Source organism: Pan paniscus, chromosome 17 (assembly GCF_029289425.2).
Source record: "Pan paniscus chromosome 17, NHGRI_mPanPan1-v2.0_pri, whole genome shotgun sequence".
NCBI classification, from domain to species: Eukaryota; Metazoa; Chordata; class Mammalia; order Primates; family Hominidae; genus Pan; species Pan paniscus.
In genome coordinates, this window is record NC_073266.2 from 48,376,944 (window position 1) to 48,665,301 (window position 288,358).

Sequence of the window (288,358 nt, forward strand, 5' to 3'; positions counted from 1 at the left end):
TTTGTTAGGACCACTTTCTTTAGGAAATCTATTTGATTTTCATTTCCTTTATCCATCTTTTCAAAATTTACTGCATACATCTTAAGGGTAAATAATAATTAACCACTACTTCTAAGAGGTCTAATGTTAGACTGCCTTTGAACTGCCTACCCATACACATTCCCACCTGGCTGTTTACATGCAATTTAATTTATAAATGTTCTAATCATTTCAATTTGATGATAGTCATACTGCCTTTTACAAGAAATAATAGTTGTAATATCAGCTAATTGCGACTAACTAGAATTAAGCTGGTGGTCAGTTGCAAAAGTGATAAAATATTCCTACTTTAAGCCCTAAATATAGTTACTGTTTCATTAATTTAAAAAATACTTTTTTTTAAAGCTATTTGGTGTCCTGTATGCTAGTAAGTAGAAATAAATGATAAACAAGTTTCATTTAACTTCTGCTTCATGGGGCATCTATGGGAAAAAATAAATGGTAAACACATAATTATGTGCAGAAATACTTCACTGGAGTATGAGAATCATCTCTATTCATTCAGATACCACCCACCTTTAACATACTAGGGAAGAGAAGCTTTCACATGTCTACCCACTTCTGCACCAGCAGCTGCTTCTCCAAGTCTATTCCCTGCTGGTCACTGCATAAATCACCCACCACCACCCAATACGGTGTTGCTGCCCCACGAAGAACTCAGTAAATGTGGGAGAATGCACTTTACTGCCTTCCTCCTTTGTGTCTCAAGATTCCAAACCAAAAGACCACAAGGGCACGTAAGATAGTACTAAGTGTTTGGGGGATAAAGAAAAAGGAGTTACAACCTAGAGGAGAAAACTGTGTGTTAACCATGATCATTACCATAGTAATAAAAAAACGTTGCCAAGAGTTACATTCTTCAGAGCAGACACCTGTGGATGCACCTCAATTCCTAGCAGTTCCTCCCTGTCCTTGGATCCATGTTTCTCTAAGAAAACTCCTGACTTTTCAAATCTTCCCATAGCAGTCGAGACTGTCCCCCTGGGAGGTATTCAAAGATGCTTCCTTCTTCCTAGTTATTCATCCAGCTGGTAACTATTGAACCCAACAAGCAGGTGCATCACACATACATAAACCACACACACACACACACACACACACACATTATTTTCAAGGGCATAAAGCTTAAAGTGCCAATAAGAAAAAGACATATTTTCCTAAAACAACCCCTTCCATTGCTCATAGAGGCAGCATCCTTTGTCTCCCAAAGAATAGTGGTGGTTTCCGTTTGTTACTTTTCCTTTTTCTTTTTTTCTTTTCGAGACGAAGTCTTGCCCTGTCACCCAGGCTGGAGTGCAATGGCGCGATCTCGGCTCACTGCAACCTCCGCCTCCCAGGTTCAAACGATCTCCTGCCTCAGCCTCCTGAGTAGCTGAGATTACAGGTGCCTACCACCACACCCAGCTAATGTTTTGTATTTTTAGTAGAGATGGGGTTTCACCATGTTGGCCAGGGTGGTCTCGAACTCCTGACCTCGTGATCTGCCCACCTCAGCCTCCCAAAGTGCTGGGATTACAAGCATGAGCCACCGAGCCTGGCCTCTTTTTCTTTATTTTTTTAGACAGGGTCTTGCTCTGTGCCCAGGCTGGAATGCAGTGGCACGATCGTAGCTCACTGCAGCTTCTACCTTCTGGGGTCAAACAATCCTCCCACCTCAGCCTCCCGAGTAGCTGAAGTGCTCACAACCACGCCCAACTGGTTATTTATTTATTTGTAGAAACAGGGACCTGCTATGTTGCCAGGCTAGTCTCAAACCCTTGGCCTCAAGGGATTCTCCCGCCTCAGCCTCCCAAAATGTTGGGATTACAGGTGTGAGCCACCATGCCTGACCACCTTTTCTTTTTTATAAGCCTATGTTCCAAGGCTTCCTGATATATATAAAACAAATAATAAATTGGGTACATTACAGAGCCATACACCCTTTGACGACTCTCTTAGCTACATAAAGACACAGCAGACATTCTGAAATTAAAATTACTGGGAGGTCTTCCCTTTGCATATGAGGTTAGGTTTATGAACAAGGAATTTTTTATTTTTTTTTTCTTACATAAAAGGGAGTCAGAGTAAGTCTTTTATTCTTCCACTTATTCTTCTAACCAAGCAACACACCTGGAAGTGAGCGATGGGTAGTGATGGTGATGGTAATGAAGGAAACGGTGGTGAATTTTCTCCAGTTACACAGTTTGAGTAACTGCTCACAGGAAAATAAAACCCAGTATTAAAGGTTTGGAAGACAATAAAGTTAAGATTATTCTTCAACAATTGTTATAAATTAGCTTGAATAAAAGACTGTTAAAGAGAATGGGAAGAATTCCAAGTAGAAGAAAAACCGTACACAAAGGCGTCAGTGCAGAAAGGAGCTTGACCTCATAAGGCTAGGTTAGTGAAACACTGATATCATCATTCCTTAGCAGGCCATTGGGACTATTTCAATGAGAACACTTTGGGATATGTATTTCTTTCCAGTGAATTGTGTTAACTATGTTATATTTCATCATGGAATTCAGGCTTGGTTGTCTTCCAGTGGTATCTACTTTCCCTTTCCCCTAGGCTAAGGATGTTAAACTACCCAGTTCAACCCCAAAAGTACAGATGAGAGTCCATTTTCAATCACATACCCACTTCACCAGGAGTCCAGGAATCTTCTAAGAGATTCAGATGTTGCGACCATTATGGAGCAGAAATCTTCATAAGATAACAAAAAACTGTCATGAAAACTTAAGACATTTGTACCTCCCACTCACATGTTGGAACTGGAGTGCAGGTACTTTTGGGGCAAGCAGTGTGACATTTCCTCTTAAATGGGAACTAGACAGCAGACAGTTGGGGACTCTGGATATAATTACATGACCTCCCTATGCTGACACTATGCACAGCTGGTACCTGGAAGTCTCTCCTCAGAAACCCCAAACGCCTGAGGTCAGCTCTTGAGTCTGACAATGGTCCTGCTCAAAATGATGCTGGCCTACTACGGATGCTTTTATCCTGGCTTAGAGTGACTCTCCCTTCAAAGACTAAGATATCGTCTTTCCTTGCAGCCAGAAATGGGAGAAATGGGGACAGAGTGCAAGAGTCAGAGAGAGGGGGAGACAGAAAGTGGGGGGTGGGGTAGAAAAGTAGAGTTTTCATAGCTTGTTCACTTGGAAGGAAGTTCAAAAAGCAGCTGGGGAAATGTAAGCGTAGTTATCATGTGAAAGCAGAAAAGATGTTTCAGAAAATAATGATAAAAATAATGCTAACATACCATTGACAATTTTGAGATAGTTGGCCTGAGAGACCAGTGGAAATGAGAGAGAAAGAGAACGGTCTTTTTCAAAGTGAATATTCTTAACCAATCCTTAACCAATAGAGCTTCCAATTTTCAAATGCTTCGCTAAAATGACAGAAGTCTCTCCATCTTGTTTCAAATATTTTTAATCTTTGCAGTTCTAAACTAAGAGAGTTGGAAGCTATTATACTCCCTGCTTGCCAGCAGAGACATCAGGTGCTTTTTCAATGAACAAACTACCAATTTAGTACAGCTAAATAAAACTAAGCAACAAGTATCTATTACTGAGTAACAAATTATGGCAAAACTTAGTGGCTTAAAAGAAGACATATTTATTATCTCTCAGTTCCTTTCAGTTAGAAATCTGTTCTATTTCAGGGTCCCTCACAGGCTGTAATAATGGTGCCAGTGGCCTCTAATCATTGCAAGGCTCAACCAGGTAACGATCTGCTCCCAAGCTAGCATGGTTGTGGGTAGGACTCAGTTCTTCATGGGTTCTTGGGGTAGGGCCTCAGTTCCTCTCTAACTTGTTGGCTGGGGGAGGCCCTCAGATTTTTGCTGTATGGGCATCCTCAACATGAAAACTTGCTTCATCAAATAGTAGAAGCTGAAAAAGCAGTAGAGTCAACAAACAACATGGAAATTGCAATATTTTGTAACCAAATTACAGAAGTCACACCTCCTTAACTTTGTCATGCTCTGTTGGTTAGAACAGAGTCCCAATCTCTAGCCTGCGTTCAAAGAGAGATTACGTAAGAGTATGAATACTAGGATATTGGGATCACTGAGGACCATCTTAGAGGTCTTCCTGTCGCAAAAGGAATAGGTTTCTTGATGAGACTTGTAATCATCCTAAATGCCTGTTTTAACTGCCTACTGCATACATTCATACACACAAGAGAGCTTGCAATGTACCATTTGAACTGGAATGACAATTCAACCATGTCTTTGAAACCTGAGAAATTGTCCTATGTCTCAATCCAAAGCAATAGCTGGGAAATGGTTTAGCAATGGACACTTATTATCTCGCTGCCAGCTATGCATACTAGTAATACCTGCTAATGCACACATTTCAGCAGCCAGCTTTTCAGTGCGATGAATATTTTAGCCAATATTTAATACCATCAATATTTAACTGCACTGTTTGGATCAGTATTAGATATTTGGACTCACCAATGAATAGGAGACAGTATGGGTCAGGGTTCAAGGAAAACAGACTATACCTCAAGTAGTTTTAGCAAAAATATTAATTAAGAGTGTTAATTGTTTACAGACTTGTTGAGAAGCCTGAGAAAATACATTCTAAGTTGAATATGTAGGAAGTAACATTGAGCCACACTGCAGAACAATGTCACCATGGGAGCTAGTTCTACATCAACTGGCTCCAGGAGTAAACCACCACTACTACACTTACAAAACTACCCCCATCAGGACAAAGCCACAACCAAGAAACATCAATTAGCAGGAAGCAATTGCAGAAAAATAAGGCACCTCCAAAATAGTTCTTTCCAGAATCAAAGCATATGAGAAACACAAACCAGGCCTCTGCCTCACTTCTGCCTTCTAGGGTATGTACAAAAGCACCTGATGGATGGAATCAAAATTGTGGCCAAAATCCTAAATGCGAATGAGGCTGAGAAATTTAGCTATTACGTTTCTGGCTTATAAACTGCAGGAAGGTACATGAGAAGGAACAGGGAATTGATGTTTTCAGTGCTGGGTCAATTTGAGTAATAGTTTTTCAGGCCTTCGAATTTGACTCAAAGTAACTCTTGGCATGATCGGAAGAAGAACTGTGTGGGCACGTGTCCCTTCACTGTCACTGTACAAGTTTCTCACCTCCTTTTTCTAGTTGCATTCCTAGAGAAGATGCTGGATCATTAATTTCCATATAGCAAATAGCGAGACGGAGGAGTATAAAATGGGGCTGTGATGACACACAGAGATCCATTCCTGCTAACTTTAGGTTAAGAGTTTTTTTAAATGTCACATTTTGTTTAAATTACAGGTGGTTGAAATTGTTACTTTGGCCTTCAGCAAACTTACAAGAAGAAGAGAAAATCAGTATGACCTAGAGAAGAGGTAACTGGTCCAATATAGAAATACATATCTTGTCCTTCAGCAGCTGAGACACAAATTGAAGAAGAATTTGCAATCAGTATCACAGATAGGATGTGGCATCCTCATCTGATTTGTCAACTAGATTAATTTGCTTCCTTTTCTTATGCACACTGAATAAGGTCTTGCCACTGGATTCCATACTTTTTCCATACTTTGATTTTATGATAGCTGCACCTGTTCCTCCTCACCTTGTTTGCTGGTTCAAGTAGACAACCACATCAACACATGAGCACAACAATTATTGTTTCAAGTTTCCAGATAATCACCCTATTTTAAATTATAGTTGGTATTTACCTTTCATTTTCTCATATTTTTGTCTTTTTGCCTGTCTTGATAAAAAATTTTTCCGTGGTGTCTCAGTAAAACCTTCCTTTTCTCCAGTAAATTTCACCATGATCTAAAATAATCTAAATCCTTAGTTGAATGCTGTTCGCTTGAATGCTTTTGCTTCTAGAGCTCTGGTTTTTCTTTACTTTCTCCAAATTCTGACATAGACTTTTTTCTTTCTAGGTAGGAATTTTGCCTAGTTTATTTTGATTTCTATCTGTATTAGGTTATTTAATGAGTTTTGACTACAGTTTTGGTTTACAGAGTCATTTTTTAGGATCTTTGTCTACCATTTCCCTTGCCTTCAGGTATGGTGCTTTTTTTTTTTTCTGAAGATCTTGGCCACAACCTTGCATAAAAAAAAATCCAAATCATATTATGATTCACTACTCATTAATATGGAAAGAATGTCTAGACATCCTTTTCCTCTTCACTATTCTCACACAGAAATTAAAAATCCATACTTTCATAGAAAAGAAAACTGCCTTACACAAAAAAACTCTTAAGTACAGTTTTAAAATATTTACAATTATTTATATTAATGTTTTTAAAATATTTTCTTTGGTATTCTCTAATGGAAACAAATCCTGTCTAAATTTGCAATTAATTTTGGAAGAAAATATTTATTATATAGAAATGTTGTTGTAACATTAAGATTTTTGTCATTGTTCTTGGAACCAACCCAAATGTCTATCAATGATAGACTGGATTAAGAAAATGTGGCACATATACACCATGGAATACTATGCAACCATAAAAAAGGATGAGTTCATGTCGTTTGTAGGAACGTGGATGAAGCGGGAAACCATCATTCTCAGCAAACTATCGCAAGGACAAAAAACCAAACACCACATGTTCTCACTCATAGGTGGGAATTGAACAATGAGAACACTTGGACACAGGAAGGGGAACATCACACACTGGGGCCTGTTGTGGGGTTGGGGGAGTGGGGAGGGATAGCATTAGGAGATATACCTAATGTAAATGACGAATTAATGGGTGCAGCACACCAAAATGGCACATGTATACATATGTAACAAACCTGCACGTTGTGCACATGTACCCTAGAACTTAAAGTATAATAATTTTAAAAAGACAATAAAAAAAGATTTTTGTCATTATTTTCTCCAGCTAGAACATCTGTATATAAATTAAGGAGATAGTAAGCAAGAAGAAAAAGAAATAAAAAGACTAAGTAGGTGCTAAATAAGTATATAACTCATCCTTGATATATTTTAAAAATTGACTGGGGTAATATTTTTGAACACTACCATTGTTTTCATGAAATGAAGACAGATAATTCTTAATGTCTAGTATTGAAAACATATGGATTCTTGACATGATATCAATAAAATGTATGTGGTTAAGGTAAGAGGTAAGAGATTAGCTTTTACTTTTACCACCCAGATTTTTGATGTTGATACACAAAACTGGAGTATAACAGCCTAATATGTATGCATCTAGATAAATCTAAAATGGTTTTATCTCAAGCTGAATTCATCATAATGTAGAATAAAACCAGTTAAAATAAATTTACCAGTTGCAATAAAATAAGAAATGAAGCTTAGTCATATGCACCCCCCAAACTTCGAAAAGAAACAAACACCAAAATAAATAAACAAGTCTTGTGATTTTATATGTAGCACAGCTTCTGACCTCCATCCCACCTCAAAGAGAGAGTACTGAGAAAAGAATAGAAATTATTTTTTAAATCCTGAATATTCCTACCAACAGCCTTCAATTCTGAGATAAGCTGACAGCTGCTGTGAGGAAAATTACAAAGATAAAACCACCGAGACTAGGAAACTGCTGGGAGCAGAAGTTTTCAAGGTTCACCTTGAGACCACAGCTTAGGTAGGAAGATCACACACAGATTTTCGTCTTTCAGTGCACTAGGCTGAGTGGAGGATGAAACTTTGCTACCATAAGAACGAAAGGATCCCCAACTGGGATAGTTCAGATTGGTGGAACCTGGGGATGATATGTGTTTTGTTATTTATACTTGTTTTCAATGTTTATACTTTTAATAATAAGCATATATCATTTTTATTATAATAATATCTTTTTTATAAAACAGAAACATAATGATTATCTCATTATACCTTTTAAAAAACAGGAACATTATGATTATCTCGTTATACCTTTTTATGTTCCTGTTTTTTATAAAAGATACATGCAGAAAGATTTATCATGATATTAAGTGGTTATTGACTTGGTTGGGCATTGACATTCTAGCACACTCCTACGGGCAGTCAACACCACAGAGCAGCTCACCTCTCTCTGTTTACCCTTGTGTCATTATTAAAATAATCCTTTGAAAGTGCTTGGTTGACATTCTCCAAAATGACCCCTTTATTCTCAAAGGTCTTATTTGGACAAACTTTTATCCATAAAGCACTTCTTAGTTAACTTAAAATGTAATTGGAAGCAAAACCAACCTTAAAGCCTACTTGTGAGGATATTTCATAATTACAACATTAATTGGGTTGATTAAGTCAACATGATTTTGAAAATTACCTTCACAAAGACAGTTCCTATGTCCACACATTATAGTTTCTCAGAAAAAGAGTGTCATTTCTTCTAAAAGAAAAAAATACAAGAATTCCTTAAAAACATAAAAAAGGATTTTAAACATGAAGTCAACACTACTAGGTATTTTAAAACATATTTTTTAAAAAGTCAACAGATATATATATTTGTAAATGAAAGCAAATAATTTTATGACTTGAAATAAATATGTGATATTATATATAAAGTATTTGAAGTATATTTACCAACTCTACAGGGTAATCAAGCACAGTGATGTAAGCTGTTGTACATAAATATTACCAAAATCAGGAAGTATTTTATAAATAATTTCTACACACAAATGTTATCACTGAGCCTGAGTCATTATGATTTAACATTCTACTCATGGCTCATTGGGGAATAAAGCTAAACTTCTAGACAATAAACAATGCATTCTTTAATTATTTTATTCCCAGCAAATCTTTTTACACATAAAATACCAGAAGATGCATACAAACATGAAAACAAATGGAATTATTTGGAAAGTTAAGAATTCTGTAGAATCCAACGTCAGCAGAATGGCAGACTAAAAAGCTCCAAATGCTTTTCCTCCAAAGAAACATTAAAAAACAACAACAAAACACCCTGAAATGATCTAAACCAACTTTGAATGAGCTCTGAAAACAAAGGTTTGTAGCAACCAAGCAAACACCCAATCAAGAAGAAGACATCTCCAAAATGGCAGGAGACATTTTGTGGTGTTTTTACTTTCTCCACTCCATCCCTGGCCCAGTGGCAATCTTGGTATTGGAAAAAGCAACTCAGTTTCTAGTTCCCCTCATCCTCAAATTGAAGGGAGCAGAACATACCTTATTTGCAAATTACTGGGCATATCTGTTCTAACCTGGTTGGAGGTTATTTGAAGAACTGATGCGCTAGTCTCTGTCTGGCATAATTTGGAATACAGGCAAAGAAAGAGGTCCTCATAAAAGCTATAAGGAACTACAAGCCCACACATGCTTGGGATAGGAGATCACACATAATAGACCATCTAAGGCCCAGAGAGGAAGCTGGGGTAAGACTCTGGGAAATTAGGACATTGAATAGTAACTGCTTACATACACACGGGACTTTAGAGAGTCACAAGTGCATGTCCAGCCAAGACTCATGCTCAGAAATGTCCTGAGAAGACCTTAAGCTTTCACCTCAAGGTGAGACCTAGGATCAAAGCAAGCCTAGCTAACCGGTGAATGGCTACCCCTGCATGAAGTACATTTGTGTAGACCGGGAGAAGTAGTTGTTCTTTCTTTTCAGTCTTTTGTGTGTGTGTGGGGTGGGGGGGCAAGGGGGTGTTTTTGTTTATTTGTCTGTTTCAGCTCCTGGCATTCAAGGAAATCTCTTTCAAAGCATTTGCTGAACATGAGCTGAAGGAACAGAGGCTTCAATGAGTACATATAACAAGAATAATTGCTGCATAGTTTAAAAATGTCTCAAAACAGATGGATTACTGAAGCTTTTAACAATTAAAAAAATAGAAAGTCTTGAAGAATGGGGAAAATCTGATTTTCAGAGTTACCGCATTATAATAATGAAATGGCCAATTTGCAACAACAATAAAATAATCACTAGGTATATAAGGAAGAGGAAAACATGACTCATTCAAAGGAACAAAATGAATTGACATAAACTGGCTGGGAGGAAGCCTAGACATCACACTTATCAGACAAAAAAATTTAAAACAACTGTCTTAAATGTGCCCAAAGAGCTAAAGCAAAATTACAAATCTGTTTTAAAAAATTGAAGTGAAAAAGGGAAATAGGAGGAAAATAAAATATACATTCCAATTCCCTTATCTATAGTAGCTGAGACTCAAAATATTTAATATATCATATAAAGAGGGCAATTCAAGTAACAGAAGTCTCAGCATATTTAAAAGTACAGAGGTAAACACTATGAAAGACAATACTATTGACTAAAATTGTGTAGTGAGGAGATGTAAAAAAAAAAAAAGAGAGAAAGAGAAGAGGTAATAGGCTAATTTTACCACCACCTAACGTTACTTTAATATCCACAAGTGAAAAAAGCATTATAGTAAGTTTTGCGATCAGAAAGTGTGATCTTCCAACTTTGTTTTCTTTTTCGTTTGGTTTGGCTATTGGCCTTGAGTTTCCTTATCAGTTTTAGTATCAGTTTGTCAAATTCTGCAAAGAAACCAGTTATGATTCTGATAGGAATTGTGTTGAATCTGAAATCAATCTAGGGTTTATTGCCATTTTAACAATATTATGTATTTTTCAAAAAGCCACTTAGATCAGTCTCTATCCTGAAATCTTAACCTAATCAATTTTCCAGAATTTTTAACAGAATTTTAAAAAAATAGGCCATAATTCACGTAATGTTGACAAGGTATGGAAAATAAATAAATTTTATCATAGAAATTATATCAAGTACATTTATTGATTGATTGATTGATTGATTGATTGATTTAATATTTTTTTGAGACGGATTCTTGCTGTCGCCCAGGCTGGAGTGCAATGGCGCAATCTCGGCTCACTGCAACTTACACCTCCCAGGTTCAAGCCATTCTCCTGCCTCAGCCTCCCAGATAGCTGGGACTACAGGCATGCACCCCCAAGCCCAGCTAATTTTTTTGTATTTTTAGTAGAGATAGGGTTTCACCATGCTGTACAAGCTGGTCTCAAACTCCTGACCTCAAGTGATCCACCCACTTCTGCCTCCCAAAGTGCTGGGATAACAGACGTGAGCCACCACGCCCAGTCGAGTACATTTATTTGATTCTTGTCAAAGCAGCAGGAAGAAACACTTATAAATATCTACCCACCACACCTGAATTGCACTGAGTTTTATGGTGTGTTAAAATAAAGCATCTGGTTTTAAATAAAGAAGGGAAAAGCAAAGAAAATAAAACAATGTATTAACTATGAATTAAGGTACAGCTGAAGTAATTAACAATAGATTAAATGGATCAATAATTACCATATCATACATTAGTCATGTTTGACACCTTCCAAAAATTATCTAAAATATGTTACCTGGACACATACATAAACTCAGGGGTAGAATTAACTCCGTAGTAAAACAATTTGACAAGTGACCTTACCTCTATTTATAGAGAATGTCAGTAAACACAATTGATACGATTTTTATTATAAAAGTTACAGAAATTTCCAGATTTAATCACCTAGAAAACTTTGTTTTAATCTGCTTAATCATAAGGAGGATTGTTCCATGTATTTGTTTGACAGGCTCCTCGGAATCTAAATATTTATATATTTTGCCTTTCTTACCACCATGTAAATTGTAGAACTGTTGGTGTAAAGATCAAAAGAAAACCTAGACTGAGGGACCAAAAGATGGCATAAGGTTTGGAAGGATATGTGGGCTCTCTGTGAAGGGAATGTTTTCCAAGCATTGTAACAAGAGTGCATTGACTTGAGGTGGAGACAAAACATTAAAAGGTAACGTAAGCTGGCTGGAGGGAAAACATCAGATCTGAAAACAGATCAGGCTCATTGCTGTGAAGATATGTTAGAAGGCAAGTTCGAGTCCCATTGTTAGAAGAAGAACAAGATGCCAAATGTTGATCCTGGCAGCTTAAGTTCTCAAAAACATTTGCTGGTTCATGTCTTTTTATATATTCCCTGGATATTCCAGAGTCACTCACATAGGGCCTCCACTGTGATGTGCAAATAAGGCATCTGGCAAGTGGCAAAGCCAGGATGCAAACTCAGTTCTAACTGTGGGTTAGAACAAAGGAGCAGAAAAAATAACACAAAAGAAGGAGGAAGGAGGAGGTGGGGGAGGCAGATGACAGGGGGAAGAAAATAAAGAGTGTTGGCTTCTGCAACACATATACTAAAATTGTACATCAATGACACAGAGATTAGCATGACCCCTGCACAGGGATAACACGCAAACTTTATGAAACATTTCATATAAATTGAAGAATGGGATAGGCATGGTGGCTCACGTCTGTAATCCCAGCACTTTGGGAGGCTGAGGCGGGTGGATCACTTGAGGTTAGGAGTTTGAGACCAGCCTGGTCAACACGATGAAATCCCGTCTCTACTAAAAATACAAGCACAAAAATTAGCCGGGCGTGGTGGTGTGCGCCTGTAATCCCACCTGCTTGGGATGCTGAGGCAGGAGAATTGTGTGAACCTGGGAGAGGGAGGTTGCAGTGAGCCGAGATCACACCGCTTCACTCCAGTTTGGGCGACAGAATGAGACTCCATCTCAAAAAAAAAAAAAAGAAGAATGTTTTAAAAAAAGAAGAGAAGGCAAAGAAAGAAGATGAAAAGGAAGAGAAGGAAAAAAAGAAGAAAACATGTGCACAAACATTTAACCTATGGTGCAGACACTATTATAGCTCATGTCTCTGCTCTGCTCAAAACCATCCAATAGATCTTATTCAAAGTGAGATCCCATATCATTATTACTTTTTAAATTTTGCTTGTTTGTTTGTTTGCTTGTTTTGAGACAAGGTCTCACTCTGTCACCCCGGCTGGAGTGCAGTGACACAATCATAGCTCACTCAGCCTCCAACTGCTGGGCTCAAGTGATCCTCCTGCCTCAGCCTCCCAAGTAACTTGGCCTACAGGCATGTGCCACCACACTAGCTAATTTATTTAATTATTTGTAGAGATGAGGTCTCACTATGTTGCCCAGACTGGTCTTGAGCTCCAGATCTCAAGCAATCCTCTCGTCTCAGCCTTCCAAAGCACTAGGATTATAGATGTGAGCCACCATGCCTGGCCTCCCATCTGCTATCACAGTCAATGACCCTACAGACTCTGGCTTCCCACTGTTGCCTTTTCTTCATTTCCTGTTATTCAGTCAAGTTCAGCTGCATCCACTTTATTGAACATATCAAGCAAAATAGCACCTGAGGGCCCTTGAGTTAGCTGTTTCCTTTCCCCAGAAGTTCTCTGCCCATTTTTGCCGCATGCCCACTGGCTTGCCCCCTCACTTCCTTTCACTTTCTTCAGGTCTCTACTCAAATACTGCCTTTTCGTAAGGGCGTCCTTCGACCACTCTTAATAAAATAAAAACCTGCCATCGTTCTCTATGCCCCTCACTCTGCTTTATTTTTCTTCGTGTTATTTATTGCTGCATGATGTATTATACATGTATTTGTACATTTGTTTATTACCTGTCTTCCTTCTGTTTCTGGGATGCAATTGACAAGAGAACACAGATTTTGACTATTTTATTCACTGCTACATCTTTAGCCTCTAGAATTGTGTGTGCTTGGCATGTGGTAGTTCACCAAGAAATATTTGTGAAAGTTTGAATGACTGAATAACTGAACAATCAAATGAAGAGCCCTGTTTTAGAAAACGAACTGAAACACAGAGAAACTAAGTAGCTTGCCCAGGTCACTTGGAAAGTTAAACATTTTTCTCATGGTAAGCCAAACAATTATTATACCTGTTTGGAACATAACTTGCATTCAAACTTGAAGCTTATATTTTGTCTGTGTGTGTGCATGTGTCTGCATGTGTGCAAGTGTCTGCATGTGTGCGTGTGCCTGCTTGCATATGTGCATGTGTGCATGTGTCTGCGCGTGTGTGTGCCTGTGTGTGTGCGCATGTGGGCCTGTGCATGTCTGTGTGTGTGCGCGTGTGTGTGTGCATGTGTGAGTCTGTGTGTGCATGTGCATGTGTGTGGGGGTGTGCGTGTGTTTGCGCATCTGTGTGCACATGTGTGTCTGTGTGTGTGTATGTCTGTGTGTGCGTGGGTGTGCATGTATGCATGTCTGTGTGGGTGCGTATGTGTGCGTATGTGTGCGTGTGTGTGCGCACGTGTGTGCACGTGTGCGCACGTGTGCGCATGTGTGTTTATGTGTTGTCCTTATCTTTGGATCATTGTTCTTTTGTTGCCTTGTCCTCGTCTATCAAGACAATAATCTGATTCTGTTGTTAGTTTGGTATGCATGTTGATGTATAGATTGGAGATAGGAAATTATGATAGTAGCTGACATAATTTGTTTAATTGGATTACCAAGAAAATCGGGTGAGAAAGATTGGTTAGATTCAAAAATTACAACTTTTTGAAGTGCCAGTATAAAATAGTATTTTTAAAAATTTTTTGAGAAGTCCTCTTCTGAAGATCTTAAGAGCAGAAATCCTTCACTTTGATTTCCAATTAATTGAAGAGGCATATAATCCTTGAAATTCAGACACAATCTATGGATTAAAGAATGAGGAGAACCCTAATTTTAACCTAATTAAATTGTGTTTTTGTTTCACTCTTGCCACCTGCCTTAATGGGAAGGATGTCAAGATAAAGACAAAAGTTATGAAAAAATAAAGGCATATTTTCTACATCTGAATTTGTGATTGATTATATGATTTGTAGTCTAAGTTAATACATAAATAAAATGGAATTCCTTCTAAATGATATGTGATCTTTCTGGATCAAGAGGCTGAGGTGACTGGCTTTCTTTTGAAGAGTACATTTCAAGGTTTAGACTGAGAAAGGTATTCATGTTACACTACTCTGAGACATCGCTTTGTGGATCAGAGATATCCCACTTCACTAAGGTAGAACAACAGAAAAAAATGTGACTAAACCAATATGATTCTGAGAAAACTCATGTCACTTCTTTCTTCTCTACTTTTGTTTTCTCTTTCTATGCCTTATATGTTTAAGACCTTTTTTTATATTTCCCCAAATAAACTTACATAATAATACATATCTGCTTTAACGTGTCTGTAATGATTCATATTAAGAAAAAAAACAGAGATCTCAATGTATTAGAAATTTCTGTGAAATTCTTCTTTAGCTTGGAACACATCACATTATGTCATAGAAACTTGAAAAGTCTATGAGCCATAATTTTAATGTCACAGCACAATTCTGTAACTGGTAGTGCAATTTACGCAGAATCAGATTACATATGTACAGGGAGTGAATCTATTAAGGTTAAAACTAAAATCTATCTTTTAATAAAATAAATTACACATTTGTATTGCACAATGCTCATTTACCTTAAGGTATTTGGAAAATAAAACAATAAAATCAATATAAATTATGTGAGAATTCAGTAGCAAAATACTCAGACCCCTTGTGGAATCATATTGCATCTATTAGTTTGAGCCACACAATAGTGTTCATAGTGCATATATTCCTCCCACTATGGTTGCATTGTGCATGGGAGGCAGAGAAATATTCTTGAACGGGTAAGTAGCAGCTGTAGCTTTCTTCAGATTGGTTTCTGAAGATCCTTTTCTCTTTGAAGTTGTCTTTACTAACAGTCCTGGCACTGTCAATGAGTCTGTCCAGCCCCACGTGTCTATTCCTGTTTGTTCATGGGCGTGGGAGAGGTCTGAGTCACTGAAGGGTGTGTCCCCCACTTTCTTGTAGATACTTGAAAAGGAGCCATGCACACTGGTGCCCAGAGGCAAAGGCAGAACACCTGGAGGACTCACGTGGAACTTACGTAACCCACCCCCTCCAAAAAAAAAAACGAAAAGTGCAAACCAGTTTATCTCAAAAGGAAATGTTTCTTGCCTCTCTTTCATTAATTTCCAGTTGTTTTTTTGTTTGACTAGTGGCTAAGAATCTCAGTTCACTTCTCCTATGTTCCAGAAATTAACTTCTCTTATTTTTCTGTTGGTCAGTTTCTATTTAGAGTCCTAACTGAACCAAAGTAGTAGAGATAAATCTCAGTCTTTTGGGATTTTTTCACCCCAATGTTTCTGAGGCTGAGTGTAAATTTTGCCTACTCCTGTGGGGTAGTAAGAGTTCTGGGTAAATTTTGCCTACTCCTGTGGGGTAGTAAGAGTTCTGGGTAAATTTTGCCTACTCCTGTGGGGTAGTAAGAGTTCTGGGTAAATTTTGCCTACTCCTGTGGGGTAGTAAGAGTTCTGGGTATGACCATCTGGTGTTTGGTCATAAACTTACACAGGTGGTCACTGAGGCAGCTCTTACTCCAGTCATGGTCACCTGGGAGCTTCAGACCAGGAATTTCCATGTTAATTTTATGGTTTACTTACATAGTAGCTAAGAAGCACTGAGAGGCAAAGTTGCTTAAATGGGATGGGAGCTGGGCAATAAGAACAAATCAAACACCAGAAAAGAAAAAAAAGTGTTACAGAATTTTTGTGTGTATTACAATCTCATGCTTTTGGGGAGAAAAACTAATTTCTTCCCCATCTTCCCAGGTGCCCATACTAAATCCTGTGGTCTGTCTGTTCTCTGGAAGGTAAAATGTTGGGCAGCCAACAGACAGGGACAGAAGCTCCTGGGGAGGGTCTCTTGAAACTCAACAAAGCACAGTCTGGGAGAAAGAGCATCTTATATAGAGGCAAATGTGATCATTTTTAAGTAGATTTGATGCTGCTACTTTTTTGGTGAATTTATTTTAGAGCAGAGGCTAGTATTTTAGTGCAAGCCACTCTCAATCATGAATGTAAAAAGTCTAGGCAAGGACTCCCTAAAGATGTTCAGTGGTGTTACACAGAACGTGTTCTGGCACAGGAATGTAGCATGTTATTTTCAGCAGACATTACCCTCCAGAATGGATTCTATTTTAGACAGCATGCTGACTAATGCATAGAGCAGTTTGACAGAAACATGGATCCATTTAGACAGTTCAGATCTGAACAACAGCAGATTTTCAACTCATTTCAAATTTTTAGAAGGTTTTACCCTTTTGAGTATAGTAGAATTATGCTTGGATTTATAAATTTTTATCCAGAAGGTATTTTCCAGCTTAAATAAAATTAAACAATTTTAATTTTTCCAAAGCAAAGTTAAACTAATTTTTAAAATTATTTTAATAGGAATTACTTTCTGCTTATATTTTACAATAAAAATTGAATCATTTGATTAATTGGCCCCTTATATAAAATTAAACCATTTATAGTATTTGCATTGTCAGTTTTCTTTGTGACCATTTATGCTAGCCAATTTTTATAGCTGTAAATTTTTGCCAAGAAGATATGATGCTTCCACAGATAACAAGTATTTGTACATACTGTTATACTTATTATCAGATCTATTTTTGCTTTATCTCATTTGATGTTCCTTTTAAAAATACTCATTTTGAATTTGATAGAAGACTGATAATCATATTTGTTTCTGAGTAAAGCCTGAACAAGTCCTTTCAGATATTCTAGGATTTCATTCCCAAGTAAAGGGATGCATGAAAAGTCCTCATTTCAGTGAAAGAAGCCAGACACACAAGGCCACATATGTACGATTTCATTTATATGAATGTCCAGAGTAGGCAAATCCATACAGACAGAAAAGATATTAGTGGTTGCCAGGGGATAATGCAGGGAGGGGAAGAGGAGAATGACTGCTTAAAAGGCTTCCTCTTGGGGTGATGAAGATGTTCCAGAACTAGATAGTGGTAACAGTTGCACAACATTTTAAATGTACTAAAGTCACTGAATTATACACTTTAAAATGGTGAAAATGATGAATTTTAACCACTCATAACCATGTTTTATGAATTTTACCATTTTTTAAGTAAAGGGAAAAGAAGGTTCTGAGATTCAAACCTTTGCAATCAAAATAAACTGTCGAATACAGAAGGCCGTAAACATATTCTGAATACTATTTAATTTTTCTGCCCATGAAACCAAGCCTAATTCTAAATAATATAAGAACCAAAATAAACTGTCTAAGCTGGTATTAACCTTTTTCTTAAATTAAAAATGTTATCAGGTTGATAGGTGCAGCAAACCACCATGGGACACGTTTACCTATGTAACAAACCTGCACATCCTGCACATGTATCCTGGAACTTAAAATAAAATAAAATAAGTGTTATCAATGTTCATTGTGAAAAAATCAATACAGAAAGAATAAATTATCAATTCCATTGTCTGGAAATCATGTTTCGGGATTATATATATGCACAAACTTTATTTCCCTAAAAAGAGATTAGATATTGTTCGGTAGTATATCCAACTACATAATTTTACCAACTACCTCACACTTATAATTCTTTTACTATGTGTAGGCAGTGTTCTATGTACTTTAGGTATATTAACTAATTTAATCATTCAGCAACCCCATGAGGTTGGCATTGTTCATTGATTTTAATGAGAAAGCTAAGAGAGGAAATAAGTAGCCTTTCAAAGGTCACACAGAAGTAAGTGACAGATCCAGGATTCATATCCAAGCATTCTGGCTCTAGTGTCCATGCTTCTCAACCATTATGACCCAATATTCAACCAAATCAATACTGAAGGACACGTGAAATGTATCCGGTATTTTGCTATTACAAACAAAAATCCAATGAACATTCTTGAAGCCATACACAAAAATAATGGTTACAATAGAAGTTACTGGAATTGAAATTTTGGTTCAACCTATATTAAAATGTAAGGCTTTTGATATAGCTAATAGATTTTTGAAATGATCAGTCTTAACGTTTGTAGGGGAGCACACTCCTGCATGGGGAAAAGATTCACTGTGAAGCACAGAGCACCTTTATGGTTGGATCATCTTGTCATTAAAGTTCAGGCGTTATCTATCCTGTAAGTGGCAGAATCAAGACTGCAATATTGCCTGCTTTTCTTTTTAACTCATGTTTTCCCTTGACTACACTGGTCCTCAAAGTAAAACCCCTGTGTCAATGTACTATTCATGGAATACTCTGCAATTATAACCACCTTCTAATACTTTTAATACCCAATCAAAATTTATTATACATATGTATAATAGATACTCATCTGTAAAGCTGTGCTTCAAAACAGTGATCTCTTCCCAACATTACAATATATATTAATGATGTCGACAATTTGATAATGAAACATTGTCCAAAATATTCCCCATTAATACAACAAAGACATAATTGAGTATTTCTATTTCCATGCCAGCCAAAAGCATAATTTTGCAAAGTGATCATCTTAGAATTATTTAATCTCTAAATACAGCAAAAACAAGAAACCAAGTTAATATTGTTTTATTACATCTCCCCATATCTGTAAATATTACTTTACGCATCCAATTTTTGCTTATTTTAAGCAGCCAAGTTTCTTTAAGAGCAAAGTAACTTCTTTTAATAGCAATATTAAAGCTCTGTTTAAAACATTGCAAAACAAACCCCACTGCATTTTAGACAGCTGCTTCCTTATAAAAGTAAGAAAAAACATTCTGTACTTTTACATAAAAAATTCTAAATCATTCACTGGGGTAAAAATGAAACCTTTAAAAATATATTTTCTTGCACACTCAAATACCATAAATTTCACCTTACACATATAAGGAAATAATAATACTACATATGTGAAAATATAGAAATGAATCCCTAAAATTAAATTTTCATTTGAGAGAAAAGAATTACAAATTAGGGCATACATGCAGACCAGGTGGTTTTCAGCATGTTCAAAGAACAAAGAGATGGTTAGAGGTTTTATAAACAGGGAAGTGATACTGGTTGCTCTTTGAGAAAGTTTATCGGCACTAGTAAGGTCCTGGGGAGGTAGCAGGTTTTGATCGGTGAGTGAGGGAGTGCACAAAACACAGTGGGTGTTTCAGTAGCCATTAGATAAAACTGGCTTCTGGTTACAGCAGGAAATTTCAGCATCTAGGCTTGCAGAGAATTCCATTCTCAGACCAATATTTTGTGCCCTGAGTTCTTTCTCCCCCTGGCTTCTCGACTGTCTTTTGGTTGAGTATTTCAAGATTGATCCAATTCGTATGATCAACTTTCACACATGTTCAAAATGATTACATTAAAAGAAGAAGACTTTAAACGGAAAACAAGGCCGGGAGCGGTGGGTCATGCCTGTAATCCCAGCACTTTGGGAGGCCGAGGCAGGCGGATCACGAGGTCAGGAGATCGAGACCATCCTGGCTAACACAGTGAAATCCCGTCTCTACTAAAAATACAAAAAATTAGCCGGGCGTGGTGGCGGGTGCCTGTAGTCCCAGGTACTCAGGAGGCTGGGGCAGGAGGATGGCGTGAACCCGGGAGGCGGAGCTTTCAGTGAGCAGAGATTGGAGCCACTGCACTCCAGCCTGTGCGTCAGAGCGAGACTCCGTCCCCCCTCCCCAAAAAAAGGGGGGGGAATAAAAAGTCTAAGTCTAAAACACATAGATTTTAGGGTCAAATTAGAAAACAGAAAACGTAGGAATAAATCAGAATTTTAGATACACATTTAATTCATAGATCTTCTTAGTGCCCAGAGGGAGGGCTGCAGAAGGAATACAACAATTCCCATGAATGCCTTGTTTGTTCTGCACAACCAGTTCAGGCTCATCCTGCAAATGCCTTCAGACTCATCATGCAGTCAGCTCTGTCTCCTTGATTTCTTACTCCAAATAAGGTGAGCCATACCTCACCGGACTCAAATGGCAGTTGCCATTGGCCTGAGAAAGGAAAAGGCAGTGCCAAGCCTAGGAAAAAGTATGAAGCAGACGATGTTGCCTTTACTCCCACCCATATTCCTTGTGGCCTCTCCTTGCCCTTGAAGGCCTGCATCTTCCTGTTGCCCTCTGACTGTACAAATAACCTACTTGGGCTGCTTTCTCCCAAAGTTCCCTCTGTTCTAAAATGACAACTTGATCTTTTTCTTTTATACATTCAAAATGTCTATTTCTTCTATTATTTTAAAATTTCTCTGGAGAAAGCAAACTGATTAAAAATGAATTCATGCTGAAGGATGGTGGAAAACTTGGAGTCACTTAAGGGAATCTCTGCTGGAGGTGTTGCTTTAGCAGAAAGGCGAAAGAAGGGGGCCCACAAGGCCCGGCTTTCCTTGATTCACGCCAATGCCACTCAGAAGAAGGGCAGTGAGGAGAAAAATGAAATTTTGTAGCTCCTAGACCTGATCAGGTGTCAAGTTTGTGGGGCTTAGGTTTAAGGACAATCAATCTCCCCAGGGTGCTTTCAGTAAGATCCTCCCCTCAGCTCCCTCTAGCCTCTAAACTCTAGGAGGACATGGTTATTTGGATCTAAATTAAAAAGATGTTGGTCACTATGAGAGAGAATAGAAACAGCAATAGAGGATTTAACTTCAGTAAAGGTAAGTTTTAAAATGCTTTTTGTTATTAGCTCCCCAAAAAAAACATCTCATCTCTGGACCCTTGCTACCAAAAAGCAGGGAACCCTAGCTGCAGCGAGTATTCCCCAGTTTGCTACTAACTTGTGGATGCAGAAATCTTGAAACAGACTGCAAAGCAAAGCTACTGTTCCATTGGATTCCCTATTTCCTTCCCACAGAAACCAGAAAAGTTTAATTTATTTACAATTTTAAACAAATTACACAAATTGGACAGGAACTATTTCCTCATAGACTCAGTTATAATGCAACATTTAAGAGCCCAGGCCTAGGAAGCTCTCTCTTTTTTCTATTGTAGGACAAACTATACCCCAGCCTCATTTCAAGTTTTTACCATTTTCCTCTTTGTTCTCATTTCATTTTAAATATTGCGTTGATTAATAATAATATACACACACACATTTATTTCCAACTATATTCCTATAGAAAATTGCTACTTCATAGGGCACTTCAACACATTTTGCCTCCAAAGTCAAATGAATTTGGTAGTGCAGTAGGGGTGAGTCCCAGTTCTTTATGAGCTGCAACATTTTTAATTTAATTCAGTCTTCATTGTTTCTTTTCCAAAACTTTCTTCACATACTGATACTCAATATTTCTTGTTTATTTTTTAAACTATCACTTAAAGTGAATATATAATAATGTGACATTAGCATAACTTAGCTATTGTTGGACTAATATTTATCCAACATATTTATTACTAAAATATCCGTAAAAAAAAAAAAGAACAGATGCTTTAGAGACCTTAATTCCAGTGCTGGAGTTTGAGATTTACCAGTTGTCTGTTTTAACATTTTTCACTTTTTGGAAAAGATAAGCAACAACTTGCTTTAAAAATATAAATTGGTGAGTAGCATAATTCAAAATTGAGAAAAAAAATCATCATATACATACATGTTGAAATTGAACTTTACAATATTATTTTTGGAAACCTCCAGAATGTCTGACAAAGACCTAATTGTAGCACTGTGACATTATCTCTTTGTGCATGCTTCTGCTAATGTAATAAATTTGGGTTCCAAATTATTTAAAAAGTCAAGGCCATCTTCTTCCTGTTTTTCACTGCAGCAGCCCACAGAACCAGCTGGAGATCCTCTTCCCTCATAGTTATAAGTGAGGACATAATCTTGGGATGGCATGCGGTCTTCATTCTGATTACATCGATGCAATTTCTGTAAAATTTTTTAAAAAATGAATTGCATTATAGTTTTAAACAACTTAAATGTATGAACATAAAATTTATTTTTATTTACCTTTTATGTTTAATTTTTAACCAGTGTGTCCTCTAATGGATTCCTACACACAAAAAATGCAAATGATTGGTCTATATCACAACCATACCATAAAGTCAGCATAGTTTACATTTCTAGTGATCCATATAAATAAAAAATTATGTATACAAGTTTCATATTTAAGTACATTCAAGTTGTCATTAACTGCTTATCCCTAAATTTTATACACAGAGGTCAGCCTCGTCTAAAAAATAGAGACAATAGTCATACTGGTTAGGAGTTTGAGATAGGATTTCAAACAGCCTTGGCTGTGAGTCAAAGCTCTGGCTTAACCAACTAGCTATATGACTTTGGGCAAGTGACCAAATATCCTTTAGTCTCAGTGACCACCTAACAAGATTATTTTAGAAATTAATGACAAAATAATGACACATAATACACATATTATGCCCAGCACATATTAAAGGTACAATACATGTTAACTTGAATCACTATTATATGCAGTTATAAAGTAGGTAGGATTTACCACATTAACTTCAGAAGCAAGTTTCCAAGATACTCAAACATGGCAAAATATATACATTCATCGAAAAGTTCAATGAAATTAAAAAGAATGAACATGACCCATATTGCAAAAACTGGGCTTTTATAATGAAGACGCCATGCATTCAGCCACATCTACCCTCTCTGCCACTGGCCTGTCTGCCAACTCATCAACTGCCATGTCTCCTCCCTTTCCTCACCTGTGTGCCCACTCCTTGCCTATGTGGAGTTCATTGGCATGGCTTACGTTCTTTCTTCATGACATTGTTAGCCTTACCTCCCATTACCTGGTGTGCAACTGAGGAACCCTCCTAAGACTATGTCTTAAGCTTCACTCCATCTCAACCTGATATTACATAAATACTGACTGTCTAGAAGTAGAAAAAGAATTAACACTTGAATTTGACCCTCCAAAATGCTATGGATACATAACCTACAGCCCTATGCCAGAGTATCACCCATTTGCATTCCATTCAAGGATTAAAGGTCTACTGTTTGTCCTGCAATGGCACTGGTATCCTCTGATAAAAGAGGTAAAAATTTAGTCCAGAAGAGTGTCTAATCCAATGACTTTCTACCTAGCTGCACATTTGAATCATCTCAGAAATGTAAAACAAAAACAAAACAAACAAAAAACCCCAAATTCATTAAATTAGAATCTTTTAGAGTAGAACACAGCCATTAGTTATGTTTTAAAAGCTTCATAGAGGATTTTGCCAAGCCAAGTGGCTCATGCGTATAATCCCGGCACTTTGGGAGGCCAAGGTGGGTGGATCACTTGAGCCTGGGAATTGGAGACCAACCTGGACAACATGGCAAAACACCTTCTCCACAAAAAATACAAAATTTATCCAGGTGTGGTGGTGTATACCTGTAGTCCAAGCTACTCAGGGGGCTGACATAGAAGGATCACCTGAGCCCAGGAGGTCAAGGCTGCAGTGAGTGGAGATTGCACCACTGAACTCCAGCCTCAGCGACAGAGCAAGACCCTGTCTTAAAAAAAAAAAAAAAAAAAAAAAAAAAGAAAAGAAAGAAAAAAGCTTCTGCTTCATAGGCAATTTTGGTATGAACAGAGAATTCCTTATTTTAATTCCTTCTTTCTTTCATATTCTTGCTTTCCTTAAAATAAAAGCACTTTACATTTGCATGGTGCTTTGTATATTTAAAATATATCCTGCAATGGTGACTATAGTTAATAATAGTATATGTTATATTTCAAAATTGCAAAGAAAGTACATTTCAAATGTTCTCACCACAAAAAATAAGTATTTGAGGTGATGCATATGTTAAGTGTGATTTAATCATTCTACATTGCAGACATAAATCATAATATCACTTTGTGCCCCATAAACATATACAATTAAATTTTGTCAATTTGCAATAAGATAAAAATATATATAAATCATGCTATTTAATCTTTATCCTAAAACTGCATACAAATGTTGGTGTTTTCACAGAGAAATACAGATTTCATTTGAAAAGTTTGTAATTGTGAGGAACTAGAATTGCTTTCGCAATCTTCTATATCAAAAGGGTTCATGAGGTAAATACACAACTAAAAATGAGACATTAGTGAAGAATATTAAAAACCTCCTATATTTATGGGATTTTATAAATTAAATGAAATATGAAAAATGAAATAAAATCTCTTTTAAATTAAATAATGTAGCAAAATCAAAGAGCACGGGAAAATGTAAAGAGCAAGCAAGAGAGAGCCCACAGAAAAATATAGAAAATATATGTTAATTTGAATTGTCTATTTTTCTCCATTCGGAGGTTTAAATTTTAGACTCAAAACACCTAAGGAAACTCACTTCACCGAGACGGGGTTGAGTAAAACTGTGCCACTCCGAGTAAGTGTATCTGCAGTTGTCCACCTTCGTGTGTCCTCCCCTGCAGGAGTCCAGGGTGTGATGATGCCCAGCCCCCCGGCAGGATTCCAAGGTCTGGTTTCCGCCTTTCATCATTTCAATGGTTTCCTGCCCTCCATTTTTCATTCCTGATCCCATAGTACCACAAAAACCTTGGCTAGAGTTGTTGGCAGTTTGGGTCATAAATCCATTGGCAGAGCACTGAAATAATAAAATAAAATAATTCATGTTGAGAGGAAATGGATTCTAAGTTGTCATGAGAAGGCAAAGGAGAGAGAATATTTGTTCAACCTTTTATTCATTCATTCATTCATTCAACAGACATTTATCAGTTTCTAATTATGTGCCCAGATACCGTCTTCATTCATTTTGTGCTGCTATAACAGAATACCTGAGACTGGTTAATTTTTAAAGAACAGAGATTTATTTCTTACAGTTATGAAGTCTGGGAAGTCCAAGATCAAGGAGTTCACATTTGGCGAGGGCCCATCCCATGGCAGAAGGTGGAAGGGCAAAAGAGCATGAGTGAGAGGGAGAGGGAGAGAGGGAGAGAGGAGCAAAAGGGGACTGAACTTGCTTTTACAATAAGCTTTCATGATAATAAACCCATTCCCATGATAAGGACAGTAATCCATTCATGAGAGCAGAGCCCTCATGACCTAATCACCTACTGAAGGTCTCACCTCTCAACACTGTTGCATTGGGGATTAAGTTTCCAACATATCAGCTTTTAGGGACAAATTTCACCATAGCAAATGCAAAAGCCTAGGGATATAAAGATAGACATAGTCTCTCGATGGCTCCAAGAAGATCTTATTCCAGGGAGAGAGAAAAACAAATACTTTGAGAATGTGATTACTCTACTATGTGGGTGAACACAAAATGTTACAAGAGCACAGAAGTAGAGCATTAAAATTCAAATCCAAACAGGGTAAGTGGAATAGAACAGGTAACTGGAAAAACTCTGAGCTAAGAGACTAGGGACTAGTAGGAGTGGGACAAACAAGGCAACCACTGTAGAAGGGTCTGGAGGCAAAAGGCAAACAATGTCCTTCAGGGGTCCCCAACTTCAATCAGTTGAGAACAGCTACCACATAAGATTAGGGTTGGGGGGAGGCTAGAAAGGTTATAAAAGGCCGTAAAATATAAAGATCTATATGCTATGCTAAAAAAATAGACTTTATTATGAAGATTACAGGGACTGTGAAGAATTTTAACTCATTACAGAGAGAAACACATTTCAAAAATATCATTCTAGGCAATAATGTGGAAGACAAATAAGAAGACAAATTTAAGTTCATGGAGATCAGATGGGGGTCACTGCATCTGATCTGATCTGATATTCCAGGTAAAAATGATAAGGACCTAAGCCAAGGAGGAAGCAGTGATGACTGAAAGAAGTAGATGGACTCCACAGAGAGTCTACAAGTATCTAGATGGATGAGGCAATCAAGGACAGAGTCAGAAATTATTCTTTTGTGTTCCATGAAGGCAAACAGGTAGAAGGTACAACTCACTGAAACAGGGAGGAAAGATGTGCTTATGGGCAAGAGGAGAGTGAGCAACTAAAGTTTGAACATGGTAAACATTAGAAACGTGGGATATCCAAGATGAATATATGAATATGCAGATTTGGAACTCAGATGAGAGATTTGAGCTGGAGATATAATTCTGGGAGACACTCCCAAATAGGTGATAGTTGGGGCCATGGGAATAGAGGACCTATCCAGAGAAAATTGTCAACCAAAATAAAAAAGGGCTAAGGATAGAACCACAAGAAAAATCACATTTTAAGGGGAGGGTAAGAAAAACACAGCTGTGACAGGCCAGATCTGAATAGCCACTGAGATAACAGAGAAAACCAAAGTGGCAGGACCCTGAAGCCATGAAGAGAGAATATGGTAAGGAGTGGGAGCAGCCAATGATGTTAACAACAACAACAGAAAAATCACAGCAAGGTAAGAATGGGTTCAATTAAAGTATAAGCGCCCATTGGGTTTAAGTGAAAGAATAGCCATTGATGAGCTTTGCCAAAAGAATTTCCAGGGAGTGCTGGGTAAGCAGGAAGGAGTATTATAGAGAAATCAAATATAATTTTTTCTTTCCTAAAGTTCAGTTTGAAAGAAAAAGAGAGATGTGGAGGGAACTAGAGGATGACAAAGAGTCAAGGAAATGCTTTAAAATGAAAAAGTCTTCATTAAACATTAACTTAATACTGGAACTTCACTCCAACCCTCTGAGCCATAGGACAGAAGTTTAGTTACAGTGGTAACCTCGACATGTCAGTTTTCATTACAAACAGTTACATTACTTTCAGGACAAGAACCTCCATTACATTCAGGTTCCTTTGTGCCACCTTCCTATCAATTTAAATTTTTTTTTCTACTTAAAATGCAGTCTTTAACTAAATTGAAAGATTTTTCAAATACAGATGATTTATTGAACCTGAAATATATCTGCAAAAGTCATACTTACTATCTCATTGCCTTAGAAAAAAATACCAGAAAAAAAGAATTGAAAAGTAGCCATTTGGTGGCAGTGCTACCCTACATTTTTTTACTTAAGTTGCCGTTACAATAAAATTCAATTACAAAAAAGGAAAAAAAAACCCTCCTAATTATTAAATCTTCTTGATGGTATAATTTCGTTGTAATAAACACAAGTTCAAAGATCATATTTCTAAGTGAATAAAAGAGGAATTTAAAATAAACTAAAAGCAATGCTGAGCCTACAAGGCTAGCTTTCATACTTTTATTCTCTGCTCCTTTCTGCCCTCCTCCATCCGCATTTCCCAAAGTTCATTCTCACAGGGTATCAACAACTCTTTATCCATGTCAATAATTTCTAGGTTTACTTTTCCAGTCCTGATTATTCACCCAACTCCTAATCCCATGTGCATGCCTTCAAGTGAAATTCAGATCCAAAGCTAAAATGATCACTTTTACTCATTGTATTAAAGCAAGTTTATAGATTCAAGATGAAATTTTATGTTTTTATATAAATTAATAATTCCAAGCCCATTTTAGAAGTGTTCCTAACACAGAACAGGTACATATTGTGAAATGGCCACTCAATATCATCAGCTCTAGCATTAAATGGCAAAGAACAGATATTAAGTAAAAGTCATCCATGCTGGTCTTAAAAATAAAATAAGAACTTATTATGAGTCAAGGACTGTCAAGGGATTAAACCTGCTTTCTCGCTGGAGAGATCATCACAGGTTTCTACATGTAGGCACGTCAAGCATAGATGGGCTATGATTTTGCATGGTGGTGTGGAGGAGTTGAAGAGAGAAATAGTGAATAAGAAAGGCATCTTCACCCCGAGACATAGAAAAGACTGGATATGTAGTCGTTGTCCCTGGCTATAGCCTCTGCCACTTTGACTCTGCTTTTTACTTTGTTCCTTAAGTTCAGTCAGTCAACAAGCTTATCATTTATACCTTTGAAATATTTCTTATTCATCCCTATCTTAATATAACAATTACCGTCATCCTGGTAGAATTAACTCATGCTTAAACTAAGCTTTCATCTTCCCCAACCCTGATGTCTTCCTATTCTCACTGATCCCCCTACTGACTCAGCTTCACGCTGCTTGATTATACCTCTCTCCTGTAGAAAAGCCTTGGCTGGCTCTCCCTTACCATGAGAATAAATCCGAAATCCTTAGTGCAGCATTTAAAAGTCCTATCTCCCACTTGTTTCTTAATATTCTCTTCTCTAACACCGAACTTCTTTCAAGCCTCTTTTCCAACACATGATTTCTTCTATTCTAAATCAATTTATTTATTATTTGCTAAATAGCCCCTAAACTGTATCATCTCCAGTCTTGTAGGCTATGCTGTTTTCCTCTTCTTTAGCTATTCTCACCATCTCTTCACTTTCAAACCCTTCTTATTCTTTAAGTTACCAAGTAAGCTGTACCTCTTGTCACCAGCCTTTCTGGTTGATCCAAACTACATGAGTACATTTAGGTATCATAGGTATTTTTGAACTCTGACAGTGCTTTATCATATTGGTTTATTGTCATGTTCCTATTTTGCTTTTCCATAAAGTAGGATCTATTTCTCATAAATAAGTTGGCATCTTTTTGAGGTAAGAACATGCCTTGTAAGTACTTTCGTGTATATATATACTTTGTGTATATATATATATATATATATATACTTTGTGTGTATATATATATATATACTTTGTGTGTATATATATATATACTTTGTGTATATATATATACTTTGTGTATATATATATATATATACTTTGTGTATATATATATACTTTGTGTATATATATATACTTTGTGTATATATATATACTTTGTGTATATATATATACTTTGTGTGTATATATATATATACTTTGTGTATATATATATACTTTGTGTATATATATATACTTTGTGTGTGTTTATATATATATATACTTTGTGTATATGTGTGTGTATATATATACTTTGTGTATATATATACTTTGTGTGTGTGTGTGTATATGTATATATATATATATATATATATATATATATACTTTACACAAAACAAGAAGCATAAAAGCACCTCAGAAGTCCTAAGAAATATATAAGGAAAGAGAGTGGCAGTAATCTTCCAAACCCCTCTCCCTTTCTTTTAGATATATCTCATTGATATTTTCCTAGCTATCTTGAGAACTTTTAGCAAGCTTTTTTCCCCATTATAAATGGTCAACAAGTTACATAAACAAATTATATCTGGAAATATACATTGTAGAGTGCAGGCAAAAAAAACTATTGTTATAATAAATACTCAACATCAAAGAACAAGTTTAAACTATGACACTAGAGTGGAAAAAAGATAACTAAAAAAATACATCTGGATTAAGAAGTTTAATAAATTACCACTATATAAACATATGAATATTGACAGACAATATCTATGCCTATGAAATCTGATTCAATTAAAAATATAAATTAACTCCTAAATTTTGAAATGAGTTTATGAGGATGAATTAAATTATCAGAGATACAAATACATATTTATTTAAAAATTACTTACCACTCTATCGTCTCCAGGTGCTTCTGTGTTTGATATAATTAAGTTTTGCTGTGCTAAATCTTCAGGAAAACGTTTCCCTTTAGTTGCACCAAAAACTCCACATACTAAAGTTAGCAATACAGCTGAATTTAAAAATAAAAATAAAATAACTTACTTTAGCATACATAGAATAAAATAATCATCATTTATTTCTTACGACCTAAGGATCAAAGTGGAAAATAAATCCACTAAGCATGGTTTCCCATGAATTATCTTGGCTGTTCTAAGTTAACATGTCACCAGATAGCTTAGGTTTTAGAATCAGAAGCAATCATCTGTATTTTTTCATTATATCTCACTAATTGAATTCTGCCCATCAAAATAAAGTACTTAGAATTATGAGTTAAGCAGTACATAAAGAAAAAAAATCACTGACATTTAAGACAAAGACTTTGAAAAAATTTACTGATTCCCCTAAAAATAATTTTCCTACATGAAATGTAAAAAAAGAATTGTGTACATAAAAACATGAGAAAAACAGACTGCTTTCCTAGAAAAGATTTATCTTTATTGAAACTACTTTGTATCTTGCCTATTAAGAATTATTATTCTAAATCATAATTGTGGGAGATTGAAAATACATGATAATTAAACTAAGAATAACAACAACAATTCTTCCAGTCTAAAAGACCCTATAGTGCATTGGCAAAATCCCCAAACCCAGAGCACTACATATTTTTGTATGGCCTATGAGCTAAGACTTTGTATTTTAAAATGGTTGAAAAAATTCAGAAGAATAAGAGTTTATAATGTGAAAATTACAGCCGGGTGCGGTGGCTCACGCCTGTAATCCCAGCACTTTGGGAGGCTGAGGCGGGTGGATCACCTGAGATCAGGAGTTCAAGACAAGACTGACCAACATGGAGAAACCCCGTCTCTACTAAAAATACAAAATTAGCCGGGCACAGTGGCACATGCCTGTAATCCCAGCTACTCAGGAGGCTGAGGCAGGAGAATCACTTGAATCTGGGAGGCAGAGGTTGCAGTGAGCCAAGATCTTGCCATTGCCCTCCAGCCTGGGCAACAAGAGCAAAACTCTGCCTCAAAAAAAAAAGAAAGAAAGAAAGAAAGAAAAAAAAAAAGAAAATTACATGAAATTCAAATTTTACAGTCCATATATAATGTTCTATTGGAACACAGTAAAGCCCATAATTCACATATTTTTATAGCAGTGTTACTGTTTGAAGGACAGATTTGATTGGATACAATGGAAAACACATGGCCTGCAAAGCTTGACATATATACTATCTAATCCTTTACAGAAAAAGTGTGCCAACTCTTGCCTACCCTACATGGCCCCACACTACCTTTCTGGCTCCATTTCCTAATCCTCTTCCCCTTGTCCACTCTCACCACACTGGTTTCCCTGCCACTCCTTGGTTTCTCCAGACATAATCACAAATTAGGGCCATTCCATTGACTTCCCTCTCTGACTGAAAGTTCTTCCCCCAGGCGTTCCGCCTGGCTCTTTCACCTCTTCCAAAAATCATTAAAAATAATCTTCTCAGACCTAACTCTCTATTGAAAATTGCAATCACTGGCACCAATACCCTCCTCACCAACACACTCCACAGCACTATAGATCCTAATTATTTGCCTCTCTTTTTTTTCCTCCATAGCATTTAATTTATTCATTAACTGTCACAAGGCAGAATGATTGTTTTTGCTTGTTTGTTTGTTTGTCTTTCCCTATTTTTCCTAAGCACCTAGAACAGTTTCCTGCCTACAGTAGGTGTTTGATATATGTTTATTTTTTGACTTGATGAAAAATAATGAACACATTAGAAATTTACTACGTACTGTTCTAAGCACTTCACATGCATTACCTCATTTAATCCTCAGTGCTACACCATATGGTAGGCTACTACAGTTATTCCTTTTACAGATGAGGAAATGAAGCACAGTTAAGTAATTTGCCCCAGGTCACATGGCTTACAAGCGATGAAGTTGGGGTACAAACCCAGGCAGTCTGATTCCTGAGTTCTTTGCTCTTAACTTCTACTCTTATCACAAAACAAAGCTAATCTAGGCTGGAGGAGGTTAACAGAATTTAAAATTGGCAAGATATACCCAAGAAGAGACATTGCTGAGAACAGAACATCTCCCATAACTCTGTGGCTGGACGGTAAGACGATATGGAATGAAAGTGGCTTTTAGTGGAGTTTCCTAAGGCAGAAATTTTAGATTGTTCTATTTAGCCTTAAAAGGAATAGCACTGGAACCAAGAAATAAAGACTATTTGTTTGTCAGATTCTGGGAAATCTAAGGAATTTTCAACAATTCTGTCTAAGCATAAAGTCTTTTATCTCAAGAAGGATCATGTTCCCTTCACAGAAAATATTCAAACACAACTCAGGTAATAACACAAAAGGAACTTGGAAAGAGACTCACATCTGATGGATGCTTGGACAAGATTATTTTTTAAACATCTTTTCCCACACCTAGATTTTTTATTATATATTTTAACTTCAAGAAAGTGAAAATACTTACAAAAGGGCAGTGCTATACCCAGCAATATTGCAAGGATTGCCCATTTTCCAAGTATTACTCCTGCACTCCTTGAAGTCGCACGACACTGAGTTGGATGAGTACATTCACACAGATTAACTCTCAATAATTTTGTTGCAGCTTGGCCGGCCCTGTCTTTTACAGTAATAGGAATGGTATATTCTTGAAATCCAGCATTTTTCTGATATGAAAGACGGGCAGCTGTATCTGAAAGAAAATAAAAGAAGTTTATTTTTTAATGACCATTTATTCTTCCCTTAGCATTTGTTTCATCACGCTTGTTTTTGAAGGCATCATTCTCAAGGAACTGCCTGCCAGATGAAAATAAATAAAAATGGAGGACTATCTTCAACCCTTTCAAACTCTAATATTATCTTATATGTATTGTCCCTTGTAATTCCTTAGAAGGGAGCCCTAAAGAACTAATTTGGCATTGGAGTAGCCCAGTAGTATTCCAGTAATGTTTATCTATACAAACTAATAATGTTAGGTTGGCTGTTAACATACACTTCAAGCATTTTTCTTTAGTACCAATGTATCTACAGGTACACACAAATAGTTTCTGAAGTTTACGTTTTCTTATCCATTGACCTTCTAGTATTTGCGCATTATTCATATGGATAAGGTAATTTTTCAAAGCACAATAGATTGTTTACGATTAAAACCTTTGCACCTGGAAGTAATCTTAGTACCAGAAGCTAATTAATGTCACTCAGGCTACTTATAAGGCTTACACAAAACAGAAATATCTATATAACAATTCACTTTTATCAACTCTGATAGTCTTGGTCTCATATTGTCAACTAACCAAAAGCTCCACAGAATTTCAATGGCAGTTACAACCTCCCTGAGCTTTTATAATAGACTAAGTAAAATGAAAAAGTAGCATAATACACACCCTGGAAGTCATCTGGAATTCCTAAGCCTTGATTAAATGCTCTGCTGTAGCTGTAAGAATTTCAAAGATTTTGGCTGCACCTCATACCTGAAGGCTCCCTAGAGGAATATGAATTACCACTTGGGTTTACTTAGGACCCTTCAAGACCACACTGTGTCTAAGGTAAGATCCTTGAAATCTCTCCGCTCCCTCAAGACAACAAGTGGAGCCATAGTCATGTCTCAGTTATTCACAGTAGTGCATTGGCCTCTGATTTTCCTTCATTCAACTCTGCCCCCTTCATATTGTCCTCCTGTCATCAGTGTCACCTTTAAAAGATGTAAATCTTGGAATGGCATTGCCTTATTTGCACATTCCCAATGCATAATTGCTGTCGCCTACTGTACCAAGGTTAGTCCCCTCAGCCTGGCACACAAGGCCCTTCACCACCAGATGCTACCCTTCCTTCCACCCAACCTCTTGACATTCTTACTAAAACCTTCTAGACTCTAATGACATGGATATACTTATTCTCCTGGTATGTTTCTTCTTTTATGCACATTATTAATCAATTATTGAACAAGCAAACATTTATGAAGCAGTTAGTATCTACTAAGCATTAGGCTAGGTGCTGGAAGTACAAAGATGAATTGCAAACGTTCCAGGAAACTCATGTATTGGAAGGGAGAAGTAATCAGATGTTAATACAACAGGAAAGGCACTGCAATGCAGGTAGCGAAGGGTCATGGTGCCACTCCTTCCAATTCAAGACAAACTTCAGAGGTGGAGCATCTCAGCTGGGATTGTGTCTGTCTTGTTCATCTCTATATAAATCCTCAGGATCTGGACGAGTGCTTAATAGATAGTAGATGTTCATAAATATCATGAAAAAAATATCATGCTCATAAATATCAAGCTAAGAAACGGAAAAGGAGGTATTCTATGTAGATATGGTTATATACACAAAAGCCCAGTTGCATGAAAGAACATGGCAGTAACAACAGAATGAAGTATGGATGAAGTACAGAACATGACAGCCCCCAGAAACTGCTACAATAGGCAGCAGCCCCTCAATATTCCTTCCCATATCCCTTCCTATATCCCGCCAAGTTCACTTCCAGGATACCCTAGAGTGCTTGGTCTATACACCCGAGTTCCTCACTTCCAAAGTCAGCTTACAATACAATTTAAACTACACATCTTCTGCTCTCTCCTCACTTCGCTGGTATTATTATTATTATTATTATTATTATTATTATTATTATTTTGAGACGGAGTCTCCCTCTGTCCCCCAGGCTGGAGTGCAGTGGCACCATCTCTCAGCTCACTGCAACTTCCACCTACTGGTTTAAGTGATTCTGCTGCCTCAGCCTCCCCAGTAGCTTGGATTACAGGTGCCTGCCACCATGCCCAGCTAATTTATGTATTTTTAACAGAGATGGGGTTTCACCATGTTGGCCAGGCTGGTCTTGAACTCCTGACCTCAAGTGATCCACCCACCTAGGCCTCCCACAGTGCTGGGATTACAGGCATGAGTCACCATGCCCAGCCACTGGCATTATTTTTAAAAACATGCACACACACACACAAAGTTTGTCTTAATGATAAGCTGCCCAACATTTTAACAAAGCTTTCCTTTGTTGTAAATGTAAATGTTGCCTTCATAAAAATTACATCTTCCTTCATTTTATATATAACAGAGCCCCCATATAATATTTGTAAAAGGTTAGTTTATCCTTCTAAAATATATTAATGAGACTCAGTTTTACTTCATGCTTTGTGTAAGTAAGCAAGTCAATCTATCCTCCAGTTATTCTGTTATTTCAGAGTTTATAAATCATTATTTTTTATTAAATACCATTAACTTTGGTGAGGCTCCACAGTCTACTGATTTCTGGAGAAGTATTGGGCAAACTGAAATAAAATGGAGCTCCATGGACAGGTTCATCGGGATCAACAGCTAAAATGTCGGTATACCCCATTTTTGGTTTGCAAATGACTACATATTCTTGAAGTATTGCTGGTGGATTATCATTTACATCTTCAATGTTCACAGCAAGTGTTCCAGTACATGATCTACCATCTAAGGAGAGAGGAATAAGGTTTAGTGTTATTTTAAAATTCTTTCATAGTTTCTTAAAGAATAAAAAGTCAATTATATTCTATATATATGATCTGTTTTTAAATAAACTGATTATTAAAGGAAATGATAAATAAGAACATAGACGGATAAATAGAATCTGCAGCTAATCTGAAATGACTATTGCTACTGATAATATCAGATACAACTGTCAATAAATCTTTTACCAGAATTACTACCAAATAAAAATAAATGTCTGAATTTCAATCTCTATTTTTGGGGGTTCCAGGTGCCACATGTTAGTAAGCAGTAAAGTGGTTACAGATAAGATTTCTAATCCCAGTATATATTCAAACCACTAGGAAGATTTTTTTAAAATATAAGATTCCTAGGCTCCACAACCAGATATTCTGATTCAGTTAGTCTAACAAAGTATCTACAGATTAATATTTTTATTTTAATATGAAGACAAGGTTGAAAAACTCTAGGTTACTTTAAGGAACAGAATTCAAGAAAAGGATCATTTTGACCTAATATTCAGCTGAACTATATAAAAGCTCAATTTAAAGTGACACAAACGGATGTGGAAGAGTCTGATGAGACCATTTTATCTAGTTTTAGATTTCAGTTTTATTTTTGTCCTCTAGCATAGAAATACATAAGAATTTAAGGTCCTGCCCCATTGGGGATATAAAGATAAATAAAACATGGCTTCTTGTCACCAAACAGTTTCACCTTGTGAGATAATTAAGAGAGACAGAAAGAGTCTTTAAAGTAATTTCGAAGAATTCCATATACTTACCACCAAAATAAATCTGCATAAGAATAATTACATTTTATTCTCTAATTCCTTTATAGAATACCAGATTAAAACTTTTTTTTTTACCTTTGTCTATTGCCAGAACTGTAATATTATACAACTCATTTTTGGGAGTTTCGACCTCCCTATCCAGGATTTTGGAAGTTATGATTGACCCTGAAATTTCATCAATGGTGATCCAACCTTTAGGATCATGCAATTTTTTGTACCTGTTAATAAAAATAAATAGTCTTTAGCATCAGAAAATGTTTTCAAATAAGTTACTATCTCAATGATTACAAGTACATTATTAGTATGTGGTTATAGATTTATTTTTACCTTAAACCATTGCCATTTCTATTTTCGGGGTCATATGCCTTATAGCCGTTGATCTTTGACCCCACTGCTAAGTTTTCTTTAATCCGCACATATTGGGCTGCAGGAGTGCATTCAGGCCCCTCATCCAGATCCCTCACATGAACTGTAACCAAGGCTCTGTTCAAGGCTGTCACTCTGGGAATATCTCTAGCAAATGGCGCTTCATTGTTTACTCCAATTTCCAGGTTCACTTGACGGTTTTCTTCATAATTCAGTGGCTTTAAAATAAAGTCCATGTATATCAGTGTCAGTGTAAAATACATCTGGCATTTCAAATGGCAAGTGAACATTTGTCATTCTGACCCGTGCTGCATAAATTCTATGTTCACATTTTGTTAATACTGACTTTTATCCCTTGCTAAAAAGAGAGTGGATCCCGTGCTAAGCCTCTACCAAGAATGGTCCAACACCTTCTGCAGGTAGTTTCATAGAGTTGGACAAACGAAATTCCTGAAATATTTTTATATTTCACTCTTACTAAGGAAAATTACTCTGATTTAAAAAGTAATGCAAACAGATGACAGTATTCTTATGGTCCTGCTTGGAGCACTGTCTAACAGGCTGGGCTAAGGGTCATCTGAGTATGGGAAGGTGCCTTTATTTGGCTTATCAGTTACTACTGACTATGGCCCAGGCATTTTATAACTCTTGTAAAGTTTGATGTTGACTTTCACAAAACCAAAAGTTGCAATGATTTCATTTTCTGTCTCATAGAAAAGATATCCCCAATATTTTATTTTATTTTATTTTATTTTTGAGACAGAGTCTTGCCTCGTTCTGTCACCCAGGCTGGAGAGCAGTGGCGCAATCTTGGCTTACTGCAACCTCTGCCTCTTTGATTCAAGCGATTCTCCTGCCTCAGCCTCCCATGTAGCTGGGACTACAGGCACGTGCCACCGTACTCAGCTAATTTTTGTATTTTTTTCTTTAGTAAAGATGGGGTTCTGCCATCTTAGTCAGGCTGGTCTCGAACTCCTGAACTCAGGTGATCCACCTCCCTTGGCATCCCAAAATGCTGGGATTACAGGCGTGAACCACCATGCCCGGCCCCAAATGTGTGTTTTAATTGCCCTCTAAGGCATCTAACTGAGCCATCTAATTGCTGCTTTGCTTTTATCAAAATCCATCCAGAGTCTCATTTCTTCTTAGGAATCAACTTGTCTTTTTGCTGGTTCCTTCATGAATGAGTTAAAACCTTTATCCATCCATGCCCACTACCTATTTTTATGAAAATTACATTTCTGAAAACTTGAGAATTATACTTTGGCATTGTCTATAATTTATCCAATGAAACGTTCACAGTGGATACACAGAGGAGTAAGGGAAATACTATGTGACTGATTTTAATTATCATTGAATCTAAGGCACTACTCTAACAGTGAAAATAAACTCACTAAATCCTCATGACATTATGAAGTAAGTATTATTGACCTCATCCTCATTTTACAGAGCAGAAAACGGGAAAAGGAGATAAACTGATTTTTTTTAAGACCAAAAGATAATCATTTGAGCTTGAATTTGAAGCCAGGTAGTCTGACCTGAGTCCATTTCCTTAGCCTACACTATAATCCCTCTGCTATCGTGTGCTGCTTAATTGGCTCACTGATCTCTAAAAAATTTCCAAATCAATCTTTGACTAAAATTCAGTTTTAGATAACAAATCAAGTAAAACCCATAAAACATTATGTTACACTGTACTATAAAGTTGAAGCACTTTTTCTTCAATTTCTCTTTCTGCTTATCAAAACAATCACTGGCTACACATTGAACAAAATCAAAACTGGTGAATAAAATTATTTTAAATCTTTCTCCACACCTAGGTATTAACAGAGTAAGACACTAGTATCACGAGTCCACTAAAAAGTCAAGAAAGTTTCTGAATCTTAGAATCTACAAAATGTATGTAAAACCTTTTTTTATTTTGTATGTATATCCCAGAAACTGGAGAGTCAAGGAAAAAAATATTAATATCTGTTCCTTTGATGCTGATGAATACTGCTTCACACATTTCATGTGCTGGTGTGATCACACAGAGAGTAAGAGCAACTGCTGGCAATGAGAAATGGATGGAAATATAGAGAACAGCTGCTGCACTGGAGGAGGTGCAACTATTCAATCCAGAAACACTCGCTGAATCCTTGGAGTTTCTTTGTCCCATTTTTCGAGGCTTAAGATGGATATTGTCTTAGTAGCTTAAAACTTTCCAAAATTAAAAATCTGGTGAGATGAAATCCTAAAGATTAATGGGATTAGTTAATCTCGTTAATAGGAAAGCCTGTAAATTCTCTTCCACCTCAGGGTACGTTTTTGTTTCGCCACTTAAAAAAAGTGCTTAAAAATATCCACATCTGCACTGAGATGTTAACAACTCCCTAGAAAATGTAGAGTTGTGGAAATAGAGCTGAGGACTCTCCATGTTGAGAAGGACCAAGAATAATACTATCCTCACTCAAGCCCATATGCGTCACTGCTGCTGCTCCAATGGACAGAAGCCACTGAGATGGAATGAGTTTACCCAGAACTCAGCAAAAGGCTGTATCACTCATGCTTTGTGGTTACAGAAAAGTTATCTATTTTGCAACATTATAACACTAGTCTCAAGGACATAGCATAACTTTTTAAAATAAAATAATAATATCCCACAGTTTACCAAGTGCTGTTACTTTCAATATTATATTTGAAGAGCTATTAGGGAGGCAGAAAGAAGTATTGTTCCCATTTTACAGATAACACAGAGGCCAACTTTCCAAGATCACACAGCTGTGGAAAACAATTTAACATAGTGCTTGACAGCGTATAGTTAGAGTCAAAGAGCTAGGTTCAAATTCTGTCTACACTACATCCTAGCTGTGTGGCATTGGGAAAGTTATTTAGTCTCTTTAACTCTTCTCTTCTGTGAAATTGTTGTAAGAATGACATTTAACACTACAGCATAAAATAAGGCTTTACACTAAATTCTGAGTAATCTCTCAAGCTGTCACAGAGGCGAATGAAGGGAATAAATGCTGTATGTTTTTGTTAACAGCCAATATATTGCAATAAAAGGAGACGCTAACTAGTAAGACAATGTTTGCAAGCTTTATTCAGCTAAAAGTATACCAGAGCAATTCTTGGTTTGGCCTACTGATTACTTAACTCTTTGCGGTATAAAGGAATGAATAACGTGCACTCTTTCCCTGGATATAATTCTGACTACCAAGGAAGAACCAGGGCATTGGAAGAGGAGGATTCCTTTAGAGTTAACAACATAGTGATGTCATTCTTTAATCAGTACTCAAAAGGTTAGTCATCATTAGGTACATAGCCTACATGACAGAAACATGGATTTTGAACACCCTGATTATACAGTGTTTGATTTTCAAATAAAAGATGACTCACTGAGATTAAAAAGTACTTAAAGATGCCAGGCACGGTGGCTCACGTCTGTAATCCTAGCACTTTGGGAGGCCAAGGCGGGCGGATTGCCTGAGCTCAGGAGTTCGAGACCAGCCTGGGCAACACGGTGAAACCCCATCTCTACTAAAATACAAAAAATTAGCTGGGCATGGAGGCATGCGCCTGTAGTCCCAGCTGCTTGGGAGGCTGAGGCAGGAGAATTGCGACAGAATAAGACTCCATCTTCAAAAAAAAAAAAGTACTTAAAGACGTGATTTAACCACACAATCACAACTCTTTCCCAAGGAAAAGAATAAGATACTTTCAAAGACTAGCATGGCTATCAAAGGAGCCCTGTGATAATTCAGCTTTTCTAAGGGTTTGGATAAAATATGAAAAGGATAACACGACATGGCAAAAGCAAATTTTATTAATCAAAATGTTAGCAAACAGTATGAATGACTCAAAGGAAAAGAGAAGGTACGATTAGCAAACGAGCTAGTAATGTCAGAAGAAGAATATAATTTAAAAAGTAAACTCCCAAAAGTAGAAATGAATTAAGGTTCCAAGAAGAGAAGATCCTCTTGTGCAAATGAAGTAATGGCTTTATCAAGCTAAGTAACTCAAGTAATGGAAAAGAGGCGACATAAGGGAAGCAAGGACACCAAGCCAGAAGGAGAACAGCTCAGGGATTATGAATAAGAGCTCCCCACCAGAGAGATCTGGGTTTGTATCTTGGCTGTATGAACAGAGTTATCTCTCCTAGATAGTCTGGACATTCAACACCTGACTGTGGGGTACAAATCACCTATCCTAGCTGCATGGACTGCAGCATGTTATTTCTCGTTGATTCAGTCTACTCATCTGGAAATGAGAAGAATTAGAATAACAACCACATGGGCTTGTTTTGGAAAGATAAACAAATCTTTTAATTCAATGTTTTTTGGGAAGTTTTGTGGGATACTGTTTCAGAGATGGAAAAAAAGAAGGAAATAAATTATTTTTATGAAGCAAGCATAAAATTGATAGTAAAAACTTAATAGCAATTATAGAAAAGGAAAAACTATGGTAAATCCTTTTTGTGGATATGGATGTAAATCCTAGACAGAAATTAGACAAAACAGCTGAAAAAAATGAAATTACAATCTTGGCTATGACTTATGAGAAAAATGCTAATTCTCTCCTACTCTTTCTATGAAATTAATATAATTGTAAAAACATCAAAAGAGATATTTTTAAACTTAGGAGCTGATTTGAAAGTTCACATGGAAGAACAAACAAGGAAGATATTCATAAGAAAAAAATCCACAAAGGAAGATCACTAGGTAAGAGTGGCATGGAACACTGCAAATACTAAAATGCATATTATACATTTGATATTCTTAAATAGCTAGCAATAATACAGCAGCATATAGATGCTAATTAATAAACGATAAATTAACAGTACAAAAGAGAATGTCAATAACAAACTCAAATATACATGTATCTTATTTTATGACAAAGAAAATATGTCAAAATTTGAATTGTATTGGAACAGATACAAAAACTAAAATTCGATTCATATCACAATTGTTCTAGGATAAATTTCATACAGATCAAAAATTTAACTGGATAGATAATTAAACAATAATAATGTAGAAGAATTTCAGATAAAATGCTTTCATAATGTCAATACCATGATAATGACACAAATCTCACAACCACAGAAGCCTCTGATAAATTGTGACCAAGCAAGCCCTGCCAACAAAACAAATCCTGGAGGTCAAAAACCAACACAAGCAAACTTATAAAACAATAAAAATTGGTAAAAATATTTGCAAAAATATTTCCTTCCGTAAAACTCTTATAAATAAATAGTTAATAGATAAGAAGAGCAAAACATAGAAAGTGGCTAAAAGACAGGACTAGTGAGCTTGAAGATATAAAATATATTCAATGGCGTCTTCATATAAAAGGAATGCTCAGCTACACTGAAACACCATTTTTTTGCTATTCAACCGATAAATATCAAAACTTGATAATGTAATTGGCAATTATTTTACAACAGGCATGTGTGTACATTTCTGATGAGCATGTCAACATGCACCACCTTTCTGGAGGACAATCAGGCAATAAAGCAACCACAGAAAAAAATAGCCATGTCCTTGACTAAGCAATTCCATTTCTAGAAATTTATCCTACATTTACATTGTAGTATATTCATTGTAGTATATTTTGAAATAATAAAAAAATTAGAATTTCCATTGATATGGCCTAAATTTCCATTTATAATGAACTAGTTAAATAATAATTTACATTCATATGATGGATATTTTACTGTAATGTCTAAAATAGATAGCTGTAAAAAATGGCAAAACTGTTTACATACTGATATGTAATGACTTCAGGGAAAAGTTGTTGAATGAAGAAAAGTACAGAATAAGGAATACAGAATATTCATAGGTGTGGTCTAAACGTCCATAGATATGGAACTGGTTAAAAAAATATGGTATGTCCATACCATACCATGAAATATTTCCAATGTATATGTAATGAACTCAAGAGATATGTTAATTGAAGTAAAATATATTTGTTTTTAAAAAAGAAACATGATAAGATTACTTAAACATGTTTGTGTATATATAAAATACCTTTTGAATAATACACAGGAAACAGGTGGCATGTATTAATTCTTCCAAGCAGAGCGGAGTGGCTGACAGACCAAGTAAAAGTGAGACGTTTTACACCATGCTTTTTGTTTCTTTTGGACTTTGAATTTTTGTTTCTTTTGAACTTTGAACTAATGAACTGCTTACTGAAAATTTGAAAATTAGTGGCCTTATTATTAAATAAATGTAATAAAGAATCAATTGACATTTAAAGCAATTAAATGAGATACTACAGGTTAAGCACTTGGCAAAGTGTCTGGCATTTAGTAAATAATAAATGTTAGCCATTATTGTTAATTTGTGTTTAACATGAAGTATGAATTTGAGAATATAATTAGATTTCATGACAAGGGGCTGCAGATGTAATATATTCTGTGACATATTGAATACAAACTGCCTTGTGGGCTTAATGAGGTATGGCATGCAGTAATGGAAAGATAATTAATTTGGGAACAAAATAGACCAGGTTTGTGTTCCAGGGTGGATCGTTAATATATGCTTGACTTCGAGGAAGTTATTTACCTTCATCAGCCTTAGGTGGTTGTTGTGTTTTTGGGGTTTGCCTTTTTTTAAAAATCAATGTAAAATAGGGATAACAACACCTTGTCATATAGGGGATATGAAAACTATGTACAACTTATGTAAAGTGCCTAGCATTTTCTGTGACATAAAAGGAACTTGATTCATGGTAACTACTTTTAAAATTTTTAAAATATTAAAACTATTTCCTTCATGTAGAAACTAGGATGTAATATCAAATATAAGGGTAACTATCTTATGTTTTAAAATAATGGAAATAAATGTATGTAAATGTATTGGGGAAATTTTTGATACTCTCCAGATGTGAAATTAGGTTAATCTGAACCAAAAACAAAGCAGTAAAATATTATTATCTAACTGCTGCCCATTCTGAGTAGCACTCTGGAGAATCCTGGAGTGCTACTCAGAAATGAAACAAATGCATGTCAGTCACATGGAATGAGAAATATTCTATGATATAGGTTATAACTTCCAATCACCTTTGGAAATGTTTTTCTTAATACCTCTATGGTCCCAACTCCTTGGACAAAAAAACATACAAAAGAACATTGAGTACATATACTCATTGATTAGGCCTTTTTAAAAATTAGAGTATATTCTTTTGAAAAAGTTTGCTAGAGATCATTTTGTATTGGTCAAAAAAACTTACAAATAGAAATGTAATTCCTAGTGGTATTTAAATTTTATATCGTCTAAGCAAGACAAAACCTCTGATATTAAATAATAACAATAATGATAGAGTTTCTCCACATGGATCTTGAACAACGGCCTTGAGAGAGACTGGAGAAGCTGCCTTCTGACCAAGGAGCAGATAGACAGCACACCAAAAGGTCTGAGCTTGGGTCTCTGACAGAAGCTACTGTAGTTACATCATCTGCCCTTCCCAAATCTTAAACTATTCCTTTGACTTATTTGCAGGAGAAACCAAGGCTTGGTGGGGGTGAGGTAGGAGATCAGCAGGACTTGTTTTCTGAGCACCAGTCATGACCCTGCTGATTAAAACAGAATCTCATCGAAACAGTATGCAGTCAAGAAACCAGCCACAATCAGTTAAACCAAGAAGATGAGGACAGAGACCTCTAGTTGACCTCAATGCTCATTATATGCTAATTATAATGCATTAGCATGCTAAAAGACATTCCCACCAGCGCCATGATGGTTTACAAATGCCACGGTAATGCCCAGAAGTTACCTGGTATGATCTAAAAGGGGAGAAACCCTCAGTTCCAGGAACTCCTGCCAGTTTTCCAGAAAATTCATGAATAACCCACCCCTTATTTAGCATATAATTAAGGAGTAGTTATAAATACAGCTAGCCAGCAATCCACAATTGCTACTCTGCCTAGGGAGTAGCCCTGCTCTGTCTGTGAAGCCACCATTTTCCTTTGTCTGTTGCTCTAATAAGCTTGCTTTGCTTTCACTTTACTCTATTGTCTTGCTCTTGAATTCTTTTCCAGGTGAAGCCAGGAACCCTCTGGGCTGAGCCCCAATTTTGGGATTTGCCTGCATCAGGAGGAAGAGGGGAGAAGGGTGTCCAGGAGAACATTTAACAGAACATCTGTGGCAATCACATCAATTCGAAACATATGCCTGTACTACCTAAGTGTTCAGCCTTGGAAACTGTATGAGATATACAGTAGCCCTTTTCAGAACAATTATACACCACAGCCCCTCAGCCAGTTCCCATGTGTGCTGATAGATTCACATCTCAAGATTCAAAGATTTGGCTCTTCAGATTCAGGTTTCCCTCTAAAACCAGAGGGCTCCCTCAGCAGACAGCAGGCACAGCCCAATCCAGAAGTGTGGTGAATTTAAGGATCCCTGGGTGAAACCTTCAACCAGTGGGGCCTGGGTACTGAGAAGGGATGTGAGGGGTAAATACCCCAAGTATCCATTTTTGAGGGGATAATTATGAGGCAAGTTCTACATGGTTTCTTGTATGGATGAACACCAAAGATGACTAGCTCAATAATGCAGACTAGATTGGCTTTTCCTCCTTCCCTATCTTATTTCCCCATTTTAACATTGGCTTCCTGGGACACACTTCCTAAATACATTCCCATGTTCAGGTCTTTGTCTTGCATTCTACTTTCTGGAGAGTCCAAATAAAGACTAGATTGATTTGGACTAATAAAAAACAAAAGCAATCAGTGGTATTTTCTTATTTCCTTTCCTATTACTCTCAACTATAAAGCATAATGGTTTTTTTTAAGTACTTGGTTTTAGTATTCAATTTGAGCAGATCATATTATAGAAAAATAAAATAGGGAGGCTTGATGTCAAGAGTCTATATTTGACTCTTCACATCTGGACAGAACTTGCCAAGTCTTAGTATAGGAGCCTTGGAAATTTTTACAGAGGAAATAATTGCAAATAGAGGTGTTTGTGTACCAAAGATGCCACTTTACTATTTTTGGCAGATAAGCCTCTTTCACTCAATGAATGACCTCTATTCTTGTCCACAGGACAATATTAATTTTTGTTTTGTTCTGGGCTAGAAGTATAAAACCAATGATCCTTTTCAAACAGATCCCTTCCTACCCTCATAACCTGGATCCTAGAATGTACCAGCAACACCAAATATACAACATACTGAACAAAAAATAAGTTCATTCATTGCTGTTTGAGATAATACTAAATTTCATTGTGAATATCACCTTTAAAAGGATCAGATACAACCAGGCATATATTATAGAGAAAATGAGAAGAATATGGGTTTGTATGTCACATCATGTAAGAATTAAGAAATTGAGAATATTTATCTTACAGAAAGTAAGTCTCAAATGAACATAGCAGCCTTTTCAAAAGAATTATAGCTTTTCTGAATAGCATTAGAGGAAGAATCAGAACCAAACATATGAGTTATAGAAAAAATAACCTGGACACAGTAGAAGTAAGAACTTCTGAGAACCAAAGCATTTCAAATGTGGGATAAGTGGCCAATGGAGCTATGGAGATCCTTATAAATGAGAATGTTCAAGCAGAAGCTAGGTGACTAGCAATCAGCAATAAAATTACAGAAGACACACAGGCATGAGATTGGAATAGTGGTTTAAATAGATTTTAAATTCTCTTCCAACTTGCAGAGTCTATGGTCTGAAACTATTTAGTTGATTAAATTATTAGGTAACTAAAACCTGTTAATTTGCTAAGTTGTCAACTATACATTACTGTACCTTTACAACAGAAAGAACACCTTCATTAGTTTCTTTGTCTGTGCTGATTTTGAAATGTCCATTTTCATTTCCCTTTAAAATGGTAAAATTGACTCTCCAATTGGCAGTGTTAATTAAATCCTTATCTTCTATAGGTATTCGTAAGATTTCCACATTGAATGCATTTTCCTCTACAAATGCCTCATACTGAAACAGAAAGAAGTCATTGAAAATTGAAATTTTATTTTATAGACAACTTTAAAAAAAGTTTCTTCCATTCCAAAAATACTTACCATTATAATTTTATATAGATTATTTTAAAACTATGAATCGTAAACACTATTGTTTCATTAAGGGTTATCTTTTAAATAAAAGAAAAGTTTCATTACAAATGAAGACTCATGTTACTGGCCTTTGACAGAAGGGAGATAATAGAAACACTAATATGAATAAATAAAATAAATTTACATATCACTTGTTTAAACTTTAATTTTATTCATAAAATACATATACGTCAAAGTATGATACTTCCTGAAGTATTAATTTTATTAATTCAGTTTAAATAAAAAATGATAGCAGATAAGACAGAGGCAGATTTTGATGTTATATACTTACAGCATTTTGTCTGAAAGTGGGTGCATTATCATTTGAATCTGTTACTGTTATGATACAAGTTGATGTGCCTATCAATCCAAAAAACTGGCCATCCATGTCTTGTACTTTCATTATCAATGAGTACTTGTCTACAACCTGGAAACAAAGCAAATATTTAACTAGTCTTGAAAAATTTTTGGTAGATTTATAAATGAAACCTCAATTGCACACTCACTCACTCACATACACACACATCTGTGTGTTTCTGTGCTTTTACCTGATTTCCATATTTGCACAGACTCTAGGAATTTGATAGACAAGGATAAAGCTGAAGAGGCAGGCAGAGATTAAATTACAAAGACCTGTACTCAGAAATGATGCTTTAAGTAACAGGTAATAGTGAAAAGGTTTTTGGAAGTCATAGGGGCAGCACAAAATAAGAATATTTGAGTTTTGTTTTGTTTTGTTTTGAGACGGAGTCTCATACCGTCACCCAGGTTGGTGTGCAGTGGCACGATCTTGGCTCACTGCAACCTCCGCCTCCTGAGTTCAAATGATTCTCCTGCCTCAGCCTCCCTAGTAGCTGGGATTACAGGTGCCCACCACCATGCCCAGCTAATTTTTTGTATTTTTGTAGAGACGGGGTTTCACCATGTTGGCCAGACTGGTCTCAAACTCCCGATCTCGTGATTCACCCGCCTCGGGCTCCCAAAGTGCTAGGATTACAGGCATAAGGCAGCACACCCAGCCAGAACATTTGAGTTTTAAAAAAATATATCCTTAAGGAAGTTTTGGCATAATTTGGAGAAAGCCAAAAAATCAAAGCAGTTAGTTGAAACTCCCCTGCAGCAATCATCTAAAACAGGTGGCTTAGGCCAGCGCAGTGGCTCACACCTGTAAACCCAGCACTTTGGGAGGCCAACATAGAAGGATCGCTCAAGGCCAGGAGTTTGAGACAGACATGGGCAATATAGCAAGACCTCATCTCTACAAAAAAATAAAAATTTAGCTGGGCACGGTGGTATGTGTCCGTACTCCCAAGCTACTTGAGGTGCTGAGGCGGATGGACCCTTGAGTGGGAGTTTGAGGTAACAGTGAGTTATGATCACGCCACAGCACTGCAGCCTGAGCGACAGAGCTAGATCTCTTCTCTAAACAACAAACAAATAAATAAATAGGGCAAGTGTCCCAAATCTGAGGCAGTAGCAATGAGGACAAAGAGAAAGGATGGCAGGAAATTTACTTGGGAGTTAGAATGGAGTAGGACTTAACAGTAAATTCTATATGCAAGTTAAGAGAGAATGATTTTCAGGTGTCCCACTTGGAGAGATAGGAAAACAGGTGCATCATCAAACAATACAAGAAATGCAGGAGAACAATTCTCGGAGGAAGTAAACACTATTGAGGTTGGCAAAGGGGTAGAAATACTGAGTTTTGTTTTGCATATGTTGAATCTTATGTGCCTAAAGGAAATCTAAGGAGTAAAGTCCAAAAGGCACCTGGATATATGGCCTCATATGTACAGAAGAGATCATGACTAGAAATGTCTACCCAGAAGTCATCAGTATCTAGATGGTGGTTGAAATTATGGCAGGAATCAGATTATTCAATTCAGGAGAGGCTGCAGGATGAGAAGAGCCTCGGATGTAAGGACCTACAGTATTTCTAGCATGGAAGGAATAAGAAGACTATACAAAGGACACTAAAAAGGAAAGATCAGAGAAGCAGGAGGAAGACCAGAAATCTAAGGGAAGAGAGAGTTTTAACAAGTGTCAGCAATAGACAAGGACTTAAGGTTGCTGTTAGATTTGCAAAAAATGAAATTTTGCAGATGGTGTGGTGATGGTGAATTGAAGTCATTAATTTGTGGTACAATCATCTTTGTGGCCTTCCTCTTTTATTTTACTGTTCGTTAGTCATGCTTTCATTCTTTTATTTTTCTTCATTTTTTTGTTTCCCTCTATCTCTTCCCTCAGTCTTTATTTTACTTGATCTCCCTTCCATACTGAAAGTCAATATTCTAGTCTGGCGCCATGGCTCATGCCTGTAAATTCCAACACTTTGGGAGGCTGAGGCAGGCTTATTGCTTGAGTGCAGGAGTCGAGACCAGCCTAGGCAGCATGGCAAAATCCTGTCTCCACAAACAATAAAAAAATCAGCCAAGCATGGTGGTGTGTCCTATAATCCCAGCTACACAGGAGGCGGAGGTGGGAGGATTGTTTGAGCCCAGGAGGTACAGGTTGCAGTGCACCATGTCTGTGCCATTGCACTTTAGCCTGGGCAAGAGAGCGAGACCCTCTCTCAAAAAAAAGAAAAAAATACAAACAGAGAAAGTAAACCAATATTCCCACCTTAAAATGCTCTTCCCGTATGCTTTAAGAATCCCTGATATTCTTTTTATCTTCCTCTAAATTCACTGTTGTTTTTTTTTTTATCTCCCATGATTTTTACTTTTCATGTTGTTCCCCTCAACGCTCCATGGTTGTTGCCCACAAAATCTGGTAGATTTTTTTCTTCATCAGGAAAGTAGCAGACCTGGGTTTGATCCTAAAACTGTATCTTACAAGTTGTGGACCCCTAAATTTAATTTTTCTAAACCTCATTTTAAAAAATTTGATGACTAAAACCTGTTAACTTGCAAAGTTTCAATTACTCACTTGATTACTACATCATCCCTACAAACTCCACAGATACACAAGCACATTCAGACTTTCCCCTTAAAACTTTCCCACTTACTATTATCCTTATGTATTTTATCTATAACATAAAATGCTCTGGCCCCATAAAAAATAAAAATAACAACAATTAAAACGTTTGTACTACTTCTCAGTACTTTTTATAGATTCCCACCATCTCTCCCTGTTTCTTTGGCATCAAATCCCATTGATTTCTTCCTTATAATATATTTTCTAGTCATATTGACTCTTCTATATAAGGTATTCTAGTTGTAGTGGGAAACATTGAACTATTCCAATAAAGCTATTTTGTCCATATAAAATTGATTCATCTGCCTTAGTCAATAATGCATGATTGCTGACAAAATAGAACAATAAAAACTAAAGATAAGATTCAGTGCAGTAATTTGACTTGAGCAAGTCAATCAATGTTTCTGTCACATTTCTCCTTTATAGATTGGATATAACACGTGTCTAGTCAAACAAATATATTCTAAAGGGCAAATAAAATTATGCATTAAGAAGTTCAATATAAAGCACTAGATACATGACAATATGCTATTATTATCATCCAAAAAAGTGTTTCATATTTTTAATAATCCATCAATTTTATTTCAACTAATCCTTTCCCCACTAAAAGTATATATATCTATAATAATTAAAGTAGAAATCAGGGCATGATCTACACTCATAGAACAAGCAAAATTAATTGTCCTACATGAAAATTGAAACCTTTGCTGAACTGGAACCAACTAGCCACACATAAGAAAAAAAAATTTATAATGAAATTTTTTCTTTTCTCATCCCTTCTAAATGCCAGTTGATGTGCATTTCTAGTCCTTATGGCTACTCTAACATAAGGAAATAGAAATAATATAAAAAACAGAAAAAATTGTTAGGAATTCTTATTGTCTTATGCCTAAAATAAAATTAAACTATTAATCCACAGGATAGCAAGTTATAATAAATGGGGGAGGGAAGCTTAATCCTCAGCGAAATGAAATTCTATGGAGTGTGTGAGCTACCTCTCTGTCCAAATAATGAGAGACTGTGGTGATTACGCCTGTGCTGGGATGCACAGAAAAGAGCCCAGGCGATCTTGGTGTCTGCTGCAAAATGCTGTATTTCAGGCGCGTATGCATTGTGTCCGGTTCATCTCTGTCTGTGGCACAAACCACCCCCACTGTAGTACCTACACATTAAAAAATAAAACAGCCTTTAATTTACAGAATTGTTAAATATACTTTCAAAAGTATCTACAATCTTAAAATGTTAACAATGATGATAGAAACCTAATCTAAAATGTATTTATTACCAGAGTATTATTTCATCTTTAGATAGGACTGAAGAGGATAACTTCAAATTTCTCACACAAAACACTTTGATGCTGAAAATTAAGGTATACTTTTGCTCGTAGTTTAACACATTTGATCATAAATCACTAAATAAATTAGTTAAATGGCAATCAAAAATAATTGGAATACATATGTGCACATATTTCAATAACAAACCTAGATGGAGGAATAAACCATGTCTCCTTAATAATCAGATTTTTTAAAAATTGGACTTTGGATTAATAGCTAAATCAAGACTGATTAGGGGTATGCAGTAATAATATAGATGATCAAGTTGACCTTTAGTAGTCCAGCCTCTCCTTTCTATAATCTTTTTGCTACTTCCTGATTTGATTTGTTTTAATAAACCGGTTTAGTATCACAGCCTTAACTGGTCTGAACCTACTGATAAAATGTGCTTAAAGTACCTTGGGTTAAGCTGGGCATCGAAGTGTTTGTCCTTTTTTTTTTCTCTGTTACTATAAAAGAGAACAGACTCAAGAAAGCCTGAAACTAATTACCCCTTTTTGAAAAAGGGAAAGCATACCCCATTGCTAATTAATTAAAGGCAATATAATGTCAATGTAATGTCATAGAATTGTGAGGCTAAAAACATTGTAGGTCATGTAATGTAATGAACTCCTTTTACAAGTAAGAAAACTCAGAGGGACTTCCATGAGTTTCCACAGTGAGTTAGTAACACACCCTACATCAAAAACGATGTTTTCTATGCTTTAGTGGCCATTTTATTGTCTGTGTGTATTCCATAACATCATGTTGTAAACCTTCACTATACACAATAAAATTTATTTAAAAAGAAACAAAACTAGGTTTCCTAAACTCCAAACCAATAATTTTTTTAAATTTTTTAAATTGTACCACGTGAGTAATAAAGTATTAACATCTATGACATCAGATTAACAAAGGAAAACATAAAGGGAAAAAGCAGATATAATATTGCAGTGCAGATCTAAGCAACTGCTGGAAACTTTAAAAAGCAAATTAGGAAAGTCATCTTTTATGACTGAATCCTCCTTCTTTTAACTTTATTGTGAGTGGTTATTCTCCATATTACAAGTCTCAGAAGCCATCGTAAGTGCCACATTTTAAGGGCCAGGTAAACTAAAATACTTCAGTTTTCCACATGTAAGAGCAAGTGTTTAGAATAGAGAACATTTGATGTAAGTTTCTCTGAAGTTATTCCGGTATTCATTCTAAATTGGAAGTAGTGAGGTAGTAGTTTTAAAAGAAGATAATATAAATAGGAGCATAAAAAAATTGTACCCTGAGTGGAAGTCATTTAACACCTTCCTAAATAAAAGCTCAAAAAAAAAAAAAACTATACCGAGTTTAGTTTTATTGTTCATTCCACCCTGCATGTCCTCTCTTGGAGTTGAGAATAATGAAAAACCCACATGAGGAAATGAAATAAAATATATAAACTGAATATTACACAAAGCTTGAACAACCGTTAGCTGCCTTTACAGTTAATTAGTATCATACTGACAATGACAGAAACTTCTGTACTATCTGGGTAAGGCACATATTGATTGAAAGTGATGGGATTAAGTGTTTTCTGGTAAGTAGATTCTAGTTCAACGTTATCCCAGGCTGATCTGGCCTTGAGTATAAAAAGCTCTATGTCTTTTAAAATGTACACAGACATATTTAAAATGATTCTTTTTATTCTTAAAAGCAGACTTACCAGGTCTACTACTTTCCAAAACTTCAAAATTATAAATTGCTTCTGTGAAAACAGGGTGGTTGTCATTTTCATCCTCTACTCTGATGGGTAGTGGGAGGGGCAGATCTGCTGAATATCCATCTGCAGTTGACGCATAAGCAATCAACTGCAAAACAGCAAAAAGAAAGTTCCATTAATATCAGATTCTGGCAAGACAGAATAAGATGCTTTATCTACTATCTGCCTTGCAAATCTTTTCAATAATAAACTACATTGAAGTTTTTTTATTCACTGTGTTTTTAATTATCAATGCACCAAATGGAGAAACACTTTACTGCAAAGAGCATCCAGTATGTGGTGGAAATGGCTATCGCAAATAAAACCTAGGTCAGAGTACAGTGAAGTCGGGGCTGACTCTGTCCACTAGACTGAGGAATTAAATGTGAATATAAATTCTCTCTATAATCAGAAAATTATGCCAGAGAGAACAATTAAACTCACTGCAACAGGAAAAATTCCTACTACATTATCTAAATAAAGCAGCAATTCCCAATTTGTCACTATCAAACCCTGTTATTATTTTACCTAATAGACCACATATTTGTAAGAATTTTTCTGACAAAATACACGTACTAGTTTCCCCATTGCTGAGTAAAGGCAATGTAATGTCAAATAGAATATATTTTACCGAACATGTGATTACAACACTGAACTGAAAATTTTCTAAGCAAATGCAAAGCATGTCATATGGGGTACATCAGTTATGTTTGTTTACACAGCATCTCTTCCTTCTTTTTTGTAGGAACAGAATCTCTCTTTCCGATAATCATTCCATCAGAATCATGGGAATGACACATGACCTCACAGCATTTACCATATTACACTGAAAATTATCTGAGTTATTTGCTATTGACTATAAGCTCATCTATATCAGAATACTGGCTTATTAGCCCTTATTTGAGTTTGGTCTCCCACTTTCACTTTCTTATGTAGTTCTCAGATGTGATCAAATAATCATCTGTGTGGAAGGAAGACAAAAATGGAAGTAAGAACAGTATAGATAGAGGATTCTTCCAATCAACTGTAGACATGTCTTGAAGTGAGGAAAAGGTGCCAGCAACCAGTAAGAAAGAGAGAGAGATTATCTCATAAGCAAAACCAACTGTTAGGAAATTTACTGACATTTACATCGAAATACATTGAAATTTATGTTCAAATATTGAACCTCTTTGCTTCATTTCAGGCTTACCTAACAGCAGTTGAGACAAAGAGCTGACCAAGTATTCCAAAATGTTGCACATTCTATTTCCCATTGACTCTAAGATACCCTCTAAGAAGAGAGTGCAAGGAGAGAGGAAAGAGTAGCTGGAGTAAGCATCAGAAGAAACATAGTTTAATAATTTAAAGTCAGGCATATCAATAAAAGTCCTACATCAAAAACATCATAGCTGGAGTAAGCATCAGAAGAAACATAGTTTAATAATTTAAAGTCAGGCATATCAATAAAAGTCCTACATCAAAAACATCATATTCTTCACGATCCACAGGCTGAGTGCAAAATAGATTTCCAGTGTCTCTTTCTATATAAAACAAATTTAAAGGTTCTTGATCAACTCCACGTCCACTTATTGAGTAGAAGACAGTATAGTTCTGTGCTGCATCAGATTCAACCTAAAAGTAGAAAAAAATATGCAAAAAAATTAAAACTAAATTCAGTTACAATATTTTTTAAATGCAGCTGATGTATCTTTTTATTTTAAAGAGATAATTTCAATAGAAAAGGTAGAAAAGAACAATAATAACCATTGTTGGCAAGGGTAAGGCAAACAGGGATTCTCATAGGAAGAAGGGAATCCCAATTGGAATGTACCCTAGGAAGAAAACTGACAAAAATTAAATGAATAAGCTATGAGGATAAACAGGGAAGGATCTTTCTGGCAGAGAAAATAGGAAGTGCAAGGGAACAGGCTGGTGTTTTACCTAGCATGTTCAAGGAGTAGCAAGAAAGCCACTGTGATTGGAGTAGAAAAAGCATGGAAAAAAGAAGTAGGAGATGAAGAGGTAATGAGGTAATAGGGGCCACATCACATTGGAGAATTCGAGGATGCTGGCTTTTCCTTGGAGTCTAATGGAAAACCACTGGAGAATTTAGACAAGGGTAACATCATCTGATTTATATCCTTAAAGGTAATACTTGCTGTTTTGTCAAGCATGACTAGAGGTGGTTGGATGGGTAAGGAAAAAAGCAGGTAGTCACTGCAAAAACCCAGAGAAGAGACTGTAGTTAGTTAGGCTAACATGATAGCCATAGGGGTGGTGAGAAGTGGTTAGATTCTGGATATAATTTAAAGGTACAGCCATCAGAATTTGCTGATGAGTTGGATGTGTGGTATAAAGATGGAAGTCAAGGACACTATGTCAGAGGGTGCTAGTATCTCTTAATATCTATTCTGCCCATCTTCCTTAGTATTAGAATTTGTAGTGATCACAAGGTTGTCCAGAAGAAAGGATTTCTCAGTCACCCTTGCAATTAGTTAGAGCCACATGCAAAGGTCAGGTCAAGGGAATGTGAACAAAAATGATATGTGCAAAATCCAGTTGTGCTCTAGAAGGTGAGAGAGTGTCTTCTCCCTGTTGGACACAGAGGTGAGCCATCTGGAACCTGCAGAGACAGCCACGCTAAAAAATAAAGAAACCTGGGTCCTTGGTGTTTTTTCAAATTAGAACCTTTTTACCAGATCACACTTTTACAAGAAAGGAATAAACCTCTGTCTTGTTTAAGCCACTAGTAATTGGGATCTCAATAAAATGCACCTATTCCAATAATGTATAATAATACAGAAATCAAAAGTTTAACTATGAGAAGAATAGACATATAGGATAAATTGAAGCTCAATATCTGTTTCATTTTCCTTCTACAGTGTCCTCTCATAATGTAGATGCTAGAAATATTCAAACGAAAATAAACCAAAACCTCCAAATTTTGCAGAATCTCTTGAAACCAGAGTTCTGGATTTAAACATGGATGGTCAGACGTGCTTGAACAAGATTGGAATGCCAAAAGTGAGGTAGGCAGGTGTCTCATTTTTGCTGCTTCTGTTATTTTTGCTGGCATCACAGTTTATGTTTCTTTCTTTCTTTGAGGTAGGCAGGTGTCTCATTTTTGCTACTTCTGCTATTTTTTCTGACAGCTAAATTCAGATGCATTGGTTTCCTTCCTTCCTTCTTTCCTTCCTTTTCTGCAATAGCATATGTACTACTAGATATTCGCCAACTTTGTGTTACAAAATAAGATACAGATCAATCTTTTCTCTGATGCTGGTTGGCGCAGTTCAGAGACTGTTCTGAAGTTTCATAAGGAGGAACACGGCTATGGTGTTTTCCTGACTGTGCCAGTGGCACTTTGGTTCTCAGAATAATGTCTTCTCTATCATGGAGAAAGCAATATGTCCCTTGGTTGTAGATACTGTGGTATAGCTAGCTTGAGGATTTGTTTCTGAAAGTTCAACCTAAAATTTGTTTCTTCAGCCCTACGGACAATTCGGAAAACTCTTTAATAAATGGTAATAAATCCTTATCTGTTAAGAACTTAGAGAGAACTATGTTTTCTGCAGCTTAAACCTTATGAAACACACTCCAATGCCCAGAGAGTCAGAATGATTGAACTCTAATCCCTGCTAATTGAGATGGGAGGCTGTTTTTAGGAGAAATAACAAGCATTTTATTTCCATAAGTTTAGTTTGAAACCCTATTAAACTTCCAAGTGTTAATATCAATTAGATAGTTTGGGCTGGAAATACAAAGTTTTAAGTATTCATGAAAAAAATAGTATTTAGAGTTATGAGATCTGATGAGATCACTGAGAGAGTAAATATCAAGAAACAAGAGGTAAGATTCATTGACTGAGCCCTGGAGCTCTCCGAAGTTTAGAGACTGGGACAGGAGGCTAGGAGGATGGATGAGGAAGATCCAGCCAAACATACGAAGGAGTGATCAATGAAGTAAGTGGAAAACTAGACGAATGGTGTCCTAGGAGCCAAATGAACAAATACTTCAAAAAGGAGGGAAAGGTGAGCTATGTCAAATGTAAATATGTCAAGGAAATGAGGACTAAGATGGTGACTGGTTTTGCAAAGCAAAGGCTAAAACTAGCTATGATTGGTACAGCTTTGGAAATTAGAAATCATTTCTTAATATGCTTCATCAGTGTTCAAGTTATAATATTCATGGAGAATAAACAAATAAAGTTATAATATTCATGGAGAATAAACAAATGTCTAGCACTAGGGTAGAATAAAAAATAAATGTGAATGACTGTGGAAGGATAGTTAAAAACTGAAACAATTAGTACACAGGTTACACCATTAGTATTAAATATCAAGCCCACTATTAGAAATTTAAGGGGAAAAAGGCAAGCAGAAGGCCATAGCCCTACTTCAGTAATGGTTTCAATTGTGCGTGTTCCATTATCTTAATGAGAAAAGTAAACCTGATCATGTCAGTAATCTGCTTAAGAATTTCTCCTTATTATTAAGATAAAGTTAAACTTACTAGCAGAATGCACATAGTCCATAGTGGTTTGACCCCTACCTCCCTCTTCAGCCTCATCTCCCTGCTCCATTCCATCACACCTTGGAAGACTAAGCCACCCAGAGCTCCTCTAAGGAGCTCTCACTTCTGTACTTTCCTCTTCTTCTGCAATTATTTACCTGCAGAAAAATTTTCCATTCTTCAGGACTTTACTCAGATGTCTCCTTCTCTAAGCCTTCTCTTGCTTTTTACCACCTTACCTCAGGGTTTAATGTTCATCTCATTTGTTACCGAATCACCCAACATCTCTATACTAGAATCACAGCACTCATCACTGAAAATTGTAATTATTATCCTACTTCTGTCTCCTTCACAAGGCCAATAACCCACATGAGAGCAAGGGCCATGACTAAATTTACTTATATCTTTAGGACCTAGAGCGGTACCTCCCGCAGGATATAGTTAAGTGCTCAGTAACTCCCTGCTAAATAAATGAATAAACAAATAAAGATCATTCAATGGCTTTAGAGCCTTTCTCATATTATTAGGTTTTTAGTAATTTTCTTTCTCGTTTTACTTTTATTACACCTCATGAACATCTTTAATCAGATCTGTTTATTTTTATATGTTTAAAGAGGTATTAAATCTCAATGAAACAGACTCTTAGAATTAAAGCAACCCTGACCAGAAAAGGTGTAAACCTACTTGTTGAAGAAACAATGGGAAAGGGCCCAAGGAATTCTCTTGCATAGAGCAAGGAATAGGTGCCCATCTCCTCTTGGCACGCCTGAGAACAGTTTCTCTAGTGTGTCTTGTCTTCGATACCTGAATTTAGAGAAAAACAAATACATGAATAAACAAAAGCATCACAGTCTACTTTGTGTAAAATAGTGGACAGCTCATAAACCTAATCCTTCTTTGGAGTTTCAGTGTCAGGCATTTCCATGCTGGAGCTAAACCAGTTAATAAAGTCTTTCTGCATTAGAAGGGTAAGAAAGAATATATCCAGATTTTAAAGGTTTCAAGAAACAGAGAATTTCTTTTTGTATATCATTCTAACACTGACTATACTTTCATGTTAGGAAAATCACCACTATATTCTTAGTTCTTCTTGCTTTGTCCCAAATAGAGACATAGAACATATTCTGTCTACAACAATCTCCAGATAGCACTTACTTGTTCTTTTAGTTAAAAGCTCATGCCCTTAGGTCAGAGAAAGAAAATGTATGTCCTTCACTGCCATAGTGCTCTATTTACACAGTCTGATATGGTAGCCCTTGGCCACCATAAGTCATGTGATTATTTAAATTTAAATTAACTGACACTAAATAACATAAGAAGCTCTATCCTTTGGTTGCACTAGCCACATGCCAAGTGCAGAGTAGCCATTAATATTGAGCTATCATATCAAACAGTGCAGATAGTGCCATCTCTATCATGGGAAAAAGTTCTATTAGACTTTTTAGTGATGTCCATCTCATTTCATGATGCAGCAAGGGAGACATTTTATTTCATAAGAATTAATTAATAATTGCATTAAACATTTAGCAAAGTGCTAAGCTGTAACTTAAATTAGCTTTATTATTGATACAGTTAACACAGATTCGGTGTAATCCAGTCTAAACCTTTCATCATTTTGTGACTACTTTCATAATGGCATTCCTCACTGTAAAGGTTTTGCAGTAAAAAAAATTCTGAGTTCTATAATAGAGGGATAACCAAACTGACACCAGTGCACAAAAGACAATAGTTAGAATGTAGAGGTGGAAGAAGCCCTCACAGAGGAGAAATAATTCAGATTTAATAAAGTAAAACCAAAACCAGAGTTCAACAAGTGTTAAGAAAGAGAGAGAGGGAGAGACAAAAATAGAGTGAGAGGTAGAGAGAAGGATAGAAAAAGGGAGAGAGGGAAGGTGACAGGGAGGGAAGAAAAGGAAGGGGAAAAGGAAGGGGAAGGAAAGGAGAAGGAAAAGGGGAGGAATGAAAAGGACAGGGTAAGAAAATGGAGGGGAAGGAAAAGGGTAAGAAAATGGAAACGAAGTGAAAGGAAAGGAAACAAAATGAAAACAAAAGGGGAAAATACCCTATTTATCCTTGTTTCTCTTTGCAATTTTTAATGAGAGTATTTTAATGAAAAAATGACTGAAAATATTTAATGTACTTTAAATACCTTCTTCTGATGTTCTAGCAGCACAGTAACCTCTTTCTGTGTCTGTTTCCTTTTGTCAGAAAGCCATATGGTAAATGATCTTTTCTTATCAGACAGCGCAACAGCCCTGGCTGCGTACACTGACCCATCATTTAGAACTCTGAAATCAGGATCACTTGACCGGATGAGGTCTGCAGATCTGAAGCACTCTTCCAAATTAACTGCAAGTAAAAATTTCCAAGTTGTAAGGTAAAAACACATGAGAAAAAAAATGTGTTAAAATAATTTATATAATATTCTTAAAAACCATGAAGTGGGATGAAATAAGCCAATCACTTTGCATTTACCAGATATCTTAACCTGTTTTTTACATTACTTAAAAAAATGATCATTTTCTTTCAGTTAACAAATAATTATTGAGTGTATATTTCTATTAAATAAGGTGTTTTAAACCTTTATATGCTTCTAATAGACTTATGAAAATGACCTTCCAATTAAAGATGTGGGCATGTTATAATCATGACAAAACTGAGCAACATGCCCCCAACACACCTGAATAAACATATAGAAGAGTTTCCCTAACAATACAATCTGAGTGTTTAAGATACAACTATATTCAGTGAGAAGCCATGAGCCAAAGAGCAATGGAGTGTATGAGTTTGGTAAAGAGTCATGTTAGAAAAATCCAATCTCCGAAATTTTCTTCCCACTGGCACTTTTCTGTACACAATTTTCCCTGGAGGCCCACAATACTCTGTGTGTTCCAAGCTTTCCAAGCCGCACACTGAAACTCTACATGGAGTCTTTCTTCCCTGGGATTTCTGGCCTCTAGTAACAGGTAATAAAATGCATGTAAATATCAAAATGTACCTGTCATCCATGCCATTCTTCAACTATTTGTCTTAACATAAGGCAAATGGATAAATTACTACTCAGTTAAGAAACGACCTCTCAAAGGATTCATTTGCTGTCCATGAGTCGTGTTTTCACTTTAATTCAAATCTGTCCCAGGTGGAAATATTTAGCAAAAATAAATAAATAAATAAACATCTTCAGGGCTGATGACATATTTCTCTCTTCACATTTTTAACAGAATGATAACTTCTGGTTTACTCCCTGGAGGAACATCCCTTTTTAGTAGATTCAGGCTAACTCCAAAAGGCAAAGGTATTATATCATGCTCTTTCCAGCCTATGTAAACTACATTTCTGCTTTAAAAAGACTTTTAAAATTTCTCACCTCTGCCAATTATTTTGTCTGCCTCTAGTTTAGAAGGTACATTAAGTATCACCTTTTTGCAGGCTTCACCAGCACGACTGAAGATCTAGAATTTAAAAGGTCACATTAATACAGTAGAAAATAAAGATTTAAAAAATATAATCATATCAATAGATGTAAAACAAGCAACTGACAAAGTCCAGCACCCATTTATAATAAACCCCCAGCAAACTAGGAATAGAAAGGAATTTGCTCAATATGATAAAGTTCATTTATGAAAAACAACAACTAACTTCATATTTAAAGGAGAAAAACAGAATCATTTCTTCTAACATCAGGAACAAGACGATGATGTCTGCTCTGCTCTAACTGCTTCTGTGTGTGTGTGTGTGTGTGTGCGCGCGTGTGTGTGTGTGTGTGACTGAGTCTCACTCCATGGCCCAGGCTGGAGTGCAATGGCGTGATCTTGGCTCACTGCACCCTCCACCTCCCGGCTTCAAGCAATTCTCCTGCCTCAGCCTCCCAAGTAGCTGGGATTACAGGCGCCCGCCACCATGATCAGCTAATTTTTATATTTTTAGTAGGGATGGGGTTTCACCATGCTTCTATTTAACATTATAATGGAGCTTCTAGCCAGGAAAATTACACAAGAAAATAAAATCAAAGGCATCCAAATTGGAAAGGAAAAGGTAAAATTGTTTCTATACACAGATGACATAAATTTGTAGACAGAAAATCCTAGGAATCCACTAAAAAACTGTCTAAATAAATGAGTTCAGTAAGGCTACAGGATACAAAATGAACATGTGACTGCATTTCTGTACACTAGCATTGAAAAATTTGAAAACTAAGCAAAAAAATTGATTTGTAGCATATAAAGAAGAATAAAATACTTAGGAATAAATGTAATCAAATAAGTATAATATTATACACTGAAAACCATAAAACATTGCTGAAGGAAATTTTTAAAGACCTAGATAAATAGAGAGATAGCCCATCTTCATGGCTATTCCCCAAATTAATTTACAGATTCAATACAATCTCTATAAAAATCCCAGATAACTTTTTTTGAAGAAATTGAAAATTAATCTTTCTAGAAATACAAGTTACCCAAATAAAATTGAAAATGAAAAAAAAACTGAAAGACCTATTTACCAATTTCAAACCTTACTACAAAGCTACAATAATCAAAACAGAGTGGTGCTGGCAATAGAATAAATATATAGATGAATGGAGTAGAACTTAAGTCCCAGAAATAAGGCCTTACATTTATGGTTAGCTTCCAGACATTTCAAGAGAAATAAATAGTCTTTTCAACAAATGGTGTTGGGATAATTTGATATCTTCCTGAAAAAAAGTGAATTTGAACGCCTACCTCAAACCATATACAAAAATTAACTCAAAATGAACCACAGACATAAATGCAAGAAATAAATTATTTAGAGGTAAACTTGAGAGCAAATCTTTATGATGTTGGGTTAGGAAATGATTTATTATGTACAACACCAAAAACACAGTGATAAAGAAAAGTTCTTAAATAATGCTTATTCAAAGTAAAAACTTCTGCTCTCCACAAAAATGCCACTTTCTTTACAAAAGTGAAAAATACAACAACTCATAGAATAGTTCTGTTTTGTTTTGTTTTGTTTTGTTTTGTTTTGTTTTGAGACAGAGTCTCGCTCTGTCGCCCAGGCTGGAGTGCAGTGGCACGATCTAGGCTCACTGCAAGCTCCGCCTCCCAGGTTCACGCCATTCTCCTGCCTCAGCCTCCGGAGCAGCTGGGACTACAGGTGCCAGCTACCACGACCGGCTAATTTTTTTGTATTTTGTAGTGGAGACGGGGTTTCACCGTGTTCGCCAGGATTGTCTCGATCTCCTGACCTCGTGATCCGCCCGCCTCGGCCTCCCAAAGTGCTGGGATTACAGGCGTGAGCCACCGCACCCGGCCTGAAGAAAATTCAAACGAATAAAGGACTTGTATCGAAAATATTTAAAGAATTCCTGCAACTCAATAATAAAAAGATAAATAACACAGAAAAACGGGCAGAGGATCAGAATAGGTATTATCCCAAAAAAAGATATTAAAATGGCTAAAAAGTAGATGAAAAGATGCCCAACATCATTAGGTTTTAGGGAAATGGTAATCTAAACCACAATGCAATACCTATTTGCTAGGATAACTAAAATAAATGAGACAGAAAATAACAAGTATTGGTGAGGATGTCGAGAAACTGAAACCCCTACACTTTGCTGGAGGAAATGTAAAGTGGTGCAGACACTTTGGAAAACAGTTTGGCAGTTTCTCAAAAAGTTAAACGTAAACCTATATGATCCAGCAAGTCCACTCTTCCTAAAAGAAATAAAAACCTAAGTCCACACAAAAACTTGTCATGAATATTCACAGTACATACCATTATTCACAAGAGGCAAAAAGTGAAAACAATCCATACAACGAAATGTTATTCAGCTCTAAAAAGTACTTTATTAAGTTCTATGCATGCTACAACAAGGATAAACCTACAAAACATACTCGGTGAAAGAAACTAGATACAAAACAACACATACTGTACGATTTCGTTTACATAAAATGTCCACAATAGGTAAATATACAGGAACAAAGTAAATTTCCATGGGAAGTGGCTGTAAATGGGTATGAGGCTTATTTTTAAGGTGATGAAAAACTTCTAAAATTAGATTGTAGTAATTATTGCACATTCTTCAAATTTACTACAATTCACTGAATTGTGCACTTAACAAAGGTGAATTTTATGGAATGTAAATTATATCTCAATAATGCAGTTTAAAACAAAAAAGGACACTGTCATTGATCAAAAAAATGACTTTCCACAATCACGTCTAAAAATTGGCAGTGAAAGGCCTTGTCAAATTTATAAATTCACAGAAGTAATTTCAGCACAATAAAGTGGCATAATAATCACAAATAAGTATTTTATTTCTGATATAATCAAATATGAAACAGATTTCTGCACAAAATTAAAATATTTTAACTCATGGTAACATAACTGTAAATATATGTATATGCAAATATATACATTATCACAATTATTCTAATATGTGATCTAAAATTATTGTACTTCTCAAAGATCCACCTTACCCTCACTTAAATTAGTCAGAATAAACAAAAATATCACAAAAATATGGACAAATAGGGCCAACATGTAACAATGCTGTTTAATTTAGATATAATAAGGCAAGAAATCATTTTCAGAAAATAATAACCAGACTGCAAACTGGGACAATGAAGTAATAAGTCATTTGCCCTTTAAAAAAAAACCATATCATACATATGCTTAATTTAATATTTTCCTTAAGTACATAGTTGTCACCTTGGGATGAGAAATGGTTTCCTTCAACAAACCACCCATTGGTTGAAATATATCACAACTCTGTAGTTGTTATTTTTGAATCCCCCAAAAAAAGCTATGCCCAATATATATTTACTCACATCTCTTTTCAAAATATCTCAGTTAACTGTGAAATATTTAAATCAATTAAAACATAATAAATGCTCAGTGCCCATCTAGATCTTTAAAAAAAATGAACATTTTGCAATTTTTGTTCTATTTTTTAATTAAAATTTACACATGTAGCTAAAGTCTTATGATCTATTATATTTCCAACTCTTCTCCAGGGAATAGCGTTTTCAGAAGTTAGAATTTATACTTCCTCAGTAGGATTTTATACTTTTATTATACAGTATATGCTTGTGCCCATAAAATATAAGCTGGTTTTGGATAGTATGTGTTTATATGCATCCTTTTGCAGTTTGCTTTTTTCATCCAACAGTATGTTTGAGATTTTTCCATAAATGTACCACAGTTTATTTTTAGTCATTCTCCTATTGATGGTTATTTAGATTGCTTTTCATTTCTTCTATTACAAATGGCACTATGAACAGCTGTGCCTAAAGCGGAAATTACTGTGCCATACATGAACATCTTCAATTTTATTAGCTATTGCCAAGTTGCTCTACAAAGTACTAATATCAATTTCTATTAATGCCCCCAGCATATTAAATCTTATTTCCCATATCCTCCTTTACAAATAATTTTATGACTTTTTCCATGTTGCCAACCTAATGGCTGTTTTAATTTGCATTTTATTTATTTGTAGTGAGATTGACTGTATTTTCTTGTGTTTATTTGCCATTTATCTTCTGTAAATTGTCTATTCTTCTCCTTTAATCACTTATCTATTGTTTGTGCTTGTTAAATTTTTTTCTTGTAGGTTTACTTAGTTTGCCTTTTAACTTTTATTATGAAATCTTCTGATAAACAGAGTGCTTCAATTTTGTTTTTTTCATTTGACACATCTTTATTAAAATTTTATGTATACCAGACACTCAAAAACTTCAAAGTTCCCCATTGCTCAATCTTTTTTTTTAAAGTAGTATTTTTGCTCTTTTTAGACTTTGACTCTCAAAACAATTTTATGATCAGTTCCCCAAGTTCTGTAAAAATTTATTTTAGGATGTTGGTGAAATTCCATTTCCTTTAAATATTAATTTAAAGAGGATTTGACATTTAGGGCTCTTGAGCCTTTCCATCCATGAACATGATTCATTCTCACTTACTTATGAATTATATTTCCTTTTTGCTTTCTTTCTTTCTTTTTTTTTTTTTTTTGAGACGGAATCTTGCTCTGTGGCCCAGGCTGGAGTGCAGTGGTGCGACCTCGGCTCACTGAAACATCTGCCTCCTAGGTTCAAGCAATTCTCCTGCCTCAGCCTCCTGAGTAGCTGGGATTACAGGCGCCTGCCACCACGCCCAGCTAATTTTTGTATTTTTAGTAGAGATGGGGTTTCACCATGTTGGCCAGGCTGGTCTTGAACTCCTGACCTCGTGATCTGTCTGCCTCAGCCTCCCAAAGTGCTGGGATTACAGGCGTGAGCCACCGCACTCGGCCGAATTATGTTTGCTTTTCAATAAAGCTTTGCAATTTTTGCTAAAAAGGTCTTTCACATTTTTTGTTACATTTATCTTAGATACATTGATTTGTTGCTGTCATGAATGGGATTCTTCTTAACATATTTTTGAGTTGTCCCTTGATAATATATAGAAATCATTTAAAAATATTAAGCTTATATCCATGAAACTTGCTTACTTTTATTAGTTCCAGTATCTGTTAATAGATAGTGTTGGATTTTCTATGTAGTTAATCCTGTCCCTGGCAAAATGACAACTAGGTTTATTTTCTTTTAATCCTACAAGTCTTTCATTATTGCTAATTTTTATCTGATATGCTTGTTAGGACCTCTTCTGGAATGCTGAATAGAAACACCTGTACTGACCATTATGGATTTGTTTCTAACTTAAAGAGAATATTTTTACAATTTTGCCATTAATATGAGTCTTTTTCTTTTTTCCTTGTAACATTCATTCACTCATTCATTTTTGTTAGATATGTTTCATTACATTAAGAAAGTTCATTCTTGGCCAGGCGCGGTAGCTCATGCCTGTAATCCCAGCACTCTGGGAGGCCGAGGCAGGCGGATCATGAGGTCAGGAGTTCGAGACATGCCGGACCAACATGGTGAAACCTCGTCTCTACTAAAAATACAAAAGTTAGCCGTGTGTGGTGGCACGAGCCTGTAATCCCAGCTACTCAGGAAGCTGAGGCAGGAGAATCACTTGAATCTGGGAGGCAGAGGTTGCAGTGAGCCAACCTCCAGCCTGCACTCCAGCCTGGGCAACAGAGCAAAACTCCATCTCAAAAAAAAAAAAAAAGTTCATTCTCTACATTCTTAGTGTGCTATGAATTCTATGAATTCTTTTGAAATGAAATGTTTCCACTTTCTTGAAATAATCAGTTTTTCTCTGTTGATAACATTTTCTCTGTTGATACTATGTTAAAATACAATAATAGATGTTTTAATGTGAACACGTTTCCTTTCCTGATAAGCCTTACAAGAACATAATATATTTATATCTTACAAATATATTGGTTTGTTTTCAATTTATCTCATTTCACATATTTGTCTGTAAGTGAGATCAGGCTACTATTTTTCAATTTCATACGATCCTCACAAAATGAGTTAAGAAGAGTTCTGTATTTTTCTGTTCTTTGAAACAATTTACATAAAGTACACTGTTCCATATAATTTTGAAAGAAATAACTTATCACAAACCTGGGCCTGGTGGATCTAAAGAAGTGTGTGTGGAGCTCTCTAACTTCTAATTCAATTTATTTAATGGTTATAGGTCTATTTAGATTTTGTATACCTCCTCAAGTCAATGTTGGTTATGTGTATTTTGTAAGAAGTTGTCTGTTTTGTCTGTATTTTCAAATTAATTGGAATTATCTATTCATATTATTTTACTTTTTAACATCTGTTCTCTCCAAAACTATACTTCCTTTTCATTCCTAATATTGTTTTATCTATGCCTTTTCTATTTTTTACTTGCTCAATTAGAGTAGGGTTTGTCTATACTCAAGAGGTTTAGTTCAGTTGATACCTTCTATTGCTCATTTCTTTCCTTTTTAAAAAATGTTCTTCATAAAATATATTATAAATACCAAAGATTACATATGGCATGTGTGTGTTTTAATAAATAATAAAATGAACATTAGGGTATTCACGTTCAAGGTTAAGAAATGGAACATTACTAATATTTTCAAAGTTCCTAACTATATAGCAATAGTTCATTCGTTTTCATTGCTGCATAGGATATTATTAGAAAGAATGTACAGTTAATTCATTAATACAACTTTTGAAAGGGATAATATTCAATAGACTTCAGTTATAGTATGTTTCTTGAAACTATGAAGTCATTTGACACTATGTTTTTGTGAGGTTTGGATGCCTTATTGAAAATAACATAAAGTAAAAAATGTAAAGACACTAGTATATTAATGATGAACTAATGACCTTTAAAGATATTTTATAATAAAAATAACTTCTGTATACAAGAACGCCCATATTTTAAATTAAAATATAACAAACTTTAAAAATGATAATATAAAGTATTACCTACTGCAGCCTAAGCAAAATAGTTTTGTTGCATTTTATAGTACTAAGCAAATTGTATTAATTGCATGATAGAAACCTTATCAGACGAATCATTAAATCCTGATGGAAAAATTTAATGCCAAAGAGAGAACGAAAATTAAAGGTGTTATCTGCAGTTGTTTCACTTTCATGCTGTTGTTTAATTTTATAGTAAATACACGAAGTGGGCTTTCTAAAATGACACCCTACTTCAGTAGAGAAGAGAAAGAATGGAAATTTATGGAATGTCTTAAATGTGAAGAGGATCTTCAGGATTAAACACAATAATTACAGAATTCTAAACTCTTCATTTCTCCTGTGGCCATAAGTCTTCTGCAGAATGGAAATATTACCTTTCAAATTCTTACCACTTCAAAGGTAAATTGCAAGATTTACTGCTCTACATTCTCAGTACTTCAATGAGTCTAATAAATTTGTTTCTACCCAAACTCATTGTAAGATGGGAATTCCAGCTATCATACTTTCAGCGGAAAGTATGATTAACTACAGGTCACCACAGATACCATATATGGAACAGGACTGCCATGGGAATTACAACAGGATCCAAAAATGTGCATGAGCTTACATTTATTTATTCAGAACGTGCTTCCGTATCTAGCTGTATCTCAACAGGAACATCAACAGTCTCCTTTTAATAAGGTAGCTGATAATGCATCAATCTAAATATATGTATACTATAATTTTGACGTTTTTAAGCTTGCAGTTTTAAAACTAGTTTTCATCTACTTCCTTTATTTGCCTTAATCTTCTTGTCACAAATGTAAAAGCCTTTAGAAATTACTATACTCCCTTTTAATTTAAAATGATGAATATATCAAATATTACCAAGAGCAAAAACATCACAAGTTTTTCTGGTAAGGACTCACATTATTCACATTAACCCTATCAAATATAAAAATTTGGATGCCTATTTATCAACATAGGTTGCAGGCAGAGTTCATATACTCCAAAGAGGAAAAGTACAGATTTGAGGGGAGTTATTGCAAACGTTTCAACTATTTTAGTTCCTTTAGAAGAGGAGCCCTTTTAACAAAATGATGGATTAGCCGTGTCCAAGTATGTGCCATTTATAATGTATACTAGATAACATAATCTTAAAGTGGATTTGATAACAGTATTAACACATATTTTTAAAAGAATCTTATTATTTGTAACAAGCAGAAGACAACTGATCTCATGTAAATTAGTTTCCACCATCCCTAACAATTCTGGTTACATTAAGAGGAAAAAACACTTTCTGAGGCAATCAAAAACTTACAATAGTGAGTGAGATGCTCTGATATACTTCTTTTTTCAGTATCTCCCTGTCATTTTTTTCTTTGTGCGTGTGATTATTAGAAACTGTATTTACACTTCAGAGTGTGGTGGGGCACACGGTGGGAAGGAGATACAGGAAAAATGCAGAATGGGGAAATTCCCTCAACCTGTTGGGCTGCTTACTGGGAAGACTAAAATTTAACAAGTCTCAGATTCTTGTTAAAGACTTGCTTTGAAAAGCTGTCTCCTTAGAACAAGCAATGTTTTAAAGATAAGTAGTGGTTTAAAGATATCCATTAAAGTCTCTATAAAATGAAAAATGTTTCTAAAATGCCGTGTCATTAATATTATATTGAAAAGTTGAGAGTCGTATGAGTCAAAAGGAAGGAAATACATACATGAGATGGTCAAGAGAAGTGTTAATTTACCCATCTGGTCCGAAATTGCAAGTGTTTGTAAACTGACAATTGCAGATGAAATAAATTGTCATTTTCTGCGCACTTTCCGGTATTTAAGTCTCCAGATACAGCATTTAACCTAAACTCAACGGAATTATTAAAAAAAAAAAATCTTAAACGAGTATGTGCTAGATCAAAGCTGAAGCTTCCTCCGTTTAGATTTACGCGCACCTTCTTCCTTGCCACAGCCCGACACCCCCACCCATGCCTTGCCGGGAAAGCTCCTGGTCTTCCATGGCCTCTGGGAGCCTCGAGCGAATGCGAGAAATTCTGAGAGCAGCACCCGTAGTTTCGTTCCCCATCCTCAATCCCTTCGTAAAGGAAACACAAAACCCCAAATGCATGCTTGTAAACTGAAAAGCTGAAAACGCTTTTAAATATATTACAAAAGAACACATTCTGTAAGCCGTTTCCATTTGTAGTCATTTCATAAGCTCAGATACTTTGTTGGAACAGTTCCCGGGCAAATGGATGCGCTTATTTGTCCAATTCCTTCTCCATAAACATATCGTAGATCATAACTACCAATCCCATATTAATATCTCGCTGACCTAAAGGGAGGACAATCCTTGGACCCACTCCCACTTGCCAGGGTGGAGGGCCAGGAAGCAGTAAGAATCCGCGAGACCAGATTCGGCTCACTGCCGACGCGGGTATAGACCTCGCTCCCATCGGACCCCATGCGCATCCATGGATGCGGGTAAGTCGCGGGTCCGCGGCTCCTTTCTGGGCGTGCGGAATGAAACTCTGTTGAAGCCTGAAGCTTCGCGTGGAACCGCGCCGCCAGAGTTCCGAACACTTCAAGTCTCCCGTGTTCTCAGAGCATCGTCTCTAACTTCCTCTCCTAGAGGATTTCGTCCTGGGCGGCAGGTTTCCGTAGACTCGAAACCCCAGGCTGTGCTGCGGCCGCGCAGTCCTCCCCGGAGCCGGAGTAAGTACGACGCAACCCCACCGCATCCATCATCCCTCACCACTGTCACCCTCTACCCGCCTCCACACTTCGGCAGCATCCCCAAAACACAACACGACCCCAATCCCCATTCTGGCCGGGTCTTCCCACACCTTCGCGCCCCCGGCACATCCCGCCCCCGGCTGGGTGGCTGGCGGGGGTGGACCGCTTGGGTGAGCTTCTGAATACCCTTTAGGGGAGATACCGAGAAACCCACTTCTCAGGGGCAGCCCCACCAAGGGACCCAGGGACACAGCCCCGGCTCCACTCACTAACGAACCCATCCAGGTCAACTGGGACCCGGAGCGGGGGAGCGGGCAGCCCCTAAATCCCATTTCAAGTCTGTGCTTTGAGCTCTCAGGGATCCTCTCCACCCAAAGGCGCCCTCCAACCACCATCACCACCAGCTCCACCACCTGGGGAGAAGCGTGAATCCCAACCCCCTGCCCAACCCGCGACGGCGCCCGCCAGAGCGCAGCGAAGCCTGAGCGCGACTCAGAATTCCAACAATCGAACACGGTGTCTCAAAACAAAAAGCTCAGTCCAGAGTCGACCCGCAAGCACACGTTTTCTCTCCTCACTCCTGCAGGCCCGAACTTGGGGCTGCTACCAGACCCGCAGCATTGATCTGAGCCGCGGTTGTCACGTTTCGGCCCGCTTCGTCCCCAGCTCCGTGCAGCGTCCAGGGCGGATCCACCCCCGTCCCCACCCCAGCCCTATCCGGCGAGATCTGGCTTACCACGAAGGTCAGCAGCAGATGCAGGCAGACGGCTCCGCGCACAGAGCGCCGGGGCCCAGCGGCGGCCATCGGGATGCCGGGCAGGGCCAGGAGAACGCGGGCGCCGGGAGGGTGCCGAGAGCGAGACCTGCCGAGGTGCAGGGCGCGGGAGGTGCTTTTCTCGCCGCTGCTTGTTTTTAAGTGTATTTGGCCTCTCTCAGGCTTGCCTGCCCGGGAGCAACTTCACTTCTGAAACCGGATTGGACCCAGAGGACGCGGAGAGGCCACTCCTTGTTATTTCTCAAGTTTTATCATCGCCGGCGCGGCTGAGGAGCTGCCCGAGCCTGCCCCTCTGCTCCCCAGCAGCCACCCGGGCGTTCGCGCTCGGGAAAGCGGTCTCTGGCGCACCCTCTGCCAGTTCTCCCACGCCCCTCGTCTGCCCCGCGGCGCTGCCGCCCCGCCCGGCCCGCAGAGAGGCCCTGGCAGCCCAGATCGTCCCAGGGCGGCCCCGTCGCCGGCGCTGCGCGGTGCATCTCAATGCAGAACCCCAATCCGCCCGCAGGGATCCCTGCCTCGACACGGGCTCTGCTGGATGCCAGGAACACCCTTGTCATTGGATCAGCGGATCTCCCCTTCGACGTCTGAACAAATTCTGCCAATGTTTTCAGATTAAAGCAAAATACATGTACTGTATTCTCTCCGGATTTGACTAACATGACAAAATACACGACAGAAGGAATTTATCCCAAATGGCATGATAAACAGTTTTTGGCATGTCAGAAATTAAAACCAAATTTAAGAAATTCTAATCTAACCATTTTTACGCACCCAATATATGAGTGATTACACTCAGCGCTCTATTAACTGTCAGTTTGGGGGACTCATATGAACCTTCTAAAAACGACTTTGTTCTTAGATGTGAATTATTGGTTTACTACTTACTGGTACCAAAATGAAATTTTTCGGGTGGTCAAAGGAATATCTACCACACAAAACCTTCTAAAACGAGGCTTACAGATTCTACATCATGCAACGACTATTTATCAGGGCCCGAAGTCGGCCAAGCTTTGTGTGAGGGCATGGAAGAAAGGAAATGCAGAAAATCTAGTTCCTGTCGGAAATAATTCAAAGTCAGAAAGGGACGAAAGACAATCATTCCTAGCCCAGTAGGCTACACTTTTTAATAGAGATGTCGTTTGTAACACCAGGGGGACATTCTCTTATTTCTCCCTAAACTGAATTTTATGTTCCCCGAGTTCCCATCTACTGGATTCAGGAGGAAATCCCTCTCAGACATGAGATGCTACTCCTCGAAGTCCATTCAAAAGTTCCAAGGTCGGGAATTTCAGACAGCCAATTAATCATGAAAGGGTGTTATGACCTTCATTCATCTCACTCTGGCTCAAGTCTAATAGACTCCTTGTCGTCTAAGCCATGTATTCCCTGAAATCTGGGGCTTCCCTGAAACTCATGAGGCTCAGCTTTAAGGGCTCAGACACTCTAAATTGAGCTTCCCAGTGTGAATCTCCCAGGCACCCGTCAGTGGAGGTCTCTGTTTGTAAGAGCTCTTCCAGTCTCAGAGAAAGTTCTCCAAACTTCTCTCCACTCCAGTGTTTTCACCTCCCATCCTCCACGTGCCTCCAGCATGACATCAGAGAAAGCTTCTCAAAGTCACTTCCAGCCCCCCAGCCCTCAGAAACTCAAGTAGAATGGTTTTCTTGAACTTAGATGAGTAAAGGAGATGGCTAGCACCAATCTCCCTCCCTCACCACTTTGAATTCACTGTTAGAGTGAAGGGTTGAGGTGTTAAGGCATTTTAGAGGAGAGGATCTAACTTAGCTGAAGAAAGCTTTGAAGAAGCAAAATGTTGCGATAAGCCCAGCAAAGAAAAGGGAAAGGGTAGGAGAATGCTTCAAGATAACACAACATCAACAGGACATGAGAAGCTCTGGAGAGCCTTGTGAGAGTGCCCCAGGGTAAGAAAGCAGAAAGGGGTTGGTTCAGAATGGTTACATGCAATGACTGGGAATTCGGTTAGAAAGATGGTTCATGACAAACCATGCTGAGGAATTTAATTTCATCCTGACAGAAATGGAGAACCATCCATTCAATGTGTGAAAAGGGTTAGTAACTACTGTTACAAAATTGTCACTTTTGGTGAGTTTGCACATATGAACCCATTTGTGCTGTAATATGGCTTTCTTTAATACCTAGGGAATGAAAGACTTTGAAGTGTTTGTCTTTATTCTAACTATTCTTAGTTTTTCTATGATTTCAACTTTATCTTCAGATTTATGAGAGTCTGGCCTGGTTAGGACTGTCCTTTGAAAGACTAAAACTCTAAAATTGCTATCCCCTGATTGTTTTGACTGTGCTGTGTAATAGAGGATATTTATTGTTAAGCCTACTGACTAATATGACAATTGCTGTGAGCTTCCATTTTTAGCTTCCGCAAAATAAAAGTTGTAGGAATCTGCTTTAGAAAAACTCGAAGAAAACATATTATGGATATTTTTAACTTGTATTGCAAAATTCTAGGTGCAATACGAACATTAATAACTGAATGTAGTATTAGTAATGATTTTGGAATTTCCTGTTTGCCCACCATGAGTATATTAATCTAAGTCCTAATAAAAAGCAATGCATTTTTATCATGTAAAGAAGAATCTTTACAGATTACAACATAAATATGACTTAAGGATAAATTAAATTGCTTATATTTTTTGCTTATATTTTCCCATATAAATTATGATTTAAAATAGTTTGTTGATTTTTTTTTCAAATATGAGCTTCAGTTTAGATATAGTTAGAACTGGATGCTTTCTATTATAAAATTAATTTTAAATCATCATGAGGTATCATAAAGCATAAAGAGTTTTCTGAACTGTCTTTATCTTAATACCCTATCCCTCAAACTGCAAAGTCAGTTGGAAGTCACTGCTAAAAGGATAATGAGCCAAAATGGGAAAATAACTTATTATTTTCCCTTGTTATGTTCTTAGTTTGAAGGGTAAGAGCAGCAATAACAAAGGATCAAAAATGGGAATTGACTTTAGACTAAAGAACAAAACTTCAGAAATTCAGGTGAATTGCAACATTTTCAGCAGAAAGCAAACAAGATAATGAAGAAGAGTACTCTTACTCTGGACCTATGAGAAATCTCTGACTACGGAAGAGCTAACTAGTCTTAGGAGGTGGGACCTGATCTCTGGCCCACGAGCCAGGCTGCCTTGCACAACTCAGCACCAACAGGTGCTAGTCTAACTCACCTACTCATCTCGGTGGCTTACCTGGACGGTGACATGGCAACTGTAGGTTTCCTCAAACACTCCTACAAAATACCGCCAGGACAACTGTACAATGTTTGAGACAAACTTACGAGAAAGAGCAGAGGAATTTATGAAAAAAAAAGCTTGAATTAAAAACAAGTAAAAGATTTGTTTACACCTGTGGCACAAAAATGAGTTCCGCCATGGGACATGAACTCAGAAGCATGTTTGGAATATTATTTAGGATAAATAGCCGCAGTGTGACTAGAGGTTCTGCAGATTTCCCAGGGCGCTATTGAGAACAGCCACCACATTTTGGTCATTTCAAAAGACTGCTGGGGCCTTGAGGATAACAGAAGGTTTAAGTCAAAAGTCAATTATAAATATCGCATTGCTGCCCACTACCAGAGCCATCCCAGAATCCCTATGTGCCTCCTTCTCACCTATTTACCCATGACAAGCACCTAATTAGCACTTGGTGCTAATTTCAATCCAATGAGAATGCTACTCCACACAGCAATGAGGACCTCAACTCTAGATCCAAATGACCCTTGGCCTCCAAGGACATTTCCCCTTCCCCCATTCTGCTGTGGGTCTCCTCATGTCCTCACTTCTCATCCTAGGATTCATATCTCCCCAGAATGACTGACAGTAGGACTATCCCTTCCTCTCAGGAGAAAGCTCACGCCCATCCACAGAAATGTGACCTTTCACTATAACCTTGGCAACCATCATTCAAAAGTCGGACATTTGTACATTTCTCAAATTCAGCATTATCCAGTCTAAGTAACACTATTACAATAGTTTAATCCAAATAGGGCGTGCCAAGCTCAGAAAAATTCCCTTCCAGTATCTCCTTGTTAATTAATGAGTCAAGATCTCTTACAATGGGGTTACTCTTCCTCCACTAAAATCTTCAGACTCCTTTACAAATATCCTCTTCTTCAACCAGTCCTTTTAAGGAGGGAGGAGCAATCTTCCAGTAACTTCCCACTGGCTGGAAGGAATGGTAATTTCCACACAAAAGACAAAACCCTATTGTGTGAGTGATAACTTCTTATAGCAACTAAACTAAAGCCATGTAACAAAGCCCTGATACAGGGTGAATTTTTTGTCCACCTCATCTCAGAATCATCACATAATTCTTCACTTTGATTTCCTCTAGTGTGAAAAATCTCTTTCCACTGGATGAGACTGCAGTTTCTCCTGCATGTTCACATGTCTCCAGGAACTCACTCTATGCATCTGTCTGTTCAAAAGGCATTGCTCAAGAGTGAAGGTTACAGGTGTGAATGGGCTGACTGCCAGACCTCATGTGTCATTGATCCCAGAGTCATTCCCTGATTCATTGCCCCATCAGTCTTCTTTTTACTCAGAAGTTCAGGATGACCATTCCTTAACATCAGCCTGGAGAAGTGGTGTATCCCCCAGCTTAGATGCCTATTAACTAGCTCTGGAGCAGAGAGGCAGCTTTTGCCACCAGCTCCCCATAGGCTAGCAAATTGTTTAACTCAACAGTCATTTATTATTTTATTAGTTCATAATTACATATTAATTAATGCTATTTACCTCAAGATTTGTTCATCTTGATTTGTCTTTTCTTTTCAGCCTGCCCAGTTTCCCAAGCCTTTTGTCTCTAGATGAGGGGTAGCTTTCTACTAATTAGCTATTTAGTGTTCATTGAGTAGGCGCAATCCCACAACAATAACCAGTTCTTTTCTTGCATTGCTTTCAAGGCTCATATCTGCCTCTGTCTTTCAAATGTTATAAGCTACACCCCTCCCTAACTGATAAGCACTAGTCTTGACTTACACACATCTATGACGGGTTATACCAGATCTCTGTTTCTCTAAACAACTCTAATACAGAGGTCTTGCCTGAACATTTAAAAACTGAGTAGCTAGTAATAATCCTAGCAGGTGTGTAGGCATGTATCAAAAAGGTTGTTTTGTTCCCCCTCCTAGTAAGATTGCAGCGTTCTTGACAAGTTCAATAAAATTGGTTATTTCTCCCTGTTTCCAAGTTCTGTTTAGACAATGGCCAAGGAAAGCCATGAACTTACTATAATCCTTCACTTTTCAAATGAGACTCTCTGACAAAAATTGTCCTGCTGTGTCCCTGAAGTAATAATATTTTTTTAAGTTTCAGAATACATATATTGGAGAAAAGACATCTGCCAGAAGAACTGCTTTATTTCCTGCTCAAGACAATATTAAGTAGTGATAAGATTATTATCTGGGCCCTCTAATAATGAATTATGTGCTAAATTGCTGCACTGTCCCAAAGATCTAAGAAGAAATTAGAGACCTTGACCTGTCCCCCACTCCTCATATCCTAGGATGGGTGGAAAAAAAGAAGTTGCAAACAGACAAGCACCATGAATATGATCATGACATCTTTTCCCTGTTATGATGAACTGCCTTTCTGTGATAGTCCCAAGATAATTGACATCAATTTTGGCCAGTCTTAACGTCTCCTTTCTCACTTGCTACACTGAGAGTTGGGCTTTTACTCTTCAGAGAGATTGGAAAGTGATTAGCACACACATGTTCTTAAGATATAAGATAAAGAATATCTTATTTTCTACCACGTTCTTTATTACAACATATAAATTATTCTTACAATAAGGTGGTCTGAGCCTTGCTCTGCCAGGCTCTCCCAGTGGCAGTTTTCCAAACTCATCAATTCATAGAAATAAGTATTGTATTACGGCCATTGGCCAGAAGTAGGCCAGATTTTTTCTCCCAAGATTCTCTAAGGGCCTCTATCCTATTCCTCCCTTGGACTCTTTGTTTAAATTTTGAACAAATGAGGGAAATGATCTTTAATTCACAATAAATATTTGTATTGGGCTATTATCAAGGCAAAAAAAATGAAATTATTTCAGCAGCAACATAATACTATAAAAATGGCAAGATTTGTTCCAAGAATCACAAGGTTCCAAGGCGGCTCAACCTAGGGACTCTAACCCCTTCTGCTTAGAGACTAACTGAAGTTTTGAATTATTTGTCGACTTGTTTGATGTAGTCGCCTTGGGATAGGTCCATGTGTTTTTCAAATCTCTGGCCTCTTAATCTTGTAAAACTGGATAATTTTGAAAATTATTTTTCCTTTTCCATTTGATCCAATTATTGTGATCCATACACCTATTCCCAGCCAGTTGGCCAAAGAATAATATTCCTGACCTTTCTTTCTTTGGTAATAATTTATATATAGTAAAATTCATAGGCCATAAATGTACAGTTCAATGAGTTTTGACAAACATATATGCCTATGTTACCATCATTCGGTTAAAATATTTCCTTCACCCCAGTTCATACTCATCCCTACCCTGGGGCAACCAGTGTTCTGCTTTCTGTCACAAAAGAATAGTTTTGACTTCTCTAGAATTTCACATAAATGGAATCACACGTTGCATTAGTTATCTATTGCTGACTCAGTTTTTATCTACTAGACATCACTTGTGCATTACTCCAAAATTTAGTGGCTTAGAGGAGGGACTTATCTCACAGTTTCTGTGGAATCTAGGCATGGCTTAGCAAACCATATCTGGCTCAAAGGCTATCATACAGGCTGCAATCAAGATGGTTACCTGGGGTTGCACTCATCTCAAGGCTGGATGAGGGAGGATCTGTTTCTAAGCTCACTCATGTAGCAGTTGGCAGACGTCCAGTTCTTGATGATTGTTGACCAGAGACATCAGTTGCTTGTCACAAGGGCCTCTCTAGGGGATCAAACAACACGGGTACCTGGCTTCCCTCAAAACATGCGAGAAAAATAGAGTTCCAAAAATGGAAGTCACAGTCTTTTTTAACTCAGTATCAGAAGTGACACCCTTTCACCTCTGCTGAATTCTACTGGTAGAAGTAAATCACCAGGAACAGTCCACAGTTAAGGAAAGAGTATTACACAGGGAAGTGACATGCAGGAGGCAGAGATCATTGGACACCATCTTCAAGGCTGAATGCCACATGGTATCAATGCTTTTGTGTCTGGTTTCTTTCATTCAACATATTTTAAATTAATACAATGTGTTTGAATATATTAGCAAGATATCAGTTTTCATTTCTTTTGTATTTATATCTACTTGTAGAATTACCTGGTCATAGGATAGATGCTGTCCTCAACTTTATTAAAAACTACCAGACCAATTTCTTACTTCTTGCTTAGTAATATATGTGAATTTCAGTTGTTCTATAAACTTGCCAACACATTTTTGTCAGTCTTATAGTTTTAGCCATTGTGGGTATCTCATTATTTAAATTTGCATTTCCCTGGTGACATTATGTTTCATTGTGTTTGGAATTTTCTCTGATGGCTATTGATGTTGAGTAATTTTTCCTATGCTTATTTGCCATTTGTAAGTACAATTGGGTTGTTTGTTCTTTATTGTTTTGTAACAATAATATTTACTAAATGTTAATGAAAAGTTATTTATTATGTATAATATATACATTATTTAAATGTTTATTAAAAGAAATTTCAGCCTGGCCAAAATGGTGAAACCCCATCTCTACTAAAAGTACAAAAAATTAGCCATGCATGGTGGCGGGCACCTGTAATCCCAGCTACTTGGGAGGCTGAGGCAGGAGAATCACTTGAACCTAGGGGGCAGAGGTTGCAGTGAGCTGAGAATGCGCCATTGCACTCCAGCCTGGGCAACAAGAGTGAAACTCCATCTCAAACAAACAAACAAAAAAAATTAAATTTTGTGCACTTTGAATGGAATTACGTTTTATTTGTTAAAAACACAACTTGAATTTTCCTTTCTATTCCTCCTTTTCATAAGAACTGTGAAAGTCCTTGTTTCACAGGCTGAATTTATAGGTAGAAAGAAGAAGGCAAAATTATCTTCTCTAGAGCATTACTATCTAAACTTTTAAACCAAAGGACCCTTTAAAGTTTTGTTGTGGTTGCCAAGATAAAATTTATTATCATGAAAGACAAAGGCCCAGCTCTGCAAATGACTCAAAGGTGTGGGAAGTTTCAGCTGCACCTGGGCCAGAACTGACTAAGGCCTGTTACGTCCACAAGTGACGTTACACATTTAGGAGCATTGTCATCAAGAGGAATCGTTTTGAACTTTGGCTGCATGTTGGTGTCTCTTGGGGAGCTTTTAACAAACACCAACCACCAGGCCCCACCTCAGAATCCACCTCAAACCAATTACATCAGAATCTTTGGGGATGGGAGCTCTATATTGTATGCTTTATGTTATTTAAAAGCTTCCCTGGATACTCTAATGTGCAGGTCAGGGAGGCAATTCTTGTTCTAGATAAATTATTCTCAAAATGTGTTTCCATAACCATTAGCATGTGCACCACTGGGAACCTGAATGTTCTTTACTGACTAAAATATGATGACAGAGATATAAGACCCATGAAATGATGAGACCAATTTTGGAAGAATTCTGGTCTCTGGGTTTTTGTAAGAAGATGTTTCTTAAATAACCCTTTTTAAAGAATTGTTTTATTTTGATTTAGAAGCAACGTCTCCATTCACCATTTCTTAGCCTTCTTTGCAGCACTTATATAATCCGTCTAATCTGTGTTTTAACAAGAAAGGCTTGGATCTACTTTTGCATACTTAATGAGGTCCTTTCATGGTAGGCATCACAAAATGTACTGTAGTTCTACCCCTTGTATTGCTTGGACTGTTGTTATCTGTACTCGCAACATCTCTCCTTTGATTCAAACAAGTTTCAGTAGAAACCTACATCAAGAAAGTATTTATCCCACATACCCATTCATGTCCAGATCTTTCCTATCTTTAGTGAAATATTTATGGCTGGAAAGCATCTAATGGTTCTTTTTCCCATGTGAAGGAAAAGAGTATTTATTCTAACCCCTGGATGTTGATGTTTTATCTGTCTTCCACATAGACTATACTTGCCATTAAGATTTTCCTCTGCCTGCAATAGACAAAACTCTCACAATTTACTTTGATGTCCACAGTCATTAGCCGGAAAAAAAAGTCCCCACATTATTTTGGTATTCTTTTCGTACTTGGATAGCCAAAATAATTATCTAAGGCTTTAGTAAACGTGGAACAAAGAAGGTGTTTCGACTGTCTTCATACTAAATGGGGCGATACAATACCTTATTAGTCAAGGGTTTATGCCAGTCTTGAAATCAAACCCTACTTCTCTTTGAAATAGTTCTATTCATCTCTACTTAGAGGTTATGGATTTTGTTTTTGTTTTGATTTGCCCTAATTTCTTTCTTTAGCTCACACTTTGATTACTTTTTTGTCTTTCTAGCTCACACTCTCAACTGGAACATTAATAATGTTATCGGGCCACATGTAATTAACAATGATGACTGCATAATGCCTGAAACAACAATTTTCTGACACACCCCTTTTAGAAAGACCAAACAGCCCTGACAAATGAGCTAGTTTAAATAGCCTGAGAAATGGGTATTTTAGAGAGGTTTCCTGGGAAAGATTTGCTGAGATACCAACTTTGGTTGGAGACTTGAATGATAGAAGAGATTGATGATCTGGAGTAAAAGCATTCTAGCCTGAAAGAACTGCAAGTGTAAAAGCCCTGTCCAAATAGCTGGGTATGTTCAGAGAACATAGAGAAGCCCACAAGTGCTGGAGCAGAATGAAGTAATGAGGGGTACTAGAACAAGAAGTAGAAAAAAAAAAGATAAAAAACAACTCAATGGCCTAAAGAGGTTAGGTTTTGTTTTAATCTCATCTGTTCTTAAAAGCCACTGAAGGATTTAGAGGGTGGCATGATCTAATTTATACATTTTTAAAATCACTTATGGTTGTTGCAAGAACACAGGTTGCAGAGGGCAACAAATGGCAGATGAAGTAAAACTTGGATTTGTAATATAACGTGAAGTTAGACCTCACAGGACTGGGTTATAGGTTGGAGATGGATTGTGAGAAAAAGAAAAGACTAAAACTAAAGGGTGCCTTTCAAGGGTCTTGGACTAATTGTGTGAATAGAATGAATAAATGGGGAATATTGTGAGTGAAAATAATTTGGGCTAAGAATCAAGGGGTTTTATTTGAACACATGAAATTTGAGATGCTTATTATAGATCCCAGTTGGGATGTATTATTTAAAACTTTGGGAGTGGAAGAGAAAAGCTAGGGAATGAATACAGACAGAGGTCTTTGGTACTCCAACTCCTAGAGTCAGGAGGGCAAGAGGAACCAGCTTCCCCAGACTAAGAAGAGCAGCCAGTGATTGAGGAGGAGCATCCTATGAACATGGTGTCCCATAAGCCAGAGGACAGTTGGTCAACAAGAGGGAGTAATTAACTCTGGCACAGTCTTTTGAGGAGTCAAGTGAGATTAGAGCTAAACACTGTTCAATTTGACATGTATAAAGTCATTGGTGATAACAAGAAATTAAGTTTTACTGGAGTGGTGATGAGAAAAATATGATTGTGGAGAGCCAAAGATAGACTAGGTAAAAGAATGAAGAAAACAAGACAGAGGCAGATGTTTCTCAGATCTTTGTTCCCTCACGCCTGTCACATCTTGGTTCTCCTGAAAGCAGAACCTAAAACACAGATGTGAGTGATGCTAGTCTATTGGGATATAAACCCAGAGGCAGAGGCAGAGAATGGGAAAATATAACAATCAATAAGAAGTGTGTTACTGAGCTGATTTATGCCATGGGTATAATCCTGTGGGTAATATCCTCTAAGATATGATGTAGAATGCACCTCAGAGTTGTATTCTGAAAAAAAAATTTATTACTAAGTAACCCTAAGCTGCCCAAATCTTATATGTTTAAAACAGCACATATTTATTGTCCACAGTTTTTGTATATCAGAAGTCTAGGGATGACGGAGCTGGGTCTTCTGCTTGAGAATCTCACCAGGCATTGGCTGGGCTGTGTTTTCATCAGGAGGCTCAACTGGGAAAGGACTCACTTTCAAGCCCAGTCATGTTCTTGGCAGATTTCCTCTTGCTGTATAACCAAAGGCCTGCTTTCTGCTGGCTATTGGCTGGAGGCCACTGTTTAGCCCTACAGGCCACCTGGAGTTTCTAGAGGATTTTACCACTTGGACTTTCTTAACATGGCTGTTACTTCCAAGCTAGCAAGGAAAACTTTTTCTCCAGTCTTCTAAAATAGAGTCTTATATAACGTAGTCACAGGAATGATATCCTCTTACTTTGCCATGTTCTATTGACAAAAAGCGACTCATAAGTCCTACCAATGTTCCAGAGAAAGAAAATTACACAAAAGCATGGATACTAGAAAGCAGGAAACCACTGGAGGGGTCTGCTCAACAAACTGGAAACTAGGACACATATTCATTGACTCCTGTTCCCCTTTGTTTGAGAGTGGGCCCTGAGGAACAATAACTCTTCTGACCTCTGGAGCCGTACCCACACACAGACCAAGAGACACGTCACAGGTGCTGCAGGTGGGCACTGGCAGCATAAAAGGAGCCATCAGCCTCAGCTATGCCACCACCCGGTGAAGAGGGGTTGTGGTGTGCCACACAAAAGAGATTTGCTACAGTGTCATAAAGGGAACTGGAGAAAATAAAAAAATAGCTGAAGTGCAACTTAGTAAAGAAGTTTTATTCACATGAAAGAAGCAAATTGCATAGTGATTAAGAATTCAGACTCAGGAGCCAGACTGCCTAGTTCAAATATTGATTCTGTCACATTGTACTGTCACTCTGAGCTAGTTATCTAACCCTCTGTGCCTCAGTCCATAAAATAATAAGAAAAAGAATTCCTGATTTGGGTAAGAATAAATATAAGTAACAAATGTAAAATTTTACAACAGGATATGGCACATAATAACTACTAATGTACATGATACCTATTATTTTTATTAGACATTTCTGTTTATTAATAAGAATGAGCTAAGCAAAAGTGAATAATTAAATATGTAGGAGACAGAGGAAGCAAAAGTTCATAGGAACCAATGTAGTAATAGAGTGGCTGCCTTAAATAGGAAGAAAGTTTATCCAATGAGGATATAAGTCAGTGTATATGGTACAGATGTTGATAGTCTAGTATTGTTGGTGGTGGAAAGTTAAGGGAGTTTTCTTCTCCTATTTTGTATGTGAAATCAGGAGTAAAGTGAGGAAGGCAGGTTAGAGATTTGAGAAAAGGGTAGGTGTAAAATAGAAAATTGACTAGCTCAGTGTTTTGAATTGTTGACTCTAATCCACTATAAGAAATATTTCTAATATTTCTAATATTGTGAACTCTTCTGCAATTCATATATACAATCTGGACCAAATGTTTTGTGAACAATACTTACCATTCCTATGTCTAATATACTCTGACAATTTCTGTTCTCATCTTCTAATTCATTGATAATGCATGTTGTCACCTCTGACATTAATCTTATGTCCCTCCACTGGGTTGTGTCTCACTGTTTGCAAAATCCCTGAACTTGGGTAACAGGATACAATTGTGGGTCAAGAATGAGAGTTCCAGGGCCCCATGTTCCAGGGCTCAAGTAAAAATCACAAAGTAGGTAGAAAATGGTGTTTATCAAGTAATGGGGTCTTGCCAAGTGATTACAAAGGAGGGGAGAAAGCGGAGGGAATTGAGAGTTATGGGACAATGGATGAAAACAATGAATAAGTAAATTTAAGCTGAGAAAGGAAGAAAATGAGGTCAATGAGCCTATGAAGTGATAGAGCTTTCCAGTTTTGCTAAATATTTGGAATAGGAGTGCTAGAGTAAGAGAACTAGAAAGCTAACAGGAAGTTTTTATAGATTATGATGCTTGACATTTCAGTTTTGGATGTGGTACAGTTAGAGGCTATTGGAAATTCAAAAATACAGGCATGAGAATAGATAAATGAAGGGAGATGGTGCAAAAAGGTCTTGGAGCTGAGCTATCAGAGGATTTGGATGGTTACGTTTTGAAGAAAACAGAGCGGATTGGTGAATTACATAAAAAATAGTGCACTAGGTGCTGAAACATTTAATGAATGAGGAGGAGTATCTAAATGTCTATTAATTTCTAGACACCAATAGGTGTCTGCAAGAAGGTATGATGGGTGTTGTGGTCTAGTGGCACTCACGCCAAAGAATGTGAGACTTCTTTTTTGGAGAGGAGGGAGGAGTAATGGTCCTCATTGCCAGTGACAATGATAAGGGAGGAAGACATCTACCTGTCCCAGGAATGTGGGAAGGAAAAATTGGCCACCTCTTGATGGGTCTCTGGGGAAAGTGGGTGGCCTGAGGGGTTTTTTTTTCACTCAAGAATAAGAGTAACAAGGTGAAGAAAATGGTCAGAAAAGAGATTAAGGGTCTAGGGTGACTTTTTTGAATTCAGACTATGAATTTCAGAAGGCAGAAGGAAGCATATGAGGGCACAGAAATGGATGAAAGATTAGATCATAAATCTCAGTTTGTCCTGCACAGTCATGGCTTATTAATGTCATTCCAAGGTATCTGTTTCTTAATAGCACCTTGTTTCATTCTAAAAAGTGTTCTACCTTGGAAGTTAAATTATATAATCACCATACCCGAGAGAATAAGAATTTCAGAGACAATGGATAACCTGAGAAGTTTAGATTTTTGGTTGTACAAGTCATGACAGGAGTAATCCTGAAGAGCTCTTAGAAAGTTTGAGAGTAATGTGTTCTAATGCCAGCCCTTTTCCTGGGGTTGGTCCCCTAGGCAGCTGTGAAGTGGTGATGGGAGATATGTGCTCCCTGATCCTGGTCTTTGCTTGTTGACATTAACATAATAAAAGAGAGTAGACAAGCATTTTGTGTATTTAATCAATGTTTATCCGCTGCCTCCTTTCTTAAAAGAAGGTTTAGGAAATTTAAAAATGTAAAATAGATAAAAATAATAAGGTATCTGTAAGGCAACTGAGATACATTAATTGCTATCATTGAGTCTTGAATTTTACTTATGATTTCTTGGCTATTCAGCCAAAGTAACATAGTTTTAGAGCAACATCATTTTCGTTGCTCAATAAAAGAAAATATGAAAGTCCATCTATAGTGTTAAGCTTTATCTTAGCATTGTATTAGAATGCTAAGAGGACAATTAGGTGCAACATAATGAATCTAGTTTTCCAGTCTGCTTTTTCAAAAGCTTTAGAACATTATTTAAATGTGCTGTTCCAAGATGAAACATATTTTAATGCAGAGGGCACAAATGCCTAATCCTCAATCCCTTTCTCTTAAAGAAAATGTTTAGAAATGTTAATGTTTTAATTTAAAAAATGATTAAAACTGAAAGTGTTGCCTTTTTTTTTTCTTTTCTGCTTAAACCTAAAATGTATTGCAGGGTTAAAATTATTAACGTTATTCTTGGAAGAAATAGCATATCTAATTATAATTGTAGAAAATGAAGTTGTATCTGCGACTTAAATCCTGCTCTGGTCTCCAGGAAAGCATCCAAATTATTTCATCGTCCTAGACCTTATTGTTTACAGCCTCGTGAGACTATGAATCCATCAACCATATAGAGGGTTTCAGGATTATTTTTATTATGTAGAAGCGTTCTTATAATCGTATGTATCCTCATAAGGTTTCTATGTGTTAGGCAACAAAGAGGAATTTAAATTAACTGATGATTGTATAAAAATTTTGTGTGAGTTGCATTAACATAACTGAAAATGACTGGTATTTGGGATTTTCTTTCTTTTATTTTTGCAAAGAAACTTCAACCACTATAATGAGGACAACTAAAATAGGAGATTGTCTGTATTGCCCTCATTATAAGACAGTATCTATTGTTTTTGCTTCCTATTTCACTGCATGCCTATCGAATCTGTAAACTTCTGATATCCTTCCAATACATTTTCTCAAACTCCCGAGATAACCAAATTTGCCTTCTGTTGCCTTTGAGAAGCTTTGCTATGACATAAGTATGTTAACTTTGTGTTTGCTATGACATAAGTATGAAACACGTTATTAACTCTGTGTTTTTCTGCTAGTTTTCTTACTAGAAGACATGTAGTAACTGCATTATGTTTTTAAAACTTTTGGGTTTAGATTTGTATTTCTTTCAGGTATCATACCGCACTGAGATTGACCTTTAAACTGGAATAAGTAGGACTTCGAACACCACTAAACCTGTATCAGCTCTTCTAATAGGAAATTTATACAGAAAGGGAGAGTTATTGTGAAAAAAAACTTATTCTCTTCAAAATGTTAATTTCATCTGCTGCAGTATTACTAGTATGATAAAGATGGTTATTAATGACTAGAAGTATGGCCGGAGGTTCCTTTCCCAAGTGCTCACTTTTGTTAATCCTGTAATTCAGATTCAAATGAAATAGGCTGTGTCCCATTCCCTGTGTGGAGGGATATTAGAGTGCTCCTGGACTGTCTAGGTATTCTAGACAGCCTGTTGTAGTTTTCTGCCTACACACCGCTCTGATCTCTTCCTTCCTCTTGATTAACTCAATTTTCTGTTACATATTCCTAGAGAGCTCCACCCGATTCCACACTGCATCACCCCAGGTGTGAAATACAGCCTCCATTTCTTGTTTTCCACAGAAAGCCCCATGCACATAAGGCATCTCAGTGAGTAGCAAACTTATTGAAGTTTGAGGCAGTGGAAAGAAAAGATCTTCCTCTGAAAACTCTGGACATTTGGTGGAGTCACACCTCAGCAAAGGACTTAAGTTAGCCCTAAAGTCTCCACCAAACCTGCCCTAAGAAAACTTAAGAAGAAACCTCAAAAGGACTCAATTTATTTGTTTAATAAATAACTTAAACTGCCTGCCAGAACAAGGCTCAACAAGTAACGAAATTGATTTTGTTTATTATAATAAGGTAAAATTCCCAATGTCCAGCACTAACTTGTTTACAATTTTAAAACAAGCAAGCTTTTGACAGCTTTCTTCCCTGAATGATAAGAGAAACTCACAGTACACCTGGCTCCCCACAGGAGGACATTTGCCATTGATTCCAGAGGAATTCTGTAATGATGTAAATGTGAAGGGATTGGGACATCTCTTGCTAAAAAAGGTCACACACACACACACACACACGTGCACACTTAATATTTGTAAGAACATTCCATTACAGATTTTTGTGGCACTTTTTAATAGTACATCTCCGTGAACATATTATATCACTTCTGGGACTACATATTTTTGAGAGCAGAGGCCATATCTTACATACAGTAGATACCAAATAAATTTTAACACCGAACATTTACATAGAACTATGTTCTAGCAATTTTTTAAAGCAGATGAGGAAACTGAAGACTAGGGAGGTTCAGGTTACACAGATGGTTTGTGGTAGAGCCCAGATCTGAACCTTGCCTGTTGGGCCCCAAGGGACCCAAAGTTCAGGCTCTATCCCAGACCGCTCTGTTAGGTTGCATGGAGAATGCGATGCATTGTGCAAAGATTAACTGTGATTGTGTCTACTACAGGAGAAATAAGGAGCAGCTTAGCTTGCTAAAAAGTGAACACATTTAATTGGTTTAAACTTGCATTCATTATGCAAACTTTGCTTGAAATATTTCATTTGACAATTTTAGTAAATTAATACCTATTCTTAGTCTAGATAGTGCATAACAAATTACTGATGACAAATCCTAAGTGCGTTAAAGTAAAATTTTAAGACCAAAAGCACATGAACGCACTCAGTTATGATAATGTGAGATGATACAGTATTTTCTTTTTGCTTTCAATTTAATCATTTACTGTAAATATAATATGTTCAGTGAAAACTTTATTTATTAAAGCTAAGATGAAAAGGCTTTTCTTCACAGGCCTGTAAGCTCCCCAAATCCTAAAGCCTGTGAGTTTTTCTTGCTCTGTATTTCATTTACATGAACTTTTCCCTCGATGTTATAAATTACAAATGCTTGTGGTAAAATGAAAACATGGAAACACACAATGAATAAATATTTCATTTACTGAGGATTTATCACTCAATATCTTAGTGTATTACAGATAGTCTCATATTTATTTAAATGTGAGATTATAATAATTTGGAAACCTATCCTAGTTTTAAAATACTACTATAGTTTATGTCTTTTCCCATTTAATTAAAGTGTTCAGAATAAAATGATTGCATGATATTCCATCATCATATCACAATAGTGATAGCTGCTGGTTATTGATATACTGATGAGCCAAGCAGTAAGCTAGGATCTTTATGTGAATTATACAATTTATTCCTAATTTGTCCTTATTTGATATGCTAGAAATTTGAGGTTTCTGTGATTTCCCAAGGTAACACAGCAAGAACAAAGCTGAGATTTGGAACCACGTCTTTCTGACTACGAAGTCTGTGTGTGATCATTGTTTCCGTTGTCCTCAATTATGGTACACTGTATCACAGTAACGGATCATACATCATTTAATTACTTCCCTGTCATGGAACATTTAGTTTATTTTCAATTATTCATATATTTAATGCCACTGAGACAAACATCCTTGCATGTGAGTAGAATCTTTATACTATTCTCTCACTTCTTTTGGATAAATCCCTTTTACTTGATTTCACTGGTAATTCTGCATCACATCTGTGTATATTGACACCCTCTGCTCCTTTCACCTCTGGCTTTCTGAGCTTCTCATTCCCTATTGGTTAACTCATGTCCTTGGTGCCTGGGAGTTTTCCAATTGGCCCTGTTCCCAGGGGAACACTCCTTAAGCTGAAAAGTCTCGTCTCTACCCTCATCTCCCATCCCTGATTTACAGGCCCCTCTGAAGCTCCTGGCCGCCACAGTCAGTGAGCATTACCTGTTACCCCACCTGACACAGGTCCCACACAACAGCACAGTGATGCCAAACAGTTGCTGCCTTCTGGACAGTCACTTGTTCCACCTGCTGTTGACCTTTCTAGTTCTATTTATCTCTGGAGATTTGGCAATTCTGATTTTGAAAAATATATGCAACTTACTTTGCATACATCTTCTTGACTAGCAGCATTTATGTGGCAAAATTTGTTAATTTTTATTAAATGTTTTCTGTGTGGCTTGGTTCTGCATTCCTACCTTAAGACTATTTCTCTAGTTCACATCCATGTAGAAAGTAGAAACCACAGGGAACAATGTACATTCTGAAATGCTTAATTTGCAGACATTGTGAAATTTTACTCATCAATGTGTTTCAACTCTTTGGTACATTTCTAGCATTTTGCTTAATATGTTTTATACGAAAAGGCAAATTTTAAATACTTAAGTTTCATAAACCACCAAATAATCAATAAACCCAGTTACTAAAACCCTAACGATTGTCAAACTTTAGAGTAAGAAAAAATGACCTAGAAAATGTATTGAAAAGTGAAGCCTTCTATACTTTTCCCCTACTAGCCTGTTACTCCTGTGACTGATTCAGGAGGGATCTCTATTTTCAGCAACACCAGAGGTGATTCTGATGCTGATGGTCAGTGAAACACACTCTAAAAATTATACAAGCAAATATATCAGCAAGTTTGCCTTCATATTTGTTAACTGAAAAGCAGTGAGTGTTCTGCTCTGTCCTCTCCCTTGAATCCTAACAAAATAAGTAAACAGAAAAGAGGTGGCTAGCAGAAACTCCACAATTCTAACCTCTCAGCTATGCCCAGATTTTCTGTAGGGATACAAAGGTACAGTCACAAAGAGGATAGAGAATGAAACAAAACAGCCCTTGCCATTTCCCATGCACCAATTATCACTCCATATGGAGGCACATCGGTGAGTATCTCTTCTTCAATCTCACATATATCTAGAATTTAGGATATACCAAATGGCTTGAGAAGAATATGCTCCAAATCCATGACACAGTAAAATTCCTCTATAAAACAAGATTTAGGGTGTGTTTTTTTAAATAAGATAAAAGTGCTCTGTTTACCTGACTAGCTATTTCAAAGCTCTAGCTTCCTTTTTGTTGCCTGTTTTTTAGCATTATGCTCTTTTGTTTTACCTTAAGACTCTATATTGTATGTCTTATTTGAAATATCTAAAGTTTAAAGTGCAGCCTCATAATGTATCTATTTGCTTAATTTAAAACATTTAAGCAAAAGTAATAGGTTCTGCTTCTTAGCTATTGATGGGGTAAAGAACACAAGGACAGGTAGGGAGAGAAGAGCTTCTTGGAAGGAAGATCAGATCCTACTTCTGAAGATTTCAGTCCTCAAACCTAGAAAACCAGAACTGGTGAAGAGGAAATAATAAAGGGAGTCATACAACTGATCCCCTCTCCCCAGAAAGCAAAACACATAGGTCTGTCCTACATGTCCTACATGAGAAGAGCAGGGCTGGGAACTACCTCTTACGTGTTATCTTCCAAGTGACGTGACGTTATCAGTTCACAGCACAATATAGGCATTGCCTCTGAGGCTCATTGCTATGCGTTTCTTTCCCTATTCTCTACTTCTTGTGTGAAGATTTTCTTCTCTCAGGGCACACATGAGCACGGTGGTTTCCTGTTACAGAATGTTCTCCCAGCCTAACATGGAAAAAGCTCGTAGATGTATGCCACTTTCTTTGCTTTGTGGTTTCTCAAGATATTTTTTGAAGCAAGGCCTGACTTATAACATTTTATAAATAACTAATGGGAATTTTGGCAAACTCATAAGAATCATTTCTTGAATTTCTAAACATAAGTGGTTTTTAGTTGCTTTTCCTCAGGTGGTTAGAGAGTGGCCTTTTAGTTAAAAAAAAAAATCACTGCAGTGTTTGAACCTGGCAATGATGAAGTGACAGTCACAAATGTAATTTTCACATTGCCTAAAAATTTTCAAGTTGAGAAAAAGAATTCTTTAGGCAATATGCAGTCTGATCTTAGGTACCTAACACACATGTGCATTTATTCATTCATCCATTTATTCATCACACACCAAATATATTCAGTGTCTACTGCTCTACATGTTAGGCATACAGTGGTCAAGAAGACAGATGAGAACCCTTGGGGGTTACATTTCAATATGGGGCAATTATTGATGGCTACTAGTAGGTTCGTGCAATTATCTGTGGTAGGATTTGAGCTGGCCTGAACCACAATATTCAGACACTACCCCTTCTGTCTGCCCCTCTCACTATCCCAAGGGAGAAGGGATTCCAAAATCTCAACACTTCACTTTCCTGTATTAAGCTGTGAATGCAAACGATTGATGTTCTAGTCATTCAATGTCTTATGAGGAAAAACAATTCAGTGCAGAATCTAACATACATCATGTCTATAATGTAAAATTTATGCCACCGAAAATTAGTATGTGCTGAGAATAAAAAACCTAACTTTTATTCTTTCTCTTTTTTCCTTTATGACCTGGGCAATACAATTTGATGAATCAAAATTTGGCCAGGCACAGTGGCTTATGCCTGTAATCCCAGCACTTTGGGAGGCCAAGTGCCGACAGATCGCTTGAGGTCAGGAGTTCAAGACCAGCCTAGCCAACTGGTGAAACCCTTTCTCTGCTAAAAATACAAAAATTAACCAGGCGTGGTGGTAGGTGCCTGTAATCCCAGCTACTCAGGAGGCTGAGGCAGAAGAATTGCTTGAACCTGGGAGGCAGAGATTGCAGTGAGCCATGATCATGCCACTGCACTCCAGCCTAGGTGACAGAGTGAGATTCCGTCTCAAAAAAAAAAAAAAAAAATTAATGGCCAGAGTTGTATAGGCATGCAATTGTGAACACCTTTCTTGGTCCTTAGTGTCCTACATGAAAGAAAAAACACACACACACACAAACATATAGATGAAAACTTTACAGCAATGTGCTCTAGACACACAAATGTCTAGGCGGTAGTATTTGTACTAGATCCTCAAAAAGTAATATTTTTACAAAGAAAGAGACAATGAGTAAAGACATTGTAAAAAGAACTAATCATGAGCAAGGCACAAATTGAAAAATGAAGGATACAAGGAGATTGGGGAAATTAGTACAGAAGGTCCTCAACTTAAGATGGCTTGATCTGATATTTCAACTTTATGATGGTGTCAAAGAAATATGCATTCAGCATGCTCCTACGCTTATGAGACTACATCCCAATAAGCTTATTTTAAGTTGAAAATATGGTAAATGGAAAATGCTGTTTTGATTTGTAATATTTTCAATTTACCATGGGTTTATCAGGATGTAACCCCATCGTAAGTCAAGGAGCATCTGTATTTAAAAGTGATTTTGTGTTTAGAATTTATCCTCTAAAACCCTATAGAAAGCTCTTAGGCAGAATGGCATGATCATATCTGCTCTTTGATGGCCCTTGAAAAAAGAGAATAGGGAAGAAATTGGAAGCACAAACACCATTGGAGCTGAGTGATGCTGAAGATTTAATCTGGGGTACTGGCGGGGGGGAATATTGATCAGGAATGAAGTGAAGAGTGAGAACAGCTGACATAGGGTACACCTCAACCTCATGAATGCTTGGATTGGGAGTAGCAGAAGCAGAAGTTCACTCACTAGTGTCCTGAAGTTCTTTCACATCATCTGAAGCTTTTTAAAAACATGCATTATGCACTTACTATGTGCCGGGCATCGTGTGATGTGTTTTACAGGCATTAGCCCACTCCTTACATCCACCGTGTCTTGACTTGCATTCAAGTGTGTGGGTGGGGAGAGTGGTTGATTCATCTTGCACTTTCTCATAGAAGCACAGTCCTTCTAGTCTCTATTTTAAAAGGCTACATATGACTGCACTGGGAAGGCATCAAATGACTACAGTACAAACAAAGTATTTAATGAATGAAATTGTGTCTACAATTCTCAAAAGTTTGGCAGTTTTTGGCAAAAAATAGAGGATGCTATGGAAAGAAGAGAGAGGAATCAAGGATTCTCTGTTTCAAGCCTAAGTAAGTGGAAGAAGGGCACCATTGTGTAAGTAACTCAGGAGAACCTGATTTGATGTGGTAGTATGTGTTTGTCTTTTTGCATGAGTTTAAAGTGCTAGGTTAACAGGGGGCTTGCAGAGGAGCTGATATAAGAGCTGTAGGTTTATATGGATATCAGGTAACTTCTTAGGGCTTTGAATATTTAAGGAGGTGAAAAACAAGATGATTCTAGGCACAAAGAAGGGAAAGCATTTTCTTTTGGAGATGATACTAAAGGGGCTGATCAGAGCAAAGTCAGTCGTCAAGACTTCAATCTGGACTCCAGGAATGGAGATGGAGACAAAAGGGAAGCCTGTAGTCAAAGTCAGATTTGGCAAAACAGAATTGGGATCCAAGATAAAAACAGTCTTAAGATGGGAATAAAGAAAAAGTAATGATTGCCAGGAGCCCCCAGACACACACTGCATGGAACAGAAGATCTTGCTGCTTTTCATTTGCGGAAGAAGCACCAGCCATTTCTTCGGGAAACTCTTTATGATTTTGCCTCCTCGAGAATTTTACCTGCCTTTTCAGTTAAGCATCAAGATTTATCACACTGACTTCTGGCTAGGGATGAATAAGATGTAACTGGCTGAATACCGCAAATGAAAGACCTGGAAGCTACTATGAGCCATGAAATTCCCAAAGGCCATCACTGGTGAAATACTGGTCGGGCTTCTGGGAAAGGTGAATAAGAGCATCATGGCAAGATGTCAGCAGTAAAGCAGAGTGGAGACTGAAGCTAAATTATTCCCAACTCAGGCGTTGTCTGCTCATAGAACAATAGCAGTGGCTAAGGTACATGATTGAGTGCTAACTCTATGCCAACTCTTTTCATGAATTAACTCTGACAAAGCCCTGTCAAGTAGACTCCTCTACCCTCCTCAGTACAGGTCCTACAAGTAAGGAAACTAGCACAGAAAGGTTAAGTGACTTCTCAAATCCCACAGCTAGTAAGGATAGAGCCGGAATTTGCATCAAGACACTCTTACTTGGAAGTCTTAGCACTTGGGGTTACTATGACGACTGCCAAACAGCCATGACCTCCCAGGCAAGTGACTGCTAATGTCTAGCTGGACAGCTAGGGAAGAAGCCAAGGAAGGGATTGACAGGGAGAATCTAAAATACACATAATTTTCATAGGGTGTTAGAATTAGTGCCCATTTTAAGAAGCGGATGTTCTGCTTTTCATCCAATTTGAACCTAACAGTTTCACAGTGTTTCAAACCAGGCAATCCCATACGAATGCCTCAGCAATCTTTGCACTACGTATTCTGAAAAACTGAACATACAAGACCCAGTCATCAGGTGATCATTATGAAGAGACATGTTCTACAGTGAAAAGAAAAATCTTTTCAGTATCTTATTGTCTTAATTGACCTTTTGTTAACATGAAATGAATTGTACATGTGACTTGTTTAAAATCATTTATTATTATCAGGAGTGCCTTTTAGGTGGACCACTCTGTATGACTCTCATGCTTCAAAACTACTTTTTATTCAAGTGACTTACAATGGCCCTAGGAAACAAGTTCTGTTATTATCCCCCATTTTAAAATGATGAAAATGGACAAAGCAAAAGCAGGCAACTTAACCAATACCCCATGGCCTCACAGCCTTTAGAATAGTCATATTATATAAATATGGCAATAACAATGCACTGAAAATGTCTCCAAAACAAACTCTACATTTTAAAAAATGTATAACAGGAATCTAAGGAAGGGGTCTTACTTCTCTAATTCAGGAAGTGTGAAATCCCTTAAACTCATATCAGACCTGTGATGAACAAACTCACACTAAGTTTTAAAAACTGCTTAATTTACTTTATCATGACTAGTAATATATAAGAATTTTGTATATACTTTATTAAAAATAACTTTGGAAAACTATTTTTGCCTGATCAGCAATAAAACTACTGATAAGATAAGCTGGTTATCAAATAATTCCCCAATGTTAATCTGGCAAATAATTGTTATAACCCAATCTTGTGAATTGAAGACAGGCACATTATAGATAATCAAAAATATTAGAAACACATTTAAAATGTCCATATGTTTAGTATACATAGAAAATTCATTGACTAAAATAAGTCATGAAACATGGACTGGAATTTTGTGAGCTATTAAGTTTCATTTTGTTTTACTGTTTTAAAATTTAAATAGTTTGGCTCATTTCTATATTTGTTAAAATTGTAATCTTAAAATATTAAAAAAATAACTTTACAAACACACAGATATGACTAGCCATTTTATCTAAGTTATAAAATAGTTACCCCAGGGAGCCTTCAAGATCCCTGTATTTTAAAGCTTATTTCAAAAACCATCACTACTTCGCATTTTTAAACTGCATCCTTGCATTACAGAACTGTAAATGTGTAAATATCCACATTCCAATTCTAATTACACCATTCTTGTTGTTAACACAGAGCACTGCTTCTAATAAAAGCATGGCATAGTTCTACAGTTTCAATAGCAAAATTAAAGGTTTTTTTGTTGAAGAGATAATGAAGCAATCACCAAGATATTTGAAACAACAAAGTTAACATTACAATGATTTCAAGAAAAACTAAGAATATATACACTTACAGAAAACAAAAAAAGGAATAATTCACTTTATGAGAGAAGAAAAGAGAGACAGATTTTTTAAATATTTGGATTCTTTAGACCGTATGGAAATTAAAAAAAAAAAAAAGAAACAGGAGAGAGAAACAGAAAGGGAGAGAGAAACAGAAAGAGACAGAGAGAAAGAGAGAGATGCTACTTGACATTTTAAAGACCAAAAACTTGCAGTAGTAAAAATACATTCTGAAAGTATTTTAAAACTTAAATTTCACTGGCAAAAGTAGGTAACAGAGGAGACACAGATTCAGTGCAGGATTTTATATACAATAAAACCTAAAACTAAACTCCACCAAAATGAAATTGTAATAGTCAATGCCTGGCTAGAAATCTCCCTTTGCACAATGAAAAGGTCACATTACAAGAATAAAATAATAGCAAGAATGCAGTCTACACACTTTAGATGTTCAGGAAAACAACAGTTTCCAAGCACCACATGAACACTTAATTAACTGGAGATAATGTTAAAGCAAGGTCTCTACAATTTTCCATTAGGTTGTGCTTCAAATAGTCTATAATAAGGACTTGAATTAATTACATTTTATTGCACTATAAATTGGCTGTTGTCATTATACCCAAATGTAACAAATAAGTCAGACTTTAATTTCTCTGTAGACCTCCTTGGATAGAAGATAAGTAATTTAAAAATATGTAAAAACCAAAAAATTTGTGTACTTGTTTATAGTGTCTCTCTGTAAATGTGCATTTGACCAAAGAGATTCCATCCAAATAATGAGAGAAAAACCCCCACAAATAGCATCTTCTGCTTTAAAAACTTCTTGGTTTGTAATTTTTTTAAAAGTCATAAAGCCACTGGCTTTCAGAGACTTATTAGAACACACTCATCTCTTCATGCATGCTTCTGCTAGTGTCTTAAATTTGGGCTCCAAATTATCCAAAAATTCAAGCCCATCTTCTTCTTGTCGTTCACTGCAACAACCTACAGACCCAGCCACCGATCCTCTTCCTTCATAGTTATATGTCAGGACATAGTCTTGGGCATGCTTGTGATTTTCATCTTGATTACACAGATACACTTTCTGCCAAGGGGAAAAACACAACGTTTTTATTATTATTATTTTAAACACCAAAATTTACTAACATAAAAGTAATTGCTTTGATTTACCTTTCATTGTTTAATTTTTAATCAGAGTGTGTCCTCTAATGGATTCCTATACATAAAAAATGCACATGATTGGTCTGTTTCATACATGACACTATAAATTCAGTATAGCATGTTTCTAAAAGTCACGCATGTGGCAGCAAGTATACAGGTGTTCATTTTACATAGTCATTACTTTCCCTTTCAAAATTTTAGCTGAAAGTGACATGCATCCATTAAACTGAAGACAAATTGATGTGGGCTCAGTTCTTCCCAGATAGACATAGTGACAGTACATGCTGGTCTTGCTGGTACCACATTTTTGGTTTCTAAGGTACAAGTTGTCAGATGGGAAATATTAGCACAAAGCCATGAGACAGTAATTTAAATCTCATCACACATTATTTAGTAATTCTTTCAATTAAAAAAATAGGAGGGGAAGTAAATAACCACTTAAATCTGAACATAACTAAATTAAAATTGAGGAAAAATAATAGCTTTCAATTAGTAGCATTAGTAGATTCATAATTAATTGAAAATTATAGTCAGAATCCAGTTAGTTATTTATAAAGTTTAAAGGAAATTAAAATAGATTCGTAGGCCACTTAGGAAAACTCACTTCACCAAGACGGGGCTGAGTAAAACTGTGCCACTCCGAGTAAGTGTATCTGCAGTTGTCCACCTCCGTGTGTCCTCCCCTGCAGGAGTCCAGGGTGTGATGGTGGCCAGCCCCCCGGCAGGATTCCGAGGTCTGGTGTCCTCCTTTCACCATTTCGATGGTCTCCTGACCTCCGTTTTTGACTCCTGATCCCACGGCGCCACAAACTCCCTGAGCAGAAGCGCCCACAGTTTGGGTTGTGAAGCCATTCGCAGAATACTGAAATGAAAACAATTTGCATTAGGGATAATACAGAGAGGAACACAAAATTATGAAAAAGAACAACATCAAGCGGATAATGCCTTTTTTTGTGTGTGTGCTAGAAGGTAAGCTCTCTGAGAGCAGGAACTAAATCTATTTTGTCAATCCTGCATACCCAACTATGGAAACCCCATAATTTAACGTAGTAGCCACACAAGCAAACTGTCAAGTGGTTGGTACCTGGAGATAAATTAGGAAGCTTGAGGTATATTCCTTCTTTAAAAATCTCTTAGAATACCTGCCCATTGTGGTGGCTCATGTCTATAATCCCAGCACTTTGGGAGGCCGAGGCAAGCAGATCACTTGAAATGAGGAATTCAAGACCAGCCTCGCCAACATGGTGGAACTCCGTCTCTACTAAAAATACAAAAATCAGCTGGGCATGGTAGTAGGCACCTGTAATCCCAGCTACTCGGGAGGCTAAGGCACAGGAATCGCTTGAACCTGGAAGACGGAGCTTGCAGTGAGCTGTGATTGTGCCACTGCACTCCAGCTTTGGCAACAGAGCCAGATCTTGTCTCAAAAAAAAAAAAAAAAAAAGCCTCTTAGAATACTGTACAACTCTAATTCTTCAATCCTTCCTACATCTCACACCTCAAAATAAACACTGTTGTCTCACATATACTTACTCTGCTTAGTTTAAATTAATTCCCTTTTACCTAACTAAAGCAGAAACAGAAGTAATGATCAATATTTCCATTTAGTATCTAATTCAGTTATACTTCAACTAAATCAAAAAGAATAAAACTATAATTACCATAAAAATCTTAACTGCAACAATAAACCCTTGCCATCTAAATATATATGAATAAACTAGGCAGGGAAAATAACAAGAACACCAAAGCTTTGGCCACTAGTTATTTATGTTGCATTTTTGGAAACTCTAATATTATTTAAATTTTATTTTTTCATTACCTTCCTGGATACTGTCATGCTTTTGTTTTCTAAATCTTTCTTGCCCTAGTCATCAATTACACTTCTTATAGGGTATTTACTTGTTCCTCTTCCACATATTGAGCTAGAAAGCAAAGTTGGAGAAATGGCCACTTGCTAGCATTGCTAGTTCATATATTTGGCCTCAGGCTGTTTCCTAACCCATATTAGAGCCAGAAAGAATCTATTAAAGTTCTTCCCACGATGATCAAGGCTTGTAGTGATTTTATTGTTGCCAGAAAATGTAAAACCATGTTGGTAAACCGTGAATAATTAAAAGCAGCATTTTTACAGCACAAACAGCAGTTGAAATATATACAAAAGACAAGGCTTAAAGTTGAAACCATGAATCATCTGAAGTAAAAATAACAATGACATACTAAAGCATTTTTACTATTAAGTAACACACTACGGCCAAATTTAAATACCATATATCATCATGTAAATCAAAGTCATTTTATCTGTTTCAGGGGACCCATGACATTCTATGGTAAATTGCCTGATACCAAAAGAACTTTTCTGAGAAAAGATCATTTTAGAAGGAATATGCATTATAAGCGAACTCATCCTTTGTATTTATTTAAAAAGCCAGACTACTTACCACTTTGTCATCTCCAGGAGCTTCTGTGTTTGATACAATTAGGTTCTGCTGGGCTAAATCATCAGGAATTACTTTTGGTTGTTTAGATGTCCCAGAAGCCCCACAGACCAGCGTAAACAGGATGCCTGGAGGAAGAAAGAAATATACTTGAGTTTATCATAAAATAATATGAAGTTATAAATGTACAATGGTTAATACACAGATAAATCATAAACTTAAAAGTGTATATTAAAAGAAGACAGCTTTCCTGGATTGCTTGTGTCAAAGCAGTATACAATAGAAAAGTTTAAATAGCATATCTACTTAAACTTTTAAACAGATATGCTATAATTATGTTACAAGTTCTGTTTCTACATTGAATTTTATGTCTATAATAACTAAGACACTAGAACTATACATAAATGCACTTAAAATATGTAAATTAAATATATTTATATATTAAATAAAAATACAGCTACATGCAAATGATCAGCTATAGGAAATAGCACTGATTCTTAGAATGTGTCTTGAAAGTTGCCAGGTGTGTTGGCTCACGCCTGTAATCCCAGCACTTTGAGAGGCCGAGGTGGGGGGACCACTTGAGGCCAGGAGATAGAGACTGGCCTGGCCAACACAGTGAAATCCATTTCTACTAAAAGTAGAAAAAATTAGGTGGGCATTGTGGTGCACACCTGTAATCCCAGCTACTCGGGAGGCTGAGGCATAAGAATCACTGGAATCCAGAGGCAGAGGTTGCAGTGAGCGGAGATCACACTACTGCACTCCAGCCTGGGCTCTGTCTCAAAAAACAAAAAGTGTCTTGAAAGTTACTTTAAAGGGTATTATTTGAATTCAAGAAAGGACTTAAGACTTACAAAAGAGCAATGCTATGCCCAACAATATTGCAAGGATGGCCCACTTTCCAAGTTGTACTCCTCCACCGCCAATCCTTGGATCTACACGATGTGTGCAGTCATTTTCGGTAATGCAGTCACACAGTGTAACATCCAATGAAGTGACACTAGACATGCCAAGTCTATCTCTCACTGTTATAGGTACTACATATGAGCCAAATGGAGGATCATTCTGATAGGAAAGACGTGCTGCTGTATCTGAAAATATAAATAAATAAAACCAAGCATTATACGATGTCACTGATTTCTTCTGAACATAAATAACTCATTATCAGATAGCTATATTTTCCTAGAAACAGATATTCCTGATGGGATGGCATAGCTGCTAGAAGATTCTAAATGTGAATGGATAGAGTAGTTCTAATCTATACCCATTGCAAACATATTACATATAAAAGTTTGTCTATGCTGCCTCTTAAACAAAGTCTTTTGGCTCTTGTAATAATATATTTTATTCATGTGTAAACAAATCCTTCCTATCATAACTAATAGACTTGTTAATAGATTAGTTTTTACCATATCTTGAAAATATTTAATTAAACCAGTGAGTGTACATTTTCTTTTATACATGCTTCATCGAAGTAATAGTCTGAAATTCTGGATGTTTTCCTTTACTTCATTTTCAAAAATTGTGCCAAATAAACATAAATACTTGTGACTTACTGTCAGAGACTAATTCTGACAACTTAAAACACCCCTGACAGTGACTACATTAGCAGGTCATGAGTCACACAGCTGGAGCTACATCTCCTGGTCCTAAAGGACAAAGGGACCAACTGCACATGTCTTAGTTTTGATGTAGTTTTCTTAGATAAAGGCTAGAAAATATCTAGAACCGAAAGCCCATACAGATTCTTTTATGGCTTTTATGGTGCATAAGCATGATGATAGGGTTTTTATGCTCATGTGTGAGACGCACGTCTCTCAAACCTTATTACGACATCAGTACATTACCTGTATGACTTGAATTTAGAAGAAGAAAAAAACAATAAAAAACTAAAAAAAATTTAGAAGCCAATACAATCTTGGTTTTGGAGACTAGATATACTACTACTCTAAATGCAGATACCAGGTCCCATAGAATAATCCCTCTCCCACATAACTGCCCAGTATGACATTCGCATTTTCTGCACAGTATTTGAAGCTCTAAATACAAATTTGAATGCGTGGGTAAAAACACATTGAATTAAGTCCATCTTAAGAGAAGCCATGGTTAACCTGTTAAGTCTATTTTGTAAAAAATTATAATGAGACTAGGAAAACCAAAACTTATAATTCCTAATGTGTCATGGTGTATTACATGCATTATCTCATTTACTCCCCCAAAAATCCCATTTTAGTAAATTGATGCTCAAAGACAATAAATAGCATGGTCAGATTGACTTAACTAACAAACAGGGAAGAACCAGCGTTTGACACTAAGCTTAACTGACTTCAAAGCCTCTTTAGGGTATATTCTTCTTAAAACTTGGGTGTTTCCCAAGCTTATAAGTGATTACCCAGACAAGTACATCTTTAAAATAACAAAGATGTTGACAAACATACAGCTGCCAAAGTTTTATTTTGCTAAGTAAGACTATTGGGGAAAAAAATGTCCACCTTCTATCAACACTATTTAAAAATTAATATCATGACACCAAATAAGTAGAAAAGAAAAAAATCTAAGAATAAAGTTAATTCTTCCTCCCCACCCCAAAATAAACTGATAACTCCCCGATACACACACACACACACACACACACACACGCACACACAACAGAATATTGTTTAGAAAGCTGAAAATCTTGTTAGTTCACAGAGCAGGATCCAAGACATAGTAGTTTAGCTTATTTCTATAAGTCTTCATTTTTCTTTTCCCCATCCTGTTCTCCCTTTACGTTCCCTCATAACCTTTCTTTTCTAATTTGTCATAACAGGAAATTGAGGGATATTCACTGAAAGCATGGGGCTGAAAAACATTCAAGGGCATTTAAAAAGCAAGCCTCATTCAGTGGTTCTAGAGTCACGAAAGCTGGTAGATCATGACACCATGGTCCATAGGCAGTGTGAGCAGGAGATGGGGAACACGCTGAAGAGTTACGGGCCAACTAGGGAATGAGGCAGTGGTGATAATGTAGACAGGTTGCCTTCATTTTTGCCATACTTATCACTGTAGATCCTTCTGGGCTAAAGACAAAAGTACAGATGGGGAACCAAGTTAGGGGAGAATCCCAAGGAGAATACAATAGACATGAAATAGTCAGAAGTCAATAGAGTGGCAGAGAGGAGAGATAACGTGGTGGACACTGTGGTGTATATCGGATCCCTTTTCAAAGAAGGACTTGCATCCCAGCTGCTTGGGAGGCCATCAGCACCTTCCGGGATTGTGCCTTTTTGCCATGGGCAGCCCACATACACTGATGGAACAATAAGAGAGAATAGGGGATCGATTCAGGACCACTCTGAAGGCCCATTTAGCTCAGACTCCCCCTGGGGTTCACTGAGGTTGTCATTTGGCTTGTGCTGCAGCTTGACTTCTCTTTTTGCCCAATCCTACTTCTCCTCCTTTCAAAGCTACTGATCCCAAGCAAATTCCTTAGTCATCATTCTGCTTGAGATGCCCTGCCTCAGGGTCTGCTTTCTGGAGAGCCAACCAGTAACAAATGAGGACTCCCTTATGACCCAGGAAACTATAAAGAAATCTATGCCAGTGAGAGGTACACAAGTTAGGAAATGACTGCATTAGACCAAGTCTAAGAGAGAGAAAGAGAGAAAGAGAAAAAAAGAGAGAGAGAGTGTGTGTGTGTGTGTGTGTGTGTGTGTGTGTTTGGAGTAGGAGTGAGAATTCACAACACACCTAAGGGAATCTCGGCATAGGATTAGAGACACACTAGAGAGACCTACTCCCAACACACAAAAACTGAGAAACTTTCATTGGTGGTTCCCACATGGTGAATTTTCTCCTATTTCATACAAAAAAAAAAAAAGTATCGCAGACATCCTGATGTTGAAAAGGACAAAGCAATTTTCAAAAATATATACCATTAATTGCTTTCAGTCTCCACATTCTCTGTACTTCTGAAGTAGAACTCTCCAGACTAAAGTCAAAGGGTGGGCCATGGATAGGCTCATCAGGATCAACCGCAACAATCTCCGCAGATGACATGGTGGGTTTGCAGATGATCACTGTCTTTTTAGGTATGAATGGGCCGTTATCATTCACGTCTTGAAGTATAATGCCCAGTGTCCCCGTACATGTTCTCCCTCCTAGAAAAATGAAAATAAAAATAGTTTTTCTATGTTTTGAGTTTTCACCACAAAAGTATGCACTGAACACATTGAAAAATATTTATTAAGCACCTATAATGTAGAAGTTACAATGACAAGCAGTCACAAGCTATGTCCTCAGGGAATGTTACAAGAAAAATGGTATTACTTTCATATGGGTTGTACAAACAATGACTGCTAATAAGATGTGTTTATTCATTCGCTAAATTATTACTGCATTTTATTAGAGGCAAGTTTTGGCTGATTTGTGAGAAGAGGAAGGAAGAGAGTATGAATGAGGACACTTCTGGTATATTTAAAAGCACAAGGAAATTCAAGGAGATGGAAACGCACGTTATACACACCCGTGATCTGGAGACAATGACTGGGAAGGTAGATAGGTAGAAACTGACACGGAAGCAGGAGCTAAGGGTCTTTGAAAGCCAGACTAGGGAGCTTAGAGTCTGTTGGATAAATAGGTAGCACTTAAGTTTTGGAGCAAAGAAATTGAAGTTACATATTTGAAAGATTGTAACAAAAATAGTACATGGGAATATTCAAAGGGCAGAAGACTCCAGGAGTAGCAAATTACTTGAAAACTGAAATAATCACTGTGGGTTGTAGCCTAAGTAATTCATCTATCTGTATATTCAATAGAAACTTACAGGATAGACGGGGCACAGTGGCTCACGCCTGTAATCCCAGCACTTTGGGAAGCCGAGGTGGGCAGATCACCTGAGGTCAGGAGTTTGAGACCAGCCTGACCAACATGGAGAAAGCCCATCTCTACTAAAAATATAAAATTGGCCAGGCATGGTGGCACATGCCTATAATATCAGCTACTCGGGAGGTTGAGGCAGGAGAATCGCTTGAACCCGGGAGGCGGAGGTTGCAGTGAGCGGAGATCACACCACTGCACTCCAGCCTGGGCAACAAAAGTGAAACTCCGTCTCAAAACGAAGAAAAGAAAGAAAAGAAAAGAAAGAAAGAAACTTATAGGATAACGACTTTATATAAAGCACTGCATTGGAAAATCTGGGGGATTCAAAGATGAAACAGCCATGGACCCACGCCACAGATTAGTAATGCAGTTGTGAAGTCTGAAACTGAACACAAACCCAGGAGTTCTGTTTCTAAATCATTCATTCTTTCTGTTTAAAAAGAAGGCTTTTGACATTACAGGTGGAAAACAGAATTAAAAAACCCTGTGCCACCCACTGCCTGGGGCTGTGTCTTATATGAAGCTGCCAAGCTCGGGAAGCTCTCCGAGCACAGTCCTGAAGTCACAACCTCAGCCAGAGCACCTGCAGCACAGCAACTAGACTCGTGATAGAGCCAGCGTCATCATGGGTCAGGAGCACTAGGCCACCAAGTTAAGAACTTGTTCTAAACCATGGGCCACAGAGAAAGAGCAGGTGAAGGCAACTACAAGACTAGTAGTTAATATGGGCAAAGTGGGAGAGAGGGAAAAAACAAAAACAGAAAGCAAAGCAAACCCCTCTCATTTAATATAAGCCTGCAAACTAAAATTCCCAAATAATCAAGATTAACACCAAGAAGGAAAACCAACAAAAGCACCAGTCAAAAGATTTATTCATTCTATCCAAGACGTCTCTGAAACAGGTATGTTTAGAATCTTCAAAGACATAAAGAGGGGTAACCAATTAAACAAGAATGAAATTACAGCTCAAATTCCAGTAGAAAATAAACAGCAACATTTACCTACCAGGGATTCTAAAAAAGAGAATAGACAGAATGGCAGAGAAGCAATAGTTAAAGAGATTAATGGCTGAGAATACTCCAGAATTAAAGAAAAACATGGCTTTTCAGATTGAAAGTATTTTCTGACTGCAGAACTAGACAAATATAAAAAAAATCCACGGCATACACATTGTACTAACACTGTAGAACTCAATTTAGGGTACTATAAAAGCTACCTAAATATATTACCTACAAAAGGACAATCGTTAATTGACAGAACAAGAAGCATCAGCAAGAAGAGATACCAGAAGATAATGGGTTAATAGCTGCACAGTGCCATGGGAAAGAAGCTGTTGACTCAGAATTTTAAACCAAGTCAAAGTGTCACCTAAGTATGAGGCCAATATTAAAATATTTTTCAGAACAACAAAACTGAGAGAGTTTAAAATTCACATTCCACAATTGAAAAAAATATAGTAAAGGATGTACTTCAGCAAGAAGAAAAAAGAACTAGGAGAGAAAACAATGAGAAGCAGGAAACAACGCAACTACCTTCCATTTTTGGACAACTTCGAAAAAGAGTATTTACATTAGAAAAAGGAAGCAGGTAGATAATATATATTTCATGTATCCGGCATATGTTTCTATTCATTAGAGCAGAATAATTTCTGTCCCTCAACTTGTCCTGTTCTCATGCTATGTGGTGTTACCTTGCTCTCTCTGAAAATTGGGACTGCTGGTTGTCTTGAACATTTGTTTCCCTTTGAGTCCACACACACAATTGAGAGCACATGCCTTACATATTGAATCTGGTTAATTGTGCTATCTTTAAAAACTGAACTCTATAGTGCTTGCTCTTCTACAACTGGGATAAATGCTTCAATTTCCTTCCAGTAGATGTTTACAGTTGCTCACTGATTAAACTCCAATCTTTTTTTGCACATTGTGATTAATACTGACATAGAAGAACATTTAAGACCTCAGATATCTAATCCACTGTGTTTCATAACTGTTTTTCATCTGCTGATGAGTTATACGTACTGTTTTATTCATTGGAATGTCAGCATAAAATGCTCATCTTCTAGTAATAATATAATTCTACATGGACAAAGGCTAATTCCAAATATGAAGTCACATGAGGTGCACTATCCATGGTTTCACGCTTTATGTGCATGACGCTCTTCAGTCAAATGTTTTAAAATAGTTGCAAGTAACCCCATTCTAACAGCTGGAATAATACAATAGAAACATTAATCTCAAGCTCAACTAGATAGAGGTGATTTCTGGGTAAAGCTGCCAACACAATTTAGATTAAGAAGTTAAGAAGAAAAGATAAATTGAATTTAAAGCTTAAGAAATATATATGTTTAGGAGAGGGGAAGGCAGTTAAGACCAGAAAGCATGCAGGAATGTGTGGGCAAGTTTAGACATAGAAGCCTTGAGAGAGAGTTTTAAAAAGAGGAAGCAATTGCTGCGGAGATGTAGGAAGGCAGGAAGTGAGCACCAGCCCAAGACAGCAGTATCCATGAGGAGAGGTTTCCATTAGGGAGTGGCAGGGAGAACCCAAATGAAATTAGCCAGTATAGATTTTAGAAAAAGGTTTTTCAAAAAATGACACACTTTTGTATGATCTCATTTCATTCAATTCACAAAGTAAATGCAAGTGGAATTACTGATTCACAGTTCTCTCACACAGAGTAACACAATGACTCCCACCCTCTTCAAAAGAAATGAATGGGAACAGCCTCATTACACATTTATTCTATATCACAATGATGATAAGCAGTGCCCCATCTCAATTCCATAACAAATATTTGATCTCTCAATCACTTAAACTCCTCTGCAACAGACGAGAATGTAGAATAAAATTATAGGAAAAATTTCTAATTTCAGACAGCAATTTTTATCTCAACTGTCAATAAACTATTTCCAAGTGCCGTTGAGTTTCATGTTTTTTTTTTTTCTTTTCATTTGCCTTTGACCAACAAGTATTTCTTGGCAAAAAGACATGAGAATCTGAGGCCTTAAAGGACAGTCTTTAATTAGTTAAAGACAAATCAATAATGATTACAACTTTAGCAATTTAACAAACTGAGTCATTTCTCATTAATTTACAGAGAACTGGAATACATAAATCATCTTCCAAAATCACTTCTAAATTCTAATTTTGCAAGTTATAGTATAATAATTTGTTTGTTATATTTAGCATATTTATTTTACAAAGACACAAGTTCAAATTCATGTTATAGAAATTATATTTTATGCACCAAACGCGTCTCATAAATAATCATCATACTCATATTTCTCTCAATTTTATAGAATGCACAGAACATAATTTTACATTTTATATGATTATATGAATTCATAGTGGTTGTCTCTCTAATTTTATAATATACTATTTATTTACCATGATCATAAATATACCATGATTTATTTTTATATAATGTCTTTAATCAGAATTCTAACCCCCAAGTATATTGTTAGCTTCCTGTAAAAAGTTAGAGCTGTTTTCCAGGACTGCACTGTGTAAGTATGTTTTCCAGGACTGCACTATGTAAGTATGTTCTCACTTTCCTACAAAGTGAACACTTTAAGCGAAATAAGTAGATAAATTGAAACAAGTTTTGTTTTTGTTTTGTTTTTGTTTTTGTTTTTGTTTTGAGACAGAGTCTTACTCTGTCGCCCAGGCTAGAGTGCAGTGGCGCGATCTTGGCTCACTGCAACCTCCACCTCCTGGGTTCAAGCAATTCTCCTGCCTCAGCCTCCCGAGTAGCTGGGATTACAGGTGCATGCCACTACACCCAGCTAATTTTTAATATTTTTGGTAGAGACGGGATTTCACCATGTTGGCCAGGCTGGTCTCGAACTCATGACCTCAAGTGATCCTCCAGCCTTAGCCTCCCAAAGTGCTGGGATTACAGGCATGAGCCACCACACCCAGCTGAAACAAGTTTTACTAAAATAATTTTCTCAATTTTTAATAATTTTAACTTTAATAAATTATGGTCTCAAGTGTTTCTAAGAGTACATTATTTTATAATTACATCTAAAACTGAGAAGGCTATTAGAAAGCAGACATGAGTTAATAAATTACAGTAAACCTCTTACTTTATATTATCATTGAGAGATATGAAAACAGAGTGCATGTACCCAGCTTTAAAATGTATACTGTTGGCTTAAACACTGAAGATGTATGTAGCCAAGGAAGTATGTAGCTGGCTTAAAGACAAATTCTTACCTTGGTCTGATGCAAGGACTGTAATATTATATATGCCATTTTTGATGGTCTCTGCCTCTCTATCCAGGCTTCTGAAAACTTTGATTGATCCTGTATTTTCATCAACGGTGACCCACCCTGTTGGATCAGTTAATTTCTTATACCTGTTGGTAATGATGAATTAAAATAATAAAATTTATCATATGCTAAATTATAATAACATAACAAAATAAGCTATATATTTTAAAACTAAAATAGAATGGTAAGTACCTTATGCCACTGCTACTTCTTGTTTCTGGGTCATATGCTTTATATCCATTGCTTGTTGTTCCCACTTCTGCATTTTCTTTCATGCGAACAGTCTGTATTGGAGGGTTACACTCAGGGCCCTCATCCTGATCTTCTACATTAACAGTAACTGTTGCTGTGCTCATGGCTGATCTTGAACTAGCCTCTCTGGAAAATGGAGCTTCATTAACTACACCAATTTGCAGGATCACCTGTTGCTTTTCTTCATAATTCAAAGGCTACCAAAGCAAATGTGTTGAAAAATCAGATGAACTCATTTAATATCTCGCAATGCTAACGAGTATATATAATGTTAGATTTGGAAATATGTTAAGTGTCATGTTGGGAATAACCACGAGAATATGAAACATATATCCAGTGATATGGTTTGGCTCTGTGTCCCCACCCACATCTCATGTCGAATTGTAATTCCCAATGTTGGGGGAGGGACCTGATGGAAGGTGATTGGATCATGGGGGCGGATTTCCCCACTGCTCATGATAGTGAGTGAGTTCTCACAAGATCTGGTTGTTCAAAAGTGTGTAGCACATCCCCCTTTGCTCTGTCTCTCCTGTTGCCATGTGAAGATGTGCTTGCTTCCCCTTTGCCTTCCGCCATGATTATAAGTTTCCTGAGGCCTACCTAGTCATGCCTCCTACACAGCCTGTGGAACTGGGAGTCAGTTAAACCTCTTTTGTTTATAAACTATCCAGTCTCAGGTAGTTCTTTATAACAATGTGAGAACAGACTAATACACCCAGAAACCCAGTGGTGGTGGAGACAGAGGAGTTCTCCCACTGATTCAGTACTTGGGTAACGTTGGAAAAAAAAAAGGACAGAAAATTGTTCTTCAACTGCAAATTTAAGATAAGTAGTATAACAGGTATTGATGAAGATTTCAGAGAGTATTTAATGAGGGTTCTTGGATATTAATACATGAGATACTCCTTTAGGGGATTCACACTATAAACAATAGTTATTTACTACACCATAAATTTTAGGACAGCTTGTCTTACCCTCCTAAGATGAATAAAATTATTTGTACCTGGTATGAGGAAGAGAAAAAAATGGGTAAATTTTTTTAAAATGCTTTTAAGAGGAGCAGGACAAGAAAATACAAAGCTTATGGGCATCATATTTTCTTTTTTTATGTGTGCCTTCCATTCCAGTTCCTGTCTTAAAGACGGGAACACATTCAATAAAAGGTTTTATTTTATCTTGCCTGATATGTAGTTGTAATGAGAATTAGTGAAACCATGTCCTAGAAGACAGAAATTTTTTCAGGTCTTGGACTTCACACAGATAAATTTCCTTCTGAGAATACCAAGGATTAGGGGAGGGGTTAGGTGAAGAAAGAGACAAGATTTAAAGGAAATTTCTCTGCTATTTTAAAATAGAGAAAATAATATAAAAACAGCGGCTGATTTTCATCATTGTAAGGAAAATGGATTCATCATTTCTTAATCCATGCTCCTTGTGAATATATACAAAAAGAAAACGGCATAGACCCACTGTAAAACCACGTTCTGGTTAAAGATGCAGCAGAAATAAGTCTATAAATTTGTCCAAGGCTAAAGGAGCTCAGATTGCTTTATGCACTAACTCTGGCTGCTGAAATAGTATTAGAAAGAAGTTTTAGAAGTGTTTGCATCATTGAATAATTGAGGATTTTCATTCTGAACCTGGATGCTAAGGATGTAATATATACTGAATATGATGAACAAACCTACGAATAACCTCTCCATGGGGCTGACCAAGAGTAACTCTTGATTTGGGAAATTCAGTAAGTAAATAAAGGCTCCTTGACCCAAACACAGAAAAACTGGGCTAGGAAAAGTCCGGCACTGTTCCAGGGGCATCAAAGCTGTGCTAGTTTTTGAACCATTTAAAGATATTGGTTACAAAATAGATATTGTATTATATGGACTTTTAAAAAAAAAAATACCTAAACAAAAGATTATCAAAAACTAATATATTCTTTCCATTGTATATGAAGAACAGAGCATTTGCATTTACTTATATACCTATTTTATTCCTACATTTATCAGAATTCCTTTCTTTCCATTAAATTCTAGCATACTATTCTATGATATTATAAACTACAAATAATGTTCTAATTTATTCTTACCTTAACTACACAAAGAACTCCTTCATTGGTTTTGGCATCTGTTACAATTTTAAAATTGCCATTTTCATTGCCCTTTAAAATGGTATAATTAGCTCTCCAGTTAGCAGTATTCACTAAGTCCTTATCCTCAACAGTAACTCGTAAGATTTCCACATCAACTGTATTTTCTTCCACTGATGTCACATACTAAAATAATAAAAGCGAACAAAAAATTTCATTAGTAACTCTCACAAAAATTGAACAACATGTGAAGTAAATCCTACTCTTCTAATTTCCAAAGTACTATGTTTACATGATTTTAAACCCTAGCACTATACAACTTTTAATGTCACTGGGGCACTTCATTTGAAATCATGAGGGGTGGATGGGGATGTGCATCTTTTTCTTTTCCTTTTTTTTGAGACGGAGCCTCACTGTGTCGCCCAGGCTGAAGTGCAATGGCCCAATCTTGGCTCACTGCAACCTCTGCCTTCCAGGTTCAGGCGATTCTCCTGCCTCAGCTTCCCGAGTAGCTGGGATTACAGGTACCTGTCACCATGCCCGGCTAATTTTTGTATTTTCTGTAGAGACGGGATTTCACCATGTTGGCCAGGCTGTTCTCAAACTCCTGACCTCAGGTGATCCGCCTGCCTCGGCCTCCCAAAGTGCTGAGATTACAGGCGTGAGCCACTGCGCCAGGCCAGAGATGAGCATATTAAACGATTAAAACTGGTCTATACATTTTTCTTTAATTAATATCATACACTTACAGAAGTACGAGTAAATGTTGGCAAGTGGTCATTTACATCATCAATGTTAATGATACAAGTTGAAGTTGTCTGTAGACCAAAATACTGACCATCCATGTCTTGTACTTTTATTTTCAACTGGTACTTGTCAATTAACTGAAAACAAAAAAAGAATTTAATTATTGGGGGAAAGCACCAACATTATAATTGAAATCTTACTTTACACTCCATAATTTTTTTGCACTAAGAATTTAAGAAGTGCATTATTACATTTCATAGCATTCATGTATTAGAAGAATTTTCTCTCACTAGTAATTTTTCTTTTCTTTTCTTTTTTTTTTCTGAGACGAAGTCTCGCTCTGTTGCCCAGACTGGAGTGCAGTGGTGTGATCTTGGCTTACTGCAACCTCTGCCTCTCCGGTTCAAGAGAGGCAGGAGAATCACACTAGGAATTTTTAATCAATTTATGAAAATTGAATAGTTTCTCAAATTTATAGTGCTATTAACTTACAGAATATAGAATCAATTGGTTTTGTCTTTATTCAACAGAAAAAGAAGAGCTATTTGCCACAAGTGCATTTAAAATTGCCTGGTAATTAATCAAAACCTTTATCTCCTAGCCAAAGTACATTCTTATGTTCAAAAAAATAGACAGCAATGACTCTTACAATAGTCTTTTAACAAAACAATAAAATGAAATTTCTTCCTGCAAAAAATATAGATTTTAAGGGTTTATGTTACATTTAAGAGATCATCTAAACTGACATGAAGATAAAGGTCTGGGGCTATGTAGGTTTTTTTCTTTCTGTGGAAAATAGAATCTGGCTCTTAAGACTTTCAGTTTATCAGATATTGTTGAAAACTCATCACTACCTTAAAAAATATTTTTAAACATCTGAAGCATTTAAATATTTTAAAGTGTTTCTCCTTATAACTTTCATTTATCGTAAGTGATTGAGATATGGGAGAATTAAAAACAATACAGTAATAATGCTTTCCGGACTGAGCATTAGGAGACTTGGGTTCTATTTCCAACTCCAAAAATAAGAGACACAATCTTGGGCAATTGGAAAATTCCCTTTGTCTAGGTTTCTTCTTCTATAAGATGGTGATGCTTACCTTTCCTACCTAATTTATCTCTTTTCATAAGACAAAATAGCATGTTAAAATCTATCCTCATCTTCTACCTAGAATGTTCACCCTTCTCTTACAAAGATTCTCCCCTTAATTCCATCATCTCTGAAACTTTCTTTTCCTTAGGCATTATCTAAAATAAAACTAAAGTTTCTCTTGATCTTCCTGCTTTTAACACACATAATTTTCCAGATTTACTCCTCCCTCATAACCAATCACATGTGTAGACTTGAAAAATAATGGCCTTATTTCAACTGAAAAATTTTAAAACATCATGCTACTGTACTTTCAAGAAGGAATACATATTTTGTTCGTAGTGAACTAAAATTTATTGGAAATAATTAACTGGCTAATGAAACAAGGAAATGAAGTTTGATACCGTAAGTATTAACTTATGCTATCTTCAGATGGAAGAGAAATTCTGATGTTTAAAGGGACTAAAAGGTTGTAGGCAACTGAAGAAAACCGGAATCCTGAGGTCAAAAAGTTACTAGAGAGCACCACTGGGTAAACTCCTTCACTGGACAAGTGTTTTCAACTGATTATTTCAGAAGAATCTATTCAAAGAAAAGCACTTCTGTGATTGTTTGATTTAGGAGCTGAACAAGCTGTTGAGTTTTTGCTTTTTTTTTTTTTTTCCATAGAACGCTATTTTCACATAGACATCTATGGCTATGCAGACTATAGTTTTATGAAAGTATTTTGTAAAACATAAAGTTAATCTGTCACTTCAGGGAAAACAACTATTTGTTGCCAATGATAAATTGGAGATTTCAAACAAAAATGAGAAGCTTGGAAAACCTTTATCAACCAATGTGATATCAATGGAAGTAAAGAGGTGATCTTTTTGATATTATTTAATGCAATGTGTCAATATTTGGAAGCTCTGCATTACTTGGTGAACCAATATTTTCCAAATGACCAATGCACAATATAGAATGATGTATTGGTAAAATGGTCACTCACAGTGTAAGATAGAGCAATGGATTTTAACGTAATAAAGTACAAAAGGTCATTGTTGAGGATTCAGAGTCCACATTACCAAAAACATTTAGGAAACTAACTACTCCTTATCAAGTTTTCATGTAGTATCAAGGAATAATATCCACAGTGATCTGTAATTATCATCAAAATACTACTCTCTTTTCTAATTTTATATAATGTCAGATTGCCTTTATATATGCTTCAGCTAAAACTACATATTGTAACAGACTAAATGCAGAAGGAGATATGAGAATCCACCTGTCTTAAGCAAAATACTAAAAACATTTGGAAAAATGCGTAACAATGTCATTCTTCCCACTAAATTGTACTGTTTTGGAAAATGTACTTATGTTGTAAGTACAAAAAGAAGAAAAAGTGTAACAATTTTTACTGTTATTTTATAAGAATTTTAACTGTTAACATGTAATTAATTTATTATTTTTAATATTTAAATTAATATATAATTTAAACTTTCCTTAGTTTTAAACATTAACAAGTAACATAGATAAATATAACCTAGATAAATAAAAGATCTTTGGGATTTTCAACAATATTTAACACTGTTAACAATATTCAACAATATTTAACAATATGTAATAATGTCAAGCATTGGTCTTGAGACCAAAGCTTTTGAGAACCACTACCCTAATCCATGAGGGATAGAGGAAGGAAGAGAAAATTAATCTGAAGATTTAAGACTTAAGAATCAAATAAAATACCTGATAAACATCTATTACTATATTTTAAGATTAAGGATTATAAATATAGTAAATAAGGACACAGAAACTGCTATAAGAATTTAGATGAATAATGCTTCAGGGAGGAGGTAATAGTTGAATAACTAAGTGAATGAATTACTAAGCTAGGGTATTGCAGTAGAAAGAGACAGAATATAGATTTAAAACAATCTTGGAGGTAAAAACATGCTTTAGGAAGTGATGTGATTCAGGGGGGCCAAGAGACATCAAATACAATTTGGAGACCATGACTCCAAGGTGACAATAGAAAATGATTAATAGAGAAAGAATATATAAATATCTTTTTAACTAGAAAACATAGAATGGAAAATATGTTTAGAAGAAAAGAAGACAAGTTAAATTTTAGATTTATTACATCTTAAGTACCTGTCAGACATCCAAATCAAGATTTCTAGCAGTTGATTGAAAATGGGAAACCAGCGATTAGAGAGACATAAACTGTCTTTTCATCTATGTAAGAGGTAGAATGTAGATGAGATTGTTGAAAAGATGATAACAAATTTCTGCATATATTTAAAAGGTTCACTTTTCATATTTGACATTTTGTTTTAATACTGTAAATATGCTTATATCAGGAAATCTGATTGTATGAAACATACAATTCAGAAAAGAATGAATTAGCAGTTCAAAACCAGCATACTCCAAGGTTATTTAGTGATCTCTATTAACATACATAAAATAATAATGTTTCTAAAATGAGATTCACAACATACTTTTCAAAAACACATCTACAGGAGTTATACAGGTACTATTGAATAGCCCCGTTACAATCAGGTTTTATTAATGTTTATGTTACCTCTCTGTCTAGCTGAGATGATGTTGTGGTGATCACACCTGTAGTTGGATGCATAGAAAATAGGGTGGGTGATGGTGGCACCTGCCCAATGATGGAGTACTTCAGGCGTGTGTGCATCGTGTCAGGCTCATCTTTGTCAGTAGCACACACTTGTCCCACAGTAGTGCCTAGAGAAGAAAAGTCCTTTTTAATCTCCAAAACATTCACATGTTCTATATTCCCTTTATTTCATTCCTTTTCACCCACCTCAAAAAAGTTCTGGACCACATTATTACATAGCACAGTCGTGGCTTTTATAAATTTGCAGACCTCTCCATACAGTATCACTTCCTTTCAAATATTCTGGCATATTAGCATTTTCGAATTGGGTGATCATATTCATATTTACTGTATTTAATGTATGATTTTATAAATGTTGATACTATCCCTCCATGTATTTTCAGACTAAACAATTCTGATTATTCTATAACTTTTCTGTTTGTAAGCTTGTGCTTAGATTGATCATAGGAGTCAGTTTTCTCTAAAACTGCATGGTTCACTTAGACCTTTCTAGACAAGGTCTCCAAAACTGCATTCTGACTTTTAGTTAAAACAGACCATTTTCACAGGGCTGAGAAAATGTTTGTATTATTCTCAGTGACTTTCATAATCGTGCCCAGAATACTGGCGATCACATTTAATCCTAGCGAACATCCATACATATCTTTAAGACTACATCTCCAATTAGTGAAAGACTTACTCTTTTTGGGCTATGTTCTCTTACATCCACCCATCCATAGGATGACAGCATAACATTTATTAACTCCTATTTGTCGGGCACTGTGCTTGGCATTCGCTGTGTATTGAGCTTCACTTAATCTTCATAACAATCTGGCATACTGATAACCCATTTTACAGATGAAGAAATTAGGCTTGCCAAGATTAGGAAATTTGCCAAGCGTCACACAGCTAGTGAAACACAGAGTAAAATTCCACCCAGAGTCCCTTATTCTTGCTGCTGGGATATGCTGCTTCCCAACGGACATAGTGCAACTAAATGTATGAATTGAAACACAGTTAATTTGCCATATATTGTTTAAGGAGGTACTCACCCACTCTGCAATTTTCAAAAATTGTAAAAGTATAAGTTTCTTCTGTAAAAATTGGGTAGTTATCATTTTCATCCTCTATTTTGATTATTAGGGGCAGTGGAAGTTCTGGAGTATACCCATCTGGAGTTGTTGCAAAGGCAATTATCTGTGAAGAGAGTAAGATAAGGAGAAAAGTGAAAATAATCTTTTAAAATGAGGTATGCTTCAAATTCATTTTGGCTTTAACTTGGAGATTGTTGAGAACTACAGTATGAGTCTCACCATTTGTTATTGTTCTGGGATATGGATATAATTTTAATGCCAAAGAGGTGCCTAATTTCATGATTCAATATAGCATTGCATGTTTAAATTTATCTCTTTAAATTTATGAAAGATAATTTTAGTTTCTTCATTATTGCTATACTGTTATTCATGAGTGTAACAATTTTTACTGTTATTTTCCCAAACAGCCTTGAAGACTTCTTTATTTTGCTTTGTTTGAAAGGTTCAGGTGCATGGATTTTAAATACAACTTTCTGGATCTTTCTGAACTTGGGATCCTGTAGGATTACCCAGGTACAGTTAACTGGGATATTATCCTATTTTCTACTAATGAGGGCTTTAGGCATATCCATGGTTACATTTGCGTAAGTCTTTTCAAAGAATTTTTAATTTAAAAAGGGTGAATCAGAAATGAAACGAATGGTGGTAAACTGTGGTGGAATACAGTTTAATTTTTTTGTTTTTATAATATGAATTTCAATACCAATTTTCTCATAACAGCTATCATAGAAAGGCCAGAACATCCTAGGTACTCAGAAGGCCAGGCCATGGCAATTCTAAACCTAAATACTTTATTCAAAGCTTGCCTGTCTTATTTGATTAATTTGGTCTTCTAATGAATAATTAATTCATCCAAAATAGACATAAAATAATTAAAACTGACTTAAGCAAAATGACCAAGTCCTGTTGGGAAATCAAACCAGCATTAGGTTAAATTCTTTCATATTAACTCACTTTCCAGCATAGGAAATTAACCAAATGATTAAAGGACTGAGTAAGCTTAGGTAAGCACTGTCACACCCCCTATCTGCTCCCCATAAACTAATGCTCTCCCATTGCCAAAGTACTGAGGTTTACTTAATGACTGAACTTCATTTACCTCCTATGATATCTCCATACTATAAAGAGGTTCACAGATCTTTTTGTGCCAACTAAGTAACTGTTCTTGGCCGGGCACGGTGGCTCAGTCCTGTAATCCCAGCACTTTGGGAGGCCGACATGGGCAGATCACCTGAGGTTAAGAGCTTGAGACCAGCCTGGCCAACATGGTGAAACCCCATCTCTACTAAAAATACAAAAAATTAGCTGGGTATCATGGTGCGTGCCTGTGATCCCAGCTACTCAGGAGGCTAAGGTGGGAGGATCACTTGAACCCGGGAGCCAGAGATTGCAGTGAGCCGAGATTACGCCACTGCACTTCAGCCTGGGTGACAAAGCGAGACGCTGTCTCAAAAAAAAACAAACAAACAAACAAAAAACACTGTTCTTCAAAGTGGTACTGTTGTGGGGAAAAAAAAAATAGTAAAACCATAATACCAGGAACAATCTAATGGAATTCAATATTATTTATTCTATGAAAATATTTTTTGTTTCAAGTCAATTATGTGCTATTAGGGAGTAGCCAGAGCATTGGTGACAAACTCAGAAAACAGAAAAGGTTAAGTGAATTGCAAATGAGAGACAAAATGGCCAAGCATCATCATTGCTAATACAGTACACACATTTTAGACTTTACCTCAAAAGATTCATACTGCTCACGATCTACAGAACGAGTACAATACAAGTTTCCGGTGTCTCTCTCCACATAAAATAAATTCCGAGGTTCTTGGTCAACTCCAGGACCTCTTATGGAATAGTATATGGTATAGTTTTGGGCCGTGTCAGATTGAACCTAGAAAGCAGATATTATATACATGAGACAAATCTTTATTTCAGCAGAACTTTCATCTATATATTTATGAAATCTCATTGCCATTTTATTAGTTTAAATAATTTCCCTTATTAATTTATTATTATATATAAATTAAAACAGCAATAGAATAAGAAAGTCCAATTGAGAAATTTCAAGAGCAAGGCATGAGTAAAATAATGTAGTGCATCTTAGTTCTCCAGAATAACTAAAGGAATATTTGACAGGCTAGATGGTGTCTATACATGGAAAAAACACTTAAGACTTCCTGTCTTAGAAAACAAAGTATTCTGAGCATGGAAAATTATTCTGTTGTCAATGTTTTAAAAAACTGAGTTTTTATTATATGTAACATAACATTTAAGAACCGAGTTTAAAGTGTACTGTCTGCAGGGCAAAAATGTGGACAATAATTTCCTTAATGAGTTTTTTGTTCTTTGCCAACATCTTCCTTACAGGAACTGAGTAAAAAAAAAATATGAGTGAGAATAGAAATGGAATAATATTTTGGAATGTGTAATATTCTGATCCTTGATTCGAAAAGCAAATTTCCTCCAAGCTGTGTTCATCCTCTCAGTAACATCCTGACTATCTTTATATCAGGATAACTGACACAACTGTTTTCTAACAATTTCTCAACTTTAATATGCTCTTCTCTCAGCTGTATTAAATTTGTTGGTGGGGTATAAAAAGGATTCTCCCTTGCTATGTCAAGAACTGAGGGAAAATAAACCAAAGTCATAGACTGAATGTAGTAGCCACCAGTAATGGAAGAAGGCAAGAAGGCTTGCTGGGGTTTCTACTGAAACTTAAAACAAGACAGAGAAAAAGAGTCAGGTATGCTTGGCTCATGCCTGTAATCCCAGCATTTTGGGAGGTTGAGATGGGAGATCATTTCAGCCTAGGAGTTCAAAACCAGCCTAAGCAACATAGTGAGATCTCATCGCCACAAAAAAAAGAAAAAAAAAGAGACAGAGACAGAGAGAGAGAGAGAGAAAGAAATGTGGATCCAGTGTGATTTCAGATGTAGATTCAAGAACAAGAAATAGAAAGATAGAAGGGCCTATGTGTCTTCCTCCTTTGTGGCATTTGGTCTTTCATCCAATTTTCTCCTTTATTATGCAAGAGAGTTTTGGGTTTTCTAGGCTATTCTTAGGCTTGGCGATACCCTTGCTGATGTGACAATTCATTAAGGAACCATGTGTTTGAGTGCCACAGTTTTATGATTGGCCTTTGCAAGCTGAACAAAAGTGTATGCAAGTATAAAGAGATATATTTATACCCTTATATGGAAACATATTATACACATACTCATTCACTCACATATTTATACACAACTATTATAAATAACTTCATACTCAGTGTTATAATGGTAAGAGATGGAAACTATAGACTCCCACAGCAGAAAGAAAGAAAACGGTACCTGTTGAAGGAAAAGTGGAAAAGGACCCAAGGAGTTTTCTAGCATCGAACAAGGAATTGGAGCCCATCTTCTCTTGGCGCGCCTTAGAACTTTTTCTTTAGTATGTCTTTTCTTTAGGACCTCAATTCATAAGACAGGAAAAAATAATAAAGTCAATGACTACTTTATTCTCAAACATTAAACAATGACACATCTTTCTCCTCTCATGAGGATTAGCTGGGGAGGGGTGAGACCATGGGAGTGCTTGAAAACCAAACTAATCATCAACACTGCAAAAAGATAATGAAGAAGTAACTGTCCTAACTGTTATCACAACAATCCTCTTGGGAAAATGATTTGGTGGAAATATGGAAGAGAGATGGAACTGGAAGCCTAGAAGCAAAACTGAAAAAAAAATTACTGTTGCCCCATTGCCATGCAAAAACATGGGAGAGAGATATGCAAAGAAAATAAGTGTGTATGTGCCCTTCTAAATTTAGCACAAGCAACTTCCACTCACCAGCAACTAGGCAGAGCCAGGGAACCAACAGAGAGATCTGTGTCAGAATGAGGAGAGAAACACGGTGACAACTCTCAAACTGCTGCAGTGAGGAATGGCTAATGGTTGAATACAAGTTATTTTGATCTTGGGTGTCACAACACAATAGCATGCATGTGGTCCAAACCTCCTCCTAAAATAGTTATCTATGTTTTAAGACCACAGATTATGCTAAAATGAATGCGAGAAAAAAGCTTTCCTTTCTTTATACAGAGTTTCAAAACTTGTTGTTAGAAATCCATTCTACGGTAAAGCTCAAAAAAAAAAATGCTGCTTTGTGTCTAATCTCACGTTCCCATGCTGTACCTTATCCCAATTTCTCCTTTTACGTCCCAAATGAAAAGGAATGACAACCCGAATGAACCATGTTGCACAGCCCTTTTCCTTCTAAACACTGTGAAGTTGCCTCATGGTTTTCATTCGTCTTTAAGCCAAACTATACCATATCCTTTCTGATTTCATATCTTCCCTGGTAATGTTGATTATGTCTGAAGAAAAGACATCATTTCTTCATTTATGTAGCCTTGTATACCTTTGTTTGATGCTCCAAAAAGACAAATATTTTCTTCTTTTCTTGGTTCTCAGTGTTGGAAAGTAATATGGTAAAACTTCTCTTCTCCGAGGACAATAGAATAGTATTTGTTGTATAGACTGAACCATCTTCCAAAATTTGGAAGTCAGGATCACTTGAATGAATTAGATTTGCAGCTGTAAAGCACTCTTTCAGGTTAACTGTAGAAAATATGCACAGCAATCATTTTTAAAGTAAAACATAGGATATAGTTTTAACAGTAATGTATGCACGTGGGGAGAGCCAAAAACTTAAAATTCATTATACTGACACTTGTAAATTTTTGAAAGGACACATAAAACTATATGGTGAATTAAGTTGTGCTTAAATACTTATATCACTTCTAATACCTACTTAACATTCCTTAAAGAAGAGACATTTGCTCTGAAGTAAACATATGTGAACTCCAGTGTTTGAATATTTAAACCAAAACCAAAAAGTTTTTTCTTTATCAACAGAAATAAGCTATAGAGTAACACCTAAATACACCTGAAGTTATACAGAATCTAGCAGATGAAAATTGGCATTTACTAAACGAAAATATTACTAAATTCTTTACATCTATTGCTAAACAGTGATCACATTTTATGCTATCATTGGTTTGATCTTTTCTTACAGAATTATGTGAAATAATTTAATTGATTAAAAAATACAATACAGAGTGAAATATTTAAGAATAAAAATCCAAAAACAGTACCTTTAAACTAAAAAAAAACAGTTTCAGTACTATTTCTCAATTTTTTAGAGGCATGTTAAATGTCTTTATCTTTTCTCTAAAGTAAATGTTAATAATTATTACTCAAGTGAAATATTTTTATCAACTTCATATAATCATGTTTTCCAAAAATAACAATATTCCTTTCATTAGAATGACACCACAAATATTACAAATGATAATATACTACATTAGTTTTATCTACTGGTCCCAACAGAGTTATCATTCTAAAAATTACACTAATTTTAAAATACCACAGCAAATCAGGATTTATTTTGTATGTGTGTTTTTATTTTAAGTTTCAGGGTACATGTGCAGGATGTGCAGGTTTGTTACATAGGTAAACACATGCCATGTTGGTTTGCTGCACCTATCAACCCATCACCTAGGTATTAAACTCAGCATGCATTAGCTATTTTTTCTGATGCTCTCACCCTCCCCGAACCCCCAACAAGCCCCACTTGTGTTGTTCCCCACTCTGTGCCTACATGTTCACATTGCTCAGCTCCCACTTATAAGTGAGAACATGCAGTGTTTGATTTTCTATTCCTGTGTTAGTTTGCTGAGAATAATTGCTTCGAGCTCCATCCACATCCCTTCCAAGGGACAAGATCTCGTTCCTTTTTATGGCTGTGTAGTATTCCATGGCGTATATGTACCACAGCAAAACAGGATTTATTACAAATTTTAGGGCTTCCTTACCTCTACCAACAAGTTTCTCGGCATCTAGTTTGGAGGGAACATGTAATGTCACATTTTTGCAGGCATCACTGGCAAATATTAAGATCTAAAAAATGAAAAAAATCAAATAAATATTATGCATAAAAAGAAAACTTTAATGTGTATATTATTTATATAAATTATAAATTTATAATGATATACACATAAAAAGGCATATAATACTTATATAAATGTTAATTATATTACATATTGACTACACTAAATATTAATTTTAAAATATTTAATTAAATATAAATACATGAATTTATATTTATAATTATATGTGATTTATGTTATTATAAATAAAACATAAATAAAATATTGGAGATAAAATAAAAACATATTGGAGAAAGAAATCAGGACAAAAATATATCAAGGAGAAGAATAAAACAATATACCGAGTTCTAGCTTCCTCCTGCAAAAAGCTTGTAAACTCAAAGAGTTACGTATGCTCTTCAGCTTTGTTTACTATATTGTAAAACGTATGTAATAACCTCACTGATTAACTCAGTGGGTACAGTGACGATCCAACAACAGCCTATGTGGGAGAGTGCTGAAAACTATCAGGAAGGCAGCACAGGTATATACATAGGAAAGAGAAAACCAAATTTACTGAGGCAGCAAACTGTTTCAGTACATTTTTAATTCCTTATGAGATATGATATCAAATCAATAATATCCTAAACAAAAAGTAAATGCTTTTAAAGACAAACATTAACTTATTGCCATGAAGTGATTTGGAGAATATTTATGTGTTACTCCACACAATAGGCACATAACTTTGAAATATAAAATTATTTTGAAGGTGTATCTTCTCATAAATAAAAGTTAAGTTCATTTTAGAAAATAATTTACTTAAAATTTTTCAATGGTTTAGTGATTCATGGTGAACCAAGTCCAATGCAACATATACGTAAACACACTGAAATTTAATTTTGTTCTGTCTGAAACTTTACAATGGATGTTTCTCAAAGATTCACATTCTTTTTTTCTAGTTTTACAAACATCTTTGACCAAAAGCAAGACAGTTAACTAGCATTTACACTGTTACTTACAAAGTTTATAAATATAAACTAAAATCATCAAAATTTGGATGGAAATGTTTATTTTTAATATATATTAAAGACTCTTTAATTATCCAGTTTTAATTACATTTGAAGGATCAAATAAGGCAGAGGTTGTGTTTCATTTGGAATGTTGGGATAGACACAATGAAGACATTAGTTTTGAACTGGAAATTAAATGATATGAAGAATTTTCACTGGCTGCATAGCCAAGAGAGTACAGGAGTAGAATCAGATGATTCTGAAGATTCCAGCTCAAGGTGATTGGAAGAATACATTCACTTATTCATTCAACCAACATTTACTGGTTGCTTACTAGGTGCTAAACGGATTCAATGGCTAGAGCAGTGAACAAAGCCAAGTCCTTGCCTCACGAAGATTACATGATAATAAGAAGCAAAAGAAATACACAAATGCACAAATGTCACATAATGCCAAGGCAGCGAGAGATAAATGTCATGACAAAAATAAAGCAGGGAGAGAGGGTGACAACGAGAATACCTGAGCGTAAATGAAGTGAGGAAGTAAACCAGTTTTCTAACCAGGGAAGAGTCTTCCAGGTAGGGCAAGAACCAGAGTAAAGACCCTGGAAGGAGACTTGTGTATTGCAGAAACAAGGTGGTCATAGCAGCAGAGCACAGTGAGGGAAGAGTGATAGGAGAAGAAAACAAAAGGACAGTCAAGGGCAAATGATGTAGGGTCTAAAAGGTCATGGTAAGGAGTGCAGATTTTGTTCTGAGTGCAAAGAGAAGCAACAGCATGATGAAGAAGCTGTGGAGTGGTGTAAACTGATATTTATACAGAATCACTCTACTAGTTATGTGGAAAATAGGTTATAGAAGAGCAAGAGTGGAAACCAAGAGACTGATTGGGAGACTACAGCAGGAATCTAAGAGTGGGGTAATGGTTACTTGGGCTAAGGTAATAATGGTGGAGAAGATGAAAAATGGTTGGATTAAGACAATTCTTTGAATAACAGTATCTTGGACATCCATCCATTCATGCATGAATTCAACAAATATTTACTGAATGTGTATTATGTACCACACACAGAGCAGTAAACATGATCCTCATGAAACATTCAATCTAAGGTAAGACATATTTGTAATTTCAACAAAGTAAGACAAATGTAATGATAGGGAAGTACAGGGAGCTATGGGAGAGCAGAGGTAATAGTGATATCTAAAAGCCAGGTGAGGTCACCTGAAGAGCGGCTACAAGTGAGACAGGCTAAGAGGAGGCAGAGCTTCAATGCTGCAAACAGAAGAATGGCATATGTGAAGGCCCAGAGATGGCACAGACCTGAAGAAGAAATCTGGAATGGTTGATGTGTGTACCAGAGCGGGGGCAGAGGTTTAACATGGGCTCAAAGAAGTGGGTGTGGGCCAGATTTTGAACGGCATTAGCAAAGCACATGGATCTTTTTTCCTAACGAGAATGAGAAACCAAAGATTTACTTGGAGCAAATAAATTAAATAAGCAGCTTTATATTTGAATGTGATAGATCTGTCCAATGTGGAGAATGGAAATAACTGTCATTTTCAATAATAACAAGCTAGGTAATTAAGAAAAACCTATGCCAAAACTAATTAAAAATCAGGGATAACATTTTTCAAACATCCTAAAGCATCAAAGAGCTAACAAAATAGCAAGCAATTGCTAGGCCAAAACTGAAGATAAAGCTGGAACACACAGTGATAAGAGGAACTCAGGAACAACTTCTGATCTGCAAAGATTTGACTCTGCTTTGCTGGCCTCTGGAGAGAAGGAGAATGAAATCAAAGCACAGGGCCCACCTAAGATCTAAGAGGATCCGCTCCACATTAATCTGGGACCCAAATGCTAAATCTTCATTACAAATTTGAGCCACAAGTAAACTGGCCCTGGCGTGGATCTGTGATCCACACTCACATCTTTTGCTTGGTCCAGAAACTTCAAGCCATGAATTTAACGAAGGCTTGACATGTGATCACCATCATAGATGCTGACAGGCACTTGACCAAATTCAATAACCATTCTTATTTTTTTTAGTCTCAAAAAATAAGAATTGATAAGTACTTTTGCAATGTGACCTTTATAAATTATAACACAACACAAATGGGAAAGCACTAGAAGCAATCCAATTAAACTCAGAAACAAGACAGGCTTTCCAAGGTCACTATATGTAGTTTACATTATATTGAAGGTATATTTGCAAGAGAAGGATATTAGATAGGAAGATGTAAAAAAAAAATCTCTGCATTTGATATGACTGCTTACCTGGAAAACCCAAGCAAATCAACCAATACATTACTATAAAACAAGAAGAGACTTAAGTAAGGAAGCAGAAATAACCATGAAAATATGGTTAGTCTTCATACCCATAAACAAAACCAGTCAGATAATACAAGAAATTTCCACTTTGGGAGGCCGAGGTGGGCAGATCACGAGGTCAGGAGATAGAGACCATCCTGGCTAACACGGTGAAACCCTGTCTCTACTAAAAATACAAAAAAAAAAAAAAAAAAAAAATTAGCCAGGCGTGGTGGCGGGCACCGGTAGTCCCGGCTACTCGGGAGGCTGAGGGAGGAGAATGGTGTGAACCCGAGAGGCAGAGCTTGCAGTGAGCAGAGATCACGCTACTGCACTCCAGCCTGGGCGACAGAGCGAGACTCAGTCTCAAAAAAAAAAAAAAAAAAAAGAAATCATTTTCAAAAGCAATTAAAATTGAAATGCCAAGGAGTAAATTTAACAAGAAACATGTAAAACCTATTTGAAGGAAACCTGAAAACATTTCTGTAGGGCAGAAAAGTACACTTGCAAAAAAAGAAAGACAAAAATCAACAACGTATCTATATCGATTCTTACTAAGTTAAATTACAAATTTTTTGATACCAATAAAAACCTCCATAAAATTTTCTCTGGAACTAAACAAGCTGATTTAAAAGGCTGTAAGGAAAAAATAAAAAATTAAGATAGGAAAATTATTTTTAAAAAGCAATGAAAGGCTATCAACCCTAGCAGATATTACAAATCATATAAAATCTCAACAATTAAATCAATATGGTACTGGCATATGAATAGAATGATATTTGACCCACAGGAATTGGAAAAGAAGAGGTAAAACAATTTGTATTTGCATTAGATATGACTGCGTAAAGTCCCTAAAAGTTGTAACTTTTTATTATACCCACCAATAATTTATGAGTCAACCACATTCTTGCCTACATCGCATGTTGTTGAACTTTTGGGTGTCTGCCAAGTGTGAAATGGCATTTTAATGTAATTTTTTATTCATATTTTATTATGAGTGAGGCTGACATATTTTTATAACTTAAGAGCCATTTTACTACTTTATGGATACTGTTACATCCATGTTGCACTTTTTCTTCTTGACTTACAAGAGCTCTTTATGTATTAGATTAGCCTTTTAAATATGACCTATGAATATTTTTTCCAGTTTATCAATCACCTTTTGACTTTGCTTGTTGTGTTTTTGGTTGGTTAGAGGTGTTTTTTCACCATGAAGAAGTATGTATATATGTACTCTTATATAATTGATTTTCTCAATTGTAATAAATTGGCTTTCGAAATCTAAGTCATAACTAGGCCTCGTGGGCTCCAAATTTATATAACAATTTATTACGTTTTCTTCTATTATCTGTAGGGAAACATATTTTACATTTAAATCTTTCATCTCTGGAATTTTCTGTGGTGTTCTGAATGAAGCATAGATTCAATTTATCTTTACACCAATATATATATCCTCGATCATGTGATATCTATCATAAAATAGCTTTCTGTCTAGCCATATACAATGTTTATGGAGGGAAGAACAAAATCTAACAAAATTAGACACTTTTTTTTTTCTAACAGAGTCTTGCTCTGTTGTCCAGGCCGGAGTGCAGTGGTGCGATCTCGGTTCACTGAAACCTCCACCTCCCGGGTTCAAGAGATCCTCCCACCTCAGCCTCCCAAGTAGATGGGATTATAGGTATGCACCACCATGCCTGGCTAATTTTTGTATTTTTTGTAGAGAAGGGGTTTTGCCATGTTCCCCAGTCTGGTCTTGAACTCCTGAGCTCAAGTGATCCTCCCACCACAGGCTCCCAAAGTGCTGGGATTTACAGGCATGAGCCACTGCACCTGGCCTAATTTACACTTTTATTTGTCAATCCCATTATTGGTAATCTGTCCTACTGATACACCTGCCCATATATGAAATGACATACATTCAAATTCATTGTGACATTATTTGTAATAGCAGAAGTGACAGGTACAAGTGAATAGACCCATGAGCTGTCTTTGAATGTAGAGTTAATGGAGCTTCATGGATTAAGGAAGGGGAGCAGTGAGAAAGAAAAAACAAACAGCTTTCAGACTTCCTACTTGAGGAACAGGCATATGGTACTGACATATATTGAAATACAGGACACTAAAAGAAAAACAACATTGTTTGGGAAGATAATAAATGCTGTGTCACACATCACAGTCAGTAGAGTGATACAAAGGACTATTGTTCAATGAAGACATCTGAACTAGTAATATTAATTTAGTATATGTTGGCAACTGTGTGATATTTTAAGCTATAAAAGTGGATAAAATGCCCTAGGGAAAGAGTGTAGATTCCAAAGGACAAGACCTAGAACAGAAAACCAAGAGACACCAGCATTTAAGAGTGCAGGAAAAAGTAGTCAAACTCATAGAAGCAGAAAATAGAATGGTGGTTGCCAGGTGACGGAGGGTAGGGGAAACAGGGATTTGCTGTTTAATGGATATAAAAGTTTGGTTATGGAAATTGAAAGTTCTAGAGATCTGCTATATGACATTGTGCTTATAATTAACAATACAATACACTTAGAAATGTGTTAGGAGGGTAGATCTCACGTTATGTCATTTTTACCAAACCAAAAAAAGACAACAGAAAAAGAAGAAAAAGACAAGACGCTAGGTAGGGAGTCAGACCCTGAGTGGTCAGAAAGATTAAAAAAAAAGGGAGGGGGGAGTGAATGTCAAGAATAAGGGCAAAAGCTACAAGGTGGAACCATATAAAGAATGAGTCATTTGGAGTTAGCACAGGAGAGCCAGTGATCTTAGAAGGTTTATTAGTGGTTAGCAGAAGACAGAGTTCAAGTGGCTAAGCCAGGTGTGGTTTGAAGAAACATTAAGAAGTGAGGAAAAGCTGATTTGTGGAATGGTGAAGGATTACTTGGGTATATGGGAAGGAAGGAAGGTAAAGGATCCTACCCTCCTACCAAAGATATTTCTCCCCCCTCTTTGAGACAGGATTTCGCTCTGTCACCAAGGCTGGGATGCAGTGGCATGACCAGGGCTCACTGCAGCCTGGACCTCCCAAGCTCAAGCGATCCTCCCACCTTAGCCTCTCTCCAGTGACTTGGACCACAGGCGCGCACTCCATGCCCAGCTACAATCATTCTTACTTAATAATTTCTGACACTTAGTATTTACGCATTTCTCACACTTGAGACTCACAACCACAACAGCCACGTGAGGTTGGCAGGGCTTTGCACAGATGTGCACAGAGCAAAAACCAGCAGAATGAGAGTGTAGGCAGGACCAGCATACTTCCTACCCCCACTCCCCGCCTATCAAACTCCGAAGCTAAGGAAGAACAAGGAATGGAAATTTAATTTCAGTGTATTCAGTGATACCCCACCTCCTCCTAAACAGAATCTGAGATAACACACAGAAAGCTCTGTCTGCAGGTATATGCAGAGCAATGCCACGCATTGCCAGCGTCTATGCATGCCTTTTCCTTTAAAGAATGGCCGGTGGTTTTAAAAGAAATTGCAATTTTATTAGGAGTCTAATGAAAATTTATTTCTTACTCATCAACATATGTTCTGACCGTTATTTATTCCATTCTTGGTTTCCTCATCTGTAAAATGTTAACTGCTGTGTACTTGGCCCTTTCTATGTTATTAATATGCCCTGAGAATTCAGTTAAGGGTTTGAAGTCCATTGAGCTCCTCGAGAAAGACATTCTAATAACAGTAACAATTACCAATTCATGATTTTAAAATGTGGAACTCTACTGCGAAGTGAGAGCGGAAGAGAAGGGGAAATTATACGAATATTTCAGCCCCCAGTTCACTTCTCCCAGAAGGAATTAGCCTTCCGGGTTCCTCCCTTTGTCCTTCAAGGTTGATTGGCGCCCAACGCCTTCTGCTCAAGGCAAGGAGCACTTTTCCACACCTGTCGAATTTTTTCCTCTTCCAGGGAGCCAGGAAAAGTCCAATCGGACTTTTTATATCCCAAATTCCCCAGACGCTGCTCCCGGCATTGGCTTTTTGCGTCTTCAGGCTCCCCAACGAGATCCCATCGGTTAAGCCTGGGAAAGGGGCTGTCCCGCCCCAAATAAGGCCAACCACTTAGGCTCCCAGCTCTGGGAAGGGGTAGGGTCATTGCTGTAGTGCTCTTTAAAGAAAGAAAGAACCTGGGGAAGGGGCGGTGGCGCGGGGGGCGGGTGGTGAGCAGAAAAATCGAGTCGCCTCTGGGGACAAGAAATCAGAAAGACCCTTCCTTTCTCCGAAGATTTAGGGAACTGAAGCCTCGCACGTTAAGAAACCACTGAAACTGTACAAATGCTCACCTAGGGCCCGCCGGTCGACAGTCTTCAGGAGCAAAGGGTCAAGATCCCCTCCCCCACCCGCCACTTCCCCCCGCCCTTCTCCCAGAGTAAACAATTCCCAAAAAGGCGAGCAGTTCCCTTTTTCACCCAAGGACACTCGCTCTCCGTCCCGGCCGCCCAGCGGTTCCCCTTTCCGTGGCCTGGGCCGGCGCTGAGGCACAGGGAGCCGCACGTTCCCGGGGAAGGTGCCAGAGGCGCAGCCGGACGGCCCCGGCGCACTCCGGCCCCGGCGCACTCCGGCCCCGGCGCACTCCGGCCCCGGCGCACTCCGGCCCCGGCGCACTCCGACCCCGGCGCACTCCCGCCCCGGCGCACCCTGCTCCCCGGCGCGTACCCAGGGGCCACGATTTTGGCTGGGCGAAAGCGGCCGGCTCCCGCCTTTCTGAGTGCGCTGATTACATCTACCGGAGACACCTTCCCTCCCCTTGGGGATCCCAACTCTCAGGTCGCGATCCTCTTCCTATCTGCCCTCCCCCACCCCGGCCAACTCCATTTTCTAGCCACCCAGAGGCCCCTTCACCCCAGCTTTTCCCGCCACCCCCACCTATCCCCGTTCCCCTAGTTTTCCTCCGCACCCTAGGCGATCGCCCCCTTCCCCGGAGCGGTGGCCGCGGCTACACTCACCGCGAGGGTCAGCAGGAGCAGCCGGCAGAGGGCTCCGCTCCAGGAGCCGGAGGGGCGGGCTGCCTCCATGGAGAGGGCTCGGGGCAGGTCGCGGGCCGAGCGTCGGGCCGGGGTAGGAGGGCTCCGCGGGGCGAGGGCCGCGGCCCGAGCGCAGGCTGGGCCCGCTGCTCAGGAGGAGCGCGAGGCGGAGGAGGTGGCGCGCGCGGAGAGGTGCTTTTCTTTAGCTTCTCTGAAGCGCCTGCCTCTCATCCAAGGGGCTTTTCCTTTGGCGGAGGGAGGGGCTCCAGACGCGTCCAAAAGACACCAATCGGCCCCTCCTTGTTGTCTATTTAAGACTTAAGACTTCATTTCTGTAAGAAGGCCACGGGTGGGAACTCCCTCTCGCCGCCACCCTTTTACCTGCGCAAGGTGTTTCTCACCAGCAGACGCCACCTATAAGGCCCATCTCCCCCCCCCACGCCCCGGTGTCCGCTCCGCCAGGCGAGATTAACAGCCGGCCCTGCCCAGCAGAAGCCCTGACTGCACAAAGACTCACTCCTGAGTGCGCGGTCGGCCCCGGCTCCGCCCTGCCCGCTGCCCTCGGCGCCCGCCGTGGTCCCTGCCCTGGGGTCAATTACAGAGCGAGGTCTGAGCCGCAGAGGCTGGGTTTTAGGTCACAGCTGCCTGAGGCCCACCTGACAGAAAGCTGACTCCAGGGAGACTGTTACACACTCTACTGGACTGAATTTCCTACACACACCCACAAGCAGTTCAGACATCATAGTCATCTGAGGCACCATTCTTTGGAGTCTTGTGTTTTTAGGAATTTACTGGCATGACAATGATACAAGACAATCGCCATAATTTTGAGACAAAAATACATATATACATACATACATACGTAAAGTTAGGGAATCAAGGCGACTGCAAAATAATAAAATCGAGGGTGAGTTACTATAAGAAATGCATCCATTGAGGTCCTAGTCGTGGGCTACATGTGGTTACTGATTTTCTCCAAGAACATCCCTGGTCACAAATAGAGTTATAACTTATTTCCTATACCGGACTCCTGAACATCCAGTGGAGAGTTCTTACCTTCTTTACTACCATCAAAACCAGAGTTCATGGTGAGAAATGAATAAGAATGGGATAATTTAGATTTTTATTTGAAGTGCACTTAAACTAAATGAATTATTGCAGCACACAATCTGGAAGATTAAGATATAAATGCTGTTTCTTTTAGCTCTTCAGAAAGCAATGACAAGGCGTCTGACTCATCCTCCTGCACCTCTTTTCAATTACTGACTTAAACCAGGTAAGCCTGACCACAAAAGAGAAACTTGTCTGTTCCCTTTTATTTGGTTTAAGTTTCCTCAGGGATGTCCTGAGAATCCTATGTGAAAAGCCAACCGTGACACTCACACCATTTCGATTCTTGAAAATGTTCACCATCTTAATACCATTATATGCCGAGCCAGAATTACTGCAATACTGAGCGTATATTTAAATTAAAAATTAATGTCAAACAGCACATGCCTTACATTCTCTGTGTCTGTCCTATGCTCATGCCCTATTTTATTAACGAATGCCACTAATGAGCTGTTCTGTCTCCATATCCATAAAATTATCATTGACCCTTTGCTAGTAAAATAAGCCTGAGTCATCAGCATGAGACTATAGTTGACATCCTCCCATTTCCATATTTTTTAACACTCATAGTTTTCCATCAATGATACCATAAGCACACCTCATCCTATTAAAGATGACATCATGATCTCTAGCATGAAGCTTTTCAGAGGACAAAAAGAAAGCTATAAGCGTTTCAGGTTCTGGAGATCTACTCAGACTATCATCATAGGCTTTGACTATAGGACATTTCCAAACTCTTGCCTACTCTTTACCCTCTGATGCCTTAAGGGCAGCTCATGTTTTTCCTCATTCCAGGAAAGGGCGGAAGAGCAATTTGACTAGAATTCATCTTAGATATTTATTTTCCTCTTTCACATTAATTGATAGAGGCTATTAAAATGGTGATTTGTTTGTTTTATTACAAAAAAAAACTTTCAACAAAAGAATGGAATATAAAGTACTTTCTCTGAACAAGTACCCAATTTATTTAATGTATTTAGGTTAGGCTACATGGTCACTGAAATAGATCCCTCTAAAACATAGGTTTGAAACAAAGAGCATATATTTTTTAAAAAATGGAATGTGAGTAGATGTGATCTTTTTTTAAAAGAATGACTTTTGCTTATGAATATGATTCTGCTGCATGAACTAGTTTCCCAATAAAAATATACTTTTTATAGTAAAAAGTACACCAGACCGAAAGTAAGAAGCAACTTCTTTTGTGTTGCTTAAGTAATCTCTCAGGTCTCAACACTCCCATTTGTCCATCTGTTAAGTAAGATAATCAATAATAATAAGGTAATACTGGAGGCTATCTATGGTACTTTCTACATCTAAAATTAAACTATTTAGACTGCTTATGACAGATTTTTGAGAAGCTTGGCTGGAAATGGATGTTCATTTCAGAGATAACATAGAAAGTCAGGGCCAGAGCAATCCTTAAAGAAGTGAACAATTTGCAATCCAAAGCCCACAGGCCAAATCTATCCAGCCTAGCTTCACAATTTTCTAATATCAGAGGCCAGAAACTATTAAGGGCAGCAACAACCAAAAAAATCCCACTTACTCACTGATGAGCAAAGAGAGACAGCTCTGCATGAGCTTTGTGAATCCTGCCAGTTCCTCCCCTGCCAGCACCAGAGTATGAGTGATCCACAGGGACAGAGGTCATCTTCAGGGCGAAACCATCTCGGCATGGCATATGACATAGAATGGAATTCAAAAGCAAGGGAAACACAAACCTAACAGGCAAAAAGCAAGATTAAAGGACATTGTCTAGTTGCTTCATAGGTTGGAGCAGAAAGGGAAACATCTGCTAATCACCATAAAATAAGCACAATTTTTTAACCTCTCAGAGCTGTTGCAAGAATTAAGTGATATCAAGGCAGTCAGAAGAAAGCCTGGCACATTCTAAGTGCTCCCTCAGTGTCAGTTATTATGGACATCCATCTTCCTCGCCATTGTACGACCACATCTCTCTGATCCATTCACTTCCTCCTCATGACAGCTCCCTATTTCCTGTCCTTCCAGTACCTCTCCTCAGAGAGTTCTCTGTCCTGGTCTAGGGCTGAACCCTAGTGCTAATTCATTCACCTTCAACCCCCTCTCTTCAACACTAACCCCAGATCTTGTCTGGCATAAATGAGTTAACAGTGCAATACTAAAATGAGCTGTGCAGTTTGAGTCAGTTGTGTAGTTCCTGAAAATTTGAAACAATTATTTAAAAAGAATCCTTCTCAATTTAACAAAAAGTTTTAAAATTCTGTGTTTTCCAACAAATGCTATCTTTACTTTTTAATTCTATGTATATTTCTTTGAATTTCACTTTTAAAAATTGATCTCCATGAAACATAGTATGCTAATCAAGTTCAATTTCTATTACATTTCAAAGTTTGTTTTTTTTTTTTTTTTGAGACGGAGTCTCGCTCTGTCGCCCAGGCTAGTGTGCAGTGGGCGATCTCCACTCACTGCAAGCTCCGCCTCCTGGGTTCACGCCATTCTCCTGCCTCAGCTTCCCGAGTAGCTGGGACTACAGGCACCCGCCACTATGCCCGGCTAATTTTTTGTATTTTTAGTAGAAACAGGGTTTCACCGTGTTAGCCAGGATGGTCTCGATCTCCTCACCTCGTGATCCGCCCGCCTCGGCCTCCCAAAGTGCTGGGATTACAGGCATGAGCCACTGCGCCTGGCCTCAAAGTATTTTTTAAGAATTCAAGGTGGAGTATGAAATAAATTATAAATCAGTTCTTATGACAATAGTTTTCATTTAGCAGGCACTCAATTAAAACAAGCAAATGAATGAATTCTGAGGCAATTGTGTTGAACGTGACTGGAGACAGTTCACAATGTCTGGTCTGCCTTTAATAGATGCAGTTGACATGAGCTCCCCCTCCCCCCCAGTGGTGCAATGAAATAATGTATCCTTAAAACTACAAAACTTTCATTTGTATGCTTTACCAATTAACTAACTCAGCAAGTATTTATTGAGCATCTACTATGTCTAAGGCATTGTTCTGTGCATGGGAAATGCAGTGGTGAACAAGACAGAAAGGACACTTCCTCAAGGGAAACACCTACAGAATTATAAGATAGCTAGGTTGGATAAGAAATACTCTCCACTTGAGATTTATATCATGTTGACTTCTTTGGGGAAAAAAGTGAAGATTAATCTCGAATTAATTGCAAAATAAAATATAGAGTGTTGTATAAGGATAAAAAAATTACCAAGATAAAACTTGTTAATACCTTTTCATGGATTATGAAATGTTACTCTAGATAACCTAATCTAGAACATATATCCTCTTGGCTTGCTGGATTGCAATAACTCTTGGTTTTTTTCTTCCCTTGCTGGCTGTATTTATGCATTCTCCTTGGCTGGTTCCTTCTGCTCTGACCTCTAAATATTATCGTGCCTGTAAATATTTTTTTCTTTTTTTTTTTTTTTGTGAGATGGAGTTTTGCTCTGTCACCCAGGCTGGAGTGCAGTGGCACGATCTCGGCTCACTGCAACCTCTGCCTCCTGGGTTCAAGTAATCACTTTTCTGCCTCAACCTCCTGAGTAACTAGGACTACAGGTGCCCGCCACCATGCCCAGCTAATTTTTTTTTGTATTTTTAGTAGAGATGGGGTTTCACCATGTTGGCCAGGCTGATCTCAAACTTCTGACCTCAGGTGATCTGTCTCTCTCGGCTCCCAAACTGCTGGGATTGCAGGTGTGAGCCACCGCACCCAGCCTGCCTCTAAATATTGCTATATACAAATACATCTGCATTGTTTCAAACCCTTGCACTCGCAAGGCTCCTTCTACTGTAAGTACTTTGTACATGCCCTTTCCTCTTTCCCAGAATCTTTTTCTATCTCTCTGGCCTGGTTAACTCCCATTCACCCTACAAATCTCAACTTTTATTTTCTTCCCCACCTGGTCAAATCTTCCACATTAAACTGCTGCCTCTCATTTAGAGCACTTGTCACAATTGCAATGTTAAATTTGTTCAAATAATTATTTGATTAATACTTGTTTCTCACCAAAACTACATTTCCATGATTGTAGTAACCCTTTTTTTGTTCATACTTGTATTCCCAGCATTACTATGACTCCTGATTCTTAGTAGACACTTAATAAACATTTGCTGAATGAGTGAGCAAATGAATAAATAAATGACTAATGAGCATTTCTGACAAGCAATTCTTTGTTTTCCTTTTTCTATTCTAGTGTTTATCGGCATATTAAAGTGATGTCTTGGGCCACATTTGATGGGGTGGGAGTTCCTAGTCTAATCTCAAATATGCTGGACATGTATTACAGTAGCATATTAATAAAATATGAGATGGGCCTACCAAACATTTCTAGTATGGCTTTTGCACAAGAACAGACAAATATACTTATGAATTTTAACTTAGAACTCCAAAGAGACCAGTGTATAAATGGATACTTAATATCTGATAAAAGTGGCAGCAGACACAATGAAGAAAATAAGGAATTATTTAGTGGTGGCATTGGGAAAACAGACTCACTATTGGAGAAAAATAAAATTGGTCCCCTACACAACCAATTTTGTATTTATACGTATACTGTGGTGGAAGACACATAAAGTTAATGAAAAATAATACGGGAGAACATCAGTGTTATACAGAGGTAGGAAAAGATTTTTGAAATAAAACCTAAAAAGCATATACCATATAGGAATAAAAAAAAACAGATACACTTGATTACATTAAAATGCAGGCTATTTGACAGGTGACACCATAAATAAAGTTGATAAACAGAAAATAGCTTGGGAGAAGACATTTGTCATGACTAAAACAGATGAGAGAATAATATCTAGAAAATACAAGGAACTCCTACATGTCAACCAGAATGTGGCAGAACCACAACAGAAAAAGATGGACAAAGAGTATTACTAGGCATACTCTTACAACAGAGGAATCTGAAGCCTACCAAGTATATTTTAAGAAATCAGAGAAAGGCACATCAAAGTCATAAAATATCCTTCTATACCTATTTGGCAAAAATTAGGAAGCTAATAGCAAATGTTGATAGGCATGTGGATGTTTGGGAACCCTGGTGCATTGTTGGTAGAATTAGAAATTTGATCAAATATTCAGGACAGTAGCCTAACAATGATTGCTCAAGGTAATAAATGAATACCCTAAAGCCCAGCAGTTTATCTCTTGGCTAATAACCCAGAGAAATTCTCACTGAAGTCTATGAAGGGATGGTTTGTTTAGAGGGAGTTGGGAGCAATCTGGGTTACCATCCTTGGAGAGAAGATAAATTGTGGTGGCAGATCCACCCCATGGATCACTGTGCAAAGTTAGAACCAATAGGCTAATGGCAATATGAATGGATCTTAAAAACATAGAACCCAGTGAAATAACTAAAAATAGAATATTTCTACATCCAATATAAATTTAAAAAGACAAAAAATCATTACACTGAACAGCAGCATTTTAATAAAAATTATATAAACAAAAACACACATTCTAAACACATTCAACTAATTTTTGTGGTGGTAGAAAGGAATGAGTTTGAGAAGCAAAGCTTGTGAAGGGTTAATAAGGAGAAAATAATTGATATATCACAATATGTTTAAATCTCATTTATTTTAGTAAGTGGAAGAGGAAAAAATTTAATAGTATATTATTTTTTCCTATTAATTATATGTCTGTTTATATAGCATTGGTATATGTAATACTTTTTTCTACCTTATAATCAGGAAGCAGTAATGCAAGGAATTATTATTAAACCAAATGGGTAGAGAAATTAACATTGTTCCAAAAACAGGAAGGACTATAAAACCTGGTGATCACATATAACCAGATAATAACCAGTAGTAAACATGTATTGCTGTTATTCAGTTTGTCACACACAATCACCAAATAAAAGGAGGATTTGGAGTGTATTCCAAGATGATAAATGAACCAAATATTCTCTGGAGGAGTGTTAACTACACAGATTCAATCCCTCATCATCTATTAACAGGAGATGAATATTTTAGGTAGCCTATGATTGTAACAGAAACTAGTGAGAAAGCAAGTTTTAAGTTATGTTACCAACCAAATCAATAGATTTATAATGATAAGTTAATGGGTTTTGTCACACATCTATGTGAGGTAGGCAAAGAACAATATTTGGGGGAAGACATCTGGTTGCAAATAATAAATACTATGTAACAAGAGTGAACATAAAACATTTTATCTACTAAGCAAATGTATTTTAATTATAGAAGGAAACTAATTCTGCTGATCAGTGCCTGAAGTGTTTATCACCTTGAGGAAAGCAACTAAATCTTGTGCTCCAATCAAAAATCAATTGACCCACATTCTGTAACCTCTGAAAGTCAGAGATGCTGTTTCTCTTCTTTTGGACCTCCTAAGAGTATTGTCAGTCCCAAAGTATTCAAAATAATATGAAATTCTAAGAAGATTATAAAATAAATATATCTCTAATCCCAGAAAAGTTTAAAGAAATGCAGAACTGGTGAAGAAATAAATTAACCCCTGTTGATATTCTAGAAAAGCATGATAATGCATTTTGAAATAATTTTATTTATGTCTCTCTCTCATGTTTAAGATATTGAAATACTCAAAATAACCAGCAGTCTTATTGCAGTGTATATTGTTTAAATTATCTTAATTAGTCAACTTTAGAAATAATTTTCAAATGCTGAAGGAAAATTTTTCTTTGAAATTTTGTGAATAAAATGTAGTATACATAGCTGTGACATTCGAAAGGAAAGTGTAATAACTGTCCACAGCGGTTGGGCTTTAGGACAGTTTGATGGGGCATATGAGAGACGGAAGAGAGAGAGTTTTGAGGAGCAGCTGCTTTTATGCCTAGAAGATATTTAGAATCAAAAATGGGGAGAAACGGGAGGTAAATTGTTAACTGTTTAACTGTACATTTAACATTTACTCTTCCTTTTGAAGTTTCTCAAGTTGTGAATAAAGATTTGAAATTATATCAAGTATATTTTTGTGTAGGACTTTTTTGGGAGAGCTTTGTATATGATTTTTTTTTAATATAGTTCTGTATTCAACATTGATCATATGACTGCTTGGTTTTATATAGTTTATATAAGCTATAGTTACTGCTTTTCTTAGTCATTTTCTTGGTCTTCCTCACTGTCATTTGAATACATAACGTCTGCCTCCAAGATTTAAACTGGAAAAAAAAATTGATATGAGTAGCCCCTAGCCTTCTTTCTAGGAGCTTTCAGGCATTCATCTAACTACACTTTCCTAAAGGAAGTGGACATTTTCCTTCCCTTATTGCCTGATTGGCCTTTGAAAGTAAAGGCAATATCTAGAGCATGTGTGGCTCTAACACCCTTTTGGTCCCTTCTACAGTAATTTGTGTGGAGATCACACTTCCTAGATCACAATGTGCAATGGCTGAGTCTACTTCCTATTATGGAGTTAGCAGTCATTAAAGACTTGTAGGAGGATAAAGGCTATTAAGATTGGGTCAGAGGAAATGAGACTTTTGCTGTCTCAAAAGAATATCTGATCAATATTGTCCTCAATGGTTTATATGAAGGAACCATTTCTTCTTCTCTAAAATTGAAATAACAATGATATACTTCAAAAAATTTTAGTGAGATCAAATATATATATATAATATGTAGCATTTATATTTACTTACATATATTTATGTATTTATGACAGTGCCTAGAACATAGTAAGCATTCAGTAATAATTAGCTAATCTATATTAGTATGTACAGAACCTATAATTATTTCTAATGTGTATCAGGCAGTCATCTTACCAAGTTTAATGTATCTCTACTGTCCTTCATCATCAGGGTTCAAGTGGGAACCCCATAGATTGAGAAAAGCAGCCACTTGGCATGTTCCATATCTCCAAAAGAGAGCCTCAGAAATTTCTGAACCCTTGACAAGACCTTTCTTCTCTCATCCAGCCCAGCCCTCATTGTGTCTCACTATTATACATTTAAAGGTTATAGGACTAATCTCGTAGGATATTTATCCTATTTATCTCAGCCCCCAGAAGAAGTGCTGGTTCCCCAGGCATCCCTCTTCCCCTGGAATCTAATCCCCTTAAGGCTCCAGACATACCCTTTGCTGACCCCACCCCAAATCTCTAAACCCTATTGACTCTTGAAGTCAGCAGCATCTGTTATATCTTCAACCTCTTCTCACAGTTCTTTCTCTAATGGACATGAGCCCCTTCACATGGAGGCCTTTTTCATACAATACCTCTAAGACTACTGGGGCTGGAAGTTCAGTAGGTATTCTCTTTGCTTTTTCTTTCCATTTTCAGCTAATTCTCCCTCTTGCAAACCTGAATAGCACCTCTCCTAGCACTGAATCTCAAGATAGCAGGCTATTGCTCCCACTCTACCCCTCCTTCTTGTCATCTACAGATTTCTCCAAAGCACATTTTTTTTATTCTAGGGTAATGCCCCTGGCTCCCTGTCATACTGTTTAAAACTCCACTCCTCTCATAACTCCTGAGGATTTCAATATGTACGCCGCAGTAGGCAGAATAATGGCCTCAAAAAATGCCCATTTCCTAATCCTCAGACTCTGTGAATATGTAGCATTATATGACAGAAGTAGCAGATGGAATTAAGGTTGCTTATCTGCTGACCTTAAAAAAGGGAGATTATTCTGTTTCATCTGGGTGGCTCAATATAATCACAATAGTCCTTCAATGTAGAGGAGGGAGGCAGACGGGTGACAGCCAGAGATGTGATGATGGAAGCAGTGTCTGTGATAGGACTTAAGAAAGATGTGGGCCGGGCTCAGTGGCTCACGCCTGTAATCCCAGCACTTTGGGAGGCTGAGGTGGGCGGATCACGAGGTCAGGAGATGGAGACCATCCTGGCTAACACGGTGAAACCCCATCTCTACTAAAAATACAAAAAATTAGCCGGGCGTGGTGGCAGGCGCCTGTACTCCCAGCTACTCAGGAGGCTGAGGCAGGAGAATGGCGTGAACCCGGGAGGCGGAGCTTGCAGTGAGCCGGGATCACACCACTGCACTCCAGCCTGGGCGGCAGAGCGAGACTCCATCTCAAAAAAAAGAAAGAAAGAAAGAGACAGAGAGAGGAAGGAAGGAAGGAAGGAAGGGAGGGAGGGAGGGAGGGAGGGAGGGAAGGAAGGAGTGACCTGCTGTGCTGGCTTGAAGATGGAGAGAGGAGCCATGAGCCACAGAATATAAGCACCATCTAGAAGCTGGTAAAGGAAAGAAAAAGAAGGTTCTCCCGTAGAGCCTTCAGAAAGGAACAGAGTCCTGCTAACACTTTGCTTTTAGCCCAGTGAGACCCTGGACAGACTTCTGACCAACAAAACTACATGATAGTACATTTGTGTTGTTTTAAGCCACTGAGTGTATCATAATTTGTTACGGTAACAATAGAAAGCTCACACACTCTAGTTCCTCAGTTCCTTAAGTTCCTCCCATTCAATGCCATCCTCCACCACTGCCTTAGCTATCCACTGGATGATCCTACTCTAGATCTTACTATGCCTAAGCACCGTGACTACTCTGCAAATCTCAATTTCAAGCATTCCACCCCATGACCACCATCTTTTACCTTCACAGCTCCCTCCCTCTATTCTCTCAATTTTAACGAATCTTAGACTGCTCTAGTAACTAAATTCATAGATTCTACCAGTTTTACTTTCTCTCACCCCCTTTGTGGCCCCATTTTGCTCCTCATCCAGCTTAACTTTCCTGATAACCATTCTAGTCTGTCTAGTAATCACTCTTTGCATATACCTCTTCTCTATTACTGTCCTTTATAGCTTCATTTTTCTCCCTTTTCAGAGTCACTCCCTGATCAGTCTAACTCTCCACTTAGCTAGCTGCTACACACAGTTGAATGTGGCTAGAGATAAACTCATATTCAGGCTGAGGAATTTCACCTTAAGCTCATCATTAGTACCTCAGATAGGCCTTCATCCTGCCCTGGAATCTTACTCTATTTGTCTAGCCCATTCACTTCCCCTTTATCCTTGGCAGTATTTTCATACTACCTTCTCTCTACTCAAACTGCCTATTTATCCTCTTCTGTCCTCACTTTCCATTACTGACTTTGCTTCCTGTTTCACAGAGAAAATGGAAATGATCAAGGATAACTTCTGTAAGCTTCTCCACATCTACCCACTTGCCTGCATCTGTGCTACGTGGCTTTTTCCTGTGTATTATGGAAGAACTGCCCCTGTTCATAGCTAAGGTCAACTGCTTCATTTGTGCATTAAGTCTCACCTGCTCCCACCTGCTTAAGAACATTGCTTGGCAATTCTGCTCCTGCTCTCCTAAATCATCAGTTGAATCCATCTCTATCTATCCAACAGCATGTGAACCAAGCCAACATAAATACCTGCCTCTCTATATCCCATTTCTTCCTCTAGCTAACACACCCCATTCCTCTACCCTCTTTTACAGAAAAAAATATTCTGGGGAAAGGTGTTTTATATGTACTGTCTTCAGTTTTTTTCCTCTCATTATCTTCTGAACCACTTCTAATCAGGTTTTCACCCCTACCTCTTTACCAAAAGTGTTCTTACAAAGGTGACAGACAGTTTCATATTGTTAAATCTAATGGTCATTTTTCAGCTTTATGTTAACTAACTGTGGAAAGTTGGTACACCTGTCATTAAAACTCACTCTTCACTTGGCTTCTGTTTTTCCTTCTCTACCTTATTTATTCTTTTTTCTCTCCATAATCTCTTAATATTGCAGTTCCCCAGGACTCCACAGTTGGACATTTATTATGATTTTATCTACATTCACTTTTTGTGGATCTCATTCAGTCTTCTGACTTTAAAAACTGTCTCTAAGCTGATGGTCAGAAATTCTAAAATGCTCTCTCAGATTTCTCCCTTGAAATTCCTAACCCCCATAAAAATTTTTAACTTACAGGCCTCATAGGAATTGCAAAATTATGTTTCCAATTCTGAGCTCCTGATCTTCTCCATCTCAGAATCTTTTTCCCTTTCAATTAATGGCAACTCCATTCTTCATGTTGTTTAGGACAACATCTCTTCAGATTTCTTTGTCCCCTCATATTCTAAATCCAGTCTGTCTGTAAATCTTAGCAAATGTACCTTTAAGATATATCTGGAATCCACCCAATTCTCACCATCTCCATCAGTATTATCCTGGTCCAAACCACTGTTGTCTCTCACCTGGATTATTCCAAAAATCCCCTCATCGGTCTTTCTGCTGCCAATACTCTTCACTTGGGTCTATTTTCAAACTGGCAGCCAGATTGTCCCTGTTAATAAATAAATAAGTTGGATGGAGCCATCTCTCTACTCAAGCTCTTCGGGAATTGCTCCAAAATAAAAATATTTTTAAACATTCGCCTAGAGGCTTCTCATCTCCTTTAGATGAAATCCAAAGTATTTCCAGTGGTCTACAGGACCAGACAATCCATCATGGATCTCTTCTACTCTCCCATCATCCACCATGCTCCAGTCACCTTGGGCTCTTTGCTGGTTGGTGAAGACACTGTCACGCTCCTGCTTGGGCCTTTTATTTCCACGTGGGATGATCTTCAGAGAGCCACACTGCTTGTTCCCTCACCTCCTTCAGGTTTTGACCCTTATGTCTCCTCAGTGAGATCTTCTCTGAACACTCTAATTGAAATTTCAAACCTCTGATTGCTTTCCAGAGCTTTTAAGCAAGAGCCTGGTGACTTTACTGTGGCCCCTTCCCCTAGCAGGTCTTTATTTCCTTCACAGACTGGAAACTCCTTTCTGCTTATCACAGTGGTTTGGTTTAGTTTGTCAGCTTCCTACTTCATAAAACTTTAGAATACAGCACATGCTTTGAAGGGAAAACCAGAAGTTCATGAAATCCCTCCAGTCTCTGATTTTGTCACTCCAGCCCCACACAATTGCTAAAAACTCTGCTACTTTCTTTCTTCCCAAGCAGTGGCCTTCTGCTTTGGCTGAGCCTGGATTCTCAGCTTCCAGCCTGTGTCCAGTAGCTTCAAATGCTCCCTGAGAAAAATGCGGCTAGAGCTGGTGTTCTCCTCTTTAGATTTTAATCTATTTCTTCTTTATTCTGAAACTCTCTGAGAGCTCTAAACAGATAGATTTTGTATTTTATCCAGAGCTTCTTATTGGCCTTGGTGAGAACACTGGTCTAGCATAAACCACTCCATCCTACCATCCTTCTCTCATATTTTATTACTTTTTTTCTTCCTTGGTCTCTGTGTTAGAATGTAATTTTCACAAGGTCTTATATTCATCTCCATTTTTAGTTTTTACAGCTGTCTGTTACAGTGTGGGCTTTTGGTAAATATTTGTTGAATAACTATATGTGTGCACATATAGTTTATGCTGTCTAACTACTTGTAATCCACAGACTAATTATTAACAAATTATGATGTTACTTTGAGATAATAATATGTAAAATACTGGCTATAAACCTGAAATTTACACTGGATCATCTGAGAAGGGATCCCATATAAAGGTTATTATCTTTCAGGATAACTGGGAAATTAAGCATGAGAATTCATATAATTTCCAGTTGCAGGAAGTATATGAAAAAAATTAATAAAATAGTGGTCATAAACATGAGACTCAAACTAAAAATAACAAATCCTGTTATTCTTAATTGCAAACATTGATATGTCAATTAATCTGTATTTTATGCAAAAGCTACAGTTCTATGTAGCTTGTTCCTGAGAAAGTAATAGCAGCAATTGATTTATTTAACTATGGTTAATATTTGACTAATCAGTTTTGGGAAAGCCAGCTAATAAATATGTGTAGCTATGGAGTTGGATGGATAGATATGTAGATACATACATACACAAAGAGATAGATAGATAGATAGATAGATAGATAGATAGATAGATAGATAGATAGATAGATGTACAGATACAGATAGATATCCTGATGGTGATTAAAATATGATCTTTTATTTTATTTAACCAGAAAGATGCTGGGAAGTCATTTTACAAAAGGCATGGATTTGCACAGACAGAAAGAGACAGATGTTCTAGATCAGCAAGGGATGATCTTTCATGGTATCGTTGGGAGTGGATTATTTTTTAGAATGGCTGCTAAGAAACTTGAGGAATTTTTAGAATGGCTGCTAAGAAACTTGAGGAATTTGAGCACTGCAAGTTGCCACCGTGGGGTCATGAGCTGAAGATACTTATCCTCAAATGGAGAAAGAGGAGATTTAGGTGGAAAGATCAAGAGCATCGTTTCGGACATGTTAAGTTTAAGGTGTCTAATGACATGACGAGTAGGCAGTTGTGTAAGTGAATTGAAGGGAAATCTGAGCCTGAGACATAATTTTTTAGTTCACTCCAGATTTTGCCACCAATGAATTTCTGTGCAGGTCTGCTTTTCTTGCCAAATAAGTTACAGAGTTGGGGGAAAAAACCCAGCTTTGGTTTCTAGAGTTCTATTGTTTTTATAAATTTGCACTCAGGGCCGGGCGCAGTGGCTCACGCCGGTAATCCCAGCAATTTGGGAGGCCAAGGTGGGCAGATCATCTGAGGTCAGGAGTTAGAGACCAGCCTAGCCGACTTGGTGGAACCCCATCTCTACTAAAAATACAAAAAAATAGCCAGGCATGTTGGTGTACACCTGTAATCCCAGCTACTTAGGAGGCAGAGACAGGAGAATCACCTGAACCCAGGAGGCAGAGGTTGCAGTGAGTCAAGATGGTACCATTGCACTCCAGCCTGGGCAACAGAGCAAGACTCTATCTAAAAAAAAGGAAGGAAGGAAGGAAGAAAGAAAGGAAGGAAGGAAGGAAGGAAGGAAGGAAGGAAGGAAGGAAGGAAGGAAGGAAGGAAGGGAAAGAAAGAAAGAAAGAAAGAAAGGAAGAGAGAAAAAGAAAGAAAGAGAAAGAAAGAAAGAAAGAAAGAAAGGAAGAGAGAAAAAGAAAGAAAGAAAGGAAGAAAAGAAAGAGAAGGAAGGAAAGGAATTTGCACTCAGAATGGTGAATTTATTACTCAATATAGGGGAGGAGATAGTCATACTTATAATGCATATTTTCCTTTCTAAAGCAAGAAATAACTTATCTGTTCAATGAGGAAGGCGTGTGGGGTTGGGTGAGGCAGGCTTAAAATGGGTGACAAAAATTTAGAATAGCTTTGAATCAGTTACAGACCTAGCCAAAAGTTCTTGAACAGATTGCTAAGAAGTGTTGAGGGCACAGATGATGTTTTACATCATTTTTATTAATTTGTAGTGGCTTAAATATGAGTGATGTTACACAGATTCACTTTTGCCCACCTATAGGAAATGTATCTCCTTTAATACCGAAACTTCTGAGATAAAGATTGGCTCTGTCCAAATTAAATAGACTTGAACTCTTACTTTTTCCTCTCCTTTCATTTTTTTCCTTTTCTTTACGTTTTCTCTTGCTTTCTTTCTCTTTATTTCTTTCCATTTTTGTTTCTTTTTCTTTTCTTCCTTTCCTATTTTCTTACCTTTCTCCTCCCTTCCTCTCTTTGTTCTGTTTTCCTTCCTTCCTTCCCTCCTTCTTCCCTCCCTCCCTCCTTTCCTTCCTTCCTTTCTTTCTTCCTTCCTATGTGCCAGAAAATCACAAGTTCAAATGCCTTTAGGAGCCAGTCACCTCACTCACTGTCCATGTGACTGAGCTGATTACATATAATAAAGTTTAGCAGGGACACATGTACCACCTAAGAGTAATCACATTAGAAAGAAAATTGTAAACACATAAAAACTGCCTGTAGGCTGGATTAACCAAAAGATTACCAGTTTTAACCATGGCCATATGTATACATGAAGAACCACTGAAAGATTTTAAACATTGGCATGATGGGGGTCAAACTTGGAACACTTCTTCCAAGTGGAGAGGTGCTGGAGGACAGGACATCAGTTAGGAAACAACAGCAGATGTTTAGCCAAGAATCCTGGGGCCTAGAACAAGCCTGTGAGTAGGTTTAGGTGCGAGAAATGGAGTCAGTGGTATTTAATGAACAAAATCAATAGGGCCTGGAGATTCATCACATCCAATCACTTCTGAAACATTTACTGAGCCACATACTTGTTTGTATTGCTAGCCTCCCCCTACCCCGAGCCCAGTATCAGCAGATGTGCTTTCTCCAAAACAAAGTCAGTTAAACAAAACCTGTTCAAGTGCATCAAGTCTTTTGTAGCCCCTCAGGGGCATTCTTAATACACAGCAACACAATAATCTTTTTTAAACAATTTTTATTATTTTATTTTGTTTTTCCACAAGTTATTGGGGTACAGGTGGTATTTGGTTACATGAGTAAGTTCTTTAGTGGTGATTTGTGAGATTTTGGTGCATCCATCACCCAAGCAGTATACATTGTACCATATTTGTAGTCTTTTATCCTTTTATCCCTTACCCCCCTCCCACTCTTCCCCCCAAGTCCCCAAAGTTCACTGAATCATTCTTTTTTTTTTTTTTTTTTTTTTTTGAGACGGAGTCTCACTCTGTCACTCAGGCTGGAGTGCCATGGCACGATCTTGGTTCAATGCAACCTCTGCCTCCCAGGTTCAAGCAATTCTTGTGCCTCAGCCTCCCGAGTAGCTGGGATTACAGGCACCTGCCACCACGCCCAGCTAATTTTTGTATTTTTAGTAGAGACAGAGTTTCGCCATGTTGGCCAGGATGGTCTCCAAGTCCCGACCACAGGTGATCCTCCCACCTCAGCCTCCCAAAGTGCTGGGGTTACGTGCATTGAGCCACCACACCTGGCCTATTGTGTCATCCTTTGCCTTAACGCAACCGTCTTTGAAAGCCTTTCTTCAGTGGCTAACCTCCTCAATATCCTTTACACAGTGTTTTGCTGCTTCCTGAAAATTTAAATGTACCTCTTTCTGACTTCTCACTCTCTACTCCTCAATGGCCACCACCACCACGACATAAAATAAAATAAACTACCCCTTCATTCTCAAGGCTCTTTGCTTTTTTTCCTCACTTCTTTTTCTTTTTAAGACCAACTTTATGGAGATATAATTCATATGCCTTTTTCTTATATTCGTTTTATTTCACTCAAAGGTCATCCTCACTAGCATATTACTGGTTAGCTTGATTTTCATAACAAAACCCTAGAGCCGAAAGTCCTCATGAGGAGGGGGGCAGTGAGGTGGGCATGAGGGAAGGAAGGGGTAGGAGGGGGGATGCTTAGCACACCCTTATTGAGCAGAAGAAAGGAAGGATGCTTGAAATATTTATAGAAAAGGAAGGATTCACACCCCTGGTCACTTAGATAAAAAGGTAAATAAGAAGCAGTCCCTGCCCTAAAGGAGCTTTTAGCATTTGTGGATGGATTACATGGATGTTAGGTAATTACAAGGTGGGCTGCATTTGATATGTCCCTTATTTTCAACTTAGAGACAGGAAGTACCTGCCTGAAACTCTCACAAATACTTCAAGGTCAAAATATCCCAAACTGGAGCCATTCTTTTTCTGTAATAAAAACTGCATTGTAGTTAATGGTTTCATGATTCTCCCATTTATTCAGGAAGGGAACTAGGGAGTCATCATAGACACTCTCTCTGCCTCCACCTCACAACCGTCAGTCTCCAGGTTACTGCTTTCTGCAATCCCTCATCTCTCATCTGGACCATCTTAATTGATCTCCCTGCTCTACAACTCCTCCAAGGCAACTTCCAAAATACTGATTTTCCACCTGTAGTTTTTGGACTCTCATGGTTCTGGTATGTTGGCTCGTTTGTTTTGCTTTTGGTTATTTTTTGTTTTTGTTTGGTTCGAGAGTCCTTTCCTCTACTTCAACTCAATGCCCCCTCCTACCTTGCTCAGGGAGCTGTCCCCGACTTTCCCATGTGGGAAAAAGCACTTGAATCTTCCATGTGCACACAGTCTTTGATATGTGCCTCTGTTATGGAAACTGACCAAAGTGTTGTCATTATTTAGTTGGTAAAGCTGTCTCTTCTAGAGTGCATTAATTTCTTATTCTTCATATGTGCAGATAATTGCAGAATTCTGGAATGGATACATGGTTGGAGATTTCATGGATGATATTGTTAGTAACAAAGATAGGGATAACAGGAAAGTGCCAGTTTGTGAGGGAGTTAAATAAATTGATTTTGAAAATACTGAGTTTGAGATTTCTGTGGGCAATCCAACTGGAAATAATTAGTAACATGGGCATGGAATTCGAAAGAGGCATTGGTCTGCACAAACAAACTCGGTTATTATTAGTATGTGGATAGTCAGAGCAACCCCAAATGAAAGCAATCCTTCTGTTTAACCCATTGATACTTTAAAAAAACTTTTATTTTATTTTTAATTGGCAATAATGACTGTATATATTTATGAGGTGCAATGTGATGCTATGATACATGTATGCATTGTGGAGTGATCAAACCAGACTAACACATCCATCATCTCAGATACTTATAATTTATTTGTTGTGTTAATCTATTAATTATTTTGATTCCTTTTTTGGTTTATTTTATGTAATTAAGGTATACAACATGATGCTTTGATATGCATAGAGAAATTATTACTACAGTCAAGTAAATTAACTTATTCATCACTTTCCATAGTTGCCGTGTGTGTGTGTGTGTGTGTGTATGAGTGTGTGTGTGGTAGGAGAACCTAAAACCTACTGTCTTTGCAAGTTTTTAGTGTACAATACTATAGTATTAACTAAAATCCGTTTGCTGCACACCAGATCTCTAGACTTCTAAATCCCACCTAGCTGCAAATCTGTACCGTTTAGTCTACTTCTTCCCATTTCCTCCTCCCCCCCAACCCTGAAACCACTGTTCTACTCTCTGTTTCTATGTGTTTCACTTTTGTTTTAGATTCCATATGTAAGTGAGCTTATACACTATTTTGCTGTCTGTGTCTGGCTTATTTCACTTAGCATAATGTACTCCAGGTCCATTCATGTTGTGGCTAATGTCAGTATTTCCTTCTTTTTAAAGGCTGAGTGCTATTCCACTCTGAGTGTATATATACACAATGATTGGTTTATCCATTCATCCATCAATAGCCACTAAGCTTGCTTTCATATCTTGGCTATTGTGAATCATGCTTCAATGAACATGGGAGTGCAGATCGCTCTACAAGGTGCTGATTTAATTTCTTTTGTGTATATATCTAGCATAGGAATTGCTGAGTTGCATGGTAGTTCTATTTATAATTTTTGGAGAAACATCACACTGTATTCTACAATAGCTGTACCAATTTACATTCTTAGAGAGAGTTTTGAGATTCGGTGGAAGACTGCTGTGTTTTCCTTTCACAGAAATTTTATCAGCTGATGATCAAAATGCATATTTTAGAAGAATGTGAATATGTGAAATATTTAGCACAAATTTATAGGAAGCATTTTTTAATGATTAAACAGCTATAAACATCTTCTTTTATTGTGTGTGGAAATGAGAAAGTCTGATCTTGTTTAAGTGTGTCTTGGCCTTAGTTTTCTTATTGTTAAATAGGAATAATAATAGCTAACCTTGGAAGTATGTTATTAATTTTTTTTTTTTTTTGAGACGGAGTCTCACTCTGTCACCCAGGCTGGAGTGCAATGGAGTGATCTCGGCTCACTGCAACTTCTACCTCCTGGGTTTAAGTGATTCTCCTGCCACAGCCTCCCAAGTAGCTGAGATTACAGGCAACTGCCACCACGCTCGGCTAAATTTTTTTTTTTTTTTGTATTTTTGGTAGAGATGAGGTTTCACAATGTTGGCCAAGCTGGTCTCAAACACTTTATCTCAAGTGATCCACCTGCCTCGGCCTCCCAAAGTGCTGGGATTACAGGTACGAGCCACTGCACCTGGCCTGTTATTAGTATTTTAAAAGGGATAACATTTGTGAAAGCATTCCACACTTCTTGCACATAGTAGATGCTCAATAAATTTTATTAACAAGCATTCATTGAGTTCCCTCCATGTGGCAGGTACAGTTCTAGGCACAAAGATCCCTACTCATATGGAGCTAATACTCTGATGCAGGGAGGGGGGTGAAAGCCATAAAAAATTAACATGAAAGAAGCAAATTATATCCCAAATGATAGCATAATTCATTTTACATTGAAAATTCACATAGTTCAAGTAGTCACAAACTTCAATGCCTTCAGGGGCCAGAAAAGTAATCCAAATATATGTCAGGTTGATCAAAAAGAGCACCCCTTTTTTATTATTCTACTTTTGAGAAAAGATAATAGTACTGAAAATATGTCTTTTTTCCTTCTTAAATCTACCTTCAGAAAACCAACCTACAAGTGTCATGATAAAATGGCAATTGACAGCATTTCTGTCTGTGAATGAATGGCAAGCTGCAGAGGGCACTGTCTAAGGGAAAGCCTTGTGTTACCTCTAGCCAACTGGTGACCTTCAGGAATATGGATTCTGTGTCACCAGACTTTCCAATTTTTCAAGAGGAGTCACAAATTTGCATTTGGGATGAAATGTCCTGATTTTTAATGTAGCAATGTATTCATAAATTCTTTCAATTGTAAAAGCCGTCACCTTCCCCATATCATTCCTGCTCCTCACCACCACAAATTTGGAATATATCTGGCCTGGTAATCAGGTTTTAATCTCTGAAAAAAACTGAGGTTTAATATATGTGACTTTCTTTTTCTTCTTCTTCTTTTTTCTTTTTTTTTTTTTTTTAGACAGAGGCTTGCTCTATAACCCAGGCTTGAGTGCAGTGGTGCAATCTTGGCTCACTGCAACCTCTGCCTCCTGGGTTCAAGTGATTCTCCTGCCTCAGCCTCCTAAGTAGCTGGGATTACAAGCACCTGCCACAACACCCAGCTAATTTTTATATTTTTAGTAGAGATGGGATTTCAACTTATTGGTTAGGCTGGTCTCGAACTCCTGACCTCAAGTGATTCACCTGCCTCGGCCTCCCAGAGTGCTGGGATTACAGGCATGAGTCACCTCACTTGACCTATGTGACTTTTTAAATAAGATTTTGTTCTACTGTATTTAATAAAATTTGACAGTTGAAAAATGTGTTTCTCCACTCTAAGCATACAGTCCTTAACTATTATATAAGGAATAAATATTTGGCTACAAATAACATTGACCTGGGGCAGGGTTACACTGGTTAAGAATATTTACAGAATTTCCCCTAGATTACCTGACATCATTATTACATAGCTTCCATCGTTACACCTTGATTTTGTTCAGCAGGTGTACTCAGCTGTAAAACTGCATTCCTCACTCTCCCTTGCAGATAGGGACGGACGTGTTACTCAGCTCTCCCAAAGGTATATAGTAGGCAGAAGTTGTTGCTAGGAGTTTCTGGAAGAGTGCTCTAAAAACAAGGGTTCCCCCTTTCTCTCTCTTTCTGATTTTATTTATTTATTTATTTATTTATTTATTTATTTATTTGAGATGGAGTTTCGCTCTTGTTGCCCTGACTGTAGTGCAATGGCAGGATCTTGGCTCACTGCAACCTCTGCCTCCTGGGTTCAAGCAATTCTCCTGCCTTAGCCTCCTGGGTAGCTGGGATTACAGGTGCCCACCACCACGCCCAGCTAATTTTTTGTATTTTTATTAGAGATGGGGTTTCACCATGTTGGCCATGCTGGTCTAGAACTCCTGACCTCAAGTGATCCACCCACCTCGGCCTCCCAAATTGCTGACATTACAGGTGTGAGCCACCACACCCAGCTTCTTTCTGTTTTAGATACAGATATGATGGCTGGAGTTGCATTAGCCATCTTGTGGCTATGAAACAATTTGTACAAAAGATAATTGGGCAGAAAAAGAGAAGCCTCCTGAGACATTGTTGCCGTGAATAATCCTTAATACAAATCGAAGACTCCGAACTTGTTTAACATTAAATAAAAATGAACTTTTGGCCGGGCATGGTGGCTCATGCCTGTAATCCCAGCATTTTGGGAGGCTGAGGCAGGCGGATCATGAGATCAAGAGATGGCGACCATCCTGGCCAACATGGTGAAACCCTACTCTACAAAAAAAAAAAATCACAAAAATTAGCTGGGCATGGTGGCACGTGCTTGTAGTTCCAACTGCTCGGGAGACTGAGGCAGGAGAATCACTTGAACCCAGGAGACGGAGGTTGCAGTGAGCTGAGATTGCACCACTGTACTCCAGCCTGGGTGACAGAGCGAGACTGTGTCTCTAATAATAATAATAATAATAATAATAATAATAAAATAAAATTTAAAAATGAACTTTACCTTGTTTAAACCACTCTTATTTCTATTATCAGCAGATTAATGCAAGTCCTGGCTGATTCACTGAGATCATTAAGAAAAAATAAATAAAAAACCAACTTTTTATATAGCCTACAAGGTGGAACAGCAGAATTTCACCTCAGTCAATTCAAATATGGAATCACCATTTGTCATATACAGCAAAACCATAAAATTATCTTTGTTCATGCTGAACGCTCCATGATTTTCTGTTTAAACTCATCTTTACTCATTCTGAAGTCTATTCAAGCAGGCATTAAGACAGTTGTGAATTGTGATGAACATTCATTGAATTAATTCATGGGAAAAAAGTTTTATTTATTTTTATTTGCCTTTATTTTCATTAGCTGAAAAATGAGAACATACCTCAGGATACTAGAATGCAACAAAATATTAACTCTCTCAGACTTAAGGAATCACGTCTATTAGATCATTTTTGTGTAGGAATACAAAACAGAAGTGATAAAAATGGTGTGCTTAATTTAAAAATGTGTATATTTAGGGAAGGTATTTTTATTTAAAATTTTAATTAGTGCAGCAATTAAATATTAAATCCCATGACAAACAAAACACCTGTCAAGCCCAGTTAGAAGGGAGAATACAATGATGAATACAATATCATCTCTACCTTAAAGAACATCATAGTTTTGTTTATAAAATCAATAAACAAAATTCTTTTTAGAGTTGAAAAATTGAGGTAAATGAGGTTCAATGACTTCATACAGATTATACAGCAAGTTAATAGAAGAATCCCAGTCTCCTCACTCCTAAATCAATGGCTTTCTACAAAGTCAGGCCTCTGACTTTAATTTTTTAAATTTTTAGTTGAGATAGGGTCTCACTCTGTCACCCAGGCTGGAGTGCAGTAGTACAATCATAGCTCACTGTAACCTTAAATTCCTCAAGGGATTGTCCCTGTTCAGTCCCCTGAATAGCAAAGACTACAGGCACGGTGCAGCTAACATTTTTAAAGATTTTTTGTAAAGATGAGGTTTCACTATATTGCCCAGGCTGGTCTCAAACTCCTGGCCGCAAGCAATCTTCCCACTTTGGCCTCCCAAAGTGCTGGGACTGCAAATGTGAGCCACTGAAGGCTTTTGACTTTAGAGAGGATGGAAGATAGTATCTTCAAATGACACATTATTGTACTTTTTTTTTTTTTGAGACGTATTGTACCTTTTTTTTTATTTCCATGAAGTAATACTCCCTTTTCTTCTGAGGCTTTTCAGAGAACACTGGAGTATCTTCAAGTCTCAACATATTTGAACTATTTATTTATTTATTTATTTATCTATTTTGAGACGGAGTCTCGCTCTGTTGCCAGGCTGCTAGAGTGCAGTGGTGCGATCTTGGCTCACTGCAACCTCCACCTCCAGAGTTCAAACGATTCTCTTGCCTCAGCCTCCCAAGTAGCTGGGACTACAGGTGCACGTCACCACGCCCAGCTAATTTTTGTATTTTTAGTAGAGATGGGGTTTCACCATGTTGGCCAGGATGGTCTCAATCTCTTGACCTCGTGGTCTCCCTGCCTCAGCCTCCCAAAGTGCTGGGATTACAAGTGTGAGCCCCTACTCCTGGCCCATATTTGAACTCTTAACCAAAAGAAAGTGAGTTTTCAAAGTACAGAAGTTAACCTGCTACCTTCACTGATTCATGACTTGGGTAAAACAATTTTTTACATCCAGTCTTTTTTCTTTCCCCATATCAGATTACATTCAGCTACATATAACAGAAAACCTAAAGTTGTATGGCTTAAACACAAAAAGGTTTATTCACACACATGACCAAGTTTAGAGGCAGGAAGTCTGAGGCAGATTGGAGGCTCTACAATTTGTCAGAGATTCAACCTCTGTTAATCTTTTTGCTCCACTATTCTGAAGCTCACAAAATGGCTGCCTGAGCACCAGGCATCACATCCATGTTCTAGATGTTATCTAAATAATATCTAATTATCTAGACATTAACTAATATCATGGACCTGCTGCCTGAGGCTACCTGTATTGCTTACTCCACTAAACTAATCATGTTTTTCACCTATTCATTTTTGCTGTCTTTCCCCTCACCTAATCACTTATGTAGTGCTTATCCAAGTTTTATGTGCTTACAGATCTCCTAGAGATCTCATCAAAATGCAGACTCTGATTCAATAGGTCTGAGGTGGGGGCTAAGTATCTATTTGTCTAAGAAGCTCTCAGGAGATGCCAATGCTGCTGGTCCACAGACCACACTGAGTATCAGAGAGGTAGCGCTGAGGTGAGGAATAGAACGACAGACATTCTCAACCTTGACAGTACATCAGAAAGTCCTGGGGAGTCTGTTAACCTACTCTATAGCTGGGTCCCATTCTCAGTGTTTCCTATTCAGTAGATCTGGGCTAAGGACCAAAGTATTTGCATTTCTAATAAGTTTCCAGATGATGCTGAGCCTGCTAATCCAGGAATTACACTTCAAGAACCAGTGACCTTGAATTTTAGTATGGATCTCAAAGAGGTGGGAAATACGGTGAGTGTAGGACAGTAGCACATCCCTCTTGCAGGATACCTACTATGGATGGAAGATCTTTAGAAACCTGGATTTTAAGAGAGATTTTGAACTATGTAAATGTCATCCACCACTCAGTACCAAATATTCTATATCTTTTAGGGGAGGCAAAGCCAAGTAAGGAAATCCTTTCATTTCCACTTTTGATTAGAGGGTTTCTTTTAGTTTTTCTTGAACTTTACCTGGTAGAAAATAACATTAATTTTAGGCAAATTAAAACTTCAGATATCTTAAATGAAGCCTTGAGTTTTCTTAGTATTAATAATTCCACAGTATATCATTTAGAAGTCTCTAAACATAGACAAATAGAATTCCACAGTTACACGTATCAAATTGTTGCACACTGACAACCAAATTTTTTAAATGTTGAAATCCTACATATTCTCAGGCAAATGTAGACCACAGGAAAACCACACTTGTCTTTCATTGGTTTTTTTTTTTCTCTAAAGTTAGGGAATAAACAACTGCTAACTCTGTAGATTGATTTATGAAAGGATATTTTATTCGGTCAATCAAAAAACTTACTTTAAGAAGTGAATATCTTAAAATAATAAAAGACTTAACTTCATAAAATATATATTATAAATGCACTTCACACATTTGTTTTTATTATCCTTCTAATACACTTAAATTAGTCTATTTAAAATAACTATTTTAAAAAAGTTATTTTGGTTTTGGTAGTAAGGATTTGAGGTAATATATATGTGATTTTTATTTTTTATGTAAACTTTTTTTGAAGAGTTTTGAAAAATTACGCTAACTTAATTTTATTGGGCCCTATAAAATATGCAAGAATCTATCCATTCTTAATAACGTTTTCTTCTGCTATACTTCTTTATTTTCTTCTTTTCTACAAAAGCAGAAAGACAAATGCAGTGTCTAGTCAAATGCAACACTCCTTCAGATTTATTAGAAAAGCAGATAAAAGAGAGTAGAAAAATGCAGCAATATACATTGTTTGTTTCATTACCCTAATTTCATTTAGGTTTTTCAACTAGTACAGAACTTTCATAACTACCATGCAATAAAAAGAGGGCTTTTCTGTGATAATAAAAATCTTTGACTCTAAAACATCTATTTTGAGCATTTTCTAAATAACACAGCATATGACTTTTCTGAAGGTAAATATATGCATAGATGTCAAGTTGTATGAAATACTTTTAATAAACACAGGAGTAAGCAGAAGTTCAGTAAAATTAGGACATGTCTAATGAAGCTCACTTATAAAATTACATTGATTTTCATCTACCTTGGTGTTCTCATGAAATTTTTTCACATGAAATATTTGAGATCTGAAATAAGATAAGAAAATTTAACTGTATATCTTCCTCAATACTGATTTAATTCTAGAAAAACCAGTCATAACTATTAACTTATTAACTGACAATTAAGTTTTATGAAATAAATCCATGAAATGCAATCTTTTATTAACAAATGAAATTTGTAAGCAGTCTGATAGAGTGTCACACATTTTATCAAACATACAATTAACATTTAATTTTGGGAGTAAGCAGAGAATGATTTTGAATTGCCTAAGTAAACCAAAAGACAGTCAAAGTTTCTCTGAGATAAACTCTAATGATATTTTGAAAATATTTTAAATGGCCAAAACTGTTTAATACAAATTTATTTCTCACACTTTCTAATAATTTTTTTAATGCTTTTGGAGTATCTTCTCTTGCTGACTGAGCTATCTACCTCTGGATATTAATTATTACATTTTGAATGTAGGTAGAAATTTTTCTTGGAGTAACTAAAAATCATTAGCTGAAATTTAACTTACATATGTTCGTTTGTCTTCATATTTCTTTTCACTTGCTTAATTATGGGAAAGAAAATGTATATCTGAACATAAAAGTACAATTAAAGTTAAGGTTCAGTTAATGATTTTTAATTACTCCAAGAACATTTTGTACCTACATTCAAGAATGTAACTTTTTATGATAAATGTCCAAATTTATATTATATTTTAAAATTTTAGAACTGATATTATCTGAGCAACCTGTACATCAGAGAACAAAAATTGCATGACCACAAAAATATTTTATAATGGTTATAAAAATTATAGGTTATGGATACCTTATAAAATCTGATTTATTAAAATCACTTTTTTCTTCTGATCCAATATCCAATTTCATATCAAGAAGTGCCTTTAATTTGGAACTGAGAATTAGAAGACTAGTCACAACATTTTTTTTAAAAGCCACTCATTTTTAAAAATAGTTAACTAGTTAGAAAATATCTAGTTAATAGATTTTTTTAAGTCTTTGTTTTTTCTGGATGAGAAATTTCCATACTGTTATTGTTTATAGATTATAAATCTATAGAGTTTGCCACAAATGACTACGAAAATGCTATTTAAATATATAGTTTCTTTTTAGATTAATAAAATATACTATCCTATTAAAATGTTATACATTCAAAATTATTTCTGAATGTGTGCGTTCATTTATTCATTATTCCACAAATGTTTGGTAAGTGTTGCTGTAATTGATTTCAATTTTTTTTTTTTTTTTTTTTTGAGACGGAGTTTCGCTCTTGTTGCCCAGGCTGGAGTGCAGTGGCAATCTCGGCTCACTGCAACCTCCGCCTCCTGGGTTCAAGCGATTCTCCTGCCTCAGCCTCCTGAGTCGCTGGGATTACAGTCATTCGCCACCATGTCCGGCTAATTTCTTATATTTTTAGTAGAGTGGGGGTTTCTCATATACATTCTAGTCCCTAATTCTGACTGCCCATTTTCTTAAAGTAACTGTAAATTTAGGCTGAGTCTTAAGTTTTAATACAGATGGTAATTCAATTTTTGGCATATTCAAGGTGCTAGTCTCTGTATATCAGAGTTGCAGCCTAATGCCATCAGGGCTAGTTGTCCAAATGCTTGGAGATGGCAGGTGGCAACCACAGATAAGGCGGGCCTATGTCAAACTCAAGAGTGAATGTTTTTGCTAAAGTATTTATATTTTTAAAATGTTAGTAGTAAACCATGTTGAGCAAATGAAACATATTTGTGAGCATAAGTCAACCCATGGACCTCAGGGCTGCAATTCTTTCATGGAAATCTTCTCATGTAATCTTCATAAAATCTCTGCCCCTCAATTTGCTATGAGCTTGTTCTGGTCCTTATCTTTCCAAGAACCCTAGAAGTTGGAGTGACCTAACAACAAATCCACATGGGCAGAGGTCCAGGGACTGAGCTCTGAAGGATCCTGAAAGAAAACAATGCTGGGAGCACTGCTCTGAGGAGTACAAAAGTGTAAAAGAGAAATGAACTTAATCACAAAACTGAAGATTGCACTGAAGAATACTTAAAAGTCCTTTTTAAACCACTCAGGTGGAGAGAATGCAATTATCTGGCACCAAAGAAAATATTTCTAAGAACATAATTCTCCCCAAGATTTTGAAGAAAATATTTAATTCGTACATCTACAACGCAAATTCATCTTTCATTGGCCTCTATAATACCCAGCTTTCCCAAATGCTCTTCCACGCACAAAAAGTAACATCAGTTTTCAAATAAAAGGTGAAAGAAAGTGTACAGTACAGTCGTGAAAAGGGCAATATATACATGCATATAAAAGAGAATTAACAAACAAAACCTTGATTTCTAGAGAACATGGAAGTTATACCAGACAAGGAGAATGTAGGGGAATCTCATATTTATAGTACCCTTACCTATACATGACAAAGTTTACCTCCATAAACAAAAACATTAGCAGATGCTGCTAACATTCTGCAAGTAATAAACTCCTACTTATGCATCTGTGGATATTACACTATTAAAAGGCACATTTATTTCTTGACGCATGTCTTTGCTAATGTCCTAAATTTGGGTTCCAGGTGATCTAGAAACTCCAGTCCCTCTTCTTCCTGCCGATCGCTGCAGCAACCTACTGAGCCGGCCAGAGAACCTTTGCCTTCATAGTTATACGAACGAACGTAGTCTTCACAATGTTTATGCTCCTCATCTTGTCCACACAAATACACCTTCTGTATCAAAAAAGAGCACATTTTATTATTTTTTAAAAAACACCTAAACATATTAGCAGAAAAATGATGTCTTTGATTTACCTTTTACTGTTTAATTTTTAATCAGAGTGTGTCCTCTAATGGATTCCTATATATAAAAAATGCACAGGATTGGTCTGTATTATAGTCACTCTTAAAATATAGCAAATAAATAAATGCTTCTAGTGAGCACATTTAAAAAATTAAGACTACGCATATATCACACAACACATTTATAATTTCCCATTTGAACACAAAACATGTGTATTTGAAATTTACCTTTGTAGCTTCTTCACGTATTTGAGGAAAACCGACATAGGCTATGATTCCTATGTTTATACACTACTATATAACTGTGATAGTGTAATATATTAAACTGGCTAATATCAAACCTATACTGATTAATCTGAACATAAAACAAAACAAGGAACTAAAACTCAAAATAAAAGCTCAACAATTTATCTGGTTGATTTTGATAGCCAGGACTTCATAACCACACAAAGAACTCAAGCACACTGAGAAATGTTTATAATTTATGATCCATTCATTCCTGTATAATAAATATTTCACTCCAGGTGGTTTTCCTGTTAATTTCTAGGGAAGAGGCTATCAACCTTTTATCCTTTGTAAACACATCTACATATGGCACTCCTAGATAAAGTTTTGTAAACTGTATTTTCAAAGGTGAATTTTCAAAGATCATTTTTCTCTTTGGGTTTAAACCAGACATCCACATCTATGATAATCCAACATTTAAAAGATGTTGAATTCCAGGTATATGAGGAGTAAAACTTTTGGGAAATTCTGATTTATAACTAGCATTTAACTTCCATGTAATATGACCTCAAAGACGGTGGAACTTACTTCGCCAAGCCGAGGTTGGGTGAAACTCTGCCAGTCCGTGTACGCGTATCTGCCAGTATCTCCCTGCCCCACTCCCTTGACGGACTCCAAGGTCTGATGTCCACCTCCTTTGTTGGAATCCAAAGTGTAGCCTCCTTTGACCATCTCAAAACTTTGCTGCGTTTTGATTCCCTGGCCACCAACAGTACCAACAGACATGCTTGTGTCACAAATGTTGGATGTCTGCATGGGGAGTCTAATATTTGCTTCCTAAAAGTAAAGTGAGAGTGATAAAGTGAATTTGAAAAATGGAAACTAACAATTCATTTTCATTTTTTTTCACCGTAGGCAAATCACTTGCCTGCTGTGCCTCTCTGTTCCTCATACATAAAATCAGAATAATAGTATCATAGGTGTGATGGGTTGAATTGAGTCCCCTAAAAATTCATATGCCCTAACCCTCAGTAACTCAGAATGTGAACTTATTTGGAAATAGGGTCATTGTAGATGTAATTAGCTAAGATGAGGTTATATGGGATTAGAGTGGGTCCCTAAGCGAATATAATCAGTATCCTTATAAAAAGGGGAAATTTGGACACAGACATGCACACACGGAGAACGCCATATGAAGATTTGATTTCCACTGCCATAAGCCAGGGAATTGGCAGAAGCTAGGAGAGAGTCCCGGGACAGATCCCTCCCCAGTTCCTTCAGAGGGAGCACGGACCTACCAACACCTTGATCTCTGATTTCTAGTCTCCAGATCTGTGAAACAATACTTGTCTGTTGTTTAAGTCACTCAGTTTGTTGTGACAGCCCTAGCCCTGTAGAATTGGGAGGTTTAAATGATTTAAAACATTGAGGGCACTTGAAACTCTGCTTAGCATAGTAAGTGCTCAATAAACATTAGTGATATTATCATTGACATTGCTGAGTAATAATCTGTCATCATTTGTTCACCGTACAATTCAAAGGGATGTGAAATCTGATTTACCGTTACTTCTTCTCCAGGTCCTTCAGTATTTGATACAATTAAATTTTGCTGGGCTATGTCTTCTGGAAAACATTTCTTGACTGTTCTCTTAGTAGTGACACAGAAACATGTAAACAGAATACCTAAAAAGCAAAAAAGATCAAAGTAAAACGCAGACATTTGATTACATGATTTTTTAAAGTCTTCTTGCATATGTCTCAAAAAATTCATTCCACAAATTGAGCTCTTTGGGTCACAAGATTTAAAAACAGAATATTTTAAAAATGTATTTATACTATTTGTAGCTTAGAGAGATTAATAATAGCTCTCTTCCCAGGTCCAGAATTAACTTATATGTGTCTTTTATTTCTTCTACATTGAAATGGTAACTTCATCTAACTGATATTTAAGATAGCATCATTAGTAGTTAAAATCATACAGAACACACTTAAAGGGCTTAGAATAACAAGACTAAGAACATTAGGCATAAATACAAACAAGAAAGGCAATTACATAAAATTGGTGTCCGGTTTCAAAAGTGTACATCAACTAATAAAGTGCTAAGAGGAATATCCAATTTAATCTGAAACTCAAATCAATGAATTAGGATACAGTAAAGATTATAGGAAAAGTTTGTAAATGCAAATGGGTTCTTTGGGGTCAGAGGGAGAGAGAAAGAAAAAGAAAAGGAAAAGAAGAGAGAAACAGAAAGAAAGAGAGAGAAAAAGGCAGGCTTAATTAAGCGTGGGCAATATTTCTATTACTTTTGTACCTCCAAATAACAGTTTGCACAATGCAAAATCTTAGCATCCTTTGCCTGTATTGCTTTTCCTCAGTGGCTCATATGACCATTTTTCACTCATGGAAGTCTTACGATGATGCTAAATCACTTCATTAATAATATGGAACATAAATATCTGAGTAAATTTTGGAATAGCTCTGTTTTCACAAATTCTTTTTGTATGTATGTATTCCCTACATAAACATGGCTGGTTGAAAGACTATATTATTTTATATGGAGGGAATCTTAATAGTTTTACCCAGCCTCTTCATTTTACACATGGAAAAATGAGTTCAAAAAAGAGGAAATAATTTACCCAATGTCTCACAGATAATTATTGAAGAACTAAGGCTACCACCTCTGAAACTTACTTTAAATTTAATCTGCTGTTACTGATACATTTATCACTCAGAGCCCCAAGACATAAAATAGATACAATATTTTTAAAAGAACACACTTCCCAAAGGCTATAAATATAAAAAACTTCCATGTTTTAAACATACTAGATAAAATTTTAGCTAACACATTCTAGATAATGATACTTAATATACTTACATAATAACAATACAGAACCCAACACCATAGCAAGAATAGCCCATCTTCCAAGTATTACATTTGGTCTAACGTCTCTTGTACTTTTATCCTTCATTCTACACTCAGATGGAGTTGAACAGTCACATACTCTCACTGTTAACACATGTGTTGCAACTAAACCATGCCTGTCTTTTATTTGAATAGGCACAGAATAATAGTTATAATCAAGATTTTGTCGTTGACGAAGAATGGCAGTTTTACCTAGGGAAAAAAAAAGACAGAATATATACGGATTGGCTGTTTAGATGACAATATTATTCCTACTCAATATTCTCAGTGGATGGGAATCAATTTAGAATAAAAACTCGAATTTTTCTTTTTTTTTTTGAATTTGTGATTTCCCAGAAGAGCCAGAAAAGTAATTGATGTTGCTTTATGCTGATATTAAACTAATCTGTACTTAACATGTTGCTCAAATGTTAATTAAAAAGGGACTTATATGTTTTCTTAAAAGATATTCAGAACAAGAGTCTAAGCTCACCATAATGGCACTAATTTTTTTTAAAAATAAGGTATTGTTGTTTTTAGGGTTAATAAAATAATTTCCTAAAATAAATGTGCGTTTATTATGATAAACTAAGGTGAAAGAACCATCACCAATCTGAAGTCCCTATTGACTATAAAATTTAGCATAATTACATACCATCCTTTTCTTCTATGTTCCAGTTTTTACTGGCAGAATTATCCACAAAGAATTGAAAAGGTGGTCCATTTTCAGGTCCATCTGGATCTACAGGTTTCAGAACAGCAAAATCCTCATTATTCTGACAAATGGTCACTTCTTTGTCAATTTGAGGTGCGTGATCGTTGTAATCATCCAAATGAACTACTAATGTTCCAGTGCAAGATCGGCCAACTAAGATTAATTAAAAATAGGTTATTTCTTCACATGAAAATGCATTTATTTTCAACAATTTATAAAATACACAGTTGACATCTGCTTTCTACTAGCTGTCTGAGCTTGAGTTTGCATAAATGCTTCCCGGATTTCAGACACCAAGACTACAAAATAGGGACACGTCACTTTTCTTTGAAGACTAGGGCTGGATCAGATAATTTCTTCAGATGCTTTTCAAAACTAAAAGGTATGAGATTATGAGGAAGGTCACTACAGAATGACCTGTTGAAAATAAAACGGATGTCTTACATCCTTCTTTATGAAGCGCATATATTCATCCTTAGAATACAAACACTTTACATTTGGTTATCAGTCACTTTCTCAGCTTCTCCATTGCATCATATACTTTTTTCCCAAACCTTGAAAACTTCTCTAGAAATGCACTAAGTGTTCCCCTTCCTGTCTGCTTTGTAGCATTCGGTTGCCACTCCTAGGAATACTTTTCTCCTCTTCTTTGCCAGGTAGCACACTATTATCTTCAAGAATCTACTTAAATGTCACGTCCTCATGAAACTCGTGACTTCCACAGACAATGGTAGCCATATTCCAGTGCTTTCTCAGAACTCTTTGCTAATACTTTGGCTCACACACTGAACTGCAAAAGTAGCATAGTAAGTTGTATTCACCTTGAGAGCCTAGTGATTTGCCCAGTATTTCCCAGCTAACTATAACTTAATACTGACACATTGAACATAATGCAGTTCCTATTTTTATACTTGAAAACATTTAATTGAATAAGCCAGAAAAATAAGTTTTCATCTCTACCCTAATGCAATTCATATGTTCTTGACAATAGGCTGTCTCGTACTCATCTGTTGATTGCCACTATTATTGGCCTAAGACTTCACACATAGTATTTTTAGTTAAAATAGTGCCCATTATTTGTGTTTAAGAGATAATGAAGTTCAGAAACATGTCAAATCCCACCATTTGTAAAAGGATAATAAACTACAATAAATGATAAGATATCAAAATTGAAATAAACAGAAAGGTAATTGATGGAATTTTTCATGTTTTTGCTTTAAATACTGGTCCACATTTTGAAACATGTATGTTGAATTTATCATAAAGACTACTATAACTCCCATGCAAATATAATTTATTTTTCTTTTTAATTTGAAATAACCCTAAGTCATATCATGTAGTGTATTTCAAAAAAAAATTTTCTGTTGAATAACTACAAAATTAATTTATTCAGTGACTTTTAAACTAATTGTTTATATAAAGTAACTACTATTTATGCTTATTTTAAAACTACCTGAACAAATTTAAAAATATCCAGAAATACAAGAGAGATATAGCTATTTGTAGAAGAAATTTGCAATAGCATATAAATACTTTGAGACTGCCAGAAAATAGCAAATAAAGTTGAATATAAGTAATAACTTTAAAATCAGCAAACTAACTGAGAAATGAATAATATGAAAAAGAGGCCTTTATAAAGTAAAAAATTTAGTTGCATACACTACACATGAGTTGATATATATACTATAATTTCACCTTTTAAAATTTAAGCGGAAAGCCTTTCTGTTTATAGAAAAATGGTAAGAAAACACACTTTAAAAATCCAAAAAAAGTGGTAATTATAGGAATGCAAATCAAGATTTATTTAATCACATATTCAACCAACATTTATCCCATAACTTACTATTTTCTATTACAGTCTCTGCTTTAAGCATGTTGATAAAAACAGATGAAAGATGCTTGAAATGATTTAAATGGAAGGCAATCAAAGACAAAGCTGAGAAGGTCTTAGAACAGGGGTGTCCAATCTTTTGGCTTCCCTGGGCCACACTGAAAACAGAAGAATTGTCTTGGGCCACACATAAAATACACTAACACCAATGATAGCTGATGAGCTAAAAAATATATGTTGCAAACAAATCTTACAATGTTTCAAGAAAGTTTATGAATTTTTGTTGGGCCACATTCAAAGCCGCGCTGGGCTGCATGCTGCCTGCAGGCCACAGGTTGGACAAGCTTGTCTTAGAAGATATCAAAAATTACAAGAGGTTGATGGTAAGTTTTTATTTTACCCCTGGGAAGAGGTAAACAGCCAAAAATAAGTAATTACTGATAATAGCTGAGCATGGTGAAAGGTCATTGGTGTGTTTATTTACTTCTAAAATTTACTTTAAATTAAGCACATAAGCAAACATCAAGTATAAATGAGTAAGAAACACCAATCACAGAGCTAGAAAGTACATCTTGGGTTAACTAAAAATCTTCATAATACTTCAACAGCAATTCTGGAAAGCAGTCGTTTTTTATTGCTACTCAAATGTTTCAGTAACTACAATCACTGTATTATAAATCAGCCTACTCTATAAATTTTAAAATTAATTGTTAAAAGATTTAAATTTTTAATTATTAAGCTACAATATGCCTCCTAATGATTTCCTGTAATTTGTTCATGTTCTTTTTGGACTATACATGCAAAATGTTTGCCACTTGTACATGACAACCCTTAAATATTTGCTCTCTTAAGAAAATCCTTCTTACAGAAGGGAAAAATAAAGAAGCACTTAATAAATGTTTAATCTCAATTTTCTACATTAAAATCAGTTTTCCCAAGTGCTAATTATGTCCCTAGAATTGTAAAGCTTTTTGCAGTGAAATGTATAACGTGGAGATTCATAGGACTCTCAAACAACAAAGGAATGACAAATATCAGCACCTGCACTGTGCATATGTATACCACATTTTCTGCCAGATACTTGGAAAGGGACGATTTACAAAGAAAAAGGGTCTTTATACAAAATTGAACTCATAATTAAGCTTGTTAGGAGAACAGAATATACATGAGAAACAATGAAAGCAGCCTTTTCTACAGAAGCCACACCATATATGATAATTGTTATCCCCAGTTCAAAAGGTATTTAGAGAAGAACTGAATCCAGACTAATGGAAACAATCACAAACCTTGTCATTGCCATTTATTCGAAGAAGTTAAGGGGCCTGAATTTCAGACAGGAGGAACAATGCTACTCTAGGTGGAAGGTATGTAAAACAATGCTTTCTCGACTGACAGCAGGGACATCAGCCAGACTGACAGAGGATTGACACAAGAAAGAAAGTTGGATTCTAAGACAGGTAGAATACCTAGATCATCATCCAGGAACATTCATGAGCATCAGAGCAAAATGTGTGTGTGTGTGTGTGTGTGTGGATTAAAGTTCAAAGAAACAAAATCCATCATATCACTATATGGTTTTTCACTAAAATGTGTAACATCCTTATCTTTACTTTTTTATTAAACACACCCAGGTTATCTACGGCCCTGGAATGTAGATTTGTTAAAGTTTGCTTTTTATTTTCTACACTACATCCACTGTGCTTACAGACTTTGTCTTTTAGCACCAAAAAACAAAGTTACTTTTTAAATACTTTGTTCTCCATAATTTTCTCCTCTCCAGATAGCATTTTATTTTTAAAAAATTAGGCCTCTGCATTTCTGTAATCTCTTCTCTTTCATCCTTAATCTGAGCAGGTCTTAACTGATCTCCACTTCTGATAATATTCATACATTCTTTTTGAGGAAAGTTCTCACATCATAGAATCTCTTGTGAAACTATAATAATTCTATATTTGATATCGTGTAAGAATTTGGCCTTATCTTAACATTCTTAATTTCCGTGTCAGCTTGTCTAATACTTAGAACTTAATAGACAAACCAACAGTTGGGGAATAAATGAGTAAACATAAAGTCTTCTTTGCCATCATAGAAAAAAGTAGGGGTATAATATCTGAGAACACATTGTTTGCATTTTGTTATTAAAAAAAATCAAAGGGACAAATAAATAAGCATGAACATTTTCACTACTACCAACTTATATTAATTACCATGGAATTTCATATGTATTTATTAATACATTCAACCATTCCTTCTAAAGAAATGCAATAGACACAGGAAAAAAAAAACCCATAGCATTGTATCAGCTAGTTTGTTTTGAACATCCAGCATATGCATGTAAAAAGAGTGGAAACTTTCTTGGATTAGGCAGGTAGTCAAAAGAATAGGCTATGTTATAAAAGCCCAAGTTCATTTATCTTTATTATTTATGGCAATTTGCCAAAATTTATGGTAAATTTGTCATCAATATGATAAAATGGAAGAGTGTAGCTTCTATTTATATTTTTATCATCCTCTTTTAATATGTTTTGTATATTTTTATGATGTATACATTAGTATAATAGTACATGTATATAAAAATACATATGATAGCAAATATTTAAAAGCATATTTATAAATATATATTTAAACATACTAACAAGTGGTTTACTGATAGAAATTTGTATGTTCAAAAGAATTTCCAGATCACTACTTTACTATATTTGGAGGACATTCTTTACAGAATTGATTCTAAAATTGACCTTGGTAAAAGATTGCAAATCACCACAAAAGACTTAAGTCATTGTTTGACCATTGCTTTATAAAATAGGATAAATGATTTGTTCTCCATTAAGAGAAGCTCAGAACAAACTTACTTTGAACCCAACTGTTTTAGGTGTGTTGAACCCTTTCAGCAAGCTCAAATCATAATGTATCTAAACCTGTACTTCTGAAAAAAAACGGTGATCCTTGAGTATGCCACCATTTCCTCAGCAGAAATTAATAATATATAGATCATCTTTGAAACCTTAGACCTTAATTTTAATTGTGATGTAATTACATTTAAATTTATTGTGATATAATTAAGCCTTAAGCTTTGGCCATTCACTACCTCATAGCTTTGCATTATAGATGCACTGAAGCCTAAATTGGGTGATATCCAATAACATGAACAATAAAAATGCAAACATTGCTTGAATTATGTTTTGTCTAGAAATAAACAGATTTCACCACAAGGTTTCCTTAAAAACATGTCGTATATTTATATTTTATCTGTAGAAAATGGCACTCACCTGCATCCACTGCAACAACTGAAATATTGTATTGATTGTTTTTTACAAATTTGGATTCTCTATCTAGTACTTTTAGAGTTCTCAAGTCGCCAGTGTGTTGATTAATTTCAAACCAGTTATCTTCATCCCCTAACTTCTGATACCTAATTTTTAGAAATCAAATATGAACGGTCAAATCAAAGAAGGGACATGATCTTAAAATCTGTCATTTTGAAAAATACATGAAACATTCATAACTTTAAAAACAATTTACATCACAATTAAAATTAAGGAGCTTTTTGAAAAGTACATCACCTTAAGCCTTCACCACTGGATATTTCTGGGTCCAGTGCTTTGTATCCAAGGAGTTCTTGGCCAGCTGGGAAGCCATCTTGACTCTGAATAACTTTCACTGGAGGGTGGCATTCAGGGCCCTCATCACTGTCTATAATTTTAACGGTGACAGTTGTAGTGCACATTGTAGGAGTTTGTGAGCTCGCTGCTTTAGAGAATTGTGCCTCGTTAACTACACCAACTTGCAAAATAACTTGGCGATTGACTTCATAGTTCAATGGCTGTTAAATAAGCATACTTTAATAAGTCAATATATAACATATATAAGACTTCTAATTTCAAATTTTCCTACAAAGGAATATCATTTTTACATTTAAAATGTAACCTAAAGTTAGGTCTAATACAGTTAAAGACCAACAATTAGCTTCCTAAAGTGACAAACATTGCCAAATGCAAAATTGTTGATTCTCAGATTCAACCCATTTTTCTTCTCATTTTTCTTTTGGAAGATCTTGCCTTCGGCCTTTTTCATTATAAGTTTAAATATTAATAGAAATGCAAGATAAGTGTATGAAAAAATTCAAATTATTTTACTGCTTATTATATGGGATAACAGTGACAACTAAATTGCCTCCAAACTAAGTATATACAATACTTAGATAGAAATTTAGCTATAATACAGCAGTTACTCTATGCCTGACTCAAAAGATAGAATGATATTTAACAGCACCTTTTCAAAGCACATTATATTTCAGGCTGTTTAGTTCCTGATGAAAGAGCTTGGTCCTTGATATGGTTGGCTATGTCCCACCCACATCTCAACTTGATTTGTATCTCCCAGAATTCCCACCTGTTGTGGGAGGGACCCAGGGCAAGGTAATTGAATCTTGGGGGCCAGTCTTTCCTGTGCTATTCTCGTGATAGTGAATAAGTCTCGCAGGAGCTGATAGCTTTATCAGGGGTTTCTGCTTTTGCTTCTGCCTCATTCTTCTCTTGCTGCCACCATGTGAGAAGTGCCTTTTGCCTCCCTCCATGATTCTGAGGCCTCCCCAGCCATGTGAAACTGTAAGTCCAATTAAACCTCTTTTTGTTCCCAGTTTCGAATATGTCTTTATCAGCCATGTGAAAACAAACTAATACAGTCCTAAAATGAATAGTTAGAAAGAATCCTAAAACAACATTTAAATGGTGAAAAAAATATCAAGGGGAAAAAAACCTAGGAACCAGAAAAGAAAAAGAAATAAAGAAAGAAAAAGTAGACAGTACAATAATTAAAGAATATTTTCTAAAAATCTTATCAGGAGAACACAATGTCTGCCTGAACCTTCTGAGGACTTAAACTGTCTCTAAGAAATTAATGAATGAAGCTATGCAAGAAGTCAATGAGAGCTATGGATAGATGGACTAAAAAAGAATTAGGTCCAGTTAAAGTAATCATCCTAGAAACCAGTAATTGCAATTAAATTTAAAAAATCCAAAGCAATGGCTACCTGGAATATAGGGGGATTAATGGGAAAAGTTGCTGAATATTTAGTTCGATAGTCTCTCTTACAGAATACATCATAGAGAGGTAAAAATAAAATATAATATGAACATGAAAGGAGTTGAAAAGTTGAGGCTTGATTTCAAATAGTGATTCTTCCATTTTCTTCTTTTGTGTGTTCTTATAAAAAAGAAATTTGGACAAGTAAGTGTCTAAGACCCCTTCTAAAGCAAATATCTGGTTCAGTATTCAATATTTCTCTGTCTTGGTTTTCTTCATATAGAGAACAATGAGTTTTGTACCTGACATGACTTTCTTCTAAGAGAGAAAATTAGGGTAAGAGAATAAGAAACAACAAAGTTTATATAAACCAATATAAATCATTTGGCCTTGCACTGCAGTAGTCTAGTCATATACATATAAGAATTATTTCTTAAAATCAGTGCGTGAGTTAGGATATTTTAAAACATAGCCTGATTATTTTATTTGTTTACCTTGACAACACACAGCACTCCTTCATTTGTATTTGGATCTGTGCTAATTATGAAGTTTCCATTTTCATTTCCTTGTAGGATTTTGTATACAGCCTTTGAGTGAGGAGTGTTTGGCAAATCCTGATCCTGTACCTTCATTCGTAAAATCTCCACGTCAATTCTGTTTTCTTCTACTTCTGTAACATACTGAAAGAATTGCCCCTTATTATTATCAATTTACAACTTTGACAATGTAGCTTTATATTCTAAAACACGTATTTAAAGAAAAAATAAATAAAGTGATGTGAAAAGCTGCCATCACTATATGGGGAAACATTTTACAAATTTAATGCGTAGCTTAGTTCTTTCCTCCTGAATTGCCTTTTCATATCTTTTCCATTCTTCAAAGGCTACCCCAAGTCTTATCTTCTGAACTTCTCTGAGATAATTTTCCTAATCATTCTAGACCTCAGATTTATCTCTTCTCTGCACCTCTACAATATTTACAGTCTATCATCTCCCATTTTTACACAGTAAACACTTAATAAATGCCTTATGTTAATATATTAAACACTCAGTACTTGTAGGTAATTATAAACATATGTTGGCTTCTTATTTCTGGAGAATTGTTTTCACACCAGTGTTTCCAAATGTACTTTTGATTCACTTGCAAACCTTTAGCAGAAAAGTTTTCCCTTTTTTTTTGAGACATTAAACAATAGCCCTCCACAAAAATATTATTACAAAAGCATAAGATATTAAAGACTAAAAGAAGTAGTAAATTGAATCTGTTAGAGATAGAAGGTGAATTCATATAGGAGGATGATAGACACTGGAGCATAATAGACCTAGATTTGAATCCTGGTTATTCCTTGTATATGGTTTATTAGTATGAGATCTTGACTTAACAGACTTTCTATTTCCTCATATGAAATATAAGGTAAAATATATCCTCATATATTGTAGGGATTCATGTAAGAAATTACATGAACATGTCTATCACTGTACTTGCAGGTTTTTCCTTCTTTGACTTGTGCTCTGGAATAAGTTAATGAAAAAATGAAAGGTTATTTATCAAAAGTTCAGGAAAGGAGAACCATTTCCTGAAACTATTGTCATAAAAATATAAATATATATATGTGTACACACACACACACATCACACATATATATATTTATATATATATATAATATTTATATATATATCTTATTGTTTACCGCCTAAGGAAAAGTTTACTCATGGTACAGGAAGAGCTTGTTTGGAGTTGTGAGCCAGCCTGTACTACTGTCTCCGTAGGCTAGTTCCTTACTCATCTTAAGAAGTTGAAATGTAAAGGACACCAGAGAGAGAGCCTCTCCTCCTTCACCCTACATAAAGATTTAATGCCAAGGAATCTGGTAGCAGAGCTTAACACCAAAAAAAAAAAAAAAAAAAAAAAAAAAGTTTAACACAGGAGCTACGTCTAGGGCTAAGAAGCTCTTCGGTAGCCAAGAGCATGGTTATTTCCCTAGCATCCAGAAATAACTAGTACTTCAATTATTTGTACAGAAATCATATTTTTATCCCTATGTTATTTGTAAGTAGTAGTTATTTAAATCAAACTGTCAAACTTTGTGATCTCACAGAGCTACCAAATTCTAGACATGTTTTTTGAAAAAGTAGATAAATCTAGATGAATGAATAGAGAGGTATACTCACAGAAGTTTCTGTGAAAGATGGTGGATTGTCATTTTCATCCTCAAGTGAAATAGTAATTGTTCCTGTATTAAATAAACCGAAAGGCTGACCACCCATGTCTCGCACTTCCATTATTAACTGGTAAGTATCACATTTCTGAAAAAAAGGAAAAAATTACATTAATGAACACTTTTATTTCCTATAACTTGCAATTCTCACAACCACTTATTTAGGCATGATTATTGTACAAATATTCTTTTTTATTTTTTCTTTTATATATTTATTTATTTGAGATGGGGTCTCACTGTCACCCAGGCTGGAGTGCAGTGGCATGATCTTGGCTCACAGCAACCTCTGCCTCCCAGGTTCAAGCAATTCTCCTACCTCAGCTTCCAGAGTAGCTGGGAGTGCAGGCGCCCACCACCACACCCAGCTAATCTTTGTATTTTTAGTAGAGACAGGGTTTTACTGTGTTGCCCAGGCTGGTCACGAACTCCTGAGCTTAGGCAATCTGCCTGCCTCGGCCTCCCAAAGTGGTGGGATTACAGGTGTGAGCCACTGTGCCTGGCGCAAATATTCCTTTTACGTATAATTTTGTTAAAAAAAAAATAAAGTACAGAACAAGATATTGGCTGATTGGTACAATGGAAAGGTGATGTGTCTAATATAACATTTTAAAATTTAAAGCTGCTTTATTTATAATTGCCAAAACTTGAAAGCAACCAAGATGTCCTTCAGTAGGTAAATAAACTGGTACATCCAGACAATGAAATATTATTCAGTGCTAAAAAGAAAAGAGCTATCAAGACTTAAAAAGACATGAAAGAAATTTAAAAGCATATTACTAAATGAAAGAAGCCAATCTTAAAAGCCTACATACTATATGATTTCAACTATATGACATTCTAAAAAAGGGCAAAATATAGAGACAGTAAAAATATCAGTGGTTGCCAGGAATTAAGAGAGAAGAAGGTATCAATAGGAGAAGCACTACAGAAGCAAAATAATCCTCAGTAGGAGGATTTTTAGGGCAGTGAAACCACTCTGGATGATACTATAATGATGAATGCGTGTCTTTACACATTCGTTCAAACTCATAGAATATATAGCACCAAGAGTGAACCACAATGTGAGAACTATGGACTTTAGGTAATAATGATGTGTAATAATGATGTGTCAACATAAATGTATCAGTTGTATCAAATATAACACTGTGGGGCAGGATGTTGATAGCAGGGAAGGCTATGTGTGTTGGGAGGGATAGGGAGTATATGGGAACCTCTGTCGCTCCAGACTGGAGTGCAGTGGTGCGATCTCGGCCCACTGCAAGCTCCGCTTCCCGGGTTCACGCCATTCTCCTGCCTCAGCCTCCTGAGTAGCTGGGACTACAGGCGCCCGCCACCAAGCCCGGCTAATTTCTTTGGATTTTTTTGGTAGAGACGGCGTTTCATGGTGTTAGTCAGGATGGTCTCCATCTCCTAACCTCATGATCCGCCCACCTCAGCCTCCCAAAGTGCTGGGATTACAGGCGTGAGCCACCGCGCCTGGCCCCCGTCTGTACTTTCCACTAAATTGTGCTGTGAACCCAAAGTTGCTACAACAAAGTTTATGAATTTAAAAAGTTAAGCATATTGGAGCCAGATAAAAGTATTTTTCAAAACAAAAATAAAATAAATGTAAAGCAATTTTATCATCAACAAATCAAATCAGGTTAGTGATTTCAAGTGAGGCCCTGTCTAATATATGGTACTTTCCCAACATCTCTAAGGACCGAGGACGTCTCCAGAGAAGCCCTAACCGCAGCCTACAGAAGCATGCTGAGAAAGGAGGCCAGACTGGCCATATTGCAACTTCTCTCGGGAGTTCATTCTCAGTTTAAATGTAGTTCAATGACTAGATAGTTAATTAATCATCATTACTTCTCTATCCAGAAAAGGTGTAGTTGTGGTGATGACACCGGTATCTGGGTGTATGGAGAAATGCTTTGGATGATCTGGGATTTGTTGCAAGATTTTATATTTCAGACGAGTATGGAGAGTGTCAGGTTCGTCAAGGTCTGTGGCGGTCACTTTTCCCACTGAAGTTCCTGTTTAGATAAATCCAAAAGTGTCAAAAATTTCTACTCATATAATTGAATTATAAACAAAATAAAATCAAGGCATTGCTGTAGCAAATTCTCCCCCAAACCACAAGTAGATTAGTTCTACTGTTAAGTTGACGAATGTGAAACTGTTCTAAATGTCTCCAAGCCTCCCTTACTCGGGAACTTCAGTTAGGTGGCCCCTGTGAATAACATGATTCATATTCTACATAGATGAGAACAGTTCCCACACTACCCTTAGAAAGAGTAGTTCTGAAATTCTTTCTCTCTAAGTTCATGGGCTATTTTTAAATTTAACTTAATTTAATTTTAGATTTGGGGGTACACATGCGGGTTTGTTACAGGGGTATATTGTGCGATACCGAGGTTTGGGCTTCTAATGATCCTACCACCCCCGTAGTGAATGTGGTACCGAATACGTAGTTTTTCAGCCCCTTCCCTCCTCCTTCCCTCCCACCTTTTGGAATCCCCATTGTTTATTGTTCTCATTTTTGTGTCTATGTGTACCCAATGTCCAGCTCTCACTTATAAGTGATAACATGTGGTATTTAGCTTTCTGTTTGTGTGTTAATTTGCTTAGGATAATGACCTCCGGCTGCATCTATGTTGCTGCAAAAGACGTCATTTTATTCTTTTTTACGGCTGCATAGTATTCTATGGCATTTGTATACTACATTTTCTTTATCCAATCCACCATTGAAGGGCACGTGGATTCATTTCATGTCTTTGCTATTGTGAATGGTGCGGCAACAAACATACAAGTGCAAGTGTCTTTTGGTAGAATGATTTGTTTTCCCTTGGGTATATACCTAGTAATGGCATTGCTGGCTCAAATAGTAGCTCTGTTTTTAGTTCTTTGAGTAATCTCCAAACTGCTTTCCACAGGGGCTGAGCTAATTTACATTCTCACCAATGGCATATAAGTGTTCATGGACCATTTTTGAATGGGACCTTCTCTGCATACCTTGTCTCTTTTATAACCCAACTTGATAAAGTTAATCAGAGGAATACCACATCTTTTCATGTAATAACAAATATTTTATGCTTTTGTACTTTAATAAATGTGATAAATTATTAATGTATACAAATAACTATTAATATATGCAAGACAAAATCATAGGGAGCAGTCTGTGTATCATTTAGACAAGCTTCATAGTCCAGACATGAGAGTATTAGACACATTGCATTAGTATTGTGAAAGAGCAATATTATTCACACATACATACATGGAAACAGAATGGAGGAGGCCACAGGAAATAACAACTGTTCTTGCAACATTTTAAAACAAACTAGTCAGTCTTGTTACACCCCTTAGTAGTCCTGGGTCACAGTCTTGGCTGCACATAGCATCAAATCAATTTAATTTTTTTTTTCATTTTGTTTGGAAGATATGCCAAAAAAGGCAATGTATATGTTTTATTTATCAGATCGATATTTCCATGCCATAATATATTTCTGGTTCCTTGAAAATGTATTGAAACTTTATAAAGATTCAAATTATGTACTGTTTCATAAACGCACCTGTGACACATATGTACATGGTAAAAATATAAAATATCTTTATATTTAATATGAATGGCATTTGTCTGTTGCACATTCAGATCTGTTGTGTACTAATCTAACCAGTTAGTAACTTTATGTATCAATTAGCTGCCTTCTATATGTGGGTAGCAAGATGAGCACAGAAAGGTTTTCCTTTGAGAAGTATATAATCTCATAAAACTAGAACGTTTTATGTAGTATATCCTTGAAAGTCAAGCATTTAAAAATGTTCTACATAATTGTGTTTAAAATATTAATAAGGAATTCAATGGAAGCAAAAATCTAGTGTTTTCCTAAAATTGCCATCATCCTAAACGCTGGTTACAAAGCTAGGCTAAAATGAAAGCTAATACCCAACAGTCATTTAATAAAGAGAATTCAGGAAAACAACACTGATATTATAAGATTTTAATATAAACTGGTACTACACATACATAGCGTACAAAAGTCAAATCCTTTGAATTTCAAATGTCTGTTAAAAAAAATTCCTTGGCACCATAAAATAGACATTCCTGTATGTTTGATTACATCACTTTTTTTGGAGTATTTTTCTTGCTTTGAAGGAAAAGTTGAATTTTTCCTACATTTAGGCTTCTATATATCCTTAAATGACACTTTTTAAAAAACCACTGAATGAATGAATGAATGAATGAATGAAAAAATAACATCTTACTTTGTTGGAAGAAAAAATGATCCCTGGCCCACGTGTAAATCCCCTGTAATATTCTCTATGGATTTCTGGGTATAGTCCCTTTTATACTGAACAACAACTTTTCCTAACGGCAAAATTGAGCAACATTTCCTTCACTCCAGACTTTCTAAGCATGCATTGGTAAACCAAACACCAACTTCAGCAACAACCCCACCCTGGAGAGAATTTAGTCAAATAAATGCTGCCAGAATTATAAAATCATGATATAAAAGGGAAAAATGTATAATATTTTATCATATGAATATGCTTAAATTTAAGAAAGTTTGCTCAGAGTCATTTACCACCCTTAATAGCAATGTCATATAACATCAATTCCTAATGGGAAAAAAAGTGTGTGTAATCAGAAATACCAGAAAATGCATAAAATGCAATGATAAAACATAAACATCTTTAATTATAATACTTATGAAATGTCAAATAGTCTTCTTGTCATGCTACAATAAAATGTGAACTTACCGGATCGGCAATTTTCAGGCACAGTAAAGATAGTCACTCTGTGTTCAAAATATGGGGCGTTATCATTATCATCTTCAATTTTGATGATCAAAGGGAGTGGATATTCTGGTGCATAGCCATCTGCAGTTGTTGCATAGCCATATAACTGAAAGAAGAGAAAATACCATCAATGTATTCTCAGACCACAAATTATGCACAAAAGTAAGCCTAGCAGTGGGGGAAAATGTAACATTAAAAAAAAAAAATCATTCCCAAAGACCCGTAACTAAGAAATGATGCAATAGAGAGATAACCTACAGATGCAGTCTCTGCCTGCCATGTGATTTCAATCCCCTCTCAGCGTTATTGCTCATTATTCTCCCACTCTAAGCACCATGCACTCCAGTTGTTCTCTGAATTAACTGTATGCTGTTTTACTTGTTAGAATGCATGTAGATTTTCCCCAACTATGTTATTAACACGTGTTTTTAAAGTTTATAAAAATACAATTCTATTTATGTACAGATGTATATATACATACAAATAAATGGACATCACAACTATTTCAGGAACTCAATTATATGTTTTTTACCTATATTTTCTCATTTTTCTATGGTAAGCATGTATTTCTTTGCAATAAAAATGTTAATAAAAGCATATACATATCAGAAATTCCATTTCAAAATGAATGCCTTGTCCCCAACAGCCAGTATGTATTTAATGTCCTTTCCCTTTAAACTCCAAATTATTCCTACACCCTCCTTACGTGGTTTGTGCATAGTAAGTGTTCAGCAAATAGTTGTTGAATGGATTTTCATCCCTCATGGGAACAACTAAACCTACCCAAAGTGAATTCTGCATTAACTCAGCTTTTTACCACAACTAGCTCTTCTAATTTTCCCTACTGTAACCACTTCTAAGTGAACTAGGATTAAAATTCCAGGCATTAAACTCCTCCCTCTCTCTCATAAGCCTTAGTAGTCAGTTGCCAAGTTCTAGAGATTTTGGCATTTTTGTGTCTGTCATGCATGTTCTCTTTTCTATTCCCACTGCCATCATTTTCAGGTGACTCCAAATGCATTCTATATGTTGACTCACTAACTTTGCTGCAGTTGTTCTGACATTCCCTGTTCTAATCGACGTGGCCTCAGAAGCCAGATTTTATTGTGCTTTACAATTTTAACCACGATACTCACTAATCAGACTCGTCAGTGATTTACCCACTAACTGCTAAATTAACCACAAAATCCTCATTATTGTGTTAAAAGACAACGTTTCATGTTCACTGTTCGTGCTAACCTGGAAAGGAAAGAATTTACACTCCAAACTCTGGAATGGAATGTATTAAAATAACCATTCATGTTCTCTCTGCCTTCCTACTCATTTTTCTCCAAGTAACTTCCAGGTGGTATTTTTCAGTAACAAAACTTACATTATGGCTTCCATCAGTCTGATCTCTATATCTTATTTATCAATAAATTCTAAATTCAGGAGCGGAATACAGCAGTGTATCATTACCACTTCACCATACCACCACCACCATCATCATCACCACTTACCATCATCATCACCACCACCACCACCACCATCATCACCACCACCATCAGCAGCAGCTCCATCATCATCATGACACTACCATCACCACCATCTCCACCATTATCACCATTATCACAATCACCACCACCACCATCACCACCACTACCATCACCACCATCATCATCACCACCACCACCACCACCATCACCACCACTACCACCATCTTCACCACCACTACCACCACCACCATCATCATCATCACCACCACTACCATCACCACCACCACCACCACTACCATCACCACCACCACCACTACCATCATCACCACCACTACTACCATCACCACCGCCACCACCATCATCACCACCACCATCAGCAGCAGCACCATCATCATCACCACACTACCATCACCACCATCACCACTACCACTATTACCATCACCACTACCATCACCACCACCACCACCACCATCATCAGCAGCAGCAGCATCATCATCAGCACCATCATCATCACCACACTATCACCACAATCACCACCATTATCATCACCACTACCACTATTACCATCACCACTACCACCATCACCACCACCACCATCACCACCACCATCAGCAGCAGCACTATCATCATCACCACACTATCATCACCACCATCACCACCATTATCATCACTATCACCACCACCACCATCATCACCACTACCACTATTACCATCACCACTACTACCACCACCACCACCATCATCACCACCACCATCAGCAGCACCATCATCATCACCACACTATCATCACCACCTTCACCACTGTTATCATCACCATCACCACCACCACATCATCACCGCTACCACTATTACCATCACCACCACTACCACCACCACCATCATCATCACCAGCATCATCATCAGCACCATCATCACCACACTACCATCATCACCATTATCATTATCATCACCACTACCACTACCACCACCAACACCACCACCACCGCCATCATCATCGCCACCGTCACCACCACCACTATCATCAGCACCACTACCACTGTCACATCATCATTATCATCATCACTACCAGCACATCCAGGTATCAACATTAGTCACCCTTCCTAACAATCCTCCCCTTTCTCTTCGTATAGATGATGTGGATTTTTATTCCTTAAAATGCTGTCATTTTGATATTTTAGCTGGATAAAACTATAAAATGGTTTTATATCTCTATTAGATTACAGTTGCTGTCAGGCTTGAAGACTGAGACTTACTGATATGTGTATCCTAGAAGTACCTGACACAGTAACACAGTGCTTTACCTTGGGTAAGTCTTCAATAAATAGCTTTTTGCATTCATTTCTACTCATCTTTCCTTTTAGGAAGACAAACTACGCCTTAAGTTATCCTTCTGTAAAAATTGTCATAAAGATTCTATTGCATCTCTTGTAATGAATTTTTCTACCTCATTAAAATGGTATTAACAAGTCTCCTTATCCAACCTACTAAGTCCACACTGCTATAATTTAGACTAATTTGTCTTAGTTTTTCTCTTCAATGGAAATGAAGATCATCTGCTTCCCACCATATGCTCATTTGTAATTTGAAATAATATTTTTGTTATTTGACTACAAGTAAATATTATTTCACATTCCGTTGACTCAGAGTTGGTGATTTTATTTCAGGTAGTATCCTGGTTTTGTTTTATTGTGCTAATAATGAACCAAGTATCTCCAAAATAAATCAAAATTGGAATCATCATTAAAACAGAGCCTAACTCTCTAGGAGAATTGACTTATGTTCATATGATAGAGTAACTCATTATAAATATGTTATTTAGTCAACAAAGCAACAATTTCAAAAAACTCAATAGAGGTAATGGTTTTATTACTATATCCATCATTCTGTATTAAAAGCAATAATAATATACTTAAGTGTTGTTACAATAAAAAATAATTTAGAATATTATTAGTTGTATTTTTAGCTAGGTTATAATGGGTTATTTAGTGTCATGTGCGTGTTATTGCGATATAGTTTCCTCTGAATTATTCTATAGCTTGAAGAATCTCATCTCTTTTAGCCCTTTCACACTATATATTGCTGAAATTGCTGTCATCTTTGGAAAAATGCAAACAGCTACTGACAGAAATAGGGACTTGAGTTTGGCCTTACAGTGGCAGGCATTCAGTAGATGGGGCAGAGAAAGGAGAGAGCAGTAACACCAAAGCTGAGTGGGTACAGAATGTGAATTAACAGCACATATATGAAGAGAATGAATCGACTTGTGTGCCCAGAAGAGAAAATAAACATTACAAGAGGCCGGGCACAGTGGCTCACACCTGTAATCCCAGTACTTTGGGAGGCCGAGGTGGGTGAATCACCTGAGGCCAGGAGTTTGAGACCAGCCTGGCGAACATGGTAGAACCCTGTCTCTATGAAAAATACAAAGATTAGCTGGGCGTGGTGGTGGGCGCCTGTAATCCCAGCTACTCGGGAGGTTGAGGCAGGAGAATTGCTTGAACTCAGAAGGCAGAGGTTGCAGTGAGCCGAGATCGCATAACTGCACTCCAGCCTGGGAGACAGAGTGACACCCTATATCAAAAAAAAAAACAAAAAACAAAAAACAAGATAATAAAAGATAGTAAGGTTCTGGTTGAATAGGAATAGGTAAGAAAGGAGCAGATTGAAGCTAACTTTTCCAAAGGTACAGATTATCCCCAACACTCAGAGAGAAAGGAAGTTTGCAGCTGCTTTCACAGCATCACTTGGAATTGTTGAAGAAAGTTCCCTTCTTATATAACTCTTCTTTGAATATGTATTGAATTAGACCTATGGCTACTACTCCCAAATCTATGAAATCAAATTATTTCAAATAAAAATAATCTATTATTAATACTTAACATGAATATGGCTTATATAAAACCAAAGAATTAGGAAATTCCATGAAAATTCCCAGGTTTAAGGACAAAATTCTAGAACATGTGTATTGTTGAATCTACCATTAGAATATCTTCAACAACTTTTACAGTTTACATAGTGGTATCACTGGCATTACGGCATTTAATGATCAGAACACTACTGAGGTTGGGAACACAGCTACTAGCAGCCCATAAACAAAGAAGAAAGCAAACTCTAGGAGGTTGTGATTTGTTTGAGGCTACAAGGAAAGGAACAGATACTTAGGATCTACCAATTCCCAGAAACATACATTATTCAATATTTTAAACTATTATTAAAGTATATTACGTTAAAAACATATTATCTTATTTTAACCTCTGTATTGACAGGGAAGTCTTCTATTCTATCCTGCTTCAAGTGATTTTATAATTGCATCAGGTTTACATCTTGTTGCTATACCTCACTTAATGAATTTTACTAATTTGCAAGTGGTGTTTCTTAATGCCAATTCAAACTTAACTGTGTTAATGGGACCTACAGAAACATGGATAATTCTGAGGCGAAATTATTTAAAAGTTTAACTTTGAGGATAAATTTCAACCTATTTTATTCATTTACATTTTTTTAAATGTTAAAAATAGCAAAGTAACTTATTTTTAATTATAACTGTTCTCTCCTTTTCCCTCTGGCAATGATCACAGTAAGAAGCAAAGATAGAAAGCAGGTTGGCAAACAGAACCCTATCAAACAATTCCTCAGCAAAATTGAAAATGAAGTGAATATTGCAACATACAGAGTAGGAGCTTTTTATATCTCCTCAAGAGTGACTTCTAGTGTTAGATCTTTTCTCTAGTAAAGAAACTGTAAAAGCAGCAGAGAACTTACTATCAATTATTTATTTGTTTATGAGTAGAAAGATCAAAGTGATTGCAATGGTGCTTAGCTTACTTCTCCTGTAAGAACTTGGATACACTATTTTTTAAAGTAAAAGTGTGTTATATTACTAGAAGTAAAATATGTTTATTCTAGAGAATTTGGAAGGGAACATAAAATTATAAAGAAAATATGCCACTACAATCCCACCATGAATTTTATATTTAATTATGAAACATCTAAAGTGGAAAATTTATACAGTTTCAAATTTTTCACTACCTTATAGACTGCTTTGGAGGATATCCTTAGGATAGAATCTAATCTCCTTAGGATGAATTATAAGGTCTTTCCCTCTCTATTTTGTACTTACTAGCTTCATATTTCACACTCTTCCTTAGCTTCAAATTACACTTCAGCCAGGGTTTGTTGTTGTTGTTGATTTCTTTTTAACAAGTAAATATTTCCATTTCTGATGCATCTTCCTGGAATACTTGTCTACCACTTCCCCTCCCCACAACTGTTAACTTCTTTCATAACTGCCTTGAGGTGGCCACCAACTACTACTCATTCTCCAGATGTCTGCTAAGATATTACTCTCTGAACTGCCCAAGTATGAGATAAGTTTCATTTTTATATTCTCCTTTAGCAAAGAACTTTATTATACTCTTATATCATTCAAGACAATAAATGCTTAATCAGTTTTATTCACCACCAGTCCAAAAACCTACTATGAATATCTCATTTCATCAGATGAGACATCAGTCCACCAAAGAGTTATATAAAATTAACAGAAACAAAAGGATTTAATTATCAGAAGAGTTAGAATTGTCTTGTCTTTGGGTAGGATAAGATAGAATCAAATGAATTGATAAACTTGTTCTGGGTTACTAAGGAAGTAAAATGGTACTAAGGGATCTCATTGCTGAAGAATAGTGAGAGAAAGGGATGCAAAAAAAAAAAAAAAGCTATGTAAGGGGCTAAGGCAGTGGATCCAACACTTACACATTTAGAATCACGTTGGATGACTGGATCTCATCCCAGAACAATTAAATCAGAATACCTGGGCATGGGCCCAAGCATCAGTATTTTTTTTTGAGTTCTCACATGACTTATAATGTGCAGCCATGGTTGAGAATAATTGAGTCATTTTATTACAGATAATTTTAAATTCAGTAAAACTCTTTGTTATTTCTCCAGGATTACAGACCAAAATATATCCTTTAAAATTCCATCGTTATATTTTCTTTACCTCCCCTCTCACTTCCCTTATTATATCCACTGTTTTTCTCATCAATAGTGAATAGAAATTTAAAGTTTATATTGTATATTAATATCTTGAATATTAAATCAAATAATTGATTCTTATAATATGTAAACAAGCATAGTTGAAAATATTAGTGAGCCAGTAATAAAGATATAATTACGAATAAATATTTCAATAATCCTACCGCAAACTGTTCATATTTCTCACGGTCAATGCTCCTTGTACAAAAGATATCCCCAGTGTCTTTCTCTATGTAAAACAAATTGAAGGGTTCTTTGTCCACGCCTGGTCCACTTATGGAATAAAAGATGGTGTAATTCTGTGCAGCATCAGATTGGATCTGCAGTAATAATTTAGGAATAGAACAAATATGTCATGATGAATATTTTCAACCTAACCTCTTGTGATGGTTTATTTTTTTACCACTACCCCTCTTTCCTACTCTCCTATTCTTTCTTTCTTCTGCTTAGGTGCCCATTATCTGCCATGTTTTCCGAATTTTTATTTGCATTTTGCATTGTGCAAAGCCACAAATTCTGTCGCTTATTTGATCTCAACTTTTTTGCCATTTGTATATCTATAAAACATGTAGAGTAATACACTTTTCAAGTTTTATCTACTTATTCTTATCTTCATATAAATAATAGTAACAGTTTCCGTGATTTTGAATTCTTTGGAATTGAAAATTATGTGATAATAAAACTAGAAGTAAAGCAACTTTTCTTCCACAATTAATTCCTCAAAAATTAGAAAATTTTGGCCGGGCGCAGTGGCTCACACCTGTAATCCCAGCACTTTGGGAGGCCTAGGCAGGTGAATCACCTGAGATCAGGAGTTCAAGACCAAACTGGTCAACATGGCGAAACCTTGTCTCTACTAAAAATACAAAAATTAGCTGGGCGTGGTGGTGGGTGTCCGTAATCCCAGCAACTCGGGAGGTTGAGGCAGGAGAATCGCTTGAACCCAGGAGGCAGAGGTTGCAGTGAGCTGAGCTGATGCCACTATACTCCAAAATTTCAAACTGTTCTATGTTTGCAATCCAGCTATGTGGCAGTGAGGCAATCTTACTTGCTAAGCAGAAATACAGGTCATTTTTATAAAAGATGAGTGTTAGTTTAAGCAAGAGTTGAACTATGCAAAACATGTAGGTGTGCCTTCTGTACATTAGTGTTAACAAGTCTGGCATAGTATTTGGGTGAATTTAGACATAGACCTAAGAGCACCAGAAACTCCAAATATAAAACTTGTTTCTAAATTTCTAAATATGATATCTGTAAGAAATTAATAAGATATACTGGGTCACTTCTATGGGACCCTAGTTCTGGTGAATAGATGATCATTATTTGTACCATTAGTTTAAACCTCTGATTCAATATGCTGTGCAATTCAAATGAAAAGTTTAAGAACAAAAAAAATTTGGACACATATAAAATCAAATAAGTGAAATGCACCTGCTGAACGTGTTGTGGAAATGGACCCAACGAGTTCTCCATCAATGAAGCTGGAATAGGAGCCCATCGTCTCTTGCTGCGCTTGAGGGCTGTGTCTTTGGTATGTCTCTTCTTAGGAGACTACATTTGACAAGAAACAAAGAAATGTAGCATTGCTTATCATTTTTTGGAACTGTGATTATTTTACACATACATCAACAAGCAGATGTAAGGGTTACACATTACAATATCATGGCTAGTCAGCAAAGCATTTCTATTGATAAAACACACACACACACCCCTCAGACTACATTATGTTCCCCCGTTCTACCTATTTCTCTATTTACTCAGTTAACCACCAGGAAATGTATAGGGCATTTGGAAAGATGCCACTTTGAGAAAGTATAAACTCCCCCTAAAATAGATAATTCATTAATAAATATTTAAGGATCAACTTTATTCCACTAGGACTGGTACAACCAAAATCTGTTAAAACCCTCACTCCACAATACAATCATTTATACATCTATGTAGACACAGGTCAGCATTTGCTCAAGTATACTTGATTTTATATAATGTGGGGATCTTACAATGTGGATATAAAATAACATTTTTAAAGTCTTAAGCATATTAAGAGGAGTTCATACAATCAAAAAGAATTTAGTTGGGAAATCCTCTCCTAAATAGAATCATTTATTAAGAAATGGTTTTATAAGACGAAATTCATTGTGGTGAATTTGCTGAAAATGAGATGTGAATTCCAGCAACTTTTTCCTCCCTGCTTTCTGAACTGATCTCTACCACTCAGTGCAAGAAAATGAGCCTAGAGTTAAACATTCAAATCAATTCTGTGGATTGGCCACACCTCCACTCTCTGAAGAGAGGGGCTGCCCTATAGAATATTCTAGTAAGATGGGAGTAAGCTTTAAACAGTCTCTTCTCCTCTTTAAAGAGAGACTCAAACCCGCAATCAGTGGGAAGAGAGCCGCACAGGGTGGAGCCCACATCTCCAGCCTGAATCACATTTCGCTGAGTTTTAGACCCGCCCCTGTCTTGTCCTTGCTCCTCAGGTTGGTTTGTTCTTATTCCCAAACTTGAAATCACTATTAGAAAACTTTGATATTCTTACTTTGCTCCCGGTCTACAGAGTCATTCATCTTTATAAAAGTTTGTAAATAGCTCTGCCACTCCTTAAAAGTCTAGTCTTTATTTACACTAATTGTAAGTGGAAAAGACAAATTTGTCATTCAATAGCATAGATTTTAACATGAAACACGTTAAAACACATGAAACACGAAGGACTCCCGTAAGCATATTACTGTGCTAGGCTGCTTAAGCCCTTGCCTTATACCTTGTTTTTTCTTGCTGACAGTACAACTTTTATCTCTTGTTGTTCCCGTCTCTGACCATCTGAAAGGAAAATGGAAAAACTTTTCCTTTCAGAAGACAAAATGAGGTCATGTGTTGTGTAAATTGAGCCATCTTCTAGAATTCTGAAGGCAGGGTCACTGGACCGGATTAGGCTGGCCGACTTGAGACACTCCTCCAGATTCACTGCAGGGAAGAAATATCACAGCAGTTTGTCAGATGAAACAGGAGTGGAACAAGTTTTACAGGAATGACAGCCGTGAGTTAATGCATGAGAAGCAGAAGAAGGGAGGTTACATTTGGAATGTGCTCAGCACCTGCTATTCTAAAACTTGGGGGCCATGAAAATTAAATAATTATATTAATGGAGTCACATTTTCCACTACCTTCGTCATACATTAATTTAAGAAATAAAATATTTTCCTAGTGTCACTGATTTTATTCTCTTTTCTTTGAACTCTTAATTATTGTGTGTATCAATTTATATATGTGTATACAAACTTGATTTTTTATGTCATAAGTGGTATAACTGTATGATGTCAGTAGGTTTTGAACTTTTTGCAATAGTTTGATACTTAAAACTATCTTGCCAAAAATAAGAAAACTAAGTGGCTCACACCTGTAATCCCAGCAGTTTGGGAGGCCGAGGTGGGAGGATCACGAGGTCGGGAGTTCTAGATCAGCCTGGCCAATATGGTGAAACTCCGTCTCTACTAAAAATACAAAAATTAGCCAAGCATGGTGGCGTGCACCTGTAATTCCAGCTACTCAGGAGGCTTAGTCAGGAGAATTGCTTGAACCTGGGAGGTGAAGGTTGCAGTGAGCAGAGATAGCGCCACTGCACTTCAGCCTGGGCAACAGAGCACGACTTTGTCTCTAAATAAATAAATAAGAAAACCAGTCTATTCTTAAGTAATATTTCCCAGTAATATTGCAAATAATCTTTCTGTAATATCTTTCAAGGTTTAGTAAACCCAATGTGCTGTGGTTATTATCAAATTACCTCCTTTACAGATTCATATTTAACACATTTAGTGTATTTACTATGTGTCTTTAGAGTGTGGACTGTTTATTAATTTCAAACCTTAAAGCACTGGGCAAAACAACATCTGGCTTGGAAAGGATACCATTTCTGTATTCAGTTTGTAATTTTTTACATGTGAATGCAAAGCCAGTGAAAAACCTTGATGAAAAAAATTTTACGTTTGGGCTCAGAACAACCAACTTATACTTCAGAGATGGCTGTGGTACTAAGACCCACCAAAACTTTATTTGATTTTCACAAGCTATTCTGTGAAATATGTCACATTTATTCTTGGTGGATACTTGTTCGTTGTAATCAACCTCAAGTACAAATTTTATTGGGGGCATTTAGATTTTGAGACATCCATTTCACGTCTAATCAATTGAAGAATCTTGGCTTTGAAATTTTGGCAGCAGATTAGTTTATACAAATTAGAATATGCTCCTGGTTTTGGTGCCTTGCTTTGTTTGACGTAATCAAAGATAATTCAGCCTTCTGATGTTTGCTAATTTTTTTGGCAAGAGAAGTGTACAACTAACTTTGGTATTTTAATTATTTCTAACCACTACCAAAAAACAAGTAGCCTGTCTTTTATTGTACATCCGATTTTAACTTCAAGTAGCTACTATGTGGTTTTTATTCCAAACTTTACAAGAGCAGCCTGCAGCTAAATGTGACAAGTTACAACTATGAAACTGTTAATAGTGTTTCTCACCTTTGCCTACAAGTGTTTCAGCCTGAAGATGAGAAGGAACTCGAAGATAAACTTTCTGACAAGCATCGCAAAGTAATGTTAAAACCTCAAAAAAAAAAAAAAGAAAAAATATCAGGAATTAAATTTGATCACAAATTTTCACATTGTAGCTTTTTCTTATTGATAAAAATATTGCCAATTTTGGAAACAAATTAATCATTTAATTCTTTACATTTTTAATACTCACTTTAAAAGGAACCAGCAAAGAGAATAGCTTTAGGAATAGCACTGTCATTTATTTGTCAATGAAAAAAATTAAGTGAATAGTAGTTCTTAGAACCTAAATCATACTGTGTCAGTGCAAGAAAATATTTCACAAACCATTGACTTTATATAGAAGTTATACATCTCTAAGACCATTCATAAATGCCATTCCGATTTTTAGCATGAAGAAAATACTTAACTTTGAAATGCATAATTACATATATGTCCTAATTCTCTAATCATCATTTTACTATTTGAAGTTGTAGTTGATGAAGTCTAGAAAATAGTTAAGGGCTTTTTTAACCTCACAGAAAAATAATGCCCCAAAAAAATCATTGTTCTCAAATCAATTTTCAGGCTGACTTGGCCAAAACTTCAAAATCTAAATGATCTCAAATCACATGACTAATCTAAAAAGAAATATATGTCAAAATATGGAGAGTATCCTTCAAATGGGTGAAGATTTTTAATTAAATTCAAGGCCCAGCTATTGTTTTTAAAACCTAGGTAGTTCAAAGACATAGACACTATCTGAAAAAAACAAAAGAAAAGCTATCATTTCAAAAATGTCTATAGGTTCAAAATATATTTTACTTTTTTTTCTTGGCATTTTCTGTTTGTTCCTCTTTATCAAAATAACTGATTTTTTATTATTTAAATATAAGATAGAGTAGAGCTAGGTTTTCCAGAAACATGTAGGTCAATTTTATGATCAGCTTTCAGCTTTTCTCTGAATTCTAGAGTTACGGGACCCATTTACTTGCGAGGAGGAAAGAGAATGGATTAACATCCATATTAAGGATGTGCACTTCTTTTCCAGCTCAACTCAAGTCTACCAGATGTACTGTAGCAGTCTAATTAAATAGTTTGTAATTTTACAAAAATCTATGTTAGGCAGAAATCTGGAATTAAAAGGCCACATTTTTATTTAGTCCTAATTTAAAAACCACTTTTTAAAACATGAGACATTCGTATTTATTTAACTTTTTAAATATGTTCATCCCTAATGCCAAGGAACATACTAAATTATACTTAAAGAACTTTCTAAGCATAGACCACACTGTTAATAGTTGTCTAAGTATACAATGTGGAAACAGCATTTTGTAATTAGGCTATGCATACACACATATGTATACATATGTACACATACATATGCATATACCTGTACATATACCTATACCTATATATGTATGTGTATGTGTGTATATATATACACACAGTCATATATTGCTTACATTCTAAGAAATGCAACGTTAGGTGATTTCATCCTTGTGCAGACATCATAGAGTGTACTTACATACACTTAGAGGATATAGTCTACTACACACCTGGGTTATACCTACATGGTATACACCATGATTTATATATGTATGCCCCATGGTATGCACCATGGTACAGCCTAAGTGTATAGTATATAGTATAGCTTATTGTAAGCTACAAACGTGTACAGCATGTTCCTCTACTGAATACTGGAGGCAATTGTAAGTATTTGCGTAACTAAACATTTTTAGATATAGAAAAAGTACATTAAAATACAATATAAAAGATAAAAAATGGTTCACCTATACAGATCAGCTCCATTGTAATCTATGGGACCACTCATATATGTAGTCCATCATTGACTGAGGCATTGTTTTGCAGAGCATGACTGTATATGTGCGTGTGTGTATATATATATAAATGTACATATATATATATAAATATATGAGACATTCTTATAGTTATATCCACACTTCCACTCCCACCCCCATCTTCTTTCCTTCTTGTCCTAGGATTCCATGTTGATGGTCCTCCCTCTGCAGGCAGAGCCACTGAAGCTTTCCATTCATTAAATACTATTCCCGTCTTCAGGTTAAATCACTGACTAAGTGGCTTAGTGACACCCTTTCAGTCAGTTTCAGAGTCAGAAATAAATGAACAGGAGATGAATTGTCCAAGAGATATTAGACAGTACAGGGATCAGAAGCAAAAGAAATGTGGGTAGAATCCTTTGGAACATTTTTACCACATTTTACCAAACTTGTACTAACTTAAGATGGTATCTGAGTTATCGTCTCCCTAAGCAGTTACAGGATGAGAAGGTGACCATCAACCCTGCATTGTATATTATTTACATGGAGAAAATGTTTGTCCTCATACCTGCCATTTCTAAAAATATATTTTGAAACTCAAATATTTTGCTAAAATGAAAAAAAAGGAAATTCACACCTCAGAAATGATGGATGGATGTGTGAAATAACCCCCCTCTCTTCCCTCACCACCAAAGAAAAAATAGCACCTTACACAGTTACAAAGCTATTAAAAACCCAAGTGGAAGCCAAGTTGAGGATATTTTCAATGACAGTCACATTTTTGTTATTTTTCTTAAACTATTCTTTGCTTAAACTGCTTCGTGGGTAAAATTCAAAAAGTCCTGGATAATTTGCATGTTCACCCAGAATCCTTTCTCTTTTTTTGCAGCTTAGTAGAACTCAGCATGTTAAATAACATGAGTTTATGTAATCACTGGTAGCAGAAGTAAACCTCAGAAACTTCTGGGCCAAATGCCTAAAGAATGAATTCATTTCTCTACTCTTAGAAAAACACCACAGCAGGATGGAAGAGGGATTCCCTTGAAAAATTTTAACACTCTGGCAGTGGGTGCTTGAGAAGTAAGCTGAACACTTTCCATCCTGAATCCCAAGCCTCTCAACTCTTCCCTGAATCTTCCTCAGATCTGCTTTTGTTTTCCCCAATCTCTCTTCTCTGCCTCCCATCCTCACTCCTAGTCTCTTTCAAGCCCAAACTGCAGAGAGGAAGCAGGTAGTAACATGCTTGAATTCCCTAATCCTTTGGTTGTTACTCACCAGGAGAGAGAAAAGGAGCTGCTTACAGAAGATGCTCCCTGGGGCAGCAGAGGCCAGAGCCATCAGAAGCAGTCCCAATGGCCAGGGACGGTGGCCAGATAACAGGGCAGCCTGGGATGCACAGAGCGGCTAAGAAGACGCTGGCACTTGCACAGGGTATTCTGCTGCCACCTTGATGCAGCTGAGCTTGGTTTGGAAGACAGTCCGGAGGCAAGTGATAAACAGTAGGAGGAGCAACGGGAGAATTTCTTTCCCCCTATTCCCTGGCCAGTCTCCTTCCTTCCAGTTCAATTACGTCTAAATGCAAAGAGGCTTTCCTACAAGTGAGGAGGGTGGGGTACAAAACACCCCAAAACCCAGTCAGTAGCTCCTCCTCACAGCAGCTTTCAAAATTTATCTTGCCACTTAACACATAGGCAGAAGGAGGAGGGAACACCCTTCATCCTCAGCCCTCCTCCCTTTCCCCCAGGTTGATGCTGTGAAGTCCTCCCCAGTTATTACCCACTCCCACAGCCTCCCCTCCTTCTTGGCCTTATTAACCTGTCTTGCCCCCGGGTACAAACATAAATTGTGCACAAACGCCATGCAAGGAAGTGATGCCTCCTCAACTGCCATTGGCAAATCAGAGGACCTAAGCGTGTATAATCACACTCATCAGAAGTTATCTCCCATCTAAGCATTTAGGTGTCATCGGTCCTGTAGAACACTGTAGTTCTGCTAGAGAGCTGGCATTCCAGTTTAAAGCAGCAACATCATAAAGGCATTGTATCTACTTCCTATTATTGACTATTCACTGTGGTTGGTTCTCTAGATGTCACAGGGAACTTATCAGAATGTAAAGACTTCATAAAAGAAAGAGAATAAAGAAATAGCTAGCATATAATCTTTGTTGTGGCTTTCCTTTTGTTGTACAAGATGCCACTGCTTTTTACCCTTATATTTTTTCAAGAACAACTACAATCTTTGAGAGCAAGTCTCTCTAAAATCACTCCATTCACCCTAATTACTTGTACATTACACATAGGATATCCTAGCTTAATGGTACAATAAGGCCATCAAGTGTAGATTTTTTTAAACCCTAATGATTCCTCTAATAAGAGCTTTAGCATCATTATTCCTGTCCCAAATTAGTGAGCTCAGTGATACCAATTGCACTCAATGGCAGTGATGGAAGTTAGGACAGGAGGATAAATATTTTCAAATGTTAAGGTAGAGCCTAACACCCATGCTGCTGAGAAGGGAGGAAAGAAAGGTTTTCTTCAGCTTATTTGACAATGGGAACGATTTCTCCTTGTATGTAGAGACAGAAATAAATGTAACTGCTTCATTAGAATTAGAAGCTACGAAGATTTGGAAAATGAATGACCCAGGAGAAAAAAAACTAAAAGATATCTTGTAGTATTTTATTGCTAGTGGTATACCCCCTAATAAACATATTTTGTGACTGCATTGGAATTTGATTTCTCAATCAGAAAATACAGTCACTTTAATGGAATATTTTTATATCTGGCGTTTTGGGAGAAAAGAATGGGAATATAGAAATAGAAAAATTACTTAGATGTATATGTGTATAGCCAAGTGTAATTCTGTGCATGTTTAAGCATCATCTAAGTATATATTTAGATAGATAGATAGACAAATAAATAGATAGTCATATAGCTTAAATAATTCAAAGACAAATTCTCCAACCCTAGAAAATAGAAACACATTTTTTTCAGCTAATGAAGTTATCATTACCTTTTTCTATAACATGATATTCTCCACTGAACTAGGAAGATATAGAAGAGCAAAATTAAATTGGTGTTACTGAAAAAATGGCATATATTGGTTGGATGAAGAGATTCCAGGCACTGCTCAATTCAAATGAATCCAGAATACTCTCTACAGTTCTGGGAAATTGATGTTCTGATCCTACTTCTTTTGGCCTACTTTCTGCTTGCTCTCTTTTCCCATTATCTATCTTTCTCAAAGGTATGAGAAAAACTTGTGTAAAAGCTAACCCCAAATTATTGGTTTGCAAATCTGTTACATTACTATTTCTCCCATATTTTGTATTTGCACACAAAGGTTTCCTAAAAATAAAATATAGGCACTTTATAGGAAAAAATAATTTATTATTACAAATTATTGACTCTTCCTTAAACGTGAATCTACCTTAAAATGAAATGAAAACATGACATATTTCTTCCAGTTTTCTGCCATTAGATTATTCAGTAAGAGCTCTGTCTTAGTCTGTTTTCTGTTGCTATAAAGAAATACCATAGACTGGGTAATTTATTAAAAAACAAAACAAAACAAAAACAGAAGTTTGTTTGGTTCATGGTTCAGGAGCCTGGAAAGTCCAAGAGCATGGCATGGGCATCTGATGAGGGTCATCCCATGATGGAAGGCAGAAGACAGAAGCCAGTGCCCAAGACAGACAGGGAAGTGGCCTAACTTATCCAGTTATCAGAAGTCCACTCTCATGATAACTAACCCACTCCCGAGGGTGGAGACTTCATGGCATAATCAACTTTTAAAGGTCCCACCTCCTAACACCATTACAACGGCAACAAAATTTCAACATGACTTTTGGCAGGGACATTCAAACCACTGCAAGCTCTATTTTATTTTTATTTCTATCTCTATGTTTGTTTGTTTTAATCTATGTCTAAATTAATAAGCTTAAGCAAAAGATTGATAGTGGTTAACAACTTGGACTTAGAAGCTAGACTGCCTGGGTGCAAATCCTCTCTTTACTACTTATTTGCAATATAACCCCTAGGCAAGTTAGTTAACTCTTCTGTGCCTTGGTCTCTTTATAACATGGGGACAATAATAGTGGCTAATTCATAGGTTGTTATGAAGATTAAATGTGATATTATAAAGAAAATACTTCCAACAGTGTCTGGCTCAGAGCAAGCACTAATATTTTACACCATATAATTGCCTAGGCTTGCAATAAAAAGTTGAAGAGACTGAACTTCAAATGAAACAAACACGAAGTTATTGCAAATCCAAGGTCTGTTATGTAGAGGCTACCTAAAGATACATGAATAGGTTTATTCATTGAACAAGTAGTTAAGGGGTTACATACTGGGCTCTGGCCTTTGCTAGGAGAAAAGCATCAAATAGGGTGAAAAAAAGAAGACAGAAATCTTATGACGTTAAAATAAAGGCACACTTTATGGTGAAGAACATGCAGTTATCTTTCTGGTTCAAAAGATAAGATAAAAAGAGGCACTGTAGCAAATATTAAATATATTAGCCATTTAAAGAGAAATTAAGAACAATGATTAAATGTTGAGAAACCCCTATAGAAGAAAATATTTTATTTTAAATACATAAGTATTGCATAATCTGTTTTCTACCACACATTTATGGTCATACAGAGAAAGATTTAAATGTAAAGATCCACATGACTTTTGTATTTCTTTAGTTTTTTTTTTTTTAACCTTAAGGCACATCAAGGAAAAACACCTTTTTATAAATTTAAATAATATATTTTATGGAAATACAGTGACAAATTTCATTAGAGATGTTTTTTTTGTGACCAACTTACAGAAAGGGCTCATTATGAATAAATTCAGGGCCTCAAAAAAGCCATTTACAGATGGAACCATTATCTCTGTAAGATGACCTAATTTATTCTAAAAGACTCCTAGACTGGTAGGAATGCTGTACACATTGATGAAGCCATTACAAGGCACTTTGGGTTAAATATGAATGACTAAATATACCAGAAACTACAGGTGTAAAAAAAGGGTTTGTGAGTTTAGTACGGGTGAAGTGTATGAACAAAGAAAAAGAACTGTTAGCTATTAAAAAAAAAAAAAAAAAAAAAAGCTTGGCTCCCATGAGTTCAATGTACTGCAGTGGAAACTCCTTCAATCTCACTAGACTCACAGTCTTTTGCCTGGGTAAAGGGCTATTAAAAATTAGAAGTAACTCATGTGCACTAATAAGTACTAACAATGATTTCCTAAGGCTGTTTGCGTAGAATAGTGATTAATTTTATAAAAAATAATCACTCCCCATTATTATCAAAACTGTTGACAAACCTATGAAAAGAAATGTTAGCACACATCTCTGGGTAGTTCAGAACTCTTTCTATTCAGCCCACATACCTAACTCAAACTGGCTTAAGAGAAAACAAAACAAAATTGTTGAGGACAAAAGGATTTGCTAGGTCATGTAACTGGAAGGCTGGGGGTAGCCTAACTAAGATTTAAGCATAAATTCTCTCCATCTCTTAGCTCTGCCTTTTTTTGTGTTGGTTTCATTATTTCAGTTTTGCCCAGTGTGGAGGCAAAGATCACCACCAGAACCTCCAGGATTTCAACAATGAATGGTTTAGCAAGTCATTGTTGAAAGAATATGTCTTGTTCCCAATAGTTTGAGCAAAACACAATCCTTCTGGCCTGAATCTTTTACATAAACCTAAAGTCAAGTGGTGGACCTGACCACATGGGCAAAAAGTGGTGAAGAAGTGACTGCCCAAAGATAACACTAGGCTAGACAGAAAAAAAGGATAAAAAGTAACTAGACAAGCAAATCAACAGATGTCCACTAAACTTACTGTTTCAAATTGTTATTTCAATAATACTAGTTAGTTATTCATCACTTATGTATTAGCACCTCCTGTATGCTGAGTATTACCAGTGGTGCTGATTATACAGAGTTGAAGAAGACATGATATCTCCCTTCATGGAGCTTACACTTTACTGTACGTTTTGAAAATTAGTTTAAGTAGTTTCTATGATGTTCAGGATTAAAATCCTGGTGAAATGAATATAACAAATACTTTACATTTTTTTTTATTTATTGCTATTTTCTCCAATTATTATTTCCTTTGGTGGTCTTCAAAGTTACACGTTTGAAAAGTATTTTTTAATGTGGATGGAATCTTACTATCAATTACTTATACATTAAGAATCACATTATTAAATGTTGATTTTAAGCATGGTAATATATACTCACTAAAGATAATCTTTTTAATATACATGTTTCCAGTCCGGTTTCTGTGTATAGAATTTTTAACATTATTATACTTGCACTATGAATGTAATTTTGTAGCATGCTTTCTCGTAGTTATAAAATCTGTCCTATGTCATGACAACTCTATATAGCTACCATGTTAATGACTGTAATCAGTTCCTTCAAATAACTATATCACAACTGATTTAACCAGTTCCTAACATTGAACATTTAAGTTGTTTTCAATTTTTCATTATTATAAAGACCACCCTAATACATAAATCTTTTTTCTGAACTCAGGATTATTTCTTGAGATGTAGACCCACAAACAGAAGTTCTAGGTCAAAATATAAGAAACATAATGGTTTTTGGTATATAAAGCTAACCTGCATCTCCAAAGCAGAATACCAATATACCTTCTTACTGTCAATATAACAGTAAATATCCTAGTAAGAATTGAATATAGTCATTTCATTTTTTAAAATCTTGCTGTGTTGATGAGAAAGAAATTATAGACATGATTTGAATTTGAATTATTTGCCTATTCATGATGTTGAGTACTTTTTCATGACTTCCAAGCAGTTGCATTTTCTCTTATGATGCATATGCACTTTTTTTATTTTTTGAGAGACAGAGTTTCACTCTTTGGCCCAGGCTGGAGCGAAGTGGCGGGATCTTGGCTCACTGTAACTTCTGACCCCACCCCCACCCGAGTTCAAGCGATTCTCCTGCCTCAGCCTCCCCAGTAGCTGGGATTACAGGCGTCCACCACCACGCCCAGCTAATTTTTGTATTTTTAGTAGAGATGGAGTTTCACCATGTTGGCCAGGCTGGTCTCAAGCTCTTGACCTCAGGTGTTCCAGGCTTCAGCCTCCCAAAGTGCTGGGATTACAGGTGTGAGCCACAGCACCTGGCATTTATGCACTTTTAATACCTCAGCAGGTATTTGGAACTATGAGAAAATTATAACATTTAAAATAAACCAAAGAAGTTAACAAGTAAATCTCTCTCTTAAATGGGGCTTCCTTTGAGATCAGAAAGTTGTTACTCCTTTTAATACCTAGCCTTTTATTATATGTTTGTGATTGAATCCAATGACAGTGAAATCGAATTTTTGTTTTATAAGTTGGTTGAAAACCTAATCTTCCCTGAGAAACTATTGGCATTTTTGGAACTAACAACCACAAAACTCACCCAGAGCATTATAAATTGATTTGTTGGCTAGATTGAAATGCAGGTGTTGTTACTTGTATAGCAAATGTGATGCATACTCAAAGAAACCATTTCTATTTCTTTGCTATTGAACTAAATATAAAACCAAATCCTCAAGGTTTCTGCACCTTGTTTTGGACGTAACAAAAATGAATCTCTATTGATTGGTTTCTGAATAGTGTTTCATAAAATGCCCTTAAGAATTTATCTTACCTAAGGTTAATCGAACAAACAAACCATAAACTCAATGGCTCAGATGCTGCTTTGTGGGTCTAAGGGCGAAGATGAAGGATTAAATTGATGATCTTTCCAATGATCACTATAAACTGCTGCTATTTCTATGTACTGAAAAATTAGAAAGATGAAAATGGAAGACTGAAACTATTTTACGTGATCAAATAAAACACTTTCTCCTGTAGGGATGTGGATAGAGAAGATAACAGATTGTGCTGTCTTTTGGTAAAAGTTTCCTTTTCCCCAGAGAAATTTAAACTAGAATATTTCTGAGAATTATTTCCTGTACCTTGGAGATGTTTGTGAGTGCCTGCAAGCTTGTCTTTCACCTAAGACAAATCAAAGGTCTCAGGTACAATGAAAAACTGAGCTTTACCTCAGTTTAACGTAAGCTACTATGTTGAATCTCTTTCTATTTTGCTACTATTCTGAAAGGTATGTTATAGTACGTTTCATCAAAGCTCTGGTGGTGTTATCTTAGATGAAATAATTTAATTTTTAAGGAATGTATTTCTTTACCACTATATCCTATAGATTTTTCTAGTGGAAGGGAAGGAGGGTGGAGATTAGGTTGTTGTCATTACTTGTAATTAGGATATAAAGTTTTCCTAGTGAGGGAGAAGCATGTACAGATTCACACCATGAACAACTTAAGACAGGATATTGGCCAAAGCTAGAAAGTAAGCTGGGCGTGGTAGCTCACACCTGTAATCCCAACACTTTGGGAGGCCAGGGTGGGCGGATCACTAGAGCTCAGGAGTTTGACACTAGTCTGGACAACATAGGGAAACCCTGTCTCACCAAAAAAATATAAATGTTAGCCGGGCATGGTGGTGCACGCCTGTAATCCCAGCTACCCAGGAGGCTGAGATAAGAGGATCGACTGGGAGCTGCGGTGGCTCTGGCCGGTTGCCCTGGCGTGCAAGGAGGAGAGGCTATGCGTTCGAGGCCAACCTGGGCAAAACTGAATAAATAAATAATTGCCAGGCTCAGTGGCTCACGCCTGTAATCCCAGCACTTTGGGAGGCAGAGGCGGGCAGATCACGAGGTCAGGAGATCGAGACCATCCTGGCTAATACTGTGAAACCCCATCTCTACTAAAACAAAAAATTAGCCGGGCATGGTGACGGGCGCCTGTAGTCCCAGCTACTCGGGAGGCTGAGGCAGGAGAATGGCGTGAACCGGGGAGGCAGAGGTTGCAGTGAGCGGAGATGGCACCACTGCACTCCAGCCTGGGCGACAGAGTGAGACTCCGTCTCAAAAAGAAAAGAAAAGGATCAATTGAACCCAGGGGGTCAAGGCTGCAGTGAGCAGTGATTATGCCCTACACTCCAGCCTGGGCAAAAGAACGAGACCCTGTGTTAAAAGAAAAAAGAAAGTAGAAAGGATCTATAAGGTGTTTCTTATGACGTTTTATTTTCTTTTATTTTATTGTGCTTGGACTTGAGAGTAATTTTCATGTAAATTTCAGTATTTGTTTTGTTTTTATTTTTCCCTATGTTGCAAAAAAATGTGTTTGTATGTGTGTGTGTACACAGAGAGAAAGAGAGAGAGAGAGAGAGAGAGGAAGGAGACCGCCAACCCAAGGCTAGTGAGAGAATCACAGGGGGAAGGAACCAAGTCACAGAAATGAGGCGTCTACAACTTACGTTGGTTCTTGAGTAGGCTAGAAAATACTCTGTTTACTAGGGTGTACTAGAAAATGGAGATATCTGATATAGTTTGAAGAATAGTTGGCTTGTACCACTAAAAACAAACAAAATGTAAAGCATTTTATAGTTCTATTTTTTAAGATAAATAGTTGTACACATGTCACTGAACAAATAGAACAGTTAAAATCACAACACTGAAGATTTTTTAATGTTGTGACACAAAATTAGAGAATGTAGTGATAATAAGCTAGTTAATGGAAAACACCCGAGGTTATACATTTTAAATAATATGCTTGATTAAAATATAACAAATGAATAAAAGAGAAGAAAAAGAGAGAGAAGGCATGAAAAAAATGGAGAAGATGAAGGAGGATGGAAGAATGAATTAATTCAACTGGTTTTATTGAGTGGCTATTATGTGTTATGCATTGCATCAGGATATGCTCAAATAAACGTGAAAAGTGACATTATCACAGTAAGTTCAGGGTATGAGGGCAGCAAATTGGAGTGACAATTAGACAACTCAGAGGAGACAGGGCAGGGAGATCTTTTCAGAAATTTGACATATGAAGTGATGTGCAGGAATTTGTCAAGCAAGAAGGAAGGAGAAAAAGGCATCCCATGTTGGCAGAGCAACAAACACTGCACAAAGAAGGCAGAGAGCAAGATTTACATGATTAAAGCAGCTCTGTGTGGCTAGAAAAAGGAAAACACAATGAAAATGATGTTAGTTTTAGAGCTGATTAAGAAAAACACCATAAATCAACTTCAAATCATCTGTCTGAGCCATGAAACTTAACAGGTGTCTTGCCCTACATGAGAAAGCCTAAACAAACACAACATTTCCTTCAATTAGAAGTACCAGAAACTGTTAAATTGATTTTCTAGGTCCCTGAAGCAAAAGACCCTAAAGAGTGGTGTTTCTAAGGTTATTAGTTATTCCAGTTTTACTCCTTTTTTTTCAAGTTTTAAAATTTGAAATAAATTTGATCTTAAAAATAATAAAATAATGTACTATAGTTTCATATATATATCTCATTTAATCCTCCATCTTCCAAATGAGAAAACTCAGAAACAAAAAGGATTTGCCCCAGGTCACACCATTAATCTTGCATAGAGCCTGGATTTAGGTCTTTGATGGCAAGTCTGTGGATCTGGGTTACTGGTTTGAGTAGATAATTGGAGAAAAATAAAAAATCAAAGCTATAAGATAAGAGTTAGAATTGGATGCTGGGGCATCTGTGAATTTTAGTTAAAAGAAATAGCAAACACTGGGAAAATCTTTAATACTGTCAGTTATGCCATACAACAAATAGACAAAACACACATTAAAAAGAAATATTTTCTCAGGTATCTATATTTCTATTTCATTAATAAAGTATATAAGAACTTTTAATTTTCAGTTATAGTGTATAATGGACACAAAGGATACAGGATGGAAAAAGAAAGAGAAGATAGTAGCCCATGAATATTTTTAGATTAAACTACATTAAACTACTTATCCACTTTACATTTGTGTGAACTGTGGTTTTGTTTATGTAAATGGATTAGGAGCAATTAACATTAAACAAAAGAAACTACACCCTTTAAAGCATACTCCCTTTATGAAATGGCCTCATTTAGCCACTGGGCTCAAATTATCATTGCGTTATAGTGCTTCTGCAATCAACTAGTAACAGACAATACCCCTACAGTGGGATAATTCAAAGAAAATGAGTCTAGAAAATGCTGAGTTTAGGAAATTCCTAATTTCACCCTTAGAGTCTGGATTCAGATTGAGATGGGCCCAATATTTTGCCAGACCTCCAGATAGTGCTAGTCCAGAAGAAGTTCACTATTTATTAATAAGTACCTTTTATGTGTCTAGTACACTGCTGGCAGTATGAGAAAAATAAAATGAATAGGGGAGAACAATTGTGCCCTAAAAATGCATCACATCAAATCAAGGGTACATGCTCTCAAGGGTACATTAAACTTGTTTTGAAACATGTTAAGAAGAAGAAAACCATTCAAAGGAAGATAACTAGAGAGAAATATTTAAATGCATTATTAAGAAAGAGTCAGGATTAGAGGGATGAAATTACTTGGCTGACTTCACACGGCTTATAAGTAGACAGGCCAAGACTCAAACCCAATTGTTCTGAATTCAAATTTATTATTTCTTTTTCCACTTCATTGGGTTATAATGGATATTAAATGAGGTACTATCTTAATGGTCCCACCAGTGGAGTGCTGAAACTTCTTGTCCTCATTCACTAGAGCTGACTGTGTATGTCTTTCAAAATCTGTAGCTTGAAATCAGCTATGGTGGGAGTATTTATATCACAAAAATCATCAAATGTCATAAGTTAGTGTTTTCTCTAATTTTTTTTTCTGGAAAAATGCTGGTTGTTAAACATTGACCAAAATAACATTGGTTGTCTGTTCTATTTGTTTTGTTTTGTTTTAGACCTGAATAATTTTATTCTATCTCCTATGTGAACTTAAATACACACACACACCCCCACACGTTGTGTGTCTGTGTGTGTGTGTGTGTATATATATATATATAATATATAATGTTTCATGTTCTTGTAGAAGAATTAAAATGAAGTAAACTTGTTAAGCCTAAGAAGTAAAAACTATCTGAAGAAGGTTTGGCGATCTGAGTAAAAACTACCTATAGTAAAAATGGAAGAATATAGTGAAGAAGGAAAATAAGGAACAAGAACCCCATGAGTTATTGTCACAAAATATGTTATTTTGTTGTTGTTATTGTTGTTGATGATGCTGATGATGTTTTATTCATTTTCGTTTGTTTTGTTTGCTTGTTAAATGTGAAAAGTCTACTATGTCTGGAGCAGCAACTAGATATTTACCTTCTTAATATAGGTTGCAAAAAGAAATGTGCATTTCTAGAACCTCATGCCAATTTGTGAAGTACAAATGTAACAGCTACTGTAAATTAGAATGCTACATGTAATCTTTATTGTGTGGTGTTTTTTTTTTACTTTTTATTTTTTTAAACATGGAGTCTTGCTCTGCTGCCCAGGCTGGAGTACAGTGGTGCAATCTAGTTCACTGCAGCCTCAAACTCCTGGGATTAAGCAATCCTTCCACTTTAGCTTCCCAAGTAGCTGAAGTTCCAAGTAGGGACTACAGGCATGCACCACCAGCCCAGGTAGGTTTTTTCAAATTTATTTATTGTAGACATGGGGTTACATGTAATACTTAAACTATGAAAATATAGAAGGAGTTCCTTCCTCCCTATCCCACCCATTATTTAGAGTTAGGGTTGGGGTATGAAAGGGAGGAAGGAACTCTGTCTATATTTTGATCCCTGTTTGGACAATACCTGTGTCAAAAGAAGCAGTTTTGTGTGGAGTCTTATTGGGTGACCTCACTTGAAAAGCTCAAGCAAAATGGAACACTCTTTCCACCCTAATTAACTCCCACATGAGGATGAGGATGAGGTGTTCTAGCAGCAAAGACTTGAAGGAAACAAGAAAATGTGCTTGATTATCTGGCATTCTGTACCCAGTAGTGTCAGACTCTAAGAATGTCCATTATGAATCCCAAATTCATTTGAATAGAAGATGGTAATTTCAAATTTAGTGAGGAAAGAAGCATCTAATTATAAAGAAAGAGCTGCTTCCCTAAAGAAAAATATCATTTGAAAAGGACTTTTTAGTGTTTACAGTGATTAAATATACACAGGTATTTTACCACTATTTAGTTTATTGTTTTAATATTTTGTGTATGTATTTTACACACACATACACACACACACGTATACACATGTATGTGTATATATAAAAGTATACATATAATCTCAAATTGGTTCCTAAATGCTGGGAAAGGGGTTAATGGAAAAACCAAATACATAAACAATATAAACAATCACAGACAGGAAAAGTAAATGTTACCTTTTTTACAGTAAAAGTAAATGTTAAAAGGAAACTTTTTTTTCAACAACAGATAGCACTAAGGTGAGTTTGAGGAAATTTTGTCAAGAAGCACAAAACAGACCGGTCTAGCTTGTCTTGCATTTTTAGTAGATGTCCTGAACTAGTGTTTCCTAACCTTGGCTAATTATCAGAATACTGCCTAGGTCAGGGGTTCTCAATATTGGCTGCACATTTTAATTGGTTGTAGATTTTTTTTTTTTTAATATTCATGTCTGGGCCCCACCCTAGACCAATTAAGTCAGAAGCTTTGGGATTGGAGCTCAGGCACATGTGTTTAAAAAATGATTACAGGTGATTTTAATGTGCTACCAAGAATGAGATCTACTGGTTTAGATAAAAAATGTGCTATAAGAATACCACTCCAAAACAAGAACCAATAAAATCATAATGAGTGCATCTTCAATTTGTTAATCACTATAGAAATTTAGAAGAAAAAGTAGAGAATTAGAGACATTTCTAGATGTTTTCATGACTACAAATGGGTATATCTATTCCTTCTGCTTGTCATTTCATGTATTTATTTTGGAATAGGTAGAGAAGTAAAACGAACGGAAGAAACAAAGTGGAAGAAGTCCCAAGCATATTCTGAGTATTTAAAATCTCCAAAGGCATTTCACCCATTCCCCTAACAATTAAACTTGAGCTTATTCTATGTGTATAAATATATATTTGTTATTTAAGACTTTCCTTTAAAACTTTTCATTGATACATAATTGTATATGTTTATGAAGTATATGTGATATTTTGATACCTGCATACAAGGTTTAATGACCAAATCAGAGTATCCATTACCTCAAACATTTATTATTTCCTTGTGTTGAGAATATTCCAAATATTCTCTTTAACAACTTCCTTATTTTCATTATCCAGTCTTTGTAGAGAAAATGTATTTCTTACATTTGAATAAATTAAAAGTGATAGATAAATAAAAGATGACTAGGATTATGATTGTCTGAAAAATATTATGTTTTAAATGTTATATTTTGTTTTCAGTTTAGATTAAGTGTAAATACCATTATTATTTATTCAAAAAATATAGAATTAATGTAACTGTCAGGTACAATTTACAAAGTTAGCATATTTATCTGTATTTTTTTTTCTTTTTTTGAACAGACAGGTGAAATGCTTTACTTTGCACTCACTGAATTAGAAAGATTTATTATGCTTTCACACACTCTGTGGTATATTCTAATTTACAGGCCCCAAGAAAGAAAGTGTATCCATTTTGTTTCAGTTTTTTTGTTTGTTTTTAGGATGCATTGCAAAGTTATAGGCAAATTGTGTATTTTCATTTCATTTAATACGTATTATAGGTATTTCCGAGTCTATGTTTGTATCCTTTTGCTAGGTCTCCCATATAAAATACCAAAAACTGGGTCACTTAAACAACAAAAATTTATTGTCTCACAAATCTGGAGACCAGAAGTCTAAAATCAGGGTGTTGATAGGCTTCATCTACAAGTCAAAGCCCTTCAAAGCCCTTCTAAGGGCTATGAGGGAATGATCTGTTCCAGGCACCTCTCTTTGACTTGTAGATGGCCATCTTCTCACTATGTCTCATCATATCTTCTTCACTCTGTGTGTCTCTATCTCTGTATCCAAATTTCCCCTTTATATAAGGACATTAGTCCTGTGAGATTGGGGCTCACCCTTAAAGACTCCATCTTAACTAATTACTTCTACAATGACCTTGTTTCCAAAAGAGGTCATATTTTGAGATCTTAAGGGTTAGGGCTTCAACATACAAACTTGGCGGGGCATGCGATTCAACCCATATCACTGTTGAAGTCATCTACTCAACTCTTTCTATCCAACTCAAGAAGACAATAATAAGCCCCTGTATTTTCTTGCTGGGTGGGTTACATCTACTTAGGCACTGTCTGTTTAAGTAAACCTTTCCTGATTCTGTCACTCCCACCCAAATTGGGATTAGGTGCTCTTCTTACATAAAGTCTCTCTACTCCGATTGGTTATCTCCAGTTGACTTGCAAGTTTTCTTTCCTAGACCATAAGCTCTTTGTGTTCGAAGAGTGTATTTCCTAGTGACTGGAATTATGCCTCCCACACACAAGAAACCAAATAAATATTTAAAAATAAAAAATAATAGGATTAGTTATTGCGAGGTATTTGTCCAGACCAGACTAGACATTTTGATAGTCATTCTTGCCTACCAAAGAATGACTGGGCCACTTTGAGTCTCTCTGTCTGGAATGCTCTCCCCCAGCTAGCATGTGATGAGCTCATTCTCATCTATCATGAATCAGCCTCAACCTTGTCTCTTCAAAGAGGTTCTCCTGGCCACCCAATTTAAAGTAGTCCCCATGGTTCCCATCATTTTTTCTGCCAGTCCCTTTTTTTTCTTCTTAAAAGTTATTAGAAGCTAATACTTTATTTTTGGTTTTTGTCTCTTTGTCTGTCTTCCCCATTGGAATGGACCCTTCATTAGGACAGTGCCATATCCATTTTAACACATTGTATCTCCATCCAGCAGCACTCAGCAGACAGATTTTGTTTCTTTTGTTGCTGTTGTGGTTTCACTGCAAAATAATAATAATAATAATAACAGATTATTTCTCTTCTTTTCTTTTTAGGAAAGATTAATAAACTTTTGTATTCTGAGTTTGGAAATTCTTGCCCAAGAATAGTTACAGAATTTTTTTTCAGAACAAAGAGAAATAAACATCAAGAGAGGAAAAAGGAGGAAAAGGGGACATTGCCAAGCTCCTGGAATAATGCTCCCACCTGGCATAATGACTAAAGTCAAACACACCTGAGTTTAAATGCTGAGTCTGCCTGATATGGTTTGGCTGTGTCCCCACCCAAATCACATCTTGAATTGTAACTCCCACAATTCTCACGTGTTGTGGAAGGAACCTGGTGGGAGACGATTGAATTATGGGGGCAGGTCTTTTCTGCACTCTTCTCGTGATAGTGAATGAATCTCACAAGATCTGATGGTTTTAAAAAAATGGGAGTTTCCCTGCACAAGCTCTCTCTTTGCCTTCCGCCATCCATGTAAGGCTTGACTTGCTCCTCCTTGCCTCCACCATGATTGTGAGGCCTCCCCAGCCCTGTGGAACTGTAAGTCCATTAAACCTCTTTTTCTTCCCAGTCTCAAGTATGTCTTTATCAGCAATGTGAAAACGGGCTAATACACTTCCTCTTACCATTATGTACTTTGAGTATATTTTTAAAATTTTTCAGGCCCAGCAGAGTGGCTCAGCCCTACAATCCCAGTACTTTGGGAGGCTGAGGCATAGCTGAAGCCTGGGAATTTGAGACTAGCTTGGGCAACAAAGTGAGACCCTGGTGTGCACCTGTAGTCCCAACCACTTGGGAGGCAGAGGCAGGAGGATCGTTTGAACCCAGGAGTTGGAAGCTGCAGCGAGCTGGGAATACACCACTGCACTCCAGCCTGGGTGACAGGGCAAGACTCCACTTCTAAAAAAAAAAACTTATCTGTCTTCTCTGCAAATCAGTTATGTAATCTATGAAATTTGGCTGTCAATTCTGTTAAATACAAAAATACTTTTTTTGTTTCAAAGTAGGTACATGGATAATATTTTGTAAACTTTAAAATATTTGAAATTGAATTTCTATTGACTTCATACAAGGTAGACAATTTTTAGGGTATAATAGGCTTGGAACGTAGCTCTTATTGATTTTTTTCCTCAAAATCATTTTGTTTTAGTTTGTTTTATTATTTATTTTTTTCCCGAACTCTTTTAAGATTTTTTTCATCCTGGAGTAGAAAAATTTTGCCAGTATATCTCTACATGTATTTATTTTGTATTTATTTTGCTTGGAAGAGAGGCAGCTTCATCGAACTTTATCTATTGTAACTTTTGCAGCTGTGTTCTTTATCCCTTTTTAAATTTAATTTTTACCTATGTAAAAGTAGTGTGTAAATATCAAATACACTGATTTAAAAAAATATATCAGTGTATTGTCTCTGCTCCCAAATCCCAATTCTCTTTTACCTTAGAAGCAACTACATTCAACTCCTTTAACTATTTCTTCTGCTATTTGCCACCATATTACTAAATAATGTGTTGTAAATAAGTTGTTATTTTCTAAATTTGAACAATTACTTATTGACTTTGGACTATAGAAAATATCTAGGTCTCTTACAACTCCTCCCCCACCCCAATCAATAGTTATCTCTCACCCAACTTTCTTCACAAATTTTTGATCAAATCAACATTTGCTTTCTCCATTATCATGGCTATCAGCGAGGTCAGATGTATCAAGTAATTGCTCAATTCCATTTATATATTGCAGACACTTATTTATTTATTTATTTATTTATTTACTGAGATGGAGTTTCGCTCTTGTCACCCAGGCTGGAGTACAATGGTGCAATCTCGGCTCTCTGCAGCCTCTACCTCCCGAGTTAAAGCAATTCTCCTGCCGCAGCCTCTCGAGTAGCTAGGATTACAGGTGCCCGCCACCACACCCAGCTAATTTGTGTGTGTGTGTGTGTGTATTTTTTGTAGAGACAGGGTGTCACCATGTTGGCCAGGCTGGTCTCGAACTCCTGACCTCAAGTGATCCACCTGCCTCATCTTCCCACAGCAGGCATTCTTTCTGAGTATCTCCTTCCTCCTCACCAAGCTGGACTTGTGGAGCTCTAGACCTTCAGCACAGCTGATATCCTGAGACTTCTCTTTAACCTTATCTTGGGAATTTCCTTTGTCACTTTTGTTTGTCTCTCTTTTTGTTTTGCTTTATTCTTTCTGTAACCTCTGATGCCCTGGTAGTAATGACCATATCTAGAACCCAGGTCTTCTTTTCTAAATAAAATTCTTCATAAAAGATTCCAAAAATCCTTGGGAAATGATTTATTATATGTCTGGTACAGGAAAAAATACATGATAAGCCTAAATCATGTCATCATATCAAAAATAAGGAAATGCTTATTTCCTTATTTCTTTTCCTTATCCTTATTCTGCTATGTATTTTCCTTATTCTTGTCCTGTCACTTGTCTCCTCCACACCATAGCAGTTTCTTAGTCTTTCTTTATCATGGCTTTGACACTTTGAAAATGAAAGGAAAGGAAGAACAGGGAAAAAGGAAAGAAATAGCAGCATACCAAAGGTCACAAGAATCAACTGGAAAGAGCTCCTAATGGCCACAGCTAGAACTTGAGCAGCAAAATAATTACATGTTCTTGGACTATAACATAAAGAACAAAATAAGCATTAAAGACCCATGCTTATATCAACAACCAGATAAATACATGAGAGTAAGTAGGAAATTCCTCTTTACAGGTGGACTTCAATTAAATAAATGTAAAGGAATTAGGAAAATAGGCAATAACCTTTAGAATGCCAAAATAGTAATTGCCCCAGACAAGACCCACCGATGGATGATAAAATGTGTGAACAATAGCTTAAGCATAAATAATATATTTGAATTGCCTCAAAGCATCTCCTCCAAAATATTATTAATAATTATAAGAGGAAGAAACATGACCTTATAGTGGAGAATTCTTTCAGAGACCACCTTAATCACATAATCAAGGTGACCAATAAGAATCACATGATCAATAATGCACACCAACATCTTGTACCCTTCGATGTGGTATACTGAGAAGGAAATATCACTGCTGTGATATCTTCCCCAAATGCAGAAGCTAAATCTAATCATAAAAAACATCAGACAAACCCAAATTGAGAAGCATTCTACAAAATAATTGGGCAGCACTCTTTCTTTTTAAATTTTTAGTTAGAGGGATTACATGTGCAGATTTTTTTACATAGATATATTGTGTAATGCTGGGATTTAGGCTTCTATTAAACCCATCACCCAAATAGTGAACCTAACAACCAGTAGTCTTCAAAATGTCAAATCCATGAAAAAGAAAGACTAAGAAACTGCTATGGTGTGGAGGAGACAAGTAGACAGGAAAATTAAATGCAACAGAGTGTCTTGGATTGGAAACTGGAAGAAGAAAATTGGTGGAAAAATTGGTGAATACCCCCCCACCAATTCTATAGTTTAGTTAATATTATCATACCAAGATAAATTTCTTAAATATATTATAGGTCTATAGTTATACAGTTATTAATGTTAGGGGAAGTTGGATGCAAGGTGTATGGGAACTCTACTCTGCACAATTCTTCTGTAAGTCTAAATTTATCTCACAATAAAAAATTTCAAAAATCAAAGATAAAGCTTACAAATATAGATACTATTGTCTTGTAGTTTTTGAATTGTTAGTACACAAGCCAAATAGTCGAGAAATGTTGATGTCTTCAGCAAATATTCATAGATGATCCTTAAATAGTAAGTACACTTCACAACAAATGCCTTCCTGATGTAAGTTTAGAAGGGTTTGTTTCATTTCTGCCTCTTCCTTTGTGGGAGAGAGAATATTTTATTAAAAATCATTTGCCTTCCTTTCATTTTATTGAGGGTATTAAATGTAAACTCTAGCTTTAACTTGATGAGCTAGTAAAATCATCAATAGAGTTAAACAATATTCTTGGGATGCTTATTTATGTTACATAATCAATTCAATAAAGTACCCTCTGGGTTTGTTGGGAGAATTTTCTTTTAAAATATGCTTCTTACTCTTATAAGCTAGAAGTCTATTAAAGATGAAATAAATAGTATAAGCTATAAATCTCCAATTATTCTCCAATGCACAATATGATGTTCTTATTTAGGTTCTCTTTATAATTGATGCAGGAATATTTAAAATACTGTAATATCAAAATTGCATTTTATGAATAATCATTTAATGAGAACCTATTGTCACTTCAATCCTGTGTGGTTACTGGTGTATGAAAAGAAAATGGCAAAATGCCCTCTGTGTGAGCAGGAGGCAAGATGCACTCTTGATACCTCTGTGAAGTCTGTCAGGAACCATGAAGATCTGGGAGAGAGGTGGGAGAAGGCAAGGTTGAGAGACCTGAAATCTCTTAAGAACATAAGCCATGTCTGATGCATTGTGATTTTCTTTCCCAGAAGACTTTGAGCTCTCTAAGAGTAAGAAATCATGTGTGTATATATATGTATGTTCACAATTCTAGCACTTCATAATTCATAGTAAGACTTCAAAAAGATCCTTCAGTTAACTGGTTTTGAACTGAAATAATTTGACAAGAATTACTTTGTGTGATATGAAGGAAATATAGAACCATCCAAAACTGCTAAGCAGGGAATCAATATCAGATTTGCATGTTCAAAAGTTTAGAAGGCCTTGCAGTAGTTCAGTTTAGAAGTTTAGTAGGTCTTGCAGTTGTTCAGCCTAAAGAAGAGGGATCATAAATAAAGCAGTATCAACAGGAGAAGGGAACAGGAGGAAAGGAAGAGTCAAGGATGACTCTTGCGTAATTTTGGCTTAACTATTACTTCCGGAGACAGTACAGTGACATGAGAGCGTTCAGTTATGGAAGATGACATGGTCAGTTCACCCAAGTCACATAATACATAAGAAGTCAAAACTGCATCTGGAATTTAGGACTGAAGGCTTACATAGAAATATAGATGTGGGAACCACTTACATTAAAGTTGAAGTGGTTGAAGACAGTTACACAGATGAACTCAATCACAGAGACTGTTTAGAATGAGAGAAAAGTACCACAAGGGAACAGAAAAAGAATATAGAGGTTAAAGAGTTTGACGGAGAGAGCAGAGACATATGAATCTGAGAAGCATTTGGGTAGGAGTAAAGGAATAATGTCTCCCAAAGGGAGAACGAGCTTCAAGAAGCAGTAGTGGCCACTATAGTCATTAGGATTCCTGGATCAGACAAGAGGAATGGACATCAGCTCATATGACAGAAAAGAAACTTACTGAAATAATCCTAGGTACATCACAGAATCAACAGAAAGCTGATGAACCAAGCACAGAACACTGAGAGGAGCCAGGGAGACATCGTAATAAGAAAGCACAGTGAAGAATCTGTCACAGGGTCCCTCTATCTAGGATGCAACCATTGGCCACACCACTACAGATGCTTGGCATCACCTCTTGTAGGTCCTCGAAACCCAGGCCTGGTACAGCCTTGAACATCATCTCATCTGACCCTCAGCCTTTGTTTCCCCTGTTCAAGTGATATGGTTTGGATGTTTTGTCCCCTCTAAATCTCATGTTGAGATGTGATTTCCAATGTTGGAGGTGGACCTAGTGCAAGGTGTTTGGGTCATGGGAGTGTGGATTCCCCATGGATGCCTTGGTGTCCTCGTGGTAATAAGTGAGTTCTCATTCTATGAGTTCACATGAGATCTAGTTGTTTAAAAGAGTGTAACCCCCACCCGCTATCTTCCCCTCTTGCTCCCTCTCTCTTAATTCCTCTTTCACTATGAGGTACACTAGCTCCCTGCTTTTGCCTTCTGCCTTGATTAGGAGTTTCCTGGTACCTGCGGATGTTGGTACCATGCTTTTCATACAGCCTGCAGAGCTGTGAGCCTAAATGAACCTCTTTCCTTTATAAATTACCCAGACTCAGGCATTCCTTTATAGCAATGCAAATGAACTAATACATCAAGTATCAAATCTAACAGAAATTACACAGTTTAACACAGTGATGCAAATTAATGGTGACCATGTACAAAAAGAAAAGACTTTTTAAATTTTTCTAATTTTGGCTATAGTTTTTAGTTTTATTTATTTATATATTTTAACTTTTCTTTTAGATTCAAGAGGTACATGTGCATGTTTGTTACCTGGGTATATTGCATGATGCTGAGGTTTGAGGTACAAATATTCCCATCTCCCAGATACTGAGTATAGCACCCAATGGTTAGTTTTTCAACCCTTGCCCCTCTTCCTTCCTACCCCTCTACTAGTTCTCGGTTTCTGTTGTTGCCATCTTTATGTCCATGAGTACCCAAAGTTTAGCTCCCACTTATATGTGGGAACATGTGGTATTTGGTGTGTTTGGTTTTCTGTTCCTGCATTCATTCACTTAGGATAATGGCTTCCAGCTGCATCCTTGTTGCTCCAAAGAACACGATTCCATTCTTTTTTATGGCTGTATAGTATTCCATGGTGTATATGTACCATATTTGCTTTATCTAATCCACTTTTGATGGGCACCTAGGTTAATTCCATATATTTGCTATTATGAATAGTGCTGCAGTGAACATGTGAGTACATATGTCTTTTTGGTAGAATTTTTTTTTCCTTTGGATATATACCCAGTAATGTGATTTTTGGGACAAATGGTAGTTGTGGAGCTCTCGCTTTTGCTCAGCTTCCCACTACGCACCTTCATGGATATGTTTTCTACATTAAGAATAATAATAGCAGCAATTTCTTACAGAATCATGATTATATTCTAGGCCCTATTCTAAACACTTTAGAGATATTAATTTATTTAATTATCACATACACTCTATGTGATAAGAATATATGTGATACCACATATACTCTATGTGGGTAAGAATTATTATTTTCCATTTGAATAGAGGTTATGCTGAGAGAAGATATGTGATACCACATATACTCTATGTGGGTAAGAATTATTATTTTCCATTTGAATAGAGGTTATGCTGAGAGATGGAGGAGCTAATCTTGCCAAATTGTCACACTGCTAAAAAGTAGCAAAGGAAAGATTCATACCCTGGTGGCCAGGTTTCAGAGTTCTTCTAAATCGGGGTCATGATGACTAGCCCATCTAGGTAACAATAGGTATGTTGATCTGATGAAGCAAGGTGAAGAGAGGCGAGGGTGGGGGGCAGATACTAAAGGGGCCTCCAGAACACATGCTAAATTCCTAGACTAGGATAACAGTACAAAGTATGTTCTGAGATACAGGAAAGAAGCCGAGGATGAATGGAGATGCCAAAGTAGGTGTAGATAAGCAATAAAAGGAGAGTGGCTTTGAGATAGTCCAGTTCTTGATTTCAATTTTTGCTCAGAATAAGCAAGAACAGCAAATCAAAGAAGGAAGATAAGACCAGAGGCCAGCAGCAAACGATGTCTTTGCAATAAACACAGTTTGGAAAACAGCAGAGTTACTTTAGCTAAAGCTAGGTCCTATGAATGGACATAAGCCCTAATCTTCTCTTTTATGGTAATTATGTCCAATTTCCATCCAACTGAAGGGATGAGATAATAAATTCTGTTTTGAAGTTTACTAGTCAGGTTCAATACAAACCCAAGGGTCAAAAGGTAAGAGAGTAGATGATGTTATGGACTGTAGCCCTAGATCTGACAAATACCATCATCATTATTATAATCGCTATTGTAATTGTAATAGCAATCATTTATTGACTTGTTTCTATGCATCACATCCACTGTTAAATGTTTTACATGCATTATCTCAAATCATGCTCATAACAACCCCATAAAGTTGCTGATGTTATTATCCCATTTTATAGACAAGAAAACAGACCTAGAGAGTTAAACTTCCCCAAGGTCAGAGAGTCAGGAAGGGGTAAGATAGGATTTGAACCTGCTTGATGCCAGCCAGGATAGGATAGGATAAACTGAATAGGATAAAACGTAGGAATAAAAGATTAAGAGTTAGAAAGCAATTAAAGTAAAAGAGCAAGATGACTGAATTACACAAGATTAGCCATGGTCAGAGAACAGAACATTTGAGTTTACTATCTATTACGCTTCAAATAGTTTTCGGTAACAAGTGTCAACGTTCATCATGTGAGCAGTAAGTCCATTTGGAGCCCATATACGTGCAACACAGAGCACAATTTTGAATATGGATATATGATTCTTCTTTTTATCTTCTGGCCAGAGAGATCTGGGAGACATTTCCTAAGACTCCTCAGAAGTTCACGTGGAGTTAAGCATCAGTCACTGTAGTGGTGACCAACTCAGCAACACAGCTGTGTGTTGTCTTTTCCTTCTCACATGTTTCTCTCCTCTGCCCTTTCCTCCTGCTTTCTGGGACTGCTTCCCAAATAAACCTACATGCAAGGCTCTACCTTGTCTCAAGCTCTGCTTGTGGGAGAACCTAGACTAAGAAAATGGGAAATACCCTGGAAAACAGACTTTCATGATGAAATGCTTCTTTCTGGAAATAAGCAGCTGAAAGAGAGAGAGAGAGAGACCAAGGAATTGGCTCCTTCATTTGTGCGAACTGGTGAGGCTGAAAATTCAATAAGAGTTGATGTTATAGCCTTGTAGTTGTTGTTGTACTGTTGAATCTGAATTCCCCAGGGCAGCGTGCCAGAAACTCAGGCAGAATTTATATGAGAATTCCTTCTATTTACTAAGGGAAGTGCAGTCTTTGTCCTTAAGGCCTTGAACTCATCGGATGAGGCCCACTCACATTATGGCGAGTAATTTCTTTACTCAAAGTTTACTGACTAATATCATCTAAAAAATACCTTTAGAGTAACATCTAGACTGGTGTTTGACCTGTCACCACAGCTGACACCATAGCCTAGCCAAGTTAACACATCAGATTAACCCCCACAGGTCTCAAGCCAGACTGGTGGAGAAATGCAATCCCTGTACTGGAGAGAACTAGCTTAAACACAAAGAGATTACAAGTGTTAGTCCATTTGTACTGGCAGGAATTATTGGATCACATGTGGGAATTGGCGTTGGACTAGCAAGCGTAGAATATAAAACTGGGTAAGGGAGAATTTCTTTTTATGAGCTCACTCTAGTGTAACTCAAAATTGAATGTCTCAGCAAGAACACTTGGAGCCAGTCCTAATACACTGATGAGAGTGTTTCTCAAAATTTAGACATGGAAATTGTCTACAGTAAGTGAGTTGGAGACGTTGGGGGATCTGAGATGTTCCAAGAAGGTTTGGGAAGTGGGAATATTTAAATGATTTATTATGTGACATGGTAGAACCCATGATCTGATTATGTTCCTTGAGAGGGCCTAGAGAGCACTATTTAAACTGAGGAAATGAAGAGTGCCCTGGTGCAGGGACACTGCATCTTTGAGGAGACTGAGTGGTTGTCATCTATAGGCTGGAGAGGACAGTGCCACTCTCTCTACTGACAATGGGGATAATGAGATTCTAGAATGGCAAAGGCCATACATGTTTGGCATAGTCGTTATAATGAGTATCAAGGCTACAGTAGTCATTAAGGTGTCTGGACCTATCTGTATCTGTGGTGATGGTTAACAAATTACGGTGTTCTGAGGGTTGAGATGGATGATCACCCATCAGAGTATGACTTTATCAAGAAGTGGTGAGCAGAGGGCTTATAGTCATCACAGTTCTTCATCCAGTTCCCAGATGTCAGGTTGCTTACAGACCCAGAGGCCATCGATTGAAGGGTAAATTGGGTCTCCTTGAGGAAACACCCTGTAATGTAACTCAGACCTTCCATCTTGATTTGGCCTCATAAAATCCACCAGGACAAAGGGCCAAGTGGAACAAGAAAAATTTATTAGATGATAGAAACTCTACATATGGGATTAAGCCCAAGAAGTTCCACAAGGTTATCTGGTCAGATAACCCAGACACCCATGACACTTATTTCTTTTGTATTCACGTCTCTTCTTTAACTAACATATATAACCTCATAGGGATTAATTCTGATCAACTGATCAACAAGTAGGGGGAAAAACACCTTCCCACGGCTCATTAATGAGTTGGTTCACTATGTTGAGGTAGCTGTAAATGGACTGCTGCCATATTCTTGCCCCACTTAAGGGCAGCCCTTGATATAGTGGAAAAGGGAAATTCTCCCAATGGGTAATGCCAAGAGCAGTACACTGGTTTGCCACTTTGTATGGTGGAAGAAGTGGGCCGAATTACAGATATTTATGAACTCCTGGATAGTGATGAATGGCTAGGCTGGTTGGTCAGGGTCCTGAAAGAAACAAGATTAGAAGATTTGGGAAATCAGAGATGAAGAGTGGTGGTGGTGGTAATAGCAGTGGTGAAAACAAACAATGACATTTAAACCCATCTGCTAATATTAGTTCCATCACATCATCTAAACAGTGATAAACAGTCAGCCTTTCACCTTTCTTCCCCCTTTCCTTATTGTCTATAAGCTTTCTCCATCTGGAAAGCAGTATTGCTTATACAACCTTAAAGAGTCAAAGAGGACATATAATTCTGTAGGGTTGTGTTGTAGTCAATAAAGGGTCAATAAATGAGTTTTCTGATCTAAGAAGCACACTTTGAATCCCTCCATCCTCTGCTGCAGAACACAGTAGTTTACTTGGTAGTTTCTAAGTCTGTTAATATTTGCATGAATAGTTGGTGGGTTTAAAATATTTAATTATCCAATTCAGGCACAAGCTATGACATTCAATTTATTATTTTGTATTTATCAGAAAATGTTTGCAATTTTCTTCATATAGATTCTGCAAGGATTTTATTTGGGTTATTCCTAATTTTATCGTATATTATTGTTGTTGTTGCCAATAAGATCTCTTTCAGCAAGTTTACTACATTTATTTATTTGGATTGTGCCCTGAATAAGGAAGGTACATGGGGAGTGGTGAGTAAGAGATGAAATCCGGCTATGGTCCTCTCACACCGAGCTGTGTGTCCTAACATGAAGCTGTGTCTACAGATGAAAGTGCTTCTCTTTCTATTTCCCACAGAGGCACTTCCTGGATACAGTGTTCTCTGTGTGTGTGTGGGCAGGGGTCTTGGTGGTGTTTTAATCTGGTAATGTTTATATTTTAAAATATGTTGATTTATATGTATTTCTCTTCCTTTTCATCTATTTTAACAGTATTTTAAATTATTCTTTCTCCACTAAAACCTAGCACACTTGCTTGGGACAAAGGTCCACTTGGAGACCGAAATATTTGCTAGTGCTGCTTAGTTTCTAAGTATCAACATTTTGATCCATCCAGACCTTGTACTTATGCTTAACAATATCTTAAGGGTTATATGCAAAACCTTATAAAGAAGGCAAAAGGATTTATTAGGAATGACTAAACTTGCATCCTGTAATTGGAACTGTAGTCATGAAGGGTGGTGGTGGTGGTAATAGCAGTGGTAAATACAAACAAAAATATTTTATATAAATATTTCTATGAAATAAATTATAAAGCTTTTTCACAAAGGTTTCTGGGAAACACTGATAAACAGCCCTCTAATTGTCTATTAATTGTCTAATTGTCTATGAATTTCATGCCCTGTAGTGTGTTGATTAAAATGTTGTGTGCAGACAACAACAATTTTTCTCTACTCCTTTTCCAATCCTTTTATATTGTCTATCTCTTTTTCTGTTTTAGGTCTTACTTCACTTGTCAGAATAATGTTAAGTAACAGTGAGATTAAGCGTTTTTCTTTCCTTTCTGATTTTCCCCAGAACATTCATGTTTCACCTGTAAGTACTTTCTGCTCTACTCTGGCATGCTGTACCTGGAACTGGTCTTCACACACATCATTGCCCCAGTAAGCAGCAAAATCCCAGAAATGAGCAAAGGTTCTGTCTCTGGCCTTGCCAGGGACTGATGTCTCTGCCATTTACCATCATCACTGGCTCTATGTGCCCAGCTCAGGACTCCTATTGTACCTCTATCATTTAGGTTACAACTCTCAAGCCATCCCCTGAACTCTTGACTTTACTGCTGTCATGCATCACAGAAGCTGTCATCCTCCTCCCATCTCTGAGGTCAACCAAGGCCTGAGAGTGGTTAAGAGTGCTGCACTGTGCTCTAGATCTGGTGGTCTTTCTTCGCATCCTGGTTCTGCCATCATGGTTCTACTTAACTGTGTAAATTTAGGCAAGTAAATCAAGAAGACTGGGCCTCGGTTTTCTTGTCTATATAAGGACATAATAATAGTCCCTACCTAATAGATTCTTGTGAGGCTTAAATAATAATAGGTAAATAATTATGCAAAAGACCGTACACAGTTAGTGTGTGACATGTAGCATATTCCCAATATATATTATTTACCAAACTGGAACAAGAGAAAGTGGTCCTGTCCATTCCAAAATTATTACAACCTGTAGCTGGCTTTCCATGAGGTTGATAGTTTTGCCAGAACCTGTCACAGGGTTTCCTGAAACTCACCACCTGGAATTCCTGGGCCTTTCTTTCCCTGTGTGTCCGTGTGCAGTCTTTTACAGTCCTAACAATTTATTGATCAAAATACCACCTTACAGAAATATATAGGCCTATCAGGCCTCACTGGACTTTTAAAGAGGTGAGAGTGGATGGTAGGAACTAGAAAGCAAAAACAGCAAAACAAAGCCTTATAATATTAAAAATACTTCTTAAAATCTCAGAATTTGCCCAACCACATGCCAGGGATTTCCTAGTGACTTTTGTTGTTCTCAGGCTCTGGCCCATGCACTCAATTTTGAATTTTTTCTCTTTTTTTGTTCTTTTCTGTTTAGGCTCTGCCCTTTTGTCTATTCTCCTCTAAATTCCGTGGGTATTTCTAATATAGAGTGGTTAGTGGTTTGCTTTCTTATCTCCCTACAGGCCTTGCTTCTTAAGTCTTTACCTGATGTCACAGGCTTAGCAAGGTATTTTCCTAGGAAATGGCATTTCCCTACTAATGCAAATCTCTGGTGCTGAATGCAAAGAAAACCTCACTACGGCTGTCAATCAACTGTAGGGTCCCTGATCAGAAAATCATACAAGGATGAGGTTGTCTGTCAGGCTGGGAAAACTTTGTTAGTGTTAAGATAATGTACTCTCTTCCTAGATGTAAAAAATAACAATAATTTTATTAGGAATAGCTGCTAAATTGTGTTAAATGAATATCTTCTGAAATCATATTTTTATATGATTGTATAATATAAATCATAAATTTTATGTTTTAGACATTTTACACGTCTAAAAGAGATTCAGCTTTTTTTTTTTTTTTTACAAAAATCCAACTTCTTGTTTTCACAGTTCTCTCATGCCTTCTTTCAGTTGATTACTATGCCTATGTGTCTTTTTATTTATGTTTGGGTAGAAAAGCCAACGGTTCCTGAAGCTTAGTGAAAATAATATTCTTTATTGCCCTAAGTCCATGACAAAAAAACGTACTCAAGTGTCACACCAAGTTTTTAGGTAGGTACACATAACTGGTCCATTGGCTTAAACACAACAAATAATAAGTAACATTTATACAACTTTAACGTGTTCTTCGTACTGTTCCAAGTGTTTCACGTATGTTAATTATTTGCTTCTCACAACAATCCTATGACATAGATGCTATTATTATTCTTTTTTAAAGATAACAAACCTAAGGCATAAAGTGACTGTCTAAAGGTGTGTAGCTAATAAATGATAGAGGCAGAATTTGAATCCGGGTAGTCTGTCTTTAATCACTGAACTAAACTTCTTCTCTATCAAAAAGAGGAGCAGTTGATGGAGAACATATTTCTAGAGCACTCTTAAAGTTAAAATACCCCTGGCAGAGGGACTTACTGTAAAGTGATATAGTTATCCTCTAGAAGGATGAGAATAAATAGGGTCTAACCTGAAGGGCATATTGGGTGGAGAGTGAGTCCGGGGGAGGAGCTGATAAGAAAAGAAGTGAAATGGCAAGAAAATAAAGAGTTTAATGTTTTGGTTCTACCCATATATTTCTACCACCCTTGACAAGTTACAATAAACATTCTATTTCTGCCTTTACTACATTTGTCTTACATTTTCCTTTTTCTACTCCCTGATAATTTGGACAAGCGTTTCTCAGAACAGCAAGTGGTTACAAGCATTGGGAAACATGAGGTACTTGATAAACCTGAAATTCCTGATCTCATTCCAGACCAGAAGAATCTGTCCTGGGATATGGGGGAAGGGGAGAGATGAAGGAAACTGCATGTTTAGCAAACACCACAGGTAACATTTATGCTCACTAAAGTTTGCAAACTTTTCTGCCAAGTGAATCTTTACAACTTTTCTGCAAGTGAATCTTCTGATAGTGGTTTATAGTCATGAAATAATTGCAAAGTGCTTCTCTTTACCTAGATTCTAAAGGCCTGGGTACCAAGACACAAACATAAATAATGAGCTTGTTTACCTTAGAGCTCCATTTTTCCTTTGATGGGACAAACAAGTAGGTTGGAAAACAAAAATCAGTCTCTTTTCCTGCTAAGGAAAACCAAAGTTATACCTCAAACAGATTGGTATAACGAACTCAGTGCTAATAAATCTATATGCAGAGAACTTTACAAAATAAAAAATCCATTAAGCCACTCTCGTAATATATTTTGCTAGTATTTCTAGGTGCGCTAAAGTATCTTTCTTTATTTATATAAGAAATATTCTTGTAAGCATGTCACTATTCACCCTTATAATCAAGTATTTTGTTTTTGAAGTAGGCATTATGGGTTAAAATACATTTTAATGCCACATGATGAAAATGTTCATTGCATAATATCAGTTGTTAGGTTAAGTGATATGTTAGAACTTTATTGCTTATCATAGCAACAGGAAACCTCAGATCATTCAAAATATAATGGAGCCAGAAAAATGATGCCCTAATTCTGTAAGTTGATGGGAATTAAGGAAGAGAGACAAATTGAATAGTGAAAGTATTTTTTTCACAATGAATTTTATAATTTTATACCTTTTTATTGTATAAAATGTTATTTATTTTGTAAAGTAAACTTCAACTTCCCTGTTCTTTAGTTTAACATAAAAAGATAACTAGAATTCCTTTTAAGCTTTGCAAGTTTTAAGATGATAAAGTAAAACTAGACAAGATTCTATTTATTTGGCATTATCAAATCTGGAATCATTTTGGATAAATTTGCTGACAAATTTAGAGTCTTCTTCTGTTTGGTAGTTGGCTCTTAGAAGGCATATAATTGAACAAGCTTCTACCTGTATTATTAGTGCTTATCCCAACTCAGAATATGATTCAGTCTATCTGTGCATGTAGAACAAGTTTTAGTTCCTTGTTAAGTAATCATCACACAGAGTGGTTCTCACTATGGATTGACAAAACATTTGCTGATCCACAATAATGAAAGTCATTAGAAGATACCAGGCAGTGGATGTTTCAAGCCCATCTCCTCATATGGTGTTGAGAGCATTGTTTAGGACCCCAAGGACACAATCCCACAGTCTGTTCTGTACAATAATAATTTATGCCATCAAATCATCTTTCATCAGAGATCTCAAAGGGATTCTGCAAACACTAATTTCACCTTTTCCTGAGGTATGTAGAAATAGTAATTCCAGAGGACCAGGCAAAGGGCTAGAGAATAGTCTTGACTTGTTCAACTCCTGAGTGAACGGGAGGCTGAAAGTGAACCAGCCTTAGGAATGGCAGGCATGACACTGTCCAGGACTGAACTTCATCTCCACTATTGTCCTGAGAGAGTTACAGAAAGCCTCTTTTGTTTGGAATTTTCTCAGGAACCCAAGTGAATTTGGGTGGAAATGTGTCCCTTATGAAAAGGAGAACATTTCTTGGAGTGGAAGTTGATATAAGATGATACTTTCTCATACTATACATAGAGACAGGGGCCATGAGAGTTACAAAACAAAAGATGAAGTGACTTGATCATGTCCTTAAGTTACAGTGCTCCTAGCTAGAACCACCCAGGGGCCTTTAGTTATGATGACAAGAGGTCCAAGTATTCCCAGTCTCAGGTTACACCTTTTGTTGGAACAAAATTACAACATTGGTCTCTGTCACTCTCAAAAGTGTTCTGGACTGGGTGAGAATAGATAAGATCACCTTAACTGAAGTGCATAGTTCTACACTTAGAGACTTCTTTAAAAGGAAGAAAATAACCACAGTGGGTGAAGAGGAAATGCTCCACTTATCCTCAGGTTTCTCATAACGAATACAGACAATGACATTCACCTCGCAGTGTTGTTATGAGGATTAGATGCAGTGATGTGTGGAGTGTCTCCAACTCCCACTCCTCAAAAAGTGCCTGGAATGTGGCAAACTCTCAAGAAGTTCAAATCTCCATTCATTTTCCCTCTCCCTTTATCACAGTGAAAGAAAATTCTAACATGAGTTGCACCAAAGAAATATAAGAGAGTTAAAGATTCTTCTTAAACCTAGCATCATCAGTGACACAGCGATTTTCAAGAAATTCCAGGAAGCCTCAAGGACACTAGAATTCCTTTTTTGGAAGGATATAAGATCAGAAGATGGAAGCTTGGCTCTTCCTGACAAGATGTCAGGTTGCATGACCATCCTATGGTTTGCAGGTGGTGGAAGCCCAGCTACCAGATGGGGCTAAAACTTTTGGTTCAGATTAATCTCAATTAAACACAAAAAGAACCTTCTGATTAAACTACCTAAGAGAGCATGAGGGGCCTCACCAGGTACTAAGTTTCTTGCCATTGGTCAGGTCAAATATGAATGAGTTAATCCCTGGTTATAGGAAGTTTCCATTTCGGATGGATGGTTAGTCTAGTACCAGGCCTTTTTTCTGCCTAGATATGTCCCTCATTCTGGTATTGTAGAGTTCTGGTATTTTTCAGGAAAACAGACCTAGCTTATTTTTTTCCTTTTCTGGACTTCTAATGAAAACAAATAAAAGGTATACTTTAGTTTTTATGTTTTCTGATGGTGTTATGTATGTTTATTCAAAAGGACCATGCCCTATACTCATTTTGACTATTCCACAATTCTTATTCAAATGCTGAGCATACAGTGGGTGCCTAATAAGTACTTAGTAACTAGAAATGCAGACATGTTCCTATAGATTTTCCCATGCCTATCATTAATACAAACTTGGCACTATAGTCAGCATCACCTGTGGCCATACAATGTATATTATTCATGTCGTCACATGATGCCAAAAACATGACATTCAGCAAACACTAAAATACATAAGTTCTCAGATTGTGACTCAAACTTTTGACTACAGAGACTAAAATTACAAAAGTCTACGTCAACTTGACTGGTATTAATAAAAAAAAATATACTTAAAAATTACAGTAAATAATGCAAATGAAGCCTGATCAACCACTAAAACATACAGATACATTAAAAACCACTATGTTCAGAACATAAGACATCCTGCGGTATTCTTGGTGTCTGAATGTTTGAAAATGTTTAACATGGTTAGATCAAATATAAGCCAAAATTAAGACCATAGATAACATGGAATGAAAGTGACAGAATCTGGCAAGAAGATTGTTCATTTTAAATCAGCTGGAAGTACTTGTTAAAATACTGTAATTAACCATTATGATAAAAATCTTTTTAAATTGAAGAAAAACTTATCTAACGTACTATTAGAACTTAGAAATATATGAATAGATTATTTAGGAAGATTTTTCCAGAATTATTGGTATTTTGAACTTAAAATACAGTATTTAGTCCATAAGAAATTGAAGTATGCAAGTATCTATATTTGTACAAAACCACAAATGCAAAATATAGTAATAACTATTGAGATTTACTCTCTTCCCTATTGCCCTTCTCTTGGCTTAATCCTACATTTTCTAAAAGGTATTTGTTGTTGTTGTCTTCACTTCTTATTTATCCAGAGAACAGCCCGATAAAATTGCTTCTGCCACCCTCCTCTTCCTAACAAGTCCACTATGTAAGAAAGGCAAATAATGTCGATTTTCAATAAACAGTATGTGAAACCACAGCATCTTGAATCTTTGTTGATTTAAAACTTTTGGTTCCGAGTTACAGAAACTCAGTCTAAACTAACTGCAACCAAAAAGAAAAACTTACTGATTTACAGAAACAAAGAATTGCAGAGAGGGGACAGGAGGCTCAATGGACGCTGTGGAAGGGACACCAACACTGCCAGGGACTTATCTGGCCCTCTTTCTGTCCCTCTATTCACCTTCACTATCTTCTACAGCAGATTAAGTTGTGCCTTCATCAGCAGAGAAGTGAAGCTTTTTTCTTTTTAACGGCCATCTTAATTAATCTCAAGAAAACTTTGTGCAGCCATTCTTGAGTCACGTGTTTACCCCTGTGGCTCGATGAGATTATGATGATTAAGATCTCCCTCTAAAAATATGAGGTTAAAAGGAAACGAGGATGGATTCTTAGAGGAAGGTCTGTGCTGCCTCCAGAACAGAAGAGCATTAAGGAGAGAACACTCTAGTTGTCCACTATGACTAATAAATGTCCTTGGGGACCAAGGTTTTGGGCTCTGGCCTAATAGGGATATAAAAAAGTAACATGATCAGAAATATCTTTTCTTGGTCTTTTAATTATGTTGCACAATGAAGTGATGAGCAGGGACACAATTAGGAGGAGAAAGGAAAGAGTCTTGGGATACTGGTGTTTATAAAATCCTACGTGAAATGTACCCCCTATACATCAAACTTAGCCTGTGATTTTGTGTTATACCCATGAGGCAACAGTTGCCATTTGATCAATAACATGGCCCAGGAAAAGATGCTGTGGTCTCTGTCTTATTATGTTATTCATGGACACCAAGCAACTACAGAGATCTTCATCCTATTACTTTTAAAAAATGTAGCTTCCATTAATTCTTATTGGGCATTTATTCAGGCTTTAATCAAAACACGAAGTTCTTATTTTCAAATATTTCAACAGTTATTTTGGTCAAAGAGTCAGCTGTATATTCCTACATGAAAAGTAAATGAGTGGCTGGGCGTGGTGGCTCACACCTAAAATTTCAGCATTTCGGAGGCTAAAGTGGGTGGATTGCATGAGCTCAGGAGTTCAGGACCAGCCTGAGCAACACGGCGAAACCTCATCTCTACAAAAAAAATACAAAAATTAGCCACGTATGGTGGCACACTCCTGTGGTCCCAGCTACTCGGGAGGCTGAGGTGGAAAGATCACTTGAGCTGGAGAGGTGGAGGTTGCAGTGAGCCGAGATAGCGCCACTGCACTCCAGTCTGGGTGACAGAGTGAAACCCTGTCTCAAAAAGGAAGAAAAGGCTGGGCGCGGTGGCTCACGCCTGTAATCCCAGCACTTTAGGAGGCCGAGGTGGGCGGATCACGAAGTCAGGAGATCAAGACCACGGTGAAACCCCGTCTCTACTAAAAATACAAAAAATTAGCCGGGCGGGGTGGCGGGCACCTGTAGTCCCAGCTACTCCGGAGGCTGAGGCAGGAGAATGGTGTGAACCCAGGAGGCGGAGCTTGCAGTGAGCTGAGATGGCACCACTGCACTCCAGCCTGGGCGACGAGCGAGAGTCCGTCTCAAAAAAAAAAAAAAAAAAGCAAATGAGCAGGACTTTTCATATCAGAAATTCAGAGGCTCTCTTATATATGCCATAAATAAAATAGTGACAACAGAGAGCCTGTAGAGACACAGCTTGAATGGAAAATTATTGAAGTTTCTCCAAGCTAAAATTTATATTTGCATACTTTATGTAGCTACATACTTTAGCTAGACACTTTAGCCTACTTTCTATCCAGCCATCGTGGAAAGTAAACATGTGCCTGTTTAACACCCAGTGTTTCTCAAACATTGATGCATACTTACTATGTCAGAAATACCTGAAGAGTTATTTTGTTTTGTTTTGTTTTGTTTTTGTTTTTTTTTTGAGATGGAGTTTTGCTCTCGTTGCCCAGGCTGGAGTGCAATGGTGCAATCTCAGCTCACTGCAACCCCCGCCTCCCGGGTTCAAGCAATTCTCCTGCCTTAGCCTCCCGAGTAGCTGGGATTACAAACGCCCACCACCACACCCAGCTGATTTTTGTATTTTTAGTAGAGATGGTGTTTCACCATGTTGGCCAGGCTGCCCTCGAACTCCTGATCTGAGATGATCCACCCAACTCGGCCCTCAAAATGTTGGGATTAGAGGCGTAAGCCACAGCGCCCAGCTGAGTTTTTTAAGTATATTAATTATTGGGTCCAACCTTAACAGATTCTGAGTCAGGTAAGTCTGTGTTGGATCCTTTAACTGTTGTATTTTGTTAATTTTTTTTTAATTTCCTAGGTGATTGAGATACACAGCCATGTTAGGAAACCGTGACTTTAAACCCAAATGTTTAATCTTTTTTGCAGATTTCATTAGCAATAATTCACAAAGCATATTCATCTTCTACAGCTCATGAAATAACTCTGTTCTTGAAAATCAGAGTACATGTAGAGGAGAAGGGGTTTTTGTTCTGACAATATAATACTGTCCAATGCTACGTGATTGGTAGATAAGGCCTCCAAATCCCTCATAAATTGTGGGATTTAGATGAGATGATTTTAAAGTTCACTGAAGCCATAAAGTTATTTAACCTATGTAATCTACAGAATTAGATGTGAAATAGAAATGTTGATTATGATTTTCATCAAAAGCATATGGGCTATATAAATTGCTAGGAAAACGTGAAACAAATTAAAAAGCCATAAATAAAAGAGCTTAATCCTTGAATTAAAACAAACAAACAAAAAAGCAACCACATTCATAGCTGAATCTATCTGAAAGGCCAGGATTAGTCGTATAATGATTTAACCCCTGCTTTGGTCAGCATTTTTCTATAATTTCCTTGCCAACCCAGAATGAGAATGGTGACAGGTCTGGAAAGTAGTCTTCAGTGTGCTGAGCTTGAACAAAGAACAGTTTCCAGGGTGGGTGGGGTGAACCTTATTTTTCAGTGAGATGTCACTCCTGTCTGATTAGGACGCTGTGAATCACTGTATATTTGGCACACTGCCAACTGAAACGTACCTTTGCTTTTCTCCCTTTGGTCTCTCCCTCACTTATTATCATGGGAAAAGATAAAATTCACAAGCTCTAGATCAAGAGTTTACTTCTCAAAAGAAATATCTCATTTTAGAAGCACATTCTAACATCCCAGAATCACACGTCGATTAGATTGTCTTCAATCTAAACTATTATTTGTGATAAAAGCTCTAAATTACTGTATTCCTTTCTAATTTTATTATCCTTAAACTGTACCTTAACTATGTTCACTTTTTGTACAATTGGAAAATGGTTGTATATTAAGTATTCATCGGTCATTACTGAATTTCAGGGGGCAAAATTACAAATCATTTGTTAAACTTTCAAAATTATCTTTGTCTGTAATCTCTCTTGTACCCTGAAAGACCACAGTAATACCATACTTTCTTTCCTCTCCTACTTAATGTTATTATACAGCTATTGAAACCACAATGGAGAATAAAAGAAGAGAAATAGCCATGTGTTTCATTTAAGATGAATAATTTCATCTAAGTAATTTCTACAAGACATTGCTTTGTTGTCTTTAAATTTCATTTACTTGAATGGGAATCAAAGGCATCTCCTTGTGAGTTATTCAGCACAAATCAGATTCCTTATTGGAAATTAAGCTTTGGACCTTGGCAATAGAACTACCTTCAATAAGACAGTAACATTGAAAATGTTTTTTCCCACCCATTGATTCTGCTTTACAGATCTAACATTTCCTCTCCCGATGTCGGAATAGCTCTGATATCACCCCCTCCTCCTTTCCTGTCTTGAGTCTTTGCTCTTCAAGTCCAGTGTCAATGATCTTCAAGTCCAGTGTCAATGATCATTTTATCAATGATCAGCTTCATTTCAAAGCTTGCAATGAGGTGACAATGCCAGGGCTTCCACGCCAGAGAAATAGGCCACCTTTGTCACCGGGCAAAAAACATTCTATTGGCACCTTCAAACCCATCTTTAGATATCAAGCTAGTAGTTTGGTGAAAATAAAAGTGCACCTTTACTAAATGTACCTCGAATGGCAAGGCCCTTCCAAAACCAAAACATTTAGACCAGGGGAGAGCTAAAATGTCTGACAGTTGTGTAAAGTGCAAGATTTAGGTGTGTGATGAATAATGATGTGAAAGGATGCATGTTGCATTTCTAGCCTGCAAACAATGACCATTTTTTGAAGAGTCAAGCAGCAAGCAGGGTGTCACCACAGCCTCCAGGTCTCTCCCAAGTGTCCTGCTGGTGATGGTTTCTGTGCGCCTGTCTGTAAAATTCTCCACCCTCGTACCCAAGCCCATAGCTCCTCCTTGTTGAGACTTGTCCCATTAGTCTTCTGAGGCTAGAACAAACCCAGGCGAAAGTCTTGATTGCTGGCTGAGATAATCAGGAATAAGTTGATTCTATTTAGCAACTTCTCAGCTGGGCGGTGGAGGTGGTTTCAACATTATAATTGAGGAAGTCCATAATGCCTTCCTAGAGATTGGTATCCAAATCAAAAACCTTCATGTTTACCTTGGTGCTACTAGCTTTGTCTTGAAAGTTTAAACCCTGCCAACTTAAGGAAATCTCTTATCATGTAAGTTTGACAGGTCTGTTTACTTTAGCCCTGACCTATAGTTTAATAGTGAAAAGTTTGGAGGAAACAAACCTCATAGGAGAATGCTTGACATTATTAAAATGCAAAGTACACAAAAGAGAAGCTACTGTGAAAGCTGTCTCCATTTGTGACTCACTCCTTGAAGAAATTTCTGGCCTTTATGCCATGTGTGCTCTGTGTGTTAGAAGTAAGCATCCTGTTAAAGGAGTACACAATAGATCCCTTCTTTTTTTTTAAGCTGAAGATGAAAATTTAAAAGAAAATGAAGTCTTTGTATCACTTCAACTTCAGTGAGTTTTGTTGTTGTTTTTTATTTTAAATTTGCAGAGTCGCTCTAGCTTATAAATATCATGGTAATTAATTTTACTTTACCTGAGCTGTCTTCATTCAGGTAGTTACTATAACATATTTTGAAAACTTAAATGAAGAAAGATTTGCAGCCCTGGGACAGGGGAAACAGAAAGCAATGGCTCAGCTTCTCCCGGGTGGAAAGGCAAAGTCAATGGAACCAGGAGTCAATACACATTCTCTTGTTTTTTTTTTTTTCTTTTTGAAGACAATTGAGGAAATTTACTTATTTATTTTTAATTGATGAATAAAAATCATATAGTGTACAACATGAGGTTTTGATATAGAAATACATAGTGGAATGACTAAATCAAGCTATTTAACTTCACATACTTATTTTTGTGATGAGAGAATTAAAATCTATTCTCTTAGCAATTTTCTTTTCTTTTTTTCTTTTTCTTTTTTCTTTTTTTTTTTTTTTTTTTTTGAGATGAATTCTCATTCTGTCACCCAGGCTGGAGTGCAGTGGTGCAATCTCGGCTCACCACAACCCCCGCCTCCCAGGTTTAAGCGATTCTCCTGCCTCAGCCTCCCAAGTAACTGAAATTACAGGCATCCGCCACCATGCTGGGCTAATTTTTGTATTTTTAGTAGAGACGGGGTTTCACCATGTTAACCAGGCTGGCCTTGAACTCCTGACCTCAGTCAATCCGCCCGCCTCAGCCTCTCAAAGTGCTGGGATTACAGGTGTGAGCCACTGCACTCGGCCACAATTTTCAAGTATATACAATATATTGTTACTAACTGTAATCGTCATGATGCATAACAGGTCTCTTGAACTTGTTCCTTCTAACTGAAATTTTGTATCCTTGACTAAAATCTGTCCAATCTCTGCATCTCCTGTAACCACCATTCTATTCTCTACTTCAATGAGTTCAACTTTTTTACACTCCACATATTAGTGAGATCAGTATTTGTCTTTCTATGCATGGCTTATTTCACTTAACTTAATGCCTGCCAGGTTCATCCACATTGTCATAAAAAACAAGACTTTTTTCCTTTTTAAGGCTGAATAGTATTCATTGTGTATATATAGCACATTTTCTTTATTCATTCATCCACTCATGGATATTTAGGCTAATTCCATATCTAGGCTATTGAACATGGGAGTACAGATGCTCTTCAACATATGCATTTCATTTCCTTTGGATATATACCCAATAGTAAGATTGCTTGATCAAACGGTAGTTCTATTTTTAATCGTTTGAAGAAACTTCATACTGTTTTCCATAATGGCTGTACTAATTTATCATTCCATCAACAGTCTGCAAGGTTTTTCTTTTCTCTACATCTTCACCAACACTTACCTTTTGTCTTTTTTATAATATCTATTCTAACATGTATGAGGTGATATCTCATTGTAGTTTTAATTTGCATTTCCCTAATGATTGGTGATGTTGAACATTTTCTTCACATACCTGTTAGCCATTTGTACATCTTCTTTTGAGGAATGTCTATTTTGCTCACTTTTAATTGGATTATTTATTTTTTTAACATTGAATTTTTTGAGTTTGGCTATTAATCCCTTATCAGATGTATAGTTTTCAAATACATTCTCCAATTCCCAGGCTTTCCTTCATTTTGTTGTTTCCCAGGCTGTGTAGAAGCTTTTGTTTGATGTAATCCCATTTGTTTATTTTTGCTTTTGTTGCCTATGCTTTTAGGGTCATATCCAATAAAATATTTTTCTAAATCAACGTCGTGGAGCTCTTCCCCTACATTTTTTCCTAGTAGTTCTACAGTTTCTGGTTTTACATTTAAGTCTTTAATTCATTTTAAGTTGATATTTGTATATGGTGCGAGATGAGGGTCTAATTTCATTCTTCTGCATACGAATATTCAGTTTCCCCGGCACAGTTAACTGAAGAGGCTGTTCTTTCTCATTGTGTGTTCTTGGCATATTTGTTGGAAGTCAATTGAGAGTAAATGCATGGATTTCTTTCTGGTATTTCTGTCTTGTTCCATTGGTCTAAGTGTCACTCATTCTTTTACTAGCATAAGATGCAAACCATTTTGGAATCTGAAAATATGGTTTAGAAAGGCGTGGCATAATTTAGTTTGAAAATGAATAGCAAACTTGCCCAGTCTTTTCATCTTATTCACGGCAACAGTAAACATTGGACTACAAAATATTACCTTCCTTAAAAATGGAATTAGACTACACTTATTTATAATTTTCAACTTTGCACATTCCAGAATAAACTGAGTTTTGTTAATGCCACAGGACAGAGGGGAAGTGTCGTCTTTGTGCTTGTGTGCCTTAATTATGTGTTCAAACATAAAATAAAATTTCTTTCAATAGATCTAATAAACTCAAATGAGATTATATATAAAGTTCAGTTGAGAGGGATGGAAAGATAGGCGTACTTTTACCTTTAAATTCCCTAAAGAGCATCAAAACATAGCAAAAGATTCTTGATAGCCATGTAATCTTGAATTAATAGCTATACATCTTAGTCATAGAATTAAGATTGTCAGAGCATGAACAATTAAAAGAAAGGCCAGATAGTTTAAGTAAGGTTAGATAAAATTTATTTTTGCTTGATTTTAGTTTTTCAAAAAGTAATCAAAAGTGAAAGAAAACAAAAAGATAATACAAAATACTACAGTTGTACACATTGTATTAACCTTTCTACTCCAAGTGAAAATGTGCATAGAAACTATAAAGATAGCAAACATGTTTACGTATATTTTACAGATTCTAAAGTGCTGATAACCAGCTAATGATTCTGAATCACGGGCTCAGATGTTTTAGAGTTACATGTCATGTAGTTTAGTTTATTGCACATGTAAATGTACATTATTTCTTTATTTCTTCAATAAAATATTGTTTTAATGCAATTATATTAAATCATTAATAATGGATAGATAAAATCTTGATCAAGCTTTATATTAAAAATGTCTGATTTGGGGGGTGCATTTACTATGTGCTCAATACTCAGTTAAGAAATTTACATACATTATGATATTTCATCCTCAGAAGAATCCAATGAGTTAGTTAATACCTATTTAATATAATGAGGACCATGAAATAAAAAGGTTGGTGAAGAAACTGGCTCATGAGATCATGCCATTGCACTCCAGCCTGGGCAACAAGAGCAAAACAACTCTATCTCAAAAAAAAAAAAAAAAAAAAAAGAAGCTGGCTCAATTTACACAGTTAGTAGAACATGGAGCTAGAATTCAAACTCATATATTTTGCTCCCAGAAATACTCTGTTCTGATTAATGTTGCTTATATTGCTAAAAGTTATTTGAATGGGGCAGACATAGTCTGTTGTGTGGAATCGTCAGCTGAGGCTCAAGAGCCTGGGCTCAGTTGATACGAAGGCAATTTCTGTACCATATCCTCAGTGTGTTACAAAGAGCATGAGTGCTTAGGCCATTGGTGAAACGGTCTAGGGTCAATGAAGCAGTCTTATTGTCTGAGGTGTTATCTGAGCTCTTGGTCTCACAACCAAGGAAATTAAAAAGCAAGGACACCAAGGATGAGGTTGGAGCAAAAGTTTAATAAGCAACAGAAGAAAGCTCTCCACAGCAGAGAGGGGTCCCAAGAGGGTTTCCATTTTTACAGTTGAATGCAAAAGTTTGTATAAGAAACTTTCTTTATCTGTATAGCTGTGTAACTTCCCTTGTCTATATAGCTGCTTGTGTAACTGCCCTTTTCTGTGCAGCTGCGGGCGTGTCTTACGCAAGCACACGGAGTAACTTCTCTTGTCTGAGCAACTGTAGGCATGTTTTAGGCAAGCCCCCCGCCCCATGTAAGTTCCCACGGAGCCCACCATGTACATGTCCATGAAAGGAAAAGAAACTTTTTCCTAGGCGCCCGCTGATTACACAAAGAATAAAGGTGTTTCTATGTTGAGCTTTGCTCCCTTATCTGTGCAGCTGCAGCTTGATTTTCCAGGCTGTTTCTCTGTTTAAATCCTCTGCTGAGGACTTGCCTTAACTGTTTTCTTTTTCTTCCTTTCTCTTCTTTCATAAGGATGGCCTCAAACTCACTCTGTGGTCTTCAGCAAGCTGCTTACCTGCTCTGCATTTTGGTGTTTTTTTCTATAACGCGGAAAATAAGCAGAGCACCCTGTGCGGGGTTACTGAAAGGATAAAATGAGTATGCAAACACCTTGGACAGAATCACTCTATCAAACATGCTTATATTCCTCCTTTCTGATGCACTGAACACCTCTGGTTGCTGAGTTGTAAGATAGAAATGAGACTAAATACCTGCTTAACTTAACTAAATACCTGCTTAACTAAATACCTGCTTAACAAACCTCAGATATTGCAAGAACTTAATATTTCAGAAACATTCACTTAGAAATATGCTTTTATGAAGTAAAATTATTTACAAATAACTAAAATTATGAGTACCTTGGGAAAAAGTGTATTTCATAACCAGAAAAATCACTTCCCCTAAGTTTATCTGCCTCATATTTTACCAGTTTCATGATGTCGTAAAAATTATTTCTACATGTAAGCATACATAGATTAAATATGATATTCTATTTATTATATTTAGAAAATGATCGTATTCTCTTTCTCTTTGTTAAAGGCCAACTCATTCCCTTCACTTCCCACTTTTTTTTTAAACAGAAGTTTCCAATCAAGCCATTTATTTCTAGAATGTTACCGGCATCACCTATAAACAGGAGCCATCTACTGTCATGTTTAATATTGCTTGTGTTTCATAAATTGCTTGTATTTCATTACTGCTTGTATTTCATAAATTGGTGCAAATACTCAGAACTTGCAAAAATAATTACCATTCAAAATCAAGAAATAAAGAAATAATGATATGCTTGTTTGTAGTATTATGACTAAATACAAATTTACTGGAAAGCTCTGCTCATAAACTCCGTTTTCTTTCTGAGAAGCTGGTGTCACAAATTGGAAAATAATACTTTTTTGCATATATTTTCTCATTCAACAAATATTTGTAGAAAGCCTGCCCTGCTGTGTGCCAGGCACTGTGTTAGGCCTGATACAATGATGAACAGGAGAGGGGATACAATAACGAATAGGAGAGTTGTGACCTCTGCCCTCAGGAACAGGGCACTTGTGGTGCAGACAGATAAGTAAACACACTGCTGTGTGTGAGGAGCGCCAGGGCAGGGAGAGGGGAATGTGCCCTGGGAGCACACACCAGGAACCCCAGACCCACACTTCATGGTTGCAGGTAGGGAAGGTTCGCTGGTGGGAATGACCTTTAAGCTACTCTCTGAAGGATAAGGATTACCAAGTAAAGGGGGAGATTGGAGTGGCGGAAAGGATAGAGAGTGTTTCCAAAAGAGGAAACAGCATCCATGAAGGTATACAGGAGAGAGACAATGGTATATTCAAGAAACTGAGAGAAGGTTCATTTGGCATGAAGCCAGCATGGAGTTCAAGGTGGAGAGTACCAAGAGATAAGAATAAAGAACTAAAGAAGATCCAGCTTGTACAGAGTTTTGCTAGTAGTACTTAAAAATTGGGCTTTTATCTAAGGACAATGAGTTCCAACAAGAATAGTAACATGACAGGTTAGGGAGGTTCATTTAGAAACCACTGACATCCACTAGAATATGCAGAGGCTTCCTAACACTGTCTGGCATTCTTCTCTGCTGGAACTCTTTGTTAGAATACATGGACAAGGTCACTGCATCCATGTAACAGGTTAAAATGAAAAGCACCTTTGTCGACGTCTCTTTTTCCAAACAAATATTGACTTCAGCAAAAGAGGTTTCATCACCTTCTGCCCACCTGTGTCTTCTCCCACTATTGCACATCTTTGGCCACATCTATTATCTACCTGTCTCCGGAGACACTCTCCTCTCTGCAAGGGAAGCAGGGGAATTGTCCTGGAAGGTCAGTGCTATAGGGTTGAGAGGAACTATAAAACATGTCTCACCAGGTACAATGGCACGTGCCTGTAATCACAGCTGCTCAGAAGTCTGAGGCTGGAGAATGGCTCGAGCCCAGGAGTTCAAGACCAGCCTAGGCAACATAGTGACACCCTATCTAAAAACAAACAAATAAATAAATATTAAAATACATTTAAAAAAATTACTCTAATATTCAAAAAAGTTTCTCAAGCCAAAAGGAAAGCCTTCAATCCAGCCTCCATCACACCATTTCATAAAGGTAGAATACGTGGTGCTTTTTACACATTGCTTTATAAAATAAAGCACTAGACTGAAGAAATGCTGAATGGTGGCCTTGATTACTACCTCATTGTGCCTTTGCACAAGTGGAAAGGTTGGGCTTGGAAGTCAAAAGACTTTAATGTTAGTTCTGCTAGCTATAAACTGTATGATCCCAGCAAATAACATAACCACTGTTGCCTCATTTCCTCTGTCTGTGAAACTGGAATTATACTTCCGCCTCTATGACTTTGAAAAGATATGGGAGGTAACTGCATAAGAGAAAGCACTTCACGTAAAACCTAAAAAGCAATAACAGCTGTCCTGTAGGAAGCATCTACTGTGTGCTGGCTACGTTACTTATTTCGTTTAATCCTTATAACGCCCCCTTTGATAGGTATTACTTTTCACTTCCTACAGGTGAGGAAAATAAGGCCTAAATAGGTTAAGTAACTTCCCTGAAGCCCCACAGCTTTGCCACTTAGCCAAGATTTGAACCCAGTTCTAGCTCAGACCAACGCCATGCAAGCTTTTTGCTCTAATGCCTTTTCCCCCTTCCTTTCTCTTTTTGGCACACCAACTACAGACTGCAATAGGTTTTAATTTAAAATGCCTAATAAAAACATACTTTTATCAGAAAAAGCTACATACTTATATATGTATCATGCACATGATTACATGAGCAACACATATTCGCAATATAATTAATTCAAGTAATAATTCTGTCCCACCCTGATATTATGTATGTCCCATTTCCGATACCATCTTCTGTGTTCCAGAGATGAGCAACCTTGCTTGTGCTTGCTCAAGCGAAACACAGTCAACTGCTCCGGTGTCACTCACTCCTCAAGTGGCCTGAAGCCGTCCAGCGGTCTCGGTGAGTAATGCAGTGACTAAAGCCCACACAAAAAGGAAGCAGTGCCCTTTTAATAGAGCCACAATATAAAGAAAACACTCAAGCCAGTTCCAGCTACTGTGAATGATTTATTGGGTGAGCCCTGCCCGACTAGGCCCAGCAATTTCCCATTTGTTGCGTCCCAATCCTGCCCCTCCCACATCTCCACCCTCCTGCTGCGGGCCCTTCCCAGGCACCTCCCTCTTTTTATGGTGACTGCAACTCTGCAGCTAACAGCTCACACACCACACCCTGACTCCTGCACTGGCTCAGGCTCCCTGGGATCTCTCTGCCCAACCCTCAATCCCCTCCTTCTATCTGCATGAAGCCTCTCATTAACGTGCCTTCCTTGACTCCTCTACAGACACCTCCCACTTTGATTCCTCAGCCTGTCTTCTTTCATCTCCTTTTTCATTTTATAAATTCTTTCCAAATTACCTCAAATCACAAGCATGTCAGATTAATTGAGTAAACCTCTTGAAAGACTGTCCTCATAGACAGAGCACTCTGATGACAATCATCCTCGAAGGGACAGCTAGACACTCGGTTAGGTCAGCTCCTTAGGTCTTGCGGCAATGCCTCATGTAAATGCTGCATGATGTCCATTCGAGTGCGGACAATTGCCAATTACTGGTTAATAATTAGCATGGCACTCATTTCTTTATGGTAGTCATAATAATCACAATAATAATAATAACTTCCATTTATTGGTCTAGAAATCACTGTGTGGCAGGTGCTTTTCATGCAGTAGCTTACTCAATCCCATAAGAACCCTTTGAAGGTAGGCATTTTTAGAGTAAACAGATGTACAAATTAAGGCAAAAAGAAATTCAGACGCTTTTTTGTTACATGGAATTAAGTACCAGAGACAGATTTCAAACTCAGTCTCTCTAAACACAAAGCCTGTCCATGCTTCCTGACGGCTCCAACCACATCCACTCTTCCCTCCATTGTTACTGACACTTCCATTCATGGTTTCTCCTTATTCATCACTCTCCTTAAAGAATTCTTTGCTAGAATTCTATAGATTCTGTTTACATAACACTTTTTCTGTCTATTTTCTTCTCTTCCCACTGCAACCACCCTGGTTAAGGTCTTCATTACCTTCCTCCTAAACCATCCAGCAACCATCTGACCAGTCATACTGTCTTGTTTCTCCCTCTAAATCCAGTCTTCACAGGGCTTCATATTTTCTCCTACTTAAAAAAAAAAAAGTAATATGTTTCCACTGCCAATTAACTCAGGGAAACTTCTCATTCTAGCATTAAAATTTTTTTAAAAATTCTTTGTAAAATGAGATCAGTTTTTCTGTTGCCATATTTACTTTACTTTAAATGGCCATAGAATATTGCAGGAGAGACTGGGAAACAGAGATCAGTCACAGAAACAGATTTAGGCTCAGGCCTAAAAGATTTAGAAGAACTCTGACATCAGAAGAGGAGACACTGGGCAGGAAACTAAGGTGGGGCTTCATACAAAGAGTGAGTCCTTAGTCTTGAGAATACAAGCTTTGGTGCTGAGATGACCTGATACACTATGAAGACGAATTTAGCAAATATAAATTTTACCTTAATCATCTAAAAATTGTCTCATTTTTAAAAAATGCATGTTGATTCTAAAGATTAAATCCCAGATTCTGTATTAAAAAGAAAACTGTATTATGCTTCAAACAGTAAGAAATTCATTGGTATATTTAGAATCCCTTTTTGTAGTTTACTTCTATGATTTCCTTTGACTTTAAATAGAGAGACCCTCTCAAGTTTACTGTTAATATTAATATATTATACATTGGGGGAATAAAAGGGATGACCTCACCTCAAGTTCTTGCTGTTTACCTTCTACACACCTTAAATTGAAATTATACATTAATATGTCTACATTGTTGAACTTAAGTTAGTGACTAAGAGTATTTTAAGGTTATTAATCAATGACAGCAGGGTAATTCTATTTATAACTAATGAATCCTAAAATGAATACTTGTTAAAAAAAAAAAAAAAGTAGCTTCAACAGTGCTTACAATTCCCATAGTTTATTCGTTCTTTTTGTGTATGTACATTATTTAAATAATTGAGGAAGTATATCAAAGTTTTAGAAATGCAAATAAAGCTGATTGTAATTGTAAATTGCCATCATTATTCTTTTGGATACCAGAGCAATGTAAATTGAATAGCTAAGGCATGTAATTATGAAATTATTTAGTGGAAGGGGGTAGTCACTCCGAATCTACTTAGGTAAGGACCGCATGCCTCCAGCACACCTTGCCGTTCTTTAGCACACCCACCAGCATTCTTTAGTGGATGAGCAATCTGATGCCTGATAAGATCATGGGGAGAGAGTGACAAAGGGTATTTGGGAGGAAGAAGAAAAGGATTAAGTTAACCAAAATGTTAAGTAGTTAAGAAACAAACAATTAACTCTTAAATTAGTAAATATTATAGTGCATGTTATTTTGAATCAGGCTGGGACACAGAACAGCAGAGGAGCTCATTCAAGTTCTAATTTAGTGTTCTCCGTAAGAGAGGACCATCTGAGAAAGTACAGTGTGTGATTTCACCCTGGAATCATTCAGACATTTGAAGGAGTAAAAACAAATTTGAACTGAATTGAATTTAAAATAGGTTTGCTAAATGTGCCCAGCTCTAAAAACTCTCCAATTCCAAACTCTGTGTACAACAACACATCTTTACTTAAATGTATTTTTTAAAATATGCAGGGTAAAATTTACTTTTTGTGGTGTTGAGTTCTAAGCATTGTGACAAACACATCAAGTCATATATCCATCATCAAAATTGTCATCGAGAACAGTTCCATCATCCCTCAAAATTTGCTTATGCTCCTCCTTTCTAGTAATCTTCTCCTTCCATTCCTAACCCCTGTCACCCACTCATGAGTTCTACAGCTCTATAGTTTTGCTTTTTTAGAATGTCATATAAATGAAATTCTATAATATGTAATTTGGGGATTTAGCTTCTTTCACTTAACAAATGCTTTTGAGATTTAACAATGTCGCTTATACGTATCAAGTCTGTTCCTTTTTATGGCTGAATAGTATTTCATTGTCTAGATGTACCATAGTTTATTTATTTACTATTCAAGTTTTTTTTCCAGTTTTTAACAATTATGCACAAAGCTGTTAGAGATATTTACCTACAGGTTTTTTTGTGAGCATACATTTTTATTTCTCTTGAGTAATTACTCAGAGTGGCATCTGGATCATATAGTAAGTATATACTTAATCCTATAAAAAAGAACCAAACTGTTTCCCAAAATGATTGTAGCATTTTGCCTTCTCATTAACAATAAATAAGACACATAGTTCGGATATCTTTGTGCTGCAGTTGGGGTAATGTCTATTGACCTATGTTCAAGTTGACTAACCCTTTCTTCAGTTTGTGAAGTCTTCTAATGAGCCTTTGAATGTTCTTCTTCATCTCTGTTACTGTGCTTTTTATTTCTAACATTTTCATGCTATTCCATGTTATAGCGTTCCTCTCTCTGCTAAAATTGCCTTAGCTGTCTGTTTTTTGTATGTTGTCAGTTTTTTCTTTAGTACCATCAACATATTAGTTATAGTTGTTTTAAATTATCTTTCTGATGGTTCTGTCTTCTCTGTCATATCTGAATTTGGCTCTATTGATTGCTTTTCTCTTGGTAGTTTGTTGCTTTTTCTTGCTTCTTTGTATGCCTTATAATTTTTTGTTGAAAGTTGTATACCTATGTAGGAATAGAAACTGAGGCAAACAGTTTCTGCATTTGCACATGGGCATACCTGTCCTTCCATTAGATCTTTATTTTGGGGAGGTGAACCAATCTAGGAAAGTGTCGAGTTGGGTTCGGTTCTTGTTGCTGTGCTGGCAATCAGTGTATACCATAGCATTCAGATTCTTCCAGAGATAACTTGTGTTTAGGGTGGAGACAGATTTGCAGTTTTTCTCACTATGTGCTTAATCTTTAGCTTGAGGTCTTCCCTTCCTGTTGTGCCTCAGAGAGGGTCTCTCTTTCTTTGTCTCTGAACTCTTGCAACTCTCCCAACATTATTGCACTGTTAGAAGTTACTCAATGCTTGTAAGCCTGCTGAGAGGGAGGCAGCCTCTGTTATTCTGGTGAAGCCTTGGTCTTGTGTAGGTTCTATATCCCTGGATCTTTAGGAGTGGCCTTCTTAGTGCTCCTGACCCACCCACCAGCTATGGTTATGAGCTCCACACATGTTCCTGCCCTTCCTCGAATGCTAGAGAGTTTTCTTCTGTTCCCCACAGACAGGTAGAATGGTTTTTCCCAGTGTGATAAGTGCAGCAGTGCATGTTGTCCCTCTGCCTGCGTTTAAGACTTTTGTTACACAGGGGAGATAAGCCCATGCAGGCCTTCATGCCTTGCCTGCAGGGCTTACTATTACTTTCCCTTAGGCCTGCCCTATTAAGTATGCTTTCTTAGATTCTCACTAATCATGTTTTTGTGTGTGTGTGTGTGTGTGTGTGTGTGTGTGTGTGTGTCTGTAAGCCTGTAATGTCCCTGGAAAAGAACCTGAAAGAGAATGTTACTCCCTTTATATCTATGACCCTAGAGACTCCACACTCTCATCAGCTCACACTTGGCTTCTGCCAACTCCTTAACTGAATTCCTTATCTAAATTCTTATTGGTACCTGATTGCATTTCCCCCAGGTAAACAAATGCTCACATCCCTCTCTCTCTGCAGATATTTTTTTCTTCTTACATTTCAGATTGGTTAGTTGCCATGTGACCTCACCTTTCTGATGGGTTCAAGAAGTCATTAATTTGTAGTTTGTCTGGCTCTGTGTCACTGCTGTAAGGGTGAGAGTGATGTTCTTTCCGGCTGTTAGCAACCCAAAAGAAAACTGAAAGGCTTCCTACCTTTTTGGAGCCAATACAGGCTTTGTTTTTCAATATATTAGCTTTAAACAACAGATCGGCCTTAAACACTTGTTTTCTTTATTAAAATGTAGATAAAACTTCACTTGTATGTCCAAAAATTCCTCCCTACCACATCCAGTTTATCCCCGTGGAATCTCAAATACCCTTGTACATATCTAGGTTTCCTGGTTAAAACAGCCATACACTAAATTGGAAATCAGGAGAGTTGGTTTATCTAATCTCTTACTAACAGTATGACTTTGCAATTTGTTATACTGTCTTTTGATTTCAGCTTTCTCATCTTTAAATTAAGAAGTCAGTGTATATTGCCTATATAATTCTTTCTGGTGTAATAATTTTTAGATAGTCTTATTTTTACTTTTTTGTTGTTGTTAAGAATGCAATTGTGTCACATGATTTTTAGTTGTTACTTTGGAGTTTCCCCAGAGTATTGAGTCTATAGTACAATGGTTGAGCCAGCAAGCTTAGGAGGGAAACTGCCTAAGTTCAAATTCTTAGTTCAGCACTTTGGCGCTCTGTGTATCTTGGGCAAATTACTTTTCTAGGTCTCAGCCCCTATATTTAAACTTCAAATGATAAAATAATATATAATAGTTTTTTAAAAAAATGTAAATTATCTAGTATAGTCTATAAAAGCTCAATAGACATAAAATTGTTTGAAAACATTGGCTGATAATCAAACCAAGGACAAGCACACGACTGCTCTCTAATTGAAGATAGCAGTAGAAGGTTGACTGGCATTTGTACAATGCCCAGTTTAACATCTGGGAGCTTAATATCTGGGAAGTTTTAAGAATTCACCTAATGTTAAAACAAACAAACAAACAAACAACAAAAAAAAACAAGACAACACCATGATACTAGAGTTTTGGAAAGGGACTGTCCTTACCAAGAAAAAGTGTATTGAACCTGGTATTCTTGGATCAGTAATTTAAAGTTGCTGGCTAAAGAAAATGGCCACAAGTCCTAAAAGACAGTTCGTATTTTCCTCCTTTTTATATCTCAGTTTTTATAACCTTTTCTGAATAGAACATTTATTTCTGCTTGATGAAGTGTGCTTTAGTCTGATTGTAAAGAGAATAATAGAAAGAATTGAGAAAAGGAAAAAGGAGTGACATTGATAAATTTTAGCCAACTTAAAAACTAGAAAGTATATGGTCACAGAGCAAAATAATACTGATGAATTTATAACTTTTAATAACATTGGAATAGCTACTCTCATTTTTGTGATAGCATTGTCTCTTTAGAGGAATCCATTAAAAATATAGATTTTGGGTTCCTATCATACCAGACATTCTTATTTATTTGATCAGCTATGCCCCAAAATTATGAATTTAACATACTCCCTAGGTTACTATCGTGTGTTTTCAGGTTTAAAAACTACTGCTAGATTATGAGTGCAGGTCATAACAATATTTTAACTAATTGAAATGTAGTTTTGAAAATGCCCATAGTTAACCATTACAAAGTTGAGCCTCATAGGAATACAAAGTTCTCAGAAGCCAGCAAATGCCCTCCCAAAGATCAGGATGATGAAGTGTGGATAAAACTATAGAATGAATCTTAATGTAGTCGCAGATCCCCTGTGTTAGATGAGGAATTATTTCCAGGCTCTTTTATCCTCCCTCACCGTTAAGAACTCATAAGACTCCTAACTCCTAGGCTTCTTCCAGTTCCCCAGGCAACTTTTAACCTAACACTGCAGGATTAATAACACTTCCTTCAGTAGCAATTCTGATTTTGATCCTAAACTGAGGTTCTGATAATAGCTCCTGCCCTTTCCATTAAGGTCCCAGCCTCACTAGAATTGATGACATGGTTTCATTCATGCCAGTTTCTACCCTTGCCTACTAAAACCTCAAAAATTCATACTAAATCCAGCCCAGTGATGGGCTCTAGCTTCCTAGATGCAGATTGCATTGACATTGGCAGTCAATTTGCCTGTATGCTCTCCATACTATCAACTGCTCCTGGATCCCATGACTGAGCTTTCCAGTCCAACAACTTGATTCAATTCCCAGTCTCCACATTTGCAAACTCATGATTCTGGCCAAGTTGTTTTTAACTCTATGAGCTCCAGGTTCCTCAACTGAAAAATATTAATAGCAATAATTTTATCACAAGCAATAAAAATTAAATAATGATTATATATTAACTGAAATGATAAGTCTGGTAGCAGGTGCTTAATGGCTACTAACTCATTCTCTAATAGAAAACATATATGGAAACACTGTGCTTCCTTAATACGCTCCTCTATCTTCCTTTGGCTCTATTCTTCTCTGCTCAAAATTACTTTATTAAAATATGATTATTATAATCTTTTGGATCTGTGTTTCCTACTCTTTTTCATATCATGGCATATATCTAAAGTGATTGTATTTCAACAGAGAAATAGGACAAGTGAATGAAATTGAAATTGCTGAGTAAAAGATATAATCATCCCAGAATCTCCAGCCTTCTCAAGCCTATCCTGGAGGCCCTGAGTGCTACACTAATCATTTATCAACCTATCTGTAATTTATCACTTATCCCAGTTAAGAAACTTTGCTTCGATTGGCATGTTCTGCCAATAGACAAATGTATTAATCCATTTTCACGCTGCTGATAAAGACATACCCAAGACCATGAAGAAAAAGAGGTTTAATTGGACTTATATTTCCAATGGCTGGGGAGGCCTCAGAATCATGGTGGGAGGCAAAAGGTACTTTTTACATGGTGGCAGCAAGAGAAAAATGAAGAAGATGCAAAAGGAGAAACTCCTGATAAAACCGTCAGATCTCATGAGACTTATTCACTACCATGAGAACAGTATGGAGGAAACCACCCCCATGAATCAAATTATCTCCCATTGGATCCCTCCCACAACACATGGGAATTATGGGAGCACAATTCAAGATGAGATTTGGGTGAGGACACAACCAAACCATATCATTTCATCCCTGGCTCCTCCAAATCTCATGTCCCCACATTTCAAAGCCAACCATGCCTTCCCAACAGCCCCCCAAAGTCTTAACCCATTTCAGCATTAACCCAAAAGTCCACAATTCAAAGTCTCATCTGAGACAAGGCAAGTCCCTTCCACCTATGAGCCTGTAAAATCAAAAGCAAGCTAGTTACTTCCTAGACACAATGGGGATACACATTTGGGTAAATACAGCTATTCAACATAACACTGGAAGTCCGAGCCAAAGAAATTAGGCAAGAAAAAGAAATAAAAAGCATCTAAATTAGTAAAGAAGGAGTAAAATTATCTGTTTACAAATGTTATGATCTTATATATAAAAAAACTCTCAGGACTCAAAAAAGAAAGAGCTGGTAAAACTATATTGGCATATAAAAATTAGTGGTATTTCTATATACTAACAATGAACCATCCAAAAAATTTAAGAACACAACTCCATTTATGATAGCACCAAAGAGAATAAAATGCTTAGGAATAAACATAACCAACGAGGCAAAAATCTTGTACACTGAAAACTATAAAACATTGATGACAAGAATTAAAGAAGACACAAATGGAAAGATATTACATGTCCCTTAGTTGGAAGACTTAATATGTTAAAAATGTTCATACTACTGAAAGTGATCTACAGAGTCAATGCAAACTCTGTCAAAACTTCAATGACATTTGTTAAATAAATATTAAGAAATCTAAAATTTATATAGAACCACAAAGGATTCAAATAGCAAAAACAATCTTTTTTTTTTTTTTTCTGGAGATGGTGTCTCGCTCTGTCGCCCAAGCTGGAGTGCAGTGGCATGATCTCTGCTCACTGCAACCTCCGCCTCCCAGGTTCAAGCAAATCTTCTGCCTCAGCCTCCCAAGTAGCTGGGACTACAGGTGCGTGCCACCAAGCCTGGATAATTTTTATATTTTTAGTAGAAACAGGGTTTCACCATGTTGGCCAGGATGGCTTCAATCTCCTGACCTTGTGATCTGCCCACCTCAACCTCCCAAAGTGCTGGGATTACAGGTGTGAGCCACTGCACCTGGCCAGCAAAAAGAATCTTGAGAAAGAAGAGCAGAGCTGGAGGCGCCACTCTTCCTGAGTTCAAAATATATTACAAACTTATATAAATGAAAGCAGTATTGTGCTGGCATAAATACACAGACAATATAGATCAATGGAACAAAATAGTGAGGCTAGCAATAAACCCACTCAAGTATGGTTAAATAATCTCTGACAAGAGTGCAAAGAGTCACAATGGGGAAAGGATAGTCACCTCAACAAATGGCATTGAGAAAACTGAGTCACCACATGCAAAAGAATAAAAATGGACATTCATACCATACACAAAAATTGACTCAAAGTGTATGAAAGACTTAAACATAAGACTGGAAACTTAAAAACTCCTACTAAAAAACAGGGGGACGCTTCATTACGTAGATATTGGCAATGATTTCTTATATATGACCCCAAAAGCACAGGCAACAAAAGTAAATATAGATGAATAGAATGACATCAAACTACAAATCTTCTTCACAGCAAAGGAAACAATCAACAAAATAAAAAGGCAACCTACAGACTGGAAGAAAATATTTGCAAACCATATATCTGATAAGTTGTCAATATCCAGAACATATAAGGAACACCTACAACTCAAAGGCAAAAAAAAAAAATCTGATTTTAAAATGGGCAAAGGACTTGAATAGACAAATAATACATGTAAGTAGCCAATATGTACATTAAAAAGTGATTAACGTCATTAATCATCAGGGAAATGCAAGTCAAAAGTACAATGACAGGATGAGGAGAGAAAATGGTGGATAGGAGACAGGACTAATGTGCAGCTTCCACTTGGACATGCAGAACAACGTGTGAAAACTCACACCATGAACTTCTCCAGGAACCACAGAACAAACGTGCCAGGAAGACTGAAAGGGTTCACTGATCCTTTGGAAAAAGCAGCTCACTATGCAAACTCTGTGAGACAGCAGAAAAACTCTGAGTTTTCAAAGTGTGAGAGGGGGAAACTTGCCTTTGAACACACATCCCCACTGGGGAACCTATAGAAGAAGCAGTGGGAAGAGTCCTGTAGGCACTCCCAGTCCCCAGTTTGAGCCCAGGGAGGCCATCCCTTACTTTATCTCACAGAGAGGGTCCTTGGGCAAAACAGCCAGCCAAACTAGGGAGTGGGTCGCAGGGTGAAAGAAGCTTCCAACTGAACTTTGTAATTTCAACCAAGCATGAATTTTTGTGAGCAGCATATAGGGGTGAACAGGAATTGCTGCAGGTACCAGCACAGGAGACATGGCTGATAGTGTGGGCAGGTGGGAAGGGGCAAGGCCTGAAAGCCGTGCTTACTTTCTCAGTGGGGAGGTTTTTAGCCTGGGGCGAGGTCTGAGTCCTGCATGCAGGATGCTGGATATAAACACTGTTGGTGAGGCACAGCAGGAAGAAGACTAGCCTCACTGGCTGTGTGGAAGCTGGGTGAGGCCTGTCACTGCCAGCTTTCCGCCACTTCCCTGATGACCTATATGATGCAGCAGAGGCAGCCGTAATCCCCCTAGGAACATAACTCCATTGGCCTGAGAACCACCTCCCCATCCCCCATCGTGGCTGCAGCAAGCCCCATCCAAGGAGATTCTGAGCTCAGACCCACCTAACCCTGCCCTCACCTGATGGTTTTTCTCTACCCACCCTGGTAGCCAGACACAAAAGACATAAACTCTTGGGAGCTTTATGGCCCCTCCCATTGCCTGAGAAACCCAAATACTTATTCTGGCCAACTTAAAGCAAGCTTATATCCCCCCTCTAATAATGCAGCTGGTGCTCTCTTGAAAGCACCACCTCCTGGCTGGAAACCAAACAAATCAAGCCATTGCAGCAACTTGTGACAAAATAACCCTGCTCCAAGGAAGTAGAAAATAGCAGCGAATTCCTCTGCCTGCAACATTCTGGCTAACCAGAGGTCCTGAGTCTGTCCACGTGACAACTTCACTTCTAGCATAATCAGCATTCAAGAAAACCAGCACACTAAACGAAACTACAACCAAGGACTTTCACAGTCTACTTCACTCTCCTGCCACCTCCACCAGAGCAGATGCTGGTATCCATGGCTGGGAGACCTGAAGACAGACCACATCACAGGACTCTTTGCAGATATTCTGCAGTACCAGCCCAGAGCCTGGTACCCCACTGGGTGGCTAGACCCAGAAGAGCTATAGCAATCACAGCAGTCCAGCTCTCCAGAAGCCCCCACCCCTAGGGGAAGGAGGAGAGCACCACATCAAGGGATCACCCTGTGAGACAAAAGGATCTGAACAGAAGCCCTTGAATTCCAGATCTTTCTACTGAAATAGTCTACCCAAATAAGAAGAAACAAAAAAAAAAGTAATTCTAGTAATATGACAAAACAAGGTCCTATAACACCCCAAAAAGATCTCACTAGCTGCTCCCCAGCAATGGATCCAAACCAAGAAGAAATCTCTGAATTGCCAAATAAATAATTCAAAAGGTTGATTATTAAGCTACTCCAGGAGGTAGCAGAGAAAAGTTAAACCCAACTTAAAGAAATTTTAAAAAAAAATGCAGGGTATGGATGAAAAATTTTCCAGAGAAATTGATATCATAAAGAAAAAAAAATCACAACTTTTAGAAATGGAAGACACACTTAGAGAAATACAAAATACACTGCAAAGTTTCAACAATAGAACAAGTGGAAGAAAAAACTTCAGAGCATGAAGACAGGGCTTTCAAATTAACCCAATCTGACAAAGACAAAGAAAAAAGAATTAAAAAAAAAACAAAGCCTCCAAGAAATTTGGGATTATGTTAAATGACCAAACCTAGAATAATTGGTGTTCATGAGGAAGAAGATAAATCTAAAAGTTTGGAAAACGTATTTGAAGGAATAATTGAGGAAAACTTCTCCAGCCCTGCTAGAGTTCTAGACATCCAAATACAAGAAACTTAGGCTACTCTGCCTATGGAGTAGCCATTCTGTATTCTTTTACTCTCTTAATAAACTTGCTTTCACTTAAAAAAGAAAAGAAGAAGAGGAGAAGGAGGAGGAAGAGGAGGAAAGAGGAGGAGGAGGAAGAGGAGGAAAGAGGAGGAGGAGGAGGAAGAGGAGGAGGAGGGGAGGAGGAAGAGGAAGCTCAAAGAACACCTGGAAAATTCATCACAAAAAGATTATCAACTAGGCTCATAGTCATAAGGTTATCTAAATTCAAGATGAAGGAAACAATCTTAAGAGCTGTGAGGCAAATGTATCAGGTAACCTATAATGAAAAACCTATCAGATTAATGACAGATTTCTCAGCAGAAACCTTACAAGCCTGAAGGGATTGGAGTCCTATTTTTAGCCTCCTCAGACAAAATAACTATCAGCCAAAAATTCTGTATTCAGCAAAACTAAGCTTCATAAAGGAAGGATAGATACAGTCTTTTTTTCAGACAAACAGATGCTGAGAGAATTTGCCACCACTAAGCCAGCACTACGAGAACAGCTAAAAGGAGCTGTAAATCTTAAAACAAAAACTTGAAATACATCAAAATAGAACCTATTTAAAGTGTAAGTCTCACAGACCCTATTAAAAAATAACACAATGAAAAAAACATAAGATATTTAGGCAATAACTAGAGGGATGAATAGAATAGTACGTCACATCTCAATATTAATAGTGAATGTAAATGACCTAAATGCCCCACTTAAAACATACAGAATGACAGAATGGATAAAAAATCCACCAACCAAGTACCTTCTGTCTTCAAGAGACTCACTTAGCACATAAGGACTCACAAGAACTTAAAGTGAAGGGGTAAAAAAAGACATTCTATGAAAATGGAAACCAAAAGTCAGCAGGAGTAGCTATTCTTACATCAGACAAAACAGACTTTAAAGCAACAACAGTTTAAAAAAGACAAAGAGGAGCATTACAAAATGATAAAAGGATTAGACCAACAGGAAAACATTACAATCCTAAATATAGGTGCACCTAACACAGGAGCTCCCAAATTTATGGAACAATTACTACTAGACCTGAAAAATGAGATAGATGACAACATAGTAATAGTAAGGGACTTCAGTACTCCACTGACAGCACTAAACAGGTCATCAAGACAGAAGGTCAACAAAGAAACAATGGACTTAAACTATACCCTACAACAAACGGACTTAACAGATATTTACAGAACATTCTACCGAACAACTGCAGAATATACATTCTTTTCATAAGCACATGGAACATTCTTCAAGACAGACCATGTGATAGACCACAAAACAAGTCTCAATAAATTTAAGAAAATTGAAATCATATCAAGTATCTGTCAGACCACAGTAAAATAAAATCGGAAATTAACTCCAAAAGGAACCCTCAAAACTATATGAATACATGGAAATTAAATAATCTGCTCCTGAATTATCTTTGGGTCAACAATAAAATCAAGATGAAAATGTAAAAATTCTTTGAACTGAAAGATAATAGTGACACGACCTATCAAAACCTCTGGGATATGGCAAAAGTGGTGCTAAGAGGAAAGTACGTAGCATTAAATGCCTACATCAAAAAGTCTGAAAGAGGCCGGACTCAGTGGCTCATGCCTGTAAACGCAGCACATTAGAAGGCTGAGATGGGTAGATCACTTGAGGCCAGGAGTTTGAGACTAGCCTGGCCAACATGGTGAAACCCCGTCTCTACTAAAAATACAAAAATTATCCAGGCATGGTGGTGCATGCCTGAAATCCCAGCTACTTAAGAGGCTGAGGCATGAGAAGTGCTCGAACCCGGGAGGCAAAGGTTGCAATGAACCAAGATCATGCCACTACACTCCCACTTGGTGACAAAGTGAGACTCTGTATCAAAACAAACAAAAATCTGCAAGAGCACAATTAGACTATCTATGTTCACAATTAGACCCCAAGGAACTAGAGAAACAAGAACAAACCAAACCCAAATCCAGAAGAAGAAAAATAATAATAATAACAAAGATCAGTGCAGAACTAAATGAAACTGAAGCAAAAAAATACAAAAGATAAATGAAACAAAAACTGTTTGTTTGAAAAGATTTTTAAAAATTGATAGACCATTAGCAAGATTAACCAAAAAAAGAAGAGAAGATCCAAATAAACTCAATTAGAAACAAAATGGGAGATATTACAACTGATATAAAAGAAATACAAAAGATCATTCAGGGCTATTATAAACACCTTTATGCACACAAACTAGAAAACCTACAGGAGATGGATAAATTCCTGGAAATATACAACCCTCCTAGATTAAACCAGGAAGAAATAGAAACTCTGAACTGACCAATAACAAGTGACAAGATTGAAACAGTAATTAAAAAATTGCCAACATAAAAATGTCCAGAACCAGATAGATTCACAGCTGAATTCTATCAGACATTCAAAGAATTGGTACCAATCCTACAGAAACTATTCCAAAAGATAGAGAAAGAGGGAATCTTCCCTAAATAATTCTATGAAGCCAGTATCATCTTGATACCAAAACCAGGAAAGGACATACCACCAACAAAAAAAACTACAGACCAATATCTCTGATGAACCAAGATGCAATAATCTTCAACAAAATACTAGCTAGCCAAATCCAACAGCATATCAAAAAGATAATACATCATGATCAAGTGGGTTTCATACCAGGGATGCAGGGATACTTTAACACACACAAAGTCAATAAATGTGAGACATCACATAAGCTGAATTAAATACAAAATTCTTATGATTATCCCAAGAGACACAGTAAAAGCATTTGAGAAAATCCAGCATCCCTTTATGATTAAAACCCTCAACAAAATCAGCATAGAGGGCACATACCTCAGGGTAATAAAAGCCATCTATGACAAACCTACAGCCAACATTATACTGAATGGAGAAAAATTGAAAACATTCCCCCTGAGAAATGGAACAAGACAAGGATACCCAGTTTCACCACTTCTATTCAACACAGTACTGGAAGTCCTAGCCAGAGCAATCAGACAAGAGAAAGAAATAAAGTGCATCCAAATGAGTAAAGATGACGTCAAACTGTCGTTGTTCACCAACAATATGATGGTATACTTAGAAAATCCCAAAGACGGCCAGGCATGGTGGCTCACGCCTGTAATTCCAGCACTTTAGGAGGCCAAGGCGGGTGGATCACCTGAGGTCAGGAGCTTGAGACCAGCCTGGCTGACATGGTGAAACCTCGTTTCTACCAAAAATACAAAATTAACTGGGCATGGTGGCACATGCCTGTAATCCCAGCTGCTAGGGAGGCTGAGGCAGGAGAATCACTTGAACCCAGAAGACAGAGGTTGCAGTGAGCCAAGATAGTGCCATTGCACTCCAGCTTGGGCAATAAGAGAGAAACTCCATCTCCAAAAAAAAACCCAAAAAACTAAACAACAAAAAACAAACAAAAAAACCCCAAAGACTCCTCCAAGAAGCTCCTAGATCTGCTAAATATGCAGTAAAGTTTCAAGATACAAAATCTATGTACACAAATCAGTAGCACTGCTATACACCAATATTGACCAAGCTGAGAGTCAAATCAAGAACTCAACCCCTTTTACAATAGCTGCAAAGAATAAAAAATACTTAGGAATATGCCTTACCAAGGAAGGGAAAGATCTCCACAAGGAAAACTAAAAGACACTGCTGAAAGAAATCAGATGACACAAACAAATGGAAACATATCCCATGCTCATGGATGGCTAGAATCAATATTGTGAAAATGACCATACTGCCAAAAGCAATCTATAAATTCAATGCAATTTCCATCAAAATACTATCACCATTCTTCACAAGGATAGAAAAAACAATCCTAAAATTTATATAGAACCAAACAAGAACCCACATAGCCAAAGCAAGACTAAACAAAAAAGAACAAATCTGGAGGCATCAATTCCCCAAATTCAAATATAGTACAAGGCTATAGTTACCAAAACAGCATGGTACTGGTATAAAAATAGGCATGTAGACCAATGGAAGATAATAGAGAACCCGGAAATAAAGCCAAATACTTAAAGCCAACTGATCTTTGACAAAGTAAATAAAAACATAAAGTGGGAAAAGGACACCCTATTCAACAAATGGTGGTGGAATAACTGGCAAGCCACATGTAGAAGAATGAAACTGGATTCTCATCTCTCACCTTACACAAAAATCAACTCAAGATGGATTAAATACTTAAATCTAAGACCCGAAACCATAAAAATTCTAGAAGATAACATCAGAAAAACTCTTCTAGACATTGGCTTAGGTAAAGAGTTCATGGTCAAGAACCCAAAAGCAAATGCAGAAAAAGCAAAAATAAATAGATGGGACTAATTAAACTAAAAAGCTTCTACACAGCAAAAGAAATAATCAGCAGAGTAAACAGACAATCCACAGAGTGGGAGAAAATATTTGCAAACTATGCATCTAACAAAGGACTAATATCCAGAATCTACAAGGAACTCAAACAAATCAGCAAGAAAAAAAGGAACAATTCTATCAAAGAGTGGACTAAGGACATGAATAGAGGGTTCTCAAAAGAAGATATACAAATGGCCAACGAACATATGAAAAATGTTCGGCATCACTAATTACCAGAGAAATGCAAATTAAAACCACAATGCTATACCACCTTACTCCTGCAAGAATGGCCATCATTTAAAAATAAAAAAAAAAAAGATTTTAGCATGGATGTGGTGAAAAGGAAACACTTTTACACTGCTGGTAGAAGCAGCAGTGTACAATTGTATACAAGTCCCAGTGCCTAGGCCACAGACCGGTACTGGTCTGTGGCCTGTTAGGAACTCGACCACACAGCAGGAGATAAGCAGCGGGCAAACAAGTGAAGCTTCATTTGTATTTACAGCCTTTCCTGTCACTCACACTACCACCTGAACTTGGCCTCCTGTCAGATCAGCAGCAACACTGGATTCTCATAGCAGCTCGAACCCTACTGTGAACTGTACATGTGAGGAATCTAGGTTGTGCACTCCTTATGAGAGTCTACTGCCTGATGATCTGTCACTGTCTCCCGTCACCCCCAGATGGGACCGTCTAGTTGCAGGAAAACAAGCTCAGGGCTCCTACTGATTCTACATTATGGTAAGTTGTATAATTCTTTCATTATATATTAATATTACAATGTAATAATTAAAGAAATAAAGTGCACAATAAATGTAATGCACTTGAACCATCGCCAAACCATCCCCACCACCCACCACCCCATCCATGGAAAAACCATCTTCCACAAAACTGCTCCCTGGTGCCAAAAAGTTTGCGGACCCCTGATTTAAATCATAAATCATCCAGGTTGTTTCTTACCACAGCATAATGCCACCCATTCTGATGTGTACACATTCTCTAAAAGATATTACAAACACATTATTTAAACCTGTTTGCCAGCCGGGCGTGGTGGCTCACGCCTGTAATCTCAGCACTTTGGGCGGCCGAGGTAGGTGGATCACTTGAGATCAGGAGTTCGAGACCAGCCTGGCCAATATGGTGAAACCCTGTCTCTATCAAAATACAAAAATTAGTTGGGCGTGGTGGTGGGCGCCTGTAATCGCAGCTACTCGGGAGGCTGAGGCATGAGAAGTGCTTGAACCTGGAAGGCAAAGGTTGCGGTGAGCCAAGATAGTGCCACTGCACTCCAGCCTGGGTGATAGAGAGAGACTCAGTCTCAAAAAACAAAAACAAAAACAAAAAACCTCTTTGCTTACATTTGCTTATTCCTATAGAGTATTTATGTATACAAGTTTATTCCTTTTTAATGCTCAGTAGTATTCACTTATATATGATTGAATACAATTGAATACTACTGAGCATCAAAAAGGAATAAACTTGTATATAATTGAATATGTGTGTATGTGTGTGTATACAGCATATTTTGCTTAGTCACTCACTAGTTGATGGATAATTAAATTGCTTCCAGTTTTTTGAATATTACAAAAAATGCATTTAGAGACATTTTCATATTTTTCTTTTTTTTTTTTTTTTTTCTTTTTGAGACAAGGTATTGCTCTGTTGCTCAGGTTGGAGTGCAGTGGTTTGATCTCGGCTCAATGCAACCTCGGTCTCCAGGCTCAAGCAATTCCCCCAACTCAGCATCCCTAGTAGCTGAGTAGCTGGGACTACAGGTGCATGCCACCACACTGGGCCAATTTTAGTATGTTTTGTAGAGACAGAGTTTGTCATGTTGCCCAGGGCTGGTCTCGAACTCCTGGACCCAAGCAATCCGCCTGCCCTAGCCTCCCACAGTGCTGGGATAACAGATGTGAGCCACCGCACCCAGCCAATATTTACATATTTTTCAACTCTAGAATTTCCACTTTGTTTTTTCTAGTAGATTCTTTTTCTTTTTTAATAGTTCCCACTTTTTAGCAATTGCCACCACATTTCCTTTAGTTCTTTGAACATGTGTATACTGACCTCTTAAGTTCTTCAAAGATATTTATCATATCTAATTAGAAATTTTTGTCTGCTAAATGCAACATTTAGACCCACTCAGAGACAGTTTTCACTGGCTGTTTTTATACTAAGTATAATTTACATTTTCCTATTTGTGTTCTTGCGTGTTTTATAAACTTTTGTAGAAAACTAGACAATTCGGATAATATATTGTAGCAACTCTGGATTATCACTTTCTTTTTCTCTGAGGGTTTTTTGTAGGAGGTGTGTGTGTGGATTTTGTTGTTGTTTGCCTACCTGTTGTTTTTAAGTAACATATCTGAATTAAATCTGAGGAGTTTAGAAGCCCCATGATGTGCAGCTGTTGATGCCTCTGCTTAACTTTTTTATTGTTTTTATTTTTTAACATGGTCTCTTAGAAGTGACCCCTGGTTTTGCATAATTAAATGCTCTGTCAATGATTGAACAAACGTTGTGTTCAAAAACGGTGGGCTATAAGGCTTTCACCCTCTGCTTGTGGATCTGTGTTTAGTTTGGGCAGTTTTCAAGTCTGCGTGGCCTTTTGTTGTTATTGTTGGCCCTCACGTCTCCACCATTCATGCACACAGGCTCCCAGGCAGCCAGGCATGTGTGGAATGTTTATCAAGTGCCTCAATTGCTATCTCCCTGCTGAATATCTTGCTGGTCTTACATTCTGTTACTTGCCCCAACCAGGACCATAACTTCATGCTGCAGGCTTTTCGTGTTCACTGCTGGGTGAGATTTTTCCATCCTCCACTCCAAATAAAATCAGCGGCCTCCAGCAGTGAAGGTGCTGGTTTTCATGGCCATTTGGCCCTGGTAGAACTACTGCATCATCTGAGCTGAGGCAGGGCCAGTGGACAACTTCAGGCAAGAATGCCACAGACTTCCACTGTTTTCCCTAAAATTCAGTAGTTTTTTGTGAATATATGTCTCTTATGTTGTTGTTTGCCTTTTGCAGATTTCCAGAGCTTGCTTTTTTTTTTTAACTATTTTTGTCAGTTTCATAGTTGTTTTTTTGAGATGATTTGTGAATCTCTTCAGTCCTATATAGCTGGCAGTCCTGCCTATTTTCCCTTTTTTATATCAATGAATTCCACCTTTCACAACACTTAGATGCATATATATATTCAAACCCTTCAGGGTACTCAGCAGAATAAAGGGTGAATAGAGGGCACTTTATTTAACAGGATCCAATTTTTATAAAAGGTAGTTGGGGACTGGGCACCATGGCTCACACCTGTAATCCCAGTACTTTGGGAGGCTAAGGCGGGTGAATCTCTTGAGCTCAGAAGTTTGAGACCAGCCTGGCAACATGGCAAAACCCTGTTTCTAATATGTGTGTGTGTGTGTGTGTGTGTGTGTGTGTGTGTGTGTGAGAGAGAGAGAGAGAGAGAGAGCGACAGAGAGACAGAGAGAGAGAGAGAGCCCGGAAGGTCGAGGCTACAGTGAAAGCTATGTTCACACCACTTCACTCCAGCCTAGGTGACAGAGCAAATTCCTGTCTCAAAAAAAAAAAATGGCAATTAGAATTTAAAAATAGTATCATTTTTTTCTTTTCTAATAACAATAGCCCTATAAGCATTTCTGGTATAGAAAAGCCAAGTAGACGTGGCTATATGAGACATATTTTTTCCTTTTTATTTATAAATAATGAAAGAACAACAACACATACAACAGCTCAGATGCAGAGCAGCATTTCTTCAAGTCCTTCATTACCTCCATCCAGAAACACTTTCTTTACTTAACTTCCTCTTCTGTGACTTCACTATTCTTTCTCTCCTCCTGGCCTCTGAATTTTGTGCACACTGCCAGTAAGTACTGGACTCTCTTCTATTTATTTTCTACACACGGACATATTTGGTGGTCACGTCTCATCTCTCAGGTTTAAACACCATCTTTAAACTGAGGCCCAGTTATGCAACCACTTCCTTGACACCTCTGCTTGGATCTCCAATAGACAAAATTTAAAATATCTAAAACAAAACTCGTGGTTTAAGACCACACCCCAGATTTGCTCCTCTCTCAATCTTCCCATTCATCCAATTTTTCTGGCCAAATACCTAGACTTCACCTGAGTTGACTCTCCTCCCTTTCACTCTACAGCCAATTCATGAGCATGTCCTAAGGGGCTCATAATTCAAAATGTATCCAGAATATGAGCTGATCATTTCCCTCACTGCCACCATTCTAGACTAAGCCACCTTCATCACTCACCTGGGCTCTTGCAATCGCCTCTGAAGTCTTCTTTCTGCTCCAACATAGTCAAGTCTCTTTTTGAAAATGTAAATGAAATCTTATCATTACTTGGCTCAATTGTTTCTTGCAGAGTAAGATTCAAGCTTTGCACTATGTACTGGTCTGGCCTGTGCTCTCTGGCTTATTTCACTCCAGTCATCCTGTTTCTTTTGCATCCCAACCTCAGGCTCTTTGGCTTTTACTTATCTTTAAAACAAGTGAGGCAGAAATGGTAACCAGCCATTTGACTCACAGTGCATTGGCAAGAATGCCATCACATCACATTATCATCTGCAAAGGACTCAGAGAAATGTAATCTCTGCCAAGGAAGTCATATGATCAACTTAAATTCTATTACTACAACACAGGAGATAATGGAATTTGGTGGACAGTTAGCAGTTTCTGAGACAATATTTGGCTCTAGCCACCCCACTGTTTAGATGTAAATTTCCTTCCACAAATGGAACATACTTGTTCCCTTTCCAAAGTAGGTAAGCTAAAGTCTAATTCAGTTATTTCATCCAGCTCAAAGTTCAGGATCACTAGTTGAAACACAGTCCTCTCCACCAGATCAATATGTTACCTCCCTCCAATCCCCACCCCACAAATAAACAGTAGCAGAGCAGGAATAGGATAAATGCAATATAAGCCACAATTTGGAAAAGGAAAGCATGAGAAGCACACTACAGAGACTGATCTAGAGAAGTTATCACTGTGCTGGGTGGGAGTCATTCATCTGTCTGCTCTGGGAGGTGAGTGGGTTCTTGGTTGACCCGTCTGGCTGTCCCTGGTTCTACTCTCTGAGAGGAACTCCTTTGCCTGTGGTCATTGTGGCCTCTGACCTTGCCTTCTGGGCACTTATTTTGTGTCTTTTACATGAATATCAGAAGACTACTTCATGCCTCACAATTTTGCTTTTCCAAATTATGCTGATGGCTAATTTGGTAACGCAATCCATTGAAAACATAGTAACTGTAGGGGTTTTTTTCTTATAATTGATTGCATGTTTCAATAACCATACCTCATTTTTTTAAAATTTAGTTTTAAGTGTATCTGCTTTCTGACTTTTATACTGTAACTATCTGTGTTAGGCTGTTCTTGTGTTGCTATAAAGAAATGCCTGGCCGGGCGCAGTGGCTCACACCTGTAATCCCAACACTTTGGGAGGCCAAGGTGGGTGGATCACTTAGGTCAGAAATTCAAGACCAGCCTGGCCAACATTGTGAAACCCTGTCTCTACAAAAATACAATAATTAGCCAGGTGTGGTGGTGCATGCCTGCAGTGCCAGCTACTTGGAGGCTGAGGCAGGAGAATCACTTGAACCCGGGAGGTGGAGGTTGCGTGAGCCAAGATCATGCCACTGCACTCCAGCCTGGGTGACAGAATGAGACTCTGTCAAAAAAACAAAAAAAAAAAAAGCAAGGAAGGAGAAAAAGAAATACCTGAAACTGAGTAATTTATAAAGAAAAGAGATTTAATTTGCTTATGGTTCTGCAGGCTATATAGAAAGTGTGGTGCTGGACATCTGAGGTCTCAGGGATCTTTTACTCATGGTGAAAAGCAAATTGGAAGCAGCAGTGAGAGTTGGTGGGGGGGCAGTGCCACACAATTTTAAACAACTAGACCTCACGAGAACTCATTCACTATCACGAAGACTACCAAGCCATGGCCATGAGGGATCCACCTCCATGACCCAAACACCCCCTACCAGACCCCACCTTCAACATTGGGGATTACATTTCAATATGAGACTTAGAGGGAACAACATCCAAACTGTATCGCCATCTTCTCACACTATCTTTCTGGAAATTTCTAACCACTTCACCTAGAGGAACAAGCTCAGTGGGAAATGTGCTTGTCTTGCAAATCATCACATGTCATATTTTTACCAAATGTTTTCAACACATGACTGAGGGTAACCGTAGTTCCCATTTACTATATTTTGTCCTTTCTGTATGTTACTTGATTTTCAAGCCAAAATCACATCTTTTCTGTTTTTGTGATGTCTATCTGCGTCCCACTTTCAATACCAGTTTCTTCAACATTATGTCAAAAAGCTAAGCTACAGTAATAAAGAGATCCCAAAATATAGTCACTTCTCAAAATAAACATTTATTTGTTTCATATATAACCTAATAGTCCCCAAATGAGCAGTTCAGGGTTCCAAGGTGACTCTGCTCCACATAGCCATCCAGGAATCCAGATCTCTTCCTTTTTTTTCTCTTTTCAGCATCTCAGACTTTCTTCTTACCTTTATGGTCAAAGTTGGCTAGTGAACATATTTGTGTTCAGCTTGAAGAATAGGAAAATCAAGGCCAGCAATTTTCCTTTAAATTGTGGCAGAAATTTTACATATCACTGCTGCTCATACTCTACTGGTGAGAACTTCGTCACATGGCCATAACCAGGCAGTCTCTAACTTCGTGTGTGCAAAACATTATTCCTAGCATGTAAGCGGACTGGGATAACATTTTATTTGTGATAAGTGATTACAACAATACCACAAGGTAGATTATGTTACATTTGAGGTATACTAATAAAGGTATCACATGTCAATTATCTATTACAGGTCAAGAGTGAATGGCTAGTTTCCTTTTGACTTAGTTGTGTCTTACAGGTTTTTTTGTTTTCTTTACAATAGAGTCTAACTATTTGCCTGTTTGGACAGTAACATATGAGAACTTTTATGCTCATAAAGAATCCTCCTTTTAAGAATTTCCTGGAATAAGATAAAAAATATTATGGTATCTCTATAGGCCAAAGAGAAAATGAAACTTAGAAATGTATAAAAAATGATAATAACAAAGAGGCGTGGAAAAGAATTCTAACTCAAGTTCCTTAACTGAAATCCACAGTTTGACTGTGAGATAAAGCTACCTCCAAGTGTGAATTCACTTCCCCAACATTACAAGACACCATACTGCTTTTAAGCTTGTGAGAATTAAGACACTCTTACAATGGAGTCCACAATAAATAACAATTCATTGTATGAAATATGAAATATTATGTACCTTTTTGATCATTGTGAAGTTATCAATTTTGCTTTATTTTTAATTTCTTTTAGATTTTTGGTTATACAATGACCCCATGCTGTAATTCTCAAGTATGACTCAGTCATGAGTCCGTAGTAAAAAAGAAAAAATAGCAGGATAATCATCCAGGTAGCCTCCTGTTTCAACCAAGTAGAATTAACAATGCTTTGTTTAAACAAGTCTCATTTTCAGTAGTGAAAGACAGTCTTTTCTGTTCAGTGAGTCATACCCAACCAAAGACATGCCAGAATGATGCAGTGACTACATAGAAATAATACAGGCTCTGTCTTACCTCTCTGAGAAGGAAAAACGCAACCTCTGTTGGTTAAATAAGTTTTTGATTAGGTGAGACATTCAATTGCCAAATGAATATAAATTTCTTCAAAATACATTTAATAGTTTATTTTCTGATTACATGTGTGGCCTTAATTCTGTTGAGTTCAACTTGATAGAATGTCAAATTCAGAGAGATTCACAAGTTTATAGTTCTTATGAAATGTCAGATTACGAGTAGGGTTGTTTTAAAACTCAGGGGAAGTAACACATTTTTAAAAAGAATTGAGCCTACTGATCTCTTAAGAGATTCGATTTTTTAAAACTTTCCTATATCAGAATCTCAGCCAGGCATGGTGGCTCATGCATATAATCCCAGCACTTGGGGAGGCAGAGGCGGGCGAATCACCTGAGGTCAGGAGTTCGAGACCAGCCTGGCCAACATGGCGAAACCCGATCTCTACTAAAAACACAAAAAAATTAGCCGGACATGGTAGTATGCACCTGTAGTCCCAGCTACTCGGGAGGCTGAGGCACCACTTGAACCTGGGAGGTGGAGGTTGCAGTGAACTGAAATCATGCCACTGTACTCCAGCCTGGGTGACAGAGCAAGACTCTGTCTCAAAACAAAACAAAACGAAGCAAACAAAAAAACTTCACTTAACAAGAGTTGGCAAAAAGATCAATAATGAAGTAAAAGGTATCTGACCTGTTAAGTCAATGTCATGAGATCAATGAACTTAAAGCTCATGCAATTCATGCTTCGAATTTTATATCTTCCTTCAGAAACTGTTTACTTTCAGTTTTCACACTTTTAAGTGTTTTATTAAATCACTTTCAAATCCAGTGATGATTAGAAACAGCCAAATAGGAAAGAGAGTTAAGCACACTGCATATAAATAAAACAATGACTATTCATAATGTTGATCCTGAATTATTAACAAAAGGAGAAATTACATTAAGAGAATGCAATATACCTTTTCAAGATTTTCTTCTAACATTTTTTATTTTAATTTTTGATTTCTATCTGAAAATTGAGCCTGACTGAAACCTGTTCTTTTCATATACCGTATCCCTGTATGTTAAAATTCTCTCTTGCAAATAATTAAATTGTCAAAAAATGTAACTAAAAAAAAATTCTTTTCCATTATATTCATGCAATAAATTTAAAAACTGCAACCTAGAATATTAGCCTGTGAACCTAAGCTTGTATAATTAAACTATTACCATATGGAATAAAAATGTATAATTGGGTGTTTAACAATGGGTGTTAAGGCCGTATTATTAACACGAATCATAGTCTTTCTATTTCACTGTTATTTCCACAATATTCTGTTAGCCAATTTAATCTTTATTCCTACTAGAAAAAAAGAAAACACATTGGAGATTAAAAGAGAGAACAAAGGCTGTCTGCAAACTGCCTGCTTTCTAGCCCCTATCTTTTATGCCAGGTTATGAGGGCAAGGAAGTGGGTAGTGGGAACAATCCACATAGATTAGGTCTCTGTCTTTGGCTTGCATCAAAATCATCTGGAGAATTTATTAAAATACACCACTGAGCCACAACTCGAGAGTTTCTGGGTCTCAGACCTGAGAAATCTGTATCCTAAGCAGAGATGCTCCCCACACACCATGGCACTGGACAGTTGGGTAGCAGAGGTCTCCTGAGCCTGTGTACAGTGCACGAGGATCACATATGCCTCAGATGATGTGTAGCCAGGATGCACGAGCCAGCCAACCCAGTCTTCTCCAGCTGATGGCCATCTTATTGCTCAGTGCCTGTGTCAAATGGGTTGCTAAATATTTTTTATATCACCCCTGTGCTTACTCTGAATGCTTCAGTAAGAAAACTCTTAAAATTTGCAACATCCAGGGAAACAAATAAAAATTAGCTACCAGATGGAGGATAGCAGCCTTATAGGTTTTTTTTTTCATAGAGAGAGGTAGAATTTATAGCAGATAGGTTAATAAAAATTCAAGATGAATAAAACATCTGCTTATCATGTAAAGTAGTTTCAAGCCACCTCAAAATATATATGCTTTTAAGTGGAAGTAATATCCTTGCTGTAATCCACATCCCCTAGGTCTGTTTCCCTATCAGATTGCTATTCTAGCCCTTCCTGTGTAGATGCTCTGTCACTGTCCTTGTAGAGAGCGGTCAGGCCTGGGTCTCTGACAGGAAGAGTTGTCTTAATGGAAGTCAGTGTGTACAGACCCTGCACCCAGGGGCTCACGCCTATAATCCCAGCACTTTGGGAAGCTGAGACAGGTGGATCATTTGAGCCCAGGAGTTCCAAACCAGCCTGGGCAACATGGCAAAACCTCATGTCTACAAAAAATACCAAAAAAAAAATTAGCCAGGTGTGGTGGTGCATGCCTGTAGTCCCAGCTGAATGCGAAGATCATCTGAGCCTGAGAGTTCAAGGTTGCAGTGAGCTGTGATTACGCCACTGCACTCCATCATGGGTAACAGAGTGAGACTCTGTCACACACACACACACACACACACACACACACACACACACCAAGTAAATGAATGAGTTATGGATTACACCAATAAAAGCAGTTAAATTTGTGGAAGCAATGAACAAGTAAACAGCAAACTAGAATTACAAATGTTGCATGTTTTATTTTCATTTTGTTATTGGCCATGATTTAGTTCATCTGGAAACAATTTTAAAATCAAGCAGAGATTTCAGCACTTATTCATATTCTTCATGTACTGCTATGAGAAAATCTTTTTTCTCCTTAATAATCTTCCCCTTAATAATATTCTATCTACTTTCAGAGAGAATATAAACTTGAGACTGCAATTACTAGAAAACACTATTATATTTTGCAGGGCTACTTTGTGCCCCATGTAGGTTATACTTACTGCTTATTTTGAATATGGCAAAAAAAAGTGACATAATGAGCAGATTTTTTTCAGGGCAAGTCCAACAACATTTTCCAGCATGGGCCAGATTGGACAAGGACTGTGGTAATAAGTGACCTGTGAAATAACAGAGGGAAGTCATGGAGATTGGAGGTTGAAATTTGGCATGGGAATAAAGAGGAAAAGCTTCACATAAGGGGAGCACTTGGCAAGGCTTGGAAACACAGCAGAGAAGAAAGAAGAGATCAAGATGATTTCAAGTTTCCTGCATGCACAGCTGGAAGAGCTGTGAAGTCACTGAGATGGCTGTCTGCGGCCAGCCCACCTGAACGTGCTAGGTGCTGTCTGTGACCAGAGGAGTTAGGAGGTGCGAGTGCAGTTTTCTCTTCTGAGTGTGGTTGACCTTGTATTGGGACAGAGTGTGCTGGGGTGACAATATCACCACCAACAGAAAGGTGCAAACACAAGAATAGTAGCAAGATAAGAGGGCATGATAGAAAATGTTTTTGTGAATCTTTGGCACAGAAGTGAAAGTTGACACCACAAGCTTGAATGACAGTCCCAGAAGTGAAGGAAAAGGTGAACAAGAGAGCAGGGACTGAGCCAGTGGGACTGACTATCAACATGACAAATCTCATTTGGCTTTGTTTTAAATTGCTCTCCAGTTCCATATGGATTTTTTAAAGGAAGGATGAGTTGCTTTTGACCAAAGTCATACAGTACAATTTGTAAATATGGGCTTATTATAGATAGAAAGGTAAATTGGGTTAGAACTAACACTTTTTTGGTTTTCAGTATTTTCATCTTATTACCAAATATTCAACAGTCATTAAAACAATTTAAAAGAAAGCTTTGGACAAAAGTTTAGGCATTAAATTCCCTAAGTATGAGTATCTTCTAGTTCACATAAATATTTGCAAAAGAATTTTTGTCATTTTCTTGGTCTTTACTAAGCACCTCTTGTTTTAAAATATCCAGAATGAACACTTCTATCTCAATATACTTTAAAGAAGGTATTTTGTTAAAAAAAAATAGGAATGATTATTAGGGAGAAAATAAATATTCTCAATAGCAACACAAGAAGAATATGAATGAAAGCTAAAATCTCTGCTTGATTTTAAAATTGTTTCTAGATGAACTAAATTGTGGTCAATAACACAATGAAAATATAATATGCAGCATTCGTAATTCTGGTTTGCTCTTTATTTGTTCATTGCTTCCACAAGCATAACTGTTTTTACCTGTGCAATTGGTAACTCATCCATTTACTAGCACATTCAACATTATTAAGGGCCTAAGATGTGTACCAGACACTTTAATCCCTGCTTCAGGGAGCCTACATTGTTAGGAACATAAGTGTGAGCAAACTCATTAGGTAAATCCAGATGATTTAAGTAGATTGGTCAAACTATGAAAATATCTACATGACAGGACAAAGTACAAGTATCTGTTCCTTTTTAAAAATATTTTCTTATACTAATTAACATACCTTAGAATTTACATTGGGCACTTCTATCTGTCCTTTATTAATTTCAGCATCATGTGTTATTGATAGTGAGTACATTTGAGAACTGCACTCAAACACTTGTGTCTATCAAACTTCTGAAACTACTGCAAAAATATGTGCTTCATCTCGCTGTCATCAAAATAAAAAAAGGAATAGCCCTTCTCTGAAAGAAGTTTAATGACCTAATAATTTGTTCCACCTCCAGTGTTTCCCATTGTGCTTACCTCAGAAAACCTCATTTTGATCACATCTTTTTCAGTGTCTATGAAGTTCATTATTTGTTGGTTTGTGTGTTCCTCAAGGTTTTAAAAAATCATTTTGAATGATCAGTCTTTTTGTTCCTCCATATTATTCTATATCCTGAAGTCGTTTTGTAGTTATAGCACTTCAACCATCTTTGGCAAGAGAACTCTTGGGGAGGGAGTTAATGAATAGACAAAATTATGTATGTTTTTTTCTGAAAAGAGTATTCAATAGTTGATGAATGATAAAAACTACTTTGGCATCTAATATATCTTTGTAAGAAAAATAGAATGTGATAATATTTGATAATGATTTAACTCAGAATAGTCACATTATTTTTAAGGAGCATGAAATATCTATTCAGACACACATACATTACACATACACACTCTACCCTACTCCCTTGAAAATACCAGTCTACATTTTTTCATTTTTGTTTACCCATCTGTGGTGAGAGAATATAAACGAATATAGTACTGGCGTAAATAAACTTGATTTAGGATGTAAAATCTGCCATAATGTTGTGCACCGATGTCATCTAGTAATAACTTTTGTGTTCACCACCTTCTTACTTCCCGTAGTGGAAATAGTGATGTGTTGGCATACATGGCAGGAAGATCATCATTACTTGGGTGCCTAAGCAATGAAACAGCATGAATAGCATACTTGACAATTAGAGAGACAGCAAAAATAGATGAAGCATTAAATTAAACTAGCAGCGGCACTTGAAACAATATACCTGGCATGGTATGACAAAATTATTCTACTGAAATACATTTTAACTGTTGTTCAAGACCTATAAATATCACATTTAAATGGGATAGGTAGGTAGAGCATCCAGCCCATTTAGTGTTTCCAAGGATTGGGAAGCATGCCTAACAGAGTTGAATGGAGATTACAAAATCTTCAGCTGAGCGCCACGATGTTCCCATGGCTCCCTCTTCTTTTTGAGTCTTTTCACTCCAGGCCAGGGACCTGTCTGGCATACTTAGATGAAGAAATATGTGAGAGATATTTTTGTATTTTCTATGTGTTCAAAAATTCATATTTGTTTTACTATTGGGAGCCTATATTAAGGTCAACTGCAATTATCTCTGGGCACTAATTCCCTGGAGTGTAATTTACCTTTCATTAGAATTTCCCAATTAGACTGGGAGCGGTAGCTCACACCTGTAATCCCAGCTCTTTGAGAAGCCGAGGCAGCAGATCACCTGAAGTCAGGAGTTTGAGACCAGCCTGGCCAACATGGTGAAACCCTGGCTCTAATAAAAATACAAAAATTAGCCAGGTGTGGTTGTTGGGCGCCTGTAATCTCAGTTACTAGGGAGGCTGAAGTAGGAGAATCGCTTGAACTGGAAGGCAGAGGTTGCAGCGAGCCCAGATCATGCCACTGCACTCCAGCCTCAGTGGCTGGAGCGGAAAAAAAAAAAAAAAGAAAAAAAGAAAAACAAGAATTTACCAATCAGCATCCACTTGGGATGGGTATATTTAAGCTTGACTGTTTAGACAAAGTTTGTTCTATTTTCTCTCTGTTTCTGAAGAACCGTAGAGCAACCAAGTAAATTACCAGTTACTATGTGTGGAAGAAGCCTTCCACAGAAGAAGGTTGAAAAGTGATTCCAATTTCATCAACTTCCTAATTACTTCCAAAATTAACTCTTCATGTTTGCCACCATATTTGTGTTAGGAGTTTGTATATGTTTCACGTTAAACTCTGGATTTTAGGAGAAGTAGGAATATAGAAAGACTAACCTAGAAGAATTAAACAGACTGTGAAATAAAGATTAGTTGGAACCTCAAAATTCATTTCTTGGGAAAAAAAATTTAACTGAGCACTTGCTACATGCTGGGCACTACACTAAGCATACTATATGGATCATCTTCTATTTTATTTTATTTTATTTTATTTTATTATTTTATTTTATTTTATTTATTTTATTTTAATTTTATTATTTTATTTTATTTTATTTTATTTTATTTTATTTTATTTTATTTTATTTTATTTTATTTTAAGACAGGGTCTCACTCTGTTGCTCAGACTGGAGTGCAGTAGCCCCATCACCACTTGCTGCAGCCTCAACCTCTTGGGTTCAAGTGATCTTCCCACTTCAGCCTCCCAAGAAGCTGGGACTATAGGTGCAAGCCATCACACTCGGCTCATTTTAAAAAAGAATTTTTGGGGGCTGGGCGCAGTGGCTTACGCCTGTAATCCCAGCACTTTGGGAGGCCGAGGCGGGTGGATCATGAGGTCAGGAGTTCGAGACCAGCCTAGCCAACATGGTGAAACCCCGTCTCTACTAAACATACAAAAATTAGCTGGGTGTGGAGGTGCACACCTGTAATCCCAGCTACTCGGGAGGCTGAGACAGGAGAATAGCTTGAACCCGGGAGGTGGAAGTTGCAGTGAGCCAAGATCGTGCCACTGCACTCCAGCCTGGGCGACAGGGTGAGACTCCATCTCAAAAAAAAAAAAATTTTTTTTAGAGATGAGGTCTCGCTATGTCGCCCAGGCTGGTCACAAACTCCTGGGCTCAAGTGATCCTCCTGCCTCAGCCTTGCAAAGTGCTGGGATTATAGGTGTGAGCCATCATGCCCAGCCAGGCTCAAGGAGGACCAAAGAGGACTTTGGTCTTCACAACAATCTTATGCGTTAGATAAAATTATTACTTCACATTTCAGATGAGGTACTTGAGACTTGGCTACACTGAGTAACTTTCTTGAAGTCATACAACCAGTAAGTGGTAGAGGCTTATTTGAACCCAGGCAGGCTCTCTTTCCAGAGTTGGTGTTCTTAACCATTGATAGGCTGCCTTCAAGGACGTCCATTATTGAGACCTATGCAACACTTTGGAATCCTTAGCGAAAGACAGACTAATAGTCATAGGAAAGGAGTGGAATTTGTTAACATTAGGCATCTATATTTAGTTACTATATTATGAATTGTTCTTCAGAAGCAAAGCACTTACTGGGTAATGGTAGGCATTTACAACTGCTTTTTCATAAAGAGATGAGCATGAAAGGAACCAAAGCATTATGTTTTACCCCATGAGCCTGCTGAAAGAGTAGGTGAGCCTGCCTTTCTCATTCCCAGAACCCAAGTTACTGGTGTTGAAGAAGTGGGGCTGTATTTGTCTTTGTAGAGAAAATTCTAGTCCTCTGTCCCAAGCTTGACATTTTTTCCATTCATACTCTTCTTAATCATCATTTATATTCTCATGGAAACATGAAAAATCAGATAAAATGAATTTTAAATAAGCAAAGATATAGTTGCTTAAGTTAACCAACATAAACTAGAAATAATTTCCCAAATAAGGATGCATTCAGTATCACTTCATAACTTAAAGATGTACTGCTCCATTTTATATTATTTTTATTTTTATTTTACTTTAAGTTCTGGGATACATGTGCAGAACATGCAGGTTTGTTACATAGGTACACATGTGCCATGGTGGTTTGCTGCACCTATTAACCCGTCATCTAGGTTTTAAGTCCCGCATGCATTAAGTATTTGTCCTAATGCTCTCCCGCCCCTCAACCCCCAATCCAACAGGCCCCCCAGTAGGCCCCAGTGTGCGATGTTCCCCTCCCTATGTCCATGTGTTCTCATTGTTCAGCTCCCACTTACGAGTGACAACATGTGGTGTTTGGTTTTCTGTTCCTGTGTTAGTTTGCTGAGAATGATGGTTTCCAGCTTCATCCATGACCCTGCAAAGGACATGAACTCATTCTTTTTTATGGCTACATAGCATTCCATGGTGTATATGTGCCACAGTTTCTTTATCCAGTCTGTCATTGATGGGCATTTGGGCTGGTTCCAAGTCTTTGCTATTGTAAATAGTGCCGCAGTAAACACATGTGTACATGTGTCTTTATAGTAGAATGATTCACAATCCTTTGGGTACATATCCAGTAATGGGATTACTGGGTCAAATGGTATTTCTAGTTCTAGATGCTTGATGAATCGCCACACTGTCTTCCACAATGGTTGAACTAATTTACACTCCCACCAACAGTGTAGAAGCATTCCTATTTCTCCACAGCCTTGCCAGCATCTGTATTTTTCCTGACTTTTTAATAATCGCCATTCTGACTGGCATAAGATGGTATCTCATCGTGGTTTTGATTTGCATTTCTCTAATGACCAGTGATTACTAAAACCAAATATATCCAAATTCTAAGAAAAAGCCTTTACCATCCTTTTTTCCCTCGTGTTTTCTTTCTTTCTCACAAGATGCCCCGCTTAACTTCAACATAACATAAATGCATTCAGCACCTTGAAACCTCATGCTGTGTTTGCAAAGCATCATTATGGCGGCCCAGATTTCTACTCTTACCTTCTTCTTTAAAATTGTCCACTCTTTTTTCTTTTCTTCAAAACTCCCTTTTCTCAGGGAGATTGATACATCATACAGTCTCTGACTTAGAATGTTTTGACTTAGGTTTTTTCAGTGTTAAGATGACAGAAAGCAATATGCATTCTGTAGAAACTGTACTTCAAGTATCCATCCAAAAATTTTGTTTTTCACTTTCAGTACAATATTCATTAATCACATAAGATTTTCAACACTCTATTATAAAATAGGCTTTGTGTTAGGTGAGTTTTGCCCAACTGTAGGCCAATTAAGTGTTCTGAGCATGTTTAAGGTAGATTAGGTTAAGATATGATGTTCAGCAGGCCAGGTATAGTCAATGCATTTTCAACTTAGGATGGGTTTATTGGGACATAACCCCACTGCAAATTGAGGAGCATCTGTATCCAGCAGAAAATAGGTCTCAATAAAATAATTCACACTAAGGTGTGAATGAAATAATTCACACTAAGATATGAATAACTAAAAATGCTACTAGCTATATGTAAAGTGCACTGCCTTTAAAGTCAGACAGACTCAACTTTGAACCCCGTCTTTTCTCCCATTTACTAACTAGGAGGTTTCTCTAAGTCTCAGTTTCTTCATCTCTGTAGAATGGTAGGAATAACACCTCGTAGGTTTGTTGCAACAATTAAATATGACCATATTTATGCAAAGTATAGTGCCTGGACACTCTGGATTACAAATACATGCCATTTATCTTTTAACTTGAGTCTACGACAATATTTAAACATACTAAAGAAGGAATTTGCTTGCACACCTCAATCTCAAATTGGTAGTGTTTAGGGGTTTTGTGTTTGTTTTTGTTGTTGTTGTTGTTGTTTTGAGACAGGATCTCACTCCATCGCCCCAGCTGTAATGCAGTGGTGCCATCATGGCTCACTGCAGCCTAGACCTCCTGGGCTCAAGTCATCCTCCTGCCTCAGCCTCCTGAGTAGCTAGGACAATAGGTGTGCCCCACCATGCTTGGCTAATTTTTTTATTTTTTGTAGGGACAGGGTCTCACCATTGCCCAGGTTGGTCTTAAACTGAACTCAAGCGATCCGCTCACCTCAGCCTCCCAAAGTGCTGGAATTACAGACAAGAGCCATGACACTTGGCTCAAATGGTAGTGTTTTAGTGTCAAGTGTTGACGTCATTATTGGATCACCCAGATTATTCTACTTAACTCTACCATAGGCTTTACAGCTATTATTTGGTAGTATGGATATTCATAAAACACATGCTATAAAGAAAATAGCTTTAGAAGTAGTTAGCAATCCATGCAACAAACCATTGGCTGGATCACTTCCTGCTTCAGGAACCATGCTGTGGCCCTTGTTACAGATAAAGACACCACAAGCTGTGGAAACAAGTAAAGGAAGCATCCAATCCAATCCTGTTGGAGAGGGGCTAAGCCAAGAGTCTTTAAAAATCATGTCGAAATTTTAATTTACTTGTTTTCTGTTTTCTTTACTTATTTTTATTTGTAAAAGACAGGGTCTTACTATGTTGCTCAGGCTGGAGTGCAGTGGCATGATCCTAGCTCACTGCAGCCTCAAATCCTCGAGCTCAAGTGATCTTCCCACCTCAGCCTCCCAAATAGCTGGGTGTATTTTTTCAATTACACCTCTCCTTTTAAGATTTAGGTAAAAGATACATGAAGGCACAGAATTCCTGCCAAATGAAAGTTCCCAGAAAACCATGTGAAATGATGGTTGTAAAAGGATTTATTTCTTAGCTCTTTTTTTGTCTAAGCAAATTGTATTCAAGTAAGAATAATACTTAAGAAATCAAGCATGCATATGCTTTGGTTTTTACAGTATAAGGAAGGTTGTTGATGGTGTGCATGTGCCCACACCTGTGTGTACAGTCTCCAAACAGGGCTTTATTGAGTAATATTTTATCATGATTTTCCCACAGTAACAAATGGCATATTTCCAACTTATCTGCATTTATTCAGAGTTTAATAGCACCACATACAGAGAAACTTTAAATCTACCTTTTGAATGGGATGTTTGAGGAAAAGTTATATCATGTTCTTCAGTTCATTTTTAAATATAGTTTTTAAGGATGAAAATTAAAAGAAATCCCATTTACTTTGTCAGAATATAAATTGTCTTTTCACCGTCCTCTGTATGTATAATTTTTATGTAAAGTAAAATTCTGTCTTCAAATGTGGCAATATCTCTTTAAAAGTCTTCACCAAACAGCCAGCAAACCAGCTTAGCAACTTTCCTGGGTGGATTCTTAGGTGAATCATTAGCCTTGAGCAATGAAACTGTCCAGCAACACCTCCTCTTGAAAGCTTTGATCTGTCTGAGACTGCAGGAGTCACAAAAGAGGTGTTTGTTTCATGCAGCTTCAGAATATTGACAGGGAAAAAGAAATTCTCCTTTGTTTCAATGCACCAGCCTTAGGCACCCTGGCGGTGGTCTCTGCAATTGCACTGGATGGAGGTGGAGATGCGGGATTCTCCATTCCCAGGGGGCTGTTGCTGTCTCACTACCTGCCAGTCAGGAAATCTTTTCTAGTTTCTCAGACCCCACCTTCAAAAGCTGAAATTACATGACTCATATTTATTTTGATACCATCAAAGTTTTGCTGACAACATGAAATTTTTGCCTGCCCTGTATTAACAAGTATATTCCTGAAGTCATTAGAAAGATTCAGGCCTTGGGTAAGCACTTAGAAATGAAAACTTAATTTATTGTTTGTACTAGTTCCCCTCTTTTCCCCTCCTCAAGGAGGCTATTTGGGGATTAGCAAATTCTGTGACAAAAGATGATCAAGTGTAGATACCTAGAAGAAGTCACATCCAGCCATTCCATCAAAAGAGCTCTCTAACCATGTTCCCATAGTGACATGTACCAATATCTTGGGTAAAGGGCACACAGGTGAATTAATTTGGTAGTGGACTTTTATAGACTGTACAATACACTTGACTCTTTGCCAAAATATGAGTGCCTAATTGCTGTGTCTTTGGTGAACATGCCAAAGATTCAGTGATTTTATTCATGTAGGAGGAGGAATGATTTGGGGGAGTAGTTTCAGTGGACAGGTTTTATTGTACTTACTAGATAATAAATTCTTTGAGGCAAGGAGAGTGTTATTGTACTTTTTGTATTTATCACAACACCTAATGAGGTGCCTGACTTATTGGCAATCAATTAATACTATCTAGACAAATGGACTTGAGCAGGTGACCACCTGAAACTAACTAGCACACAATAACAAACACTTGAGCTGCACAGAGACCCAGGTTCTTATCCTGATTCATTCATTTATTGTGGTTTTGGAAAATTTGTAAATCACTTAAATGTACAGGGTTTTAATGTCTTTTAAGGTATGAAAGCTATGCTGGATAGAGGTGCTTTCTGAAGTCTTTTTTTTTTTTTTCATTCAACAAACTTTAGCTCAAAGTAAAAGAGACAATGTTTCTGCTTTCATGGAGTGTATGCAATGGGTGAGGGGGTGGGAAGAAACAAGTAAAAAGCAAGGTGATTTCAGAAAGTATTAACTGCTATGCAGACCATACAACAGGGGAAAGAGATAAAGAGTTAAATCCCCTAAGACGGTCCTGGCTGTTTGTTGGCTTTATTTTTAATTTCTCCTTTTTCTCTAAATAGAAATCAACAGACTTTCTTGAAAAGAGGACTTGACTATCAGAATCAACTGTGGAGTGTTTTACAAATACAGGTTTTCAATGCTCTACAGATTTTACAGGGATGTAAACCAGAACCCTGAAAGCTCTAGTGTCTTCACAACAGTTCCCTTGAAAACGCTGGTACTGCTAGGGGAATGAACAATTTACATATAAATAATTTATATTTTAGTTGTCTCTAAGTGTGAGACTGTAAGAAATTCATTTTGAAAACCACTCAAAGGTTTCCTGATTTTCATACTCTCCTTAGCCGATAAGCTCTTAGACTGATTTGACTTCTAAAATACCTTCTAACTTGAATTCATTTGAAAAGCCCGAAGTGTTAAAACTCAGGGATTGAGATAAATAACCTTCCAATGGAGTCTAGCAAATTGGAAACTGGACTTGGTCTTTGATCTCAGGGAGGTACGCGTACTACAGATGGGTCATTGTGCTTGCCCAGACAGGACACGAGGTAAGACTTCCTTACTTAAACTTGACACATACAGCACGGTCAGAAACAGCAGATGGGGTCATTTGTTATCTTTAACACTGTACGCCGGCCCAAGTAGGGCAGGACAGTGGGAATCCCATAAAACAGAGCCAGCTTTCATGCTAGGAGCAGTACTGTAGTCACCCAATCATACGGCAGAAATAGTAAAGGTCATGCTTCCTCCACAGTGGTGAGGTGCAGCAGCTTCCTTGGCAAATGACTTCTGCGTACTCTCCCCACATGGAGGAGATCGGTCATGCAAAGTAGGTGTTTTCAGGGTACAGGAAAGCTTTCCAAGATTGCTTCTAGAAGCTATGGCAAATGTATTTTCAATTTAAATGTATCTTCATATTATCAGCACTTTAAATTTGCCATTTATCAGAAAGGGCCTTTTTCCTCTTTTCCTTCCTGCATTTGTTTTCTGTGTAGGTTTGCTTTTTGTTTGTTTGTTTTGGCCTTTGAGGAATGTGACTTACTAAGGACACCCTGGAAAACAAAGAAACAAAGCAAAACAAAAAAAGAACTCCGTTTTCACTAAAATGGAGTCTGAAGATGTGGGTTCAGTGCTTTATCTGGCTGTCTCTGTAACCTGGGGATCATATTCGTCTCATAGGGAAAGTTTTGTGAAGATCAAATAAGAAATAATTTGGATATGAAAATGCTCCCCAAGGTTCAAAGACCTGCACATTTAGAATGCTTGGCAGTCCCTGGTCTTTTTGTGTGTGCTGCACTTGGGACATTTATCAGAATCTGAACACATAGAAACTGACCCAATGATAGAAAAGAACTGGAACTAGGGGTGATCAGAATAACCTCCTGAGAAGGCCGTCCCAATGGAGAAAGGAGTTAGCGTCCTGAGCTTTGTGGTCCTGCACCAGCTCTTGGCTAGTCTGCTGCTGAAGTATTCTGTCAGACCTGAAGAAAAATAGAGAGCAATAAGAATCGGTACTGACAAACAGGCCCAGGCACCACACTCCTGAAGACCAACACCATAAACAATCTGCCTGGCAGGGTTAGAGTCTGTAGAGGCTGGGGAGGCAGTAGTACCCAGAGAAAAACAACTCAAAAGTGGAACCTTTTGAATAACAGCCCATCTCACAGTAGAGTCCTTTACACCAACAAAAACGAGTTTTGGTCAGTGTCTCTAACATACATTTAATTTCCTAGACAAATCTCGCATCTCTTCATGATTTAGCTTCTTGTTTACAATGCAGCTTTCTTAAATGGAAAGGAAACTGCTGAATCTCAAATCGCTGTGTAGTTTGTCAGACAATGACATCCTTCACTGCCAGCGTTGAGCACACTCCCTTTTTAATCCGTTTTGCCTGATGAAGCATAGCATTTTCTGCAGCCTTCTGAGCTGTTAAGAGAATATTTCAACTGCAAACACAAAGAAGAAATGTTTGAAGTGAAATGAACTATGGGCTAATCGGGAAGGGCTTGAATGAATGTCAAAATAAGAGCTCACCTACTGCACATTTTTAAAAAGATGTCTATGTTAATGGAGTCAAAACACTGGCTTCAGTGTTTTATCTTTATTGATGAAATTACCACATTTGAAAAGTAAACACTATTTTATTTTATGTCTGATAGAAAATATATATACGCTATGGAAGAAATTTTGAAAATACAGAAAAGCAAAAACAAAATGATGAAATAAAATAATCTTTAACTTCCCACATTCAGATGTGAAGCACTGCTTATATTTTGTTTTTATGATATAAAAAGAAGTCTGTAATGCAAGCTGTCCTTCCCTTAGCAGTCTGACAAATGTATTGCATTGGTGTAAAAGTAATTGCGGTCTTTGTCTTTACTTTTAATGGCAAAAAACACAATTACTTTTTCATCAACCTAATATATTTGGCCCGAGTTAAAAATATTTTTTAAATGATTAAAAGTAAACATTAATCTAGCATATAGGACTTACAGCTTAAAAATATTAAATACACAAATTTTCTGTCCTCAGTAAGCTAACATCTCAGGTTTTATATGACTTATATGAATGAAATGACAATGTGTTATTTTTGAAAGCTTATTCAAATAGTAGGAGAGGACATACGAAAACAAAATATGAGGTTTGGGGGCTTGACTCCTCCTTGAGAAAACGCAAGAAGCTCTTTCTCAGAGGAGTCATACCTAAATAGCTTGTGTGGGTGCGGTTAGTGTTTTTATTTAAGTGGGCGGGGAATGGAAGCTTCTTTTGGTCTTGCTGAACATTTAGCTTGGATTTGTTTTATTTATATGGCTACCTAGTTTTTGCACTGATGGTATAAACCCTGGCTTTTATTTCAAAGTGTTTTTATTTCCATTTTTTAATTTAAAATAATCCCGTAACTTCTTTAGTCTCAAGAGCCTATCCATGTCAACCTTATTAGTTCCTACTTGTTAATACCTTTAGAAGTTTGAATTTAGTTGGTACTTTGGATTAATGTCCTAACATAAAATATTCTATTTTATACCATGCTTGGAATCCGAAACTCTTATTCCAAAATGAAATCTGACATCTCACCAGCAAACCTTGTGCCTTGTATTTATATTGTAGAATATCTTAGAAACCAGTCCACTGGTACTGCTCAGTAATTATCTCAGGACAAGTAGGTGCTATTGATTTGTTAGCCACCATTGTCTTAAATTAAACTTGGATAGTGATATATGGGTACCAGGTTAAATGTTCAGAGGAATGATGCTTAGAAGACAGAATGAACAGAATGGAAGTTGGAGGATCTATTAGAAATGGGTCTAGATAGGACACAGAAAACAGGAAGTGGAGACCAGATGCCCTCCCACCCTCCCCAACAACCCCAGAAAAAGATGGCTCAGATAGAGTGAGTCTGGCTGATAGCTTTGGTCATTCAGCTGCCACAGTTTGGCGTATGTTTCCAGAAAACAGGAAGTAAAGCAGTCCTGACAACAGCCATAGACAAAAGCTCTCAAGAATTAGAAGAAAAGAGGTGCTTATTAGCCTAGGAGCTTAGCTGAGCAGATTTTCCTCTAAGACTCACATATGCAGAAAAGCTGGAAGACTGCTTGCAGGAATGAGCCTTGCCTGAAAGCCCTGGAAAGAAAGAAAGAGCCAGAATTCTTGTGTGAAAGAAATAGGCTTTTTTGGCCAGGCGTGGTGGCTCACGCCTTAATCCCAGCACTTTGGGAGGCTGAGGTGGGAGGATCATTTGAGCTCAGGAGTTTGAGACCAGCCTGGACAACATGGTGAAACCTCAACTCTACAATAAATACAAAAATTAGCCGGGTATGGTGGCATGCACCTGTAGTCCCAGCTACTCGGGAGACTGAGGTGGGAGGATCACTTTAGCCCAGGAGGCAGAGGTTGCAGTGAGCTGTGATCGTGCCACTGCACTCCAGCCTTGGCAACAGAGTGAGACCCTGTCTTAAAAAAGAAAAAAGAAAGAAAAAAAGAAACAAGCTTTTTCAATTAAATTCCACAGAAATGATAAATCTTTGCAGTTGTAACAATATATAAAATGTGCAGTTCGTTAAGATTTTAAATATTTGTATGCCTTAAGCAGTGGTGAAAAACGAGAACTAAGCCACTTAGAAATACTCCACAAGACTAATTCCATAAAAAAATTTATGGACTACAGAATAGAGAAAATGCTTTAATAATGGACAATATAGTTTATTGTCCCTCTCTTGGGAGAGAGGTAGCTTTATTCTCTAATAATTAATTTAGCTACCTTTAAGACAAGTCAACTGAAGAACACTTCTTAGTTTTTCTTTCTTGCTCATGATAGAAAAAGTTTCTAAGAAATAAGCCTCTGTACTAAATACTAGTCAAATTCTGAAAGGCCCAGTCACTGGTAAAACTAGCACCACAAGTCAGAGCTGCTAACTACCACTTAGGTACTAGAACCACCTCCCTCGTGAGGTGTTAATGGCCTCAGCCCAGCTCCTAGCAGACATCTGTCTACATCACACACAAAATAAATTTAAATTGGCAGTGTCTGCAGAGAAAATGACATTTCATGGATGTGGAAATAAACCAACCCTTCAGATAAGAAATGACCTCACATTCTAGAGATAGTCTCATCAGGGTGAGCTCTGAGAAGCCAAACTTTTTCAATTCCTTTCTCACTATTTCCTGACCCATAAAGAACAGACAAAACAAACGATGCCCTCAGACCTTTTGCAATAAGAAACACATCAAACTGTATGAGCAATTAGAGCTATTGTGTAATAGTGGTGATGCACGTTTCTGAACGTATTTCCACTTCTGTTTTACCTCAGTTAAACACTCATATATTCTCCTAAAGGTATGGGATAAGGGGAACCGTGCAGGTGTCAACTATAATTATTGTTTTCCCTGTTTTTAGTCAGAGATATTTGTCCCTCACCCCTGTTGAAGAAAACATACATAACCAGAATGGCAAATAAACTGGTTAGCACTTTGACATACTCTAAATATTCTCTATCAACATGACCAATGCATTACAAATGAACAGCTACATTTTAAAAATATTGATGGAAACCTCCAACAGTATCTTTGCTTCCATTTCAAATCATGCCAACTAAGATATAAGCACTATAGGTAATATTGATGAGAATAAACAATACCAAAGCATCTTTTGCACATTATCCCATTTCAGCTTTCTCTTGGATGTTATCGAGTAGTAGTGTAGATTATTCACATTACCAATATGGGTGATAACTCACCAAAGTTTTTTTTTTGTTCGTTTGTTTGTTTTTGTTTTTGTTTTTGTTTTTTGAGTGAGAGTCTTGCTCTGTTGCCCAGGGTGGAGTGCAGTGACACGATCTTGGCTCACTGGAACCTCTGTCTCCCAGGTTCAAGCGATTCTCCTGCCTCAGCCTCCTGAGTAGCTGGGATTACAGGCACCTGCCACCACGCCTGGTTAATTTTATTTATTTTTATTTTTTATTTTTTGTATTTTTAATAGAGACAGGGTTTCACCGTATTGGCTAGACTGGTCTTGAACTCCAGACCTCAGGTGATTCGTCTGCCTCGGCCTCCCAAAATGCTGGTATTACAGGCGTGAGCCACTGCACTTGGCCTCATAAAAGATTTTTAAGCAAAACTAATGGACCACAGAGTTATTCATTCTTGACTCTAAGCATCAAACTTATACACATACTTGAGGTTTGTATATGAACATGCATGAGCCTGCAGGGGAAGGCTATGGTGTTAGAAATAAAAGTCATTCTTGTTTGCCAGAAACGTATATCTGAAACTAAGTCACTTAAATTAGTCAAGAAGTCTCCAGAGAAACAAAACCAAAAAGAGATTTAATATAAGGAATTAGCCCCCCTCCATAATTGTGGGCAAGTCCCAAGCTCTCTGCAGGGTGAGTTGATGAGCTGGAGACCCAAAGAGCAGATGATATAATTCCAGTCTTAGAGCCACCAGACTTGAGACCAAGGAAGAGCCAATGTTTCTGTTTGAGTCCAAGGCAGAAAAAAACCTGATGACCAAATTCAAAGGCAGTCAGACAAAAGGAGTTCCCTCTTACTCATAGACAGTCTGCCTTTTTCAGGCCTTTGACTGCTTGAATAAGGCCCACTCGCATTAGGGTGAGCAATCTGCTTTACTCAGTCAACCAATTCAAATGTCAATCCCATTTGAAAACACCCTCACAGAAACACCGAGAATGATGTTTCACCACATATCTGGGTGTTCCATAGCCCAGTGAGGTGGACACAAAATTAATCATTATACCAACACTAGTATCAATACTGTTAGGATGATTCCTTTTCATCAGTAATGAGCCCAGAAATATGTTAAGATACGGATCAAATAGAAGATCATCATTCATCATATTGAATAATCTATTGATGGAGTAAAAATTGTTTCCTCTTCCACTGATTGTATTATAGGTGGTGTTTGGTGAGCTATACCTGTCATTTAATGCAAAAAAGAATTCAGATGATGCTGGGAAATTTTAATCACGAGTGTTCTTTACATAATAGGTACCATGATGGCAGTGAGGTTTGGAGTGAAATGTGTGGAGTGGGACTGAGGGAATGGTTCCAGGAAGAAAGAAAGCAAAAATAATGATAATAATAAAATAATCAGGTTGTTTTCTCATGGGAGCAAAGCAGGCATCCGTTTTTTTCTGCCTGAGCACAAGACAAACACCAAATAAACAGCAAAAGTTACTTAAAAGCCATTTCTTCAATTTCTCCCAAATAAGGCCAGAATTAGTTATAATTGAAACAGAAAAAATGTACAGATAGGGTTCCAGATATAAGATCAGGATATTTTAAAATGATGGAATCCAGTCAATGTGTGAAAAATTTTTCAAAAGCTTAGGTGTCAACTGGTCAAAATTAGAATTCTGCATTGATAGGAAATTCTTCAGTTTAAAAATCTTAACAAAAAATGGTTCCCTTGTTTTTACCAGCTAGAAGGAAATCTAAGAAGTTTGAATTTAATTCCTTCAAAAATACAGAAAAATCATAATCTTCTCTATTCCTGTTTGTTACATAAGTTACAGATTCACATGAAGTCCCAGGATAGCTTCTGTTGGCTTTGGTGGCCTGTTGCAGCAGCCAGCAGCAGGAAACTTGAGGAGCTATCATCTCAGGAATGAACGGGGCCACATCAATAAGGTAAAACTAAGGTCACTCAAGTCCTAGACCCTCATTTTGCCTTATTTTTCTCCCAAGGGATTTTTAAAATACCGTAAAAATTGAACCATCAAAAAATCACAAAATAAACATGTTTGTAGTAATCATTAATACCATTCCCTAGACACTAAATAAAATCCCACATACATTAATCAAAGAAAATACTTTTTTCATTAGAATTCTAAGACGACACTTTCATCAACTTTCCTAAAATCTAAAATTTAATCATCCTTATTATTGACTTTTCACTAACTTGTTTCCTACACTGATTTATAATTATTTATTCCATATTCTATTATGCTCACTAGATGCAGACATTCACTGCATCCTATTAATTCCGACATTGAATCTATCTTTAAAGGTATTGTTACTCTTATTATTGGAATGGTCGGAAAAAAGCAAAAAAAAAACAAGAAATATTTACAGTTACATTATTTTGGTTTTTCTTCCTGTTGCGATATATAGTATTTTACTGTTTATTTTAGAAAAAAACAGTTTCTAGAATATAAATCAAAGAAACTATACTACATTTCAGGAGACCTGTAATGATGTGGCTCTAAATGTCAGCTTTAAAAGCCTGGGAATTGATAGAGGAAGAGAGAAGAAAGGGTGTCCCAGTTTTCCACATGCCGAATGATTCAGCAAAATAATGTGAGCAAGTCAAGACTCTGGGAAATATTTTTAGATGCCAAACAAAAACCTGGAGGTAAATCTCTGCTACATTGTCAGTTAGGTTCTTAGCATCCAGTTTGATTTGTTGTACTTTAAAATGAATGGAAGAAATTATAAGGAGCACAGATAACTACAAATAATTTCAAAAGAAAAATATTCTTTTTCTTTGGGAAAATGAAATTGAATATAAAACTATGAAATGTTATAGTAGCTATAAAATCCTAGTTTTTCAGTGTAGAAGAGTAAAGGTTAAAGAATGACAGAAACTGTCTTGAAATAGACAAAAGGATATAAATATCACAATTATATCACTAGAGTAAACTTTAGATTTCTTTTCCCAACCCATATCCTGACTGTCTACCACCAACCACCATTTGAGAGCAGAAGACACTGAGGCCAGGCAGGTGAAGCTGTTTGTTCAAGAACCAGAGTTGTTTCATGGGAGATCTAGAGATTAGAGCCCAAGCATCCTGACTTGTAGTTCTCTTTCCATTTCCTAAGATACAACCATTAGGTAATTTTATGGATTTTTTTCCCACAAATATACCAGGATCTACGATCGATATGAGCATTCGCATCATTGTAACTGCTTCAGAAAGCTGGAATAATAGAACATTTTAAAGTACTTCTTTTGGAACTATTTGTAGACCCAATTTAAAAGCCACAAAAAGAAACTCACTGCTCTATAATTTTTATTCTGAAATATTTGCTTATGATCTATAATGCATTACCCAGCTTAAATAATAGATGAATCCAGCAACTTGTTTCTGAGTGACTTTTTGTCGTTGTTAAAAGTCAAATCCATCTTAAAGGACAGAGATTTTTCCCCAGAAACTCTGATGAAGGAAGGCTTTGAAAGTAATTCCAGGAAAGTCTTGAAATATTTTGAGATATGGCAACAATGTTGCCATAATGTGAATATTTTTCTTTTGAATATTTCTTTTAGTAATGCTATGGTATTAACAGTTTTTAAAATAAATCCTTTTCTTTTACAGCCCATTCCATTTGACTTGAGATATTAAAATCTTATGACAATCTATAAGCCAGACCAGTAGAAATGTGACAACCTCTTTATAGTCTTTAACTCTGCAACAGCTTTACAATTATAGAGATTAGAGAACCATTAGAATTGTGATACAAGTAATATAAGTATAGGTTTTAACACTGTCATCTGTCACTGCCATGTTCCTAACATATATAGATAAAGTATAGTTTTTAAAAAGGAATATAAAATACATTATTAATATGCTTTTTAAAGTAAATAAATACAGTTGTGGCCAGAAATGGGAACATTGTTTATGGATAGCTAAGGTATAGTAAAGTCATTGCTTTATTTTGGAGAAAGACAGAAAAATACAAGATAACTCTAGACTTCCTTACAAAAAAGATATATATACACATACACATTAAAATTCAAAGATAAACACTAAAATAATAGATAAGTAACTCTTGCTTCTAGAAGTGTCCCCCATGAGGTAGAGTACTACAGCCTAGCTAATTGCTTAAAGCTGCAATTAGGGACGCTGAAGTGGAAACACCCACCACCTTTGAAATGAGGTTTAAAAAGCTCAAATTAATTCTTGCTTATGGTGAAGGCTTATGCAAAGTCACTAGGGAAGCTAGAGAGAGCAGACACACTTTGCAGTCAGGAACTGACTCTACACCTAGCTTAGTAACTGGGTCAGCATGTTGACGATAACAGCAGAGATGCTGTAAACCATGAATATAAGGCTTATAAATTAAAATTCCAAAAAGATGGCAGGAAGAAAGAAAACCAACAAAATCAACAATCAGAAAGTAAATTGTTCCAGATAAAATGAGCATGTAAGAGCCATCTGAAAATGATTTGAAAATAAACATGATTAGGATACTCAAAGAAATAAAGAAGGAAATTTCTGATAGAGAAAGAAATTATGAAACCAGACAAGACAGAAATGATACAAAAACAAAAGCATTTGAAAAAGAACACATTAGAAATCTTAAAAATCAAAATGTACTCATTGATGAAATTTTTAAAAAATCAACAGATGAGATATTCTCTAGACTAGACAGAAGGAGAGAGTTTAATAAATTAAAAGATAGTATTGTACACTTCCACCCAAATGCAACACAGAAAGATAAAAGGATTTTAAAGATACATGATGGAACAGTTAGGAATTAAGGAGGGGAGCCTGAGAGGCACCACCATTCAGTGGGGCTCCCAGTGAAGAAAGAGCTGAGAATCTTTCAGAACTGAAAAAAGATGTAAATCCTCAGATCACTGGTGCTGATGGAATAAATGAAAATAAATCCACATATTTATTATTGATTCCCAAATTGTTTTTAGGAAACGATTTTGAAGAAATAGATCATGGGGGTTAAATAGTAGAAGCAAGGAGATCAGTAGAACACAATTTTAATTTTTGGCTTCCCACCATCCTTTTAAAATGCATTCACTGGCTGTAATCTCACCCTGCCTCTAGATAAAATTGGGCTTTTGGCTTATTCTTAGATGAATAGAACTTTAAGGCATAAAATCAGAAAATGCAATTCAAATTTAGAAATCAAAATGTCAAGAAATAATATAATAAATGTGTAAATGTATTGAGAGAGAGAGAGGGTGCAAATAGGAGAATCAACTCTTCAATATTTATTCAATGCAAAGTTTTCTCCCCTTTTCCAATTAATGACTCTATAATTCCAGTTTTGCCTCTGAGAATAAGAGTGCTATTGGCTTCCTTTCTCTTTTCACTTTGTTTCGATATTTTACATTTTTTAATACAAATTATATATATTTAAGGTGTACAATGTGATGTTTTGACATACATATACTACATAAACCTAGTGAACTGATTACTACAGTCAAGGTAATTTACATATCCTTGTAAATCAAGGTAATTTACTTTTTTTAACATAGTTACCTTTTTGTGGTGAAACTACTTAAGATATACTCTCAGTAAATTTCAAGTATACAACACAGTATTACTAACTATAGTCACTATGCTGTGCATTAGATCTCTAGAATTTATTCATTTTATATAACTGAAACTTTGTAGCCTTTGACTGACATCTTCCCATTTTTCCCACCCACCCTTAACCCTGGCAACTACTGTTCTCACTCTGTGCTGCTATGACTATTTTAGATTCCACATATATGTGAGGTCAGACAGTATTTTTCTTTCTGTGCCAGGCTCATTTCGCTTAGCATAATGTATTTTAGTTTCACCCATGTTGTAAATGGCAGAATTTCCTCCTTTTTTAAGGTTGAATGATATCTTATTGTATGTAGTTGTGTATATACATTTCTTCAGCCATGCATCTGTTGACAGACATTTAGCTTATTTCTATAATTTTGCTATTGTGAATAATGCAGCAATGGGTATTAGGAGCACAGTGTCATTGAGATATTGATTTTATTTCCTTTGGATATATATCCACTGTGGGACTTCTGAAATATATGGTAGTTCTAGGTTTAAGTTTTTGAGGAACCTCCATATTGTTTTTAAAGCGGCTGTGCCAATTTATATTCTCACCAACAATGTATGAAAGCTCCCACTTTTCCACATCCTCATCACTTTATCTTTTGTTTTTTAAATCATAACCATCCTAACAGACATGAAGTGATCTCTTATTATGGTTTTTATTTGCATTTTCCTGATGATTAACGATGTTGATCACCTTTTCATGCCCCTATTGGCCATCTGTTTGTCTTCTTTGAAAAAAATGTCTATTCAAATCCTTTATACATTTTTTTTAAATCAGGCAACTTACCACTATTGAGTTGGAAAAATTCCTTATTTTTTTTGATATTATCCTCTTATCAGATATATGGTTTGCAAATATTTTCTCCCAATCTTTAGGCTGTGTTTTCATTTTCTTGATAGTTTATTTGGCATGAGGAGCTTTTTAGTTTGATGTAACTCCACTTGTTTATTTTTGCTTTTATTGCCTGTACTTTTGGTGTCATATCCAAAAAATCATTGCCAAGATCAATGCCAAGGAGTTTTTCCCCTGTATTTCCTTCTAGTCTTACAGTTTCAGGTCATATCTTATATTTGTCTTTAATCCATTTTTAGTTGCTTTTTGCGTGTGTTGCAAGATAAGGGTCCAATTTCACTCTTTTGCATGCGGATATCCAGTTTTCCCAACACCACTTATTGAAGAGGATATCCTCTCTCCACTGTATGTTCTTAGTGACCTTGTCAAACATTAGCTGGGTGTGTATATGCATGGGTCTGGCTTCTGCTCTGATGTTCCTCATTTCTAAGAGATGTTTGCACCCCTATCAGGGATAAAAGCAGGGGAAGGAAGGTGAGGTGAGAACTTGTACTTGATTGGGTGGCTTTACACGTTCTTGTCCTGGCCATACTTCTCTAAGGGTTTTTGAGGGATGTACAGGCCCATTTCACAACAATGCTCAGGGTACATGCAAAGGCCCAGCTTCACTGTGGTTGTCTCTGCCCAGGAACACACAGTCAGAGTCCCTTCCCTCTTCCAGGACTCCATTCCAGCTCCCTCTCTGTATGGTCCACACATGCCCACAGGAAACACACATGTATCCTCCAGCTGAATACACTTGAGCTGCTCCAGCACAGCCACCCTTACTCTCCCACCAAGGAGTAAGTCATTAGCTTTCCCCCATGCTCCCCAGGAGTGGCATCAAAATAACAAAACAGAAACATCATTTAAGATGTATAAATCACCCTTATTAATCTGTCCAAAGGCTTTTCACTAGTATTAGCAATCCAGAACAGTAAATATTTGTATGTAAATGAGGACATATGTGTGTAAAATAGTTTGGAATTTTTCAATAATCTTTGCTTCTCTCTGTCTCTCTCTTCTCTCTCTCTCTCTGTCTCTCTCTGTCTCTCTCAATTCTTGAGAATATATACATTCATCCAGACTGAGAATTTGTTGTATTTCAGAGCACAGCCTCACTCATCATAGTTTATTTGAATCAGAGAGTTGGGCTATATAGTTAAGGCTCACAGAGACGGCAGGTTAGATCTTGCCTTCAGCCTAAGGGCAATGACATCCCTTGTTTTGCCAGTACTGCTGATTGAAAGTGGAACTTGCAGAACACACCCTTGGCTCTTAAAAACATTAGAATGAGCAATGGAGTATTATTTCATCAGTATCAGTCTGTGCTGTCTTAAATTTTGATTTTGGTTTCTTTTTTGCTCTTTATGATTGTTACTTAAATGTTTTTTAGCCAAAAGCCCAGTGGAAATGTTTACCCAATAGAAATATATAACTAACTTACTATGGAACAGTGATAGACAGAGGAGTGACAATGGCAACACCAACACCGCCATGCCCACCTCCCCTTCATAGTCACTATTTCACAGATATCTTCTCCAGAGCTTGTCAACACTTGCTAATTACACTTTCAGGGGATGACCCATTTCTTTGAGCATTCACTTATTTTCATATTGTTTTAAGAAAAATCAGTCAAATCCTAGCATTATTCATATTCATATTCAAAAATTATTTGCCATTTTCCCCAAATTTTGTAAACAATGAATATCTCCAAATATAGAGAAGAAAGAGAAGAAGTAGGGTATGCATCATGAAAAGAACTCCATGAAGCTTATGAATTGGTATTGGCCCTGAGGTATACTCATCACCTTTTAACCACGTTAGTGATCATGTTTATTTGGATTTGCTCACTGAGGTGTGAGAGAACACACTACACACTACACACCTTCAGAGCTTGCAGCTCAGAATCTGAGGTCCACCATGGAGGAGAGAAGAATTTATTTTATCACTCACCCTGAACTCCATTGGAAAAAAAAAATGACTTTTCTTTAATTGTATGAAATCCCCAAGTGTCGCAAAACATTTTCATTAAAAATTTTAAGAGAAATCTCATCTTTGATTTCATTCATTTATTCATTCAACCAATGCGTGTTTTTGGAATACCTATACCTGCTACCTATAACTATAGACACTTGAAGAGAGGTTGAAGATACAATAGTGAACAAGACAGTCTCTGCTCTCATGAAGCTCACCGCCCATTGGGTTCATTTAATCCACAGTCTTTACTAAGCACTTACCATATGCCAGATGTTTCAAGGGCTGGGACACAGAAAAGAGCCAGACAAGACATAAACAAGTTTTTTAAGTGTCATTTTAAAAACTAACATGTCCTATGAAGAAAATGAAACAGAGAAAAAATTTTAAAAGTGATAGCCGGTGCTATTTTTAATAAATTAAGCAAAGAAGTGATGCTTGAGCAAAGACCTGAATGATTAAGACAGTAAGTAAACCAAACATCTTGAGGAAGAGCATTTCAGGCAGAGAGAGCACAAAACAAGTCCTTGAATGAAGGAGGACAGTGGATTGCTTCCCTAAAATCTTGACCACACTTTTAAGCTCATATGAATAATTCCCAATTTTGCAATATTCAATTTTAAACCAATTTGCCATTAGATATATTATACACAACCAACTCTAACACATGCTTTTAACGTATGCTGAGTTTGAAGTTTGTGCAGCTTGACACTGCATGATTTTCTCTGCTCGCTTATTTATTTGTTTTCTTAGATTTGTATATACTATCACCCCTGAAATTTCCAGAAGAAATGTACATTATTCAAATATCTCCGTAGCCTATTATTTTTTCTTGGGGACAAATTTCCTATAGTCCTCTGTCCGCTGATCTGAATGGTTGTTCTCTAAGCTGGTTGTCATCCTTGATCTTCCTTTAAGCAGCATCTTGATTATTTTCTTCTCTTGTGTTGGAACTCCTGATTTTTGATCCCATGTCATCCTCTTTTTAAAGATTATTTCTCATTTTGATGCATGACATCTTCTGCTAGCTTCCTACAAAAGGACACATGAGAGAAAAAATTGAGGACACGGAATATCTGAAGATGTCTGTATTCTATCCTTTATCATCCATACTAAACTGATAGTTTGTCTAGGAATAGTATTTCGAGTTGGTAGTCATTTTCTCTAAGTATTTCAAAGACATTTATCTTTTGTTTCTATTGTTCAGAGTTGCTAAGAAGTTTGATGCCATTCATATTTAAGAATGAAGCAATGAAAAAGCTGAATAGAAGTGCACTGTGCATGAACAGGGAGTGTCAATTTGTGGACTTTGTTACTGGGCAATCTAGCTAGGATATTACATTTGAGTACCCCAGATTCTTTTCTACAAAAGAATCTTTCATTTCTCTGCCTTGGAGAAATAATGCTGGCAGTCAACATCTTTGAGCTAATGAAGCAAAGTAGTCAGGATCTTAGCATTCAAAATACCTATATTTATTTAACCCATTTCACCATGGAGGTAATTGCAAGCTCAGAGTCTTTCTGAGATTTACTCAGTTACTCTCCAGAGAGTAACATTCTAATGTTCTTGGGTAAAGCATGGACATCCATCAGCTGTGCAGAATTTGGAAGTTAGGGTACTAATTATTGCAATAATTAACTCTCAACCTTATTCTCTTCTCCCTCTGTATCTGTCTCCAATCCATGAGGCCTTTTAGGTTTTCAGATGTGAATGCATCTACTTTGGTTTCAACTCTCAGTCATCTACTGATTCAACTTCCACTTGTCCATTTGATTTCTAACTTCCAAAACGTCATTACAATTGTCTGCTTTCTCTCTATCTTTACCCTTGTACACTAACAGTTGTTTTAATCTCATTACCATCATTTAGGTTTGATTTCAGGTATATTCAACCTGTGGTATCTCTGTTGTTTTCCTCCCACAGTCAAATTCCTTTTCACAAAGAATTCCTATAAATGTAATTTTTTCTGTCTCATCTCAAGTAATTTCATCATTGTTTAAAGCTAACTGAAAGAAGCTTAGTTTCATATATGTACTATATTTGAGATACAGATAGAAATTACTAGGCTTGCCAAAAGCTGTGTATCTTTAGGTTCATTCTGATGCTTAGGAGATTTAAATCAGTTGCATACGTGAACAATTATAAGGTACACGAATGAGCTTAAAGGATGTGTTTTAAATGCTGAAAATGTATTATTGAAAGTTATGTTTCATACGTGGAGTATAATTAAGGATTTTACAATAGAACTTTTTCTACAACGAATAAGTTTATCACTAGTCTTTCCGAAATTTTAGTTTCAGAAAGTTTCAATAACGTATATTCAGAACTAAAGAACTTCTCATATAATTTTAGGCCATCATCTTGAAATTAAGAAGCGTAAAAACTAAGTAACTGCTCAAATAGAACAGCATAAAGTATTTTGGTAACTCAGAGTTCTCTGTATATTTTCTGGAACTCTCTTGACTCATTAACTTTCTTTTTCAATTGTGCAATAATGCTCCAATATCAAAATTTGTTTTTAGGCCAGGCACGGTGGCCCACGCCTGTAATCCCAGCACTTTGGGAGGCCGAGGCAGGTGGATCACCTGAGGTCAGAAGTTCAAGACTAGCCTGGCAAGACAGCGAAACCCCATCTCTACTAAAAATTCAAAAATTAGTTCGGCATGGTGGCACACTCCTGTAATCCCAGCTATTTGGGAGGCTGAGGCAGGGGAATCGCTTGAACCCAAGAGACGGAGGTTGCAATGAGCTGATATTGCACCACTGTACTCCAACCTGGGCAACAAAGTGAGACTCCATCTCAAAAAAAAATTGTTTTTAAATAACAAAATTATTATTCATGTTAATAATAATGTGCTTCATGCCCACTGAAGCACAAATCAGTGTGTTATGTCTTGGCCTTAACAAGCAATCAAGCATACTTGAGCAGGTACAAAGTACTCGAGGGAACAAGAAATCAATGTAGTATAACTAAAAAGGTTAAATATTGGAGTTTGAACACAAGTATTT

At 36.9% G+C, this 288,358-nt stretch overlaps 3 protein-coding genes, 1 long non-coding RNA gene, 1 other non-coding gene and 1 pseudogene across 6 annotated transcripts; 3 read left to right on the forward strand and 3 right to left on the reverse strand.

Moving 5' to 3' along the window:
- The first annotated feature begins 12,115 nt into the window (after window positions 1-12,115).
- LOC112437868 (U6 spliceosomal RNA) lies at window positions 12,116-12,225 on the forward strand. Its single transcript, XR_003026368.1, has one exon. It is a non-coding gene; the product is annotated as a U6 spliceosomal RNA (small nuclear RNA).
- Window positions 12,226-17,483: 5,258 nt separating this feature from the next.
- On the reverse strand, window positions 17,484-71,434 carry DSC3 (desmocollin 3). Its single transcript, XM_003830264.7, has 16 exons — window positions 70,998-71,434; window positions 60,586-60,670; window positions 59,368-59,567; window positions 57,903-58,022; window positions 54,183-54,338; window positions 52,689-52,833; window positions 50,675-50,841; window positions 46,996-47,130; window positions 46,402-46,587; window positions 36,624-36,880; window positions 36,372-36,514; window positions 35,264-35,488; window positions 32,511-32,735; window positions 29,982-30,103; window positions 24,899-25,156; window positions 17,484-22,481 (listed from the first exon to the last, which is right to left on the reverse strand). The coding sequence occupies exons 1-16, from the start codon at window positions 71,064-71,066 to the stop codon at window positions 22,284-22,286; spliced, it is 2,691 nt and encodes an 896-aa protein (XP_003830312.2). The 5' UTR covers window positions 71,067-71,434; the 3' UTR covers window positions 17,484-22,283.
- Window positions 71,435-94,381: 22,947 nt separating this feature from the next.
- On the reverse strand, window positions 94,382-130,953 carry DSC2 (desmocollin 2). 2 transcript variants are annotated; one of them, XM_003830261.6, is made up of 17 exons: window positions 130,343-130,953; window positions 122,006-122,090; window positions 120,550-120,749; window positions 119,480-119,599; window positions 117,883-118,038; window positions 116,106-116,250; window positions 115,015-115,181; window positions 111,364-111,498; window positions 110,615-110,800; window positions 108,469-108,725; window positions 108,220-108,362; window positions 103,056-103,280; window positions 99,996-100,232; window positions 99,142-99,266; window positions 97,308-97,565; window positions 96,713-96,758; window positions 96,493-96,626 (listed from the first exon to the last, which is right to left on the reverse strand). In XM_003830261.6, exons 1-16 carry the CDS (start codon window positions 130,409-130,411, stop codon window positions 96,723-96,725), a joined length of 2,544 nt encoding a protein of 847 aa, XP_003830309.1. In that variant the 5' UTR covers window positions 130,412-130,953; the 3' UTR covers window positions 96,493-96,626; window positions 96,713-96,722. The 2 variants fall into 2 exon arrangements, with proteins under 2 accessions (XP_003830308.1, XP_003830309.1); XM_003830260.6 differs by lacking the exon at window positions 96,713-96,758 and having other exon boundaries at window positions 94,382-96,626; window positions 130,343-130,951.
- LOC112437820 (small nucleolar RNA U13) lies at window positions 100,886-100,998 on the forward strand (annotated as a pseudogene).
- On the forward strand, window positions 130,020-159,095 carry LOC103783605 (uncharacterized). Its single transcript, XR_609169.4, has 3 exons — window positions 130,020-130,163; window positions 131,565-131,636; window positions 158,972-159,095. It is a non-coding gene; the product is annotated as an uncharacterized LOC103783605 (long non-coding RNA).
- Window positions 155,842-191,753, reverse strand: DSC1 (desmocollin 1). Its single transcript, XM_003830262.4, has 16 exons — window positions 191,005-191,753; window positions 187,916-188,000; window positions 186,160-186,362; window positions 184,830-184,949; window positions 183,563-183,718; window positions 176,851-176,995; window positions 173,959-174,125; window positions 172,061-172,195; window positions 170,384-170,569; window positions 168,428-168,687; window positions 168,134-168,276; window positions 162,974-163,186; window positions 162,292-162,531; window positions 160,977-161,098; window positions 160,004-160,252; window positions 155,842-159,121 (listed from the first exon to the last, which is right to left on the reverse strand). The coding sequence occupies exons 1-16, from the start codon at window positions 191,065-191,067 to the stop codon at window positions 158,924-158,926; spliced, it is 2,685 nt and encodes an 894-aa protein (XP_003830310.1). The 5' UTR covers window positions 191,068-191,753; the 3' UTR covers window positions 155,842-158,923.
- Window positions 191,754-288,358: the final 96,605 nt, after the last annotated feature.

Coding starts and splice junctions, on each gene's coding strand:
- DSC3 (XM_003830264.7), bottom strand. CDS start 71,066: ATGGCCGCCGCTGGGCCCCGGCGCTCTGTGCGCGGAGCCGTCTGCCTG. Junction 58,023..59,367: donor TGCTAGAACATCAGAAGAAG/GTATTTAAAGTA, acceptor CTCTAAATTCAG/GTATCGAAGACAAGACACAC. Junction 46,588..46,995: donor CCACTTTCAGACAAAATGCT/GTAAGTATATAA, acceptor TTTCTGTTTCAG/TATGAGGCATTTGTAGAGGA.
- DSC1 (XM_003830262.4), bottom strand. CDS start 191,067: ATGGCTCTGGCCTCTGCTGCCCCAGGGAGCATCTTCTGTAAGCAGCTC. Junction 174,126..176,850: donor GCCTGAAAATTGCCGATCCG/GTAAGTTCACAT, acceptor TTATCTAAACAG/GAACTTCAGTGGGAAAAGTG. Junction 170,570..172,060: donor CATCTTTCACAGAAACTTCT/GTGAGTATACCT, acceptor CAATTCTTTCAG/TATGTTACAGAAGTAGAAGA.
- DSC2 (XM_003830260.6), bottom strand. CDS start 130,411: ATGGAGGCAGCCCGCCCCTCCGGCTCCTGGAGCGGAGCCCTCTGCCGG. Junction 122,091..130,342: donor TGCTCCTGCTGACCCTCGCG/GTGAGTGTAGCC, acceptor TTCATTTTTTAG/ATCTTAATATTTGCCAGTGA. Junction 115,182..116,105: donor TTTTGAAAATTGCAGAGTGG/GTGAGTACCTCC, acceptor TTTCTTCTCTAG/GCACTACTGTGGGACAAGTG.